Here is a 285,335-nt window from a genome sequence, read left to right on the forward strand (position 1 = left end):
AGAAAAGAAATTTTAATTAAAACACACACACTAGCTGGAATAGCTAAAATTAAAAAGAATGATAATACCAAATGTTGGCAAGGAGGTAGAACAATGGGAATTCCCATCCATCTCCGATAGGAGTGGAAAATGGTACAACCACTTGGGAAAATGATTTGGCAGTCTCTTATAAAGTTAAACAGATACCTGCCACATGACCTAGCCTGGTATTTACCCAAGAGAAATGAAAGTATATGTACGTGAGAGTTCATCACAGCTTTATCTGTCATAGCCCCAAACTGGAAACAACCCAAATATCCACCAGCAGGTGAACGGATAAACAAATTGTGGTGCATCCACGCAGTAGAAGACGACTCATACACGCGACATGGATGAATCTCAAAATAATCATGCCGAAAGAAGCCAGAGAGTACTTATGGCATGATTCCATTTATATTAAACTGTAGAAAACAAAAACCATTCTACAGTGACAGGAAGCAAATCAGTGGTTGCCAGGGGATGGGGGCCAGGGAGAGGCAGCCAGGAGGGATGACGAGAGGTGGGGGGAGAATGAGGGAAGCCTTGGGGAGCAACGGATATATTCACGATCTTGATTACGGTGACGGTTTCGCGGGTGGATGCATAAGTCAAAACGTATCAAATTGTATAATTTAAATAAGTGCAGTTTATTGTATGTCAATTATACCTCGATAAAGCTGTATTTTTTAAAAGATGTGTGTTTCACTGCATGAAAATCGTACTTCAAGATTTTTTCTTTAATGCTGGAATTCACCACCACTCCCTCCTCCCCCCAAAAAGAAAAAAAAAACAAACAAACTCATACAACAAATATGGGTTCTTGGAATTCTACGTATCCTCTCATCTTTGGGATCAAGCAAGAGAAATCCTACTTTAAGCCCAAGGCAGTGTGACAGAAGCATGGCCACCACGCCACAGCAGAGGCAGGAGAGCAAATCGACATGTCTGAGCCCAGACCTGCCTTCCCGAGACATGGCTCCAGCACCTGCTTGTACTGTAAGCTGAGGGGCACGTTATAACAAGACGATTACTCCCGGGGTTAGCCACGTATAAGGCATGCATTTCCACCTTTTCCCCTTTCTGCTTCTTCCTTCTCGGGCGGCTATTCACGGCTGGGGCATGGCAGGAACTCCACACCAGCAACCAAAATCCTGCACCGTGACAACTTCATCTCTTAATTACAGTAAACATTTACATAATGCTCGGGCCCAGCCAGTGCAGAAAGATTCGTTAATACAGAAACATGCCCTTTAACCATCCCGTTTTATTACACAAACCCCCTGGGGACCTAAGCAGCCCAAGATTTGCAAAAGATGATGGAGAAATTGGCTGAGATATTAAGCCCCTTTCCAGGTGCAATTAAAAGTGGGCTGGAGACGCTCCTGCTTTCCCAGATATGGATTTTTTCTCATTCTGAATTCACATGGTAAGGATTCCAGGTAGCTGGTTGCCATCAGAATTCTAACATTTGCTGGAGATGGGCTTTTGTTTTTATTCTCATTTTTCTCCTCTCCATTTCTGAATTGACAACCCTGCAGGTTTTGCCGGGAGGTCTAATATTTCCACAGCTGCCCAAGCACAGGGCCAGTTGGAAATAAACCCGGCAGCAAAGACCGCCATGAAAATTATGAACATTCCTCTCGCTTCAAGGCTTTGATTCTTTAAAACAGACCCTCTCTCGAGAGACCAACTTTAATCACATTTTCTTGAGCAAAACCCAGCTGGCCTGGGAAGGGACGGCCCAGGCCAGGCTTGGAGCCAGTGAGGGGGTGCCGGGGTGCCACGGTGGGCTCCCCACTTTCAGGAGGATTCGGACCAGTGGACAAGGAAGGTCTCTACAGGAGGGGGAGGAAAGACAGTGGGCTTTGGGAAAAGTCAAACCTGAGCTTCCTCCAACTTCCCATGCCCCCTCTGTGCCTCGCTTCCATCATCTTTAAAGCAGGGATCATGGTCCCTACTCTGCAGGGGTCTCGAGTGACTTTGGTGACGTAGCTCTGTACAGAGTCTCTGGCCAGGGCCGGCAGGTCAGCGCTACACATGCCATACTCAGGGGCTGCTCGAAGGTACCATTATCATCTTCTTACTATCACTAGTATTATCACCATCCTTCTCAAACCTCAGGCAGCCGGAAGGATCCCTCATGCCACCTGCCCAGCAATGAAACGGTGCTCAAGGGCTCTTGCAGCCCTTTTTCTCCCCTTGTGACTGAAAAGATGAGTTCTACACTAAATCAGCTTGTGAAAGCCACCTCTGGGGTTCCCACCCAGATGGGCGGGAAAGGCCCCCGGGCTGAGGCTGAGGGTAGAAGGGGCAGCTTTGAGCAGTGAGCAATCAGGGGGTGGGCACGGCTACCTGGTGGGAGGGAGAGCAGCCAGTTGGAAGCGGGTCGGGGAGGCAGGCTGAGGACAAGGCCAGCCAGGAACCTAGAGGAAAGTTCAAGATCTGGGAAGAGTGAGATCCAAGGCCAGTCCTGGGGAGATGCTGGTGCCCTGGCATGGGCTCACGAGCAGACACATGCAATAGCAAATACCCTACCCGATGACAACTTTCAGTTATTTATTTCACAGACACTTAATAAAGCATTTTGGCTATGCCGGGCACTGTTCCAACAGTTTACAACCATGACTTCATTTAATCCTCATAACCACCCCATGAGACAGAAACTGTAATGATCCCCATTTTACCGGTGAGGCAAGTGAGGCTCCGAGAGGTTCATTAACTTGTCCAAGGTCACAGAGCAAGGGGGTGGCAGAATGAGAGCTCAAACCCAGGGAGTGGGGCTGCAGAGCCCACACTCCTACCCACTGCAGATAATACTTGCCAGGGGCTTCACAGAAGGAAGGGACTCAGTTGGACCGGACTCGAAGGATCTGATCGGGCAGGTGGGGGGAGTGGGAGAGAGGGAAAGGGCTTTGCAGGTGGGGGCAAGAATGTGAATGAAGACTTAGGGCAGAAATGAGTACCACGTGGCTTGTTGGGAAGGACAGAGAGAAAAGAGTTTGTGAGAATATAAAAAAGGATATGTATATAAAACTGAATCACTTTGCTGTACACCTGAAACGAACACAACAGTGTAAGCAACTATACTTCAATAAAGAGATAAAATATTTTAAAAAAAGGAAAGAGTTTGTGTCAAGTGGGGGATGGAAAAAGAGGGTGTCGTGGACACTTCTGACTACAAGTTACAGAAAACCTCAACTCAAACTGGCTTCAGCCAGTGGCTTTAGAACTCTTTGACCACGGTCCACAGTAAGAAATACCCTTTCCATCTTGGCTCTGTACACACACGTCCATGTCACCAGACAAAGTTTCACAAAGCACTACGGCATGGGATGCACTCTGATATTTTCGATTCTGTTCCTCCCTACTGGAACTCATTTTTTTCGTTATTGATTGTGACCCACTCAATTGATTCCATGGCCCACTAAGGGGTTCTGATCCACAGTTGGAAAAATACTGGCTTAAACACTATGGGAACTGGTGATGTCAGTAACAGGGAGTGCAGAGGTAGGGCTGGCTCCAGGTCAGGGACACTCAGCTGGCCCCATGTCAGCCGCACGCTAAGACTAGTTTCTCTGGGGGTCGTAAGGAGCTCCTGGCTGTCCCAGATGACACATCTAGGCAGACACCAAGTCCAGAGGAAGAAAAAAGCAGGCTACACTCTGAGCACCTTTCTTAGGAGTAAGTCAATATTCCCCAGAAGCCCCCAGCAGACATCCCTTCAGACCTCATTGGTCAGGACTGAGCCACAAGTCCGTTCCTGACCCAATCCCTAGCCAGGGAAATAGACTGACCACCCAGTGGAGTGACAGAGAGCAGGGATCGGCCACTGTAGCCTCCGCCAGCCCAGAGGGGCAGGCCCTCGTTATGGATACCAGCCAAGAAACACAAAATTGATGTCTTGAGGTTTGCAGCAGAGGTGACAGGGCTACATGTGACAAAGAACAGGGACCCAGAATGGCCACTCCAGGAGAATGCTGGGCTGTGGGGATGGGAAGCATGCTGAGAAGGGCTATAAACCAGAAAGGGCAGAGACCAACTTCCCCCAGGGGCACCCTGACCAGTCCACGGAGGCTGGCTCCCCAGGGCAGCCGGGAGGGCTGAGGATGGTGTACATGTTGGGGAAGGGGGCGAGGGTAACCGGGTCCTAGCCCTACCTTTGGGAAAGACCTGCAGGGGACACCTAGTATCAGGCAAGGGAGCCAGGTGTCAGTATTCGGGCAGTTGAGTGCAGGAGCGCTCTCCAGAGGGTCCGGAAAAGTGGATGATAAGAACCAGATTGAGGGACTTCCCTGGCGGGCCAGTAGTTAGGACCCCACGCTTTCACTGCCAAGGGCCAGGATTCGATCCCTGGTCGGAGAACTAAGATCACACAAGCTGCACAGCGCGGACAAAAAAAAAAGACCAAATTGTGTTTGAAGTGGGGCCCAGTCTGCCAGAAGGAAGATAGAACATGGTTTGTTTGGGTGGTTCCCCCACAGGTAGATTTTTAAGACAAGCCTCCCAGGGCCAGAGGTTCACGTGTGTTTCAGGTAGCTACTGCCGGGCAACGAACCACCTCCATATTCGGTTGCTTAAAATAAATAACAATCATTTATTTGCTCACAGTCTTGTAATCTGAGGATCAGCTGGAAGACCCATTTCCTAAAGAGCCGGCAAGTTGATACAGCCTGCTGTCTGCCAGCTCAGAAATTCATCATCTCACAGCCCTGAAGCCCAGAAGTCCAAAATCAATGTCTCGGCAGAGTTCGTTCCTTCTTGGAGGCTCAGAGGGAAAAATCTGTACCGGACCCCTCTCCTGGCTTCTGGGGGTTGCCGGCAATCCTTGGTGCTCTTCGTCATGTGCTACATCCTCTTGATCTCTACCTCTGCTGTGACATGGCATGCTTGTCTGTCTGTCTCTGTGTCTTCATTCCCTCTTCTTAAAAGGACACTTGTCATTGGATCTGGGGCCCACCCTAATCCAGTGTGGCCTCATTTCTTTTTTTTGGCCACGCCACGCAGCTTGTGGGATCTTAGCTCCCCGACCAGGGATTGAACTCGGGCCACAGCAGTGAAAGTACCAAGTCCTAACCACTGGACCGCCAGGGAATTCTGTCCTCATCTTAACTTGATTACATCTGCAAGCACCCTGCTTCCAAACAAGGTCGCATTCATAGGTATTGGGGGTTGGGACTTTAACAGGTCTCTGGTGCGGGGTAGGGAGAAGTTCACGGTTCATTCTGTAACAATACCCCACTTCTTGATAGGGGGAGTGACAAGAGCTTCGCAGCCATCTTTAACCCTCCCACAATCTGAGTGATGACAACGGGAAGGGAAATGAGGCAGCGAGCCGGAAGGGAAAGAAGCCATAACGTTTATGTTATCACAGCAGCTGTTACTGTGGGCAACGGGGGGGATGGGGCGGGGGGTTGGGATTCAATCCCACTGAGGACCTTGGGGGACAGCGTAGGAGAAGCCTCAAAGTTTCCCGGGACTTCCCTGGTGACGCAGTGGTTAAGACTCTGCATTCCCAATGCAGGGGGCCCAGGTTCGATCCTGGGTCAGGGAACTAGATCCCACATGCACGCCGCAACTAAGGAGCCCACGAGCTGCAACTGAGACCCGGTGCAACCAAATGAATAAATAAATTTTTTTTTTTTTTTTTTTTTTAAAAAGCCTCCCTGGGCTTCCCTGGTGGCGCAGTGGTTGAGAGTCTGCCTGCCGATGCAGGGGACACGGGTTTGTGCCCTGGTCTGGGAAGATCCCACATGCCGCAGAGTGGCTGGGCCCGTGAGCCATGGCCACAGAACCTGTGCTCTGCAACAGGAGAGGCCACAGCAGTGAGAGGCCCGCGTACGGCAAAAAAAAAAAAAAAAAAAAGCCTCCCTCAGGGACTTCTCTGGTGGTCCTGTGGTTAGGACTCCGCGCTTCCACTGCAGGGGGCACGGGTTCGATCCCTGGTCGGGGAACTAAGATCCCGCAGGCCAGGCAGCAGGGCCGAAAAAAGAAAAAACCAAAAAAGTCCCTCGGGCAGAGTCAGAGGTGTTGGCAGTAAGCAGTCTTCTGAGCTTCGAGGTGAGGCTACAGGCAGGTGGGTACGTGGGGCCCTGAAAGTGGCTGCCACACGGGACAGGCCAAGGCGAGCCAGTGGGAGTAGCCGAGCTGCCCAGTGACAGAATTCCAACCCCCCCGGTTTAGCCACTAGTAAAGGGCTGCGAGGCACTCGGACTACATAGATGAACCCCAGGGGCCACCCATCACCATTCGAGACAGAACAAAAGGAGCCCGTGAGGGCAGAACACGGGATCCCCATGGAGGGGCCGCTGGAGGGCAGAATGGGGACACATCTACCCCTGCCACTGGGCAGAAGAGGAGCCCGGACTGTGGCCTCGGCCAGGAACCGGGGCAGGCCCCAGGCTCCAGGCTGAGCCTTGGGGAAGCAGCTTCCGAGCCTGGGAAGCAGGGGGGGCCATGGGGAGGGGTGGCAGCGTGCTTCCCATCTAAGCGTGGCCAGGTCTCAGCCTTCACCCAAGCAGCTTTTCCTGCCCCGAACGGCAGCTCTTCTGTCCCAGGCCTCAGGAAACACTGGGAGGGGAGAGGCGATGGGCAAGCGGGCAGAATGTTCTGCCCTCCCTGTTTTGCACCTTCCCTACCAGGCGCTGGTGGCCTGCAAAGCCGCCTGCAGAACGCACAGCCGCGAGTTTCTCGTGAATGATTTTCGATGATTCTTGCTCTGTCCTTGGGGGGAAGTCACGTATTGAAAATCCAGCAAAAGCGTAGCCAGCCCAGGACTGCTCCGGATGGCTGCTGAAAAGCCGACAGCCTGGCCACTGGCCTTCAAACCGCAAGGGGTCCTGGGAAAGAAACAGGCTCCCCAGGCCAAGGCCGGCATGAGCCTGAGGTGATACCCTCTGCAAGTCAGGTCCCTGTGCACCCACTCTGGGTCTCACACTCGTGGCCCCACTTAATCCTCCCAACCTGTCATTCACTCGCTCATTCGTTCATTATGCAACGAATAATCACTAAGCACTCGCCATATGTCACTCGCTGTTCTAGGCCCTGGGAAACTGTTGTGAACACAACAGATTTTTTAAAAATCCCTGTAGTCATGGAGCTTACATTCTTGTGGGGGAGAAAGGTAGAAAACAAATAAATAAGCAAAACAGGCAGTGTATTTTATGGTGGGAAGTGGGAAGGAGAAAAATTGGGCAGGGAAGGGAATGGGGAACCTAGGGCCAGGGGCAGGGGGAAGGTTGCAGGTTTCAAAAGAGTACATGCTGAGAAGTGGACACTTCTACAAAGACCTTGGGGAGGGACAGGAGGGAGCACTGTGGACAATGGCGAAAGAGCAGACCGTGGGAACAGCTGATGCAAAGGCCCTGAGGTGGCAGTGGCTTGGTGTATTCCAGAACCTGCAAAGAGGCCAGAGTGACTGGAGTGGAGAAGGGGGAAGCAACAGGCCAGGAGCTCAGAGAAGTGAGGCGGGCGGTTACCATACCAAGCAAGGCCTTCCTGGCACCCTCGGCTTTCACTCTTGGTACCGTAGGAAGGCTCTGGAGGATTCTGTGCCAAAAGGGACAAGATCTGACTGAGGTTTTAGAGGATTCCTCTTGGTTGTTGTTTTCAGAGCAGACTATAGACATGTGAGGGCAGAAGGGGGCACACCAGGGAAAATACTACACAATCAGTGATTCTCCATATCCGAATACTGAGGACCACAAATGTAGTAAATATTATTTCAGTAGGAATTGATTTCAACCTCGTCAACAACGTTCTGCAAAACCCACCTTGTTCGTTATTCCCACTTCAAAGATAAAGAAGGAGACTCAGAGAAGTTAAGTAACTTATTCAGGTTACCCAGTTGGTAAGCTCTTTGACCAGGAACCACCTGATACAGAGCTCCCATGAGGCCTAGCCATGTTAAAACTCAAATTTATCTAACTCCTTCTTTCTGCCACTCCCTCCTTCCTTTGGGTAAAATGAGAAGTGGGCAAAAAGCCGTATGTCGGGCTTCCCTGGTGGCGCAGTGGTTGAGAGTCCGCCTGCCGATGCGGGGGACACGGGTTCGTGCCCCGGTCCGGGAAGATCCCACATGCCGCGGAGCAGCTGGGCCCGTGAGCCATGGCCGCTGAGCCTGCGCGTCCGGAGCCTGTGCTCCGCAACGGGAGAGGCCACAACAGTGAGAGGCCCGCGTACCGCAAAAAAAAAAAAAAAAAAAAGCCCTATGTCATCTGCTGGTCTTTGGGTTGATGTCTGATCCTTTCTGGGACTTCTCAAGCTTCTGGTCTTTTCTTTAGGAAGCAACGTAGCATCAGTCTGGGTCGAAGAGTCGGATGGGCTGGGCTGAGCCCAGGCTCTGACACCCACCCATGGGCAGGGCATTTTCCACAAGCACAAATCCGGGATTTACCTACTCCTGGGGTAGATTTCTTTCCCCTCCATGGCCCAGACAGTAGCCAGGCCTTGGCGTCCCCAGCCTTCGGGCTTTTGTGGGCAGAGCCACGGCTGAAGTTGCCAGGCACCCAGGGGCCAACCCCCTCCCAGGCTTTTGTTTTCAACTGAAGCCAAAGCTGTGGAAGGATTATATGGGATCAGCTGTTCCCAGAGCCTGTTTTGTATACCGCTGGAGGTACACAGACCCGTATTTTTTTAAACAATTATGGTTATGTATTTTGATGTGCTAGGAAAAAGAAAACTGGCACAGCCAACCCATGGCTTCATGAATATTATTGCTCAGGAGAAGGCTAAAACATTTAGGGTGTTTTTTTTTAAAAAGAGAAAAAGGATGATTTAAATTTAAAATATTATGTTAATAATAACATAAGTGGTACAAAATACTGTGAATATCATGGAAGAGATACAGAATAATGCCGTGGTAGGTTGTCTCAGATGGAGAGGAAATGAAGGGAAGGGCTTTCCCCCACCCCAGCAATCCAAAAGGGTTTTTGTTAAATATCCTCTTTTTTTTTTGTGGTACGCGGGCCTCTCACTGTTGTGGCCTCTCCCGTTGCGGAGCACATGCTCCGGACGCGCAGGCTCAGCGGCCATGGCTCACGGGCCCAGCCGCTCCACGGCATGTGGGATCTTCCCGGACCGGGGCACGAACCCGTGTCCCCTGCATCGGCAGGTGGACTCTAAACCACTGCGCCACCAGGGAAGCCCTAAATATCCTCTTAATACAATGGACGGAACAGGCACGCTGTAGAACATTGGAAAATACAGACCACCAAAAATGTTAAAAATCTCACACTCTCACCTTCCAGATATCACCACCATTAACACGTAAGTGCGTATCTATCTTGGTTTTCTATTGCTGTGCATCATATCACCACAAATTTAGCAGCTTAAAGCACCCCATTTATCACCCACCACTTCTGCAGCTCAGAAGTCCAGGTGGACTTGGTTCTCTGCTCTGGGTCTCCCAAAGCTAAAGTCAAGGTGTCAGCCAGGCTGGGCTTTTATCTAGACGGTCTGGGGGAGAATCCACTTCCAAGCTCATTCAGGTTATTACAAGAATCTAAGTCCTTGTGGTTATAGGACTGAGGTCCCCATTTCCTCGCGGGCTGTCCTCTGGTTCCTGTACATCTTCAAGCCAGGAACAGCACATCTAACCCTTCTCGTGGTTCAAATCTCTCTGACTTCGCCTGCCTGTCTCTTTTGCCGCCAGTCAGGGAAAGCACTCTGCTCTTAAAGAGCTTGTGTGATTAGATTAGGCCCACCCAGATAATCTCCCTACTTTATGGTCAACTGTGCCAGGTAACATGACACAATCACATGAGTGAAATCTCATCACATGTGATGTGATTCACAGGTTCCAAGATTAAGGCATGAAATCTTGAGGGACCATGTGTTTAGAACTCTGCCTACCACAATATCTTTCTGGATCATTCTCTGTACAAATATTTATAAAGACATATTTGGGGCTTCCCTGGTGGTGCAGTCGTTAAGAATCCGCCTGCCTATGCAGGGGACACGGGTTTCAGCCCTGGTCCGGGAAGATCCCGCATGCCATGGAGCGACTAGGCCCGTGCACCACAACTACTGAGCCTGCGCTCTAGAGCCCGCGAGCCACAACTACTGAGCCCGCGTGCCTAGAGCCCGTACTCCGCAACAAGAGAAGCCACCACAGTAAGAAGCCCACGCACCACAACGAAGAGTAGCCCCCCCCGACCCGCTGCAACTAGAGAAAGCCCACGCACAACAACAAAGACCCAACTCAGCCAAAAAATAAATTAATTAATTTTTTTAAAAGAAGACATATTTGTATTGTAGATACAATAAGCAGCCTACTTTTTCCAGTCAAAGATCTCCACCTTTCCGTTTCAGTAAATATTCATCTCAACCAATACCCAGAACGTATTCAGATTCCTTCAATGGGCTCAAAAATGTCTTTACAAACCAATATCCAGTCCAGGCCCAACACTGCAATGCTGTTCTGAAAAATGTCCCACCTTCTAGATTTATCAAGTGGCTTCCTTGTGATGTCACTAGCTTGTTTCTCTATCCCCTGTATTTCCTCTCAACTGGAAGTTATACACTGGTGCGGTGGCAAATGTTTAACACCTGGCTCTCTGGGGGAAAAGCTGGGATCGGGGGCACTGGCCAATATCCGTGGTGTAAATACTTCCACTATGGCTGATTTCAAGCCACCAATGCGATATCCCTGAATTCAGAGTTAGAAAGAGATGAGCACAGTCTGCCAACTCAAACCAGGACGAACCAGTTCCAGTACACACTGCCTGATGGATGGGATGAGGCTTTTCAAGGGGAGGAGGTAGAGGAGACTATAAGGAGAAAGACTTAAAGAACCTCCCCACTCTCATCCCCAAGAGTGTGGAGGAGACAGGATGATACGTGCTCCAGGAGTGGAAGTGACCGGCACCCTCTCGCCTCCAAGAGGAATGTCCAGGGGCGAAGTGAAACATACAAGCTGTGGTCTTGGGAGCCATGGCAAAGTTCCCTGTCTCAGAGCCCAGCTGGGAAGCAAGCATGGTAGTGAAATCCCCCAGCACCCTGGCTCCCTGGGAGGGTCACTCTCCACTGACTCCCAGAGGTCCCCAGTGTGATTAAGCCCCAGCCGCCCACAGGAATAACTTGCTTGATAACTATCCCTTTATTAGTTTTCTTCCCTTCCCTTCCCTGGCTCATCTCTGCACCCCTCTCCTGGGGCTTCCTGGGGCCACCTCCCAAATAAAGGACTGGCCCCCACTTCCCTGTGTCAGGGCCTGCTTCCAGGACCCAAGCTGAGACAGAAAGAGGCAGCTGATGGGAAGCGAAGTGAAGTCGTTACAGGTTTTAGGTTTTTTACAAAGGGATGTATTCATTTATTATTAATGCAATTAATAATCAATTTTAAATAAGAAAATTCGGGGGCTTCCCTAGTGGCGCAGTGGTTGAGAATCCGCCTGCCAATGCAGGGGACACGGGTTCGAGCCTTGGTTCCGGGAAGATCCCACATGCCGTGGAGCAACTAAGCCCGTGCGCCACAACTACTGAGCCTGCACTCTAGAGCCCGTGAGCCGCAGCTACTGAGCCCGCGTGCCACAACTACTGAAGCCCTCGAGCCTAGAGCCCGTGCTCCGCAGCAAGAGAAGCCACCGCAATGAGAAGTCCGCGCACCGCAACGAAGAGTAGCCCCCGCTCGCCGCAACTAGGGAAAGCCCGCGCACAGCAACGAAGACCCAATGCAGTCAAAGATAAATAAATTTTTTTAAAAAATAAGAAAATTTTTAAAAGGAAAAACCACAATTAGAAGATTCACTGAGAAAGACCACGGACAAACTCTCCCACGCCCCATCACTGTCCACTGACCCCCAAACCTCTCCCCACACACCCCAAGATGCGACATGAGCAGGTGATCATTTTAAGAGGAGCTGACATTTGTTGAGCAGATACTAGGCAGAATGCTTTGTGTAGATTATCTGTTTTACATACTTCGAGCACGTGTACTTATCTCCCCTTCCTCCCAAGCTCTCTTTCATATGATGGTGAAGGAACAAAAAAAGGTATAAACCCACAATAAGGAAGGGGGGCAGGGCGTCAGCAGATGAGGGATTTCAACACATTTCTGAAAGACAGAGAGCAGAAGGCAGGGTGGTGACAGGTGACGCAGAGCAGAGGGGTCACAGCTGGAACCCTCCCAGGCAAGGAGGCCCAAGGAAAAGGCTCCAGGCTGAGACTGGGGTGGGGGGTGGGGGTCCCTCAGGGCAGGAGGGGAAAATGTGGCTGGAAATGGGATTGATTGAGGGTCAGCAGCCGGACAACTGCCCCCCACCGCCACTCTCCCCGCCTCTGTGGGTAGAAGAGCCAAGGGCACACTTCTTGGTTTCTTAGAGTTGACACTGGCTTCATGCCTGCATTTCTTAACAACCAGAACAACAAAAGGGGGGAAAGTGTCTTCTGAAGAGATGGAACACATTTTCTGAGGAGAACCGGAGCAGCTTGTGTGGATATTAGTGCCTTGAAAGTAAAGCCCGCACTCCGCGATTCAGCATTTGGGAGACCTCAGCTCCCCCCTGCTCGCCTAAAAGGGAGCTCACCCACCACGCAAACGACACTGATGGTCCACGTGCCTCCACTCACTATGCAGGAAGAGACGCCCTCCCTGGTAGTTCATCTAAAGAAGACCTGCACCATCGAAGAGAACGATGGAAAAGAACAACAGAAAAATGGATCCTGGAGGAAAGCGAGATCATTTAGTCAACAGAGGAGAAGAAGGAAGAGTTAGAGGAGGAGGAGAAAGCTTTACCCTCAGAGAGATGCGAGAATCGGTTGCATCCATAAAACAAGAAAGTGATACTAACGATTACCGAAAGTAAGAGAACTTGGAAACTGAAAATAAGGGGACAGAATGAAAGAAATCAATTGAAGTCCTGAAAGAAAAAAAGCAAGAGCCTCTTCCAGGACGTAAAGCACGATGAAAGAGACAGAAAATACAAGAGAGAAGATAAGAGATATTAAGAATCAGTCTGGGAAGTCCAACATGTGAGGAATAACAGGATTTTCAGACAGAAAGACTGGAGAAGGCAGAGGGAAAGAGCCTGGCAACCACCCCAGCCCTTGTGGCCTAGGACTGTGCTAGGAAGGGCAGGCTCCCTGAGGCTGGGTGGGCCCCCCCACTTTGTAACCCAGGCTGCCATGTTTTGTGTATTCCCTGTCAATTTCCCTTTTGTCCTCCCTTGTATTTAGAGGTCTCAGCTGAGCATAGAGGAGCCAAGCGGGGGAAGAGTGTGTCCATGCAGGGGACTCCCATGTAAAATGAAGAGGGGACAACACTGTGGACTAATATAATGGAATCAGCAGGCCTCGAAGTGAGGGTCCCCCAAGGGAAGGAGACTCTGGGCCGGGGGCGGGGGCACAAGGTCAGAGCTGCTCACTTCTCATCCCGCTAAGAGAGTCTTTCCAGACTTATATCCTAGAGGCCCTAGGTTTTGTTTGAAAAAGGAGTGGGGTTTTCCCTTACAGCTTATCTCGTGGATGGGGAAATCAACTTGTCCAAGATGTCTTCTATCCAGACGGCAGTACTAAGGTCAGGAGATGGGAGCTGATTGGGGCGGAAGTTGTAATAAACATCTGTTGAGGGCTTCCCTGGTGGCGCAGTGGTGGAGAGTCCTCCTGCCGATGCAGGGCACACGGGTTCATGCCCCGGTCCGGGGGGATCCCACATTCCATGGAGCGGCTGGGCCCGTGAGCCATGGCCGCTGCGCCTGCGCCTCCGGAGCCTGTGCTCCGCAACGGGAGAGGCCACAACAGTGAGAGGCCCGCGTACCGAAAAAAAAAAAATCTGTTGAGAAAACTGTAAAAGGAACTGGAACCCTAGGACAGGTAAATTCACAGAGATAGAAAGTAGAAGAAAGTTTACCAGGGGTTGGGGGTGGGGTGATGAGGAGTAGTACCTATCGGGTACAGAGTTTTTGTTTAGGACGATGGAAAAGTTCTGGAAATAGATAGTGGTGATGGTTATACAACACTGTCAGTATACTTAATGCCACTGACTATACACTTAAAATGGTTAAAATGGTAAAGTTTATGTTATGTATTTTTTTACCACAATTTATAAAATCAAAAAGGGAATTCCCTGGTGGTCCAGTGGTTAGGACTCCACCCTTCCACTGCAGGGAGCCTGGGTTTGATCCCTGGTCGGGGAACTAAGATCCCACAAGCCAAGCAGCACGGCCCCAAAAAATTTTTTAATAAAAATAAACAAAAAGGGAATTGGAACCCAATACACTGCTGGTGGGGATATAAAATGGTGCAACCACTGTGGAAAACAGTCTGACAGTTTCTCAGTAAAGTTGAACACGGAGTTACCATATGACCCAGCAATTCCAATGAAAACATATGTCCACGAGTGTTCACGACAGCATAATTCATAACAGCCAAAAGGTGGAACCAGCCCAAATGTCCAGCAACAGATGAATGGAGAAACAAAATGTGGTCTATCCAGACACTGGAATATTCGTCGGCAATAAAAAAAAAATGAATTACTACACCTGCTACAACGTGGATGGATCTTGAAAACATAATGCTGAGTGAAGAAGCCAGTCACAAAAGACCACATATTGTATGACTCCATTTATATAAACTATCCACAATGGGCAAACCTATAGAAACAGAAAGGAGATTCATGGTTGCCAGGGCTGAGGGGTGGGGTTGGAGGGAAATGGGGAGTGACTGTTAAGGGGTACAGTGTTTCTTTGGGGGATGATAAAAAGCGGTGATGGCTGCATTTCTCTGTGAATGTACTAAAAACTACTGAATTGTACACTTTAAATGGGTGGATTTTATGGTATATGAATTGTATCTCAATAAAGCTGGTTGTTTTGTTTTGTTTCGTTTTAATAAAAAAGGAATAGAGGCTTGGGAACTGGGGCCGGATGACCTCCTTCCATTCTGAGGTTGGGTGATTTCCATTGAAAACTTGGGGATCTTCTGATGCCTCCCCCACTCAAGGTTTGGGCCCAAGGAGGGCTTTCTCAGCAGTGCCCAGACACACGCCCCGGTCATGGTGCCTGCTAGAGGCTGAGTCAGAAGCTTCGGGCAGTGCCGAGAAGGCACCCCCTGCATCACACTGTCAGCCTGGCCCCCTGGGTTGGTTTGTTTTTCCAGGGCATAAACATATTTTATGGGGAAATAAAATGCACAATAATAAAAAGGGGGAGGGGAGAGTTTCCACAGGCTCACATTTTATCCAAAGGGGCCGTAATTTGGCATCCCTGGCTCGAATATGAAATTATTACACAAGAATTGACTCTCGGTGTCTCCGATGCTTCCTGGGATGATTGCTTCTATAACTTATGGAGACAGCTGAGCGTTTGCATTCAAGTGATCACATAAATTAATATCCATATGCGGAAATGGTGTGCTGGGAGCCGGCCTGGTTTAAGAATGCATTCCTTGTAATAATCCTTGCACCTGAAGAAAAATGTCCATCCCAGGCTCCGAGTGCAGGTCTGGAATGCTCTAGTCATGGGTCATAAGGGTTTGAAGTCAAATACGGCATGCAAACTGTTCCCCCTTTACAGTGGTGAAGAGCTCTGTGCTGTGTTCAGCTGTGATGTCATCAGAGGGAATGAAGGGAACTGCTTTTTTGGAAAAAAAAAATTTTTTTAATAAACAAATCAAAAAGCATGTGCCTTAAAATGAAATGCTTTGCTCCTCAGGGATGGGTTTAGCCCAAAGTTCTAATTATACGTGTGGCAGTAAAGGCCTCCCAGGCTTCGTGCTTGCCAAAAAATTTTATTTTGCTACGTGACAGGAGACAAAATTATCCCTTTCTCCTTCAGAGATTGCCAACACCATGCCAAAGGGGCGACGGGGGCGGCCGCACCAGCAGGAATTAATGATGGGGTTCGTGTGGGCAGGGCAGGGGATCAGGAGGTAGAAAACCCAGACCCAGCCCTCAGATCACAGATCAAGTAGCTGAGGCCACAAGCCACGCTGAGTCTTGGGGACATGGTGCCCTGCACAAGTTGGGTGCTCAAAACATATTTGCTGAATGAAAATACAGAAGGAAAGGAGCAGAGGCACGAAAAACAACTTCCGCCTTCACTCACTCGTTCATTCATTCACTCCTTCATTCAGTAAATGTCTCTTGAGCTCTCAAAGCCCTCAACATCCGACGCAAGATGAAGGGGGGTCCGCCAGCCGAGCCCTCTCACGTGGCACACGTTTAATTCCACTCAGTTCATTCTGGGGCTTTTCAACACTGGGTAGATTTATAACCTTTTCAGGTGATGGATGACAGGCGTGTGCTCGATGAAAAAGGATAGACCTGGGCGGCCCCTGCAGATTCGGCCACTTCCTCCCATCCGTCCCACTGCGGGTCTGCCTCTGTCCAGGTGGCAGCCCATCAGCCTCGTGCAGGACTGGCTGAATTTAAAAATAAAATGTTTGAAGGCTCCTTTTCTATTTTAAGAGCTGAACAAACACGGGAGAGTACAACTCCATTTCTACACACACCCACACACACACACACACACACACACCCCTTGGTTCTCCTATGTCTACCCCCAACCCCTATCTCACAAACTTTCCTTTTGCCTTTACCAGGAGGACAGTGGACTTCCGAGAAACCTCGAGAAAGGTCCATCTAAGGTGCAATGGCCTGGACTTTTCCTCAGCAGCAGTGATATGCAGGTAAATGTTTAACAACTGGCTCTCCAGGAAAAAAAAAAAAAAAAACCTGCTTGCAGTGTTTGCCGATTTCTGTAGTGTTAATACTCCCACCCTGGTCGATTTCAAGCTACCACCTTTCCATCACGGACAGGAGAGTTGGGAAGAGATGTGTAACATTGGTTCTCTTCGGTTGTTGAGCACCAGCTCCTGCATTCCCCTTGAGAAGCAAGCCTGCAACAAATGCATTGGGCAAAGCTGAGGGGAAGGGTGGGAGTGTGCTCTTCAGCTGTCGGGGGCCAAGTCTCTCTAAGAGGTGGGAACACGCTGGGTCGCCCTGCTCCCCACCTAGAATCTGTTCCCACGAGGAACAGCGAGTAGAACCTGGAGAGCTTCCCGTCAAACCGCAGCTCTTCCCCCTCATCTAGAAAAGATTTCCAGCTTCTCTCTCTTCTGGCTTTCGAAGGACTCCAACAGCAGACACCTGAGAGAAGAGACTCCCCGTTCCAGAAGCTTAATTGCAATTGCTTTGAAAAGGTTATGCCTTCCCACCGTCCGATATTTCATAATAAGAAAATGGGAATCCAAATTCTTCCCCACTAAGGATGAATGGTGGAAGGAGAGGCGGAAAAATCACTGAGGGGGAAAAATTGATTTGCGACGTCCACAGCAGATTCAATGTCCTTACGTGCACCTGGATGAGTCCTCCACTTCTGCCGGATTGGATTTTTTTCAGAGCTGTGCGCACTGCGAGCACTTTAAGCACAAGCCGTAAAGCACACGTGGCGGGTTCTGATACTAGCCTCCAACCGAGAACCCGGTGAGAGCCCCTCCCTAGCCCTGCTTCCTCCTGGATCTTTTTGTGTGGTCCCAAGTGGCTCAGTTCCACCCCTCCGGCTTCAGGCCTTTGTTCGTGCACTGTATACGCTATGCTAGACAGCAGCATCGCTCAGCAAATATTCACTCCCCTTCCCCACTGCAACCCCTCTCTGCACTCCCTCCAGGGCAGGAATATACTTCCGGGCCCCACTGATGTCAGTTCGGCCATGTGACTCGCTGTGGTCAATGGCAGACAAGTAAATGCGACACAAGCAGAGGTTTGAAATGTGCTTACTTGGTTTGGCCTGGCCTCCTGCACTCCTGCCATCACCAGGAGAAGAACATGCCTCCAGGTAGCTGCTGCTGCTTCAACCTGACACCCTGGAATGAGAGATGCGTGGAGCTGACCTAAATCCAACCCCTAGCCTGGAGCAGAGAAGCCACAGCCATCCATGGGTGAGAAATAAGTGTTTGTGGTAAGTCACTGGGATTTGGGGGCTGTTTGTTATGCAGCTGGGTTGTAGCGCTAGTTATAACACCCACTTCAGGTTATGTTTAAATACAGAGCCTTTATCAACTTATTTCTGCAGAAGACTTAGCTTCCCACCAATAAGATGTCAGAGACCTTCTTGCAAATCAACTTCCAAGTGTACCCATACTTAAAGGATGCATGCGTACTTTTGGCCACCTGTAATTCCACACACCTGTGCCTTCCTGAATTAGCGATGGAGTTTGGTTTATTCTTTTTCTCCAACAGTGAGCCATTTGCTAAGTACCTATCGTATACCGGCAGTGTGTGTGTCAGGGACCTGGAACCCATAATCAAGAAGGCTACGGTTACACATGGGGAACACGAATACGTAAAAAGGATAACATTTTAAAGCCCGAGTAAATGATACAGATAAAGAGTGCTGGGAACTCAAGTGGGAAAGAATGATCACTTTTAAGATTGGAGTGAGGGGCTTCCCTGGTGGCACAGTGGTTAAGAGTCCACCTGCCAATGCAGGGGATGCAGGTTCGTGCCCCGGTCCGGGAAGACCCCACGTGCCGCGGAGCGGCTGGGCCCGTGAGCCATGGCCGCTGAGCCTGCGCGTCCGGAGCCTGTGCTCCGCAACGGGAGAGGCCACAACAGTGAGAGGCCCGCGTACCGCAAAAAAAAAAAAAAAAGATTGGAGTGAAGAGCAGTGGGAACCAAGAAAGTTTTCAGGAAAAAGGAAGAAACTGAGGGAAACCTTAAAGGAAGAGTTGGTCTCAGACGCAGGCTGGAGCCCAACATTCCAGGCAAGCAACGAAGAGTTCAAGTGTGCTCATGTATGTAAGGGACAGTGCACAGAGCAGACTGGTTAGAGGGAACGGTAAACTGAGTCAGCTCACAGAGGCTTTCAAGGTCAAAAGACTCTGAGTTCTTGCTCCATCTGATATGAGGGCTTGCTATACAGCTACCATCATCAAGATTGTGTGGTGTTGATGGAGGGCCAGATGCATACATCAAAGGGAAAGAATACAGAACCCAAAATAGACCCACACCTTTATTGTGTAAAAGCTTTCTTTATTCTTATGTTGAAACATAGCATTTTGTTCTTGTCATTTTCTATGAAGTCCACTTTACCCTCCTGTAGATGTTATAAATATGCTTCTATTTTCTTCTAAGTTTTTTTTTTTGTTATGTTGTTCACTTTTTTGTTATGTTTTTATATTTAACTCTAACCCATCCAGAATCTCTCTTTTTTTGGGGGGGTGGGAGCAGGGTCTGGTGTGAGATCCAAATCCAAGTTAGTTCTTCTCTAGACCAATAATTGGTGCTAATGGCATTTCTGAAATAAGTATTAAATATTAAATAATGTGATTCAGTTGCTTTGTTTGTCATGGATTAAGTTCTCGTGCTGTTTTCAATCTCTTTCTACAATCTTCCCTATGCAGTTGATTAGTTCTCTGTTGTAGAGACAATTACATAGGATCTTCGTTATCACGGTAGTATACTCACCCCTTGACATTTGTAGGGAATTTTTTTTTTTTTTTTTTTTTTTTTTTGCGGTACACGGGCCTCTCACTGTTCTGGCCTCTCCCGTTGCGGAGCACAGGCTCCGGACGCGCAGGCTCAGCGGCCATGGCTCACGGGCCTAGCCGCTCCGCAGCATGTGGGATCTTCCCGGACCGGGGCACGAACCCGCGTCCCCTGCATCGGCAGGCGGACTCTCAACCACTGCGCCACCAGGGAAGCCCTGTAGGGAATTTTTTAAAAGGACTCAGTATTCTACTTTGTGGGTAAGAAGGACCATTAGCAATTTTCAAGCATAACAAAGCAGTCTTCCTATAATTTGGGTTAATCAGGGGTAGTGAAATTTAGAAATGAAGCAATACATAAACAACAAGGACTTACTGTATAGCACGTGGAACTATGTTCAATATCTTGTAACAAACTATTATGGAAAAGAATCCAACAAAAGGATACAGATATATAAATATATATATATTTAATATATGTAAAACCGAATCACTTTGCTGTACACCTAAAACTAACACAATATTATAAATCAACTATACTTCAATTTAAAAGAAAAAAAAGAAAGTGGAGCAGACCTGGAAGTCAGGAGGCGAGGTAGCAGTCTGAGAAGATAAGACCTAAACACAGGCAGAGAAAACAGAAAAAGACACAAAGCTACGTTCATAAAATCAGAATCTGTTAGTTATAAAAAATCTTCTGGGACTTCCCTGGTGGTCCAGTGGTTAAGAATCTGCCTTCCAATTCAGGGGACAAGGGTTTGATCCCTGGTTGGGGAACTAAGATCCCACATGCAGTGGGGCACCTAAGCCCTCAAGCCACAACTACTCAGCCCATGTGCCACGACTAGAGAGCCCATGTGCTGCAACTACAGAGCCTGCGTGCTATGGAGCCTGCGTGCCACAACTACAGAGCCTGTGTGCTGCAAGTACTGAGCCCGCACACCACAACTAGAGAGAACCCCATGCACCACAACGAAGAGCCCAGACACCGCAACGAAAAGATCCCGCATGCCGCAACTAAGACCTGACGAAGCCAAAAATAAAAAATAAATAATAAATAAATATTTTTTAAAAATAAAAACATAAAAATAAAAGAAATCCACACCTAAGCACATCATAATGTCATAGCTAAAATAATAGTCTTGTGGAGATACACATATTATATATACACATATAAGAAAAATCTTCTAAAGCATGTACTCACAAATATTCATTTTCCAAATAAGGAAACAGAGGCCCAGAGAGGTGAAGTCACTTTCCCAAGACCACACAGTTAATTAGAGCAGAGCTAGGAACAGAGCCCAGCTGTGTCAATTATAAGAATGCTACGAGGGACTTCCCTGGTGGCACAGTGGTTAAGAATCCGCCTGCAAGTGCAGGGGACACAGGTTCAAGCCCTGGTCCGGGAAGATCCCACATGCCGCAGAGCAACAAAGCCCGTGCACCACAACTACTGAGCCTTCACTCTAGAGCCAGAGAGCCACAACTACTGAGCCCGTGCACCACAACTACTGAAGCCTGCGTGCCTAGAGCCTGTGCTCCGCAACAAGAGAAGCCACCACAATGAGAAGCCCGTGCACCTCAATGAAGAGTAGCCCCCACTCACCGCAACTAGAGAAGGCCTGCGTGCAGCAACAAAAACCCAACGCAGCCAAAAATAAATTAATTAATTAATTAAAAAAATGAATGCCACGAGTAACAGAAATCCTGACAAACAGTGGCTTGAGTAAGGGGTTAAGTTTTCTCTTGCAAGGGAAGTCCAGAGGAACATACAGTATCCAGGGCTCATGCATCTGCTCCAGTTATCCAGGACCCAGACCCTTCCTGTCTTCCTGCACTGCATGCGGGTTTCATCCCCACGGTCCCAAGATGGTTGCTGCACCTCCAGGCACAGGATCTGAGTTCCAGACAGGAAGAAGACAGAGGGATTAAAATTCTTCTCTGTTCAAGGTTTTGCCCTATTTGGGAAGGGAAACCCTTCCCAGAGATTTCTGCTTACCTCTCCTTGACCAGAACTGAGTCACATGGCCACCACTAGCTCTAAAGTAGCCTGCAATTTGAGAACGTCGCTATCTAGCCTCTATGGTAGAGAATAAGAAAGCAGAAGAGAGTTGGAATGGGTGTGAGTGAGACTAACTAGAGTTATGCCTGACGCCGGGTCTCCTCTTATCTCCTAGTCCAGGGCTCTTGGTATTTTACACTGTGACAGGGCTGGGGTAGGGAGGAAAGGGGGCCACACACGTTTATCTAGGCTAGAGCCAGGGAAGATGGCCACCTCTTTCTCAGATACTGCTAAGGCTTCGTGAAAGACTTGGGGCCTTAGGAACTGTTCAAAAGAAGGGAGACAAAGTATCAATACCTGGTGGAAAAGGGGAAAGGAAGTAATGTAATTGAAGCCACAGCAAACTAACAATTACCAGGCACTTACTACTATGTGCTAAGCACTGTTTCCAGACCCAGGCCTGGGAAGTGTCTTTAAAGTAGAATATAGAAAATCAGATTAAGGGAATGGATGGGAGTCAAGAAAATGTCCTTGGAACAAGGAAAAGAAAGCAAAACAGAAAACCAAAAGAAAGGAAGTTAATCGCGGGAGAGGGTTTGAGAGCAAAGCATGAAACCCTGGACAGGCTCCACCAGACATAAAAGCAAACATTCTCCCCTGGCACCAACCACGATGAAGATGCCCCAGCATACTAGGGTCACTTCTGGGTGGGTCCTTTGGAAAGATGTAAAGCGGCCAGAAAAAGAGAAAACTACGATGTTGATAAAGCTCCTTGGGCCAAGCACTGTGGTGGAGGGAGTTCTGAGTTCCCATCCTGGTTCCGTACCTCTTGGATTTAACTTTTCTGAACCTGTCAGGGGGTAGTGACCTTTATGCTTCCCCAGGGTGGCAGGTAAATTAAGACTCTCTCAACTACAAGTGACAGAAAACCCAGGTCCAAGTGAGTTAAGCAAAGAAAGGGAATTTATTGGCACATATGACTGAAATATCCTGGGGCAGGGCTGGCTTCAGGTTCAACGGGATCCAGGGCTTCAAACAATGAAGACTCTGTCACCTGGCTCTGCTCTGTCCTTGTTGGCTCCTTCCTCAGGCTGCCAGCCAGCCCAGGCTTATAGCCTATCTTTTTGGTAACCCCAGTAGAAAGCATGATTCTCTTTTCCACTAGAAACAGCAAGTTCTGAAACTGTCTCTCTGGGACCCACTCAGGTCACATACCCATCTCTGAACCAATCACTGTGACCAAAGCGGGGTGAGGGGGCAGGTTCAAATGCCCCGCTCATCCCACTTGTGCAGCTGGGAAATGGAGCCAATCCCCTCCCACAAAGCACTCGTACTTAGAAAGAAGTGGTTCCTCCAAACAAAGTGTGGGTTCTGAATCTAGAAGCGGGACCGAGTGTAGAGCAGACAAGCCAAAGCCATCTACCACATCTGAGGATCGGCCAACAAAGCCGTAAACACCGAAACCTCCCCATCAATCAATACTTGCCTTTTCCCTGTATCGTGTCTTAAGGATGCGAACCCTACCTCCTTCCAGCCTTGTCAAAGAAATTACCAGAATGTCTGAGCTGAAAAGTCCCTTTGAAATCATCTCCCCCCCACACCAGGGCGCAGAGCAGGGGAGGCCTGCCTAAGCATGTAGGGCTAGATCAGCTGCAGAATGGACTAGGAAAGACCTATAAAAATTCAGCCAAGCATTCTTTCACTTCCTCCTGCAGCCTCTCTGGGAATGGTGTATAAAGGACGAAACAAAACCCTGGAGAATGTCACCAGAAATGGGAACAGGCCTGGCCAGCGTGCTGTGATAGCTCAATGAAGACGTTCTGGGGTGGGGGTGGGGGGCAGTAATCCTCGCGGACTGAAGGCGGCCAGGCTGCATAAAGAGCTAGGACGTCCGAGGCCCGAGGCCCTGGATCAGGGACAGTGTGGCTAGGGACAGAGGTGGTGGCATGGCATTTTTCCATGACAGGCTGATCTGGGCTGCAGAGGGCAGGTCCAGGGCTGGAGGACCCCTTAGGAACAATCATGCAACAAACTGATGAAAAGAGTTGGCTGAAGGCGCTCCGAGAAACCACACACCTTTCTTTTTTTTTTTTAATTAATTAATTTATTTTTGGCCGGGTTGGGTCTTCGTTGCTGTGCGCGGGCTTTCTCTAGTTGCGGCGAGCGGGGGCTACTCTTTGTCGCGCTGTGCGGGCTTCTCATTGCGGTGGCTTCTCTCGTTGCGGAGCACGGGCTCTAGGCGCGCGGGCTTCAGTAGTTGTGGCACACGGGCTCAGTAGTTGTGGCTCACGGGCTCTAGAGCGCAGGCTCAGTAGTTGTGGCGCACGGGCTTAGTCGCTCCGCGCCATGTGGGATCTTCCCGGACCGGGGCTCGAACCCGTGTCCCCTGCACTGGCAGGCGGATTCTTAACCGCTGCCCCACCAGGGAAGCCCAACACACACCTTCTTTCTGATTCCAACAGCACATCTTATCAGCAGCACCTCAAACTCTGACCTGCTCCCCACAATGCGATATGCTTCCCCCAGCTCCCCAAGGAGGTCAAGTGTCCCCTTCATGTTTTCACCAAAAGGGAAACTGTGGCCCCCTCACCTGGTTTCCCTTTGATCTTCCCCTTTGCCGCCAACATCCAGACCTGGCAGTACCATTTCTCAGAAACCTAGGGACCCACTTAGGAAGCTTATCTGGGCAAAAAAGCCATGTGGGGGGGGAGGTAGTTTTCAGAGGGATATGTTGTTGCAATGTTCTTTATTACAGGCTGCCTTCTTCTCTCCTTGTCTTTTTTTTTTCCTTAAACAGGACTCAAGTAGGAACACCAAATGGCCTCAGACCCTAAGGAATTTGAAAGGATTATCGTGATTACTTAAGCAAGGGTTTTCTGAAATTCCCAGCCAAGCGAGAGAGAGAATGAAACTTCTAAAGTTATACCCTTTCCGTGATTGGTTAGATAAGTGTGGGGCCTGAGCAAACAGACAAACCAGGAACAACATTTCTCCCATTGACTCTTTCAAGGCCTAGAAAATACACGTTGGAGGCCTCCCTGTTCCCTCAAGGCCCTGGAGCTCTGTAATTTACCAAGACAAGCCTTGGTTCCCTCTATAAAAGTTCATGATCCAATCCTTTCTTTGCTTTTACTCCTCCCATGCCCCCTAAGCACTACAGCTCCGGCCCTTCCAGACCATCACATTCTTCCAGGTGGAAAGCAGTCCCTTTGGGAGGAGAGCCCTCATTTCCCAGGGGGGTGAGCAGCCAGCTCTGGACTGGATCCCAGGAATGCCCAGCCTTACCTCATTCCCTCCTCAGCCACCACAGGGCTGGGCAGAGACTGTCAGAGAGTCCTCACGTCTGGTGGCCACAAAAGGCATCCCACCTGCCAGTCGCTCCGGCCACAGAACCAGATGGAAAAGCTCGGCCTGGTGGCTGCTGGGTGCAGCTTCCCCAAGATGGCATCACGTGCCTCACCTGGGTCTAAGGAGCACCTGAGAGGGAGCCTCAGGCCACATACATCACCAGAAGCTTTTGCTGGAAAAAGAAAACTGCAGGAAACAGTATTGAGGTGAGAGCTGGCCTGTACACAGGCATGGTGGCACAGAGCAGGGAGCCCCAATGTCAGAGCAAAAAGACAGGGAGTCTCTGCTTTCCATTTCCCCGCGAATTTGCAAAAGAAGAAAAGAATCCTACAAAAAGTGAGCTGAATCTGTACGAACCTGAGGGTTGAGGATCCAGATTCCAGGCCTGCCTGGGCCTGGGGGCCCCTGGCTGCTCCAAGGGATGGGTTCATGTTCAGTGAGGGCAGACCCAACACTTGCAGCTTGGACAAATGAAGGGAAATGGGTTTAAAAAATCAAAAAATAGTTGCTTTTGAATTCTGGAAACAACCCCTAAAACGCGTGAGCGTATCAGGACAGGAAGAAGCAATAAGTTTCCCAGAAATTGGCAACCTCTGTGGGCCTTGCCAATCCCGGACCCCAGAAACGGGGAAAGAGTTTAATCAGCCCCTCCTGTGAATGCGCCCACCCAAAATCAGCCCTCATTCGTCACAGACCACCACCTGCCCCGCGAGAGAGGCGAGAAGGGCCTCAAGCCCCCAGAACCCATCCCCGCCCCCGCGCCATTTCCAGTCCTACGGGCGGGCGAGGGGGGTCAATGTCGTTCAAGTAATTTCTCTGCGAACACAAGATGGCAGCCTTAAATAAATGCAACCCTGCGCAGCTTTTAATCTTACACATCATTAAATTCCTAATTTACACATTATGTTTTCGTGGGCCAACCCATAACTCATTAGTGTTGAACTCACGAGGTATAAAGACCAACGCACGACGGGCGCCAGGGCGCCATCACCTGCTTGTGTTAACAGTCCCTGCCAGGGGGCAGGGAGAAAGCTCAAGAGGGGCGCCGGGGCGTCCACCGGGCCGAGGCTGGGGTGAGGGCGAGCCCCGGGTGCCAGGCCCTGCGCCGCACGACGCGATCGCAGCGCTGCAGCTGAGAAAGTGCTGAGGCCGGCTCCTTCTCCCTTCTCCCGGGTCTCGTGCGCGCGCGCGCGCACACACATATATACACACACACACACCCGCACACACACACCCGGGTGGCCGCGCGGGGCTCCGAGCCGCGCAGGCCTCCTAGGCAGACATCTTCCTGTGGGAGGATTTCAAACGAGCCGTGAAAGCCAGAAACTACACGGGTTACAAACTCCGGAATCCCTGGCCGGCCGGGGCCCCCTTCTCCACCACCGACCCGGCCCCCTCTGCTCGGCGCAGGGCCAGGAACCCACCAAAGGGCAAAGCGCACCAGCCGACGGCGCGGGGAGATCCGGGGGCTCGGAGAGTGCCCGAAGTCCGTCTCCCCTCCGACCCGGGGACAGGCGGCCAAGTGTGCGCAGCCAAGCTCGGCCTCGCCGAGCAGGGGTGGCCCAGGGCGACCCCCGAGGCCCGCGGGCTTCAGGGCTCGCCCGGGGCGAGGGTGGGGTGTAGGGTCTCCTAGGTCACCCACCACCCGAGGCTGACAGCCGCGCCCCCTCCAGGGAACGCCGCTCTCCAGTGACCAATGTCACCCGGGCGCGGCTGACTACCCCAGGCCCGGGCCAGGGCGCACCCTAAGGAAGAGGGAAGCCGGTGCCTGGAAGGGCCTGGGAGCCAAAGGAAGTGGCCGGCGCGCAGGAGGAAGGCCCCAGGCGGGAGCGCCGAGGACGGCTGTCCAGGAGGCGAGAGCTAGCACCCGACTCGCCCTGCGCTGAGCCGGCCAGGCCCTCGAGGTGCTCTGCGCCTTCCCAGCCAAAAGCCAGCTCCCCGCCGGCGGCGGAGTGGGAGGGAGGAGGCCGGGCGCGCGCCCCGCCCTCGTCGCCCGCGGTCACAGGGGCAATTACACTCCTCGCTGCAGACGGTTACCAGCTCGCCCGCGCATCCCTCTCCCCGCTCCCCTCCCTCCCCTCCCCTCCCCTCTCCTCCCTCTCCTCCCTCCCCTCCCTCTCTCCCTCCCCTCCCCTCTCCCCTCCCTCCCTCCCCTCCCTCCCCTTCCTCCCTCCCCTCTTCTCCCTCCCCTGTCCTCCTCCCTCCCCTCCCCTCCCCTCTCCTCCCTCCCCTCCCTCCCTTCCCCTCCTCCCCTCCCCTCCCTCCCCTCCCCTCTCCTCCCCTCCCCTCCCTCCCCTCCATCCCTTCCTCCCCTCTCCTCCTCCCTCCCCTCTCCTCCTCCCCTCCCCTCTCCTCCCTCCCCTCCCCTCTCCTCCCTCCCCTCCCCTCTTCTCCCCTCCCCTCCCCTTTCCTCCCCTCCTCCGAGGAACTGCTGGCTCCATCTTAGTGAGCGCGGCCGGGAGGCGCGGCCGAGGCCAATGGCCCCTGGGTATCTCCCGAGGCTTCTCGCACGCTGCGCGCCCCCCAGGTCGCCGGGACCAGTCCTCCGCACCGCGCAACACGTCCCACTCGCGCCACAGCCCCGGAAGCCGCTGTCGCGGTCCCTTCAGGACCCCTCTCCACGCGCTGCAAGACCCTGGCAGCCGCGCTTTGCCCCGCAACCCTGCCCCAAGCCAGTGCAGCCACCCTAGCGCTCCAAATCCCAGGCGCGCCTCGGTTTTCCAGGTCTCTCTCCCGTCCAGCCGGTGTGCTGTCCAAATGCCGACTCGACGCCTAGACCACTCCGAGGCCTTTGCGCTGCTAGGCCTCCTCTGCTGCACGCCAACCGCCCCCCTCCTTCCCCCTACGGCTTACACTATTCTGGAAGGTGTCTTTGAAGCTGTGAATGAAAACGCAAGTTTTGAATTAAGGGCTTCATATCCAAGTAACAGCGTGATCTAAGGCAAGTTTCTTAACCTCAGTTTTCTTATCTGCAAAATGGGAGAAATGATGCCTATATAAATGCGCGACAGCGAGGTTTAAAGAAGATGTATGTATATATAAACTGCTTGGCACAAAAAGTCCTGGTGGTTAGCATTATTATTACCATACGGCCAGAACCGTAGCGGCATTAAAAAGTGAAGTGGCCTTTTTCCGACCTGGAGTGAACCCCTGCGGAGCCCAGGGTCACAACTCACAGATCCTGGCGAGTCCAAGACACCGGCTAGGCCTGAAGGGAAGACTGAGGAGTAGAAGGGCAGCCAAGCGAGCGAATCACTCAGCCTTCCGCCTTTGCAAATGAATAGGGCTCTGTCTACAGCCTCCGCCATTCCAGCGCCAGGTCTGCAACGCCTAAGGCTTAAACCTGGCGCGGCGGTAAATTTAGCCTGAAGGCAGAGCCTCCTAAGGGGCGGGGAGGTCTCCTTGGAGGAAGGAAAGGGAACTGGGTAAGAAAATGGAGTTGCCTCTAGGAAGAAAAACCAGGGAGAGGAAACCTTCAGGGCCGCTGGCGGACCACTGACAAAAAGAAATCGTACGCAAAAAAAGGCTCCCCAGAAATTGGGCCACCGTGGGAGCCGCGAGACAGACTTCCCATCTGGGAAGGGCTGCCTACGGGTAATTGGGTTTGCTCGAGTTGCCTCTATAATTAATAAGTGATTTGACTTGGAGATTGGAAATAGTCGTTGAAAGGAAGCCGCGGGCGTAGGGGTGCGCGGCCAGCGAGCCTCCCTCCGAAATCCAGTGACCGCGGAGGAGGACGGTTTAAGGAGCACGAGGAATGTGATAATGTTGGCATCTAACCTTCTAGTGTTTGAGTAATTCGTTGCTTAGCTACTTTGGATAGACCATTACTTTGCAAACTGGAAACATTTGCAAGTGGTGATATTTTGCTCCTGCCTGACGCAGGGGCTGCAAACCTACCCCGGCTCTGCTGAACTTTTCGAAATATATATGCATAAATTGTTCCTAATGAGACCATCTGTTTTTTATGGCCCCTCTGGAAGCAGGAGGAACCCGAAGACTGCTCTGTCTTGCAGAAATCTGTGGCCAGGCAGGCCCGGGAAATAAATAGGGAAGATTAGAAGGGTGTGCGTGATTTAATATGCGGACAAGGGGTTCGGTAGTCGAGGAGGTTCCCATTTAGGGGGACTCTGGGCTGCTTGGGGCATGAGGGTTCCAGCCAGTGGGCCTCCTAGAAGGCCCAGGGATTGTGCGGGGTTTCACAGGACACACAAACCTCGCTTTTCCATGCCTGGAACATCGCCAGAGCCACTACACAAAACCACGAGCCTGCCGCTACTCCGGAGACCCAGGACATGTACCCTGTGGAGGGTGGCCCCCGGCGTCGCCCTCTAGCCAGGGCCTCCCCACCTGCAGAGGTGAAGGGAGCCGCGCCTGGGGCACAGAGCCTGAGAACGCGCCTCACTCCACCCCCGACTCCCGGGCGGGAGTGCGACGCTCACGCGGGGCCTGTCCCAGAGGCTGAGCTTTCTGCCCGGCGTGCGTCTGGCAGGCCCAGCGGCGCAGCCTGAGCCCGCACTTCGGGTGGCAGGGCAAACACTTTTCACATTACCCGGTGGCTGTTAATTGGGGCAGCGCAAAAGACGCCGGGCCTACCCGCTTTGCGGCTGGGGGTGGGGTCAGGAGTGGGCAGTGGGGGCTGCTTAATAATTGAGGGGCTGCCCTGGGGAGCCTCAGATATCGGTAACCCCCATGATTAATTCATAACTCTCCACTGCGCCTGGCACCGTCTCGGGTCTTTAATCGGTTCTGAATGTCAGCGAGGCTTCCCCGACAGGCTGAGCGCAGCCTTTTGAATGTGTTGAAAGTCGCTGCGCGCACACCAGGAGACAAAGTTGCCATCTGCTCCGGGGACCACGGCAACTGGGCGCTGGGAGGGGCCTTCCTCCCGCGGCTCCGGCTGCCCCGGGCGGCCTCCATCTCCCGGCCGGCCCCAATCCTGCCCCAAAGCCCACATCCCCGCCCCCGCCCAGGGCTCACGCCTGATGGAAACTCCGGGTCGCGGCGAAGTACAGCGCTGCGCCGGGTCGCGCGCGGAGCCTCGCGGCCACCCAGATCCAGGCCTATGCTAATGAGATTATGAACCTGGGTTGTTTGTGTGCGCGGACGTGCAAGGGGGGCAGATAAAGTGTGGAGCCGGGGATGACTTAGGGGGGGAGGGGAAGCCCCGGGAGAACAAAGCTCCGGGCCGTCGGCCTGCGAAGAGTCGCAGGAGTGACCGCCACTAGCTCGTGCATGGGCGGAAGCGAGGGGGAGGGGGGGAAGCCGGGCCTAAAGTGCCCTGGCGGGTTTAGGGAACGCGGAGAGGGCACAGGGGGTGGGGAAAGGCCGAACCCGTGGTTAAACGTTCGGCCCTTAGGCTATTTTTTAAGGAAATGGATCTCAGGAAGGGGAAAGGGGGCATCGCGCCCCGGAGAGGTAGGCGGGAGAAGCCCCGTACCCCTCCTCCCCCTCCCCACAGTCCCGCAGCCAGCAGAGCGTGTGCGGTGACGAACCTTCCCGCTCCGGACCGGGAAGGGGACGGAGCCGCAGGGGCGGGGGTACGCGAGCCCGAGCCAGCCGGGGCGTCTCGTTGCTGCGGGCCTGGGCTTCCGCACCCCCCGGCTCTGCGCGTCGCGGCTCGCGGCAGCGCCTTGCCTCCCGACTGTAATTCCACACTCCCGCGGGCGCTGGGGCTGCGGAATCGTTTGAGGGAGTTGGAAAGGCATCAGATGAGCACGCCGGGAGGTGAGATCGGGTAGAAAATGGGCGAAACTTTGGACTGTGCGCCGCCGCCCGCCCCACGCCGCCACCACACACCCACAGACACACACACACACACACACACACACACACACACATTCTTTCCCCTCCCCCTTCCCAGCCGCCACCTCTCCCACCCTCTCGATTCTTCAAGGTTTGCAGCCCAGTCCTGTCATATGGTTTTGTTTCTGTACTGCTGCTTTTTTTCAGACATGAAAATTGGACACGTGGAGAATTAGCCCGGCTGGAGAAGCGCTGGGTGCAGACTCAAACAATGGTTCCCAGCAGCTAAGCAGCACCTGCCCCGCCTCACCCCCCGGTGGCAGCGGTCTCGGTGTGCAGTGGGTCCGCCCCACCACTGCCCGCTCCCTCGCCCGGAGCCTGGGAAGCGACCGGCGGGGGCTGCACTTTCTGTAGCCCCTTCCACAGACGCACGCCCCTGTGGGTGAGCCTGGACTGCCGGCTCATTGTACTTGGGGCCTCGGGGGACTTCCAAGTAAAGGGCCTGCTGTTTTTCCCCGGGAAGGTGCTGTCTCAAAGACGCCACCCCAAATCTTAATGTTTAAAAACCCAAGCTGGCTCCAGGCTCTCTATCCTTTGGCAGTTCTAAATTCTACCCCCTCTAGGCTGGACTTTCCTAAGTTGCTTGGAATACCTTCCCCCCATGCCCCCCAACATCTGATGAGCCAGTGTCCAGGTGCCTGGGCCTCTTAAGAGCAGCTTCTTTTAGCAGTTGTCTTCTCTGGAGGCCCCATCCATCACTGCAGCCCCAAACTTGGCCCCCAGCCTCCCTGTGAGCCTCCCCCCACTGCCGACTGCCCTACACTGGCAGCAGCCTCAGCCTCCCCCCTCCCCTCCCCACAACAAAGGCAGTTCCTCTCTCGATGAGCGGCTTGTGCACGCATACACACACACACACACACACACACACACACACACACACATCGCACAGAAGCTCTCGGCCTCCCGGAGCTGGTTTCCTCTTACAGGCTCCCGTCAGAGCTTCTGGGGCTGTAGCAACGCCTGCGGCTCCCTGTGCAGCCCCGGGTCTCCCAGCAGCGCTGCGAGCTGTGAATCCGCCTTCTCTTCCCTTCCTGCAAAGGTCAAGCCACCTCCTTCTCTCGCATGGCCACAGTTCAGCTCTGGTCCGCACAGCTCCAACACGGCGGCTTGAAAACGGGAATGGGGTGGGCATGTGCGCAGGGGGCAGGGACCAAAGGGTGTGGGCTTCAGGAAGGGAAGCGCTGCAGATAAACCCCAGAAAGCAGCTGAGGATTTGCAGCCAGAGACTCAAGACGGGGAGAGAAACCCAGGCAAAGGCTGTTTAGGCCTTGACTCCTGAAGAGACCCGGGGCTGCGCTAGGGGAAGGCCAGGAGAAGGGTGTCTGTATTGTATCCTGTGCACTTCCTAGGGCCCGAGCACCTCTGGTCAGGCTGCCCTTCACTCCTAGCAGGAGTCAGAAGCAAGCAAACAGGCTAAGACTTCGAATTCAGTGGCCATGAGAGACCAAGTCAGCTGCGGGCCCCCCCAAAGAGGGACCCCAGAGAAGCCTTTCTGCCACCCCCAACCAGAGAGAGGCTACTGAACTCTGCAAGCAGCAGGGGGGACGACTGCAACACCTCGCAGTGGAGAAAAATGAGAGGAAATGCCATTAAACCTACTTCCTCTAAAGAGCGCCACCCCCAGTTTTCTCTGAACTGCACCTAAAAAGTCAGGAGAGAGAACTCATTAACCTTGGTTTGGTTTAACATCGCCAGCTTCGAGTCAAAACCCCCAAAAGGTCTTGGAAACTATTTCACCTAGCTCAGACAATTTCCTGCAGCCCCTGACCGGACCACCCCACTTACCGAGTAGCTGCCTGTACCCTCCACTCAGGAATCTGGACAAGGCCTTTCCCAGAATCCAGAGAGACCAAGACCTGGATAACCCGAGAAGTCCAAAACCGGAAGGAAGAAGCCCAGGAAAAAGAGTTAAAGACGCTTTTCTCACTAAGCTGGTGTGTGTCGTCTATGTGAATTTCTGTCCCCACCCCGAGTCTGTACAGTGGGCCTGCGGATATGCTATGCGTTTTGAAGAGCGGCACTGTGGGAGGGGGTGACCCCCTGTGGACCCCCCACACACACAGCGCCCTCCACTGCCACCCGGTCGCTGTTTTCCTCCGCGTCATCTCACTAGGGAACACAGCAAGCGGGAGTGGGATCCTTCGACTGCGCTGAGCCTCAGCCCCTTCAAAAAACGTGAGGCTCACGGGGAGAACTCCTGCTCTGCCCAGTTTCCACTCCCGCCTCCAGAATAACGAGCCGAAAACATGTGTACTGTCAATAAAGCCTGTCTAAATAAAGCACTCGGGTGAAGGCTGCCGAGAAAACACTCGGCATCGCTCTGTGTTCGGGGCGTGAGTCAGCTTCCCAGCTCCCGGGGAACAATGGGGACCTTGCCAAGGGTCCCCTTCTGTCGACCCCTTACGGTCCCCAGGCCCATTTAGGTAGCGGAGGCGCCGGCCCACTGGGACCTTCGACCTCGAGGTTCGGGAACGGGAGGGGCGCTCCCGGCGGCCCGAGGTTGGGGTCCAGCTCCGGGATCAGCGCCGCCGGGAATCCCTCTACCCGCAGCTGCCGCGGAGGGGTTGAGGGTTAAATAAACACGGAGCAGAGGAGCGAGCCTGGGGCTGTGTGGGGCTGCGGCCCGGAGACGGGAGGGTAGAGGATGCTGGGGGGCGCTCGCTACAGAGCCTCCCGGGGGGAAGACGCCCCCTCCCCGTTCCCAAGCCCGGCTCTCGCCCACTCCGCTGGCCGCCTCTCCTCCGCGGCCTCCCAAGTCTCAGCGGAAACGAACGTAGCAGCTGCCAGAGTCACCCCACTCCTTTTAGAGTCCCCGTAGGCCCGTACCTGTACACTGCCCCCCCCCCCACACACACACACACGTGTGCTGGGGACTCGAGGAGGCCCGGCCCCAGACTTCGCAGTGTGGGCGCCGAGCCGACTGAAACGGCGCCCCTTTGATGGAGGGCAGTGTTGGGACCCGTGGTGGCCTCTGCGCTACGTCTTCTATCTCGTCCTCTGGGCTCCGTTGCGGAGCTGCGCACCCCCCCAGGAGGGTTACGACTGGAGCGTTGGCCTCAGCTCTGGCGTGGGTCGGTGGTTTCCCCGCGCCCCGTGACCTTGAGGGTCAGTGATCCACCCGGCAGGCCCGCGGTTTCCGGAGTGGCGCGGCCAGCCCTTCCTCCCCGCCTCTCCGGCCAAGGCCGCCCCCTCTTCGCGCCGGGCGGGGGCGCGGGGGTGAAAGCACCGAGGACCTCACCCACGCCCTGCGGACACGCGCCCCGCCGGGGCCGGGGTTGGCGCTCTAGCAGCCTGCAGTTGCCAAATCGTCGCCGGGCAGGGTTGGGGGCGAGGCTCTGGGAGGGGTTTGAGCTGGAGAAGGCGAGGAAAACAAGTGAAACGGGAGAGGCGGGGTGGGTGACGGCTCATAAATCACCCAGCCCCACCCTCGGGCCACACCGCAGAGGCGCCCCAGGCCCGCAGGGATGGTGGGTCACTCGGCCACTCCTGGCCGACCTCTGAGCTTTCCCGGAGCCAGCGCCCCACCCTGGGCTCAGGCCGCGCTAGGACCAGCTCCCGGCCTGGATGGTAAACCACCCGCCTGATTCGGCGGGAAGCCACCCTTGGACGCAGCGCGCATCCGCCCAAGGGGAAGTTTATTTATAGCTTGTAAACGTAAAGGAAACCAGACCGCGCTGGCTCGCCGCGCTCGGGCTCCTACGCTCCCCACCTGCCCACCAGGAGGGCGCGGCGGGAGGCGAGTGGGGCGTCTCGGTTCTTTCCCTGCCCCCCATCCCCACCCCAGCTCCGCTCCCGGGGGAGAAAAGGGTAGGGTCCTAAGGGGCTGGCAAGCTTTAAATTCCTCTCGGGGAGCCTATCTAGTGCCGTGAAGGCTGGGGAGAGTGGAGAACAGGGCCCAGGCACTGGCCTGGTGAGGGTAGGGGCGGCCGGGCTGTCCCACTTGGCACGCACCGGCGGCAGGCCCATCAGTGCGGCGCGGGATTCCGCAGCTCCCGCTCCGGTCCCGGGGAAGTCCTGGAGAGCCCGGGATGGAGTCGCTCCGGGAGCCTCTCCTTGGAAGGCGGGACGCTTCCCCGGTTCCTCCCGAGCACGTGTCCTCAGCAGAGCAGGCAAGCGCTGCGTGCCTGGGGCTGCGATCCGGATCCGCGGGTGACAGCGGCTTAGAGCGCTCCCTCCCCAACCCCCCACTGTCGCCGCCTCTCCCGGGGAGCTCCAGGCTCCGGGGTGCGCTCGGGGCAGGCCCGAGGAACCGGAGAAAAGGAAAAGTGCCGGGGAGGAGATTAGGGAGAGAAGACATTAAAAAGCCCAGCCCTGAATAGACAAAACAGCCGAGCTGAAAGAGACGCCTGCTAGCCCCTTCTCCCCCCAGCCCCCCAGCCCCTGCGGCCTCTCCCAGTCCCGGCGGAGCGCACCCACCCCCGGCCTAGGCCCAGGCGAATTCGTGTGTGTGTGTGTGTGTGTACGCGCGCGCGCCCGCGCGCGCGAGCGCCGGGCGGGCAGTTGCGAAACGGGCTCTTGGCTGCAGCGCGGCATAATGGAGGTGGCTGGAACAATGCGCGCTTTGTGCGCGCGGGGAGTTGTTTTCCACTCGCCTCGCCCCCCTCGCTCGGGCCGTATGGCACTTTAATCCCCGCCACGGCTGGGCACAAATGCACTTGTGTCCTGCGGGTCACCGGGGGCCGTGCGGCTGGAGCCGACCCCCTCCATCCGCGGGCCCCACCGCCGGCTGCCCCGTCTTTCTTCTTGCAGTCTCCCAACCACCACCGGCCAGTGAGCCGGCTTGGAAGCTTCCGGGCCCGCGAGCCACTTTTTTTTTCTGTGGAGACGGCGCATCGCCCCCCCTTCCCCTCGCGAGCTCACACAAACACACACCCCGGCCGGCCGCGGGCCCCACACTCGCCGCCCTCCCTCTCCCAGTCTCGGCCCGCCCGCCCCCGCCCCCGCCCAGTGCTCCGGACTCCTGCGAACAATAGTAAATGTCAACAGATTCCGCGCGGCGAGTGTCTGACTCGGCCGAGATAAGGGTGCGCGGTTGGCCCCGCGCTCCGCGCCGCCGCGGGGGGAACCCGCCCTGACCCCGGCAGGAAAGAACCGGCTGTGACGAAACCCGTGCCGCAGCGGGGGTGGATAGGAGGGGAGGCCACCAGCCCCGGCCCGGTGGAGGAGTCTCGCCGGGAGCTCAAGCCCTGCCCCGCCCCCACTCGGCTTAACCCGGTGCTAATGCGGGGCCGGTGGGCACGGTGAAAGCGGCGGGGTAGACGTGGCGCTCCGGCCTGCTTTCAGATCACGATTCCAGTGCCCTGCGGATGTCGTAAAAACGCTGATCCGGGTCAGGACGCGGGCGGTTTTCGACCTACTGGGAGCCGGCGCCCGAAAGATGCGAAGGATTCGAGTGCTTGTCTCCGGAAACTCATTAAAATATAGGTTTTGAGCGCGCACACGCTCTCGCAGGTCCTCCTCCTCGATCGTCCGCAACCCACCACCCAACCGAGTTAAAATTCACAAATTGATTCTCACGAGTTGGTATTAACGGGTTGTTCCTCTTAAATTGTTGCCAACTTTGCTAATAGATTATTACTTAAATGATTTCTCTTTTATAAAGTACGTGTTGTTTTACAGATGCGTATTTACTTAAAGAAATCAACTGCATCTATTAACATATTAAAGAGAGAATAAAGCATCGGGGCCGGCGTAATGTACTGTTCAGCCTTACTTTGGGTGCTCGCGAAGATAGGAAAATCTTATTTGTTTAATAATAAGTCACTCATGAATATGCAAATGACATCGGTGCAGTACCTCACTTCTGTCACTATTAATGAGTTGCAAATTAATGTGACAACAAAAGGAAAATCTATTTAGTGGAGGAACTCGGGTTTCTACCTGGGGAGATCACAAGCAGGCCTAGAACCTGGGTCTCCAGGGAGGACAGGAGTGGGGATGGACACTTCCTCACCCAGGCTTTTCCTGGAGACCACTATTGTTCGGTCTCAGGGACCTGCTTTGTCAGGAGCCCCTTAAAATTCCTGCTCCAGGCCTAAGGAAGAAAGGCTGTTCCAGGGTAATTAGGGCCAAGTGTGATTAATGGAAATCAGCCCACAGTTTGAAGTAAAGCAGTTGGTGAAGCAGATTTGGGGGGATCTCCTCCAACCAGCTTAAAGATTCCCCAAAGCCCTTTTGGTCTCTGTTGCTTCGGACAGAGTTAGGACTGTAAGTACTAAATCAGGCCTCACAGGCCTTACTACAGGTATTAAGAAAGCACCCTATGCGCTGATGCGAGGTTTAAGAGCAGATCAGCTCATTTTCCTGCTGACCTACTTCCCAGAGGTTACAGACTGAAATCTGGTCGTCTTCTATTCGAGCCTTTGCTCTTTTCTGGCCTACACATCAGAGCCTGTTTCTATTCCATCGATGGATGCTGAAGAGACTGTTTCTAATCCAGTAAAGTTTGGAAACATCTCTGAGAAAAAACAAATGCTGAGCTGCCCAGAACTGTGGGCTCATAGCTCGGGTGCCCGGTTAGTATTTCAAGAAGCTGTTTGACTAGGGAAACTTCTGGGGAGATGCAAATATCTATATCTAACCTGATTGATGACTACTTGATTATTTACAAATATAAAAATTCATCAGGCTGTACATTTAAGATCTGTACGCTTTACTGTGTGTAAGTTATATTTTGTTCTGTTTATCTATTACTGTGTAAAGCCACCTCCAAGCTTAGTGACGTAAACAATAATAAGCATTTATTTTGCTCGAGAATCTGCAGTCTGGGCAGGGCTTGGCAGACAACTCACCTCTGCTCCACGCTGCGTCAACTGGGGCAGCTCAACTGGGACTCAAGAATCCATTTTCAAGATGGCTCACACACATGGTTGGCAAGTTGGTGCTGGCTCTGGTTCTTCTCCACGTGGGCCTCTCCACAGGATCACTTGGGCTTCCTCACAGCATAGTGGCTGGGTGCCAAGAGTGAGCACCTAAGAGAGCAAGAAGATGGAAGCTGCCAGTTACTTAAGGAAACTAAGCCTGGAAGCTAGCAGTGTCAGTTCTGCCATATTCTGTTGGTCAAGCAGTTACAGAGCCCAGATTCAATGGGGGAGAGGACGTCAACCCCTCCCTTTTATCTTTCAGTGGGAAGTATGTCAAAGAATCTTGGGGCTCTGCTTTAAGACTTCCACCTAGGGAATTCCCTGGCAGTCCAGTGGTTAGGACTCTGCGCTTTCACTGCCGTGGGCTGGGTTCAATCCCTGGTCGGGGGAACTAAGATCCCTCAAGCACGCTTCGTGGCCAAAACAAAAACCTGCCACCTATCTTATTTTAAATGAAAATAGAACACATAACTTCATTTTTCGCTTCACATCCTACCCCTCCTTTTTTTTTTCTTTTTCTTGTTTTCCGGCCCCTCCTTGTGGCATGCAGGGTCGAACCGTGCTCCCTGCATTGGGAGTGAGGAGTCTTAACCATTGGACCGACCGCCAGGGAAGTCCCTCCTACCCCTCCTTTGCTTTCTTCCACATCTCTTTCCTCCAAACCATCAGTGGGAATTATTTGATATCCCAGTTAATTTGTGTGGGTGTATATAGAAAAAAACCATTCAATTTCAGGTGTTAAGTTACTATTGATTTTTTCAAGTTGCAGATTTTTAAATCTAGAGTTTCACAAGTTTTTAACTTGCATTTATTAACCTTGTTATTTTTATACAAAATTAGAGCAGTCATTTTCAGAGAGGCGTTTGATTAAGGCTCGGTCAAGACAAGTTGAACAGACTAAATGCTCTTAAACTGTCCCATCCCTTTATAAATTTAGCTAAATTTCCCTAAACATTTTATATATATTCACACACACACACACACACACACACACACACACACACACATATAATTTGTTTTCTTTTCTTTTCAAGCATTCGAATGCCTGAATGGGCAAACTTATGAACCTAATACAGTATCCACAGGGGATCGGTTCCAGGACCACCCCTCAAGATACCAAATCTAAGGATGATCAAGTCCCTTAAATAAAGTGGTGTACTATTTGCATGTAACCTACACATCCTTCCATATACTTTAAGTCACCTCTAATACAATGTAAATGTTATGTAAATAGTTGTAAATACAATGTAAATGATATGTAAATGGTTGCCAGCATGCAGCAAATTCAAGTTCTGCTTTTTGGAACTTTCTGGAATTTTTTTTGTTCCCGAATATTTTCGGTCCGCAGTTGGTTGATTCCTCAGATGCAGAACCCGCAGATACAGAGGGCCGACCAAAAGCGAAATCGAATCAATTAAATGTGTGAATATAGTGAATATCCAGTTGGCTTAAACATTGCAACTCTTGCTTTCCAAGTCAAATTTTAATTCCTTTTACCTTCAAATTGCGAGTCTAAAGTCTATTATACTATTTTAAGTTGGAATCATAAGGCTAATCTGTGAGATTCTTTACTACCTCCAACTTGTCATGAACACTACAGATTAAATCACATGCATAGATCGTTCCTGAACTTAACACCAAAATATCACTACAGTATATTTGATTGATTTCATCTTCTCCATATTCAATTCTCAACCTTCCCAAGGTTCAAAGGACACCCTCTGAGGAGTGTGTTTTGCCAACTCAAGAGAGTTGAGGTTACTTGATACGAGGAAAAACGTAAGGCTTTGGAATAAGCAAAAAAGATTACTGGCTATTCTTTCAATGGAATGCTGGAGCCTGACGGTGGGGGTATTTTCGGAACCTACAGAAAATGAACCTTTGTCTTTGCCAGGCTATTTTACAACTCTATACGATGCAGAGAACTAATAGTACTGTGGATACTTCTCGCCTATAGATAAGCAAATAACTTCTCTCTGGGGCAGTGAGAACCCCTACTCCCACCCCAAAAGCCAGTTTTGCGTCCATTTGCAAATTTATTTCAGTATTCCCGACCTACAAATGTTTCTGTTCTTGGGATGCTCCTTTGAGCCAGTTATATCTCACCCATTCCCTCATTTAATTAATGAGTTATATAAAACCTGTGATGTGTTCATTTTATATTTGTATGAGAGTCATGATTTTGCTTTCTTTTGAGACAGCCTTTAACATTGGTCAAGAGTTCATCACACTACATAGATAACATTAGTGGCTGGCTAGAAATTGGAGGCCAAGATGCAGGATATGGGCCCTACAGATCTCCAAGGAGAATTTGCTTACACCCCAGACAGACAACCAGAGCCCTTCTTAATTTTGTTTATAGTTGCTATGACAACTGAAGATCCACGGCCATACCCTTCAGGTGGAATTTTTTTTCTTAATCTCAGGTCCCCACTTCAAGGTAAATCCTACCCTGATTCTTTTCTAACCTCTGATTTCTCTCTGCCCTGTCATCTGATTGAAGGAGAGAGAAATATGTAGCTACCACCCATGTTGCCTCAACATTTGCTTGGATTCGATTAACATATTTACCACCTGTGGTGGTTTTTTTTTTTGTGTGTGTGGTACGCGGGCCTCTCACTGTCGTGGCCTCTCCCGTTGCGGAGCACAGGCTCCGGACGCGCAGGCTCAGCGGCCATGGCTCACAGGCCCAGCCGCTCCGCGGCATGTGGGATCCTCCCGGACCGGCGCACGAACCCGTGTCTCCTGCATCGGCAGGCGGACTCTCAACCACTGCGCCACCGGGGAAGCCCTGTGGTGGTTTTTTAATATGTCCACAAATTCTTTGATTCTCCTCCCTTCAAAAGGTGGAGCCTGATTTTCCTTCCCTTGGTTGTGGGTGGTGCTTAGTGACTCACTGCTAATAAATAGAATGTGACAGAAGTGACTGTACGTGACGTCCGTGATTAGGATAGAAAAGGCGTTGTGGCTTCCTCATTACTATCTGGGGAAGCCAGCTGCCATGACATGGGCACATTCAGCCTCCTGAATGTCATGGGCACATAGCAGCCCTATTGGGTGAGCCAAGAACTGAGGCCTCCTGCCAACAGCCATGTGAATGAGCCATCTTAGAAACAGATCTGGTAGCCCCAGTGGAATCTTCAGACAGACATCTTGAATACAACCTCATGAAGGCCCCTGACTCCTGAATTCCTGACCCACAGAAACTGCGAGATAATAAATGCTCTGTTGTTGTTAAGTCACTGAATTGTGGGGTAATTTGTTATGCAGTAATAGGTAACTAATACATGAGTCAACCTTGCATTTGGACACGGCTCTAAACCATTCTAATAACACTAAACACATTTCTATTTTGCCTAGGGGGATGGATATGCCTGTGCCAACCCCCAAAGCAAGACACCCACCCAACTCTCAACCTTGAGAACCGTGTTCTAAAAGCCACGAGAAATAACCAAAATCACACTGCGGGGAGTAAGAGAAAAGAGTGAACGAAATATATGGCGAATTAATATTTCCAGCAATAACAGTGATGGTAAACTAGCAGAGGCAGTAAAACAATTTTAAATATTTCTTTTGATCGCTTTGCAGTTGAAAGTCAGATCTTTGTAAGAGTTCATTACCGTTTTAACTTACAGAGAGGAACCATTCTTGGAGATGGATTCAAAACGAAACAAAACACACACTCATACCCTGCAAGAAGTCACCAAAAGTGTGAAAAGCTAAACTGGGATGATTAAGTTCTAGAGGAGCGAATCTCCTATAGGTATGCCCCGAAGTGCTACTTAAAGATAAAATAACTTCCTTTCTGTGTGCATGGTATTTTTCAACAACTGAAATGATCAAACATTTGGAGTGTGACCTAAATGACTCAAGCTGCTTCCTGTCCCAGGAACAGGGACTTCCTAAGGTAGCTAAGACTCTCCTCCTAGAAAAGAGTAGATAGACCATCACATAGTCAAATTAGTTCCACTGCTTTCTGAATTTAGATAGGAAAAAGGAAGCTCTGTGTGTGTGTGTGTGTGTGTGTGTGTGTGTGTGTGTCTCACATTCTTCCACAAAGGATTTTGAGTAAATTTTTAATAAAAATGTAACAAACTGATCAAAAAATATAAATAGTAAATAACAGAATCTGGGAGAATCTAGGAACAGAAGGATGAAACAATATGAAGGCCATAGGAGAAATACTTTTCTCCTAGCAATTTATCAGCATTCAGTATTCATTCATTTAAATAATATTTCTTGAACAGCGACTCTAAGCTAGATGATGATGAGACAAAAATATGTAAGACACAGCCCGTTGTTAAAGATGGTCACAGTCGGGGACTTCCTTATAGCTAAGAATCCGCCTGCCAATGCAGGGGACACGGGTTCGAGCCCTGGTCCAGGAAGATCCCATGTGCCGCGGAGCAACTAAGCCAGTGCACCACAACTACTGAGCCTGCGCTCTAGAGCCCCTGAGCCACAACTACTGAGCTCGTGTGCTGCAACTACTGAAGTCCACATACCTAGAGCCTGTGCTCCGCAACAAGAGAAGCCACAGCAATGAAATGAGAAGCCCGTGCACCACAACGAAGAGTAACCCCCACTCACCGCAACTAGAGAAAGCCCATGCGCAGCAACGAAGACCCAATGCAACCAAAAAACAAAAAAAAGATGTTCACAGTCTAGGGACTTCCCTGGTGGTCCAGTGGTTATGAATCTGCCTTCCAATGCAGGGGACTCGGGTTCGATCCCTGGTTGGGGAACTAAGATCCCACATGTCCTGGGGCAACTAAGCCTGAGCATCGCAATTACTGAGCTCGAGCACCACAACTAGAGAGCCCTCGCACTGCAACTAGAGAGAAGCCCTCAACGAAGAGCCCCGTGAGCCACAAAGAAGACCCAGCGCAACCAAAAACAAAAATAAAACAGTTCTTTGTGGCACTCTGAATAACAGTAAAATTAAACTTTGGAACATGCTATTTGAAAAACAAATAAATAAAAATGATGTTCGCAGTCTAATAGAGGGAAACAGAGACACAAATTATAGTGATTTGTTGGGACTTCCTGACGGTCCAGTGGTTAAGGCTCCGTGCTTCTACTGCAGGGGGCATGGGTTCAATCCCTGGTCAGGGAACTAAGATCCCACGTGCTGCATGGTGCAACCAAAAAAAAAAAAAAATTATAGCGATTTGCAAAAAAATGTTGCAGTTGTTTTAACCTGTCTTTGTAGGTTACTAGGAATGTATTCAACCAGAATTGTGTACCCATGTTCCTCAAAAGGCAGGGCTCATTGCAGTGCTGTTGGTAATGACCCCAAACTGGAAACTACCCAAATGCCCATCTACAGCAGAATGGGGAAGGAAACTGTGGTGTCTTCACACAATGGAATACTATACAGCAGTGAAAATAAACAATCCACAATTGCACCTAACAATAGGGAGGGATCTCATAAACATGATATTGAGTGGGAGAAGCCAGACATCAAAAAGCACCAACTAACAGAACATTGTAAACAACTATACTTCAATTTTTAAAAAAAGCACCTACTTTGTGATTCCATGGATCTGAAGTTTAAAAGCCGGCCAAACTAGTGTTTGCACTTAGAAGTCTGGATAATAGCTCTCCTCAGGTGGGGAGGGGCGTAGTGAGTGGGAAGAGGCACGGGGGACCACTGGGGGACTGGGAAAGTTTTGTTCCTTATTCTGGGAGCTGCTTACACACAAGTACAAGTCTCTCCAGTCCACAAAAATCCGTAGAGTGATACACTTACGACACATGCACTTTTCTGTATGTGTGCTGTCCTTCAATAAAATGTATAAGAAAAAAAATCCACCCTTTGAGCAAGTAGGTGGGCCAACGAGGAAGGCATTGTTAGTTACGCTTAGGGTGGGGAGCTTATGAAAACTTCCTGGAGGAGGTGATGCTGGCCTAGTTTTCACAGGTATACCCACCTTAGCCTTGGGGATGAATTCGGAAAGATGTTGGGAGAGGGCAGAAAGGCAAAAGCAAACCCGGGGAGGCTGGAAGCAGCCTGAGCACTGGGGAATGATAAGGGAAGTGTCGTAGGATAACAGTGGCCAGGAGAGAGGGGCCTGCTTCCGGCTTGTCTTTGTCAGAGAAGCTTTTCTCCCTCTCGCTCACCGTTGTGGACTTGGGAGCTGGAGCTGGAGAGAACAGGATTACATTTAGTGTTCTAGAAAGTTCTCTCAGGCAGGAGGGCAGTGGGTGGGTGGCACCGGGCAGGACTGAGAGAACCTTCTGCGTGGTCCAGCCCAGGAGCATGGGCACCAGAGCAGCTGGGTTCTGGGGATGGAGAGAAGCAGAGAGCACTAAGGAGACAGCAAGAGCTGCTGTAGGAGAAAAATGAGAGAGAACATCAGAGAGCGGGGAGAAGAATGAAAGGAGGGGTATTTTTAAAGCTTCCGGTAAAACACATTTAAAAATACAGTCTGTTCAGCTGTCTATAAAAGCTGCTTCACTGAATTCTTAAGAAGGACAAACTCAGTCATCAAAGGGATGCCCCGATTTCTCTCTAAAAAGGGCTTCTTAACTTGGGATCCGTAGATAGAATTCAGGGGACTTGTGAACTTGGATGGGAAATCTTTTTATTTTTCTTTTCATTAAGCTTTACCTGAAATTTAGCATTTCCTTCAGCCCTGCATGTAGGCAACCATTATCGTTGTATTAGCAGCACCTGTGACTTGGTCGCCTCTCAAAACCACAGATATTTTCATATCACAGTATAGTCGACGCCGATACCTCAATATACTGATTAGACATCACTAATTTCAAATTATGGTATTTGTTAGGACTGCTGTTAGATCTTACTATTTAATTCATCATTAAATAGGCCCACCCATTAGCGTTCTGGTTATCTGTGCTCTGGAACAAATTACCTCAAAAGGTAATGGCTGAAAGCAGCAAAAATCATTGCTTTTGCTCATGAACCTGCCCTTTGGGCAGGGCTGGGTGGGCTGTCTCTGCTCCAGGCAATGTCGGGGGCCTCCGATTGGATGATCCCAATGACTTGGGGGCTCCTTTATGCATCTCTGTCCCTCTGCACCCCTAGGCAGCCTCCTAGCTTCCCCCATGCCCTCTGCCCAACTGGGCAGCCTCTGGGTAGTGGGATTTCTTACATGGTGGCTCACAGCCCCAAAAAGAGTGTTCCAGAGAATAGGGAGGAAGCTGCCAGACATCTTCTGATCTAGCCTTAGAAATTCCAGGATGTCGGGCTTCCCTGGTGGCAAAGTGGTTGGGAGTCCCCCTGCCAGTGCAGGGGACACGGGTTCCAGCCCTGGTCCGGGAAGATCCCACATGCCACGGAGCAACTAAGCCCATGCACCACATCTCCTGAGCCTGCGCTCTAGAGCCCATGAGCCACAACTACTGAGCCTGCACGCCGCAACTACTGAAGCCTGCGTGCCTAAAGCCTGTGCTCTGCAGCAAGAGAAGCCACCGTAATGAGAAGCCCGCGCACCGCAACGAAGAGTAACCCGCGCGCGCCGCAACTAGAGAAAGCCCGCACGCAGCAATGAAGACCCAACGCAGCCAAAAATTAATTAATTAATTAATTTTTTTTTTTAAAAAAAGGAAATTCCAGAATGTCAAGTGGGCAAAACGGATGAAGGGGGTCAAAAGGTACAAAGTTCCAGTTATAAAATAAATAAGCCCTGGGGATATAATAGACAGCATGGTGACTATAGTTAATAACACTGCATTGCATATTTGAAAGATGCTGAGAGTAGATCTTAAAAGGTCTCATCACAAGGAAAAGAAAATGTTGAAACTATGTATGGGATGGTAACTAGATTTATTGTGGTCATCACTTCATAATATATACCAGTATCGAATCATTATGTTACACACCTGAAACTAATAGAATATTGTATGTCGATTGTACCTCAGTTAAAAAAAGGAAGTAAAAAAAAAAAAAAAAAAAAGGAAGTCCAGAATGTCGCTTCTGCCACGTTTTATTGGTCAAGCAAATTTCTTACTAAGGTCAGCCTAGACACAAGGGGAGGGGACAAAGACCCCACGTCTCAATGAGGGAAGTGTCAAAAGACTTGCGGCCACAATGACAATATCACAAATTAGTGGGGTTTTGGTATCTTGCTAGCGTATTTCAATATAATTGGTTTCCTTTGTGATCCTGTTGTTTTATTCTATGCATTGTAAAGCACGATTCTGAGAAGGGGGTTATATGATTTATCAGACCGGCACAGGGGTCCGTGGTGGAGAACCTGTGCTTCAAAATGTCCCTCTGATTATAAGCATCCTCCTTCTGTCCACTCCCCACAGCCTCAGCCTTGGCCCAGGCTCCCATCCTCTCTCTCTCTTTTGTTTTTTTTTTCTTTTTAAAGCATAGTCTTTATTTATTTTGAAAGAAACACATTATTAACTGAACATTTATTCTTTTTTAAATTAATTAATTTATTTGGTTGCACCGGGTCTTAGTTGCGGCAGGCGGGCTCCTCTTAGTTGTGGCTCACGGGCTACTTGGTTGTGGCATGCGAACTCTCAGTTGCAGCACGCATGTGGGATCTAGTTCCCTGACCAGGGATCGAACCCAGGCCCCCTGCATTGAGAGTGTGGAGTCTTAACCACTGCGCTACGAGGGAAGTCCCTCCCATCCTCTCTTGCTGGACCACTGCAATAGCATCCTGATTGGCTTCTGCCATTGGGCTCTTCATGTCAAATCCTTCTTCCCAAATCTATCCTTTCTTGGGAATTCCCTGGCTGTCCAGTGGTTAGGGCTCTGCACTTTCATTGCCGAGGGCCCAGGTTCAATCCCTGGCTGAGGAACTAAGATCCCGCAAGCTGTGTGGCGCCGCCAAAAAACAATGCCATCTTTAAGCCCAGATTCATTACTTCATCTATTCATCCATCCATCCATCCATTCAATGAATGAAATGTCTTTGATGGCCAAATATAAAATGATCCCATGTTGTCCTACTGAGAAGGTCCCCGAACACCTTTTGTGACTATCTTGAACTTTTAGGCCTAGAATATTCGATGTGGGCCAGGGCTGCAGGGCTGCAGGGGCTGGAGAATCGCATAGCTGTTGGCAGGCCTCAGTTCCTCACTTACGATGGCCAGAGGGAGGCCTCCCTCACTCAGTCACCACGTGGGCCTCTCCCTCAGGCCCCTCCCAACATGGCAGATGGCTTTCCCCAGACACAGTGATCCAAGAGAGAGCAAGAAACCGAGCAAGTAGATGCCCACAGTACCTCATGACCTAAGCTCCAGAGCCACACACCATCATGTACCCTTTAGTCTATACACTAGCAGCCTCACGTCCAGCCCACAGTAAGGGAAAGAGGATTTGGCTCCACCTCTTGAAGGGACGAGTGTTCAAGAATTTGTGAATGTATTTTTAAAACCATCCCAGTTACCTTTATTATTTAGAAGAACTTATTATTAAAATAACACATACGTTGAGATTGTATTGCCTTTTCTACTGTCATAGCCCAAAGCCACTTTATTAAACTTTCCACAAGTCTTTGACGTTAGTGATTTCTTCTGCACTACCCACTGAGGAGTTTGAGACCCTACACTTTCTGTGTGGAAATTTTATCCAAAGCCATAAGCACTTGTTGTCCAACCATTAGGTTCTCTCTTTCATGCCTTCCTTCTGTGTGCATTTGTGGCCTCCGCAACAGAAACACTGACTGCGTTGCTTTTGAAAGCAGGCATTCAAGGGCTTGTCCAAAACAGCATCCAATATTTGTGTTGTAACCAGGAATAATGACTAAATCTTGGTTACCTTTCTTTGCCTCTACAAAGGACTGAATATTTGTGTCCCTCCCCAAATTCATATGTTGAAACCAAACCCCCTGGCATCAGGAGACAAGGCCTTTGGGAGGTGATTAGGTCATGAGGGTGGAGCCCTCATGAATGGAATTAGTGTCCTTATAAAAGGGACCCCAGAGAGCTTCCTGGCCCCTTCCACCATGTGAGTGCACAGCAAGAAGACAGCAGTCTATCAACCAGGAAATGGGTTCCCACCAGACACCAAATCTGCCAGCACCTTGATCTTGGACTTCCCAGCCTCCAGAACTGTGAGAAATAAATGTCTGTTGTTTTAAGCCTCCTAGTCTGTGGTATTCTATTATAGCATCCTGAACAGCCCCTCCTTTTCTTTCTTCTTCCTTCCTTCTTCTTCTTCTTTTTTTTTTTTTTTTAAATAAACCAATTCTGCTAGGTGACCTCTCTAAGCATTGCAAACCAGCATCGATTGAGGCCATTTCGGGTTAATGGGTCTTCCCTAAACACCACTTTGTTGTTGGAAATAAAGTCATTGAGAGTGTCACCCAAATCAAGAGAGTTTTCTGGGACTCAAATACAAGGTAACTGTCACCAGTCAAATGGATCAGTGCATTGTGTTGGATCCATACATTGTGGACAGTTCACAGAATGGAACACCACATAGCAATGAGAGTGAACAGACTACAACCACGCATAACCACATGAGTGAATCTCCCAACTTAAACGTTGACCAAGAGAAGCCAAAAACAAAAGAATAGGCACAGTAAGATTCCATTTATGTAAAATATAAAAACTGGCCAAACTCATTTATTGTGATAGAAGATAAACTAGGGGTTACCCTTGGTGGGGAGGCACTTGGAAGGGGGCATTGAGGGGCCTTCTGGGGTGCTGGTCACGTTCTGTTTCATCTGGGTGCTGCTTAGATGGGTGTGTTCAGCTTGTGAAAATTCATGTATTCATCAAGATGTGTATTTATGATTTGTGTACTTTTTTGTATGTTACACTTCCAAAAAAGTTTCTGTGAAAAACCTCTGGGGTAGCTTCTGCTTTCTGAGGGAAAATTTGGTTGCAGTAGTACTTGGGCTGTAGAGACAGGTCTGAGCATATTCTCTTTAGTTTTATTTTCCTACTACTCATAGTCATTTGACAAGACAGATGCTTATTTCTCTTCCATTGAAAGACATATAGAGGACTTCCCTGGTGGTCCAGAGGTTAAGAATCCGCCTTCCAGTGCAGGGGAGGCGGGTTCGATCCCTGGTCAGGGAACTAAGATCCCACATGCCGCAGGGCAACTAAGCCCAGGCGCCGCAACTACTGAGCCCACACGCTCGGGAGCCCGTACACCACAATTAGAGAGAAGCCTATGCGCCACAACGAGGAGCCCGCACACTGCAACAAAGATCCCACGTGCTGCAGCTAAGACCCGACTCGGCCAAAGAAAGAAAGAAAGAAATGTGGTTTTTTTTTTTTAAAGTTAAAAAAAAAAAAAAAGGAAAGAAAAAATTGGAGGAGCACATGGATAAGCAGGAAGGGGACGGCTGTCTGAGGACAATGTAGCATGAGGCTAGTTTAATTAACTAGAAAATAAATAAATGAATAAACAAAAGCATAGGTCCCTCTGCTTTAGGCTTCCCTGAGGGAACACTGATTCCTGGGTTGGGTCATTTCTCTTTGCTGATGGGGGGAAAGAGGTACAGTTGCACACATTTAGGCGGGGCCTGCCCTGACTCAGGCCTGGTGTTCAGGCTGAGGGAATACAAAGAAAACCCTCTCCAGCTTAATTTAGTGACTGACGATGCAAATTCTTACAGGTAGATTGCTCGAATCCAAAGTGGCTGGTGTATACGGAGTGAGCACTGACAGAGGGGCCATGGTGGGCAGACTTCTTTTTCTTTTTTTAATTAATTAATTTATTTATTTTTGGCTGCGTTGGGTCTTTGTTGCCGCGTGCGGGCTTTCTCTAGTTGTGGCGAGCGGGGGCTACTCCTCGTTGCAGTGTGCGGGCTTCTCATTGCAGTGGCTTCTCTTGTTGCGGAGCACGGGCCCCAGGCACGAGGGTTTCAGCAGTTGTGGCACGTGGGCTCAGCAGCTGTGGCCCATGGGCTCCAGAGCACAGGCTCAGTAGTTGTGGCACACAGGCTTAGTTGCTCTGCGGCATGTGGGATCTTCCCTGACCAGGGCTCGAACCCACGTCCCCTGCATTGGCAGGCGGACTCCCAACCACTGTGCCACCAGGGAAGCCCTAGCAGACTTCTGAGGAGACTCAATACTCAGGTGGACACAAAAAAAACCTTGGCCACTGTCCTCAAGGAACTTACAACACCACAGGGCAGAAATATAGTGTGCCCCTTCCGTTCCAGGGACCAGAAAAGACATAAGCTCCTCCTGGGTTTCCAGAAGCTTCATTCTAATCATGAGTTTTTGGTGGTGGCTTACATTTTACTTCATTTGTTTTATTTCCTTTTTGTTTGTTTTTTGTTTTGGCCGTGCCACGCAGCTTGCGGACTCTTAGTTCCCCAGCCAGGGATCAAACCTGGGCCTCCAGCAGTGGAGGCACGGAGTCCTAAGCACTGGACTGCCAGGGAAGTCCCTTTATTTCCTTTTAGAACGGCGTTGTAGGGGACGGTTTCTGAGAGAGCTAAAGGAGGGGGCAGCTGTGAGGGTGAAGCCACAGCTATGGGAACAGGAAAGATTTGGAAAGGTTGGTACAGAAGGGGAGGGTCGGTGGTGGTGATATGACAGGGGAGTTGGGAATGTGAAGCCCTGGATGCTTTGGAGTGAGAGAGGGATAGAGGCAGGGGTGATATTTGAGGCTACCCAGACTTGCTGCTGGGCCCTGACTAGCCTGGGTTCTGGCCTTGGACCAGGGGAATAAGAGGAGAGTGGTTCTGAGGGACATGGTAGCAAACACGGGTTGATCTGGGGGTTGAGAGAAGGACGGGCTGTGAAAGGGAGCTGGGAAGTGGGATGGGGGAAGCTGGGAAGGGGAGAGGGGTCTCAGTGAGCAGAGTGTCATGTGGGCCTCAGCCAGGGAGAAGTGGGAGCTAGAAGCAGGAGTGCACTGAGACTGGGCCTAGTGTGTGGAAAATGGCGCTCTTCCAGTCTCCAGAGAGCTCCTTGAGGTGAGACCAAGTGTCTCAGCTAAGGGCTCCTGGGCGTCCAATCTGCTCAGAATATCTGCCTCCACCCTATCTCCCCCCCGCCCCCAAGCAAGGTGAGTCAGGAGAGCAGGGCCAGTTGTTGGAGATTCTGGGGGAGAGTCAGGGGCTTGGACAGGTCAGGGACTGAGGATAGGGGAAGGCAGAGGAAGGGAGAAATTTAAGGAAAAGCAGAAGTTTTTACATGAAGACCCAGGTGACATCAACAGATCCATCAGGCCTAAGGGGCCTAAGGCTACTTTTTTTCTTTTTTAGCCTGTTTCAAAGTTTATTTTGATCATTACATTTCTAATTCTTTCAAGATAAGAGTCTTTCTAAAAAAACTCCAAAAATTCCACTCCAGCTATATATCTGAAGAAAACGAAAACACTACTTGGAAATGATACATGCACCCCAATGTTCATGGCAGCACTATTTACAATAGCCAGGACACGGAAACAACCTAAGTGTCCATCAACAGATGAATGGATAAGGAAGATGTGGTACATATATATACGATGGAATACTACTCGGCCATAAAAAAAGAATGAAATAATGCCATTTGCAGCAACATGGATGGGCCTGAAGGGTATGACACTTAGTGAAATAAGTCAGACAGACAAAGACAAATACTGTATGTTATCACTTATATATGGAATCTAAGAGGCTACTTTTTAAGAGGGGACTTTGGGGGACTTGTGAGGCCTCACCACATGTCCTTGGCCTCCATTCCAGTTTGTGGCCGTGTCTGGTCTTTAACCCACCTGCTGGGTCTAGGAAATGTCGCTCTTAAGCTATGGGAAGTGTCAAGGCGATGGTAGTGGGTGACCATGGGAACAGGATCCAGGACTCACGGGACTAACATTCTTATAATAAAGTGAGAAGGGGAATTCAAGAAGAAAAACCTGTATGGGAATTCCCTGGCAGTCCAGTGCTTAGGACTCCACACTTTACATTTCAGGGGGCATGGGTTCGATCCCTGGTCGGGGAACTAAGACGCAAGTGTGGCACGCCAAAAAAAATTGAATTAAATTAAAAATTAAAAAAAACACAACTGTATGATATGAAAAAACAAAACAGATATATGAACAGAAAAGGAAAGTTGAAAGGCTATTCACCAAAACCTTGTCTCCCCCCCACCCATGGGCTTGCAGTTCATTTGCGTAATAAAAATTTTTAAATTAAAAGAATTTTTTAAGTTCACGCTCTATACTGGATTCACTTATTTATTTACCAGGAAATTAACCGAGACCCCAGGCTCAAAAGCCTCACTGCACTGCTTCTCGGGGGACGTTTGAAGCAGAGGCTCTTGAAATTGTCTCTTTGCCCACCCCCGCCCCGACAGGGGGTGAATCATCCATGGGCAATTTCCATGGGCAATTCTGGAAGTTTGTATTCCATATTTTCGTGTGAGTGAAGAAAAACCTCCACGGATTTACATCAGAGTCTGCAAACTGGTGGGCCCGGGGCCTCCCTGGGATGGTTCTGTTTGGCCTGGCCTACCCAGTGTTTTATCAACGTCATGAATGTTAGCGAGAGTTCACGCAAAAATCCAGATTACTGGCTTCTCTTCTGAAAGGTCAGAAGACCTGACAATCCAAGGTCTGATCGCAGCAACAGCCCATCCCAGGGCCGCACTGCCCCTTCAGACAGGGCACCGATGGTTCTCATAGCCCCTGTCGCAATCAGGTGTAACCCCAAGTGAGGCGCGTGTGAGTATTTGGCCCAAACTTCTCCTTTATGGCGTTTTGTGAGCACGTACGGAGCAGAGGGAATGTGATGGCTTGAAAACACGCCTCCAAATTCTTTGATCCTCTTCCCGCATAAGATGGAGTCTAGGGAATTCCCTGGCGGTCCAGTGATTAGGACTCGGCGCTCTCACTGCCGAGGGCCCGAGTTCAATCCCTGGTAGGGGAATTGAGATCCCACAAGCCGCGCGGCACAGTCTAATCCATCTCTTCTTGAGTATAGGCTGGGCTTGGTTACTTGCTTCTAACAAATAGAATGTGGGGAGAGTGACAGTGTGTGACTTTCAGAGGTGGATCATAAAAGGAAAGCTTCAGAGCGGTCCCCGCTTTTACAGGAACCCAGCCACTGTGGAGGGAAGCATCCCAGGCCACATACGGAGTGTAGGTGTTCCAGCTGCCAGACCCCCCGGTGGAGCCCCAGCCGACAGCCAGCTTCAACCGCCAGACGTGTGAGAGAGAGAAGGAGCTGCTTTGAAACCAGAAGTTTCTTTTTGACATCTTTATTGACACATAATTCATATATCATAAACTTCACTCATTTGAAGTATATAACCCGATGGTTTTTGTATATTCACAGAGTCTGTGCGACCATCACCACAATCACTTTTAGAAGATTTTCATCACCCCCCAAAAAAGCCCCATGCTCCTCCCACCCTTGTTCAGCCCCTGTCAAGTACTAATCTGCTTCCTGTCTCTATGGATTTGCCTATTCTGGACATTTCACATGTACGGAATTGTGTAATACGTGGCCCTGTGTGTCTGGCCTTCTGCACTCAGCATAATATCAGTACTTCATTCCTTTCTACGGCTGAGTAATATTCCGCTGTATAGATAGGCTACATTTTCACATTTATCCATTCATCATCAGTTGACGGACATTGGATTTAGATCCACATTTAAAAAAATAAATTTATTTATTTATTTTTGGCTGCGTTGGGTCTTCGTTGCTGCACGCGGGCTTTCCCTAGTTGTGGCGAGTGGGGGGGGCTCCTCTTCGTTGTGGTGCGCGGGCTTCTCGTTGCGGTGGCTTCTCTTGTTGTGGAGCACGGGCTCTAGGCGAGCGGGCTTCAGTAGTTGGGGCTCGCGGGCTCAGTAGTTGTGGCTCGCGGGCTCAGTAGTTGTGGCGCACGGGCTTAGTTGCTCCCTGGCATGTGGGATCTTCCCGGACCAGGGCCCAAACCCATGTCCCCTGCATTGGCAGGCAGATTCTTAACCACTGCGCCACCAGGGAAATCCCTATATCCACATTTTTTCGCTCATGAATAATGCTGCTATGAATATTCATGTACAAGATTTTCTGTGGAAGTGTTTTCATATCTCTTGGGTATATATCTAGGAGTGGAATTGCTGGCGCATATGGAAAATTCTCTGGTTAACATTTTAAAGTACTGCCAAACTGTGTTCTAAAGTGGCTGCAAATTTTCCATCCCTACCAGCGATGTACAGAGGTTCCAACTTCTCCACATTCTTACTAACTTTTATTTTCTGTCTTTTGATTAGAGCCATCCAATGGGTGTGAAGTGGTATTTCATTGTGGTTTTGATTTGCATTTCCCTGATGGCTAATGATCTTGAACGTATTTTTGAAGTACTTTTTGGCCGTTTATATCGATATATCTTCTTTTTTTTTAAGTCCAAATCTTATTTTTTTTAATTAATTGATTTATTTTTGGCTGCGTAGGGTCTTCGTTGCTGTGCGCAGGCTTTCTCTAGGTGCGGCGAGTGGGGGCTACTCTTTGTTGCGGTGCACGCGCTTCTCGTTGCGGTGGCTTCTCTTGTTGCAGAGCACGGGCTCTAGGCGAGCGGGCTTCAGTAATTGGGGCTCGCGGGCTCAGTAGTTGTGGTGCATGGGCTTAGTTGCTCCCTGCATGTGGGATCTTCCCAGATCAGGGCTCAAACCTGTGTCCCCTGCATTGGCAGGCAGATTCTTAACCACTGCGCCACCAGGGAAGTCCCTCTTTTCACTTTCTTGATGGTATCATTTACAACACAAAAGTTTTTAATCCTGAGAAAGTTTTTAATCCTGTTTTTAATCCTGAGAAAGCCCATTTTCTTTCTTTTTAACCTCATTTATTTTAGTTTTTAAATTGAAGTATAGTTGATTTACGATGTTTCAGGTGTACAGCAACGTGATTCATATATATGAATATATGAATATATATGAATACATATATATTCATATATATATATGTACACCAGTTCATTTTTTGTTTGGTTATTCATGCTTTTGGTGTCATATCTTAAAAGACATTGCCTAACCAAGATTTGCTCCAATGTTTTCTCCTAAAAGTTTGGTAGTTTTAGTTCTTACATGTAGGTCATTGCTCCATTCTGAGTTTCTTTTTTGGTATGGTATGAAGTTGGGATCCCACTTCATTCTTTGCAGGTGGATCCTGTTTTCCCAGCATCATTTGTTAAAAAGAGTAGGGCTTCCCTGGTGGCGCAGTGGTTGAGAGTCCGCCTGCCGATGCAGGGGACACGGGTTCGTGCCCCGGTCCGGGAAGATCCCACGTGCCGCGGAGCGGCTGGGCCCGTGAGCCATGGCCGCTGAGCCTGCGCGTCCGGAGCCTGTCCTCCGCAACGGGAGAGGCCACAGCAGTGAGAGGCCCGCGTAACGCATAAAAAAAAAAAAAAAAAAAGAAAAAAGAGTGTCCCTTCCCCACTGAGTAGTCCTGGCACCCTTGTTGAAAGTCAATTGACCATCTATGTGAGGGTTTCTTTCTGGGCTCTCTTCTATTCTATCCCATTGATCTATGTACCTGTCCTTATGCCAATATAAGCCATAAAGCTTGGGAGTGACTGCCATGCAGCTGTGGTAACTGGAACAGGAAGGAAGCAAGGAGGGGAGCTGACTAGAAGAGATCAAGTGTAAGATGGAGGAGAAAGGTGGCTGAAGGAAGAAGAGACAGGAATCTTCCTTGCTCCTTGTTGAGTCTCCTTAAGCCTATCTTTTGCTTAAATTTGCCAGCCTCGCACATGCACGAGCAGTTCCTTCCGACCCCAGGGAACGGGCCAAGAAGACTGCTCATTTCTGGGGAACTGCAATCTTGTGGTGTAACAGAACAAGTAAGCCAATTCACAAAGGTTTCAGGCTTGTCCTTCTCCGGCCCATCCTTTTAGCTTGAAGTCTTTGGCTGGGGGCATTGTTAGGACTTGTATAGACCTTGCAAATCTAGCAGATTTGGGGATGGGAGTGACAGAGGCAGAAAAGTTCAGTCTTGGGCCAAACAGCCAGGCTCACAGTTACCTCCAAAACGTGTTCAGGGTGATGCTCCCACCTGCTAGCGAGATTAATCTGTAGACGTAAGGCAGACAGATAAGCTACAATTGCAAACTCTTATAATTTTCCTTCTAGGATTGTGGACATAGGATGTGCCTGAAGACCAGAAACTATTTGCTTTTTTATTTTAAGCACCTTCCTTCCTTCCTTCCTTCCTTCCTTCCTTCCGTCCTTTTCTTCCCTCCTCCCATGCCCTCGTCCTTCTAGTAACCATTTCCCTTCCTCCACTGCCCCCTTCCGCCCCACCCCACAGAGGTAACAACTATCCTGAACTAAGTATGTATCACTCTTCTTGTTTTTATATCTTTAGTAACTGGTCAGAAACCCATTAAGAGTGTAACACGGTACTTGGCCTATTTGGAAATGTTACAGAAATATGTCATGCTGTACACGTTCTTCTGTAACTCGCTTTCTATTTTGGTCAATATTACATTTGTGACATGCGTCTGTCTTGGTTGGTGTAGCTGGGGTCTAGTATCTCTTTGGTTGACTATAAACCAGTTTATTTATTCACTTGCCTGCTCAAAACGCCACCTTCCCAGAGAGGCCCTCTCTGTCCTGACCAGTCATCTAAAATGGACTCTTTCTTTCTTTTTCTTCCTCCTCTGCCTACTTTTGATATAAACACCTTGGGCTTCCCTGGTGGCGCAGTGGTTGAGAGCCCGCCTGCTGATGCAGGGGACACGCGTTCGTGTCCCGGTCCGGGAGGATCCCACGTGCTGCAGAACGGCTGGGCCCGTGAGCCATGGCCGCTGAGCCTGCGCGTCCGGAGTCTGTGCTCCGCAACGGGAGAGGCCACAACAGTGAGAGGCCCGCATACCGCCAAAAACAAACAAACAAACAAACAAAAAAACACCTTGAGGAAAAAAAGCAGTTTCCAAACTCATACTGGGTGCCTGCTAACTCTGGTCTTAGTCCTCTTTTATAGCACGTGTGGCAGAGGGAAAGTTGTATGCGTTTGGGTCGCCCAAGAAGTAGATGCCAAGATGGGATTAGATAGGAAAGCCAGCCGTCGGCGAGGAAGCAGGAAAATGAAAGGACAGCTTTCAGACCTCAGTCAGGTCAGACACTCGTGGAAGGAGAGGGGAAGGAACACTCTCAGAGTGCAGTGTAGTGCCAAGAAATCTCCAGCCAGGTTGTGGAGAGTCTTGAGCTAAAGTCAACCATTGGAGGAACCCCACATCTGGCCAGAATGAGCGGCCTCTGTACTGCTGCTGTGCGCAGTCACTGGCTGGAACAGCCTCCGCCCCCCGGGGAAATGTGGCCTTGGCCTGAGCGCGGTAGTGGTTCCAGAGGAGAAAGACAGCTGGGGCCTTCCGTGAAATATGCTCCCCGAGCGGCAGGTTGGAACAGTGCGCTCTCATGGCCGGCACAACAACCCTCCCCAGCAGCTTGGTTCTGGCTGCCTGCCTGCAGGGACTTCATGCAGGGACAGCCTGCTCAGGGTGAGGTCTGGCTGATCAATCCTCCCGTTTGTCCAAGCCAGAGGGCTCTGGGAAGGAGGGTGTTGTGGACTGAATGTTGGTGTCTCCCTCAAATTTCATATGTTGAAAGTTTAACCTTCAAGGTGCCGGTATTTGGAGGCGGGGCCCGTGGGAGGTGATTAGGTCATAAGGGTGGAGGCCTCATGACCGGGATTAGTGCCTTTATAAGAGGCCGGAGAGCTAATTAGCCCCTTTCTGCCATGTAGGGATACAAGGAGAAGTTGGCAATCTGCAACCCGGAAGAGGGCCCTCTCCAGAACCCAACCATGCAGATACCCTGATCTCGAACTTCTAGCCTCCAGGACTGTGAGAAAGAAATTTCTGTTGTTTATAACGTCCCCAGTCTATGGCTTTTTTTTTTATAGCAGCTTGAACAGACTAAGATATGGAGTGACTTCAGTGTGAGCGGGAGAGACACTCCCTCCCCCAAACCAGACCCAAATCCAAACCCCAAACTCTGAACCTGGGCTTTGGGAGGAGCCTTAGTGGGGAGAGGCTGCAAAACCTTTTGAGCCTTCTGTTTGTGACAGAATCCTAAGACCTTTTAGAAAAGGAAGAAGAGTGTTTTAACCTGTCTTCGTTTCATCTCTCTCTGCGGAAGCAGTTATGGGAAAAAAGTCTGAGATGAAAATTACATTTTTTTCTTCCCCCCCCCCCGCCAAACTTATTATTTTGAAATTTTTCAAACCTGTAAAAAGTTGAAAGAACACTTTAATATACCCTTTGCCTAGATTCACCAATTACTTTGCCATGCTTTTGTTATCTGTGTGTGTATACTCTTTTTGCTGAATCATTTGAAACTGAACTACAGACATGATAATTCACCCCTGAACACCCTAGCATACATCGCCCAAGAATAAGACCATTTTCCTACATAACTGCAACGCTATTATCACTCCTAAGAAAATTTACATTTATTCAATAATATCCTCTAATTTATGGTCTTTATTTCAATTTCCCCATTGACTCTGTAGTGATAGAAACTACATCAGTGGTTGTCTGGGGTGAGGGGAATGTTGAAAGCAAAGAGGCACAAAGGAACTCAGATTCTTGACTGGGAGTGGTGGTTACCTGGGTATAAAATTGTCAAAACTCACAGAACTATACATTTAAAATGGGTGTCTTTTATTGTATCTAAATTATACCTCAATGAGACTGAGTTTAAAATTTTCCCCAGTAGTCCCAAAAGTGGTTTGTTGTTGTTCTTGTGTTTTGCTTATTATCCAGTTTATTAGTCAAAGGTGTTTTATAACTATTTTTTCCCTGATCTAGGATACTATCAAGGTTCATGCATTGCATTTCATTGTCTTGTCTCTTCAATCTTCTCGAATCTAGAACATTCCCTCCTACTTTTGTTTTTCATGGCAGTGATTAAAAACTAGAAATAAAAGAAAGCCAGGCCACTCGTCTTGCAGAATATCCCACATTCTGGATTTATCCATTTCCTCATGATTGGATTCAGGTTCTGAATTTTTGACAAGAATGCTGCAGAGGTGATGCTGTGTCCTTCTCACTCTCATTCACCATGTTGGGAGGCATATGGTGCCGGTCTCTTCCTCTACGGGTGAGGCTCACCTTGTACGTTCCCTGCTACAGACTCAGGGTCAGCCATTTTTTCAAGCAACCCCTGGTTCTTGATAGTGGAGAATGATATTTAGAAACCAAGAACTTGGTCCTGGATGTGTTCATTGCTACTGGGGTATTAATGTTTTTCAGGCCCTTTTAGTGGGCAGACAGAGCTTGTATTTGTTTAAATACTGAATTGACAATTCAAATCCAACATCACAAGGTTCTTTCTCCCTTCTGCACATTCCATATTCATACCTCCCTTCTCACACAGAAGTTCCCAAAATTACCAATGTATTTATCATTTGCTCTATCTTATAATGCCTATAAAATACAATTTCAATACAAACATCACTACAAGAGATCTGCTAAGTAAAGTTCATGATATCTTTGCAGTTATGCTTGTCCTTAGAATATATTCCACTAAGGATGTATATACTCTGTGTGGTAATGTTGTCAATGGGATACAAAGTTTCATTTGTTCCTATTTATATTCAAGTTCAGCATTTATCTTTATTCATCTATTTTTGTTTTTGAATATTTAAAACATTAAAAACTATATGATAGGTGTACACAGAGTCTTGCGCCACCCCTGACTGAGCTTTTGCCATTGAGGACTAGCATTTGCCATAATTTCTCTCTCTGCCGGTTTTCCCGGTGACCAGGTCATCACCAGATGGTAGAGATACGGAAAACAAATCGAATCTGCGGGAATTTACAAATTGTACGTGAAGAGACAGGATCGTTTCAGGGTCCTTTTGTTTATTTATTTATTTTGAAGTATACAGCTTTTTAGAAAGGGGAACCTAAGCATCTGTCTAGTGCCCACTACCTGTTGGGTACTGTGCTTGGTGCTCTCATTTAATCCTCACACCTCTGAAAGACAAGTATTGATGCTCATTAATAAAAACAACAAAAACCTTTTAGTGTAGAAAATTTCAAATATACCCCAAAGTAGAAGAGTATAGTGCAAATAAACCCCCATGTACCCACCGCCTGCCTCAACAGTTACCCACTGATGATCAGGCTTGTTTCGTCTATACATACCTCCCCCTTCCCCCGCCTCCTGGATGATTTCGATGCAAATCCCAGATATCTTATCATTTCATCCAGAAATATTTCAGCATGTATTATTAAAAGATAAGGCCTCTACCAAAAAAATGTTCAGTGTTCCTATTTCCGTGTTTTTCACAAATATTTTCTGGTTTTAGTTTGTCTGTTCAAACTGGACTCTAAGATCCGTATTTTGCAGTTGGTATTTCTCTTAAATCTCTTTTAGTCTATAGGTTCCCCCCTCCATCTGTTTTTTTTTTTTTTCCACTTACAGTTTGAAGAAACCAAATCACATGCCTTACAGAGCCTCAATCTGGCTTTTGCTGAATGCATACCCGTAATGTCCTAACACGTTCTTCTGTCCCCTGTATTTCCTGTAAATTGTAAATAGATCCTAAACGTGCATTGTCCAGTATGGTAGCCACTTGCCATACGTGGCTACTGAGTACTTGAAATGTGGCCAGTCCAAATTGAAAAGGGCTATAAAATATAAATTGGATTTTTTTTAAAGTTTTAGTAGAAAAAAACAAAAGTAAACTATCTCATTAATTAATGCTTTGCATATATTGAGTTAAAATATTAAGATTAATTTCATCTGTTGCTTTTCCCTTTTTAAAATGTAGCCACTAGGGAATTCCCTGGCAGTCCAGTGGTTCAGACTCCACGCTTTCACTGCTGAGGGCCCGGGTTCAATCCCTGGTTGGGGAACTAAGATCCCATAAGCCGCGTGGCATGGCCAAAAACAAACAAAGAAAAAAAAACCCTCTTAAAAAAAAGAAACAAAACCCCAAAACACCTCTGAATAAAAAATGTAGTTATTAGAATATTCTAAATTACACAGGTGACTCACATATTTCTATTGGGCAGCGCTGGTCTGGAGGCTCATCATTAAGTGTTGTAACCTGGCAACACCTTACATTGGCTGTAATACTGTTGTAAAGCAAAACATTTCATGTAGGAAAGGCAGGGAAACGCTTCATTTTTCCTCCTATATTTGCCAGTTTCAAATGATGAGGTTTTCCCTATCATCCCTCCAAAGAGATCCATGAGTTTGTTTTATATATACCATTCATCATGAATTCATGGATTTGAACATATTTAATGTTTACCGTACTCCCCCCTTATCAATGGGGGGTACGTTCCAAGACCCCCCAGTGGATGCCTGAAACTGCAGACAGTATCAAACCCTATACCCAGGGGCTACGATACCGCGACGGTTGATCTGATGACTCAGTTGCCTACTAAGTGACTAACAGGCGGGTAGCATATACAGCGTGGATAAGCTGGACGGAGGGACGATTAACATCCTGGGCAGGACTGAGCAGGACGGAGCAAAATTTCATCATGCTACTCAGGACAGTGCACAATTTAGAACTTATGAATTGTTTCTGGAATTTTCCATTTAATATTTTCGGACCAAGGTTGACCGTCGGTAACTGAAACCTCAGAAAGCGAAACTGCAGATGTGGGGGGGTGGGGTAGGGAACTACTTTATATTCTTTGCAGTTATCCTCACCGATGCTAAAAAGCGGCCCATATTTATAGGGGCTTCTCCAAGTTGGCTACTGAGTCTGACACAGCCCTACCAGCTTATATTGTGCATGTCCATACTCCCTGCCAACTCTTACTGGGATCAACCATTTCTCAAAGGAACCTCCATTCTCTTTAGTGAGAAAAGGTATTTAGAAACCAGTCTGGGAGTTGGTGGTGCTCATTTCCATTAGTTATTATTTCTAAGCATTTTCAGTGGACGGAAGGAGACCTTTTTTTTTTTTTTTTCAATTCATCATGAGTGCATACTGATACTTCTAATTCAAGTTCAGGACTACACAATTTCTTTTTCTTTTCGTTTCTTTTTTTTTTTTTTTACCAGGGATCGAACCCACACCTTCAGCAGTGAAAGCACGGAGTCCTAACCACTGGACTGCCAGGGAATTCCCAAGGACTACACAATTTCTATTTAACCTCACCAATCCTATATTTGCATCTCCTTTCTCCCATGCCTAAAATCCCGGTTCTCAACCATGCCAAATACTTTTTGCTTCATCGCAGGACACAAACAGGACAGCATAACAATGCTGACACTATCGCCAAGGATAGGATTAGTGAAAATAATCTAAACCGTTTCTGTACTTTTTTGTCCTTGGGGCAAGGGATTATACAATCACTTTATTGTGTTTTAAAGTCACTTGAAGTGGCTCCTTTCCACGTGGTTACGCTTCTGACTGGATAGTTAAGGTTGGTTTCATTTTGCTTTTTGATTTGACATTGCTTTTGGTTTATAATTATGCAAACTCTAAAGTCAAATCGCTATTCTAAGAACATTCAGAGAAGTGAAGTTTCCACCCCTTTTCCTGGCACCTTGTTCTTCTTTACCCAGAGGTAACCATTTCTAAAGCAATTTAGAGCTAGCTCTCAATTCCCTGTACAGTTGCACAGTACCCACTATGCAGATGTACCACTGTTACTTCAGACAGGGCCCGGCTGATGGTGATTTGGGTGTTTTCACCCCTTTGCTGTTACACTCTTGGGCCAATTTGATGAGGCTGAAAGAGGAAGATGCCCAAGTGCACACAGATGATAAGCATATTAAGATCAGATTTGGTGGGAGTCGTAGAAAAACTCAAAATAACAGTGGCTTCGACAGAACTGTTTATTTTTCTCAAACATAAAAAGGCAGGCAGAGCAGGGCAGGGCTGGTATGGTGGCTCTGTGCCACTAGGTCCTCAGGCACCCAGGCTCCTCCAAATACACTGAGTGCTTGACTCCCATGCTTCATGGTCCAGGGTGGGTGCTGTGGCTATAGCGGTCACAACCACACTGTAGCCAGGAGGTAGGACCAGACAAAGGGAATGACGTTGACCTTTAGAGGCACCTTCAGGAGAACCATACTTCTACTCTCCACCTTGGTAAGCAGTATGAGCGAATCTATACCTGGGAGCCCGCTGCAGCCAGTATGACCTCGTTTATACCATATCTTCACTGCGGAGAGCTCCTCTACACCCAGCGGGTGCACTCCCTCTGCTCCCATTGTGGGGGGGGGGGGGGCGGGGGGCAGGTGTGCCTACACCTGTGGTACCTCCTCTTTACCCATGGGGAATTCCTTGACATCCGAACTTTTCTAGGCCATGGGCAGCTCATCTATACCCTGGGTCAGATACCCTAGTTATTCTCTGTCCACGTTTTCTAACACCCTGATGGTTCTTACAATAAATGTTCTAACTCAACAACAGCTCCTCCAACCGCATAAACCACAACCTTAAATGTCTCCTAAACCAAGCCCATTACTTACTTCCCCTGCACCCCTTAAACCTGTGGCTCCCACTTATTTTCTTGGCTTTATTAATAAAATGACCTTCATCCAGGATAGAACCTCAGTTGGTCTCGGGCCCCCCCCCCCCCCACCCCGTACTGCCAGCACAGACACAAACAGCCAAGTGACTTGGAGTTACTCATTGCTTTTATTCGGGCTCTTAGGAGCTCCTTGTTACCTACAGAAGTTCAGGCTCACTGGTATTCTTTCGTTTCGATCATTTCTTCAGGTCTTGCCATTTACTTTGTCTTTCTCTCCTGTTGTCTGAGATGACTTCCTAATAAACAATATTCTACAAACTGTGAACACTGGTTTTAACTCCGGTGTGGGGAATGGGAGGAAGGGTTGGCTTGGGATGACAAGAACCTCTATTTCTGAAATGCTGGGATTTTTTTTTTTAAAGCAATGAGAGTGTACTTGTTTATGATCAAAAAATTAGTAAATCAAGAAGACTGTTGGTTCCCTTTTGTCTTCAGGATACATCCCAAGCATCATTTGGTACTCACCAACAATGGGCTCTCTCTCAGCACCTCTGACACTGCTGGGTTTCCCCATTCCCAAACACGGCTCACTTTTCCCACCTGCCAGGTCACAGAGCTTGCAGGTCCCCTCCCTCTGCATACTTTACGACCCCACTCCAGTACATCATCTCCATGGCCCCTTCCGTCTACTCTGCCTAGGTGTTCTCAGGGTTCACTGCAAGACTGAAAAGCACTAAGGGCATTCTGACCCCAGGTGGACTCGATCCAAGGAATCAGATGATGGGCTAGAGGAATGTGAGTCAGGGATGACACCGGAACCACTGGATTTAAGAACAGTCTGCTGAGGTGGTCATCCAGGCGTCACCGCGATCACTACTGCGTCTCATTACCCACAAAGCTGAAGACCCAGTGTTGGAAGGCTGGTCAAGTCACTAAAACTGGCCAGCATGTCTCCCTAACCCTTCTTACCAGCAGCCAGTAGAGCAGGAAGATGCCTCTACCCCGCTCTGCCTTCCAAACCGACCATTCAGAATCCTAGCGGCAAGGGAGTCTAGTGGTGTTCAGGTTTCTAGCCTCTGCAGTGAAAGAAGGAATTAAAAGGATGTAGGATGGAAATTGATAGTACCCAACAGGGATACTGCTGTGAGAAGTAAGAGCAGTAGAGTAGCTGAGTGGTCGAAACTACGAGCCTTGACTACTGGGCCAAGGGGGTTTGGACTTCGTGTTAAAAGGTAACAGAAAAACACGAGGTCTGGAGGAAGAAGTGACGCAGTGAAAGTCCCGTTTCTGGAAAAAGTATTCCTGAAGATAAAGGGTTGGCCATGACGAAGCTACTGTAGTCCATCAGGGTCGAAGGCAACGTAAGAGCCTACTAGGGCATCAGAGGAGACAGGGTTGAGAAGAATCTGAGAAACGTTAACATATATGTCTATGAATTGAGTTTTCAGGATAGAACTTCAAATTGTCTTCAGAGTCTCACCCCCCTGAAATCCTCTCGTCCGTTTCAGTTCATAGAGACTATAAGTTGCCCTAAAGTCATCCATGGGGAACCGATCACCAACACCGCTTTAAAAAAGATTGTGGCAACAGTAATGTTTCAGGGAAGTACATAGGAAACGAGGTACTTCAATTTTCTCCTTTCCTCAACAGGTTTATTGCCTTTTAAGAAAATTTTTGTAAAATATAAATACAAAGGCAGAGAATTTACTTACAAAGTTAAAACACAGATTTCAAACATAAACACACAATTCAGAAAATTTTAGTTTTATGTACAATTTCAAGCAACCTCAACATATTATGTTAGTTTTCAGTATTTTACAGGGTACAGAAAAAAATAGCTCAAAGTCTTCTTTAAATAAGAGCATAAAATGTTTAAACATATAAACAATCCGGTTTGATGCGTGAAAACTAATTTCACAGCTTTTAAATTAGGATATAAAAGTTTCATACAATTAGTTGTTGTGTGTGGATATGGTTTGAAGTTATATTACACACTACTGGATCACATCCAATAGCATTGACCTGGCCTGAGCAGGTACTCTGTAAACAAAACATAAAGTTACAACGTCGCCAAGTGCCTTCCCCGAATTCAACCCCCCAAACCAACCACACGGTTCTGACCACACTCTCAACAGTTATGGCCTCTGTCGTCGGAGCTTTGTACGAAATTAAGTCAAAGTGTGGAGCTCCTTTTCCTTATTTTTTTTTTCTCCTTAAAAAAGAAAAGAAACAATTGTTCCGAGTAAAAACAAACATATCCCAAAGCATGTGTGCATTGAAAAGTAAAGAAACATTATAACAACTTCATAAAAACTGACTGAAAAGTTTAAAAAGAAAAAACATGTTTCTAAGTCCTTCCGACTGGAGTCGTGTCTCTTATATAAAGAAGAGATATTTTCATATGTAATAGTGTCCTTTCTTTACAGAAATAGTCGTATTATGACACATATGAACAAGGATTAACACTATGGCACACTGTACATGGCGGGCCCCGGCGAGCTCACCAGTAGTCGTCTGAGTCCATGTCGCTGGGGTGGAGCCACTCCATGGATGAGCCCAGCAGAGTCTGAAGCTCGTTCGTGAACTCCACCAGATCTAAGAGCTCCTTACTTTCCGGATTAAAGGACTCCAGGTCTTTGGGGCAAGAGAATAAGAGACTTGCTGACACTTGCCGGTAGAACTCGGCCTCCGCGATGGTGACAATCTCTACATTTGGGAAATTGCAGCGGAATATGCGGGAGGACATTTTCAATTTCTTGAGCGTGTCTGACAGCAACAGCCAGTTCCGAGGCCTGCACCAGAGAAAGGACAGTGGTTTGAGTTTCCGGCAAAATGAGAAGCGCTCCCAACTATGAACTACCCGTCTCCTGGCGGTGAAAGGGCCCGTTACTTCCACTTTGATTACCCCACCCCCACCCCACTTCTCACTGTCCTTAGAAGATCTACTCCTTTTCAAATTTTATTTATTTATTTATTTAGTTTTGGCTGCGTTGGGTCTGTTGCTGCGCACGGGCTTTCTCTAGTTGCGGCGAGCGGGCTTCTCACTGCGGTGGGTTCTCTTGTTACGGGCTCTAGGCTCGCGGGCTCTAGAGCGCAGGCTCAGTAGCTGTGGCGCACGGGCTTAGTTGCTCCGTGGCATGTGGGATCTTCCCGGACCAGGGCTCAAATCCGTGTCCCCTGCATTGGCAGGCGGATTCTTAACCACTGCGCCACCAGGGAAGCCCGGAAGATCTACTTCTGGGGGTGGGGGGGAACTCTGGACTCGTGTGCGTGTGTTAAGAGACCATCTAGGGCGGATCAGCCAACTTAGACAAAAGAAGGAGCAGTGTCCCTGGAACGAGCCTCGTTGCAGGCCACCCCGGTGCTGCCCTGGCTCTGGTCACAACTCAGGTCACCCCTCTCCAAGTAGGTGCACCCCGTTCTAGTCACTGGGGAAAACCAGTCTGTATGCCAACCCAAGGGAGATGGCAAACGCCTCTTTGATCTCTCCTCCCCTCCGGCCCTCACTCGAGGTCACCTGGCTTTCCCTTCCTTTCCCACACCTCCAACCTGCCCCTCAATGCTTCCGGGAGTGAGGCTCTTTCGAGAAGGGAGGTGGTACAATCCTTCCTGGTACCCTGCCACGCCTTATGATCTCCACCCCGAACAGAATGTCACCACAAAGGCAGACACGTTCCCAGCCTCAGAGTCCAAGGAGGATGCTACTCCTTAGGCACCGGGGTCAACACACAGCAGAGCCAGGTCTCCTGACGTGTTCACTCCGAAGGGCTGGTCATGGGGCACAGCGGCCCGACCGTGGGGACAAGACTCGATCTAAGCAAATCTGAAGACACATAAGATCCCAGGTGCCACATATGGCTTCCTCTAATCTTATACGAGAAGAGGGTACGTCAGTATCGTCCCGTGGACCTCACGCGCCTTGGAAGGCCCCTACGGTAGCCGTTTGGGGAGGATCCCTTCCCCAAGAGTTTAGCGACTGAAACGGTGCAATTCCAGTCACTGACTCCCGTGTCCTTTGGGCCCTAGGGGTGTGTTCCAATGAAGACAGTTTGCTGGGGAGCCCTCCCACCCCCTCACACTTTTCTGGAAAAGTTCTACTGCATTATGTGAGGTCAGTGGACACTTGGTGAGGAATTCACTCACCCCCCGACCCATCCACCTTCATCTGCTGAAGGGGATTTCTAACTCCTGCCACCCCATAGAGCAGCTGGGCTGGCTCTCGACCACACGCCGGCCACGCTCACCCCTGAGCGACGGACACCTGGACGTTGTAACATGGCAGAAGGGGGCTTTCGGAAAATTCAAATTCGAATAGGTCACCATAGGCCTCGTCGCTGTCATCCTGGTCCTCCGGTCCTGGGGGATTTGCTAAAACATCGTAACCACTTTCATCATCTGGTTCTAACCGGGGGGCAAACGAGAGAGAGGTCAGTAAGCTGGAGCAAGATTCCAGCTGTTCTCCAAAAAGGACCCTGGAAAAATTATTTCCCGACTGAGCCCTGCTCACAGCACCACCACCCCCCGCAAGCCCTCGCCCGCGCCAGAGAGCAACGTTCTGTAACTCGTGCACATCCCGCCCAAATGAAACGGACAAGGCTGCTCACCACACACGGAGCTGCCGTAGAACTCCCAAGAGCCACTGGGGTCATAGTCATCAGGAACCTGCAGGTCGTTTAAATAGTCTGGAGAGAGAGGGGGAGAGAGGGAGAGAGAGAAACAAGATAACGCCTGCTGGCAAGGGGCAAATGCTGCTGGAGCTCGGGAACATCTCACGCTGGGGCTGGTGTCACCTCCCGACAAGTCCCACTGCACACGCCCTCCAGGTACCTGACTGAAACCTACCCACGCGTCCACCCACCTCCCTGAGGGACTGCCCGCCTCACCGCCCCAGCCTGCCAAACAAAAGCTAGCCTGGCTAGCTAAGAGTTTTCCAGCCCTCCCTTGCCAAACTCAAAGTATGTATCTCTTCTTTGACAGACTAACGTTAGGCCACTTTTCCCAGTAAAGCGTCACTTAGGGTAAACGGGGGGGGGGGGGGGGGGGGGGGGGGGGGGGGTGGGGGGGGGGTGGGGGGGGGGGGGTAGGGGGAAGCCAGGTGGAAGCCTGTGAAGTCACCGTCTAGATGCCTGAACGAGACCGTTTCTTGATCCCCGTCATACCTGTTAAGAACTTCTCCAGAAGTTCGCTGTGGGTCATTTTCATGATGGTTCTACCTGAGTATGTAGCCAGGGTGGGATCAGCACCATAGGAGAGGAGCAAGCGGACAATTTCGAGATGATCATTCTCGACAGCATCGTGGAGAGGCCTAGGAGAGGTGCGGGGGGGATTACACCTGTGCGCGCGACGCGTGCTTCTAGCGACGCAGGGCCAAATCGAGCGTGTGCAGCCAAGCCTTGTAGGCGCACTATTTCACCGAGGAGGCGAGTGTACGGTCACTGCCATCCCACGTAGGGAACGGAGGCACTGTGACTGGCCCGTGACTCCGTTAGTTCAACACATAACCCTTTACAGGACAGGTGAAGGGACTATCTATCTCAGGCCTAATTCTTACATGCAAATCTCTCCTAATGCACGGCCCGAGGAGGAACTCGGGCCACGATGAAAACGCCTACAATGAACTCAAATAGTGACAGACTGTAAGAAGATAACTTACGGCGGGGTGGGGGGAAGAATCCCCGCATCATGGAAGCCAATACGACAAGCAATCGTTATACCATTACAAACAAAACCCCAAAAAAAGTGCAGTTTGTAAAAGAAACTAGGGGCAAAGTGGAACCTCTCCTGAAACCAACTTGGAGATGAGTGATCAACCCTCACGCCCAGAAGCAGTCGACAGGCAGGGCGAGTTCTCAGGAGGGTACAGAGTCCTCCTGCCTGTGTCCGCTGGGGTCAGGAGCGCTGTCCGCAGTCCCATCCAGAAAGAATGCTGTTTGGAAACCACGAACCACCAAAATACCTTTCGGTTTTGCTAATTTTATGACTGTCAGGAAAGCGCCAGTGCCCTGCCTCGTGGTAGCATCCCAGGCACAACCGGGAAGATGCTTGGGCTGACTCAGACCTGGGCCTCTGGCCAATAAACCGAGGTCAAGGGCAGAGTGGGGGCCAGGCCCGGGGATGTGGGTGGACACGGCAGGTCCTATCAAGCCAGTCGCCATCGGACCCGTCTGTGCTCCTGGCACTTTCAACTCACGTATATTTTAAATATTGTGATTCAACAGACGCTGGTGGGGAGTCCAGGGTCTTAAAAGAGAACACCCCTGATTACTCAGGCAGGCCCAACATTTTCAGGGACTTCTGCCCCTGAAATAATAGCGTCACAAAGTTTTAAAGTTCTATGGAGATTTGCCAGAAAGATCTGTCCGATTCCATTCTAGAGGACTCCGCCATCAGTGTGCTTACGTGGCACTCGCTCTCCGTCTTCCCTTCTGGGCTTCCCCGCACACCCTGAGAACCACTGCCTATGCCCCAGCGGGGCCAGGCCAAGAGGAAGACCGCCACTGACCTGGTTCCATCCTGGGCACTGCAGTTGACATCGGCGCCATATTCGAGGAGGTGTCGTACAATGTTGAGCCAACCCCTCGCACAAGCCTCGTGCAGGGCGCAGTAACCCGCGTTGTCGCGGTGGTTCACATCACAAATCTTGTTCTCCAGGCAGTACAGGACCACTTCCTACGGGGAGAGGAGAGGAGATACCATCAGACCACCATACAGTGAACCCTGCAAGGGTGACCTCTCCATAGCCTGGCGGTGCCCGCTTTCGAAGGCATACATCCGTGGGTCCAAAAGCCCACCGTGGCGCCGGCAGGCGGCAGGCATCTCGGTGCGGGGCAAGAGTGCGTGCGAAGGGCTTGGAGATGCAGACAGTGTTGTCTAAGGCTCTGCTGCACCGGTGGCCTGGCCACGGGCAAGTTACCCGTGAACTCCTCCAAGCGTCCATAGGGCTGCTGAGAGGACGCATTCGGATAGCGTTGAAAGCCCTCAGCCCAGGGGCCGACGTGACCAGTACAGAGGTGTCACGGCTGCTAACATCTCAGATGACACATTGCCAAGCACAGACCATCCTCACTTGATGGGTCCGTTCAGTCGGTGGCAGTGGATGATAACACAAGTTTAGATAAAAGTATGGCTGACCAATGCTTAAAGAGAGCTTAAGTCAGCCAGAGAACATTCCCCAGCTTAGAGAAGGAGGGACACCCAGGTCAGCTACATCCTCGCGCCCCCTGTTAAGACCCCAAATCAGAACCTGGGCCTCAGACGCTCTTGTTTGTATGTTAAGTAGAGTTAAAGAGAAGCGCTCTCTCTCTCTCCATCTTCGAGGAATGACACAAAATGCTTCCAATAAGCCCACCCTGTATTTTGCCTCACTCCAGCCTCTCAGGGCAGAGTCAGTCTAATATTTTCATATTTACTCAAGTTAATGACAGGAACCTGATATACCACATGCTGCGACCTCCACATTTTAAGAATCAAATAAAACGTTCACCCTCCCCCGCTCCGAAGGTGTTCTGTGTCAACGCTGTGCGTTACAATCACTGTTATGAATCTTATTTCTTTGGCTTGTTAAAATATTAACATGGGCCACTCCCAGGAAGCAGAGCAGTAATTTATTCAATGTTTTATCACCTTAAGAAAGTTTTCAAACACGTCAAAAGCATCTGCCACCAGAAAATACGTTATACTGTTCATACTGGTTGAGTCATGCCCAGCAGAGAGCTATCAGGTTCTGAGAGCTGGGAGTAGGCAGCACTTGCATGTGGCCCAACACATGGTCTGCTGGGTAAGGGGGGATGGGATGGGGTCAGAGCAGGCCTCCTTGTGACATCTCTCCGGTAACTTATCTGTTAAACCTAAAACGGGGGTCATTCTAGCCGCCCGTAAGTGCGAGATGGGTTCTGTGAAACCTTTTATGCCCTTCGGAGGACATGCCAATCAAAGGTGGCCACTCACTTGGGAGCGAACCAGAATGTTCCATTTGCTCACCACGTGAACCTAATGGGGCATGCTGGTAAACCTGGCCGTCGGTGCCCTGTTACTTCAGGTCACTGCGGCAGCTCCCTTCCAAAACAAGAGGAGGAAGAGAAAAGGCACGCCCACGAATGCGTTTCTCCGCTCAGATCCCAACCTGCCATAAAGCCCACAATCCTCTGGGCTCCCAGGCCACCTGCCCAGAGCCCTGGTATCCAGGATACCGCATGAAGCTGTTGCTCTTTCAGCAGGCCCTCACTAGCCAGACTTGAGTGGACGGCTGCAAGCTAATGAGTTGTGTGCCCCAGCCAGGGAGAGGCCCTGTCACGTGGCTCTGGGATCAGGTCTGAACGCCACCAACTGCTGTGCACAGGTCAATTTACTCAACCCGGGGTTTATTTGCTGTGACAATCATGGCCTTCACCTGGAAACCTTCACCACTACTAGGGCCGATTCAAGGGTACCTAGAAACGAAAGGCCGTCCAAGCTGATGTTAGGTAAGACAACTCTCTTCTCCTCCTGGAAGATGGCAGCAAAGGCAGCAGTAGCCCCACGGCCAGGTCAGACTTTTTGCCACGGGCTGTCCTAACTCAACCACGTTGATACCACGTCTTCTGTCATCCACAGGAACCCAGGAGATGTCAGGAAAGGAAGGTAGTACTATCCTCCTCATTCAACACTTGGAAACTGAGGCCCAGAGATATTAATTAAACCCCAAGTTCAATTAACGTGAAGTACTAGACCTATAACTCAGGTCTTTGGTACCTGGGCAGCTGGGAAGATTCAAAAGGCCCGAGAGGGCCCCAGTTAGAGGGATGCAATCCAGCTGTGACGAGCATCCCACAGGCCTCCTCCGTTGGGGGTCAAGTGGGCTAACAACACTCTCCTCACCAGGAGGGTGATGGCCTCTAAATGGATGGCGACCGTCGTCACCAACAGTTTCCCTAACTGAAAGGTGAAGAGGCGGGGCGAGTCTATCTACGCAACACATTTCTTGGTTTATTTTCTCCGCTAGAAATAAATGGGAGCGTTTGAAGGGCAGCCCACCCATTCCCAAGCAAAATCAAACTGCTCTTGTTGGACAACTGTCTGTTAAGCGGCTATAAGCCGAATGCCATTACCCGCAAAATGTAACCATAAAGGCCATAAACCCGACGTTGTTAATTAATTAAATGCCTCATTAACGTTTTAAAAAACATGATTTATTCAATTCATAGAAAATTTAACCACCACCGCTAAAGGCGCAAGCACGTGGTCGCACGCTGGCGTTTAGCCTTCTTCCCGGGAGGGAGAGGTTTGAGGTCTCTGGCCATGCAAGTGATCTATTTAACGCGGATCTGAAGCCAGAGTGTGTTTCTAGACTTCCAGAGCCAGATTATCACGACATAAAGCTCAGACAGCCTTTATACTGCACATGGTATCTTTGGCTAAGCAGAAGAAAACCACCAAGAATGCTGAAGACAAAACTTCAGGAAAACCCTCCCAAACCACACCCTTATCTGGTTAAGCAAACTGTCCTTCAATTTTAAAAGGTTTAAGTCGCCCCATCTCCCAACTGGGCCATCATCCCAACATTTAAAATTCTGCCCGGAGAAATCCCAGAGAGTTGGATTCAAAGTTGAAAGCGTTCATCTACTTGTCACAATGTCCAGCATCAAAATTGGTGATCTGTGTAATCTACATACTGAAATTTACATTTGAAGAAAAAGAACAAATCCGACCATAAACATTCCCAAGGCTTCCCGTGCAATCAAAGGCCAGGTAGCCTGAAAAAGTATGGATCTAGTGCCCCTTGGTCCAGGCCTCAGATCCACCAAACCGAAACGGAAACTGTCTTAGAGGACCAACGAGGGTCTTTTGAGGTCTCTGGTCCCAAAGGGAGACTGCTGGAAATGATGCCAAGTTCACAGGTGGGGCTAGGAGCCCCGCCCTCCACGGCGGGTGCAGGAGCACCCCGCGCCCCCCCCCATCTCCAGCATTTGCTGGAAGCGGGAATCTATTTTCTCAACCTAACCCAAAAGTTGGGGTTAGGGGGCTCCCCCCACACCTCCAGCGTTTGCTGGAAGCAAGGAGTCTATTTTCTCAACCGCGGGGGGTCTAGCTCAGCACTCTGCAACGTCTGCTCTGTCCTCCTAGGCGCTGCTGCTCTCAGCTCTTGGGAAACCAACTGCGCACTCCTTGGACCTCACCCGCAAGTGACTGCACTAACTACCAGAGAGTGCTCTCTAGCTAGCGGAGAGGTCTCCAAGAGACGTGTAGATATAAACAACAGCACATTCAACCAACAACAAAAAAAAACACCCCCAAACTAAGCATAGCCCTAGAGCTTCCAACTTCCCGCCCACAGTCACGCCTTAGGGCCAAGGCAGGCTCACCTCGAAGGGCTCACGGCACTATGGACAGTGGCGGCGGGCAGGGGGCGACGGGGGAGACGGGGGACAGGGGCACAGAGCTGGCTGAGGGTGTGGGCGCCAGGGCTCCGGGCCAGCCTGGGTCCTGCCACCCCAGTGCTCGTCCACACCTCCACCCTCGGCCTGCTGAGCCGCGTTTTACTGTCACCATTCAACTCCCAGAGGGCCGATGCCAGCACAAAAAGATGCCTTTGCCCTGTGGGCTATTACATCACAATTTCTACTGACAAGTATGGTGGGGGAACTGCACAGGGCAAACGGAGTAATCTGTCTCACAGAGGTTTTGAACTGTAAAAAGGGCAACTCCAACGTGAGCCAGTCTTGGCGAGAAGCGTGGTGGGGAGTGGTGGGCTGTGTAGCACTGCTGGATTGCTACCTGTACGGGCATCAGCTAACCCCTCTGAGGCTCAGTTTCCTCACCCGAGAGCGGGCTAGTACTCGTTACTCCCACGTGAAGATGTTAAAAGGGTGAAAGGAGTTACTACAGATCACACGGGCTTAGAAAGATATCGGCTATCTTTCTGTCTATGTTGTTCTAGCAACAGAGACTATCGCTGTCATCAGCCGTGCTGGGTTGGGATACAGCGGTGTGGACAGGGAGTTCTGCGCAAGGCTCAACCCCCGCCCATCGGCCCTCGGCTCCTGTGCCCTCTCAGAAAGAGACTGCTCAGGTCTGCCCCACTCCCACCCCTACTCTGCACAGACACTTCCCACCCGCTACCCCACAGGGGCATCACCCCGCCCCAAACAGCACAAGTAACCCAACAGAGCTAATAACTACTCTCTCTCTTGCTACTCAGGATCCAAAAGGGCTCATTAAAATTCCCCTGGTCGCCAAGCCCTGGGTTAGGTCAGATTTTATATCAGAGATAAGCGAGCCGGACTGGCCGAAGCAGCCTACCTGCCTGAACGTGAACGGAACATCAGAGAGGCCTGCCTTTCTTTTCGCACCACGACTGAACAAGCCACCGAAGAGCCGGCAGTGTGAGCGGGTGGGGTGTGGGGGGGGGGGGGGGGCGCGACACAAACGTCCCGCTGGAACGCCCAGCCCAGCCCGCCACGTGGCTCTGAGACCCGCCCCCCATCCCCAGCCAGTGCGTCTCCCACCCAAGGAGCAGCAGCCGGCGGATCCTGAATCCGGGGCACCCACAAGGATGCTCACCTCGTAGCCAAGCCGGGCGGCCCGCTGTAGGAGGGTCTCGCCCGCGTTCTTATTGACAATAAGTCTCCGCGCTTCCGGTGGCATTGGGCGGGACTGGGTGGTCTCTGGAGGGGAGTTCGAGCATGTCAGCTGCGAGGCCTGGGAACCTGGTAGCAATTGCTGCAAACGGTCCAAGGGCTTCTGGTCCTGCTTGGCCGGCGAAAGATCATAGTCGGAACTGGGCTCAGGCCGCTTTCGAAATCTCCGGACGGTCACCTATCACGAAACCACGCAGCGCACACATTTCAGGCTGTCCTTCCACCGCCCCGCCTGGTTCCCCTCCTCCCTGAGTTACGAACCTGAGTGGAGGAAAGCACTTTTCCTCCTCTCTGTCTCGGGGAGGCGGGGTGGGAGGAAGGGGTTGCATTTTTACTAGCTGGAAACTTCACCACCACCCAGGAGACAGGTCCCCTAGGAAGGGGCAGTGACGTTCTGGGGGGATGGGTTCAGGAAAAGGAAAGCTTTGTCCCCAGAAGCAGAGAAGTAGGCAGGCGGGATGTGCTCGCACAGGCCCGGGGGGCGGGGGAGAGCCAGGGGGCAAGAGGTAGTACCTTGCCATCGGCATTGTCCACGTAGTAGTCCCCTGGCAGTGGCAAGCCCCGCCTGGGCTCCTGAGGGATCAAATGCTTGGTTTTGCACAGTCGCTTCCCGGATGGTTTCTCGCTGTTGTCGGTGTATTTCTGCAGCAGGGACGTAGCCTGGCAATCCTCTTCTACGTCCATGCACACCACATCTGTCTTCTGGCTTTCTTTAACTTGGTCATGTTTGGTAGGCAGTCCTGAGGCTGGCGTGCAGCTTGGCTGAGTCTGCTTTCGGCCGCTTGCATTGGTGGATGAAAGGCCCTTCGCGGGCGGAGAGCCGGAGAACACAGGCAAGGCTGAATCCACAGGGGGGGGAGGGCGGGAGGCAGGGGGAGAAGAAGCGGGCGTTACACAGTTGTAGCCAGTGAGGAAAGAAAAGCCCATTGTTAGCACTGATCATTGGAGCGGCTTCAGTTTTTAAAGATACACCAATTATGTTTTCAAGGCATTAATATTTTAATGATCCCACATTCAACCGGCAAATAGGTTAACCCACGAAACGCCCAATGGCAAGTTGCTTCAAAGGGCCGCAAGAGAGGGCAGAAGCCAGCCCTTCGTGCGCTCCCCGTCCCCACCCGTGGGGGGCCTGGGTGCTCGGGACAGGGCGACCGGGGACAGCCTGAGGCTGGAACGAGGACGCTGACAAGCGCCCGGGGTCACCCAAGACTTCCCTTCCTGCCCAGCCGCGGGCTGGGTGATGAGGAAGCCGAGCTCCCGCCTCGCTGTACACTCCCCTAAGGAAGCGTGCAGGCTGAAAGGACCTCACGAAGAAAACTCCCCGCTCGCCACACGCTACTCTTGTCAACTTGGATGGCGCTCAGGTCCCCTCCAGGGCCGTTTCCCACAGAGGGCGGGTGATCCACCCTCCAGGAGCGCCCCCCGCCCCGTGCGTACCTTGTTCATTGTCACTGCGTTTAACTGATTCCTCCAACCAGCTTCTGTTGCTTTTGGCCTCTGCCCTTTTCCTGCCAGGTTTCTCTTCGGAGATGCTATTGCCCTGGGGGGTGACCGCAGGCTGAACCGCCTGGGTCACTTCCTTCCTGCCCTGCCGGCCAGGTTTGCTCTCTGCTGCCGACACCTGCTGCTCCCACCGTTCTCTAAGGTGCAGCAAGTGGCGTTGCTTTTTGGGATGGAGCCCTGTTAATTCAATGCACACCTTCAGGTTGGTCAGCTCACTATAATGTGGCTCTTCTAAGTGGTTAGAGGAACTGTTTGTCATTTCCCTCTCAGGCCAGTCATCTAATGGAGAAATAACTACAAATTAATGAAGAAGCCCCCGGGGGGGTGGGGGGGAACAAACTGTCTTACACATCACTAATAGGGGTGGGGGAGGGGAGGGGTACGGTCACTGTGTTGGCTGGAACTTGTCACCAAGTCTCGGGAGGGGGCCTACTTGCCTTTGGCCATCTTTGGGCTCCAGCCCCGGCACCTGGCTTTGGGGAGGTGGGGGCGGGGGTGGGGGGGTGGGGGGGTGGGTGGGGAGGTGTGAGTGGCTCCCCCCAGGGCTCCAGGGTGGGACTGGAACTTTCCACTGCTCCGCTCCAGGACTTCCGCTGGGTGCCCTGCGGGCCTGAAGCCAAACCGAGCTCACCTTTGGAGACCCGTCTCCGCTTGGCTTTCAGCAGAGAGTCCTCCGGGAGCTCTTCCACAGTGGTCTCGGTGTGGTTGCTGTCGCCAGAGACCTTGTGCTTTCTGTCCAGCCGGAGGGTGGGGCTGCGTGGCACGTCCGGGGCCGCCTGGTCGGCGGGGGGCTCGCTGGCAGGCTCCGTGTCCATGAAGTACTTCTCCCCGGGAAGATCTCTGTCCTCTGGGGCTTCGAAGGGGTCGTGTTTGTTTCCAGCACTATACTCGCCTAGTGGAGGGGAGACAACCCGGAAAGGAGGGAACAAAGGTCACCAGGAGCAGGCAGGACCCCCATGCCCAAGGCAATCTGCTACCAACAGACCCTCCTTTGGAGGCCAGGGGCCTCACACGCAGGAAGCACAAAACCCTCAGAAAGACAACGTCCCAAAGGAAGGGCAGCTGAACACAACCAGCAAAGACAGCAGAAAATGAGGCGTGTAGCCCACTCACGATTTCCCTTCCTCCGGTTCACAGCTGGAGCGGCAGTGACTCAAGGAGAGGCACCTAGATGACCCTTCTGTAGGCACATGAGGTAACTCCCTAACTGCCTAACTCTCCAAGGTGGCTTACTTTTCAACTGAGGGTGAGTGACCTCACAGTAAGAGCCAACCAATCCAGGGCAGAGCTACAAATTACTATGGAAACAGCTGCTGAGGTCATCATCTTCTAATAAACAGAAAAGGCTGATGTCATAACGAGACCAAATGTCCCCCAAATGTCATCTACACAGAGATAGCACCAATGTTCACTTGGGTCAGCAGGGGCAAAGGTGAAGAAAGAGAGTAAGGAAAGAATGGTGGGAGGCTGGGAAGATGGGGAGACCAAGGGAAGAGGGGCCTGGCAAAGCTAAGGGAAAGGCTTCCTGGTGCACACACGAGGGTCAGGGGCAATTTCAAAGAACTCAACCAGATTGCTACAAGTCCGTCTGTCCCCTTTCCACACCCGTGGGGGGAGAAGCATTTCACTGCCATCAAGGGGCTGCTCCTGTTTCCTGTCCAGGAAGAAGGCCCTCAGTGACACTAGGCACACCCACAGGGACACCCGTCACCCCACCTGGCACTCCTCCACGCCTTCCTTCCCAGGCAACAAGCATCTAAGGACATTTCAAAGACAAGACTCCAACCCCCTTCATGGGAGGGGGGCGGGGGCTAAACTGCTCACATCCCCAGCCCCGCCCCCCCCGCTCCACCTAGCATCCACTTGGGGCTTTTCCTCCAATCACCCCAGCCTAACATCACTCCTCACTTTCGCTCTAGCCAAAGAAACAGTTTAACTGCTTTGCTAGTCACATCGCTTCTAACACACGAATAATTCCATAAGGATCACTGTGGGGGTGGGTGTATGAGTTTGGTGTTTCGTTAACACCTGAGCTAAGCCCCCGCAGCCCCCGTTTTCCTAGACGAAATCATGGACACACCCCTCACATGCTGCTAGCATTCCTCCTCCTCTCCCTAGACCACTTCAAGTACCACTCCCACTTCTGCCCAGCCGGCCGGTCCCCTGATCAGCCTCTCTTGGGGGCATTCCCAGCATTTAATGGCAGTCAGTTGTGGGAATGAACCTCACCCTGGCCTTGGCTGGCCTGACCTGTGTTCTCAACGGTGGAACCCACTCTTCTCCAAGGGTATCCCAGGGTGGGACAGATCCCCATCTACTCTTGCCAGAATGGTGGAATCACCCCAACCGCGAGGGTCTCCTGTCACGGCAGCAGGAGAGACCCCAAACTCCTGGCCTGTGCTTACGGGTGACGCAGCCCACGCTACCGCAGGCCCGGTGAAGAGGGTGCGCTGCAACTCTCACTCCGGCTGCTCTGTGACCCTCTTAAACACCGGGCAGGAATGGCGCCGCTTTACAGCTCGGCCCCCTTCACTTGTAAAGTGGGAATGTTACTGCTAGCCTCCTCCCAGGGGTGGGCTTCATAATCACGGGCCGGGCTCAGCACAGAGAGAGGCTGGAAAAATCCCTTTAACCAAAAGACACCAAGACCGCCAGACCAGCCTGAATTTCAGGCCTGAAATGTATGAAATTTTAAGAGGTGAGCCCTCCTGGTTACACCGTTGGACCTCTCTGGTCCAATCAGCCTTCCCTAAGAGCTCCGTGGGAGGGGATCCATGGAGGAATGTAAGGGCTACCTTAAGAACCCCCCGGGTCCAATTTTAAAGTTTCTTTTTCCAAACTGGGTCCATCCACCCTTCCCCCAACCCCAGAGCCTTTTAGGGCAAAGATCTCAATTCCCCTCAGCTAAGGCCCCCCAAGACCTTACGCTAGTGTGACCTTACCCAGGCCAGTAATAACCCTGAAGGACACCCACCCCGACTGCCCAAGATACCCATGGCCACCAGCTATGGGGGAGAGGCTCCGTGTCACTTGGAGCTTCTCAATGACTGTTCTAACCACGACCCACAGGAGGATTACCCTTGAGGGCAAAGGAGATGGGGAGATAAACAGATACACGGGGATCCTAACCATCGGGCTTTGCCATCATTGCTACTTTTGGCCCTTCTGAAAGCGGGAAGCCACGTGCCCTTGGTCACCCAGTCTAAGTAAGATGTGAACGTGGCTGTATTGTTTGAGGTTTAATGCTCGCTCCCTGAAGCACGGTCATATGACTCACAGCACATATATCCCAAATTCATTACGGTTGTACCATAGCATCACCTAACAGAAGCATCACCATAGCAACATTTACAAGTCACCGTGGCAACAGAGCACCCTCACCACTGCTGAGCCATGCCCAGTGAGGCCTAAACAAGGTGAGAGGGTTCTGAGTTGTTGGAAGGCTCCCCAGGATTAAAATCCCCTTCTCTGTAGCTTAACTATAGCACCTCCAGTGAGGGCTAACCTTGTTAAAACTTACACCCTCTACAGGAGGAGTGCAGGGGATCTCTGTTCCAAAGTAGTTCACAAACGTGCAGGTGCTCAGCTGGAAGAGAAGTTCCCTGAGCAAAGAAGTTTCGTGAAGCCCCTTGACCGAGGCTTCCTCCAGCTCCTGGCCAGGCATTGCCACTGAGCAGGTCCTAGGCCTTGTCCCAGCCAAGTGGTTGGCAAGGGAGATGGTTACTCCAAGTTTGAGAAGGAAGGGACCAATGCCTCCTTGCCCCGCCCCACCCTCAAATGCCACTGAGGGTTCCGAGTAATGAACTTCCAAGCCTGAGGAACCTCCAAACTCATTTGGTGAACTTCCAAAATAAAAATTTAACTCAGCCACCCATGTGATCACAAAGAATAAATGAATATCTCAGCCACTGTGTTTTCAAGTTAATTCATTTTTTAAACAAGCCCCTAGCAACAAGATGCACCCACACCGGGACAACCAGGGCCGCGCAGACAGCACCCACCATCTTAGAAGCTCCTGGTCCCTCCATGGATAGGGGCTGCCTCAGAAGGGGGAAGGCATCTTGAAGGCGTCCTGGACCCTCTTTGTGACCCCTGCCCGCCCCAACTGCCCGCCCCAGCTCCCATGTGCTCACAGCTCGGCTCTCGGCCACACCGACGCCCACGAGAAGGACCTGAGTCCATATCAGCTCAAGACGTGATGGCCCAAGAACGGGAAGGCCCGTTTATTTCCGGCCGAATGGAATGAACACCTGCTGTGCACCTTGGATGCGGAGGCGGCAGTAAGAACAATGGCTCCTTTAGGTGACCTTTCTTGACCAACTATTTACAAACCCCAAGTCTCTACAAGACAGAGGGTGGATGGTGAATCCACCTCCGTTGCCCCAATCTTTCAAACGGAGCCCCTCACCTTCCCCACCCCTTCTCCTGCCCTCCCATGGTGGAGATTCATGGCTCACTGGGCCATGTCCCGGGTGCTGCAGGAAGAGGCCCGTCGGTCGGTCTGAGACTGGAGGCGGGCGGTGGGGGGAGGGGGCTTTCGGAATCATCTGGGGCTCAGGCCCTGCTCCCCATCAGCCACACTGAGTTCTTGTCTCCACGCTCAGCAGGAAGGAAAGACTGGGAAGGACACACACAAACTTCTCTGGGAAGAAGGGCGGGGTGAGGCCATTGAGACGTGAAGGGCAGTGGCCACCCTGGGTTTGGCCACGTTGCTGGAGAAAAGGGCGAGAAGACTCGAGGCCGGTTAACTTCCCGCTCCCTTCCTCCAGCCTCCCTCACCATCCACCCAGAACAGGCAGATCCCCTCCTCAGAAAAGTGCATCCCCGTGAACTTGGCCTTTGCCCACTTTTATCAGATCTCTCTGAGAAACTTCCCCGAGAGCTGAGTTATGAGGCCACTCAGGAGGGTAAGGGCTGCGTGTCAGCTGTGAGCACAGGTGAGGAGGGAGGCTTCCTTGCTGCTTTACTCCAGAGTGGCCTGGACCGTCCGTCTTTCATTCCAATCCCGAGGGGGAGGAGCTCGGAATCGTCTACTCCAGGCACATCAAGAGCCCCATCACTCGGGTAAGGCCGCCACTGACCAGCCACAGAAATCCCCTTCTACGGGAACCACGCAGGACAAACCGGTCCCGGTGTGGCTTACCCAGAACCCCGGCCACAGGCCTTTGCCTGACCCCAAAGATGAGCTGAGGGAGGGCAGTGCTCCAAGCAGCAGAGAGAAGCACACGCTGTTGCTGACCACAATTTTCCCGAACTGCACCAGGCACCCAGGACCTAAGCGTGTGCGGGAACGCCGACCCTACGACTGGGTCCAAGGGCCTGGACCTCCCAAACGTGCCCACCACCCCCCGACTGTCCTGTCTCAGGAGGATTTCACGCCCACCCTGTCCTCGACGTTCACCTAGATACCCTCATTCACCATCACCGGAGGGTCCGGAGCGGGCCGCAGGCCACAAGCACGCACACTGAAGAAAGCGGGAGGAAGACCTCCACTTGCTGCCAACAACATCTCATTAGCCCAGGAAGTCTCGAGGGCAAAGCCCGAAGTCATCCCCAGTGGGGAAGCAGCTGTTGGGAGCGCAGCGTGTGACTCGAGGCAGACGCTAGCTTTCTTTCTCTCCAGCTTTGCCTCCAAAACATGGCACACCCCGTCAGGTAGGAAGAACGCCCTCGTCTATCCCACGCCCTCGGAGCGCGTTGTCAACTCCTAATGACTGCAAACAAGCCTGCCATAGAAAATAATTATGCTCATCTTGCTGGTGCCTTTATCAGCCCTCATCTCGTTTTAACGAAACCTCTGCCTCTGGAGGGAGCGTCCGAGTACTCTCCACTCCCTCCCATAGGAGACTGTCACTCTGGAGGGTCTGGCTCTGGCTGCAAGTGTCGCGCCACTGCTACCAAAAACCCGCATCCGTACCTGCTACAAAACGGGACACATACCTGCTACGCCGGAGGTCTTGCACTGCCATTCCTCTGCTCTACCGTATTAGGCTATTACTAACTACAGGACTAGCGTTTCTCCGGAAAAAGGAGATGTGTGCCAGGAAACATTTCATAGGTGCTTCACTCCTGGATGCCGCAGCGCTCCAAAGGACAACCAGCCTTGCAATCCACAGCTGGGAAGGATGGCCAGAGCAGCCCGTTCTCCGAACAGCCACCACCCAGATGCTGGGCCATCGGAAGTGTATCGTTTCCTCTCGCCTCCCTCAGCACTGGGAGCGGAACCGCCCCGTTCCCACCGACGTGGTACCACACGCGAGCCGCCTGGGTTCACTTACATCTCTCACTGTCGTTCTGGTCGGCAATGGCCTCCTCCAGGGCGACCGACTTTGGCTTTTTGTCCTGACTTCCTTTCAGCCTTTCCCAGTCAGCGGGGCTGAATTTGCACACCTCGGAGTCTTTGGTCGTGGGGTGGCCACCTTCTCGCTCTTTCATCTCCAACTCTGAGAAGCGCATCATTGCACGCTAGAAAGAGAACGGAGATGGAAAAAAGACACACCTTACCACCAAAGCTACTTCACTGCCCTTACCTTAAAGGAAAGTATCTTCAAAGAAAAGTTTGCCCAAAACCAACCACAATTTATGATACAACTGAGATATTTTAAAATTTAACGATAAAAATGTAAGAGTGTCTATATGTAACTAGTCACACACTCTTTATTCATAAAGCCATATGTATGTAGAGATATATATGTGGTGTGTATGTATAGCCATACATACACTGTGGCATAGAGACAGACATTCTCTTTCGAAGGTAAATAAAACAAAACAAAAACACAACGCAAGGAAAGCGAAACAAAAACACAACAGAAAAGGAAACAAATGCACAGTGAATAAAGACGACCATGGCCCACAAACTTCCCTTTGTATATTTGGAAATGAAATTTAACTCAAAAGGTTTATGTAAGATTCTAGTAATAAAAATTTGAAGAACTGACCTCACAGTAAGCAGCGGGTAGACATAAAATACTGTCCTCTTGTAATCCTTCCATCTATGTAATTAAAATGGGCACTCAATGGATCATTTAGATAACTTCATCCATTTTTATAAGCATAAACCAATTTTTTTCTTAACATTGCAAAACAATTTGGCTTTATTTATCTTTTAATTAAAAGTAAAATATCTTAAGGAAATTCCTATACAACATCTATCATTCACTAGCAAGTTAAATACATACTCTATCCCTTTAAGCAAGGTTTGTTTTTTTTGTTTTTCTTGGCTTGTTTGTTTTTTTGGTGAAAAAAAAAAAATTGCACGAATCTCACAGACATGCGGCCGCTACACACCTCCACCAAGTATCACGTAAGGCATTCTAAACAGCGCTTTTAGGTATATTTGTTAACGTACAGTAACGGCAGAGAAATCAAAGCGATTGATAGGTAAACGTCATGCAGTCTTTTAGACATCCTTCGCAATAATTAAAACTTCCGTTATCAGCATTCGAGTGGAGTTCGCTTAAAATCTACAGAATAACTTAAAGTATCCACTTACGTCCCCTTACTGGACACATTTCAAACATTTAAATTTATCATAAGCTTCATCAACCAAATCAGCCCGGTGTCCTGCCCTATCATACCCCCGGCCCCCTCCTCTTCGCACATTAAAAAAAAAAAAAACCTGACAACTGGTCGGGCTCCTGAAATTCGGGTGGGGGGGCTCACCTGCAATGCCCGCTGCTCCCGGCTGAGCTGACTGGAGTCTGCGTACAGTTCGGTGGTGACACACTTGAACCGGTCACCCACGTAACCAGCGGAGTTTGCGATTCTCTTTGCCAGCTTAGATGGCTTCGGTTTCAGAACTTTGCCATCGGTTGATTCTGCCTCGCCAGCTCCGTCTTTGGTGTAGGTGGGGGCGACGTCCACACTCGGTGGGGCACTGCCCACGCAAAACGGTTTGGGATCCTCTTGGGTTTTCCCGAAAGTGACCGCAGAGCCATCGCTCCCCAGGGTCGGCTCCAGGAATGAAGTCGAGACCGGCATCGCCAGGTTCTCCTTGTTGGTTCCCGCCGGAACATTCTCCTTGCTTAAGCCGAAGACGGGCTGGCCCGGAGCCTGTTTGAAAGCATAGGCTTCGTGGAAGTCACTGATGCGCCCCAACTCCTCCCTCAGGGCAATGAAATCCCGGTGTGGCTGCAGGGCCGGGTCAGGCGGGGGTTTGGTGGGCTCGGCACTCTGGCCCACACTCTCAGCTGTGAAGCCGGGTTTGGACACGTTAGCGTCGGTCTTCGCATCTGGCTCTTCCCGGAGGAGGTCTACGTAGACGAGCTTGTCACTCTTGACGACGGTCTTCCCTTGATTCCAGCTGGGGCTGGGCTTTAGGTTCTTGTCCGCGGGGACTTCTGGATGTAACTTGGTGCCGCCAGCCTCCAGCATCTCAGAAAACCGGTTCCGGAGGCTTGGGTCCTCGTAGCGGGTCCTCTCGTGGGACCGAGACCTCCTCTCCGGTTTCTCCTCTTTAGTGATCTCGATGGGCGTGTGAGGTATCAACATGGGATGCACCATGCCCAACCCCAGCGCGTCCTGGTAGGTCACAAACTCCGGCCTGCCCGTGGGTAGCCCATAGGGCAGTCCCGGCTTTGGGGCGAGGTGCCCAGGAAAGAGACTGCCATTGGGCAACAACACCGGGTGAGGGTAGACAGGGCCTTTGCCGTGTAAGGAGAGGGGACTTATGGCAATGCCCTCGGGTGCTGGGTAAGGCAGGTAACTCCTGGGGTAGGGGATTGGCGGGGACCTGAACGCCTCGTTTGGTGAGAGAAATATTGAGCTCGGCGGGAGGCCATTCTCGTTCGCTTTGAAGCTCGGCTCTGGGTTGCTGGCTTTGGCGCCCTTGCTGCCGGTGCCGCCGCTGTGCTTGGCAGGTGTGGTCGGGGGCTGGCCCACGTGCTGGATGACGGATGGCGTGGTATCCACTGAGCTCCTGCTGGTCTTGCTGCCCTCGGCGGTGGCATTTGGGGCCGGCGACGCAGAGGCTGGGCGGCCGGCGCTCGACACCGACCCCGAAACGTTAGTGACCACGGCGTCGGCGGCGCCCATGCGGGGACACGAAGAACTGCGCTGCTGCGGGATGGCCCAGTCCAAGGCCTTGTTTTTCAGCGGCAGGCCCTTGCCATTGTTCTCTTCGTTAGGACTTGGCCCGGGCACCACCCAGGACGAGGGAGCCGTGCTAATGATCTCAGATCTATAGATAGCACAGCCATTTCCTGGAGGAGATAGAGTTTCTTTCGGAATCTCACTTCCGGAGAGCACTAGGCCACTCCCAGCTCTGCTGTGAACCAGGACCGTGGGAGCCATCTTCTTCATGTGGTCAGCTTTGGAAGCGTCTACATCCACCACTTTAGAGGACAAGTCTAGTGGCTTATCGGTGACGTCTTTGGTAACCGTCTGCTTCTCCAAGAGAGGAGGTGAGCTGCCATCTTTTCTGTCCTGACCTGCTGCTTTCCGGGTGTGCCCGGGAGCTGGCTGGCTGCTTTCGGCTCCTTCTGGAGCCTTAGGAAACTTGCTGCTGCAGAGCCTGGCCGCGGGGAACTCGCTGCTGACCGTCATGTATGGCTTCGACAGGGTGACCGAGGGCGACGTGGAGATCCTGGCATAGTGCTTGTGGAACTCGGAGTAGGTGTCCGCAGCGGGCTGGGAGGGAAGGTGGACGCGGGGTGAAGGCCGAGGCGAGGGGGGCAACAGGAGAGCCGTGTCCCCCGGCAGGCCGCTGGTGACCGCCTTGGCAGAGGGCACCCTAGGCTGTTTACTGTTCTGGATGTGGGGATACGAGTGGGAATCGACCGGGTTCCCAGGACTGACGCCCATCTTCCAGGGCAGGCTCTTGTCTGCGCAGTGGACCAGAGGCGGGATGGCTGGTGAGGCCGAAGGCGTCGAGAGTCTCATGGGCGAGGCCAGGGACGACGGGATGTGGGGACTGACGTAGTGAGGTGGCGGCAGGTAGAGAAATCGCTCCCCGTTGGTACAGACCGGAGAATACAGCGGCTGCGCCAGGCTGTAGGACTGCTGAGGTAGCAAGGCCTTGTACATGTTCAGGGAATACTTATTTGGCGAGTCGAGGAAAGGGTAGATGGCTGGCGTGGCCCCCTCCATGTAAGGATTGACCCAGGGCAGCCGCAGGTAACTAGCACCATTGATGTTGAGCGGGCTCTGTTTGTCGCTAGCAGGTCTGTCCAAGCCCAGTGTTTCTGCCGTGGGGACAGCACTTTTTTGTATTCCGGGTGGCGTTTTGTATATAGCACTGAAGCCATTTGGGGGTTTTCCGGAGACAGCGGAGGCCTCCACCGTCTCGGGTGTATTCGGTTTGAACTGCATCTCTGGGTTTCTTTCGGAAGAAAACCCCAGGCCGCCTATGGTTGTGGCAGCCTCCCGCCCTTTCTCTGAGCCCAGTCCACACAAGCTAGAATAGACGATGTTTCCGGGGACACGCAGCCCTTCCCGGATCAGGCCGGTGCGGTCCATGCTCAGCGCTGCCAGGCCATCGATCCGATGGGCCGTGGTCGCGTCCACCTTCGCAGAAGAAGAACATGGGTATTACCGAGGACACGCCTTCAAAGCAGCCCATCCCAAAGAGAAACCGCGAACTAGCTCAATAGGACATCAGCCTCAACATCTGAGCCGAAAGGGTTTAAAAATAAAGGATTCACAAGGTCTTTGGCCCCCTCCCCGCTCATCCAGAACCGTCCCCTGCCTGCCGTCTCACTTTTGTCCAACTAGTATCCTGAAAGCACGTAAAACGCTGGTCCCTTTAGACTTGAGGCCCCTGCACTGATTCAGTCATCTATTCACTCTGGAAGATCCACCTTCTCAGCAGAAATTCTTTGCTGCAACTGAGGTGATACCAACTCCACTGCTCTCAGAACCACCCTCGGGTACAGAACTCGGACTCACCCTCCCCAGGCCCTGTCAGGTTGGGGCGGGGCGATGTTCACTGTGTTCCCCCCCCCCCATGTAGCGAGGCATTATTTAACATAACAGAAAACAATCTTCAGGGGGACAGTAAGGAATGAAGGACCTGAGCTGTCTCATTTCTAAATCAATAAAGAGGCCATGGGTCAAACTGTAGTTGTGTCTTTTGACTTCCTCTCCCTGGTATCTGAAGACAGCTCTGTTTCATATTTTACTGGGAAGGTAAACCCTAAGGGTCTACTTAGAGGCTACAAATTTATCCAGCTGGGAGCACTGATGTGGCACGTAGCTTATCGAAGAAAAGGCGGCACATATCCCACCAGTCGCCAGGGGACGAGGACGTAAATGGCGAGCGCAGCCAAGGAATCGAGCCAGGAAGAAATTGGGTGAGGCTTCGTCCTGCAGCCTAGGCTTTCTTTCTACTCAAGCCCTGCCCTGAAACACCCCGCCCCGCCCCCAAAAGGCCCTTTAATGGTATGCAAATGAATGCACGATTGATTTACAGATCACTGATACTCAGCACATCAACAGAAGCCATTAATCTCTTACCACGTTGTGATTCAAGGGATTTTCTTCCCTTAGTTCCAGTCTGGCCTTTGAAGCGTCACCATCGTTTACAGGAATTTTCCTATTTAGAAGGACACACCAACTTCATGAAAGCATTCCTCACTTAATCCATCTTTCATAGATTGCCCCAGAATAGACCAGTTTCTAATAACTCCGTTTTTCCAACTGCCCTTAAAAAAAAAAAAAAAAAAAAAAAAAAACACAACCTCCCCAATGGCCCATATTGAAAGTTGTCCCCGAATGGTGATTCAACAGGACTGGGAAAAACAACGGAAAGGCAGGGCAACAGGGATGTGAAATCACAAATACGTCCTCGAGTTGGGTAAGGCAGAAATTCCGCACAACCACGTCACCCTCACAATTTTTTCTCTAGAGAGGCCGGGCAGGGCAGTCCGGGCTCTGCTGTCCTAGCAGACCCTTATAGGCTCTACCTGAGGACAGGCGTGAAGTAATACAATGTCCAAAGCCAACGTGGGGACCTCAAGGCTGGAGTCTGCGAGCTGGCTACATCAATCACTTCTGTGTTACCCGTGAGGACAGGCTTTCAAAACTTTTCCCCAAACAAATTTAGGTACCATGTCCTACGAAACTGGTTTCCATGGTGATAATGAAGCCATATTTGACTGCCTCTATCAAAATGATGGGGGATACACACTAATATTCTACAAATGTCAGCTGCTCCAGGGGAAGCCGCACATCTGTGCCAGGCTGCTGCGGCTGCCCTGGAACTTGTTATCAGAGAGCATCGGTAAAGAAAGTGCTTGGTGCCAACTTCCAAATCCCCAGGATAAAATCACTGACAAGCGGCAGAGAAAAGTTTCATCATTACCCGGAAGAGCAGCTTCAATTATCTACTGCTTAGCTGCCTCTACCCCGCACTCCAAAATTACTGATTAGGAAGCATAACAGAGCTGTCGGGTGACTGAAACCAGGAGCCAATGGCCTCGCTGAACAGGCGGCGGAGGACGCAGAGAAACCTGGGCTTCAGTGATGTGAAGGGTGGCTATCGCCCCATTTATTACCGAGCAAACTATTTGTTTTAAAAGCACATCGAATGCCGATCCACCTGGGCCCACACTCCTGACATTTAGAGTTAAAGCAGCATATAGACTGGGATTAATTCTCCTTCATAAATATGAAATAATAAATTAAGGACGAAAGTGCACTGAAAGGCCGCTTTAGGGGCTAATCTCTTAAAGGGCGGCAATGCTTCGCTGAGCCAGGTTGCCTGTTAAAACTGTAAATCAAGGGCCGCCAGCTAGGCAGGAGATCTCCCCCACACCCCCTACCCCCTTTGGGCCCACTCTGGCTGTGAGGACGTGAAGGGGGGCGCTCTGCTCAGGAGCCCTGGGGAAGGACCCACGCTGTCCCCAGGCCTCAGCTGGACACGCGCACTTACCTGTCGTCGCTGATCCCACACATGCGGACCCTCTCGCTGTTCATCCAGCTGTGAACGTTCCCATACAGGGGGGTTGCTGAAAGCATGTCGTCTTCTTGGATGGCAGCTTTTCTTCAAGCGTCTAGTCTGTTTAAAACAAAAGGAATCCCAGAAGGTTGAATAAAAAGGGAGCCAAAGAGGGAACAAGAGAAAACCCTCCTTCTAGGCACTTCATACAGATCGCACTTGGGAAGGCAGACCCCGCTCCATGTTCTACAGATGGCCAGGAGCAAAGGAACACGCCTGAGCCAGAGGTTCAAGGAGGGAGACGGAACTTCCCTGGCAGGAGGCGCTGGGGATGAAGAGAGGGTTCAAGAACCACAGGCCACACACCATTCAAGGTGCAGCACATGTCACCCTCAACCCGCCCTTCTCCCTTCCCCTTTCCCAGCCTTTTGGAGAACACACTTGGATTGAAAGCGGACGGTGCTGGATTCCAGGGAGCCCCACGTTGATTCTTCTTGCGGCTGAAAGGACTGGGGACGGCGGTGGGGTGTGGGATAAAAGGCACACAGTCCGGTGTGGCGGCCCAAACTACGACTCACTTCTACGGCTGCGGTGCGTGTGACTTACAGACGGAGGGGTTAAAAAGAGCCAGTGGGCTGGCGAGCCACCCCACCCGGGCCCTAGATTAGATTAAGCCCCAAACCTGGGTGGTTTGGCCTGGGAGCTGCAGAGGGAGGCGGCGGAGTAATTCAATGACGCCTGCTCGCTGGGGACCAGCAATCAGTAGCGAGTGCAGAAATCGTAGCAGCCCAGGCTGCCGGGCTGGGGCTGGGGCTGCAAGTTTCCGGCCCGCGGGGAGCAAGCAGAAGCCACCCGTTAACCGTCTACCGGGAGGAGGGGGGAGGGCTGCCGAGGCAGAGGGGAGAGCCCCGCCCCCTCCTTAACTTCCCGGCCCACCAGCCCCACCCACATCACATTCTAGTTTGCTGCAGGAGTGAAGGGTCAGGACAAGCTGCATTTTATTAACAGGATTATCACGGCGCGTGATTTATCCTCGTGCAGGATTTTAATTGCTCTTTGGAGGTTGAGCCGTTTCTTTTGACTGCGCTTCAGCCCCATATCCTGCTGTTAAATGCTGGGTTAATAAGTAGGGGAGCCTTTAATGCCTGGGACCGATGGCCCTAGGCAATTCCCCTGCTCGCAGACTCCCTTGTCCGGGGCGGGGTGGCGGGGGAGGGGAGGGGAGGGGAGGGTCCCCCCAGCCACGGCCTCTTTACACAGGACCCGAACCTGAGTGTGAAATCACTGGTGTGCAGCTCATGGGGGGAACTTTTCTCCTCCCTCACACACCCACCTACACAGTTTCCGAAAGCCCAAATGTTCCCTAAGTCGACACATTTCCTTTGTTAGCAGGAAGAAATATGCAAATGCTTGCTTTTACACTTTAGCACACGGAGCTGACTGCCAGGTCTGTTGGGTGGGAGCCACCAAGGACTGGGGACTCTTTTTCTGAGAGTGACTAGGGGTGGGGTCAGGGAGCACCTGGGAGACCTGAATCCCAAAGCCAGCCAGGCTATCCCCCTCTGCACTTCTTTGTCCTAACACAGGCTTTTGTCCACCAGCATCCCCGGTCGGCGGCCCCCATACAGAAGAGAACACCGTCTGTTAATCAAGAGCCACACGGCGCGTAGTTAGAACTCAACAATGAAGCTTGAGGAAAGGCAGAGATCTCCCAGTTGTGTCCGGCCTGGTGGGATTCTAGAGAAGCTATTTCTTTAGGAAGCATCCCTTACTTTAGACAGACTGGGGCACTTCCAGCGGCTGGCCACAGTGCCCCGGAAAGGTGGACTCAGATGGACTTGGGCATCAAGGAAGGTTCTGTGGGGGGCTCACGGGCTGTTCTTCCGTGTTTCGAACATACAAATCAAGTTGGGGGCAGGCCACCACTAGTGCAGGGCCGACGAGAAGGCACGTTCAACAAAGTGTCCCCTCCCTAACCCCTGCCGCCCCTTCTAACAGAAGGAAGACCAAAAGGAAGATGTCCAGGGAAGCCTCATCTAAAAGGTGGAGGAACAACATTCCTCGGTGCAAGTGTCCTGGCTGTGGCTGCAGCGGGAGGACCACAACATGCCACCACCCCCCCACCCCCCGGCTGGGTGTCACGATGAAATTTGGACATTATACCAGAAGCCAAAGGGTCACTCCATCAAACCCTTAAGAAAAGGATGAGGGAAGAAGCGTGTGTGCCCTCGAAGCCCCAATCTTCTGGTGCCCCAGGCTTCAAAACTTACACAAGCTGCCTCTTACATGTCTCCTTTAGTTGTCACCTTGGGACAATGACCTCTGAGCACCTGACTGAGGAAACAGAAAGGCCGCTGCCACAATCACCCTATTGAGTCCTCTCCTCTCCCCTCAAAAAGGGCCAGCAGCCCCCTTCCCTTGAAAGGGCTTTTCTTTAGAAAGGGCGGCCTGGACTTAGCATGAGAGGGGAATGCAGTTTAGAGACACCTGGGACCACGGGGTGCTTTCAGAGCCTCTCCCCGCCCTTCCAGGTCTTGTCTGGTGGGGTTTTCAATATTAACGCCGCACAGATAAATAACACCCAGTGTCAGGATGAAGTGTTCTTACGTGCACAGGGTCAGATGGAGGGTTGAGGCCCCGAGCGTGGTCCGGTGTCATGGGAGTGGGGGCGGGGCGGGGGGCTGGCCGTGAAGAAACAAGAGGAGGAGGGGTAAGGCTCAGTATTGGATCCTGCTGGCTACACCTACACACACACACACACACACACACACACACACACACACACACACACATATAATCTTTAGCTGCCCCATGAACTTTTTGTGAACTGTTTAAAAGTGGAGGTCTGTTGAACAAACAGCGGCGCCACTGCCAGCCATAATTTCATTGCAACGAGCTAAAGACTTTTAACTCTTCAGGTTCCGGGCCAAAGATGGACCTGGGTAGAAAGGGCCAAGGAGCTGAGGCCCTGCCTGGCGTGAGGCCCGTCTCCAGAGTGACAGCCCAAATCCTGGGCAGGAACACCCTCATCCTGGGCAAGGCCATACTGCTTACACCCCACCATCACTGAAGAACGGGCCCACCCCCCATCTCTCTGGGATGCAGAACTAACTAAGGGGATCTTGGGCGCAAGGGACACAGAGACGGGGTCAGAGACACAGCCATGCTCACCCCACTCCTCTTCTAGAAGCGGCTATTGAAACAGTTGGGGGGGGGGGTCTTTCTTACTTTCTTCTTTTTTTTTAACCTCCAAGGAAAAGTTCTTCAAAAGTGACTTTCCTGACCCTTGGCTGTGGGTCATGGGGCAGGGGGGCAAATGACGTGATTTAGATGACAGAGCGGGCGCTTTGCTGCTGTATATAAGAGGCTCATCTGCCCTTATTTCTCAACGACCCCCCCCCCCTTTTCTTCCACAGGTGGGTTATGCTTCTGGAAGTGCCAAGATGTGTGAAGTCAGTCATGAAAAGCACTTTACAAGCACCGACCTGTTTCCAGTGGGAGCTGCTAAGCTACACCTTGGCTCTGGGTTTTAACCCTTTTTCCCAGCAGTGGAGAGAAGGGGGCAAGGATGTGGGATAGGGATGAAGAGGGAAGGTGGCCAAGAGAAGGGGTCAGCCGGGGAGACGGAGGAGCGTCTGGTTTCTGAAGAACAGGCCAGGAATTGTGGTGGCTGCCCGCTGAACACCCAGTTCTGGGAGAGACCCGGCTTGCAAAACGCAGACTCGCAGCGTGGTCTCCGGCTTTCGGTCTGGCCCTAAGGGCAAGCACAGGAGAGCCTGAGTCTCCCTCGACAGACTTGGGCAGTCATCTGGTCCAGGAGCCAAGAGTTATGATTAGCATCGGAGCTTGGCCTGGACGCTGGGGAGAAGAGCCTGATTGGCAGAAAGAGGTCAGAGGGACCAAGATTAGGAGCTGTCATCCCAACCTCGGCATCCCTGAGTGAGGGCACCTTGGCCCTCTGTGAAAAGATACGAGGGGGCACACGGGTCCCCAGCTGCACCCACCACCGTTCTGCCGATCCCTGCCATGAAGACACCATTATGGAACGAGGAAAAGGAGAGGACGTTTGTTTGTTTTTTTCTTTAAAGGCGACTTCCCTTGGCAGGCAACAAACAGGTTGCAAAGGAAGGAGCAGTGGCCGTGAGAGGCTGGCGTGAGTGCAGGGAGGCAGCACCAGGCCACTCCTGGCACCTCTCCTTTCTCTCCACCCCAGCTCCTCCTGGCACCGGGCCACTTTCCACTGCCTCCGCCCTTGAGGCGCTGATGGATTGGTTCAAGTCTGCACAGCACGCTTGTCAAGTGACAGCGACGGAATGGGAAGCAGCGCCACCAAACCATCCCAACTCCACTCCAATACTAACGGTGCCCCTTCCTAGGGCCTCGCTCTCTAGGCACCCCTTGCCACATCAGGCACTTATCCAGTTAGTGACCAAGAAGACCTGGACAGGTTTTGGGGAGCTTCCGGCTCAGAAGGCCGGGCAGACGGCAGGGCTCCCAGCCAGCATGCCATGTGCCACGGTCCTCCGTAGGCTGGGGACCTCCTCGGGGAAGGGGTGTCCCTCACTTCATGGGCATGGCTGGTTCTCTGTGGAGGACGCGCGCGCGCGTGCGCAGTCACCACAGCCTCCCAGCTCCCACTCTCATCCACGGCGTGTCTCTGGGCAGGTGGCCGGACCTCTTCAACTTTGGCCCCCTCATCTGTAAATATTTGGCACCGTGTTTTCCAGAGGATTAAACTGCACTATGGACTTGAGTTCTGCCTGGCAATAGCTGGTGCAGGCCACATCTAACCCATTAAACAGCATCTGACTCCACTAAACATACTATGTAACAAACAAGGCCCAGAATGGCTACATAGTTTCTTTGCGGCAGAGGGAAGGCTGAGGCAGGGACACAGAGGGGGCCCGGGAGGGGTGACCTTCTGCAGAGTGTGTGGCTTTCATGGAAGCCCAAAGCTCATGGCGCGGGAGCCCTTCCTGGGACTGCTCCAAGCGCAGACTGAGTCACACACAGGCGCTTCTCTATTGGCGTCAAGGAAGGGAGGGATGAAGAAGTTCCTATTTTAGGACTGGGGGCCCGCGAGGAGGTGGGAGATGAGAAAAAGCGGTCCAGGGTGTGCAGCGTTGGGGCAAGTCCTCCTGGGATGTTTTCCCCAGTACGTGTAGCAGTGGGGAGAGGGGAACCCCAAGGATGCCCCCAGGTCGGGGGGAGGGTCGCAGGCTTCCTGGGGTGTGGCTGAAGGAGGTCGCCGACTGGGTCCTGCAGCCGGGCATGAGTGCTGGGGGGGAGTGGGGGGTGGGGGGTGGGAGGAGTGATCCAGCCTGCCCAGGCGCTGTCTCTTGGCACACTCCAAGTCATGGCTGTCGCCGCCTCCAGAGGCGTCCCCACTCACGACCCAAGTTTTGCATTAGTAACAGAGCTGCGGAGCAGGAGTGGGGGTGTGACGGGGTGGGGGACGGGAAACTCACGCGGCCGGCCCTGACCTTTTGAGCAACCAGAACCTCCCCTGCCTCCTCCCAGGGCGCCAGAATAGAGCAGCGAGCCACTCGGGTCAGTCGGGAGTGAACTTGGCCCGCAGCGGCGGCGGCGGCTGCGAGTGGGGGAGGGGCGCCCCCTCCCCCGCCTCAGCCCCGAGCGCGATCGGTCGGCAACAAAGGGATTTTCTCTCCCACCACACACACCCGCGCTGCCGCAGGCTCCTCGCCCCTCCTCCGCCAGGTCCCGGCGCGGGGCCGCCCCCCCCACCCGACCTTCCAGGACCCCCGGCTCTCTCGGCCAGCCCCCGACCCCAGCTCACCCCGCCCTTGCGCTCCTCTGGGCTCCCCCTTCCCAGGCGCCTGCCGCTGAATCTCTGACAAAAAGCAACTTTGGGTGGGCGCACGGAGAACCCAGGATGTGCGGCGGCGCGCCCCAGGGGAGTGGGCGCTGACTGGAGACCGCTCCGGGCCATCGTCCTGCGCTCCCTTCGGCCAGTCTGGAGTGTTCTCTCCGTGGACGCCTCCCCCACCTTCCCCGATTGAAAGATGCAAGCCAGGTGTAGCCAACTGTAAAAGGGGGCTCGGGGGCTTGGGGGGGGGGCACCAGCAAGGATCGACCGGGAGAGCCGCTGCCAAACCGGGGCTGCCCGCCACACACCCCCTTTCCCAAAAACAGAGCCGTGTCGTCCCCCACCCCACCTCCCCGTCAGCTCTTGGACCAACCTCCCCCGACGCCAGGCCTCCCCCGACGCCAGGCCTCCCCCGACGCCAGGCCTCGGCTTTTTGTTCCTTTCACTTTCTTTCACGGTTGTGCCACACACAACCACGTGTGTATGCAAGAGGGGGGCCCCATTTGGAAGCTGGTGTCCCTCAACAGGAGGCAGCAGCCCAGGACAGGAAACCTAGGCTGAATGCAATGAATCAACCTTACTCCTCTCCTCCCCGCCAACACACCCCCTCGGGTCTGGTCCCTACAGGCTGGGTTCCCACTTGGGAGTCTACACAACCCGGAGGCAAACCCAGAATAAACGATCCACAGACCACAACTCTAGAGGGGGTGTCACTGCACTGCAGCCTCCATCAGGGCTTTGTAGAAATAAAGTGAACTCACTGCAAACTCCTCCCCCCACAAGGAACAAGCTATACCATAAAGCTATTAACGACAGCTATCATTAGTACACACAGGAAGCACAAAGGAACTTTTTACGAATAAAAGATGCATAAAACACAGGGTCCTGTGATCTGCACCCAGCTTCCCTGCTGATTGTGTGCAGACTGGGAGTCCTGGGAAGGCTGGTTTGGTGATGAGGGTCAGGGGAGGACAGGGGCTCCCACTTTCTTTACAAGGAACAATAGGAACCCCACGTCTGTTCATCTTGGAACCCGCAACACCCCAAACAAAGCTGTGGGAAAACTGCGGTAGACGTGGGGGCCCGTGAATTTTTCTAGCTGTTCAGAGCTTAATTACTCCTCCTTGATCCGTGGGACCAGACACGACACCGCCAAGGTTAAAATGCCCCAAACAGAGCCGAGCAGATGTGAGCGAGCTGGCAGACGCGCAAATGAGGCCTGCCTCGGAGCACGATAACAAGTGACTAATACATTGCATATCGTTGAAAGAAAATTATTTTTCTCTAATTTGCATTTGCTTGGGGGGAAAAAAAAGCCAACCAGAGTCCCTCTTCACAAGCACGAGTCTAATCCTGGAAATACAGCCCGGCAGCTTTAAGAGAGCTGGAAGGAGGGAAAGACTGCCAGTGTTTTGGCGTTGCAGGCTTGTTTATCTTTCCGCCTTTCCTCCAAGGCGAAACTCGTTTTGCAAGCAACATTCCTACAGAAAATGGCACACGTCATAAAAAGAGACCAATTTATAGAACTGGCACCGAAGTTCATGTATCATTCCAGAAGCATCTCCCAGCTCCCCACTAGGGAACCCAACTAGATGTAGAAGTCCACATTATAACTCAGAGAGTAGATCTGGGGGCAGGGGTGGGGGGGGGGAGGTGGACCCATAATTTGCAGATATCCTGCAAGCTGTACACTCAGGGGCCAAAGTCACACAGAAGGGCAGGATATAGAATTAAGTCAGCTCTAAAGTGATCCTCCAAAGCCCGGGGGCCAGGGCTGCGAAGCCTGCAACCTTGAGATTGGGGGGAGTGGTTTTTACACCCAGCTTGCCCCAGGACAGCCCAGGGGCAGGCCCATCTTCCGGACCATCCAGAGCCCGCCAGCTTGGACCAGCCCAGCGGGGCATTGCTGCCACCCACCAACTGTTCTCCTTCCCACCCTGGCGCCTCCCCACAGTGCCTGGCAGAGGACCAGGAACTCAGAGAAGGCCGGGCTGTGGGCATCTAGTTGATTGAGTCACAGAGTGGGTGGCGCTGTGGGCAGACCTCAAGACAGCACCGTTGGTCCTGCAGCTGAAAGGCAAGTGCACTCTTAAAAACCGGGAAGGCAGAGGGAGGTGGGTAATCAAAAGCCGACTTGCACACCTCCCCACCCCCATTCACCCCCCTTCGGGTCCTGAACCTACACACTTGTGTTTCCAATCCAGGAAACAGGGCCGAGGGCATAGAACACAGCGGCCGCCTGTCTCTTGAACTTGTCTGAATAACAGGGCCATTTCAGAGGAAGAACAACGGCCTTCAGAGCCTCTGCGATTTCCAGAAAGCCTTCAGTTAATAATACATTCTTTCCAACAGGCTTGCTTTAGGGCGGAAAGTTATTTTCCCAAATCTTAACAACCCGGTCACAAGCCGCTGAGGCCCCAGGTCAACAGATCCCGGCCAAACCCCTCCAGACAGTTGGCACTCGTGACCCCGCAGGCCTTCTCCTGCCACCTCTGCCTAACAAGTTCCCTAAACCACAACACACCAACCAGCGCGCACGTCCACCACGATCCCAGGAGCCAGAAAGATGCGTGTCGCGGGGTGCGGGTGCCGCCGCCGCCGCCGCCGCCGCGGGCTGTCTCGCAGCGCATCCGAGGGCTCCCGGGCCAGCAAGGGGCGGCCACCTCTGCAGCTCTCCGCGGGCCTGCATAGTGCGCGCTTTGTGTGAGCGCCGAGGAGGCACAGCGCTGCTCGTGCACCAACAGCTGTCACATTATTTGCACTCGCTGTAAACAGCCTTCACATTCCCCCCTTACCACATAGTTAAAGCCAGACTAACAATCCACAGTTAGAGATCAAACCAACAACAGCAGCATTGTGTCTGCCTTCGCACCAAGCCCAGCAGCTGGCAGGTTTCTCCGGAACAAGAGACCCCCCTCCCCCCACCCCTCCAGGCTCCAGCCAAGGCTAGCCGAGGCAGCAATGCGTGTGTCGCGGCTGATTGTTAAGGCAAGAGAACACAGCCATTTCGCGCAGAGTTCTGTGGGGTTCATCAGCTCTCTCCCAGAGTTTCCTCCTCCCGGGCCCCCTCCCCCACTTTCTCAGCTGGGAATAAAGCTTGTTCAGACTCCCAGGGTCAGTTTCTCTGCTCAGCAAAGCGTGGGTCGGCCTGTCCCGGCCAGGCCTGGGGTCCTGCAGCCCTCTCTACCGTGTCCCAGAGGCTAGGCAGCTCAGCACTTTCTTCAGCCCAAAGCCTCATGTGTTTCGGAAAACCGTCCGACTCCCTGAATCCTTCCTGGTCGCCCCACTGATCAAAATGTCTCCTTTATGATTTTTGGTTAAGTCGAACATTTCCATAATCGTCATTATTAGCGCAAATTACACGCCTAATCGGTCCTTAAATAGATTTTAATTAAATAATCATACAAGGCTCATTTTATGACTTAAGAAAGGCATTAGTTTTCGTTATAAACTTTCCACCAGGATATAGAATAATGATAGCAGACAAATACTTATTCTCTGAAAAGCACCAATAACGGATGGGCAGAGTATTGGGAAAGGAGACCCTGCTTCACACCTTCTGGAATCGAAGCGGAGACTAGACAGACCACACCTGTACCACTTTCCTCCGGAGAAGGGAGAGGGGATTTCTTCCTCCAAAGCATTACTTTTGTCTTCTCTTTGGGGCCAGGAGAAAGGAACCCCAAATGTTCCTTTTCCATGCCCATCTGAAGAGATTTCTCCAGCTTGGAAGTCTCTTCTAGAGACCACTCCTCGCCACCCCCATCTGTTTTCCACCCCTCAGTCTGCTGAGAGCCGAGGTGGAAAGCAGGCAGGCTGTGCTTGTTAAATGCTGTGTAAAATGCTGTTAATAAAATAATAAATACAAAGGATGGAGGCTGCTGGTTCCATGGGTGTTTTGACTGGAAATGCCTTGGCACTTGTCATGTGTTTATGGGAGGGCAGACAACTCTAGGATTTACATAGTTTGGACATTTCTGTACTTCATTTATTCTTTCCTAAATGACGTAGGCCTAGAGCTATTTCAAGTTTGCATTTGTACAGAACTGTTAAATGCCTAAGAGTTTCTCCAATTAAACCAAGTTTTAAATCAGACCCAAGGCTGGAACGTACTCTCGGCCTCGCCCCACTCCACCCCTCTGCCTCTGTGGCTGGAGAAAACAAACACACTCAACAACAATCCCCTGTCCTTGCTCTCCCCACCTTCACCATCAACCCCCGGTGGGGGGGGGGCACCTAGGGCAAAGGTTAAGGTGTCTTCAGATTACAGGCAAGGCCCAGGCTACACACACTGGAAAGCACTGCAGTTGGGCGCATCCTGGGCATACTCGAACCTCTAAAATAGTGAGCTAAGATGGGGGGAAAACTGCTGGCCTGGTAAAACCCACTGTTCACAAAACAATGTCAGCAAAGGCTGGAAGGCATTCTTTAGAGAGGTACCAGGGACTCATGCCTACTGAAGCTCTTTCAGCACAAAGGCTTTTAGGGGAAGAAGGGAAAAGGGGGGTGGGGGGGGAGAGAAAGGGAGGGCTCCTGTTTCAGAGCAGGCATCCCCAGAGAGTCAAGAACCAAGTGTAGCTTCAATCAAACGCTGACTTCCCCTCTGGGAGTCTAGTAGGAAACCTGATCACAGTAGCTTACTACCGGCCTGGATCCATACAGGTCTGGTTTTCTTCTCATGCTAGTAATTTTTAAAAATACATATCGATATAAAAAAAGCAATCCCTGACAGACTTTATTGAAAACCACACTGAGACCTCATAACATCCGGACTTAATCCCTATCAAACAAACCACAGCACCTCTGGCCTCTGCAGCGGGCCAGACCCTTTCACCTCTTCCCACCAGGTCTCCCCCCTCCAGCCGCTGCTGTTCCCTCCCCCCGAAAGAATGATGGGAGGACTTGCCAAAGAGCACCTAGATACCGGTTCTGGAATCAATTCCTAACCATATAAATGATCCCACTTAGGGGGAGAAAAAAAAAAAATCCCAGCCTTTTCATATGGAATCCTTTAAAGCCCAGAATGCAAAGAACTGTAACAAAGGGAAAGAGGAGCCCACGGAGGCAGACCTGGAGGAACAGCCTCAGGAATACCCTTGGAGAGGAGCTTAACCTGCAGGTTGGTCCCCAGACACTGGCCTACCCAGGTCTTGTTGCGGGGGGGGGGGGGGGGGGGGGGCATCTCAGGGGCAGCAGGGAACAGAGAAGCAACCTATAGGAATCTGACCAGTCCTTCAAAGCAATTACTAGTCCTCGGGGCCTACTATGTGCCAAGTATTCTTTGATCCTAAAGGTGGATAATTATTCCCAGTCTTACAAATGAAGAAACTTACTGAGGCTCAGAGGCCATAAATAACCTGCCCCCAAGGTCACACAGCTAGTAAAAATGGGCCACGGTCAAACTCAGTCCTGGAGTTGCGGAGAGGAGCCAATTATTGGTCAAACTGTGCCATCCGGAATCCCCAAGAAGTTTGGAAGGCTCCCTTAGCCCCTGTACTCCAGTACAGAGCAAAAGGATAGCACTTAACACCTATGAAATTCAGTCCACAAGGAGCCTGGACCCTAGTTTCTCCTACACCCAGAAATCTCTTGGTCCATGTGAAGTCTTTCGAAATTTCTGCCAACATCCTATCCAATCTCCCTACACTGGAACACCCTGGTGTGAGGCCAGGGATCCCAAAAAGGCTCCACTTTCCCCTCCTCCAGGAGCCCAGAACAAGCAGTGGGAGGTGGGTGCTACTCTTAGGTCTCTGTAAAAAGTGCTGACACCTGGAACTAGAACAAGGCTTGCCACACTAGTTTTGCCACATAAAGCAATAAATCAAATTATCTAGACAGAGCAAAAGCCCTTTGGAAAGAGTGCCTACATCTACCTTTCCTAGGACTTTAATGAAAAACCCAGGGACCAAAGTGGACTGGGGAGGCAACTGAGGGGGAAGCGGCTTGCAAGATGTTAGACCCTCCTGGACTCCTGGGGGTCCCCACAAAAAGCCAAGTTCCAAGACAAGCCGGAGGTTGGGGTTATCTCTCCTCTCCCCAACTTCTCATCCCAGCAGCGCAGGGTCAGCGCTCAACATCTCCTCCCCACCCCATCCTCAATTTCCTGGTCTGCCCCGGGCTTTCAGAAGCTTCGGGAACTATCCACACCCGATGCCACAGACGCCACAGGCTCCACGACCGAGGGCCGTCTCCAGCTCAGCTCGGTGGGAAGGGGAACGGGCAGGAGCGCCGGACACTCGGCCGCCCCTGCGGCATCCCGGCCCCGGGAGGGTGGCTCCTCCAGTGGCCGAGGCTCCGGATGTGTGAAATGGCTCCAGGAGCGCCTGGGGCAGGCCAGGGCCTCCGCAGCGGGAGGGACCGAGGCGATGGCGGAGCCGGGTCCTCACCCCTCTAGCCAGCCAAACACGCCCCGGCCAGTGGCTCGCAGCCAGTGGCTTTCTCTCTTTTTTAAACTTTCCGGCCTTGGCGTTCACCGCCGATTGGGACAGGATTTCCAGCCCCCGCCTTCCCTCTTCCACCCCCTCCGTGCAGGCCCTTCCAACCTCCAGGGAGGTGACCCCCGCCCCCGGGCACCGTGAGTCCCTGGCCCCGGCAGACCCTCCCCGCCCCCACCACTTGGGCCACCTGGAGCGAGCCGCTTCCCAAAGCGATCGGCGTCCGGCCGAGTCTGGGACTGCTGCTGCGTCCGGGGAGGAACTCCCGCAGCCTCCAAAGGTCCAGGCCTGCCCGCGGCGGCATGCAGAACCGCCCCCTACTCTTGCTTTCTCCGAAAGACCTGACGCGGGGGACGGGGGCCGGGGGGAGTTTAAGGCCTGTCTTAAAAAAAAAAAATTTAACTCTTCAGATGCAAGAATTTGGGTGCCCTTGGCACGGTTATGAGTGCTCGGGTAGAACAATAGAAATGGGGGGTGCCGGAAATGGTGCAGGAAACCCCTATAACCCTATAAACCTCTCCTCCCCCCCTAGCAATTACTATTAGCATTAAAAGATCCCAGCGCCCTCAATGCAATAGTGCCTGTTTATAACTTTTCCCTGCTGGGTCCCCATACCCTAAACAAGCCCCCTCCTCACGTTTTGAAATCACCAGGGCAAAGACCGCTCCCAAATCTGTGACCTCCCGGAGCTCTTGGGCCTCTCGCCTGCTCTGCCCCGGCACCCTGACCTGACGCACCCTCTTCCCCCCAGTAGTTCCTCTGGTTTGCACCTAGACAATAAATTTAGTTTAATTTAGCTTCCGGTCTTTAATTTTAGCAGGTCTCCTTTTTGCATGCAAATCAATATGGCAATTACCATCTAAAAGCTCGCCCAGCCCCGGGTCAATGTAAATTGATCATTGTCCGCCTTCCACAAAATAACACCGGGAGTCTGTGATGCATAATGAGATTATACTGGAAACTGTCTTTTAGATCAAATTATATTTTATGCTGTCAGGATCTTCTCCTAGCGGACTTCCCCGATAGTCTAATCACGGGGCGCCGGAGCCCATGGGTGCTGAGGGGCGATGGCTGGCCGGGGAGACATGGTTCTAAGAAATAACAAAGTGCGGGGACGCCCCCCCCCCCCCGCCGCCATTTCCAACACCCTCGACTAGGGGCAGGCGGAAATGAGCCTGCGCTGGGAAAGGGGGACTTCTACAGAAACGTTGCGGGGGGAAAAGCTCGTTGGTTAATTCCCATCCAACAGAAAGTCAGCTATCCCTTCCGGAAGAACACATGGGGGGCAACCAGCGAAAGCCGTCGGGCCGGGCTGGAGGTTGGGAGACGTCCCCGGCCAAGTGCTCGGGGTACAGGCGTTTCGGCTGCCACGGGGGTGGCCTGAGAAGACCTTCCACTCCTGCCCCGGCTGCTTCTCAAGCCAGTGCCACCATCTAGGCCCCGGCAGCGCAGCCAGCCTTGCAAACAGACGGAATCCTGCCGGCCGTACACTCGGGCGAATCAGCCCGGTCGGGCCAGCCCGGCTTCGGCCTCCCCTCCCCTGACTGGGCGAGGCCCCTCCAGGCCCGAACCATGTGAGCCGAGGGCTGGAGGCCTCCAGCCAGGAGAAGGTCCTCCCGCCCTTGCGCGGCCCCCGGGGCACGGGTGTGACCCTGGAGCTTAACAAAGGGCCTTCAGAGCTCCTTTCGGCCTCGGGCTGGCGGGGGAGGGGTGGGGCCAGCGGGGAGGGGAGCGGTACGGCGGCCCAAGTGGACCCATGAGGCCCCCCGCCCCGCCGGGCTGGGTCTGCCGGGCCCGCCGCCCTCGAGGAAACCACCGAGGTGGCATTGCCGGGGCCGCTGGGCACTCCCGAGGACCGTCCTGGGGTTCGGGCGGCTCGGAGGCCGGCGAGCCTCCTGCCCAGCCCCGCGGCCCGGCTGTCGTGCCCGACCCAGCGCGGACTCCACCCGAGTGCGGTCTTCCCAATAAAAGCTGGAATTCCCGGCTGGGCTCAGACAAAGAGGGACCGCGGCAAATCGACGCCGCGGGCAAACCAAACCCAAGCCGAGTTTACGCGCGCGTCTGGGGTCACAGAAGCGCCTGCTAATCCTCCCTACGCTGGCCGTCCCCGCACGGTCTCCTCAAGGGGGAAAAAAAACAAAAAGGGAAAGAAAGCATACCTCCCCTTGATTCCGCCCAGAGGCCGAGCTTCGCACTTCTTTCGGTTCAGTCTCTATCAGTTCACTAGGCCCCGCGCCACCTTAGCAAACAGGACTTAGAGGAGCGCAACATCCCTTGCTCCCGACCCAGAATGCAAAGCTACTCCTCTTTTTGCTCCACCATCCATCCTCTCAGGGTCAAGAACTCAGAAATCTTTCAGAAATCCTCTCCTACCTGCTCAAGACATACTCTCTTCCCCACTCTAGATGGGAAGAAACTATAACCAGAAGCAATCTTAGTAACCAAGGGCCATCCACCCTTAGCTAGGCACCGTTGCCCTCAGTTTCCCTCTAGGCAAAGACACATTATTTCCCAGCGAATGAGTGTGCGAATGTGGTTGTGTGGCCCACACTTCCGTGCCCAGCTCTGTCTCACTGGGCAGGAAAATCTTCATCAGGCATTGAGGAGTTTTTGTCATTCAGCCTGTGTATCTAAGCATGGATGTATGCATGTGAATGCTTTTTGTGTTTCCAAGTGACCCTCTTCACACCTTTAAATGGGCTTTTGTCTCTGGAACGAACTTACAGAAATTCTGCTCCAGTTTCCAGCTCAACAAAGTCTGGGATTTTCTCCTAGAATCTCGCTCTAGGTCTCAGTATTTGCATACCCATGTTTACATTCCTCGCGGCCAGTTCTTTATCTCTTCTGTATCTCTTGTTCCATGTGGGCACCAGAGCCCAAGTGTCTTGATTTGTCTCAGCACATGTCATTCAGGCGCACATCTTAATCTGTGCATTCCTGTCTAACACGTACACCTCCCCACGACTTACATTCTTGCTTTGCCTATAATGTGGCTCGTTCCCAGACCAATATGGGTTTGCAGTTTAATGTAAGTAGAGGATCCCCTAAGCCTACAAACCCTAAAAGGAAGAGGAGGGGGAAGGAGAGAGGAGTGTGACTAATGATTCGTTTCTCTATAGGGTAACCCACCCACCAATTTCTACCTCAGGGAAAGAACGAGACCAATGCCTGCAGAGTTGTATTAAATTTTTAGACCAATTCAATGCTGACCCCGTGTATGTGTATACAAATGATCGATCTTGTACACATCACTATCCAACTCTTGTTTGGAGGCTGCCTCCCTGCACATATCTTATTTGAACTCTCCACAAGTTCATGGTTAGAAGTGTTTTTATTTACATAGACAACTCAAGGACCCCTTTGCTCTCTCCGATGCATACCTGTACACACTGGCCAGGCATTTCAGGCTTGGTTCTTTGGTCGGCAGCACTCTCGGTCAGAGGCCCCACTGACTAAAAGCTCTGAGCAGACCTTCACATACTGGGCCGCTGGGAACATTAAGGTCTAACCTCTGCATCTCCCCAACTCAGTTCCTTCAGTGAGGGTGCCCACTGTGTGTGTTCACACCTCCCCCATTGAGAAGTATCGGGTCAAATTAGATCACCTAGCAACTGCGTTTGGTTCGTCGAAGAATCGAGCCCAACGTACTAGGATGTGAGATTGCATACAGAGAAGAGAAAGGAAAACCCTAAACCCAGACTCCCGCCTCCTCTCCCCAGGGGGCTACTTTGCCTCCAGGAATTTCTACTACACTCCCCACCCCCACTCTCCCTATCGTCTTTAAAGGGTTAAGAGAAACCCTCGCAGCCTTCCCTCCACCCTGGTCGCTGGGCCCGAAGGCTCGCTCGCTCAAGGGAGTCTGCCGCCGCCTCCGCGGCCCGCCCCCCCCTTCCCGTCCTTCAGCCGGGAGGGAGCCTACATGCCTGTCTAGACCGATCTATCACAGGCACACCAACAACACCCGCGAGAGCGCGGAGACCCTACCCAGGTCCCCCTGCCCGCACGGTTCCCGGAGGACAGAACCCTGGAGCGTGACCGCGCCTGCAGGGTCTGGGTGGGAGCCTACGGGCTCGGGCTGCCCCGAGCGCACAGCGGGTCCGCCCCGGCCCCGGCCCCCAGCGCTCCCGCCAGCCCGGCTGCCGGGGCACAGTCACATCTCTGCGCGCTGGGCAGTCCTATTTTTATCTTGTCTAATCCCAAACTGGGCGGGGAGCACAGGCGTCGTGCTTAGAGAACAAGAGATAGGCGAGGGAGGCGGGGAGGAGCAGCCAGGCAGCGACGCGAGCGGGAGCTAGTTAAAGACACAGTCGAGGCGACCGAGAGCAGGAAGAAAGAGCGGGCTGCGCGGGCCTCGAGGCGCCGCACGCAACGCGCCGCCCGGCGAAGTTACACTCGCCTCCCGGTCGCCCCTCGCCGCCCGTCCCTCCCCACTTCCCAGCGGCGCTCTCCGCAGCCCGGGCCGCGGGGCCCCGGCCTGTGTGGGAGGCAGAGGCCCGGCCGGCCCTGCAAAGGGCTGGAGAGAATCGCTAATGAGCTGTGCGGCCCATTGATCCGGAGAACACTTCCTAATTAACTCTCAGTCACCTACTGGTGACAGCGCCTCAAAGGACAGCGCTGGGGCCGTCCGAGCCCCAACCCCGACCTGCCCGCGGAGCGCCTGGCGCCCGAACCCCGCGCGCCCCCCCGTCACTACCCCAGGCAATCCCGGTGAGTGGCGGCGTAAACCCGCACACTAAAGGCCAGCCTCGGATTAAACCTGGACGGCATATTAATCACCGCCATCTCCCCCCTTCCTCCACGCGGTGAAATCATGCCCAAAATAAACACGGGAACCAACACTGCAAAGCCCAGACCAGATAACAGGTCGGGGGTGGAGTGGGAAGGGTCGAGAAGCAAACGTATTTTCCAAGTGTCCACGTACAGGAGTCTCGGAGGCCGACAATTAAAATGCCTTCCACACAAGCAATTCTGTTGGCCAAACCGAATCCAACACCTCGTAAGGATTGATTTCGGCCCGCGGTGTCCGTTTCCAGTGCCACAGGAAGTGTCAGATGGCTAGAAATACCCAAGTCTGTCTGCGTTCACCACCCACCACCTTCTGGGGTGGGCCATTTCCTCCTCGTTTTTATTCCCAAGTCATTTTAAGGATTTTTCTCCAGAGACTACCCCTAGAATCAAATACCACTACCCCTCCTCTGGCCTTCTCTCAAAAAAGAAAAAAACAAAAAAAACCAGCTAAAACCCTGAGCTGTCTACTGTAGACACAGGAGGCTGTACGAATACCTATTTGAAGCGCGCTGGTTTCTTTTTTTAAGGTTTGTTTTTAAATACACATAACCCTCCCCCCTCCTTCGCTCTTCCATCCCCCCAACCCTTTAGACGCCGGCGACGCGCGCCCTCGCGCGCGGGCACTCACAGCCTCTAGCTGGAGATCGCGGACTTTCTGGAAAAGATTCATTAACTGCAAATTAAGCCTCGCCCCGGCCTCGGCCTACACGCGGCCAGGCTCAGCCGTCTCAGGGACCCGGGGACGTGCCCACTCGAAAGTGCAGGCGGCGGAAAGCCCGCCGGGACCACGCTTGCCTCGAGCCGCCCTACTCCGCACACGGCGCCACGGGGCTTGCTTGGTAAACAGCAGGAGCACGTCGCCGCCGCCCCGAGCCCCCTAGTTGGCGGAGGCTCTGCAGCGCAGCCGCCCGCCTGCTCCGAGCGCGGGCCCCGCGGCGCGGCGGCGCCTCGCCCTCCCCGCCTCGGCCGAGGATCGCGCCCGGGTGCGCAAGTTCCTCTTCGCCCTCAGCCTCTGCGCCGCACGCCCTCCGAGTGGGACCAACTTCCTCCGGCCGCAGACCCGCACACGCCCTACAGGGCTTTCCACCAGACTCCTCTCTGCCCAGAGGAGGACCCAGGTCTCGCCCCCCCGCCCGCCGCCGCCCCCGCACGATCTACCCCCACTCCTGGGGTCTCACAACTTAAAACCTACCCCACGACGTCGCGGGGAGGGTGGGGGTAGACCAGGGTGGCAGATTAAAATTTTAAAAGAACATTTACAAAACAAAGCGTCTGACCTGACTGGCTGGCTGGCGGGCGGGCCGAGTCGGAACCCCTCGCTCTGCTCGATTTCCTAGTATTTTTTTTTTAATCCACGTGATTCACGCTTTAGAGCAAGCCAAAAAACAAAAAAAACAAAAAAAACAAAAAACCGGGACTCCCCTCCCGAGTCGCGCGGCAGCGGCGGCAGGTCGAGCTCGGCTCGGCCCGGGGCGCCCGCCACACACACCCTCGCGCACGCACACGCCGTCGTTCCACGAGCAAGAACGAGCTGCCCCCGGAGAGGCGAGACGAGGCAGCAGCGGCTGGGGGTTTTTACAGTTCTTTCCCGAGTCGAAAAAGAAAGCAGACGGGAACCCGCCGCCCTCCCCTTCCTGCTAGCGAGCTAACGCCGAGCCGAGCTTCCCAGCTTCCAGCGCAGCTCACCCCCCCGCCCCCCCCGCCGCCCGACTCGCGGCGCTCAGCGACGACCGCGCTCCCGCGCACACAGGCACACACTGCCTGCAAACTTCCACTCCGCGAACTCCCTGCTCTCCTCCCAGCCCCCAGGGGGGCGGCAGGCCCCCCCCGCCGCGCCCCCCCTCCCCGAAGCCCACGCCGGGCCGCTTAGGTTGGCTGCATTTTTAATAACTTACAGCTAGGAAATAACGAAAGCGAGCAAGGCAGCCAAAGTGAAGCGCGAGGCACAAGCTTCGAGGGGTACGCGAGAGTCAGAGGAGCCACCCGCCGCTACTCTGGGCCCCGAGGGAGGGGGCCGACTGCAGCCCGCCGCACGCACGCCCGCCAGCCCGCGCGGCCTCCCCGGGGAAAGGTGTTCCGGGCACTGACCTGAAATCCCCGGCCGGGGAGTAAGCAGGGAGCCTGCGATCCGGCGCTTTGAAGTTTTCCCCGGAGCAGAGTCGAGGCGGCGAGGAGGAGCGACGGGAGGTGGGGTGAGGTGTGCGGGCTTGGAGGAAAGTGGGGTGGCGACGTTGGCGATGGGAGAAGGGGCCGGGCCGGGGAAGCGCGACGAACAGCAAAGTTTGCCGTCCCCCGCTGCCCGCAAACCGCTCGCGGCGCCGCGATCGCTCGCCTCCCTCGCCGTCTGCTGCCAGCCGGCTGCCCTCGGGGTCGGCCCCGCCGAGGGGTGGGCTCTGGGCCGGGTGGGGGCGGGGCAGGGCGGGGCGGGCTCAAAGCCTCCGGGCAGGTGGCGACAGCCCCGCGCGATCCTCCGGGCTCCGGCGGCTGGGCCGGGCTCGGCCGGGCTCAGCAGCTCTCGCGCCGCCGCTGCTGCCGCCCGCGCTCGGGCAGGAGCCCCAGCGCCATGTTGACGGTTCGCCGCGAGCGCCCGCTCGGGCTGTGTGTGAATGTGTGTGTGTGAGTGTGTTGGCCAAGTCTTCCCTGCGCGGCGACGGCGCGGCTTGGGCTCCCCGCCCGGCAGCTCGCGGGCTCCCCCTCCGCCGCCGCTGCCGCCTCGCTCCCGCTCTCGGTCGCGGTCTGGGCTCCGGCGCGTCTTCCCCGCTGCCGCCGAGCTCGGTCCGCGTTCAGCAAGGAGCGTAGCTCTGCCTCACCTCGCCGCTGGGAGCCCAGGCTCCGTCTGCCGCCGCACGCCGCGATCCCAACGCGTCCCCCCTCCCTGGTTCCCTCCTCTTCCTCCTCCCCCTCCCTCCGCCCTCTCGCCCGCCCTCCCTCCCTCCCTCCCTCCCAGCAGCAGCCTCCCCTCCCCCCGCAGGCGCAGCGCTCGGGCGACAGCCGCCCGCCCGCCGCCGCCTCCAGCTCTCGCAAGTTTGAGCTCCCCCAGCCTCCGCTCACCCTCCGCTCACCCTCCGTTGCGGCGCCTGGGCGGTGGGGTTTCAGAGGGGTGATTCCCCAAGAAAGGTTTGCCCGAGTTTCCCCAACCGTCATCGATTCCTGGCGCGTTTCACCTCTCTGGGTCCGAACCCCAGACCACTTGGGTGGCGTCCCCCTCGCCCCTTGTCCTCCCCTCCCCCGCTCGGACCGAGTTGGCTGCGCACACCCCGCCCGGGCGCGCGTCCTGGGCGAGCGAGAGACCGACTTGGGCGGCGGCGGCGGCGGCGGTGCGGGCGGCCCGCTGATCCTGAGCCGAGGGGATGGGGGGCGGCGGGGGCGGCTCTCCCAGCCGCGCGCCGAGACTCCCCTCGCTACCCAGAAGGCCAGTGGAGGACCGCAATTACCATAAAGCGCCTAGCACTCGGCTCAGCCAAAGCTGTCAAACCCCAGCGGCAGCCGCCGCTGCCTCCTCTCGCCACCAGCGCTGCGCTCTCTCGGTCGTGCGTCCCCTCCGAGACCAAGCAGAGACTGGCGAGTGCGCGTCGGTGCCCATCCACACCCTGGGTCCCCCCTTCCTCCCGGAGAAGCCCTTTCCCATTTCGGTGTCAAGAGCTACCTGCAAACACCACCTTGGGCAACGGTGGCCGTTCCGCCCGAACTCCGCGCCCGAGTTCCCCGGACGTTTGGATTGTGTGGGAATTGTTTGGAGAGGCGGGGGATGGAGGAGGCAGCCCGTGGGGCACAAGGAGGCGGGGGCGGGGGCGGTAGGGGAGTGGAAATCCACCAGAATTTCTCCCCGTTCTCGGGCATTTCACAGTCTGCATCTCAGATGATTAGAGGGTCTGTCCTGGCCCCTCACCCCTGCCTCGGGAGATTATCTCCCGCGTTTTATTTTCCTTGGCAGGGAGCAACTTTTGGCTTACACCGTTCGCTCCATAAATTTCCACTCGGTAACGTCGTGCTGATCGGAGCTCGGCGGCGGCGTACAGCCTGCGCCCGCAGCAGTTCAATTCAATTGACACGTATTGAGCTTCTCCAGCGCACCCGGCGCGGCGCTGGGCGCGGGGGGAGGGCAGGGGCAGGCAGGCGAGAGGGGGAAGCGGAGAGGCGAGGTTCCGGCCTCCCCAGAGCGCAGAACCTCTAGGGCGAGCCGAGAAGCCCCAGTTCGTGAAGCGGGCGGGAAGGGGTGGGAGTGGGGGAGGGGTGTTCCGGCCTAACCAGGCCCGGACACCGCCACAAGAGGTGACCCCACTCCGTTGCTGGATAGGCTCTTTTTATGCTGAACGTGGGGGAGTCTCTTTCTGCCTAAGGACAAGATGGTGCAGGCTCGATGAGAACATCAATCCGAAATGGAGGTGGCTTGTAAATCCACACGGAAAGTTTTAAAATATCCTGGAGTGTCTCCATGCCAAAATAATCAAGAGCATCTCAAGTTGATTACTAAGTCAAGGTCAAGGCCAAAATCAGCTCTAGCTAGCAGATCCCTTTAAAAAATTAGACTTAATACTGACTGCAGGACTGGTGTTAGGTGCGATTTTATTTATTCTGTTTTAGTTCTCAGTACATAGTTATAAAAACAGCCCTTTTCAAAGCAGAAGTGAAACATCTCTACCGTTTGAAACCCGAAACTTCGGGCAGAATTAAATCTTCATGCTCCAGAGCTGCTTAAAACAACTGATGCAAAAGACAGGCGGGCAAGTGCCCCTGTGAGCAGTTCCCAGCCCTGCTGGGCCGCCACGGCTTCCAGGACCCGTGCCTGCATAATGGAATGTACGCCTTTTTCTTCCTGGTCTCTCTGGAGGTGGATGTCCCTGAAGGCTAACCCACACATTTTTTTAATCTCCGGTAACAAGCAGAAAGACACCTGGACTATTATGCTGTAAAGCTATTTTTTATAAAGACATTTTAGGGCCAGACATTAAAAGTTATTAGACTGAACGCATGCAACTTACAGACACAGCTGGAGAAAAGGCCTCTCGTGTGTTGTAGCAACATTTCTTTTTGAAGCAACTCCTTTTATTCAAAACAAATCTAAAGTAACCGGGAAGGCTGAAGTTGAGTATTTGTGGGGAAACACTCTGAATGCGGTTCCAGGCAAGGAGACCGCTGTGCCACTGTGGGCCGAGAGGGAGAGCTGGCCTGGGTGAGTGCGGAGCCGTGCCAGGCTCTTCTGGCTCAGTTAGGCCACCGCAGAGACCCTGGCCCCATGCCCGGCCACCTTCTCTCCCCTTCCCATGCCTCCCCAACTCTCCCCCCCAGGCACAGGCTTTTCCCGGAGTTGAAAGTTGCGTGTAACCGTCCAGAACTTTTGGAAAGTCCAGGAACCAAGTTAAAACACGGAGTCTGCTGCCTCTCCGAGTCCTGTGGCCTCCCGGGGCTGCTGACAAAGGGGCCTGTTTGTCTAACTTTAAAAGTTAAAATGAATTGGGGAGGGGGGCGGTGCCGTAAATGCGAAGGGGCCAGAGGAGGGCTGACTGTGGGAGAAATTTGATGCTGGAGACAAACAGACCAGTAAATTCGCCTTTGACGTAATTTGCAGCGCGCGCGCGCACACACACACACACACACACACACACACACACACACACACACACCCTTTTTAAGGAGTCTTGCCTCCGTGGTATCCTTGGTGGGATTAAAAGCTTTCTCTTCCATCTCCGAGGGATATATTTTGCAACTCTGTGGGACTTTAAAAAATATCTTATTAAGGCAGTCCTAAGAGGCATGAATGTACGTGGGGGGGGAGGGGGTTCATGACTCACTGGGGATTAAAATGTGAGATTTTTCCTGAGGTGCTCTAAGGTGGAGGAGGGGGAGGGAGTTTACACCTATTGGCCCAGTTAGTTGGCATTATTCCAGGGAGGAGAAGCAGAAAGCTCAGGAATGGCAGTCCCGTCTTGTGTCCTCACTTGGGAAGGGGCTCCGGGAGTGGGGACACCGTGGAGCCTGCAGCCTGTGCGGGCCCACTCCTGCTCCCTCCTCCCCTGCCCTCCCACGAGTCCCTCAGGAGCTGACCTGGGGGTCAGGCTGCTACACTCGGCACTCAGCAAGGGGAGGATTTCAATGAAAGCAAAGGAGGAGGCGGCGGGAGAGAGCCAGCGAGTGAGCGCAAGGAAGGGGAGGCCGCACAGGCAGCGGAGAAATAAAGAAATAGGCACAGAATGGCGAGGTGCTTCCAACTGAGCCGCAGGGCCGCTCCTCTCCCACCTGCCTCTTGTCCCCTGGGAAGGGTCTCCCAGTTATAACCTATGGCTCTCGGGCACTCTCTTGCTGCGGATTCTATCCAGCCTCTGCAACTGGACAAGCAGGTTGGCACTTCCGGGGAGCAGGCCTGGAGCCTGGTCGCCCTTTTCCTGCCAGGCTGACTGTGTAAGGTCTGCGAGGCCCTCTTCCACACCTTCAGTCACCGCCCAAGGCCTACGGGAAAGGCCATGCATCCCGTGGTGCGGTTCTTACCTGGCGTTTGGGGGACCCTGGGACCCTAACATGGTGCGCGGGGTTTGTTTGTAACATACTTGCAGGAACTAAGTCATAAAGCTCCGTAGGCCCCGATGGCGCTCTTCGGACGCTGTTCTCACGTCTATGCCACTGGTGATCGGAATAGGTGGGATTTGTGTGATTACAGAGAATGCATTTTTACTCTATGTAGTGTGAGCTAGCCTGTTCATGTTAACTATTTTTAAAAACAAACACCTACAATAACAGTCTTCCCTGGTCACTTTGTAAAAGAGCTCTGGGCTTACCAAGTGGCACTTAGAAGACCCACTGGCCCATCTTCCAAGCACAAGGCATCCTTGTCCCAGGGATTTCACTTATCTGGAAACATCTAAAGGTAGCTGCCTTCCCTGGTAGGAGTCTGCTAGACTTAGAGGTCTCCAGGTTGAAGACAGTTGCTCTTTCTGTCTAGTCTTTGAACGGTTACGGGGCGTTTGTGGGGGGAGGGTCCAGACGGCAGGCCCAACATGGTAGCAACTACCTCTCCGAATTTCTGGTCTGGGCTAGATTTTAGGCTCTGACCAGACCAGGCACCGGTGGGTGAACTACCGCTGACACTGAGGGGCTTGCTGGGTAGACGGATGTCAGCCGAATGAGCATAGATACTGGCGGCTCGGGGAGGCCCCGTCTTGCGCCCCACCTGGCCCCTGCTTAAGAGCCCTCGAAGCCACCGAGCTGGGCTGGATGCGCCTGTAGATAGACTCAGACGCCACGCCACGTCCCGCCCCGGCTGCTTATTTAGCGAGGTGCCTCCAGCTCATATTCTACCCAGTCGGGGTCAGCGAGTGGGAACCGCGGGGAGAGGGGGCGGAGAACACCAACTCCTCGCTCGCAGACCCAGCAGGGCGGCCTTCCGCCCGAGCCGTTTTATTTGCAGCTTCCCTCCTCGGTGGCCCCGGGCCCGCTGCGGACACGCACCACCCTGAGCCCCTTCGCGGGCACTATCCCGGGGACTGGAGGGATCTGGAAGGCTCCGCCAGCCCCTCGCTCGGGGTAGGAAGGGAGTACCGCCCAGCAGATGAAAACGCGGCGCTGGCCTGTCCCTAAGCACCTCTGAGGCCCACCACAAAGTCGGGCGCAGAGGTGAGTGGCGCGGGGCGGTTGCCCCGGGAAGGTCAGCCAGGGAGCAAAGCTTGGGGCTAGCGCAGGGCTGGGGATTCCAAACGGCCTAATCCGCTGCACTTCCCCCCCCTCCCTCCCTCTCCGCTCCGGGTCCAATCTGCTCGGCCTTCGCCCGCGATGCTCCCCCCATCCCGGCGTCTCCAGCACGTTGGCAGTCGCGCAGCCCCCGGCCGCGAGCGCGGGGGGGTGGGGTGGGGTGCGCAGGGTGGTTTGTTTTGCGAGGCCTGACAGAACCTTCTGTGTGCGGCGGAGGGAGGAGGCTAATGCATAATGCACAGCGCCTGGAAGCCCGGCCATTAGCGGCCTGTCGGTGACACAGACAAACGACTGAGAGGGAGGAGATCCAGCTCGCTCTGGAGTTTAAATATACCAGCGTGGAGGGGAAACGCCATGATTTAAAAGTGTGTGTTTGCAGACACTCGCATATATTTTAATGATTTCCAGCAGGCCGTGCGCCCCAGCCTTGCATCCCCCTCCCCAAAGGGGGGACATGTATGGGGGGGTAAGAATGAAGGCAGAGTGAGAGGCCGCAACCCGAGACGCATCGCTAGCTTCCGAGGGATGAAGGGGAGAAGAGGTTGGTAAATGCACCGCGGAGAAAGTGAGGCCTAGGGAAGCCACACGACCCAAGGCCATCCCCAGCTTTTTGTTTTTTTAAATCTGGCCATCGAGCCTTCCACCCCGGACTGGACCTTCTACGTTGTACTAAAAAGAAAGGCCTGGGGGAAAGAATAAACCCTACTACCCCGTTTTCCCCCCAGGCGCCCACATTTTTGAATCTTCCCTTTCCACTGACAATCCAGAGACCTCCTTCCTCCCCGTTTAACACACCAGTGTTTTTTAGCAATTAAGGCGAGAAGGGGGTGGGGATAAAGATAAGCCAATTTTTTTTTCCGCCATGCAAGTGTGAAAGATAAGATAACGCCAAGCTGAGGCAAAGCGGCTGCTTACAACCTCCCCTCAGCGATTTTGATCGGTCACTTCTTATCTCACAAAAATGCTCCTTTCGAAAACTGCATCAAAAAAAGAAAAGGGCTGAAGGAAAGCATTTTCATTTGGAACTGACATTTAAAACTCACCTTCTCTACACCAGCAACTCCTCCCCATCCGCGGGGCTCCCCAGGAAAAGTCGCACCTCGACTACAGGGTTTCAGGCTTTCTCGTGGGGGGCAGGATTACTAGTGTAATTAGGCTGAATAAAACCAGGGATGCGTGATGAGGATTTATCCTGCATCCAACCCCAGCCTCGCAGCCGGGTTTTCCTTCTCTGAGTTCCTGATCGCTGTTTGTGTTTCACCATCGCGCTCGTGTGTTAAAACTACACAGGTAGTTATATTTGGGAGGATCATATAACTATGTCAACACGAAGCGGTTGTTAATGCGAAATAATAAGAAACTCTGCTGATTTTTACAGGCCCCTGTAAAGGATGGAAAAGGCGTCATGCGCCCCGGAACCCGAGAACTCTCGGCCGAACCGGCCTCTCGGGGAGTCTTACAAAATTCTTTTCTCGCACAAAAATCTCACCAAGGGGTTTCCGGAAGACTTTGTATTTGTTGAGGGAGGTTTCGGTATTGAACTCCAGGCCCGCAGGGCGGCCTGTAAATTCCCCCCAGCCCAGCCGCTGGCCCCAGATCGCAAACATCAAGGCAGGCGCCCCAGGCTGAGTTGATGAACCTCTGCACCCACCTCCGGCTTACAGCTCCCGAGCTCCCACTTCTTCACCCCCCATCCCGGGTTCGCAACTCGGCGCTGGGCGCAAACCGAGTCTGCCCTCTCCGGGCACGACCTAAAGCCCGGGGCTAGCCGCGGCCGGATAGTCCCCGGGGAGCCGAAACCGCCGAGCGGGGAAACCCCTCCTCTCGCCCTTCCGCGAAAAGCCTGGCCCCGGCGTAGGCGCCAAGCAAACGGGCATCCGCTGACAGCCGGGCCTCACGTAAGGCCCACACGCGTCCCATTTGTCAGCCTGAGTTCCCCTCGGGCGAGCAGTCTGGCGCGGCCCCAAGGCCAGGCGCGGGCGGGGAGGGGGTGCGGGGCCGCGGCGAGCTGGGAGCGGGGCGGGGGCGCGGGCTCTGCGGGGCCCGGCCGGGCTCGGTTCCGCGTTCCTGGGCCCGCGGGTAAGCCGAGCCGGCGGGGCAGGCCGCTCCCTGGCTGGCGCCGAGGCGCCGAGCTGCGCTTCACGTGCCCGCCATATCAGCGGCGGCGGCGGCGGCGGCGAGGAGCGGGGGCAGGGAGGCGCGCCGCAGCTCCCGCGGGGCCTCCGGCCCCCCTTCCCCCGCCCTGCGGGGGGCTGGGTCCGGACCACCCCGCAGCCCCCATCCCCGCGCCGGCCGAGAGCGGCGCTGCCAGACGCCAAGAGGCTTCTAGGGCGCCGTTCCGAAAGCTGCGCGGCGGCGGCAGCCAGGGGAGGGTGCTCCTCGCGGCCGCCCCGGGAACTTCCCAGCCGCCCCGCCGCCGCCGCCGCAGTCACCGGGGCCGGAAGCCCTTGCGCCGCCCCGAGCGGCCTCCGCTGGCCCCTAGGGCTGTTCCAGACGAGGGCTGGTCGCGCGTCACCTTCGATCCCTCCTAGTCCCAGGCGGCCGCCCTCGCCCTGGGGCATCCCCATTTAAACCCGGAGGACCCTTCTAGAGGTCCAGCGGGACCTTCCTCTATTACCGCCATCAACGCGGCTCCCCCGGCAGCTGGGACAGGAGGGGCGCGGAGCCGCCACTCCGGCCGGGCAGGAACACCTGCTCCCGGGCCCTGCAGCTGGGCGCGTGGTGCCGGGAGAGGCTGCCTACTGTTGTGTGCAGAGATCGCGGAGGAGAAAATGGGGCTCCGAAGCTCAGGGCCAGGCGCAGCCGCGCCCTGGCCGCCCCCAACTCCCACCCTTTCTGTGCGATCAAGCCCGAAGCTCGGGGACGCGGGTCTCCCTGAGGGTCGAAGGGCCGCCACCCCTGGGATCCAGCTTCTGGCCTCAGGAGGTCGTTCGCAAGATAGATGGGGCAAAACCTGTTTTGGGAGTCTTCCCGGTGTCCGCCCCCGCTCTCCAAACCAGACACACTCATCTCCCCTCGGCCCCCATTCTAGCCTCCGGCGGGGGACAAGAGTAGGTCATGGCGGCACTGGTACGGGGTTCGGACTTTGCCACGCGGCGTGGGCAGGGCCGATGGACCCTCCCCATCTCCTGTGTGCCCAGAGGAGATCGGGCAGCCGAGATGACCTGCGCCGCTTGCCCTGCCTCACCCCCCCTCCCCCGTCCCGCCCTCCCCGGAGCTCCTGGCCCAGGGCCCGGCCGGGGAAGGCGTTGTTTTGCCAGCGGGAGCCGAGCGAGTGCGCAGAGAAAAGCCTCCCTGCTCTAATGAGAGTGCACACAGCGCTGCAGCGAGGAGGATGATTACCCGGCGGGCGGGGGGGCGCGGGGCCGGGCCGCGGGCGGCGTGTGCGGCGGCCCCGCGGGCCCGGAGTCCCCGCCTGTCTGGCTGCTAATCGCACGCTTTCTGCTGTTACGGAGGCAGGCGGGAGCCGGCGGCTAAGCCCAGCGCCGGCGACTCGGCGGGTGACACGGAAACATGGCGCAGCGCCCCTCCCCCGCCCGCCCGCCCTCCCCGCGCTCCCGCCTCCCGCCTCGCACTTCCTCCCGCCCGCGAGGCTTTTGCAGTTCTAATGCTCTGCTGTCCGCCCGGCACCATTACGCTAGCAGCCGCTTCTCGGCCGCCGCGCGCGTCTCTTTCCCTTTTGTTTTCGGGGTCTATAGAAAACGTTTGCTTTTGTCCCGAGCTCTCGTTAAACCAAACTTGTGGTGGCAACGGAAGGCGGTGCGGGCGGGGAGGGGCCCGGGGATTTTGGCAGCAGCCGACCAGAGCGTGGTGGAAACTTCTCTCGCTGGGTTCCCCGCCACCCCGCCTTCCCCCCCCCTCCCCTCTTACACACAGGCCAGTCGGCCTACCAACGCTTCCCCCCTTCCCCCCCTGAGAGGCCTCAGCGCTCCAGGAAGGAGGTCTGGGCTAGAGGGACTGTGACCAGGGGTGAAGAGCCTAGGGTGCGTGTCCGTGGGCCCCGAGTTTTTGGCACTCGGTGACCTCGCTCCTTGAAGTCTTGACTTGCCTCTCCCTCCCTTTGGTCATTCGGGGCTTTGTATCAGCCGATGGAGAAGGAAGGGGAGGGAAGAGAAGAAAGTGGTTCGCGTGTGTGGTTTTTATATTAAGGGTTTGTTGGAATCTTTCACCTCCAACTGTATAGCCTCTTTTATAGGATCTATGGAGAGAAGGGGGAAGGTGGGCCCCACGGGGGAAAGGGTCAGAAACCTAGGCCTGGGAGCTGGATCTTACTCTACCGGTCGGCTCAGCTACAGCCCGGTCCGCAAGCGGGGTGGGGGCACATTGCAGAGAGGGGAACGGACAGGAGGGCCGGGTCCCTCGATCCAGGAGACGCCAAACCTCCCTCCCCCGGTCGAAAGCGCAGGTCCCCCTGGCGCGCTCCCCAGCCCAGAGCGCACGCCGTGGCTCCGCACCGGAGCTGCTCAGGCGGCAATTTTTTAAGCCTGCAATTAAGCGAGGCGTCGCCGTGTCCTCTGCTAGTGTCGATCCTGTCAGTCGCACATGGCCTTGGTGCTCCGGTCCGAGGCCCCGCGATTAGTCACAGGCTCGCTTCGCTCCTTCCCTAATCCGCCTCTGCAGGCAGCCTGGGGACGCGGCCGACTTGGCGGCGCTGGCAGGGAGCCACTGCGCGCGGGGCGGGCCGCCTGGCCAGTACCAGCCCCGCTGTGCCCGAGTCGGCGCGGGTCCCGGGGTGCGGGCTTGGGACTCCCTCCTCCCTTCACAGCCCCCAGGCTGGGGCGGCAGCGCCCCTCCTCCTCTCGCCCCACTCCCGGGCCTGCGAGATCTATTTGTGTGGTGTCATTTGCATAAAAATAGGACAAGTGTTTCAGTGCGTTCGAACGCGGGAGGCGAAATTCTTATTGATGTGTCTGTGTGGAGCCCTCGGCTGTCGGAGCGGTTTGATTTAGGGTGTTTGTGTTGCCTTCTGCGAGGAATGAGAGGAAATCCTGCGCAACGCCTTCGGCGGCCCAGCCCCCACAGAGCATCCCCCTCTGCACGGCCCGGAACGGTCCACCGCCTGGACCCCGGCGCGCCGAGTCCACAGCGAGCAGGCTGAGGGCCAGGCGGGCGACCCATTATGACTCATAAAACTGGGCGGCCTAATCACCAGCTGCCAACCCGTTTACGTGTGGCGCTTCCCAATGTTCCCTTCGCCCGGCCCGGGCCTCCAGCAGGTTCGCCCCGGACACGGCTAGAGCCGCTCAGTGGGGGCTAATCAAGTGGTCGCTCGTTCCCGTCAGCAGCGCGGCTTCCCTTCCCGGGCGACCCCCGCGCTCCCGGCCTTTGCGCTGCTCGCCAGCAACTCCTCAGCTTGGACAAATAGCTGGGAGGGCGCCGGCCGCGCGGAGCCAGTAAATCAATCATTAACTCCCCGGCGAGGCCTGGCCAGGGGAGGGAGCGGCGGCCAGGACCGAGTCAGCGGGGCGAGAGCGAGGCCCCCACCCCGGGTTGGGAGCCGTCCACGCGCCAGCAGACAGGGTGCGTGAAAGTGGGTCCCCCCGGGGCCTCCAGATCCCCTCCAGAAGCCTCCGCCTGCCGGGCCTTTCAAGCCCGCACCTCGCCTCGCCAGTCAGGTCGGGTTACTGTGCGGCCCCCGGGCAGGCTGGAACATTAACGAGCCGCCCCGGGCCTCGCGGCCTGCTCTCCCCAGGAGAGCCTGCCGCGCTTGGGCAAGCTCTTCGGATCCGGTCGGGCTCCTCCAGACACTGGCTTGCCAAACCAAACCGATTGCCCCCGTGTCGACTAGTCTCCCAGCGGCACCCTCCCCACGGAGCCCACCGTGGGGCGGCACGCAGGGGGTTAAAAGCTCCAGTTTGCCCTGGCTCCTCCGCGGCGCTGAGGAAACGCTGATCAAAGTGCTTACGGGGAAGGAAACACACACGCACACTTGGGCCTGGGTCGAAGAAGAGCGACCGGAGAGACGGCTCGGGAGCCGCCTGCCTCGACCCGCTTCCCACACTCCCGGGAACGCGACGGCGGCGGCCCGCGCGATTCTCTCCGCGGAGCTCGGCGCGGCGGGGCCGGGAGGCCGGCGGGGAGGGGGATGGAACGAGGGGGAGGGAGGCGAGCCCGGGCTGCGCGCCAAGAGGCCCAGAGCCGCAGATTAGTCACCGCTCGGCTGGGCGCTCACGGGTGCGCCCGGGAACCGGGAGGGCAGGCGTCGGCCCCGCTCCGCCGGGCTCCCGGGGGCTCGGCGCCGCGGCGCGGGTGCCCCCGCCCCCACCCCTGCGCGCGCCCGGCGCGGCTGGATGAACTCTCGGGGGCTCGCGCTGCGGAGATCCACTTGTCAGTTCAAGGGCAGGACAGAAACTCTGCAAGCAGAGTCTTGCGAACAGGAAATTTCTCATTGACAAGGTGCTGCCCCTCCCCCACGCCCGGCTTCAAAACAAAACAAAAACCCGGCGCGAGCGGTCAATGCACCCAGCCCGGGCCCTCCGTGGTCTGCGCCCCTCCACCGCCTCGGCGACCCCCGCGGCTCGGCCCCGGTCCGGGGAGCGGAGAGCTCGCCGAGCCCCGGGCCCCAAGCTCAGGCGGCCGCCAACAAACAGGCCCGGCGGGCAGGTTGGGCTTGGGTCCCGCCGAGGGCGCCCAGCTGCCACCCTCCGGGGCCCTGGCAGGGTCGGGCGGGGGCGCAGGGCCCGGGAGGTTCCGCACCTTCTCGGGTTATGAACCTGGCGGAGCGGCTTTGCGGAGCTGGAGGCCGCCAGGTCAGCGGCTCCCCGGAGGCGTGGGGGCGGGGAGGCCGCGCGGCGCCGCCGACTCGGTGAATCCCGCTGCGGGGATCCGGGAGGGCGGCGAGCTCGGCCTGGCAAAGTTCCTGTAGAAACTCCATGTTTAGAAACTCCAGCGGCGTCGCGGGAGGAGGGGGCGAAGAGGGCGCGCGGGGCACGCGGGGGCGGCCGGCACCCGCCTTGCACTCCCGGGGAGGGGTCCCGGGCCCCCAGGCCAAGGCGAAGTCTGGAGGGCGGGGACGGCCGGGTTCCCGGCCCGTTCTTTTGTGTCTGCCCCTCTCTTTTCTCCACACTATAAAGGAGATATTAAAACCCGTTTCATTTATTGAATTCAGCCAGGAGAGGAATGCTGCCTTTTCAGGGACCCTGATATTCAGGGTAATTTCGTATTTGACATATGTAAATACTTAGTACTCTCAGGTAAGGTCAAATTATTTATCATCTTAATTTATATTTCAATAGGCCTACAATTTAGAGGCGCGAAATGCCTCCTTATGAATCATTATGGTCTATTAGGGGAAGTAATGTATAAACAGCACTATTTGGGAGGGAATCACTTACGTTGACATTTAAATGGCTCTTCAATAGTTAAAAAAAGAGAGAGAGAGAGACATTCGAGTGCCTTTGATTAAATATACAATTTACACGACCATCAGCAAAGCCATCAGGAATATAAATTCTTCTTGGGATTTTTATTTATTTATTTCCTTTCTTCCTCCTTTCCTTCCTTCCTTCCTTCCTTCCTTCCTTCCTTCCTTCCTTCCTTCCTTCCTTCCTTCCTTTCTTTCTTCCTTCCTTCCTTCCTTCCTTTCTTCCTATCCTTTCCTTTCCTTTTCTTTCAGCCTTCCAGGGCGTGCATGTCATTTAATCCCTATAGGAAAATCCACAAATTCCAGGCAAAATATCATTCTCCTCTCCTCCGGCTAATGGTTTATCAAAAACCCAGGGAATCACCGGAAGTGTGAGCAAATTCCACCAGCAGGCACCCAGTGGGATGTTTATAGACCTTTATACCTCAGTAACAGAATCAACCACTTTCTGACAATATCACAACTGATTTGTGAAACATTGTAGCTTCCCTGCTGGAGTGGAACCTTCCTGAAGGCCTGTGTCCATTCATGCAACCTTCTGTTCCCACAGCACTCAGCACAGGGCCTCGTACCATTTTAAGTCATCCTCCTACACCTGCTAAAATATCACTGGCAGAGGCTCTTCCTGACTGCCTCCCTCCCCCACCCCCATGCACTCTTTATTGAATTACTCTGTTGTATTCATTCCCTTGAAGCATCTTCCATCTTTAGAATGCCCTTCTTTAGCCCCACATCTCCTTCCCCGGCTCCCTATTTATCCGTTCCCCTGCACAGCTGTAGTTCTCAAAAGAGGTGTCTACGTCCATTAGTATTTCCATTTCCTTACCTTGTGTGCCCTCTAAAACTCAGCTCGTTTTGAAGTTATTCTAAGATATTGGGATAAATTACAGCTTTGTTTGTAACAGCATAATATTAGAAACAACCTAAATGTCCAGCAATGACATTGATGGTTCATGCATACAAGGGAACATTCTGTACCTCTTTTAAAAAATAAAAATTTGCTCTGCAGTATTGATAGGGAATGACCCCTAAGGTCTATCGTTAGGGGAAAACCATAATGTGCAGAATGGGTGTGTATAGTACGTTACAATTTGAGTACCTTACCGTTTGTGTAAAACACAACGTAGAGGGGATACAGACACACATTTGTCGGTACATGATTAAACATCTTCAACACCCTCACCACCACTTTCTTTATTTTCAGAAATGGGAACACACTGCACAAGCTGTTCCATACCTCACCTATAAAACTTATTGCTACATCTTACAGATCATTTTCTATATCAGCACTTGGAGATGGGCTCTGGCTGTGCCAAGGCCTGTGGAATTTCACTGTATAGATGCATCATTTATCACACTCTTCAACCCACACTCTTCAACCTCCACCCTCCGTAGCTATTCTGCAGAAAGGGCTCAAGATCACCTGCCACTTCCTTGTTGCTGGAGGGTGGGGATGCAGGGGGTGGGGGTCAAGCCTTCCTTGGCCTTGGAAGCACTCAACACCCCTGACCACTCCCCGCTTGAACTGCTCTTGGCTTCCCAGATACCACACACACATGGTTTGCATCCTACCTCTGAGTCTCTTTCAGTCTCTTTCTGGACTCTTCTCTATCTATGCTATACTAGTTGCCTTGGGCCTGGGTCCTTCCTTCTCTCCCCCCTGCCCCAATCTCATCCAGGCTCATGGCTCTAAATACCACCTACTTGCTGATGACCTGATAACCCTTCAATTTGTTTTTCCAGGTCCAGACCCCCATATCAAACGGCAGACCTGACATCTCAATTTGGCCATCTATGACCAGCTTCATGATAACAATAGTGAACATTTGCAGAGTGCTGGCAACCCTCTTCTAAGGACTTCCTAGAAATTAACGATTAATCCTTACAACTACCCTCTGAGGCAGGTAGAATTATTATCCACATTTTACGGATGAGGAAACTAAGGCAGAGAGGTCACAGAACATTCCCAAAGTCACTGGGAAAATGGTGGAGCTAAGATTCAAACTCAATCAGCCGTAGAGTCCACATTCTTTGTCACCCTGCTTTACAGCCTACCTAAAACTGAATTTTTAAAAAAATCAATTAATCTACAAATATTTTGGGGTATTTACTACATGTCAGGCCCTGCAACAGGTCCTGGGGAAAGAGTGGCAAGCAGGACAAACTGTCCCTTAAAAAAGAGACCTGCTCGTCCCTTGGGACCTGCCCTTTGTCCCAATTCCCTTCCCTGTGGCAGAAAATGTCTCAGCCACTTCAGTGCTTAAAGCATAATCTTGGGGGTGGGAGGGAAGGGGTCATTCTAGACCTGTCTCCTTCATCTCCCACCTCGCCTTCCTCCAGTCTGATGGCAAGGCTAACCGATTCTACTTCCAAGTGTTCTATCCAGTCAACCTACTTCTTCCCATTCTCCCAAATCCACCTTGGCCAGGGCACCATCATCTTGCCTGGGTTAGCACACAGGATTACTAGTCCCACTGTTCTCTGTGCTGCCACTCTCACCCTCCCCCAACCCCTCCTCCACATGGCAGCTACAAAGTCTTTTGAGAAAAAAAAAAGCATGTCACATGTCACTACCCCACTAGTTCCCACTGTACTTGGAACAAAACCCAAACTCCTTAACAAGGCTTCCAGATCCCTGCCACCTCATGGCTTGCCACTGTCTGCCTCACCCTCTGAGGGCCAGCACATATGGCCCCTGTTGTTAATAGGCTCTGAGCATTCCTCCCTGGGCTGTCATCTCCCCAACAAGACTGTACGCTCTGTAAGGAGAGGGTGCGCCATCACTGTGTACTAAGTTTGCATCAATATCCAGGAACGAACACGTAGAAACATACTGTTCTCATAATGTTGTTTGCGGCACATTTGTGGCACAACGCCTGGCACATATAGATGCTTTAAAATACACTTCATTTATTTTTTACTTTTGGCCTCGCCACACGGCACGTGAAATCTTAGTTCCCCGACCAGGGATCGAACCCGTGCCCCCTGCAGTAGAAGTGCGGAGTCCTAAACACTGGACCACCAGGGGATTCCGCCCCCCCAAATACTTGATAAACAGTAAATGAGTCACTGAATGCTTCATACGTTTTTGCTAACTCTAATCAATATTCTATATCATGGCCAGAGAAGAAACCAAATTCAAGAGAGCAAAACAAGGGACTTCCCTGGCCTTCCAGTGATTAAGACTCCGCCCTTCTAATGTAGGGGGCACGGGTTTGATCCCTGGTCGGGGAACTAAGATCCCACATGAATCACTTTTTTTGGTGCAGCTGGCCAAAAAAAAATACACAAATAAATAAATTTTTTTTTTAAAAAAAAAGAGAGAGTAAGGTAATTACGGGCATGTGCTTCAGGAAAAGCTAGGTGTCCGGGCTTGCAGGGAGTAGCTCTGTAGTGCTGGTGAGGATCGAGACCTAAGAAATTAGGAGAGTAAAGCATGAGGCCAGAGGAGCCATTATCGCCTGGAGAGGCTCATGGGAGCATGGGATGCAAGTATACAGGCTTTTGTCAGAGGAGCCAGGGTTCCTGAGGGCGGGCCTTGGACGTTCCTATCCTTGCTAAGTGCCACAGAATATCGGCCCCAGGAGGCGAGAGAGGGACGTCCTAGCCAAGAAGAGCAAGACAGAGCCCCAAACTCCTTAGAGTATTTTGCCTGTTGTCAACCACTTGGTCCTTACTTGGTGGCAAAAGACTGAGACCACCCTTCTTCTCCAGACCCTTAGAAACCAGAAGAGTGGGTTCTGGTCACAGGTGACCTTGGGCAATCGGAGTTCTTCTCTCAATCCCATGCCGCCGTTTGACTTTGAACAGTAACTATGGCATTATGATGCATTTGATAGCAAAGCAAGTCTTTTTTAAGGATGAATAATTCCTCCATGATAAAAATAGCTACTGTTTATTGAGGGCCTTCGCTCTTTTCAGTTACTTTATTAGGTAGATTCCCAAGTTACCTCACCAAAGCCCCAAAAATAACCCTATGGGTTAAGTATTATGATTCACATTTTACAGCTAAGGAGACTGAAGCTCACAATTGCCCTCCCCAAATATATAGCTAATCTAACTGAGTTTGGCGACGGGGATTCTACCTGACTCCAAACCTGGGCTCTTTCCAGTAGAGTAATTGTTTGTCTCCCACACATATGCACTGTTCCCCCAAACCTTAAACTATTTCTGGGATCAGATCCTACATAGCTTCTCCAATCCTGTCCCTCTGGGGTCGTCTTGACAACTCGCCAACTGGAGTAAATATAATAAAAGGAGTTTGTTTCTTTCTGGGATCAGCAGGTCTTGGTTGATCTGCTGTGTTCGCCATGGGAACCTAAGAATTTATCATCTATGTGAAGAGTTGCCTTCCTCTCAGGTAAGCTTTGAAAAAGTGAGGGGCCAAGTTCAAGGGAAGGACTTCCTCCCCAGAACAAGTAGATTGTCTAGCTCTGTTTGGGAAATTTCTGCACCTCCACCAGTACTAAATTATGGCTCAGCGTTCGGTGAGATTATAAACCACCTTGCCCTTTCAGACTTCTGGGCAACGTTTTCCCCAGCTTTGGGCTTTGATAAAGATTACTCTGCTCTTACCATGGGGAGAGCTAAAGCAGGGAAGAGAGGATATTGGGAGAAGCCACTACACAGCCCCTCTGAAGTTCTTGAATTTGGGGAGGAGGAGGGCCACTAGCCCTTTTCAGCTCTTAGGAGAACAATAGCTAGGATTTATTAAGGGCTCACTATCCACCAGGCACAGTTCTAAACACTTTATATGCATTACTAATCTCATTTCACATATGGGCAAACTACCCCATAATAAAGGTACTATTATTATCCCCATTTCACAGATGAGGAAACTGAGGTTTAGAGGATAATTAACTTGCCTGCTTGCCTGGACACTCATTGCCTGATTCCTAGAGCCTAAACTTTGATCCATGCAGTCTTTCCAACTCTCCAGGCACCTGTGGTCAACGTCATTACTCTGCCAATTCCACAGGCACATAATAATTGGGTGCTTTCTTTGGATCTAAAGGAAATGGCCTTCACTGCACGCCGGCATGCCAACGATGCCCTCTGAGGACATGACGACAGTGAATTTGTCCCAAAGGTCTCTCTGAGATGCCTCTTGTGTTCTGTCGCTTTCCAAGATGCAGCCTGTTCAGGGTAAGCAGAAGCTCTGGGATGACCCCCGTGACGGAGTGTGGTCACATCCCTGCCCTGGTCTCTCTGACAAAGCATGCCGGCCAGTCGGCGGATGCCCTCACCAGTTCAATGCCAGTGGTTGCGCCGGGACCTTCCTGCCCTATTTGCTGGCACAGGGAGCGTGCAGGAGGGAAGATCAATCTCCAAGATAATTCAGGTTCTGTCTTTCTTCAAACCAGCCTCTGTCCTCTGCTCTAGCTCCGCCGACAATGATTAATGCGCCACTGACCCTTTCCTTTCTTCGGCTTCTCCCTGGCTTTGGGGTTTATTTCACAGCCTTTGCCAGAGTTTCTCCTCAGCAGAGAGTAAATACTTGGAGATTGGAGCACAGCCCTTGGTGTTACTCAGAAAGCGTCCCAGGCAGCAGGTGGCACGGGGCCATCCCTGGAGTAGGTGATGCCACTGTTTAGGGTTCAGTGCTAACCCACCACCTCCACCAATGAAAGCCTAATCTTTTAATTATTCTGAAAATACCCAAACTAAGGATGGCAGGGAAGACAATTAATAGGATTCATACGGTCTAGTCCTCATTTGTAATTATATATTATTATTTTTCTCCCTACTTTGTTCCAATAATGGTTTAAGGCTGCTTCCAAAGATACACAAAACCCAGCAAAGATAAATAGAGTGGGACGTGAATTATAATGTCATGCCCACTCACAACCTCTGTGCTCCGTTCCACATATAGAACTGAATTCATAACGCCTTTCAAAAATGAGGTAATTGGGACTTCCATGGTGGGGCGGTAGTTAAGAATTCGCCTGCCAATGCAGGGGACACGGGTTCGAGCCCTGGTCCGGGAAGATCCCACATGCCGCAGAGCAAGTAAGCCCGTGCGGCACAACTACCAAGCCTGCGCTCTAGAGCCCGCGAGCCACAACTACTGAGCCCACATGCCGCAACTACTGAGCCCGCGTGCCGCAACTACTGAAGCCCCCATGCCTAGAGCCCGTGCTCTGCAACGAGAAGCCACTGTAATGAGAAGCCCACGCACCGCAATAAAGAGTAGCCCCGCTCGCTGCAACTAGAGGAAGCCCGCGTGCAGCAATGAAGACCCAACGCAGCCAAAAATAAATACATTTATAAAAAAAGAAAAATGAGGTAATTCTGCTGTTTTGGTGGCAACACTAGGTTCTTTGAAAAGCAAGGGGGTGGTACACAGTAATGAAAGGACCGGGGAGGGCACAAGAGATCCCATTTCTAATGCTGATTCCCTCGGTGTGTGACCTTGGGCAAGTCACTCACCTTCTCTGGACTTTGGATTCTAAAATCCTCAAATGTCTCTGCCCATCTCTGAGGCCTCCCCGCCACCATCATCACCATCACGCAGGTGGAAGCCAGTACTGCCCATCTAGCATGAGGCCCCCTAGGAATTACTATTAGAGAAATGGGTTCCCAGGAATACCTCTCTCCATCTCTCTCTCTCTCTCTCTCTCTCTCTCTCTCTCTCTCTCACACACACACACACACACACACACACACACACACACAGAGAGAGAGAGAGAGAGAGAGAGAAAAATCTCCCCGGACACTGGAACAATGGAACTTGAATGGTCTCTTCCCCTAAGGCAAGAACCCTTTCTAATCTTTAGCTAAAGAAACACTTCTGGGATCAGGGTAGCATGGAGAATGTCCTTCTGAGAGGCAGGGGTCTCTCCCTCCCTCAGGTGTGAGCTACTTTCCTTCCTCCTCCTATAGTTCAAGATCCTCTTAGAACTCGGCCCGACTCTCCAGATCCAGTCTCAACTGCCTTCACTCCCTCCTAACCCCATTGTTCATTTGTTTATCAATTCCAGCACCTAACACCACTGGCCTCAAGGCCGCCAGGAAGACTGATTTTAAAATGCAGGCCTGCCTCAAAAGCATACTCTCAATAGGATTCCATTTACCTCAAGTTTTAAAGTAGGCAAAGCCAATCTAAAGTGTCAAAAGTCAGCCTAGGGGTGACCTTGGAGGAAGGGGGACAATGGAGAGGGGCATGCCCCTTGGGAGGGGGCACAACAGTGAGTTCGGGGTGGGGGGCCTGGGAATACGCTGCGTCTTGACCTGGGTGCTGGCTACGCGGGTGTGCCCAGCTTGTAAAGATTCACCAAGCTGTACATTTAGGATTTAGATACTTTTCCGTCTGTGTGCTGCACTTCAATAGAATGTTAACAAAATAAAAAATATAATAGGGAATTCCCTGGCTGGCCAGTGCTTAGGACTCTGTGCTTTCACTACCGAAGGCACGGCTTCGATCCCTGGTTGGGGAACTAATATGATCCCCGCAAGCCGCGGGGACGTGGCCAAAAAGAAAAAAAATACAATAAATAAAAAAATACGCAAACAAACTGGGGAAGGAGAAGGCTTATAATTGCATGCGAGCTCTTGGGCAGGAGAGCCGGCTGCAGGAGAGCGGGGGACACTCTGGGTGGAGTCGGGGTGGGGAGGCAGGGCAGTGAGGTTTTTCTAGAGACAGCCAGGAAGCACGGTTTAAAATCACAGGAACAGAAGCAAACTTTCTGCTCCGTGACAGAAGCAAGCCGTTGAGAGCAGTGCACCAGGTGGATGGGCCATGATCGGGGGAGGATTCACAGCACCCTGCCCACGGCCCAGGATACCAGTGCCAGAGCAGCAAGTACACAGCGTTAGCGGTTGGCCAGGCCCCCGATCCGGCCTTTCCTGCCATCTTCCTCTCCTCCGCAGGAACTTCCTTCCACTCCAGACAAACCGCACTTTTCACTCTCCCCTAGACAGGTGAGCCTTTCCCCCACTGGTGCCCATGAATGTTCCCCTCCGGGAACCCCTTTCTCCCTTCTTTCCTCTAACCCTGCTTCTTCTCCCTGGTTCCCACACACCACCTGGTCATCATACCCAGTTATGGCCAGAAAGCAGTCCAGGGACCGGGGAGTCACCTCTGAGCTCTCTGACCACCCCACTCCTCCAGCCTGACCCATCACCAAATCCTGTTTTCTGTCCTCTTGGCAGCTCTAGGAGTCATCCATTCCCTCTGCATCCAGCACCTGCCTAGCACAATCTCTTGCCTAAGGCCTGGCAATGACCTCCTAACTGGCCCCCTTCGTCCGCTCCTGCCCCTCTGCCGTCCATTTCCAGCACAGCAGCCAACAGCAACGACCATACCTGCAAATCTCGACTGCTACTGGGTACCAGGTGCCCTTCCAGACACTCGGCACGTCCTGGGGAGCAAAATGGATGCCTGTCCTTGAGGTGCTTGTATTCCAGCAGGAGAGAGATGGATGATAAACAATAAAGGTAACGGGTCTTAAGATTGCCTCGGACAGTAGACAGTGATACACACCAAGGAAAGACAAGTGGGAGCAGGTAAGGGCCAGCAGGAGGGCAGGGGGTCGGGAGAAGGGTTCAGGATTCAGGGGTGGTCAGGGGAACCCTCTTTGAGAAGGTGAGAGGTGAGCAAAGACTCGAAGGAGGTGAGGGAGCCCAGAGGATTTCTGGAGGAAGAGAGTTGCAGGCAGAGGCATAGCCAGTGCAAAGGACCTGTGGCGGGAGGGTGCCTGCGGTGTGTAAGGAACAAGCAGGATTCCAGAGTGGCCAGAGTGTAAAGCACGAGGATGGATCAGAGAGGTAATAGGGGGCACAGCGCCCTGGAGCCAGAGCAATGGTACCCCTACAGCTTTCACTACTGAGATGAAGGTGAAAACCCTCAGCCAGCTCACCAGGCCCTACCCTTCAGACCTTTGCTCTCGGCTTCTGTTTCCAGCCCCTTCCCACATCCGGGCCATCCCAGGAGACTGCCCGGATCCGTCTTCCCTCCACCCCACCTTCCTAGTCATTTGGAGCTCTATCTAAACAGCACTGCCTCTAAGACACATTCCCCCGAGCCAGGTTAGTCCCCCAGCTTCACCCTCTCAAACCACCTGGTCCTTAGCCTTACACCACAGGCCTCACCAGTTCGCAGCAATCTATCTTTAAGTCTATAATTAGTTCATTTGGTTCATCGCCATCTCTGACAGGTGTTTACTGTATGCCAAGCACTGTCCTGGGCACCAGGGCACCGTGGAGAACAAGATTGACAGGGTCCCTGTGCTAAGGGAGATGGACCATAAACACAAAGCAAATAGAGAAGATAACTTCGGATGATGATATGAGCTGCAAAGATGAAACAGGGCAGCGTGGCTGCGAAGGGCGGGGATGGCGGGAGGCCTCATCCTGGGCATGGCTTTTGAGCTGAGAGGGGACCAGCTGTCTGGGGATACGGGAAAAAGAGCTCCAGGCAGCTGAAAGGTAAGTGCGCAGGTCCTGAAGTACGACTGCCCCTGAACTATTTGAGCAAATGAACGACGACGGCCTGTGTGGCTAGAGCCGAAGGGGCTTGTCTCTCCAGCTAGAAAGGCGGTCCCACAAGACCCAGGACCCCTGTGTTTCCTCTATGGCTGCACCCACTGTGCCTGCCAACAGCTGCCACTCACCACATTTGTTGGATGAAGGAGTAGAAATTTCATTTCTGCGCCTCCTTCAATCCCACTTTATCCCTGAACTCTTCCCAGTCGTCTCCAGACCTCCAAGAACACTTCCTCCCCTAAGCCAAAACCTCAGAACCTTTGCTTGAGATCCTTGGATGGTCAGCTTGGGGCCGGGCAACCCCTTGAAATAGTGCAAAAATGGTGGCCTTGGTGCCCGTGTCCATTTTTCCGGGGGCGCATGCATCAAAGTCCGGAAGGTCTGAGACCTGACCTTTCAAAACGTTTATGAAACAGTGACCCGAATCCCTGGCTTTGCAGATGTGGGAACTGGGGTGTAGAGGACGGACCATGTATCCCGGGCTCCCCGTCAGGCCGCCAGCTGCTAGGCCACGAGACCCACCTGATGTGGCTTCAGGAAGCCGGTGTGGGTGCTCTCTCTTTGACACTTGCAGCCTCACAGACGCATGTGAGGTGCCTTGCCGCCGGCCCCTTCTGTTTGGTTGTCCTCTCTTTAACCTGTAACGCGCTCTAAGTCCCTTGTGGCTGACGTCCTTCCTCCTGGGATTATGCATTCCTTGGGGGCAGGATGGGCTTCTTGGATTTTTTTTTTTTTTTTTTGTGGTACGCGGCCCTCTCACTGCTGTGGCCTCTCCCGCTGCGGAGCACAGGCTCCGGACGCGCAGGCCCAGCGGCCATGGCTCACGGGCCCAGCCGCTCCGCGGCATGTGGGATCCTCCCGGACCGGGGCACGAACCCGCGTCCCCTGCATCGGCAGGCGGACTCTCAACCACTGCGCCACCAGGGAAGCCCTTGGATTTTTTTAAAATGTTACTTAACCCTACTCTTTACTTCTGCGCCTACACACTTCCAACTGATGGACCCCACGAGCACCGGCTGCCCAGTCAGCTCCCTCCTCCCACGCCTGAAGGACCACGGAAGCTGCCACGTGGGGCCTTCACTGGCTTGTGGTCAGGCCTGTGGCTGGATATTCTTAGCAGCCTTCAGCCGTTCATCCCGAGAATCTCAACTCCCCTGCCACCAGGGCTTAGATCGCTCACCGCCAGGGCCAAGATGTTCTCTGTTTCCAAGCAGACAACTCAGAGTCCAGAGTGAAGCGAAGCGCGCTTGTTTCAAAGGCCCACAGCCCAGCGTCACACTCAGCCCGTGGCTGCGCACTGCCGCCTGGGCCTGCCGAGCAGCCAGACTGTTGGGAGAACGCGTTCTGACTTAGCAGGAACTGCGCGGCGCAGCAGGGGCTCTTGGCCACAGCAGGGCGGTTAGCGTGGCTGACCTCTTTCCTGGGCCCTGGGGCAACTCGGAGGCCAGGGAGTCTCAGATACTGGCTGACCTTCCTTTCTACAGGTCGAAGGCATCCACTGTGGGTCAAGAGGCAATTCTTTTTGGTCGTTTCTTACCATTATTATTTTTTTAATTTTAATTTTATATTGGAGTATAGTTGACTTACAATGTTGTGTTAGTTTCAGGGGTACAGCAAAGTGATTCAGTTATACATATGCATAGATCTGTTCTTTTTCAGATTCTTTTTCCATATAGGTTATTACAGAGTGCTGAGTGTAGTTCCCTGTGCTATACAGTAGGCCCTTGTTGGGTATCTACTTTATATATAGTAGTGTGTATATGTTAATCCCCAACTCCTAATTTATCCCTCTCCCCACCCTTCCCCCCGCCCCCCCCCCCCGTAACCAGAAGTTTGTTTTTGAAGTCTGTGAGTCTGTTTCTGTTTTGTAAATAAGTTCAGTTGTATCATTTTTTTTAGATTCCACATATAAGTGATCTCCTATGATATTTGTCTTTCTCTTTCTGACTTCACTTAGTATGATAACCTCTAGGTCCATCCATGTAAGCAGCAACTTTAAAAAAAAAAACCGGGGGGCTTCCCTGGTGGCGCAGTGGTGGAGGGTCCGCCTGCCGATGCAGGGGACGCGGGTTCGTGCCCCGGTCCGGGAGGATCCCACATGCCGCGGAGCGGCTGGGCCCGTGAGCCATGGCCGCTGAGCCTGCGCGTCTGGAGCCTGTGCTCCGCAACGGGAGAGGCCACGACAGTGAGAGGCCCGCGTACCGCACAAAAAAAAAAAGGGGGGGGGTCCTGGGGATCAGAAATCCCCGTTGTGGCTCTTTCCTGAAATCCTTGGGTGAATTCCCCTTCTGGATGAACCTGTTTCTCCCACCCTGGAGGGTACCTCACACCTGGCCTGCCACCAAGCTGTGTGTGCAGTGGCAGGAGTGGGGACGCGGGTGGGTGGTCACTGTGGGCGGGAGGGCAGTGTAGTCAGTAGGGACGCTACAGTCAGTTAATCGCATTTTGGGGGTGAAGGTTTCTGCACATTCACCGTTCCGTCAATTAACAATGGTGTTCAGAGGCAGAGCTCGTCAGGCCGCCCCGCAGAGCTGCGGCTCTGGCAGTGGGTGTTGGCTTTGTCAGCCTTTTCTGCTGGGCTGCTACCAACACCGCATCCCTGAGCTGCGCTGTGTGCCCATCAGGACTGCAAATAATATGGCACTTGACCTCTCCCAACTCCGCACCTTTTCTTCTTGTTTTCTTCCACACTTTCTCATTTCTCTTGGGGTGGCTGGACCTACAGCTGTGTCTTACTTTCCTGCATTTGTCTGGCTCCGGGAGTGTGTGTGTGTGTGTGTGTGTGTGTGTGTAAGGGGGTTCTGGGGGAGCAGAAATGTTTCCTCTCTCCCGGCATCACCGTTCCACCAATCCACAGCAGATAAATGTCAGGTTCAATGTCAAAACCCCCGCGTCTTTGAGGATGCCACGTGGTGAGGAAAGGCAGTTGTGGAATGGATTTGGGGGAAGGGGCAGGGGCCTGGGAGGGGAGGAATAAGAACCAGAGAAGCTGCGATAGGAGAAACCTTCCAAATCCCCAATGGGCTCTTGGTGACTTTGGGATATGAGGACTGGGGGGAATCGTTGAGCTAGGGGTTAAGGGGACCACGAAGATCCCGAACTCAATTCTATTCTTCAAACTCTTATTAAACACCCCGTATGTATAAGTCAGGTGTTATGGGAACTAGACTGCCCTGAAAAAGACACCCCCAGGCACCTGGGGGAAGCGGCAGGCCAGGTGGAAGATGGAGGGGTTTGTCTGGGGCCTGGGGCGTGGGGTGATAAAGGCCGGTGAGGCCAGCCTGGCTTGTCCTGTTCTGGGAGATTGCCCACACAGTCCCTTCAAAGCCAGGGAGCCAGTGGCACAGGCACGTGAGGTCCCTGCATCCTGCTAAGCCCCTGCAGTGATGTGCTAAAGGGAGCTGCCCGGGGAAAGATGCGTGTTTGTCGGAGAGAGTGAAACTGGAGGGTTTAAGGACCTAGAGCTGGAGTTCTTCCTCACTAGGCTCACAATGGGCAGGTAATAAAATGGCAGAAATAACAGTACTAGCATGTTTGAGTATTTACTATAGTCTCCTGTCATAGATTAAAAATGGCCAAAAAAAAAAGATGGTCACAACTTCTTTGTAGCTCTCCCCACCAAAGGGTGTGTTATGGGATGAATCGTGTCCCCCCAAATCCACATTTTGGAATCCTAAGCCCTAGTAGGTCTGAATGTGACTGTATTTGGTGTTAGGGTATTTAGAGAGGTAATTAAGTTAAAATGTGGTCATTCAAAATGAGTTCACACAGGTGGGCCCTAGTCCAGTCTGACTGGGTCCTTATAAGAAGAGGAAATATGGACACAGACACACAGAGAGAAGACCATGTGAGGACACAGGAAGGAGGTAGCTGTCTACAAGCCAAAGGAGAGAGGCTTCAGAAGCCACCAACCCTGCCCACACCTTGATCTTGGACTTGCAGCCTCTAGATCTGTGAGGCAGTATATTTCGGTGGTTTTAGGCGCCTAGTCTGCGGTACTTTTGTTATGGCAGCCCGAGCAGACTAATACAGAGTGGAATCTATGTCCCCTTCCCTAGAAGCTGGGCTGGCCTGGTGACTCACTCTGACCAACAGAATGTGGCAGAAGTGATACTGTGTGACTTCTGAGATAAGGCCTTAAAAGACCTTGCAGCAACCTGCTTCACTCTCTCAGGCAGTTCTGAAAATGCCACATAAGGAAGCCAGTCTTGTGTACTAGAGGATTCGAGGTGACACGTTGGAGAGCCACTGTTCACCCCAGCTGAGAACTGGTACCGACTGCCATACTGTGCACGAGGCCATCTTGGGCCTCCCCTGAGATGAGTGAGCTGCATGAACGAGCCCGGCCAACCCACCCACTGGTGAGGAAGAAGAAATTGTTGTTGTGTTAAGCCACTGCATTTTTAGAGCAGTTTGTTACACAGCAATAACAAACTAATACATCTCATTGAGACATACTATAGAAAGGGTTCCATCCCAGAGTTTTAGAAGAAAGTTATGTTTTCGTGACTATTGGGCAAAGCCCTCCATTAAGTGAGAAAAATCTTTATCTAGAACTCTTTCTTCCCTCAGCTACCTCTGGCTTGACCCCGCACTTTGTCTGTGCCTGCTGTTTCCAATTCTGAGGCACAGCATGGGGTACCTCTCAGGAGGGAAAGGGGGCAGGGAGCGCTTTCCCTGAATCATCGAGAGAGAGGAAGACCTCCATTTCTTTATCTGCCAACAAGGAGCCGCTGCCTATGCCAGTCAAATTCCCGGATGTCGTTTAACCAAACACCTTCTGGATACACAGCCGTAGAATCACTATGGAAATAGCCACCATTTATTAAGCACCTACTAAGTATTAGGTACGTATTGAATGCATTCTCTTATTTAATTCTCCTAGAAGTATGGGCAAAACAAGTCACTAGTCGCAATGATTACCCTCTTGTTGATGAGGAAACTGAGACTCAGAGAGGTTAAGTACCTCTCCTAAGGTCACAAAGCTAGTGGGCCTGGACTTGCAAAGTGACAGTCTTTCTTCTCCCCCAGGGTTTGATGCTTAAGGAGAATGGGGATCTCCCCTCCCGCGCAGTGACTAGAACTAGGAGGAGCTGGTCTATAAGGAGGAGCCAGGCCAGGTTTGCAAGGGGGAACCAGGGTGGAGCCACCAGGAAAAGCCTCAGGGAGCAGGTTGACGCAGTCCGAACGGGGGAGGAGCTGGGAGGCCTTGGGGAGGTGGAGGTGGGGGGTGTGGGGAGCTCTTCATTGTCCTTACCTGGGGGCAGGAAGGGGCGGATGGAACCCACCCCTGTAGCAGGCCGCCCCTCCACCACCTCCCTCCCGGCTCCCCGCTGGTTTCTCCTTCTGGATGACTCCGCCCTCCCATGGCAACTCCCCAGGCTCTCCTCCGTCCTTCCCTCACTCCTGCTTATGCAAATCCCTAACCACCCAAGACCAGCTTGATTAGGGGCTGACTGTGTGCCCGGGGCCCTGCCAAGTGCTTACCTGCGTCCCCTCATTTCATCCTCACGACTGACGCTTCAAGGCGGGCACCTCGTTATCCCCACTTTACAGATGGGGAAACTGAGGCACGGAGCTGTGAGAGGACGGGCAGCCTGCATTATGGCCTAGCCTAGTTAGTCCTCTCCCGGCCTCCCCAGCCCTCCGAGAGCTGTCCGGCCATGGATTCCTGAGGTGCTTACACACGTGTATCACTCACTTGGGCACGTGGTACCTGTTCATCGATTTGCTCTCCTGGACCGGCATCACGAGGCCTGTGGACCATTTCTCGCCCTCAGCACGGTGTTGGGCGCGGAGGAGCGCAATAACGTGAGCTCTGGGGGCTAAAGTGTTGCATGGCTGTGCGGCTCTGAGCCTTACCCCGCCCTGCTCTGAACAACACGGTCGCCCAACGTGAGGTGAGGCTAGTGGCGGTGATGAAGAAGGTGAGAGAGCCCCAGGAGGAAAAGCAGGAGGACCAGAGGAAGCAGCGTCCTCAGACTGCCAAACACAGGTCCCGCCGTCTTCTTCCAGAATAAGGGTGCATGGGAGAGCACCTCAGGGAGAGCACCAGGCCACCTTCCCAAAAGGCAGCAGCTCACTGGAGCAGACGCATAAGGGCTCCTCCCTCTTCTGTCCTGCCTTCCCTGTTGGGCAAATCCTACCCACTCTGGCACCAACTGGAACCCAGCCTCCCTCTTAACGCTGCCTTATCCGGAGGCACCCTCGAATGCAGCTCTGGAAGGCAAGCCATCCCCCATCTTCCCCTGGCAGCCCGGGAGCTGGCCCAATGGCCTCCCTTTGACCTCTCCTCAGCCCCCGACTCTCTCCCGACCTGGGGGCGGAGAAAGCAAGGGCAGAGATGGGACCCACTCCTGAACAAGAGAAGGAGGAACAGTGCCGCCAGGAGCCACTCTCTCTGACTGCTTTCTATTCAGCTGCTACCCAGTTCCCCATCCCAACACGTGTGGGCCTCCCAAGGGACCCACACCAGGGCATCTGTCCTGGAGACATTGTGTCCTCAGCCGGGTGTTCCCATTTGGAGCCCAAGAAGGTTCCAGTTGAGCCCAGGCACTTGGTTGGGGCTGATACGGGGTCTCAGGGGATCACGGGAGACCTTGTGCACCCAACAACCCCCATCGGGGAATCAGAAAGTACCTCACTGCTGCCCTGTACTAACTAACCCAAGGCACTAGAAATGACTGGAAACTGAGAAAGAGGGAGTTCCCTGGTGCTCCAGTGGTTAGGACTTGGCGTTTTCACTGCCGGGGCCCAGGTTCAATCCTTGGTCGGGAAACTAAGATCCCGCCAAAAAAAAAAAAAGAAAAAAGAAACTGAGAAAGGCTGTCCCTTCACCCCATCCTTACGGCCCAGTAGACATGAACAAAAGCAACTGGAAACCTGGCACCTGGCACTGACTTTGCCCTGGGAGCTCCTGGGCCTCAAACTAGAAGAAGAGGAATTCACATTTGTCCAGCACTTCAAAGATATCTCACTTAATCCTGATCACAACCCCATCAGATACCGTGGCAGTTTTAAACAGGTCCGTGGGTCATTTGACACTCTTCCCATCAAGAGGTGGGGGCGATGCTCCCACTCCTAGAAATCTGGGTGGGCTCATGACTGCTCTGAATGCAACAGAAGCGATGCCGTGAGACTTCTAAGGCCAAGTCAGAAAAAGCCATGCAGCTTCCTCCTGGCTTTCTGGGGCACCCATTCTGGGACAAGTCAAAAAGAAGTCATGGCCATGCTGGGGAGTCACAGGTAGATGCCCCGGTTTACAGCCCAGCTGAGGTCCCAGACAATGGCCAGCAACAACTGGTAGCCGCGTGGGCGTGCCATTTTGGACATCCCTCAGATGGCTGCACCCCCTGTTGATATCTGACTGTGACTCCCAAAGAGAACCACCCGGCTGAGCCCTTCCAAGAACTCCTGACCCACAGAATTGTGACCAAAATAAAACAGTCGTCTTAAGGGGCAAAGTAATTTGTTGATAAATTACCAACAAATCTGGGGTAATTTTTGCACCAAAACCAGATCCATAGTGAGGTTCCCACTTCACAGAAGAGGAAACTGAGGCTCAGAGGGGTTGAGTACCTTGTCCACGGTCACACGCCTGGTAAGTAGAAGAGTTAAGACTGAAACTCTGCCTCTCTAAATCCAAACCGTCTCTCACAGCCCCTCGTCACATGCCCCCTGACATTTTCTCACTTCCTAGAAGGGAACATTCTTTCCAGGATCAATTAGTTTCCAAACCTGGCTGTGCATCCGCGCCAACTGTGGTGAGAGGTGAAGATAGAGATTTCCAGGTCCCACCCCAGATCTAAGGAGTAAGGCCAGGACACTGCGTTCTACACTGACACCCCAGGTGATACTGAAACCATTGGTGAGTGAACCAACCAGCAGGCCCTGCTCCTCAGCCAGGCTATCATAGACAATTAGAGGGGACCAGCAAGCTTTTCTTCAAAATATACCCAGTGTCAGGACATCACTCACCATATGTGCTCATCTGAGTCACTTGAGACTTTCTCGATCTTACCATCTGAGAAGCCTTCTCCGGCCCCACACAACTAAGACACAGAACCTAACGGTCATGTACCTGACCAATAAGCACATCGTGGGCAACTGGTGTGTGACAACACCTTGCTAGACAACGTGGTCCCTCCAAGAACTTACAAGTGAGCTGAGGAGATAAGGTGTAACCGAGCAAACAAAGGATAAGTTCTGTGGCTGTGACGATAAGCACAAAGGCACCTGGGAGATTTCGACTTAAAGGTAGTCTGGGAGGGCTCTATGGAGGAGGTGTGCCTGGAGCTGGGCGTCAGGGTGAGCAAGGAGATCACTCCAGGTGGGGGATCCAGGAGCTGAGCCTCCCTCAGGGAGCAGAGGGGGCAAGAGGGTGTGGGTGGGCAGTGGGAAGCCTGGGGCTGCCGGGCAGGTGTGCTTGTGTCATATGGAAACCACTGTAGAGCAGGACCAGATTGGTGGTGGTCGGGGGTGGGGTGGGGGAGTGGGAATTTGAGGCTCGATCCAGATTTTTCTTTTCTCGGTTTCCAAAAGCTACTGTCATTAAAGATCAAGGACCACATTTCAGCTTTTCCTGAAAAGTAAAAGAAAACCACGTGCTTTTATTTCCCAGGGCATCAGCTAACATCTTCCCCAGGATGGTTTTTCGGGAGACACTTGGGAGAATTTTCGAGGAAGAAAAATCCTTTGTTTCTGCCCTTCAGGAGCTTGAAATCTCATAGGGTCCACCAGAATGCCTAAAAGGAAAGAGAAAATTCCAAGTGCCGGCAAGGAGAATTCTCCTGTTCAGTTCTGGGAATATAAATTGGCGTGACCACTCTGGAAAAGGTTTGGCGCCATCTATGAAAGCTGAACACAGGCCCAGCGACTCAGCTTGTGGGTATAGAGACACCAGGCAGAAACGTGTCCATCTATTCACTAGAAGGCATGTACGTAAGTGTTCATAGTGGCACTATTAGGAATAGCCCCAAAGCAAAACTGCCCAAGGACCCATCAACAGGAGAATAGCAGAGAAATAAAATGTGGTGTATTCATACCATGGAATAGTACACAGCGAAGAGAATGAGTGAACCACCAGCACACACTATGGATGGATCTTATAAGCAAGAGGAACCAGACACACAAAAACGTCATATTGTAGATTCCGTTTCCATAAAGTACCAAATCAGGTAACGCGAATCATGCTATCAGAAGTTAGGTTAGCAGTTATCTCTGGGGCCATAGTACTCGGAAGGGGGCACGAGATGAATTCTGGGCTGCTGGTGATGTTTCCTGATCTGGGTACTGGATACATGGGTGTGTTCATCAAGCCCGACGCTAATGATCTGTGTGCTTTTCTGTACAGCTATCTTGCGTCAATAAAAACGAAACCATCACCATTGTCATCGTCATCTAATGGGGAATGAGGGCAGAAGGCGCAGAAGGGTCTCTGGGATAGAGTTGCGAAGAGATTTATGTGGACAGTGACAAAGAAACAAAGCCGAGGGATGTTCCAACGTGGATAAGTTCAAGATGGACCCAGTTAAATCAAGCAAGGTTGTCAGTGAAATCAGAGAGCAAGTTGCAGTTGCAGGAGTGCCCGACACGCTCCGTCATGGTGGCTGGTCTGGGAGGCGATTACGTCCAGCTGGTCCCCTCTCCAGACCTAGGCCAGGATTAGTTACAGAAGATGGATCACCTCACACACCTTTGGAGACTGGAGGCAGAATTGCCCCAAATAAGAGATGGTCTGAATCCTCATGGGGCCCCACCATTAAACATCTTCCCCGACACTCCATTCTCTCTGCTTGCAAGATGTAAATCTTGATGCTGCCACCTTGAATTTTTAGACAGTGGATTCCTTTGATTGGAATCACTTTGGGCAAAGGTGATTATACTCCATTAGCTGTCGGAATCAATTGAACAGCGAGCTTTCCTTTCTAAAGGGAAGGGCCAGTTTCCAGTACCTGGCTTACTGCAGAGCCCTGGAGGAATTCACTGAAGGGAGGCCCGATTTTAAACATCATCACTTTTTGAAGAGACATTAGGCATCCCTCCCACATTATTCAAGGATGGCATGAGAAAGGCAGGGCAGGGCTGGGGGGAGAGGAGCTGTAAGGAAGAGCTGCAATCTTCGACCTATTCCCTTAAACAATCAATGCATGAAGGCCTGTCCTAGACAGCCAGTGAGACTGGCTAGAATGTCTACTTGGTAGTAGAGTGAGGTCCAGTGGTGACACTTCCTGGGTCTTACTCCAGATTTGTGTCACTCCAAGACATGCTCAGAGGCCAGCAAGGACACTTGCTAGGTCTCGGGTCTCCTGTGGTTTTTCCCACCTACACCCCCATCCTTACGTAGGAAACCCAGGCAAGAAGAAATGTCTCCATCATGGTGTTCTTTTTCAGCATTGGGATGGCCTGTGATCCATCTTCCCAGGTTTCCTGAGGTTGGCGGCCATGATTCAGAAGCGTCTGGACCCATAATAAACCACCTCAGGGATGTGAATGTGTAATTATTGCATGGATTTAATGTAATCTAAAACAGAGGATTCCAGCAAAGGCGGTCACATCATTTCATATACGTATTTGTATATATAAATGTCTTAGCTAGAGATACATAGTTTTGGTTTGAAACATGTGTTTCAGATTGCATTACTGTTCCCAAATCTTCATTCTGCCCTATATCCATGCCCTTTGCCATGTGACTTTACAGCTCAGCCCTCTAGAGGTGGAGTGGCCCCCCCACAGCCCATTGACGTCAGGCCACGAATGTCCTTCGGCCAGTGGAATGTAAGCAGAAGTAACAGTGTACAAGCTCTGAGTCTAGGACTTGAGTCATTGCATTTCTACTCTACCCTCTTGCACTTCTGCTATTGCCAGGAGGCCGTGTCCCAGGTAGCCCGCTCATCCTTGGAGGACGAGAGACCCAATGGAGCAGACTGGACCCAACCCACACTTGCAGTCAAGCCCAGTCGGGCACAGTCTAGATCAGCTAACCACAGGGGATCCACAGACACGGATGTGAGAACTAAACGCGTACTGATGTCAACTACTAAGTCTGGGGATAGTAGCTCGTTATACAGCATAATTGCAGCAAGCGTGGACTGATACACCACCTGGGCACTTTATTCCATCGATGCACAATCTACCATCTAAAAGAACATCTCATCTCTCCCTTTCCCCCTGTTTTTTTTTGACCGTGCTATGCAACGTGTGCATCTTAGTTCCAGAGCAGGGATTGAACCCACACCCCCTGCATTGGAAGCGTGGAGTCTTAACCACTGGACCGCCAGGGAAGTCCCTCCCCTTACCCTTCTTAATTCTTCATAGATTTATTATAACCTGAAATGTTTATATATATATATATATATATATATATATATATATATATATATATATGGCTCATGCACTTATTGTTTCTCAAGTAAAACAAAGTTTTATTATGGCCAAGATACTGTTTTGTTCCCTGCTATAAACGCCCAAAGCCCTAGTAGGTGCGTGGTAGGTGTTAAATAATTATGTGCGGAATGGATGGAGAGTCCTTTTTGCCTTCAATTAATATGCCTCTCGTCTAATTTGTGTTCCTCTGTGAAGCTCAACGACTTGGTGACAGGCAAAGTTGAGGAAGAAGAAAACACTTTGTGCAGAAAAAAAAAAGAAAATCTGTGAGCAGGAGATCACCGGATACTCTCCCTGATGAGGGGTGAGGGATTTTTTTCCTCAAGGAGCCGCTCCCCGTGGTTAGGGCGCTCGGAAACCACAGCAGGCCTCCAGAACTGTGACAAGTCAGCAGGTGGCTTGGCCAGTGCCATCCAATGGAACCACGACACTGCAAAATTTCTGTGGCCCATCTCAGGGGCCGTCCTCAGCCTTAGGAGGTTTCTGTGTGTCAGTTCACTGGGGGGAACTTCAAAGGGACTGATGTGGCTTCCAAGAGCCATCAGGACATTTGACTCCCTGGCATTGGGCCAGCATCACACGTTAATTAAATTATATGGCAGAAACACCACAATGTCAAGGTCAGACATTACAGCCGTCAGAGCCGAACATTAGGTGCAGTATTTTATAGCACAGAGCAAAGTATACCTTCAAACAAATTTCCTTATTTTTCCCGTGTCGTCTGTTGCCTCTGGTTCTTCAGACATCTGCCATTCGACGCTGCCCATGTGAAGAGCATCGGACAACTTTGTCCGAGGGTCCTTAAGACCCTCTCTGGCTTGTCAGATGCGGGGGCCAGGGGGTGGTTCCTGGGATCGTACCCACTTGCCCCGTCTGACCCTCAACTTGGGCCTGAAATGGGCCTTTGTGAGCCAGGAACTCCCTGAGGGAGAAGGATGTATTCTTCCCGGCTTTGTCCCGAAAGTAAACGCTAGTTGTTTCTTCGAAGATGGTTCTATCAGCAGGGAAGCAACTAGCCAGGCTAGAAAATGGGGAGGGGAAAAAAAAAAAAAAAAAAAAAGGCCTTCCCTCCAAATGTCTTTTTAATAAGCACGGCTAGAAACTCTTCATGAGTGTGGAAACTGTCCAGGGGAAGCCCCCGGCTCCGAGCAGAGCTGAGCCAGAGCAATTCTCTCAGGCTGGGAAGGATTATGAAGCCACATTCTGGGTTTCGTCCGGCCTCTCTCGCGGTTACTGATGAAAACTAGGAGGCCGTGAACTCGGGGCCAGGTGACTCACGTGCAGTCACCGAAGCAAAGCTGATACCAGATGTGTCTGTCTTGTCTCCCCAATACCTGTTAAGCACCTTCTATATGCCAGGCATTATTTTACTTGCTTTATCTCCATCAACTAACTTAATTCTCCCAACGTGATGAAATCTGTTGTTTTATCTCCCCCCCCCCCTTTTATAGACAAGCAAAGTGAGGCACTGAGAGCCATTGCCCAAGGCCACACTGAGAGCAATTGCCTAAGGCCACGCAGCTGGTCAAGTGGCCGAGCCAGGTTTGGAAGGAACGAGGGCAGCCTGGCTGCGCCCTACCAGCTACTGTGTTGTCTTGGCTATTGAATCCCACAAACCTCCCACGAGCCAAGAGCAATAATAAGGTGCTGGGGGCTATAAGGGGAGCACCCTGTACACGCAATGTATCCATGAGGGCCTAAGTAACATTTTAAGATACAGTTAAATTAATTCAGATCTTTGAAGGGGTTTTGAATTCTTTCCAAGGGTAGGAGTGTTGAATAAATATAGTGCTTTCAAAAACCTTGTTCACAATTTGTATGGAAACACAAAAGACCCCGAATAGCCAAAGCAATCTTTAGAACGAAAAAAGGAGCTGGAGGAATAAGGCTCCCTGACTTCAGACTATATTACAAAGCAACAGTAATCAAGACAGTATGGTACTGGCACAAAAACAGAAAGACAGATCAGTGGAACAGGATAGAAAGCCCAGAGATAAACCCACGCACATATGGACACCTTATCTTTGATAAAGGAGGCAGGAATGTACAGTGGAGAAAGGACAGCCTCTTCAATAAATGGTGCTGGGAAAACTGGACAGGTACATGTAAAAGTATGAGATTAGATCACTCCCTAACACCATACACAAAAATAAGCTCAAAATGGATTAAAGACCTAAATGTAAGGCCAGAAACTATCAAACTCTTAGAAGAAAACATAGGAAGAACACTCTATGACATAAATCACAGCAAGATCCTTTCTGACCCACCTCCTAGAGTAATGGAAATAAAAACAAAAATAAACAAATGGGACCTAATGAAACTTCAAAGCTTTTGCACAGCAAAGGAAACCATAACCAAGACCAAAAGACAACCCTCAGAATGGGAGAAAACATTTGCAAATGAAGCAACTGACAAAGGATTAATCTCCAAAATTTACAAGCAGCTCATGCAGCTCAATAACAAAAAAACAAACAACCCCATCCAAAAATGGGCAGAAGACCTAAATAGACATTTCTCCAAAGAAGATATACAGAATGCCAACAAACACATGAAAGAATGCTCAACATCATTAATCATTAGAGAAATGCAAATCAAAACTACAATGAGATATCATCTCACACCAGTCAGAATGGCCATCATCAAAAAATCAAGAAACAATAAATGCTGGAGAGGGTGTGGAGAAAAGGGGACACTCTTGCACTGCTGGTGGGAATGTGAATTGGTTCAGCCACTGTGGAGAACAGTATGGAGGTTCCTTAAAAAACTACAAATAGAATTACCATATGACCCAGCAATCCCACTACTTGGCATATACCCTGAGAAAACCAAAATTCAAAGAGAGTCATGTACCAAAATGTTCATTGCAGCTCTATTTACAATAGCCAGGACATGGAAACAACCTAAGCGCCCATCATCGGATGAATGGATAAAGAAGATGTGGCACATATACACAATGGAATATTACTCAGCCTTAAAAAGAAATGAAATTGAGCTATTTGTAATGAGATGGATAGACCTAGAATCTGTCATACAGAGTGAAGTAAGTCAGAAAGAAAAAGACAAATACCGTATGCTAACACATATATATGGAATTTAAGGGAAAAAAATGTCATGAAGAACCTAGGGGTAAGATAGGAATAAAGACGCAGACCTACTGGAGAACGGACTTAAGGATATGGGGAGGGGGAAGGGTGAGTTTTGACAGGGCGAGAGAGAGTCATGGACATATACACACTAACAAACGTAGTAAGGTAGATAGCTGGGGGGAAGCAGCCACAAGGCACAGGGATATTAGCTCGGTGCTTTGTGACAGCCTGGAAGGGTGGGATGGGGAGAGTGGGAGGGAGGGAGACGCAAGAGGGAAGACATATGGGAACATATGTATATGTATAGCTGATTCACTTTGTTGTAAAGCAGAAACTAACACACCATTGTAAAGCAATTATACCCCAATAAAGATGTTTAAAAAAAAAAAAAAAAAAAAAAAAAAAAAAAAAAAAAAACCTTGTTCATTGTACTTGTTCTTTACATTTTTCTGTGGGTTTGGGATTTTTTTTTTCAAAATAAAATTTAAATGTTTTTAAAAAGAATAAGCTTTGGGCTTCCCTGGTGGCACAGTGGTTAAGAATCTGCTTGCTAATGCAGGGAACATGGGTTCGAGCCCCGGTCCCGGGAAGATCCCACATGCCGCTGAGCAACTAAGCCCGTGTGCCACAACTACCGAGCCTGTGCTCTAGAGCCCGCGAGCCACAACTACTGAGCCCGTGAGCCACAACTACTGAAGCCCGCGCGCCTAGAGCCCGTGCTCCTCAACAAGAGAAGCCACCGCAATGAGAAGCCCGCGCACTGCAACGAAGAGCAGCCCCCGCTCACCGCAAGTAGACAAAGCCCGCGCGCAGCAATGAAGACCGAACACAGCCAAAGATAAGTAAATAAAACAAATAAATTAAAAATAAATAAATAAAAAGAATTAGCTTTAATAGGCTATCTTGGGGGACTTCCCTGGTGGTCCAGTGGTTTAAATTCCATGCTTCCACTGCAGGGGGCACGGGTTCGATTCCTGGTCAGGGAACTAAGATCCCGCATGCTGCGGGGCGAGGCCAAAATTTTTCTAAAAAAGAAAATAGACTGTGTTGGGGAGGGTAAGCAAGAAACCGGGAGCGGTGATTGCCTATAGAGAGGCAGCCTGGGTGGCTGAAGAACGGTGTGGTGGGACTGCGGAGAGGCGCCCCTTGATATTCTCGGAATTTTGTGCCACAGGCAGGTGTTATCCGTAGCATCTGCCGTGCGCGTGACATCGTCTGGGTGGAACCTCAGGAAAGAGAGCGCAGAACTCCCGGTTCCCAAGTCCCTATCCAGCAGGCTGGCTGCTCAGAGTGTGGGGGGATCTTTGGTTATCCAGCTGTAAGTGGAAAGTGGGCAGAAACACTCCATCCACTCTTTGGCTTGAAAAAATATAAGCTTGAGGAGGAAAATCAAGTGCAGCTTTCTGCCGGCTTTAGGTGCTGTGAGCACAGGGAGGCTTTCAGCCGCATGGGGCTTAAGTGTCTCGGGGAGACTGTAGGTTCTCTAAGGAGGGACCCAGAGCCTGGTAGCCTGGGGTCTCCCCCAGCCACCCCCAACAGTCGCAAGCACCGTGCTCAACAGACAGAGGGGGCTCTGTGGAGTGCTTGTGGAATGAGTGAGCCGTGCTCACCTTCGGACAGGGTCCATCTGGCCCGATACTCTCCCCGTGATATGAAGGGGTACCTCTTGGGGCCTGGATGTCACACTTATCGCGAGTCAGCAGTGCTTCCCAGCCTTGACACACATAGAACGTGATGATATTTTTATGACGCACGAGGGTAAACAGCGACCAAGCGTTCACAACGGCCACACTTGGCTGCTCAAGGCCTGAAGCTACCCCCACCCCTGCCAGACCCACCAGGCCACCCCAAGGGTCTGGTCCACTGGCAACCCCGTCACTCTTGGCAAGCTCTGGGTGGACGGCTGCAGGGGCCATCCGCTGGCTGTCTGCAGCTAGCCACCTAGACGAGGAGAGGGCGGGCCGAGGGCACTGCTACAGGGCAGCAGGCTTTCCCGGGGTTCGGGCTAGGTGCGAGGGTGTGCCCCGGGCTGGGGGGCGACGTGGGCCTGAGTGGTGGGCTGGACGGGGCAGGCTGCCAGCTCCAGCTGGCCCGCGGCCAGGAAGTCTGACTGAACTTGGGCCAGCCCTGTTGGCCCACAGACTCTGTAAGCTGAACTGCTCCAGCGCTCCTGGGCCTTTGTTTTCGCTTCCCCACCGCTCTCCCTTAGTGTTTAGGAATGTGCTTTGAAGGTTCCAGCGTGTTTCGCCTCTGCTTAGAGAAACCAAGAGCAGAGGCTGGGCGGAGGCCAGATGGCTGCAGGGAGGGCACCTGTGATCACACTGCGAGCGCCCCAAGGGGCAGGTGGAATCCAGAGGGCGCAGAGTGGGGGGGGGGGGGGGCGGGGGGGGGGCACTTAAGCCAGCCCCCTTTCTCTGCTGAAAGACTGTTTCCAATGCTACACCTTGGAGAGTCTCGGGTTTATTTTGTTAAGGGAGGCGGTATTCCCTTACCAGCTCCCCCAGAGAGCCTCCATTTATCCAGGAGCTTTTGGGGGGTAAGCTACACTCTCGTATTTGTCCAGAGCAAGAGAGAGAGCTGTAAGTAGTGCTCGAGCTAGAAAAGTTGCCTCCTCCATTCGCACGAGACTCACTTTCCCGGCCTGCCTTGGGCAAAACCGGCAGGCCCTCTGACGACAGCGTAGTGCAAGGCCCTGGTCCAGATGGCCTCTCTCGCACCTCCATCCCTGGGAGAGTGGCCTCATGTCCAGGCTGCCCTCCCGTAAACCTCGCTGTGGCCCTTCGAGTGGCCAGCTTCCTTCTTCCCTTGCCCACCGTCCTTCACCTGCTCGGGCCTTTGAGGGCTCCTAGCACTGTGGTCTCGTAGGCCCAGCACAGCGCTTTGCACACAGCAAGCGCTTAACAAATGCTATGTGACAAAAATACCTGGGCTCTGCAGTGACCAAGAACCCCCGGGGCCCCTCTCTAACCAGAAGTCCTCTTCCTCCTCTGATTCCCGAAGCGGGGAGCTCTGGGTTCTGGTCCTACTTTTGCCACTGACGTGTCACCTTGAGCTAGCGTTGTCACGCTCTGAACCGATTTCCTCAGCTGGACTAAATGGGGGCTCAGTCAAAGCCCTGGCGGCTACGCTCTGAGATCCGCGCGCACTCCTGTTTTCCCAGCTGTTGCTTTAAGCCCTGGTCTGGCCATTTCCGTCCTGCCAGGGCTCCGGTCTTAGTGGGGTCCCTGGCCTTTGGCCGAGGACGCTTCCTCTGCTTTTTCCACGGTCCGTTTAGCTTCACAACCTACACACCTGGTCCTTGGGCTCCTGACACGTCTGCTCGTTTCTGCCCTCACAGCCATTTATACAGCTCCGGCTCCCACGTGCGACGGGGCCATGGCGCATGAGTAATAACTCCAATGCCACAAGGGCACGCGAGTCATTTTTCTTCAGCTAGCGTTGTCTGTTTGGAGCTACGGAAGACCTCCCTCCTGCCTGGTGGTGACACAGGCCCTGTTTAGTTACGTGTGGGCTCTGGACTTCTTTTTTTTCTTCCTCATTTCCACGTCTCCTTGATTTCAGCGCGAGGGTTAAATGTGCCCTCAGAGGCTCTGCTGAGGACAGAGAGTGACCCGAGGGATCCCTTCCTGTCTCTCTCAGAAGATTCACTTTCTCTGCCCAGGTAATGGCCGCCTCCCCCCCACCCCAGCCCACCCCAGCTTCCTCTCAGCCTTCGTATATTCAGTGCACGTTGCACCAATGCACCCAGGGGCAAGGACCCAGGACCCCTCTCGGGCTGAGCAAATGGGGCCCAGCCCAGGTACAGGAGCCTGCAGCCAGCCTCCCCCCTGGCTGGTAAGTGATGGGCTGCCAGCAGGTAGAGGAGGCTGTCCATTCTCAGCTAATGATCGCCTTAGGCGGCGAGCTGCAGGGTGCGGCCAGGGACAATTGTATGGACCAGTTTAACAGGGCTGAGGGGGGGAGGAATGGCAGAAGGAAAGCTCGGTGCGTGTGTGTGTGTGTGTGTGTGTGTGTGTGTGCGCGTGTGCGTGTGTCCTGGTCTCTTTCCTCTCTCCTCCCCGCTGCCTTTCCCTCGTTCTTACTCTCGCTTTCGGTTTTCTGTTCTGTTTCTAGCCCACGCGAGTTGAAATTAGAAAGGTCTCTGCACTCATTTATCTGTTTTAATAAAGACAGCGTTTTTAAGCAGCGTATTTGCAGCAATCGAGTGCTGAACTAAACACCAAGTCAACTAAACGTGTTAGGGGGAAATGAAAAGTCAGTTTACAAGAAACATATAATGAACACGTTCTCTGACTTTCCCTAAGCCTTTGTCTGGCTGAGGACAAGACAGAGGGACCATAATCAACTTTAAGAAAATGAAAGATGGTACTGAGACGAAAGGAGAACAAAAACGTTTGGAGTAGGAAACGGTCCTCGAGAGGGGATTCTTGAGTTAATAATAAATGTTTTAAAAAATGAATCTTTCCTTGCCTTATTTTTAGTCAACAGCCATTTTCTCCTTCTAACTACAAAGGCTCCAGAAGGCGCTAGTTTGTACTGTACCTGTTCACAGTCACTGAAGCTGAGACCTGGAGGGGGTAGGGGGAAGGTGGTACAAGGCACCGGCAGGAGATGCATGGGACTTTCCAGAGGCTGATATACCCAGGATAATGGAAATTACTATTGCACTCCAGAATCCTCACGTGGCCTGACTTCCAATAAACTGTTCCCCTCCTCACCCCTTGGAGAAAGTGAAATGAGACATTAGACTTTCAATAATCTCATATGGTGATGATCAATCAAAACCCAGAGGAGAAGTCCAATTTATAGAAACTGTATCTGCTTCATCGGGAGGCTGAAACCAGGGAGCTGATAAGAACACCGTGCTCGCCTTTGATGTGTGAAGTTGCCCCGGAATGACAAATGCCAAAAAAAAAAAAAAAAAAAAAAAAAACCCAAACACTGCCTGTACACACGGGGGCTTTTCAAAGGGAGAGGGTGCTCGGGAGAGGCCCATGCCGCTGCAGATCACTGTAGCGAAGCACATGTACAGGCCACATAAAAACGATTTATTTTTATTATCTTTTGGCTATTTTAAGTCGGCCTTTCCATCTTTCCTGTTTGTATCATCGCAAATGAAGTCTATTTGCTGAATTAACTTTTAATGGATCCCTTACTTTATTCTTCAAAGTTGGCTTCCAGGACTTGGGCCTTTTTAGTCCGGACCCCTCTCGCCTTTGTGACCAGCTCTCACCCCTCACCCCCATTCCAATCCTGGAGGTGAAGGGCTCTGCCTCTGTTAACTCCTTGCCTGCTGGTGTCTTTTCTCTGTAGCTACTAATCACCTCCTTTTGATCAGTGCCAAGTTCTCAGGTTGAAGGAAGGAGAAAGGACCTCTTGACCATACTGGCTGGCTTTCCACATGAGCCTGAAAATGTCGACAAATTTGAAACATCTGCCGGTCTGCTTTGGTCTGATTGCTAAAATATGCCGACCCCAAGCCCCCTCCCCCCCGCCCCTTTTAATCTGTTTCATATTCACAAATTAAGCATTTAGTCTGGGTAATAAATCAGGGCGGTTTACGAGGCTCACACGAGACAAACAAGCGAGTAGGGCGCAACACAAGCCCCTGGAAGCTGCGTGCGCGGAGCTGCCAGGAGTCGGGAGCTCCACGCGCTCGAACGCGGAGAGCAGCCCTGGCGCGCCCTGACACGCCGCCAGCACCCACACTTTGGCTGGTCCCCGAGCGGGCGGAGCGGAAGGGTGCAGAGGAGCAGCCCCAGCCTGGGCCCACACCCTCCAACCTTCCGCGCGAACCCGCGGCGCCCGGCCCGCCCCAGCTCTGGGCAACTCGGCGCCCCCGCCCCGCCAGGGAGGGGCCACTGGCAAAGGCGACAGCCTCAGCCGGCACACACCCAGTGGTGGGCCCATTAAGCCTCTCCCAGCCGAGAAGCCCAGAAAGCTGGATGCCCCTCCCCCACCTCTTCCATCCGGCTGGGCTCAGCCTTAAAGATCCCAGGCCCGCAGTCGCAAGCAGTACGAAGGATCCCCCTCCACATCCACGAGTGACCTCCACTGAGCCTGGGATCGAGGCACCGCCACCTTCCCCCCCGCCCAATCTCCCCGCGTTGCCTCCTCCCAGGTTTTGGTCCCAGCAGCCACAAAGCTACTTTCCGATTCAAAGGGGGGGGGGGCGCGGGGGAAGGGCTCTCCTTTAGAGTGCATCAAGGCTTAAGAGAGGCATGGGGAGGGGAGCAAAGGCACAAACGGGGCTCAGGGCCCCGCTGCAGAGACCCCCGTCCGGGCTTTAGCGACCACCCAAACTCAGGGGGCTTCAACCTGTGCGTTTCCCGCCCTCCCCTGTGCATCAGGGAGAAGCGGACCTGGACCAGGGGTCTCGCACCAGTCCCAGCCTAGAACCTCGGGAGACCCTGAAGGGGAGAGTGGCTCCAGGTCACCTCGTCCGAGCCTCCGTCGCCGTGCCATGCTCAAGTTCCCTATCGATTGGCGTTCTCAAACACTATCGTGGGACGCGGCGGCAGAGAACGGAGGGCGGGAAATCGGGAAGCCGGAACCTGCAGCCCACCCCGGACCAGGGCGGCGGGGGGGGGGGGAGGAATAGGAACGATTCCCCCATCTCACAACACAGTACGCGCATCGCCCTTCCTCTCTTCTCCCAGCACACATTCCGACTGCGAAAGCCATTACCGCCGGCGCGCGAGAGACTTTTTAAATATTTACAGCCCGCTCTCCGCACGGTAGCCTGATCCATCTTGTGGGCGCGGAGGCGGGGCGCGGGGCTCAGCTCCGAGGGAGGTGCGGAGCTGGGGCGGGGGGCTCCAGCCGCCTCCCCCCGCGGCCCGCGGGTCCGCCCGGAGCTCCCCACCTTGTCCTCCCCACCAGGTGGGGAGGGGGCCGGAGACTGCGCGCAGCGCGCCCGGGGCCCTGCCAGGGCCTGAGCAGGCGGGGGGCAGCGTCCGGGAGGAGGGAGGGCCGGGAGGCTGATTTAAAGGTTCTCACCGGGAAGCGAGCGAGGCACAGACCTGAGAGCCGCCGCGCGGTGAAATCCGAGGAGCTCTCTTGGCGAGGAGGGGCTGTCAGAGGCCATTTATCTCTCGCCAGAGTGGAGGCTCGGCTCCCACACCGCCCGCGAGTAACAATGGCAGCGATCAGCAGCTCTGCACGCGCTTCAGTGCATGAATGGATTGCGGAAGATGCCTGACCTCCTCTCGGCTCAGGCGGCTCTCCGAGCGCCCCCTCCCCGCCCGCCGCCCCCGCCCCGCGGGCCTCCTCCGGCCGGAGAACGCGCGGTGCGCCTCTGGGTTCGCGAGTCCGGTCACTCTCACCCCGACCCCCCGCCGCCCTTCCCCCTGCCGCCGTTCCCAGGGCCCTGGCACCTTGCCACCGCGAGTCATTAGGGGCTGAAACTTGACACAAGCCTTCCAGACGCAGACACCCCCGCCAGCCCCCTTCCCCCTTCGCTCCCCTCGCGGCAAGTTTACTTTCAAGGAGTTGGACGGTGTTTCCGCCTCAGAGACCGGCCGCGCACGGGTCCCAGGGGGAGGGGGCGGGCTCGGAAGGGTGTCTTCACCTGTCCCGGGGCCTAGGGTGTTCGCAGGCCCCCGGCTGGCCCCCAGCCCCAGCGTCCAAGGCCCGCGCCCCCTCCTCCTCCCTTTGTGGCGGCTAATCCACCGAGAGTCCCTACGATCCGCACAGGCACACGCAGTTCGGGCACCGCCACCCGGACCCACACGTCCGGCCAACTTTCGGGTCAGCGGCATAGCCGTGTACTCAAATTCTCAGAGGCTTACAGTCTCGAGAGTTCGCAGAACGCCACAGACGGCGCGAGGTCGGCCGCAGAAGTGGTTCCCTTTAACTCTGCAAAGTAGGTCTCATAAAAGTCCCCCTCCAGTTGCTGCCTAGGGCTGGGAGCAACGAGGAGCGCAGTGAGGGATACTCCGAGCCCTCTTGGGTTTGCTTTCGGGGAGCTAAACCAGAACCTCGGCATGTTTCAGTCCCGGAGGTCGCCGAGCCCCGGACGCTGCAGCCTGGGGCGGGGGAGGGGCGCCAGGGGTGCGCACTCGCAGCGATCCGAGGGCAGTGCCAAGTAGCCCGCGAGAAGAGGCCGAGCTGAGCCTGGGTTGAGGGAAGGCGGTCACACACGTGCGCAAAGAGCGAGGCAGCGTAAAAGCTGAGACGCACTCGGGGAGGCAGAGCGCGACCGGCCGACCCAGGAGGCTGGCGAGGGCAGGCGAGAAGTTGGCCGCGAAACAAAGCGGGAGGAGAGAGCCAGGGAGGCTCAGCCGCAGACCCGGAAACGCAGGCAGCAGCAGATGCCCGAGCCCCGACGCGGAGGCGTGCGCAGCCAGGCCCTGCCTGGCGTCCCCCGATTTGCGCGCCCAGGGAAGCCGACGCGGACTCCCGGCAGGGCCTACTGCCAGAGCTGGTCTCTGTTGGGCCTGGGCTGGCTCGGCGAGTCAGCTTGGACCTTCCCAGTAGATGGTGGGGTCCACGGAGTGGGCTTAAATGATTGATAGGTACCCCTCTGGTCCCCGCCCCTCCCTGACCCCCGGACAAAGGTATGGGTTTGAGGAGCTCCGCACTTTCTCAAGGCAAGAGTGCAGCCCTCGAGTCTCCACCCTGGGGGGGTGGGGCGGCTCTGGCAACTGTTTATCTGACTTGGAGGCGCTGGGAGGCCGCCACCCTCGACAGAATTGACATTCCGGCTTCCCGATCGCAAGACCCCTACGGCAAAGCCCACGCCCTGACTTTCCAACAATCGGGAATCAAGACTGGACTTCCCGCAAGGAGGAACAGCGTCATGTGAGAAGAGACCCCCAGCCTCAAGTTCTCCGCCGCTCCTTCCCACCCCCACCCCCACTGGGCCAGCAGCGCCCCCTACTCACTGATCCTCCCCACTTCTCCCCCCGCTGGCTCCGCAACCCGGGGCAGCAAGCCGCGGAGCGCGCCTCTCCTCCTCGAATGAAGCTGAGCGCTTTCCCGCGGCTGTTGGCTTGGCGGCACACTGGCTGTACCCACCCCCACCGCGCGCGCGCGCACACACACACACACACACACACACAAGAGTCGTTCTCGCCCTTCCTGTCTCCCTGCTGGGCGTCCTCGAAACCTAACTGCACAGCCTGAGTGCAGAGCCCCGGCAGAGTGGGGAGCCCGGGAGACCAAGCGGAGGTGGCCAGAGGAGAGGAGGAGAGGGCCCGTAACAGGGGAGGGGGCGCACGCCTGAGAGAAAAGAAGCCAGCCCGGAGCCACAGCCTGGAGGACAAGGGGAGCATAAAGGGAAAGCAAGCACTAATCCCTCAGCCAGCCTATGTGGGGCCTGACGGTTTACAAAAGCCTTTTCCCTGAATATTATCTCCTTTGCACCGGCCTCACCACCGGGCTGTGAGGGAGGTAGAGCAGATAGCGTTACCCCCACTGGCAGAGGAGAGAGATGGGGCCCAGAGGGGTTAAGAGAGGTCTGCACCAAGGTCTCAGAGCTAAGAGTGGTGGAGGAGGCCCCAGGCCTGGGGTTTCCTGCTCCCAAGTTCACTTTCCTGTTCAATAGCTGTGTGTGTGTGTGTCTGGGTGAATATCTGTGTGGAGGGGAAGGGGGGTGGCCGGACGGGAATGAACAGTCCAGTTAGGGAAGTCCAGGAAGGAAGGACACAGCCTCACACCTCTTCCTCTACTCAGGTCTCACCCAACAGCCTCTGTCCGCTCTTTCCATAGCAGCCTGCGAGCTGGCCCCCAACCCACCTGCCCAGGGGTGAGCTGTCGGTGCCTGGCCACGCCTTCAGCAGTGGCTATTCCAGAGGTCTTGTATCTTTGGGAGGCCCCGCTCTGCTTGTCTGCTCAGCTCTCCTCTCTGCCTGTCATCCCCACCCCCAGCCTCGGCTGCAGGATGCCTCGCGTCCAACTGTGGTTTCCGGGCAATAAAACAACTATTAAAGTCTCAGGCACGGCTGGTGATTTGCATCATATCCTCTCGTGCATGGATTCAATATTTAATACACAATATTGAATACGGATATTAAAAATCAATAGCTGGGGATCCCTGGGGAGGCGGCACAGTGCGATCCTGCTTCGGGAACACAACCAGCTCCTCTAAAGAGACAGGAACGGCAAGTTCAGCCAAGCTGAGCCCAGAGCCAGGGGAAGTGAGGAGTAGTGGATGCCTCTCAGCTTCCTGATATACTGAACTGTACCGTTCCTAAGTCACGCTAAAGGGAGGCCAAAGGAATGATGTGCTCCCAGGCTTTACTAGCTGGGGTGTGGGATGGGGTAGGATTTATTTCCAAGCAAGCTACCAGGTGGGTGGAGCCGCCCTTTTTGCTGCCATTTGCACTTCAGTTTGGTTCAGGTCTGAGTCCTGCAGGCAAGCACTCAACACTTCCCACCATAATGGCTCCTTCCCAGGGCCTCATGACATCCATCACCGATAGGCCCCATGGGGAGCTCTTGGCATAAGCTTTCAGGGAGATGGACTGGGAATTCCAATGGCTCAGAATATTCTTTGCACAGTAAAAGAACTGTGAATTAGGCTCGGAGTCACAGGGTCTTCTGAGGCACCACCAGCCTTCGAGACAGAAACCCTCGGCCACGTGACCTGCTGAAGGGCCTGGTGATGGCTGGCTGGTGACAGAGAAGGGGACGATGACGAGAAGGAGGCTGGGACACTGAAGTACTCCTGCTACAGAACAAGAATCCAGATTGTCTGTTAAACAGCCGGGAGAAGAGCGAGCTCCCGGGACGCTCAATTATCTTTTCAGGCCTGAAGAGGAACACAAATTACTTTCTTCTTTATCAAAACACAGAAATACACTTTCCTCTACACAGAAACAAGGTTCTCGCACACTGATAGCGAAGGGGTGAAGAAGAATAAACATCTTTGAAAGGATTCCTTTTTTTCTACTACAGAAAGAGAAGAGAAACTAACAGTGGGAGACACACTTAGGTTATCTGATTGGAAGGGCCTGGAGGTTTATAGATGCCAAAGAACTAGGTGAACTTGACCTATTGAAGTGTCATCCCAGACACTAACTTATAATATTAGTTTTATAGATTCCCTTTTTTTTTTTTTTTTTTTTTTTAACCATAGCTTAAATCAATATGGATCGAGTCAGAAATCTTGCTCTGGTTATAAATAGAAAGCACACCTCAGGAAAACCCCAAAGTGGCAATTTGGGTAAAAGTTAGAAGGGAAGGAAAGAGGTGTTAGAAAATGACAGTTAATGAGCCAGTGGCCTTGCCTCTTTGTTCCCTAACAGTCGTCAGAGAAACCATCAAAGGGAGGGAACAGGGGGCCCTTCTCAGAACTGTCACAGGAAAAGCTGATGCTCTCTGGATGCTATAGATCCCCTCGGTGGTGGCTCACAGACCCAGCCCCCTGGGAGTTTGCCTGTCTGTATTTATGCGTTTCCGGGCTGGGGGTGCAGTCACTTTTACAACACCGGGCCCCGGGCCTGTGAAACCCACTAGCAAAAGTTCTTTTCAGAGGAAGACCTTCTAAGGCGAATGTTGGATATAGAGCAACTGCCCCAGCATGGTCAGTAACGTCCTCCTGAGTCCTTCGGCACTACCAAACTCCCGGGCTCCTTCCCACCTTGGCCGTCGGGCCAGGCTCTGGGCCTCCTTCAGACCCATGCAGACCTGACAGTTTGCACCTAGCAGGGTCATGTGACTAGGGTATGAGACAGCTGGCCAAGGGAGAAGGGAGGCTCAGCTGGGGGGACCCAAGGGCCCAGGAGGGCCTCCTGGCACAAGCTCAGAGCTGATTCGCTTTGGAGGAGGCAGGCAGCCCCGGTGGGCCTCCCCACCACCCCGCCCTTCTGAACGTTTTCCTGGAACCAACCAAAACTGCTGGTGGAGTTGTTCCTGAAGCCTCTCCGGGACTCTCACCACCTCCTGGTTCAAGACAGCAAGGACGATGGCTTTCTGCCCATAGGATCCCCTGGATACTACTTGCATCCACCAAAACAAGGGGCTTGAGATTCTGGCGCGAAGCCTCACAGTTCGGATAAGACTCTACCTCCCTTCCCATGCCCCACACAAACACACCTCCGAACTGCTGGGGTGTACGCCGAGCTTGAGGCCAGGGTCAGCGGAGGGACGGTCCCCACCACCAACAAGTTGCCGGCGGAGATAACAGCTGTGGGAGGGGGAGGGGAGCCGCAAGCAGCCACGACTGAACGGTTACGATCTAGAAAATTCAACAAGAGGCCGCCGCGCTGGCGGCGGCGGCTCCAATTAGCTGAGCCAACTGGGAAGGCAGAGAGCGAGGCGGCGGCCCCGCCGATCGTGCCCGGGGCGAGCAGGCGGGCGGGAGCGCGGGGCCTCGGAGCTGCCCGGGCGGCCCTCGCCCGGCACCTCCCGCGGGCTCTCGGAGCGCGCCTGGTGTTTACACACTGTCCTTCCGACACGGGATCAAGTTTCAGCCCGCGCTGGAGGCGCCGGGGGCCGGCCACAGGCCCGGGAAAGGGGAAGAACTGGAGCGGGATCTAAGGCAGCGCCGCGCGGACAAGAAGGCCTGGCGCGCGTGGGCACAGCTAGTGCAGCGGTTCCCCCGGCGGTGGGGCGAGGGGAAGTCCATCGGGCAGGGTGGGCAGGGGCAGGTGGGCCTGCGAAGAGCTATCCGGAGGGAGAAGCATCTCCGAGTCGCAAGAGTGGTGTGCTTTGCTCACTCAGGCCGGAGAACTAACCCCCGGCGAGGGGAAGGAGTGCCCAGAAGCCGGGCGCAAAGACTGCTCTGAGCGCCCCTTGCGAGCTCTTCACTCCTTCCCCCCAGTTCCTTTGATACACTACCGGATTCAGACCATTGTTGGGGAGGAGGGGGGGAATGTCTGTGGGCTAGAAGAGGAACGCGCTATTGGAGACCTCGAGCTTCCCCGCGCGCCCGGGCCCCGGGGCTGCCGAGGCCTCGGGCCGAGTGCTGGAGGGCTCGCCGCCCCGCGCCTCCTCTGAGCTGGCAGCGCGCGGGTGCCCCACGCTGTCAGGAGGCGGCGGGTGAGCTTCCAGCAGCACAGGCACACTGTAAACAGCTGCGTGCGCCCCCCCCCCCCCCCCCCCCCGCCCAGGCTGGGAACCTCACCCAAACACCCTGTCGCCTTCTCTCCGGCTCCCGGCAGAGGCTGCGGGGGGGAGGGGGGAGGCGCCGAGGGCGAGGCTTTTGTAGCCGAGCCCGGAGAAGGAGGGCCCCCACGCCACCCCCAGGCCACAGGGGCCCGGGAGCGAGCGTTCTGAACCTGCAGGGGTGCGGGGTGCTGCGGGGAGGGGAAGGAGTCAGCGCCTGCCCCCTCCCCACTGAATGTCTGCTTTGTTCCGGAAAACAAGGGAAGCATTAGGCTGCTGCCCCCGGGGAAACACAAAACTTCTTTTTGAATCTCGGGAAGGGCGGTTGACTGCGCTACGGGGCTCCTGAGACAGACCGAGGAGGGGAAAAGCTGAGAGGGCGGGTGGAGACAGGGAGACTCCGGAGGGAGGACGACGGACGGGGGGGTGGGGGTGGTCAGCCGCTCAGGGTGACCGGGCGGGAGACCCGGGAACCCGACTCGGCGCGAAGGTGCCGCGCGAGTTCCAGCGAGCAGCCGGCCCGGCCAAGTGGCGCCGGCCCAGCCGGCGGCCGTGCCAGCTTCCTGCCCTGCCCAGGACCGCGGAGCAGTCGGGGACGCCGCCGCAGGCTGGCCCAGAATCGCAGAAGGACAGCGGGGATGGGGGGCGCAAAGCTACAAGTAAACCCTGACTAGAACTTTATGCACCACAGATCCCCCCCGCCCAGAGGGGGCCCGGACCCCGGTCCTGTGGGGCGTCGGCTCTGGGCTTTCAATCTTGGAGGAGAAAGGGGGCAAAGGCCCAGGGAGCTCCCCCGCGCGGGAGCTGGGGGACAGTCTGAGGTGTCTTTGGTCCCATTTGATGACCGCTAATCCGATCGGCTCCCAGGCCCGCTGTGCCGTTGCGAGGAGGCGGGTCACTTCTGCCCTGGCCGGTGCGTGCGGGCGAGGGAACGGAGCGAAAGCAGACCTGGAGCTCTCGCTCTCCAGCTCCCTGTCCTCCCCCGACCGCCACCCCTCACTTCGCCCTTCCCGCACCTGAGGAAGGGGAGGACACCCAGGCTCTGCCCCACCCTCCGCGGGGCGCTCCCCTCCGCCTCGGAAGCTCAGAACGAGAGCGAGGGTTTTCCCCCTTTCCCCTGGGCTCGCTGGGTTTCCAACTTCCTCTAAACCTCCCTCCTCGTTCCGAAAAGCCCCGAGGAGGGGAGCGGAGAGGAAGCACGCAGCTAGTGTGCGAAATGAAGACCATGTGTGGGGACGGCGGCATCAGAGTGCAGCCGCCGCGGGGTGGGGGGTGGCGAAGGCCCCCGCGCAGCCGGAGGCTCGGGGCGGCAGCAGCCAGCGCCTCTGCTCGGCGTTGGGGACGCGGAGCCGCAGCGAGGAACAGCGAAGAGGCTGGGCCGGCCTCGTGGCGGGCAGCAGGGAGGGGGGTGCGGGGGCGGCCGCGCCGTGGGGGGCGGGGGGCGGGGACGCAGCCCAGGCTTCCTGGGCCGCAGCTGCGACCGAGGGCGCAAGAGCAGATCGTGCTCGGTGGCGGCGGCGGCGGCGGCTCGGGCCCGCCGCGCTCGCAGCTGAGAATCAACAAAGGGAGGCGGCGGGCAAGCGGGGGAGGGGCGCCGCCGAGCGTTCGCTGGCTGCTGTGGAATAATAAAAAATAATTAATAATGATAATAAGAGAAAAATCCCCGGGCTTTCATGGCTCTGGGTTTCCGTGTGGCTGCAGCGGGAAGCGCGCTGTCCTTGAGGCGGCCTCTCTCGCCTGGTCTGCCCGCCCCTCCCCCTCCCCTTCCCTCGCCCCCTCCCCTCCCCGGGAACCGGGAAGAGAAAGGTCTGCAGCTGACAAATATTATCCATTCTCCCCATCGATCGCGGAGTGTACAGATGTGAGCGCTTGATGTGCCCGCGGAGCGGCGGATCCTCCCTGCTCGCTCGCTCTCGCCCTGGCTCTGCTCGCCGCCCCCCTCCTCCCCCTTTGTTCTCCTCCCCTTTCCCTCTCTTTAAATAGATTTCAGGGCGCTGCCTGTTGGAGAGCAGCTGGCGATCTCTCCCGAGAGAGGGAGCGAGCGCAGCCCGAGGTGCCCTGTCACCAGCCTCCCCTCCCCCACCTTGCCTTCCCAGCGCGGTCCCACCCCCCACCCTTCTCCAGTTTCCAAAACAGAAAACACTGGGAACACCCACGTCCACTGCACAGCGAGTCTCTCGGAGCCTTTGGACCCCTCGCGTTGTCCCCGTGCTGTTCCCCGTGTCGGTGTCTGCGTGCGGGGGAGGGAGGGGGCGCACGGAGGGGACCCAGAGACGTGCCGGAAGGGCCGAGGGTCGGGATCTTTCCCCGGCAGCAGGAGGGACGCAGCTCCGGCCACGCTGAGAGGGGACAGTTTACCCATTAGGGAAAGTCGGCGGAGGCGGCCCTTTTATTCCTCTTTTGCAGATGGCAGATTAAGCCAGCAGCGTCCGGCCTCAAAAGGGCCGGCCGCTCGGCTAAGGGTTAACCCGTCGGCCGGTAATCACGGACACACGCGCGCGCGCGCGCGCGCACGGCGCGCCCTCCCTGCCCGCCCGAGCGCCCGCCACAGCCCGCAGTGCGCCCGAAGCTAGGGGTGGGGAGAGACTCGGGGGGAGGGGCGGAGCGGGCTTAACCAGGCCGCTCGACTGAGCCGAGGCCACCTCGCCGTCTGTCACTTAAATGATTGTCCTCCGCTCCGCTCGGTGCGGTCAGTACGGGCTGTTAACAGGCAGTTGCAATCAGTTTCCGAAAGGTCAGCCAAGGTCCTCCGGCTCTCGCAGACGGAAGGCATTACGAAACCGCTTTTGTATCTGCAGGCACTTTAGAAAAAGAGGCGAGGAGGGGCGCACTGCAGCACCGCGGTGCTGCGAGCCCCGGGAGAGGGGCGGGAGCCGTGGGGCGGGGTAGCTGCCCCCCGCCGCCTGCGGCCTGGACCCGGCAGCGGGGAAACCGCACGGCGAGTGACCCAGGCCCTCCCGGTTTCGATGGGGAAGCAGGAAGGAAGGGGGGGCAGGCGGGGAAGGAGGAATGGGAGGAAGTGGGAGAGGCGTCCTGGCTCCCCTCCTCGCCCGGCCTTCGGCCCACACCAGGACCCAGACCGGGGCGGGCGGCCTTGGGTGCCGCAAGATCCAGCTCGGACTCTCAGGGCCTCCTGTCTCTGGGAAGTGGGGCGGGGGAGGAGTTGGGGGGAAAAAGAGAGACCCTCGCAGAGCAAGCGAGTCCCCGCGCGGTGTCTGAAGACGCTGCTGCTGCAGCCGCTAGAAGTCGTCCATCAGCAACCAGTCCAACCTGCCAGTGATAATGTGCGATCAACACCAAATCACCCCCGCCAGGCGCGATCCATCATCGCTGCGCGCCGCGGGCCCGCGTGGAGCTGACTCGGGGCTGGGGGCTGGGGGCTGGGGAGCAGGAGGCTGTCGCCCAGCGCACTGGGATTCTCGGCGCACCTAGCTGCCCCTCCGGGAGGCCTGCATCCCGGCGTTCATAACTCTCCAAGTTCCCCAGACGCAAAGCGCAGACCCGATGGCTCCGCGTTCCCGGCACAGGTCACTTAAGAGCCCTCACGCCCAACTATCCAGGTCACACCCTACAAAGCCGTCCCTTCCTCGGAGCTGCCCTGCCCGTCCCCTCCCTCTCCTTCGAGAAAGACTGGCTGGCGGGAAATTAATATTTAATATCGTGAAATTGATTAAAGGGCTGGAAGCCGGCGATGGGGTGGGGGGAAGGGTAGGGGCGTAATTAAAGATCTGAGAGTTGTGGCCGCTCCTCGTCTGCTCCAGCCGCACGCGGCCTTTGTGAGGCTGAGGCGGAGCCGCGCCGGGCTCAGCCCGGCGATCCCGGGGCGGTGGCCCGTGCTGCCCAGGATCCGGCCGGCGCCCGAGGGTGGAAGGCAGGGGCCGCACTGCGGGGGCAGGCTGTACTGGAGGTGGCCAGTTAACCTTAGCACACCTGGGGCTGCGCGGACAGCCGCGCTTCCCTTGCCTGCCTGTATCATGGGCTTATCTCGGCTGCAGGAGCCTGAGGGTCGGGTGCTGCAGCTTTTCCCCGTTAGTTTGGCGCAGAAGCGCCTTCCCCGCCAGGAGGGTGCATCTCCCCTCCTATTACAAGGTCCCCAGCGCTGCCTCACACTTCGGGACCCGCTCGGAAGCCGCCGCCCCAACCCTTGCCTGGGGCCTTCCGAGCCTCCCACGCAGCCCTTCGGGAGCAAGGAGTCAGGTCCATCCAGTTCTGTAACTGGGGGATCCTGAGGCCGAGGCTGCCCGGAGCTGCCGCCGGTTCTCTCTCGTCCAGGCCCCACCCCGGGCCGCTCACACCCGGGGCAGCTTAACTCGTTCAGCTGCACTGCAGATGGGGCCTGTCGGCCGGCGCCTGTCGTACCGTTTATGGTTACTGCGCCTCCCGAGAGGGGCACGGGGCCGGACAAGGCTGGAGGTGGGTGCCCGCGGGCCACCCGAGCTGGCGCTACTAGAGGAATTCGGTGGGTGCAAGGTCTGCGGTAACCCGTTGGCGCGGGCTACGGTTTAGAAATCAGATGGTTGGCTAGGTGGCAGGCTGGCTCCTGCAGGCCTGGCTTCAAAGGGCCGCTTTGAACTTTTTCTCGTACACGATTTATTTTTTTTGGTGAAGCGGTCTGTCTGAAAAGTATCAAGTGTGCAGAGGGGAGAGAACACAAACACAACAAGCAGGGTCCTTGGCCCTAATCAGTTCGGGGGGGGGTGCAGGAGGGCCCACCAGGCTCCAGGCCCGCTAGAAGGACGGTCAGGACCAGGGAGGATTAGGCCCAGTCTTGGGTTTATTGCTGTACTTGAACAAAGCACCGGGGGCTGCCTAAACTGGGGCAAGAGAGAGGTAATTAATAGAGGGGCTGCAGAAGTAAAGAAAGGCTGGTGTGGCTGCCGCCTGGGTGGGTGAAGGAAGTGTTCTCCATGAGAATAACCAGCCGGTGCAAACATTATGCAAAACGACTTTATTTCACCAAAACAAAACAAAAAAGTTCACATTCAGCCTCTCATGCTGAGCTGATAAGCAACTTGCAAACTTTGGATGGAATCTTGAACCAGTGGGAGGTGTCAGCCTGCAGTTCACAAAGGGCAATGGGAAGCTTTTCCGGGTACTTCTCCGTTCCTACCATTGTGATTCTACCTGCTTCAGCTACTCCCTCGGGTGGCCCTTCTGACCTCCCCACCTGAGCCCAAGGTGAGATCACTCAGAATGGGCAGTATTCAGCAATGCCATTTCTGGTAAACTGGACCTCAGGCTCTGGAGTGTCCTAGGAAGAAGGCAGCCTACACAGTGCAGCGCGCATACTGATGTCAGTGCAAATGTGACGGGCGGCTCGCATTCTGTAGCCTTTACTGGATTATATTAGGGATTTCCCAACCGGATGTACCCCGTTTTCCAAGACATTCCTGATTTCAAGAGCTCTGGGCCCTGTATCTTAATCGGGCAGGATTCTCGACCTGCGGTCGTGGGTATTGTGTAATTGTGCGTATTGTGTCCCACGCCTTAGCGGCCGAGCTGCCAGGATGGGAGGAAATGGCTTGGGGGTGAGGCCTGCACCCAGTGGTACCCACTGGTCCTCTGTCCACTGTGTCTAGTCTGACAGCCATCCTCCTCGCAGTCCTCATCTCAGCCAGGGCCTGTCCCTACCTCCCCCTATCAGGAATCTAGGGGAGTTGGGTGATAAAACATCCCTTTAGGAACCATCCAGGTAGGACGCAGGGCAGGAAGCTTGTCTGGGGAAGGGGCAGAACTGGGTCCTCAGGGGTCCCCGTAGGCAGGCCAAGCAGGAACGACCTCCCTGCTGGGGGCCCGGGCCGGCCGCGCCGGCTCCTGGGGGACTGCGCCCGCCTCTCCCCCGGGCGCGGGCTGCACGCCGGCCGCCATCTTAGCCCGGGCGGCGCGGGCGGCGCTGCCCCCGGCGGTGGGACCGCAGAGCCGCAGGCCGGACCGAGGCGGCCGCGCGGGCGTTCCCGGGGAGCCGCGCCCGCTCCCTCCGGAGGCCCCTCCGCGCAGCGGGTCAAGGCTGACCCCTGGCCCGGGGCGGCCGCTCCTGGTTAAAGCGCGGCCTGTAGTCGCCCCTGGCCACCACGCCAGAGCGGATTTTAATCCGGAGAAACGACCTCCGGTTGCCGGACTCCTGAATGGTCCACGCGTTATCACCTCTCCCGCGCCCAGCGGCCCGGCCGCGCATCTCGCAACTTGGGCTGCTGTCATCCCGGGGGGCGAGGCCTGCAGCACAGTCCCCGCCGTTCAAGGGGTCTCTAAGCCGCTTTCGGCGCAAGAGAGGATTTGAAAGTTACCTCTCTTTAAGGGATCTTGATTGGAGAAGACTGTCACTCTACTTGTCCTCTTTTTGACAGGCGTTTATGGAGAGCTTGCTAAGGGCAAGGCACTGGCTTAGTCCCTAGGGGAATCCAAAAGTACAAAAGTGAATTTTGTAAAAACGCACCCCTGGCCCTCAAGTAATTTACAATCTAGGTGGGAAGGCAAACTTGTAAATGACTCACTAAACACAAATAAAAGGCAACGCGAAATGAATGTAAACAAAGGGCATGAATCCCGCAGTAAATGGTCTGGGGAAGGGCCGATTAATTATTTTTTAAAATAACCTTTACTTCTAAAAATGTAGAATCAGTTCTGGGAGGGGAAGGGAGGATAAAAATATGCTAACACTGAATAGTTCCAGGGTCCCAGGGAATAACAGTCATCACTTCTGAAAGGTTGATGTTTAGGGAAAATGGTGAAAGTTTATTTAAACGAAGCAAAATACCAAGATTCAGAAACTTAGGATTCATTTCTCAGCTCCTGACATAAGCTGAGCTGTAGAGATGCAATTTTCCATCCAAACACAATACCACCACCTCCTGCCTCCCCCGCTTTGAAATCGGTAAAACTCCCACCACACTTCATAAAAAAGAAAGCGTTTTAGAAGATAAAACTAAATGGAAGATTAGAAACTTCTAAAAAAGGTTTCAGACTTAAAGAAAATGGGAATGAAAAAAGAAACACACAAAACAAAAAAGATCGGCCTGTTTGCAGATGGTCTCCAAGACGTGAACGCAGAAAACTGTCCCAAGATGATTTGTACAGAGGTTGGAGAGTGTGGGAAAATTAGTCATAGGTCAAAGAAAATTAAGCAAATAAAAAATGAGGCAATTATTAACTCCAGGAAAAAAAAAATCGTACAAGAAAGGAAATGCAATCACTGAAGTTCATCTGCCTCATGGATAAACAATCTATGTGTGGTCACAAAGTAAACACTGGATATGAATTTAATAACAAATTATGATATAGTTCTATTGTGAGAGTGGGGGAGGGGAAGTATGAGGCAGAGAACTAAAATCCTCCTCTACCGTACCAGGAGGTCAACAGATGATATTATCATTATGGATTATTTCAGAGAAGGCCACATCTACATGTTACTTAGAAATATGATGGCATCTACCAGAAGAAACCAGCAGAACAAGAGAGGGAGGTGCCCCCAGGGGACTGCTTTTTTGTACCAAGCCTTTACATACTATTTGGCTTCATAAACTTTGGGTAAATACTCCTTTATGAAAAATGCAAATTAATTTTTTTTAATTAAAAACGCACACTTATTTAGAAGAATCAGACTCTGAGAACTCTCAGCCACAAGGATGTAACTAATGTTCTTTGAAAGTATCTTCCTTCCACATACCCAGCTCCAATTACCCAAAGTGTAGAAAGAAACAGGGAGGGAGGCGAATGGATTTGGAGCTCCTGGCCTGTACATTCCTAGTTATAAAGGAAGAGCAAATTTGCTGTTCTCAGGAGAGATGCCATTTCTGACTTTACTGTGAAAATACCTCCCCCAATATTAATGCAATTCCACATACCCATACTGTCCACTATAGAAATGAACAAGAGTAAGCTTTACAGGGCTAATTTAGAAGGCTTCCAAAGGCTTCCCCTAGGAGCCTACTGCCGACACCAGAAAAATCCCTCTTTGGAGTTAACTTTGACTAGGAATTGCTCTCTGGATTATCCTCCACTTTTAAATGCAAATTGGCTTCGTCCATTACACATTCCTGTGAATTTCAGTTCACTGGTAACCTGTTAGGACGTCCAACTCTATTGCATCACCTGTTAGGGTCTTACACTCAAATGCCTACACCCACTACATAAAGGCCTGCAGTTAACAACATCCCTGAAAGGCTTCACATTCAAAAACAAAGAAAACACCCCCCCCTCAAATCCCACCTTGCTGGCTAAACAAGACACATAGGTAGAGTGACACCCCTGTCTTTTTTTTTTTTTAAAAAAAACTCCAAATAAAGCCTAGGAGGGATCTAGTAATTCAGTCATTTATGAACACTGGACCCTGCAGGTGAGAGGGGACAAAACAAAGAGCGAGTAACGGGCCTACTGCTCCAACCCGCCGGGTCAACACTGGCTTGATCTGCAGCCTAAGGCTGGCCCGCTCTGCTCCCAAGATGCCCTTTTGACCCCCCGTCCTGCCCTGTGTCACCATCTCTTTTCTTCTTGATCAGAGAGAAAATCTGTTTCTCCTCTGCCCTGAGAACAGAACCGCCACTAGCCTACTTGGTGACTTTGGGAGCATTGGAGAAAGGTGCCTCTGGGCCTGAATTCCAGTCCTCACTCCCCGTCTTGGCTGGGAACCTTACTGCAGTGCACAAACTACACAACCTGATGTGGTGACCCTGCTCGAGAAGCCAGCTTATTTCGGGGCTACCCTGGAGGTTGCTCAGTTCTGACCCGCAAGGTTCCCGCTGCGTCTGGGTTTCTTTGGTTTCCAGCACAGCAGACCTGGTTTTCAGCCCTACAGACCCTAATCACCTGAAGAGAGGCTGGGGTGAACCAGCTGCATCCTGGAAAGTTGCGGTGAGGCCGGGAAAGGGGCAGGTTAGGTCCCAGTTCACCCAGGAGTTCTCCACTAGCTCTGGGACTTCTATGTTCATAGAGATCTTTTAAAAACATGAACATCCTGCCCTAAAGCCTTGCTGAAAATGAAATCTTCATGAGCAAAGAGGAAAGCAGGCCAGAGGGTGCACGTGTCTTTTGGAATTTCAAAAACGGGAAAATGATTAGATTTCAGATTTAGGGAAGGTGTGTCACATTAAGGGAGCCAGAGAAAATCATAACTGCCAATTCCGAAGCAAAGCAAAGTCGTGTTTTTCCACTACGTTGCTATCTCTGTCTCCTAGTCAAGCCACAATGAAATAGCAGATCAAATAGCAGATCAAAGGCAGAGGCAAATACAATTATATTGCCTGTGAAACCCCTAGCATGAAATTAGAAGTCAAACTCTCCATTCAGGGGTTAGAGACAAGGATAATGGGAACCCGAGGCCCTAGAGATGTACCCAGCTCTTTTCAGTCACAACACTATCCATGCTGGATACTTAAAACCACACCTGGGGGTAGGGGATGAAAAGTATTAGAGTAATTTATTATTAGAGTAATGTATTATTTTTTCCACACTTTAGCAAATGCACTGACTGCATGTCCAGCTCTGTACCACAGAAAGATATCTGTATGTTGAAAAAAAAAAAAAAAAAAAGGTGATTTGCAAGCAAATCGTGCAACTAATGTTGCCTGAAGCGATGTGAAGGATGGTGGTGGCCAGATTCCCAGTCCTGTCCTTTACCTGCTTTCCCTTTCAACACTGAAGGGCCTAAAACCCAGCTGATTCCACCAACCAATTCTTCCTCAGTTCTTCCCACACTTCACAAGCTCACGGAGAGAGCTGTCCTTTGATATCGTCTATTTTTCATAAAGCCCATATTTGCTTTACGGCTCTATTTCTTTTACCCTGGCCTAATTTTAGCTCTCTGTCTCCCCCTCACCCCCCATATAACTTATACAGCCTCTTGAGGGTACAAGCTCCTATTATAACATAGACTATTCTGTTTAGAGCCAGTGCTAATTAGGTATAGCTCTCAAGAGTGCCTGGCATGGCTTTCTTTCTTTTTTTTTTTCTTCTCAGTGGCCATAAGTTCTTTGACACTCCTCCCAACGAGCAGTGGGGTCTATGTCCCTTCCCCTTGAATTTGAGTGGGCCTTTGCCTCATCGTAGGCAGTAGAATATAGTAGAAATGACACCACATGATTTCTGAGGGCGGGTTGGAAGAGGTGATGCTGGCATGCTTGCTTTTGGAGCCCTGAGCTGCTGCTATGTAACTTCAAGTCCTACTACCCTTAAGCCACCATACTATGAGGAAGCCCAAGCCACACAGAGAGCCCTGTGTCTGTGCTGCAGAACACAGCTGAGGTCTCAGCCAGCAGCTGGAAAGGTGGGTGAGGCAGCGTCCAGATGATTCCAGCTCCCAGAATTTCCACCAAATTCTGGACCCACTGAGTCCACAAGCAGAATTCAATTGCTTCCGCACTAGCTCCCTTGCAGCCGACAAGCTCTGACCCTCACTTGCCATAGTCAGTAGGGGAGGTCAGTTTTATAACATGTTGTGAAATCCATAGAAGAAGGCGAGCAGATTAAAAACAGAAGTGCGGAGAACAGGACATATTTCATCACAACCCAAATCCTCCACCTTGGATGACACAACGCCTTGTTCTTTATGGAATCCCTGGAGGACAGACGGTGACCTGTCTCCTTCTCAAATCTGAGCTCACGTTTCCCCTAAAGGATCTGGTTGAAAGGACCCCATTTGTTGTTCCCTGCTGACCTACGCTGGCTGTACAAGGGAGCCAGTTCACAGGGCAGGAGAGAGGGCCCAAACATTTCCACCGGGCTAGCTTTGCTTTCCCATCTTTCCTCCTCCCTCCCCTCCCCACGTTTTCCTTGCCTCTTCTCGAAGGTTCTCATGTCGGGGAGGGGGTGGGGCGGAATACAGAAGAGGGATCAGCTTACCATTTTCTTCCCAATTCCTCCACAAACCCCACATCTTCTCACTCCCTGGCACCCAGCTACCCCATTTGTGTCACAGTCCAGACAAATACGTTTCCATTCATGACGCTCAGAGTCACGTTTGCTTGGCCACACCCACAGAATCACCCAGCAGCACCCCTGGCGTCTCCCTCCCCCTTCCCCCTCTTTCTCCTCCCCTGAGGCAGGTACTCACAGGCCCCGCTGCCCAGGCAGCCCACCGACCCTAACTTACAGCCTGCCCTCCTGGGGAAATGCTGAGCTCAGGGGAGACCTGGGGAGGGGCTGCAAGACACCTGGAATGTGGAAGACTGCGGAGGGGAAGATGGAGGGGCCAGGTCCTAATCCCCCATCCCCCAACACACACACCCAATAAGCACAGTAGCCAAGGAGCAGGAGAAAGGAACAAGTCGCCTGCAATGTGGAGAAAAATAGGCCGAATTTTGCGTGGGGTGGGGAGGTGAGAGGTGAGGAGCTGCTGAACAGGCCAAATGGGCCAAGCCGCAAAGAGAAGTAGGCAATGCCCGCCCCCCGCCCCCCCGTCCTGCCAAATGCCAAGGGGTGAACTCGTCAAAGATAAAATACAGCCATGAAACAGGAGCAGAGGTCAATCCCAAGGGACAACTCCCCCCCAGACCACAGAAAGCCAGCACCAACTGGGATTACACGCCAGCCACTCATCTCAGGTGGCCTGGCCCTCAGGGCACAAGCAGGGCTCAGCCACAAGAAGCCCTGCAGAGGAGCCCCCAACCCAAGGGCCTGGGACCTACCCCTTCCCCAGAGCCTGAGTCCAAAGGCTGACACGGCTCCCCGAGCTCACAGCTTTGGGGCGGGCTGCCTGCCTGTCTGCCGGACAGTGGGGTCCTGCAGTTCCAATTCACAGGGCTACCGCAACACACATTTTAGAAACAATTCTCTCTGCTGACCCAAATCCCAGGCCAGTGAGATCTGTGCCCAGCTAGGACCTTTCTTCCTATGCTTCGAACAATATCAGCCCCAACCCTTCCTCACTCCTTCAAGAACAAGGGTACATTTACTAAAACCTTATTATTATTGATTAAAAGCTTATTGTTGCTTCACATGCAATTACTTCACCAAATCTTTCCCCAATCTGGTGATGCGGGCATTTCTCATGCCCATTTCACAGATTAGGAAACTGAGGCTCAAAAAAGGTTATATAACCGCTGGGGGCAGAGCTCCCATCTTAAGCCCAGATGTGTCTTGCTCCAGAGCTTTCCGCCACACCTGTGATCTCCCAAACATTTTGATCACGTGTTTTGCGCCAACCTGTGTCAGGCTTGCAAAGATAAATAAGACAGTTTCTGCCCTTGGGGAGTTTGAAGTCTAGTGGGGGAGACAGAAACACCGCAATACAGTAGGATAGGGGCTCTGAATGCAGGGTGGTCCAAGTACCGTGGAGCCCTTCTGAATATCTTGATCTGATCGTCATCACCCTTTCACTTCACTTCTACTTTCTTAGCACCCCCCCCCCCCGCCGTTTCTTCTCACAAGGCCGCTCTTTTTTTTTATTTATTTATTTTTTTATTTTTTTGCGGTACGCGGGCCTCTCACTGTTGTGGCCTCTCCCGTTGCGGAGCACAGGCTCCGGACGCGCAGGCTCAGCGGCCATGGCTCACGGGCCCAGCAGCTCCGCGGCATGTGGGATCTTCCCAGACCGGGGCACGAACCCGTGTCCCCTGCATCGGCAGGTGGACTCTCAACCACTGCGCCACCAGGGAAGCCCTTTTTTTTTTTTTTTTACAAGGCCGCTCTTATCCTTCCTTAAGCATTAGCTGCTGGCTTCTCTTCTATGCCTGTTTCTTTTCTCCTATCAACGGAGTCTGTACTCACACACCTGGCAGGGATCCTGGCACCCTACTTGCCTGGAAAGGCTGCCTTGGTTGGGTAGATGTCCTTGGCTTCTGGGGCCCCTCTGGGAGGAGCGAGACCCTGTCTGCAACCCCAGGCTTCCTCAGGTGAGACGTGGGCACAGGGGCCTGGACACTGGTAGGCCCTAGCAAGGCTTTTATTGAAGCCTGTTAAAGGGCTTTGGGCTTCCTCTGATGAAAGGCGCTTAAGTGCATCTGGTTTTGATTACAGGGGAGGAGAAAGCCAGGCGGTCTCTCGGGGGTTGGACCAGTCATCTGGCTCTGCCTTCCTCCGGGCAGAGCAGGCTGCTGGTGAGGCCAGGTGTGGGGGGCAGAGCAGGAAGCAGAGCTGGTACAAAACCCTCTAACTCTCTGAGGCTTCTGACCCCAGCCCCTGGCTCTGCCAGGCGGGACTCCCAGAAACAGCATGGTGGCTCAGAGATGTCAGGCTCCTTTGATAAAATCAAGTTTAGAGTGGCTGCTGGCCACCCCTGACCAACAGCTCTTCACTGATTTCCACCCCCTCGTCTCCAAAATAGCCTCCTAAGAACCCCTGACCCTCCAACAACCTTGCCGGCTGCTCCCTCAGACGAAGTTAAAATAGGCTTCTGCCTCAAGGGTTTCCGCAAGTGATGAAAACTAAGGAAATGCAGACTTTTAAAAGTTAAAAAAAAAAAAAACCCTTAATGTTTTCTTTCTCCTTTTCAACTAGCCGGGTATCATTCCCCATAAAACAGACATCGTTAAGGACTGCACTTCACTGTAGCTGACAACTACGCTGAATTAAAGGAAGAGATTAGTATTATTTTAAAATAAGGTGGCTGTCCTGGAGCATCACCAGGCAGTCCCAAAGCCACTCTCTGCCCCGCACCTGTCCCTGCAGCGGGCCTCCACGTGGGCACAGAAAGCTCTTGGGGGATCGGATGGGTTAAACACAGTACGCGGTTCTAGAAACGAAAATGCATTTTCTTATTCCCGCCCTGATTTAATTCCGCTGCGTGTTATTATTGTCAAGTCTTTTCGCACCACCGTTTCTAAAAAGAAAACCCGTGGGTCTGCGCGGCCCTTCGCCGCCTGCTCGGCTTTTATTGTGCACGCAGCCTGGTCTGTCTGCGTGTATCCAGCACGTCGTGACCGCCTCGCAGGCGCGCACGGACACCCTCGGATTGGCATTTCGATAAGCTGGGCGCATTGTCTCAGTGGCGACACACACACACTCACGCACACACATAATAAAGGGCTTACAGACCCTCGCCAACCCTCCTCGCAACCCATAATTAGAGATGACCTTTGCGAAAGGCAATTAAAATATGGTAATGATCGATGCGCTCGCCCCTTTTCAAATAAGAAAATACACAGGTGTTGGCTTCGGGAGGCTCCACCTGGCCCGGCCAGGAGGCCTCCTCCAGCTTATGAATGAACTCTTTCTCCCGGGAAGCTTTGACTCCCCGCTACCTACGCGAGCGCTGGCTCCCCTCCTCCCCTCCCCTCCCCTCCCCTCCCTTCCCCCACCAGTGCTCAGGCAGCTTGGAGCTCGCAGGCGGCGGCAGGGCTTTGTCATCGGAACGCACACACAGACACGCACACGCGCGCACCCGGCCACCACGGGACCGCGGCAGCCGCTGCGCCGTGTGCTTCTTCGTTGCGCTCCCCTCCCCGCCCCCTCTTTTTAAGAGCTGCTCCAAATCCTTTCTTCCGTCTTTTATGTGTGCGGTCCTTTTAATCGAGGAGCTCGGGAAGCATTTTAGAGGGGGCTCCCGCGGGGCGCAAGACCGCAGGACTCAGGACGCGCGCGGAGAGGACGCGTGGGCAGCTGGGCTTTGTTCTGCCCCTTGCCGGCGTCCCGAGGGCAGAAAAGCCTCTGCCGCGCTGGGGCCCACCGGTGAATCGGCGGGCTAAGCACTTAGCACTTCCCCCCCGCACCAAAACTGGAACGTGAAATCCCCTCCGGAGTTCACTCCGGACTTGGTCCGGGTGGGGCGTATCGCCTTGGGGAGGGTCTCCTGGTCCACAAGTGGCTCTCCCCATATAGACAAATGTGCAGTGTCATTATGGTGGTTCCTGTTGCTCGAGGCCCCGGGGGTGCTCCCGCGGCGCGCGCGCACCCCACGTCTACACGGCCCGGAGAGCGAGAGGGGGGCCCAGGGGCTGAGACTCGCCGGGACGCTGCCTGGAGGAGACGCCGTGTCGGGCTCTCCCGCACCTCCCGGCTGCCTTCCGGGACCGCGAGCACAGAGCCAGGGCGGCCTCTCGCCTTTCATTACCGGGCCTACGAAAGCAGCAGCCCAGGCAAATATGTAGCTATTAAAATTAATCGCCCTGCGTTGTCAGCTGAACATAATGCAAATTATTTATGGGCTGTCTGCGCAATATTTATCATCGTGCAGGCTCCGGGCGCTTCGTGCCTCCCGGCCTCCCCCGCCCGCTCAGGCCCGCGCAGGGCGAAGCTGCGCGCAGGCTGCGGCGGCCAGAGGGCTCTGGGCACCCAAATGGGGTTCCGAGGACGAGGCCACGCACCAGGCTGCCTTCTAGGCCAAGAGACTGACTTTGGTTTCTGACACTCATTCCACATTTGCTGAAGGCCTACTACGTGCAAAATCAAGAGGTCTGCAAAATTAGGGGGGAGTGAAAAAAAAATTGGAGAAACTGGAACAAAGAGACAAGCTAGGGCCGGAGGGGCGATGCAGGCGGAGGCTTCTCGGCTGCCCAAGTGAATTTTCTGAGACCCAAGTCTGTCCTCCAACTCGGGAAACCCACGTTTGCCGAAGCTGGATTCGCACTCAGGGAAACCGAGAGCATCGGAGGTGCCCGACAGATTCGAGTACAACGCTGTCGACTGGAACAGGAATTTGGTGTCCTTCGAGCCTCAAAACTTGTTTGCAGATCGCAGATAACACATTAACTGCTAATTGTCGAAATCGGCCAACCATTTAGTTTATCACTGCTGGGGGCCCCTTGGTATTCGCTGCACTTTTTATATGTAAAAACAGCCTTGGTACCTCCTAAACTGCTTTTGTGTGGCTTTTGTTTCTCTTTCAAATACGGTGTTTTAAAAAACAGCAGCAACACGCCACCCCGCCCCCTCTCCAACCAAGCCTTCTCGTTTCAAAAAAAAAAGAAGAAAAAAAAAAAACCCAGGAGAAGAAATAATCTATAGGACAATCCCCCCCTACCGGTCGGCGCTGGCGTTAGGGCTTTTTACGCAGATCTAGTCGCCCTGGCCTGCAGAGGTAAACAGGCTTTCTGCACCGTTGCTAATTGAATCACGAGGGGAAGAACGGCGGCTGCGGGCGGGGGAGGCCTAGGGATCCGGGCCGGGTGCCAGGGAGGGGAGGGCGCAGCACGAGGGGCGTTGGGGTGGTGGCGAGTAGACCCTGCCCGGAGGCCTCGGGGCCTGGCCCGGGAGAGAAAGGTCGGTGGGCGGTCCAGCCAGAGGCCCCCGCTTGCAGTCTGCGAGGCTGAGCGAATGCGCTGCCTAGGCCTCTATCCCCAGCGCGCCTGGGCGCCACCTGGGGCCGGTCACGCTGCGTGAGTCCATCTGCGGGGAAGGAGGTCACCTGGCGCCCCCTCCCACACACAGTTTTAGCAGTTCTGGGCCTTCAGGGCGCAGAGGCAGGCCTAGGTCTTTCTTAGGTTCATTTTAAGCAAATTATTGCCCTTCGTCACTGTCCCCACCCTAAACGCCAGTCACCTCGCCCAAAGCTGATCACGCCCGAGTCAGGGCCTCCTTCCGGGGTTCTGGGGGGTAGCGTGGCTATCTATAGCATCTGCTCTCCAGACTAAGAGAGGATACGGGAGCCACAAAGCTACTTAGAATTTACATTCTTCATCCAGTTTTCTTCTCCTTAAAATGTGATTTGACCCAATTCAGAGGTCTTTTTTCTTTCCATTTAACCCCACTTTTGACAGGGATTTTTCTTAGAGCATTCCAAAGATTCTCCCATTACCTCAGAAACTTAATTTGAAGTGATGTAAATGAAAAGGATGTTCAAAATCTTAAACAGCTTTTGGATTCCCTTTGTACATTCCTGCATGGATTTGAGGAAGAGCTGGTTTTTACTTCGTTTTGTTTTCTAATCAGCAAATCACTGTGTTTTCTAGAGTAAGAGACATTGAACATTAGTCACGGTGATGTGCAGGGGGGTCAGGCCCCGTTTACAAAGTGCTTGAAGACTTTGGTTCTCAGAATCCCACCTGAGAGGGACAGGATGAGTGTTACTGTTCCCATTTACAGATAAGGAGACAGACTCCCCGCCCCCCCACCAAGTTTCAGGAATCTAGTCTTCCTCATTGAACTGCGGCCAGAAGCCTTCTGAAACCTGCCAGCTCCTGCCTGCATCTACCCTCTTCCAGGTCAATGTCATATAGCAAATGCTGCACCCTTTTCTGAGATGTGTCTACTGAGACCCCAGCCACCCTCTGGGTTGAAGCAGCCCCGACGGCTCACATTTTAGGCATCTCTTTCCACAGCCTGCAAACCGCACGGGATAGTCTCTTACAACCGTCTGTTTACTCACTTCCCTCCACCGGGTCAATTCCGATTCCAGGCCCGGGAGGACAATTTTAAAGTGTTTCTGCAGACAGACCCTCTGGCCGCGCCGGAAGTGTTTTATGGACCTGTGAGCCGAGTTAATCTCAGGAGGGGCGGCAGGATTAGTCCCTGGTGTGGGTGGGGGATTCCTGTATTAAACTTTAATCCCCATGGGAGAAGAGATGGGGGACGGGTGGCTATGGCAATGTGTGCCCCCCCATTAAACTCCCAGATTTGGGCCGAGGCGGATGGAAACTGAGGTATGTGGATACCCCAAAGCCTCGATCCTCGGCGAGGCGGGGTGCAAGGGGGGAGGGCGCCCCGCGCAGACGCACCCTGGGAGACCAGTGAGGACATCGAGGGCGAGTGGAGAGCGCGGTAGTGTGCTTTTTACCCCCAGGTTTTATCCTTCCCTCCCTGGCAAGGAGGAGAGCCGCAACCCGGAGAGGGAGCCGGAAAGAAGCACTTAATCACCGGCGTCTCGCTGCTCGTCACGCGAAGATGGCAGCGGCTCCCCTGTGTTTCAACGTTCCGGGAAAGGCATGTGTTCTGCCTTAGGCGCGCTGGCTGCTGCGCTCCCTCCCTCGGCTCGGCAGCCGGCCGGGGTCTCGGAGCCTCTCTCAGCGCCCGCAAGTGCGGGTAGGCCAGCCTGCCGCCTGGCCAGCCTGTCCCTCCTCGGGCCCGGCGGTGGCTAGGGTAGCGGGGGCCCGTGGGTCTTCGCAGTCTAAAAGTAAAGGCTCGAGGATGTGAGATTGGGGAGCTGATCGCCCAGCCGCCTCCGATCACAACAGCCCCCGCCCCAAGACACACAGAGCCACACTGTGGCCCGGGCACGCTGGGCGTCAAGCTGCGGCCAATACAAGACATGCAGGGTAGACTCCCAGTAGCGGTGGCCGGAGACCCGGCCAGCCTTTGCGGAGAGGGTATTTATCGCCACCGCCACCCACGCGTAGGCCCCACTGTGTAGCCTTCCCCTTTGACTCCCCGGGCCATCATGAAACAGAGAGCGCACAGGTCCCCCCAGCCGCCGCCACTTCCGGGGAAGTTGGGGATCCCCAGGCCTGGCTGCACGTCCCAGGGGTGCCAGCATGTGCACGGACCCTGGGGAGGACCAGGGCAGCGCGGCCCCTCCCCACCCGGATTCTTCCCCGGTGCAGCACACAACCGCCACGGGCTTCCGAAGCGCCGGAGAGGGGAGGAGGAAGGGAAGGCGGAGGCCCGGGAGGCGGGCCGCGCGCTTGAGACGTGTGTGTGTGTGTGTGTGTGTGTGTGTGTGTGTGTGTGTGTGTTTGTGTGTACACGCGCAGGCGCGCGCGCCCGGAAAGGGGGACGAGTGTTTGGGGGAGGCAGGGTGAGTGTGAGCAACCCGGAACCAGCCGTCCCAATCGGGACTTGTTTAGCTGGCCTCTCCAGCCCCCGGCCGTGAGGCTGCGTGCCCAGGGCTGGCGGCTCAAGCGGAGGGGAGCCAGGAGGTGCGGAAGGCGTTGCCGGGCGTCCGGCCAGCTCCGCGAGAAGAGCCCGGCGGCGCGCCCGGAGCCCAGGGACCGGCGTGACCCAGCCGCCCCCGCAGGCGGTAGTTTAGCTCCGCCTCCCGGGACCACTGACTCTCGGCGATAAGGAGTTCCTCGGCAATCGGCTGTCCCCAGTGCCCAGTCACCTCCGGCGGACGTGACCGCCGGATGCTGTGGGGCGAGGGGCCTTTGCACTGCCTTCCCTGGTCACTTCTCCGCCGCGGAGCCACAGTAACGTGCAAAATAAGGGCCAAATGTCGGGCTTCCTCATCTCTTCCCATAACCCTTTGGAAGGTGGGGGGTCCAACACCCCCCCCAAACAGCTCACCTTCACTACACAGCACTGGGGAGGCAGCACAGCCCTACATTCCTCAGTCGGGGGGCGATCCTGGCCATAGCCCAAACTGTACAACAAAGCCGCTTAACAGTTCTGGGCCTCGGTGTCCTTATCTGTAAAGTGATACCAATAACGTGTCTAACTCACGGGGTTGTTTTCAGGATAAGAGTTAATACATAAAGTGCATAGAGCTCTGCCTGGCATACAATGCTACAATGTTTGTTGTTAGGGTTTGGTACCCTCTTACCAGGCTGAAGCAGGTGAAGGTGGGGTTTGCACAGGGTAGAAAGGGCACTGCTGCCCACAAAAGAAGGCAAAATGGGCTCAAACTGTCTCCACTAGATTTCCCCTTAAAGACCCTCGTGTGTGGTAGGGATGGAAGGGGGAACTTTGCTTTAATGGTGCTCATTTAGACTGGATTAATGGGAAGCTCCTGCTAGGGCTCAGGCACAATTACCCACCCTCTCCCTGAGGCCTTGGGCGAACAGCACTGGTTTAGAGGACGTCCGGTAGACTCTTCCAGGACACCCTTTCTGATGGCTCAAGGCCACCTCCTATAAATCAGTTCTTAGAGGCGCTGGGCAAAAGCCACATCCTCTGGGGATGTAAGTTAGCCAGATTTTTAACACTGGTCCAGAGCTGGCAGGCGGCAGGCCCCAGTCCCTGGGCTGCTGGTGAGTCTCATTATAGAGACTCACAAATGCACCACTATTTACGTACATAGAACGGGTCAGATTTCTAATTTCAAAAAGCTTCCCATTTCCTTTGAAATGGGGTCTCCTGCGCGATGGGGCGGAGTTGGGGCAAAGAAGCGCCCCGAGGAGGCCTCGGCGCCACTCACTCCCCGCCTGGCCTCTCCCAGGTCACTCATAATTCATTAGGTGGGACAGCCTTTTCCTTTTCAAAGACAACGCAAATGGCCTTTCCCTTACGTGGCTGCCGGCGTTCGCCTAATCACTGAAATGTGCTGGCGGTGCGCTCTCGCTCTTGCAGTTGATCCTTATCGGAACTGTGCGTGCCAGGCGGCCAGCCCCGCGAAAGACAAAGACGCGGGTGCCTCCGGGTTTGCTCCCGAAGCCTCAGGGTCACCTCCGGGGCTTCCCCTTCACAGCCTCTGGCTCCCAAGCCGCTGCCGGCCAGCCTCCGGAACAAACCCGCAGCCTTAAGTCAGAATTCCAGTTCTCGAGCGCCACCCGGAGCGTTCACTTTTCCCCTCCTCCGAGGCCGCGTGGTGCGCGAGTGAGAGTCCGAGGGCGGCGGGAGCAGACGTTTGGGGCCGGGGGCCGGGGGCGGGGACTCCCCGGCACCCAGCAGCACGAACGCAGGTTAAAGAAAAAGGCAAGAGAAAAACGTGGGTTTATAAAAGCCAAAACCCAGGACCATCTAGTCTGAAGTACAAACAACCTCAGGAGGGAGTTTGCAAGGAGCAAGCAACCCCCGTATAGAAACTACAACTAAACGAAATCCCCGTTTAGAGTTATAGTAAGAGTCCTCGAAGGTGGAGTGCAAAGGGGACCGCGGTTTCTTAGGACACACACGGGCTGTGCTAAGATACATCATGCTTAGCCCGGCACCTCCTGCACACGCGTTTAATAGCAGGCAGAGAGCGGAGTTTCATCTACAGATCAACTAGTTCTCACAGTATTTATAACTGACTCAACGTTTACTTGATTTTTTGAAAACATATTTATCTTGCTTGAAAGATACATTAACAACCTGTATTTAGATGAGCTAAGTTCTCTCAGCTGTCTGCCCATGTCTGTCTGGTCTCTCTAAGAATCCACGTTTTCTAGCCCGGGAAGGGGCAGGCTCCTCCTTCGGCGGTTTCCTGGCTTGGCGCCCATCCTCCCCAAGCACCGGGAACGGAGACGGCCGCATTAATACTCGCGGGCAGCCTGTTCTGACCTATACTGTCATTTTTTCCATCGGTCAGAATCGGGCTTGGGGGGGGAGGAGGTGTTCTCCTCCGAGGGGCTCTGCACGGATCATTGGGATTTCCCCGGCGAACTTAACACGGAGGCAAAAGGGGCAGATGGAAACCAGGCCTCGGCTGGCCGGGCGCGCGTAAGCGCCGCACTCGGCAGCTCGACGCAAAGCCAGGGCTGGATTTTCGCAGCCTGGGCCCGGCGGCCTCCCCGCGCCGGCGCGATCCTCTCTCCCTCGGGCTGAGCAAACGTGCTCTTCAAATTCCGCCCTGGAGACAGCAGCTGTGCGGCGCGGGGGGGTGGGGGGGAATAACCCGCAACTTTTCCAACAGAAAGTGTATGCGCACAGGAGAGGTGAAGGCCCACCCGATTCTGTGCACGTACCGACACAGCATCTAATCAGTGTCACTGCCAGGAATACGCTTCCGCGGCGGGCGACACCCCGGCCCCGCCAACCTGCAGGAGGGAGGGGGGGATGCAAATGGCGTCTCGCGTCGTCCCAGACTCTGCACAGCTCCCGCTGCCGAGACTCCGAGCAGACGTCGCAGCGGGCCAAGCGTCGCCACTCTGGGGACGCGAACAAGCTGGCGGCCCGCGCCCCTCTCCTGCTACCTGGTCGCGGGAAAACGAACTAGCACCGCTCCCCGGGCCGAGGCCATTCCCCCGCCCCCACTGCCGGAAGAGCTGCCCTTCCCCGATGGGAGGGGGGCGGGAAACTTTGCGAGACGACTGTTCCGCGCCTTTCTCGCGTGGCGTCGGAGAGGAACTTGGGTGGGTTTCCCGTCCGAGGCCTGACCACACCCTCCCACTTTTCTAGGCCTCGGACCTCAACCTCGTGGACTACGGAGCGGAGGGGGACACTTCGGGCCACTCGGAGGGTGGCGCCGAAGTCAGGCGTCCCCAAGGGCTCTGGCGGATGGCCAAGTTTGTGTTCTTTCCATCCCACGCCGGAGTAGCGCTCGCTACTTTGGGGAAACTTCAGACTCCTCAACCCCGGCCACGAGGCCACCCCTGTCTTTAAGGTAGGGCCAATGGTCTCTCTACAGCACCCTCTCCCGTTCTGCGGCCCCCGCACCGCTCCCACAGCCCCGGGGAGTCCCCACAGATGGCCCGCGCCTTCCCTCGCCCGCTCTTCCGGGGGAGGGGGAGGCGCGTGGGTCCTGTGCACCACGACTCCGGCCCGCATCCTCCGCGGAGCCACCTCCGCAACCTGCCCCGCCCGGAGTCGCCCTGCGGGATGCAGCCTTCCCCGCGCGTAATGGGGCACCCCTGGGACGCAGGCAAGGATGGCGGTTCCGGTCGTTCCGGGATTTGCGTGCAAGAAGACAACAAGGCCGGCGACTACAGGAGCGGCGCCTCCATTCTCGGGGTTGAGACGCCCGCGCAGTCTCCGCGTCGGTCCCGCTATCGCCACTCTTGCCTGGGAGGCCCGCTTCCGTACCCCGTGCCACCCCCCAGCAATCCCTCGTCCCGCCCTTGCGGCACCACGCGGAGCTCCGAGCACGCTGGCTCCCACCCCAGCCCCTCCATAACTCGCGCACCTCCCTCGCCCCGGGCTCGGGGCACTACTCGCTCTCAGCGCCCGGAGTACGCCGGTTCCACCCTCGGCTGCGAAAGCCGCCGCCCCGTGCCACCCCCGCCCGGCCCGGCCCTTGTCCCAGCCCTTGTCCCAGCCCGGCTCCCCCGCCAGCTGCGCCGCCACCGCCGCACGTGACCCGCCCCCGTCGCGGCTTCCGCCTATCTGCCTGTTCCGGAGCACAAACAATTTCTGCTCTGACGCGGGGTCTCTCGGGCCCCGGCGTCCTCTCCTCCTTGCCTCCCCCCCTTCCGGGTACGAGAACTCAAAACAACTCGCTGACCTTCGGGCCGACCAGCTCCAGCTTCCACCGACTCCGGCATTCTGTTCAAACCCGGCAGCGGCGGCTTCTAAGATTTCACTCCGCGCTGGGCTGGGGGGAGGGGGTGAATCCTCCGGGAGGGGATGTCTCAGATCGAAAGAGCCACTTCACGCTCATTCCTCTCCTCCCAAGTGAGTTTTTAGACTGTCCAGAGGCCCTGGGGAAAGCCGCGCGCAAAGAAAGCCACCCCCCCACTCCCACCCCAACACGCGCGCGCGCGCGGGAGCGCGCGCGCGCGCACACACACACACACACACACACACACACACACACACACCACACGCCGCCTTGACTGGTGCCTGACCTGATTTCCAGGGTCACGGCCCAGCGGCGGAGGGCCTGGACAGCCTCCGAAATACCACGGAGCGGTGGAGTGCGGCACGGATCAGAGCTGGGGTGGGGTGGAGGGATTGCGCTAAATAGTCATAGTAGCTCCCACTTCTGCGCTGTGCCGAGTACTTTACAGGCCCTTGAACTTTACGGATCAGGAAACTGAGGCGTAGAGAAAGGTCAGTTGATTGACTCTATCAGTCACCCAGCAAGCTAAATGACTTAGTAGGAGTAGGAATTTGAACCCAGGTGTCCCGGAGTCCGGGGTGGTTAAACATTACGCTAGTACTCACCTTGGAATCAAAAGTACAGACCCATCTACAGAACTTAGTGTTCACTTGAGGGCTACATATTTTCCACGTTGCGTTGTGACTGATACCCAGTAGGCCTTAATAAATAATGGCGAAACGAATGGGTGTCTGAATAAATGATTGACAGAATCACTGATGGCGAGTGATTTTAGGGAAAACAGCCCCAACCACTGCTCCTTCTAAGAGGACTGTTTTACCTTAATAAAATCTCTAGCTGTTTTGTGACTGTTTGCAGATAACAGGAAACTCTTATTCAAAAATATATTAACCTCCCCCCCTCCCCCCAGCCAATCAGCCTGGCAGCGTTTGAACTTGCTGGGGCACATACCCAAAGCAGCTTTTACTTGATCTCAGCCATTTTCCCTACCCTGTTCCTTCTCCGTAGGCTTCTGCTCAGGGTCAGGCAGCCTGGAGCTGCATTTGAAGTGATTCTGAACATATCCCAGGAAAAGAGTATACACCCACCAAACATGGCTCATTGGCTTCCCTTCCACAGGCTGGTGGTGGTGGTGTTGGCGTGGGGGGAGCGTGACTTGCAGCTCAGTGGTTATCTTTTAATTCACAGACCACATAAGGAACACCATGATCCGTGCATCTGTGCAGCTTGTTCCAGAGTCCCAGCCCTCACCAGCTGTGAGGTCACATCTCTTGGAAGGCAGTCATCTACCTCAACCAACAGCTCCGAGATGCTGGGCAGCGGGACCATATCTGCCATTGGGAGAGCTGCCGCTGGTGCTCTGGGCTGTCCTACTCCTTCCGGTAGCCAAAGAGAGGATGCGAGTTTTAAAAATGCATATATTCAGGTAATCCATGTTGTCGTACGCCGTCTCCGCCCCCCCCCCCCCCCCCCCCCGCCTCCGTTTTCTAAACCTAACCAGTTGTTCCTTCTGTGTCACTAATTGGGCAGCCTGAAATGAGGACAAATTTCATTTCCGGTTACCTGAAAGTAAACTTTCTCCCTTCCAGTTTGATTCCTCCAACATCTGTTGAATGCCTCTGTTGTGTAAGCCACTATATTAGGCAGAACGTGGAGGAGGAAAATGGCTAGTCTCTGTTTCTGATTAGTGATATAGGCTGTCCTCCCTCTCTCTCTCTCCCCCTCCCTTCCTCCCTCCCTTCCTCCTTTGTCTTTCTCTCTTTCTGACAGTTGTCTATTTTGGCCCCATGTTCCTATGATAATTAACCAAGAAATGAAAGCGTTTATTTTCTAAGCAACAACCCAATATTGATTAGAAGGCTGGGGTTTCAGCCGCCTCTTTTACAGTCTGGTCTGGAGTGACCAGCAGGACCCTGTGACCTCAGCTTGCGGCCAGCCCAGGTTGGAAACATCAAGGGATTTCCAAGGAGGCCACAGGCCTCAATCCTACGTGGCCAGATCGTAGCTGCACACACTCTTGCCGAAATTCACTTACCCCTCGTGCAGGGGGAACTGGTGACAAGTGATGCTGGACCAGAGGTTCAGGATGCTAATATGATTTATTATCTGTGTACAGCCTGGGGAGGAGAAAAGACTCATAAAAGTGTTCTAGACTGGTCATTCTGAATGTGAGCATTTATCTGCAAAGCTGCCGAATGTCCCTGCAGGAAGTCGCGGGTGCAACAACCCCTGACTGCACAGACAAAAGTCTCCCCTTTACACAGGGCCGCTTTTATTGTTTCCAACAGCTTTGTGCTTTCCCTGGGGGAAGAGGAGAGTCACAGAGCGAGTTTTCTTCCTCTCTTCTCACGCTGCAGAGGAAGCGATGTTGTGGAAACAGGGGCTTTAACTTGGCCTGCAAACCACATCAGAGCCAGAGTTGGGAAGAGCTCGGAGCAGGGTGGCATTCCTATGGCTTTCGTCCTCCAGGTCCCCAAAAACCCAGCCTGGGTCTGAGCGTGGGGATGGCGGGCGCTCACAGGTGGCGCAAAGCAAGAGAAGTCGTACTTGGGAATCATTCCATGGGTACAAGGGGCTCCCTGGGGATGGATGCTCCTGAACAATTAGGAGTCAAGCCCCCAAATGACTCCTGGAGCAGCTTCATTCATTCTTCGTTCATCTATTGGAACACGCTTAGGGATTAGGCACTTGGTGCCCAGCACTGTGCTGGCCCAGAGTATGCGATGGCAAGCAACAGAGACACGGTCCCCGCGTCACGGAGCTTATATTCTACTTCGCTTGGCACACGAAAGGTACCGGCTGTGGTCCCGACCGTCGAATCCTGTAGGTCCTACCTCCTTAACGTCTATCCTGGGCTCTTCCTCACCCGACCATCCTTAATTCAGATCCTTGAGGACTCCTCGTGGAACAATGGAACCCACCCTTCCCAAACTCGCCTCCTCCATCTATCTGATCACGCCACCCACTGCTTTGAATCATTCAAGCAGCAAGAAGGGGAGAGACAAGGGGAGATAAGGACACCCCCATCCAGCCGAGTCAGCCTCCTTTCTAAGGATTTCTCAGAAGTCCCACCTAGTGATTTCTACTTCTGTCTCGTTGGTCACTTCTTGCTGCAGGGGAGGCCGAGGAATGGTAGCTTTTAGCTTGAGGCCATCGCTGCCTCAGGTTACTACGGAAGGGGGGATGGCTACTGGGGTGGCCAGCCAGCCACCTCTGCTCACATACTCACAGGGTATGTGACAGACAGTATGACATCACTTAGTAGGTGGTAGGAGAGAGTTTGAGAGGGACCTTTTGGGCTCTGTTCCCTGGTTCACATCCCAGTTCTGTGGGAGCTGTCCTCTGTCTCCTCCGTGGGGTTGGGATGCCAGCAGCCTCTATGTTGCTGTAGGTGCAGGTGGAATCTGCCCCTAGCTGAGCCAGTTCTGTTCTCTTTTTTCTTTTTTTCCCCTGGAAATGGGGCATCAGGAGAGAGAAAGCTGGTCAGTCAGGGCAGGGCTGGCTGCATGTTTCCACCTCCCGCCCTGCACCCCGGCTCACCTTCCTGAGATGGGTCCTCGGATGCCAGCTCCCCACCTCCTCGTGACCCTGGCCCTGCTTGGCCTCCCACACACCACCCTGGCCTTGGGACTGCTACCACCCTCTTCCCCTGGGTACTAACTTTGGGAAGGTCAGGGTTGGGGAGCCTCACGGTGCCTTGGGGGTGGGGCAAGGCGGCAGCACTTTTGGCCGGACACTTGGCAGGGCCCCCTCCTCCACTGAGGATCCAGGCACCGAATGTGTCCCAGCATGGAGGTTGTGATCCCTTGGAGGCCAGCGAGTACCTTGGGTGGAGGCAGTGGGCGTGTGGGGGAAGCGGAGAGTGAGGTCCCAGCCCCTGGCTGGGACCCTGCATTTTAGTTTTGTTCTGGGCCCCACAAATTATGTAGTCAGCCCTGTCTGACCGTGGGGCCATTGCGTTCAAGCCTGTGGATGCCAGGCCAGGGAAAGCCAGTCTGCAGAAAGGCAGAGAATAATAAAGAAATGTGGTAAAAAACAGAGTGCCTTCAGAAACACAGGGCCCCAGAGAGGGCAAAGATTGGTTCCTGAAGAGCGTCCAGTGCCCGGCTCCTGCCCGCTGTGGGGACCTGCCTGTACTTCTGCTCCTGAGTTCTCATCAGTTCCCTTCTGTTCCTTGTGCTACTATGAATGGATTCCCCCGATTACCAGCTAAAAGTGCCCCAACCCAGACCAAAAAAAAAAAAAAAAAAAAAAGCTCGGTTTGCAGTTTATAGTGTTGGGTTTCAGTCCCAACTTTGCCATTTAACTGGCTGTGTGATATTGGGCGAGTAGTTTTTAAAAAAAATATATTTATTTATTTGGGCTGCACCAGGTCTTAGTTGTGGCACACAGGATCTTCATTGTGGCATGACTAGTTGCGGCATATGGGCTCTTAGTTGCGGCATGCATGTGGGAACTAGTTCCCCGACCAGGGATCGAACCTGGGCCCCCTGCATTGGGAGCGCAGAGTCTTACCTGCTGGACCACTAGGGAAGTCCCTGGGCAGGTTAGTTATTCTCTCTGAGGCTTTGTTTCTTCAACCTTAAAAAAATGGCTGGATCTAATGGTACCAACGTTGTAAGTTGCTATAAGGATTATCTGTTTACACCCCTTCTTGTTAATAGAAGTATTTAAGACACAAAGGCATGTAGAGAATTTTGAGTGAAACAACTTCCTTCTCTGACTGTTTTCGCAGTACTTCAATACTGCGTACTTGAATCTGGTTAACTTAAGTGGTTAGAATAGGGTCAAACAAGATGGATGTCATAGGTTTTGAGCACTAGACAGGTTTGCTTAGCGTGTTTCCATGACTAAAGACTAAACACGTAAGGTAGATATTCCAGTTATCTATCGCTGCACAATGAACAACCCCCAAATGTGTGGCTCAAAATAACAACCATGTTACTGTATCTCATTATCTTGTGGGCCAGGAATTGGGACGGGACTAGGATGGGTGATTCTTCTGCTCCATGTGGGGTCAACTAGGGGCTCTCGGTGGCACTCTGGTGGTGGATGCGCTGGTCTGGAGGGTCCAGGTTGGCTTCATGCACAAATGTAGTGCTTTGGTGGGGATGGCTCCAAGGCTGGGCTCAGCTGGGACTGTAGAATGTGGTCCCTATCTGTGGCCTCTCCGGCATGGTGGTCTTAGGATAGTATCACTTTTTCCGTGGTTGCCCGAGTTCCAAAAGACCAAGATAGAATCTAGAAAGCCTTTTCTGACCTAGCCTTGGACATCATGTGGTATCACTTCTGTGGATTCACCTAATTACAGGAGAGTTAGGCGCTCACCCAGATTCAAAAGCAGGAGACTACGTGAGGGTGTGAATACCAGGATGCATGGGTCACGGGTGGGGGCATTTCTGGAGACTAGCTATCACAGTGGACCAACCACTTATATGTTTGTTCCCTTAGTCCTGGGGGGCAAAGTGCAAGGACGTGGTTCGGAGAGCTCAGGTCCATCCCCAGTTCATCATCAGAAGTATTCTGGGAAATCCTCAGCAAGGGGCAGGAGATGGAAAGGCTCTTGGAAACATCAGCCTCTGCAGAGAGCTAATTCCATAGGCTCTGGATGTTAAATCCTAGTCCTGCTTCAAAACCAGCCTCTTGGGCTCTTGAACTTACAAAAAATAATCTCAGATTCCTACGAGGGAGTTATAATTGTCTCCGTTTTCTATATGAGGAAACTTAATTAAATTGCCTAGAATCACAGCTAGAAAATGGTACAGCTGGAATTTGAAACCAGCTATATCTAATGCAAAAGCAGTAGGTCATTTTACAGTTTTAAGTTACTTTCCCAGGGTCGCCCAGAGAAATACAGAAATACAGTTCGGTACCCATTCACGGTAAAAACGCTTAGCAGGATTAGAAGAGAATGGAAATTCCTTCATCTGATAAGGAGTATGTACAAACAAAACTTACAACAAACACTGTATTTAATGGTAAAATATTAAAAGCTTCCCCCCTGAGATCAGGAACTAGACAGGATGATTGCTACCACTCCTTCTATTCATTATTATTCTGGAGGTCATAGCCAGTGCAATAAAACAAGAAAAAGAAAGAAAAAGCATCCAGATTGGAAAGGAAGAAGTGAAACTCTCATTATTCTCAAATGACATGCTTGTGCACATGGAAAATCCAAAAGAACCTACAATCCAACTATTAGAATTAATAAGGGGGTTCATCGAGGTCACTGAATTTAATGTAGGGCTCTGGTGAGGAGTCAATGAGAAGTTCGTATCAGCTACTAAACCCTAACCTATTTAATCCTCACAACCACTTCTCTTTGGCCTGTGACCCTGGTGACACTTCCTTCTTGACATTCCCTTTACCTTGCCTTCCTTGATACAATCTTCCTTTGGGCCTCGTCCTCCTCTTCTGGTATCTGCTCCTACGACATCGGCCGTGCTCAGAGTTTGATCCACAAGCAGCGCTGTGGCAAGGACAGCTTCATCGTGTCCTCTGTGGGTGGCACCTCCCGTGGGTGTCCAACACTCTTCTCATTTCTTCCCTGGACTCGCCCGCTGACCTAGTTCTTGGTTCTCCCACCTCAATTTTTCCCCCCACCTTTTTTTATTGTGGTAAAATACACATAACATAAAACCGACTATCTTAACTATTGTAAGTGTACGGTTCAGTGGGGTTAAGTACATTCATGTTTCCAAACCATCACTGCCATCCTCCTGCCTCCCTTTGTTTCCGTCTTTCAAGACCGGAGACACCTTGGTTAAGTTCAACATCCTCTGCCTAGTATAATAGCCCTCCACAATCACGGCTCTTGCTTCCATGCCTGTTTTAATTTGGGTACCTCCCAAAGCTGACCCTGAGCCAAGGATTTGGCGCCATAAGAGAGGTGATCCCAGGAAGCACAGTGAGGGAATGAGAATCAAGACAGGGAAGGGAGGAAGGCCAATATACGGTACGTTTGTGAGCAGGTTACCGATATGGGCAACTGGGGCTCAATTCTGCTGGTGCCTCTCTGAGATACTGTGTAGCACACCCCTCAGCACTGCCCCGGTGAGGGGTGAGGAAGCTGGAGTATTTATCCACCAACTCGCATCCAGCTGGTAAACCAGCTTTCTGGGAGAACAAAGAAAGTCCCAATTTGTAGTGCTTGCCAGTGGCCACGATATAAATATTCCCACTGTGGCTGATTGGAAGCTACCAATGTTTTAACACTTGGCTTGCAAATTTTCTGAATATGTAACAGTCAGGCTCTCAGGCTCTCCGGAGCTAGTACCACTGCTCCAGCACACCCCAGCTCTCATTCCGCATTAGTTGAGGGTTGTTTCTGGGAAGCTAAGCACTTAGGATCTGCTCGCCCATATGGTGGCCAGCTGAGCACGCTTCAGAGGCCTGAGAACTCCCTCTGATGGTTTCAGGAAGTCCTCATTGTATTTGGGAAATCTTTTCAGGTGCCTTCCGGGTTGGGTGGAGGGACACGGGTGGGACACCAACAGAGCTTGCGGTTAGGTCTTTGCAGGGACCCCTGCTTGGAATGCCTGCTCCTTCTTAGCACACACCCCCGCCCCCCGACCCCCGTGAGCTTCTGCTCGTCCTTCAGTGCTCAGCCGTGGTGTCACCACCTCTGTGAAGCTCTCCCTGTGTTGCCACAAACTGTCCTTGCTCTCGTGATGGCCTGAAAGCACGCCCTTGGCTTGTTAATTGCTACCTGCCTTTGTTCCTCACTGTACTGTAAGCCGCCAAGGCCGGGGATGTTGTCTATCAGTTTCTGTAACCGCAGTTGGTAGCCCGGTGCCCAGCACAAACTTAGCTACTTAATAAACAGACAACTCGCCCCACCCGACCCTGGCACGTAGTAACGATTGAGTCAAATTAACACTCTCCCCCCTCCCCCTCCACTATTTATATATCCACTGCTCAGTCAATCAGTTGGTCCCTACAGCTTTATTGCTTATTTCCATCCGTTTCCAAAGAGGACTTTAGGCAACAAGCAGGTGCTTCCTTTCCCGTGAAGGTGTGAGTGACCGTATTTTCTGAAGCAACGATCAGGACACACGATCTGACGCATGTTACGACACGTGGTCTGACAACGGGACAGAATAGTTTAAATCACCACCATCTCGGAAAATCTGGGCTGCATGGCCCTGTGTCGAAAAGAGCCAGGAGCCGTGGCCTCGTAATGCACACCCAGAACAGGCAGGAGTTCTGTTTTAAAGACCTCTGTGCTTTTAAGAGCGGCATGTGAAGATAGCTGAAGAGAGAAGTTGATTTCTGTGGCACTCTAGCTGGAGTGATCATAGGGACCAGGGAAAAATCTGTGGCAGAAACAAGCTCCCATTAAGACCATATGCTGTAGTTCTAATCGATGGCTCTTAGAAGTAATTCCCCGACATTGCATTCATTTTTACTGCCTCCCCTTCAGGGGCAGGAAGAACAGGGTTGTTAGCCCGCGTTTATAGGAGGGTATTTAGAAACAGAGAGGTTCAGTGGCTCAGCCCTAGTCACAGAGTGAATCAGAGACACCGCCAGCCTCGAATCCAGAATTCCGACTTGAGCTTCTGTGCCAAGATCCCTCGGGGCACATTTCCTCTCTAATTTGCATAAATCATCAACATTTTTTTCCAAGCTTGTGCTGAGAAAGCCCCTTTTCAAAGAGCGGAAACTCCCTTTGCCTTCTGTCGCCTTAGTTTTATTTTATGAACCAAATTCTTTTACTTCAACACGTAGACTTGCTATTTTCCCTTCCGTTGAGCCCTTTTCAAAAGAGGTCATGACCTTTGCTTATAGATGCAATGGAAACGGGTGAGCCTAAATGAAATAAAACAGATGATCCGGAGGCCATATAAAGTGTAATTTCAACTAATGTTCAAAATCCCATGCAGTTGATTATAAGTCTTAGATCCTGGCAGGTTATCAGGAAAATAAGAATGGATAAATGGTGCTTCCAGCGTTTGGACCCCACTAGATGTAAGATGAGCCTCCAACCTTGGGAGCAGATTCCTAGGATTAGAAATAAGAAACTGGACATACCAGGGCCGTGCAAGCTTTGAGAAATTTCAATTTGGAAATATGTAGGGAGCCATACCTGAGACTGAAGGTATGCCAACTTGGTCTTTTAATCACCAACATAATTACATAATTACTCACAATCCTTTCACATATTTAAGAAGTTCTTAGCTTATGACCTCATCTGTCTGACGGTCCTTAGGTGACTCCAGTATTGAGGTTTCTGTGCATGAACTGTGCTTCCTGGAATCCCAGGTCAGCACTTAGTGCCTTGCTGACACTCACGAAATAGTAATAATCCTCTTGAAAGTAAAAACATACGCAGTGTGTTTGGAAAAACCTTCTCCTCCATGTCAAGTACGTTAGATTTTCAAAATAATTTATGGCTCATCTGTTTAACCATTAGAAAAAAAAGGAGTTCTGTCTATTTGAAATCTTTGGTAAAATAAAGTTCAGCATAGAGGAAAAGCTTTTTGTCTACATGGCACAGTAATTTACTTTATTACTTATCACATTAGTCAGCTATTGCTGCAATCATGCTGTGTAACAAAAGTTTTAAGCACACCCAAACTCAGCGGCTTAAAATGTTTATTTCCTGTTCACGGGGTAGGGGTCGGGGGCTGGGGTTCTGATGATCTCAGTTGAGTTTGGCTGTACTCTGTAGCTTGGGTCCAGGCCTGTTCCACATGTCTCCTCATCCCCCTTGGCCCAGCAGCTTCCTGGAGCATCCTCATTTTATGGCAGATCACCAGAGAGCAAAAGGCAGGCCAAACGACACAAGCACCTTTAAAGCCTTTGCTGGCATCATATCTGCTCACATTCCATCGACTAAAGCAAGTCACAGGGTCAAGCCCAAGGTCAGTGGAGCAGGGGAGCACAACAGCCCAAGAGGGAGGGAGAGGGGAGTAAATATTTGCAGAACAGTATTCCAGTCTCTCACAATTATCATCCCTAAAAGCCTGTGTTATGGACTGAATTGTGTCCCCCTCAAAATTCATATGTTGCAGCCTGAGCCCCCAATCCCTCAGAATGTGACTGCATTGGGAAATGTGGCCTTTAAAGAGGTGATTAAGTTGAAATGAGGCCATTAAGGGAGCTCTAATCCAAACTGGCTGGTGTCATTATAAGAGAAGGAAACTTAGACACGTAGAGGAAAGGCCATGTGAGGACACAGCGAGAAGGTGGCCGTCTGTAAGCCAAGGAGAGAGGCCTCGGAAGAAACCAAACCTGCCGACACCTTGATCTTGGGCTACCAGCCTCTTGAACTGTGAGACAATAAATTTCTCTTGTTTAAGCCACCCAGCCTGTGGTATTCTGTTATGGCAACCTGAGCTAATACAGCCTGTAAACCCCTTGTGGGTGACTCAGGGCTGTGTCTTACTCATGGTGTTGTCTTCCCCCACAGTACTTAGCACATTACCATGTATACATATTTATGTATATTTGGTGAATGAACGAAGTCTTCTCTCAGTTTCAAAATCAATAATTAACTTATTTTATCAGCCAGACTCATGGTTGCAAGTGTTAGAAACCCATTTAAAGTTTTTTTAAGCCAAAAGGAAATCTTTGGGGTCAGATGACTGGGGTAGCTTCTAAAATGTACAGAGTGATTCTAAGAACCAGGGCCTCACCTGCCAGATCCTCTTTCCATGGTGCCTCACTGAGGCACTTGGCCTTGTTTTTGCAGAGAAAATGACTACCAAGAGAACGACAGATTATATTTTCCAAAAGTGATGACAACAATATCTCCCATCCCAGCTGCTCATCTTACAGTGTGACTTTGACATTCCTGCCATTGAGAGGTAGGGTCTGTGTTTTCTGCCTTCGAATATGGGTGGGCTTGTGACTACAGTGGAAGTGACACTGTGTGACTTCTAGGCTAGGTCATAAAAGACGATACAGCTTCTGCCTTGTTTGCTGGAACATTGCCTTTGGAGTCCTGAGCTGCCATGGCAGAAGTCCGAGGCTGCCATGCTGTCAGGAAGCCCAAGCTACATGGAGAAGCCACATGAAAGCGTTCTGGCCAAGAGCCCCAGCTGAGGTCCCATCTAACAGCCAGCATCAGCTACCACATGTGAGTGAAGATGACTCCACATGACTCTGGCCCCCAGCCATTGAGTCCTTCCTGTTGAGGCCCCAGATATTGGGGAACAGGAACAGGTCCTCCCCATGGTGCCCTGTCAAAATTCCTGATCCACAGAATCTGTGAGCATGATAAATGGTTCTTTTATGCCACTATGCTTTGACATAATTTGTTCCATAGCGATCGTAAGTGGAATAAAGAGCCCAGGATTACACTCTTACAGCTACCACTCTTTAGAAAATTCTGGGAAAGGTCTCCAATTGGCCAGGCTTGGGTCACATGCCTACCTCTTGAGCCAACTGCTCTGTCCGGGAGGAAGTAGAGTAGCTCTAGCCTACTTTATGTGTTCATTCCTGGGGGAGTAGGCAGGGATGTTATTACGGCCACATACCAGACGCCTAGGGCTAGAGTGATTCATCAAAGGTGGTAGGGGTGGTCTCAGAAGAAGGGATATGAGAATGTGTTCTGGGCAGACTGAAATAATAGCTATATTCTGTCACCTTTACTTTATTTGGTAACCTTTTTTGGGGGGAGAAGGTGAGGTTTAAGATAGTTTCCTTTAAAAGAAGATCGGAGACCACAAGCTGTGTGACTTTGAGCAAGTTACTTTGCCACGCTGAGCCTAATAAGAATTTTTTTTTTTGTACTTCTCTGGCAAGTTGTTAAGAGTGTGTTAGAAACGCTTTTCACTTTAGTCAAAATTTACGTCGGGTCAGTCATCACTTGGAAGCAGGGACTTCAGTGTTCTGCTGAAGGGTCCACATTGCTGTCTGCATTAATTTCCACATGGCTTCTGTCTTTCCCTTTTCCACCCCAAAATACACACACACACCAGTCGCACGTGATGTGCACACACACATATTAAATATGTATTTTTCATATATTCCAAAAATAACCAAACCTTTCTTCTTTCCTGAAAGCCAGTAATATTTTTGCAGCCTAGAAATATCCTTAGGGTCAATATCCTCTATCAGGGATCGGCAGACTTTTTGTGTGACAGGCCAGAGAAGAAACGTTTCAGGCTTTGCAGGCCAGACAGTTTCTGTTGTGACTACTCAACTCTGCCATTGCAGCCAAAGCAACCACAGACGATATCTAAGCAAATGGGTGTGGCTGGGTTCCAATAAAACTTTATTTATAAAAACAGGTAGTGGGCCAGATTTGGTGCACAGGCTGTACTTTGCGCAGAATCTATAGCAGCGCTGTCCAATAGAAATAGAACGCAAGCCACGTACGTATGTAGCTGCGGAGAAAGGCGGTGTCTCCCCAGTATCAATTCCCAGCCTGCAGTAGCATCAGCTCCCCTGTTGTAGGAGAAGGTATCCAGGCAGAGCGTCAAAGATATGTGGATGCTGGAGGAAGGAAGTTGTCAGAGTATGGTGAGTTGTCTCACATAGCTGCCCGCGAACTCAGGCAGGCCCAGGGTGTAAGGAATGGGGCATCAATGGTGTCTGCCACGGGAGATATCATGGTGCTGCTGGGTCAGGGCTTTCCTGAAGCCAGATCTAACGCTGGACTTGAAGGTTATGTGAACCAGTACATTCCCCAATCAGCATGTAAGCCAGTTTCCATGGGGATTTCTATGTCTTATCATGGAAAGCAGTTTTTACTACTCTACAGGTTAATTAGCTCAGCAATTCTCTGGATGCTGAATAATCTTACCATGAGAATTGAGATTGGCAGAAGTGTGGAGATTCTGTATAAGTGTTTCTCAGTCCCTCTATATTTGATAGGATACTTCCCTCCTACTCCTGCCCCTCAAACAACAAAACGGACACGACCTTTTTGTTTTTCAACCCTATGTCAGTAGTAAAATAAGACTTAAGAAACACCCTGAGGAGTTTGGTTAGGATCTATTTCTCAATTGTACATGGTCCAGCCTGTTGGCCGAAGCAAAGTGTAGACAGAAGCTACACCATCATTAAAGAAGGTGCGGTATATATATATATATGAATATTATTCAGCTATTAAAAAAAAGAAGGGAATCTTGCCATTTGTGACAACATGAATGGACCTTGAGGGCATTGTGCTAAGTAAGATAAGTCAGACAGAGAAAGGCAAATACTGTATGATCTCACTTATATGTGGAATCTACAAAACCGAACCAAACCAAACCAAATTCATAGAGAACAGATTGGTGGTTGCCAGAGGCAGGGGATGGGGGTGTGGGTGAAATGGGTGAAGGGGCTCAAAAGGTACAAACTTCCAGCTCTAAAATAAGTAAGTCATAGGAATGTAATGTACAGCATGGTGACTATGCTATACATTAATAATAGTTAATAATGGTGCATTGCAGTATTTGAAAGTTGCTAAGAGAATAGATCTTAAAAGTTTTCACCACACACAAAAAATTGTGTAACTATGTATGGTAATGAGTGTTAACTAGACTTACATCGTGCTGATCGTTTCGCAATATATACAAATATGGAATCATTATGTTGTATACCTGAAACTAATATACTGTTATATGTCAATTACATCTCATTTAAAAAAGAAAGACAGAAAGACACCATCAGTCCAAAAGAGACCAGGGCAGGTATGGTAGGTTGTTGGGTCCCTAAACACCCATTTCAACTCTCCTCTTGCTGACAGTCCTTTAGAGCAAGGCTCTACATTCAATAACGCGCTTTCCCAGACATCTGTGCAGGAGAGGTGGCCGTGTGACTCCAGTCCAGCCAGTGGGACACAGTCAGAAGTCACCTATCATTGCCTCTTCTGCTGCTTTCTCCTTTGGCTGGAGTGAGGGGCTGGGGCTGGAGATGCACGCGTCATTGCCACGTTCCGAGGAGGGGGAGACAGGCAGGCTCCTTCTTGGCCTTCGTGGGCCACCCTTGCAGACCTGGACTCTATTACCCCGACTTCTTACTGCCTGAGATAAATCAGTGCCTTTACCATTAAGCCAACAGCCACAGTTGTTGAGTTTCTCTTATGGGCAGCTGAATGCAGTCCTGTGTGATACAGAATTATATAAGCCTCTTTACTTTTACCAGGATGTTCCTCTACCACTTTCCCAAGGATCATGGGCACGTGGGAGACCTCAGAGGGCCTAAACTGTGGCCAGGGCAACAGATGCAAATCAGGACAGATGAAAGTAGTGTAGAGTAGAGCTAAATGGCTGTGGGAGGACCTCTCCAAGCTTGTTTTTTTTTTTTTTTTTTTTGCGGTACGCGGGCCTCCCGCTGTTGTGGCCTCTCCCGTTGCGGAGCAGCAGGCTCAGCGGCCATGGCTCACGGGCGCAGCCGCTCCGCGGCATGTGGGATCTTCCCGAATCGGGACACGAACCCTTGTCCCCTGCATCGGCAGGCGGACTCTCAACCACTGCGCCACCAGGGAAGCCCCTCCAAGCTTGTTTTTAAAAATCTTCAGGGAATCCAGGGGAGATCATACAGGCTTGGCTGGTGAACCAGGAGCCAGTTCGTCCTCCTCATTGATATAGACTCTTGGTGAGTGAAAGTGCCCAGATTCCAATTCCAATGCGTGGAGGGAGAGGGGTACCCCCCCTACCTGCTCCAACAACAAGCGGTGCCTGGGACACCAGCTGGGTGTCCTACAGTTCAACTCAATTCTGACACCATCTACCTGGAGACAGCGTCAGATCCCACAGGTTAAGGGCTCAGTCCCCACAAGACTGCCCTCTGCCTCAGATGCCAATTGCAAGTCCAGGTTGTCACCTGTGCTTCTTCTGACCTACTGGCTATAAATCAGAGGTTCCCACGACCTCCTTCTTGGGTTCAATTAATTTGCTAGAGCAGCTCACAGGACTCAGAGAAACATTTTACTCACTAGATCACTGGTTTATTATAAAAGGCTACAACTCAGGAACAGCCCGATGGAATTGATGCATAGGGCAAGGTGTGGGGAAAGGGCACAGAGCTTCCATGCCCTCTCTGGGCTCACCACTCCCCGCATGTCTCCACGTGTTCACCAACCTGGAAGCTCTCAAAACCCTGTCTTTTTGGGTGTTTATGGAGGCTTCATTACACAGGCACGATTGATTAAATCATTGGCCATCAACGACTGATTCAACCTCCAGCCCCTCTTCCCTCCCAGGAGATCAGGGGGTGGGAATGAAAGTTCCAACCTGCTAATCACAGGGTCGGTTCCTCTGGTGACCGGCTCCCATCCTTAATGAGGTGTCCAAAAGTCATCTCATTAACATAACAAAAGACACCTTTTATCACTCTCAGCGCTTAAGAAATTCCAAGGGTTTTAGGAGCTCTGTGCCAGAAGGGGACCAGACCAAATCTGTGTTTCTTATTATAAATCACGAGATCACAGTGAATCTCTCTTGGACTCTACCAGCGCAGAATGAGCCATCAGAGGCTAAACGACAATCCCAAGCTACACGGTGGGGAACATCTCCCATTGCTCTAGGACCTGGGTGCTCACCAAACCCTTGTCCCTCATGAAAAAGGCCTTTCGTTTTAGCTCCTGTGCTCTCAGGCACCCCCATCATTCTCTCCACTTCTCTTTACTGCTAGTTTATGGCATTGAAAAAACAACCATCACGACAAATTGCCTTTTCTTCTTGCCTTTCGAGAAAGAAACCTAAGTGCTAGTATTATTTTCCACTTTTAATCACAGCTTGACAGAGATGGAAAGTTAAGTCGTGTAATTGCTTTTGTGTTTTGTACTTCTTTTCACTATTTTGGAAAAAAGAAATAGTTCAATGGATAAAATGTGGGTTTACACCAGACCCCAAACATCACGAGCATTAATGGCAACCATGTGTTATTCCAGAGAATATGCACCTACTTTGTGGGAGGAAGAAAAAATACGGCGCTGCTCAGCTAGTACACAGAGGAAACCAAAGAGTTCCAAAGGCATGTTTGGGGACAGAGAGCTGTTTCAGGTATCTCAAAGTAAAAAAGCTGTATTTTGTAAAAACTTAAGATATAGATGTTACCATGGGCGTACTTGCAGCAAGATTGCCTTCCCCAAACTATTAATTCATAAAACGTCTGTCTCCTAATTGGAAGGTGGGGGATGCCTGGAGGCACAACTGGCCCATCCCACCGCCTTCTGCCTGGATTGTCCACAAAGCCACTGGGCCAGCATGTGGCCCTCTGTGCAGAGGCCAAGAAGAGAGGCTGCAGACAGGTGGGGCTGCAGCTTGGCCGCAAAGTGCTCCCTGCCGCCACCAAGAATGGAGCTGGGATGGGGCTCTCCACCCAGCACAAATCTTTCCCCATCTCTCCCGTTGACAGAAGCCTCAGGTGGGCTGGGCTGGTAGAGGAATGGACTCAGCGGAGACCCACTTGGTTCCAGGAACCATGACTTGATACCGCTGAATCACGATTGCCTGCTGGAAGGGACAGTGCAGACTTAGTCTTTGTATGTGTGAATTTAGTGTCTGCTCGGGGGCAAGAATCAGAGCTGTGGTTGGAAGCATCCAGCCCCAGATTGTAAAGTGGGTAGGAATTTTTGCTTGGTCACAAAGTCTGGTGTGCAGACACTAATGCTCTTTATTTTCCTTTTTCGTTCTTTTTTTTTTTTTTTTGCAGCCTCTAAATTTTTATTAACATGCGTTTTTAAAAGCAAGCATCCATACTAGTGTGTGTGTGGGGTAAGGGTGGGAGAGGAGGGCAGGGCAGGGCGAAGGAATTCTGCTTTATTGGTAATAAAATGCCAGAATTTTTTACTTATGTATTTTTAAAAAATTATTTATTTTTGGCTGTGTTGGGTCTTTGTTGCTGCGTGAGGGCTTTCTCTAGTTGTGGCGAGCAGGGGCTACTCTTCGTTGCGGTGCGCGGGCTTCTCATGGCGGTGGCTTTTCTTGTTGCGGAGCACGGGCTCTAGGCGCACGGGCTTCAGTAGTTGTGGCACGTGGGCTCTAGAGGGCAGGCTCAGTAGTTGTGGCACACGGGCTTAGTTGCTCCACGGCATGTGGGATCTTCCCGGACCAGGGATCGAACCCCTTTCCCCTGCCAGTGCAGGCGGATTCTTAACCACTGCGCCACCAGGGAAGCTCAAGCGCCAGCATGAACTAGAATTACCTTCGCTCTTGAGCTCTCGTTTCCACTGATGGTGAATACTGTCAGCGTGCCAATTCAACCCAGCTCAGCACTTCCTGTTTAAAGGTGGTCCCTCTCAGGGTAAATGCGGCACTCCCTCATCCTCACATCGTCCTTCCCTTCTCCCAGGGGTAATCAAGGGCTGACCCCTGGTCCCGGCCTGAGGAAGGGGCCCACAGGCCACCATTGGTACTCGCTGACTTCTGCCCAATTGCGTTATTCATCTCCAGCTGCATACGAAACCACTCCAGAACTTACAACAAACACAATATTTATTTTTCCTGTAAAATCTGCAATTTGAGCAGGGCTTCGCAGATATTTGGTGTCAGCTGGGGTAGCTTGAAGGCTGGGGGTTGGAATCTCTCTGAGGCCCCCTCAGGCAGTGGCTGCTGGGTGTCATCTGGGCCCTCATCTGGGGCTGTCAGATGGAACGCCTACACGTGGCCTCTGCCTGTGGTCTGGGTTTCCTCACAACATCGCAGCTGGGTTCTAAGGGTAAATGAAGAGAGAGGGGAGGGGTGTGCCAATTTGCCTTTCATGACCTAGTCCTTAAAAATCGTGTGGTATCACTTCGTCACGTTCCGTTTGTCAAGGTGGTCACAAAAGCCCGCTGAACTTCAAGAGGTGGAGAGGAAGACTCCACCTCTTGAGGGGGGAAATGGCACGTACTAGAAGAGCATGTGAATTCATAAATGTTGTAGAGGCCACTCTCAAACTACGGTCTGCTACACCCTCTCTTCTCCATGCGTTGGCTGTTGATCTTTTCAGAGCTGCCACCATCTCTGGTTCATTAAGTCCACTCTAGTTCCCTCACCGCCACCCAGAGGCCTCTTGGTGTTCCAGCCTCACAACCATGTCCGTGCCCATCTTGGGGATGGAAACATTTATACAGCTCTATTTCCTCACGCTTGAGAACGCTGTTGGCCTCCAGGCCTCCTGGGCTGTAGCTGCCCTGCGGCTCCGGCACCACGTTGGATGTGAGGCTTCTCCGTGTAGCTTCCAACCATCCCTGGTCTCCTCTGCTTGAGCCCCGGCCTTCTGGTGCCCATTCCAGCCGGCAGGGAAGAGGCAGCTACTCTTCTGAGGGCAGACTCCACATTAAGGGCATTTATTGTAAATTGTATCCACCGTTTCACTTTACCCCTCATAGGCCAGAACTTTGTCACATGGCCACATCTAACTGGGAAATGTAGACCTTATTCTGTCAAACCGTGGGTTCAGTGAAAAACTGGAAGTTTTTTTCTCAAGGGAGAAAAGAATGGGTTTTTCAGGAGAACTCCTATCTTGACAACAGAGGCAGCATTTAACCTGAGAGCTTCAGGGTGAGTCAGAGTCAGCAATGACAGAACCAGGGGAAGAGTATTTTAGGCAGAGGGAACAGCAAAAACAGAGGCTCAGAGGCAGGAAAGAGCATGGCCTATTCAAGGTACAGGAGTGTAATTAGTGAAGGGTGTGACCTGTGGAAGTGAGGGCAGGTAGACAGGAGGAGAGAGATGAGATGAAAGGCAAGGCGGGTAACTACCAGACCATGCGGGGCCATGTTGGCTAGGATTAGTAGTTTGGATTTTATTCTAGAACACGTTTCCCAACAGACTCTTTGATGTCTACAGTTCCCACAATTAGCAATTTTTTTTTTTTTGGTGCAAAAGTCCATTCAACACAAATATTTATTGAGCGCCTACTCGTGACAGGAAAACAGAAGGCATTGTGGCAACGTTGTGAGTTTTTAACAATATAATGCGTGTAAAGGTTCACGGTGAACTCTAAGGAGCCTTGTACACACTATGGTTATTGAGATATCGTTACAATATTGGTGTAAGTTCATCACACTCTTTCTGGAGTACCAAAGGGCCGATCTGAGGGTAGGTGGTGGAGGGGAGAGGATGGATATAGAGAAGAACCCGGCAGGGAGAGGGCTGAAGGGAGGGCCCCTGGCATGGTCACCAAGCACTGGTCCCTGAGGTGTGCAGTTAAGGAGGGACAGCAGGGGATACCAATGAGTCAGTCTGGCAAAACTGATGCCCATCTCCGCATCCCCTCAGCCCATCACTATTGATGCCTATCTCCGCATCCCCTCAGCCCGCCTCTGAGTTCACCTGCAGCTACGCTGAGCTCTTTCTAGAAAGCCTGCAGGGCTCGTTTCTCTTTTCTTCTCAGCCTATGGACTTTCTTTGGCATCAGGGATCTTGCTGGAAGCATGCAACCTGGAAATGCCATGGAGTTAGCATCCTGGGGAAATTCTCAACCCTGCTACCCCAGGTTGGGTGTTTGGAACGGGGGATGTGTTTTGATGTGTGCCCCACATGGCCTCTCAGGGGCTCCCGGGTGGGGTGGAGCAGCTGCCCTCAGTGGTAACTTGCTCATCAACACCCCCTGAATGCACTCTCCTCTTTATCTCACCTCCCCACTCCCTCACCGTGCTTCCCGGGGTCACCTTCCCAATAAGCGACCTGCACCCAAATTCTCATCTCAGGCTCCGCTTTGGGGGGAACCTCGGCCATCTCTCCATTCTCGACCCCCTTCCCCGATATGTAAGGCGAAAGGGCACAATTATAGGTGGCCACGTGACCCACTGCCAGGTATTGGCTCATAAGCCAAAGTCTCTTGGAAACTTTCTTGGAAAGCTTTCACTTCTTTATAAAAGGAACAGATATTTTTGGTGCTGGAATACCTCCCCCACCTTCCTGCCTTGACCATGAACACGCTTTTAGAGCTGCCGCAGCTGTCTTGAGGCCAGAAGGGAAGGCCAAGAGGATAACAGAAACGCTGGTGTCCCTTATGTATTAAGTCACCGAGCTCACATCTATAGACAGCTGATTCTAGGCTTCTTCTTTTGTGAGGAATATAACCCCCGGGTTTGTTGAGGACGCCGTTCACGGAGTGCTTGGTTACTTGCACCCTAATGCAGACCTAACTGATAACGGTTGCTCAGGGTGCCAAGGTCAGTGGTGGCTGCAACCTAGATTTTCAAGTCGTGGAGCCAGTGAGTCAAGCTGCTCTGCAGCAGGCTGGCAAATGTTGGAGCAGCACAGCCGCCCCTGCCCTGCCAACTCCCACTCCTGTTCTCGCCTCTCTCCAAATCCCACGGCTTCTCCCAAGCGGGATGGACAAGGCTCCTCATGGGAATTCTCAGGCTTAAAGGTTGAGGAATGCAGGTGGCCTCGGAGACCACAGGCAAGTCTCTGACCTGCGTCACTCACCTTCCAGCCTCTGTTTCCTTCTTTCTTACTTCAGATTTACAGAGAGAGCAAGGTCTGAAGCGAAAGGATAAGAATCTATCCAATTAGGGGGACAATTCCCTGATTCCCCTGTAATTTACATTTCTTCTTTACTTGCTGTCTCGTTTTGTCTTAGAAAGCAAGCCCGTGAAAGCTAGGCTTGTGATTTCTTTGGACTGAATCACGTACAGTTGCTCACTGGCGCTAACTGAGAGCCTGGATTGCTCTGGGCTAGGGGAAGATACCCAGGAGATGGAAGGCCTGTCCTGTCCTAAAACGGGGCACAGTCTGGTTGGAGGCATATGGAGCCTCCCAAGAGGGCCTATAGTTCAGGAGGCATGATAGCATAGGGGTCCACGAACATATGTTCTGGAATGGATGACCCGCATCGAGCAAGGTACTTAACGCGTGTGTGCCTCAGTTTCTTCCTCCGTAAAATGGAGAGAATCATTGTACCTAATCCTTGGTGTCACTGGTGCAAATTAAGTGAGTTGGCCGTGATGATGATGATGGTGATGACGAAAGTTATGTGTTCATTCACAGTGCCCAAGGCAGTGCTTTGCACATTCGAAGCTCCAGGAACAGTTTCCTTTACCCAACACCTGTTTATGAGTATTCAGTACATAGCAGGCGCCGTGTTAGGTGCTGGAGGTACAGTGGCAAATTAGACAGATAAGGCACCTGTCCTCATGGTCTGCCAGGGACCAGGACATGAAAGTCATTACACCTGTGACAAATCAGGACTCCAGTCAGAGGGCCTGGCCCAGGTCCAGGCCTTGGGGTGTGAAGGGGGTGGGCTGCTGAAGCCCAGACGGAGCGCACCTAAGTGGAGGCTGGAACGGGGTCCAGATCCTGTGCACCTGGAGGGTTAAGTGTAGGCAGACAATCAAGGTCACATATCAGTGATTGGGTTCAAACAGGTGGAGAATTCTGGCACGGAGACACGGGGCACGGTGTGTGAGAACTACACCCCGGGCCTCCTTCTGACCTCCTCTGCCTTGCCCCCTGCCCATCGGCAGTGTGGACGGATCCGGGGCCCCCCCGCGGGAGCCAGGCGACGATCTCCTGCAGACAACAGTTCTGACCCAGCCGTGTAGGAAGGTTAGCAATGGAAGATTGATTGCTCCTTGTCATTTCCCCAGGGGCCTTAAGCAATCTCGGGGGCAATTTTCCTCGCCTAGAACACCGCCGTCGGGAAGCTGGCTGGGATGGGCTGCGGTGTGGCGCCGGGTGAAGGACAGCCCTCGAGTCCCAGCTTCGGAGCTGGGTGGCGAGCCAGAGAGAAATGTGCCCGCTGAGCAGTCATCGCCGTCCTGTAATGGACGCTGAACAAAAGAAAGGGAAAGCATAAGCGTCGCTTTGCTGTGCGGGCTTTCCATTTGGCTAAGGAGTGTGAAGGACGCTGGAAACGGAGCTCTCGGACTTTCGGTGCTGACAGCCGCAGGGAGCCGGCAGTCTTTGTCTCCAAAGAGATTTCTTTTCACAGTCGCGGCTTTGCCTGGAGGGCGGGGTGCTGAATCCAAGGCCACAGTTTCTCCTTCCTGCTAAAGAGAAGGAAGAGGGCAGGGCTGTCTTGTGCTCTCCCACGGGGGAGTCTGAGGTCAGATCTTAGGAAGGACTTCCAGGTCAGAAGGGTAGTCTTCACCCTGGATTTCGATTAGAGGCTTTTCAGTGAAACCCAGAGAACTGTTGTTTGGTATGAATTGGGAGATGCTTAGGCTGGAGGGTCTAGGGATTGTCTGAAGGTTGGGACAGGGTGCGTCCCACAGACGATTGTGTTTCCCGGCCACCACGTGGCTGTGCCCTTCAGCCACTCAGCTGCACCCCATGCTGGGCCATGGATCCCCCCGCCATTGAACCTTTATTGAGCACTGATGTTGCTTAAAATAGGGCTCCACCAGTGTGACGTTGGATGCGGTATTAACCTCTCAGACTCCATTGCTTCATCCCTAAAATGGGCTTGATAACGTCTTCCTCGCAGGCAGATGGACAGCAGTGAGCTAACGTATGTAAAGCAGCCAGCATACGTGGCCATTGCTTCGGACAGGGTGCCTTCAGCTGCGACGAACGGAAGACCCAGCTAAGAGTGGCTTCACAAAATGGGACTGCGTCTCACAAGAGAACTCCTGAGGCAGGTTCACTTTGGGGGGTGGGCTGGGGGCGGGGGGTAGCATCTCTCTGCTCCACTACCCTCGGCTTGTTGGAGGTGATGATCCTCACGGTGTAAAGATGACTAAAGCAATTCCAGACATCACAGGTTCAGTTTAAAGAAACTGACACCTCCTTTTCTGTGGGTAGTGCATTTTACTTCCAGTCTCATTGTCTAGGACTGGGTCACAAGGCTGTGCTCCACCGATCTTTGGTAAAGAATATGAGGTCATCATGGTTGGCTTGGATCAAGCATAACTCACCCCCTAAGAATGCGAGGGGGGTCCCCTTCCCTGATCACACTGCAGGATGAACACCAGAACAAAATTTGGGCTTGGCCATCGAGGAAGATGCAGTGACCTTGAGGGCATAGAAGGAGAGAACGGACCCTTGGATAAGCGACCTGTAGTTTTGGCCACAATTACCTGCCTACCTATTTGCCTTTTTATTCTTTTTTCTTTTTTTTTGCCTTACCAGGCAGCATACAGGATGTTAGTTCCCCGACCAGGGATCGAACCTGTGTCCCCTGTAGTGGAAGCGCGGAGTTTTAACCACTGGACCTCCAGGGAAGTCCCTACCTTTATATGCTTGACTGTATGTCATATTTCCTTGAAGAGAGAGAGTATAACCCCTTGCTGGCAGGAACCTCTTGGTTTTTCTATTCCCCAGCCCCAGGCACATAGTAGGTAATTCATAAACATTTGTTATTGATGATGATGACGTGTATAAATGATTTAAAACATCATGAAGCAGTAGAGTTTGTACATATTTCTTTTTTTGAGAGCGGTAAGGGACTTTAGGAAACGAAATATAATTTTTGGAGCAGTACCTCAAGCATTATTCTGAAATTCATTATGAGATCAAGGAGGAGATACTACAGAGAAATAAAAGTATGTTGTTGTCTGGTGAGAGGAAGTCAGGAGAAAACAATAACCAACATACATCTAAGGAAATATATATATATATACACATACAGACTTTTTTTTTTGGTCCAGCTTTCACTTCCTGCTTTAGCAAAGTAATCTACACTGAGAATTCCGCCCCCCTCCCCCGCCACCCCCCCACCCCGCCCCATAGTAAAGTGTTTTTTTACAGTTTGGTTAACCAAACAAATCAATAGTGGCACCCAGTGGCTAGAAGGGTTAATCAGGGAACAACAGTTTCTTTTTGCATCTCAGTTTTATCAACCAGAGCTGCATTTAAAAATTAAACCACTGAGTCAAACATTGAAGGAAATGTCTGTTTGGGCTTTGACTCTGGTAGCATTTTTTTCCCACGCCTCCTTTCCTCTTAGCAGCCAAGATCTTGTGGGCTCATCCTCCACCTTGGAGCCCAGAATTTGGTGGGAGGAGGGGTCTTAGAAAAACCTCTGTTGTCTGGCACGGCTATGGGGATTGTTAAAAGCCTGTTTATTCTATGTCCTCTCTAGAACCAAGCGTGTGTAATTATGTGCATTGCTGGAGTTCCAGGTCTTTCCTCCAGAGGACATTCCCCCCTAAAGTTGCTGACGTCTGGTCCTTACCGGATTTCAGAAGGCAAGCGATCCAGAGGAAACCAAAACCTCTGCCAGTTAACAGGATAACCAATTAACCAAACCAGTGAGAGGGAACACGGGAATGCCCGTATCTAGCTTTGGAGTTCCATCTTCATTCTTCTAGCAGTTAGCAGGGAGAACATGTGACATAGGCCAGACTGGTAATTCCTTACTCACTAGGCTTTGCAAGGTTCTAAGTCCTATTTATTGAGCTGCATGGACTGTGCCGCTGCCTCAGAAGGGAAGGTAGGCCCAAGTTACATGCTGACATAGGAACGAATTATTTTGTGTTCCAAACAAGCTGCAAGATCCCCATGGCAGAGGCCATTCATTGTCCCTAAATAGCTCTTCCCCGCCCCCGCCCCCCCCCCCCCCCCCCCCCCCCCCCCCCCGCTATTTATAAGTAATAAAGTAATAGAATTTTAGCTGGGCACATAGCCTCCTGGAGAAAAAAAAAATTTTCCCCAGCTTCCTTTGCAGCTAAGTGTGGCCATGTGACTAAGTTCTGGTCAGTGGAATGTAAGTGGAAGTCTTGCATGCAACTTCTGGGAAGTGGGAAGTATCCTTAAAAGGAGTGGTCTTTCTCTGTTCCTTCTAACATTTGCTTAGAATCTAGTCCTGATGGCTGGAGCTCAGGCAGCCATCTGGGACTGTGAGGTGGCATAGAATGGTGAAGTGTACCAAGATAGCAGAAACACAGGTCCCCGAGTGCCATATCAGTTCTGGGCACATTATGGACACGCTTTTCCCCCTAGCATTTTCCTACTCAAAATGTGGTCTTGGACCAGCAGAATCAGGATCATGGGAACTTGTTAGAAATGCAAATTCTCAGGCCCTATCCCAGACCTACTGAAACAGAAACTCTGGGGGTGGGGCCCAGCCATCTGTGTTTTAACGGGTCCATGGGTGATTCTGATGCACTTTATAATTTAAAAACTGTCGTAGACTATTAAAGTATTTTCCTATTAAGGTATTTTCATTGATTTTTCCCCAAATTATTAAGAAAAAAAGTATTTAGAACTAGGATACCCTAATACTCCTTCTGTCTTCTATCTATTTTCCCCCACCTAATTTAAGAGGAGATATTATCAACCTCAATAAAATTGTGAAAATACATGAATTATGTATGGGTGAGGGCAGGACTCCTTAAAGCACAAAATTTAGACCAAGCAAGAGCAAGACTGGTCTCACAAACTAAAAATGTGCAAGGATAAGCAAGTTGAGTTCATGGAGGACAGTGTGATAGCTAATTGCAGGTGTCAACTTGACTGGGCCACGGGAGCCCAGATATTCGGTCAAACAGTATTCTGGGTGTGTCTTTGAGAGTGTTTTTATTTATTTATTTATTTATGGCTGCGTTGGGTCTTAGTTGCGGCACACAGGGTCTTTTGTCGCGGCGTACGGGCTCTTCCTTGTGGTGCACGGGCTTCTCTCTAGTTGTGGCGTATGGCCTCCAGAGTGCGTGGGCTCTGTAGTTGTGGCACATGGGTTTAGTTGCCTTGTGGCATGTGGGATCTTAGTTCCCCGACCAGGGGTCAAACCTGCGTCCCCTGCATTGGAAGGCAGATTCTTAACCACTGAACCACCAGGGAAGTCTCTGAGAGTGTTTTTGGATGAAATTAACATTTGAATTGGTGGACTGAGTGAAGCAGATTGCCCTCGGTAATGTGGGTGGGCCTTACCCAATCAGTTGAAGGCCTGAAGAGAACGAAAAGGCTGACCCTCCTGGGGGTAAGGGGGAACTCCTCCTGTCTGACTGCCTTCTGGCTGGGACATCTGTTTTTTCCTGCTTTTGAACTCAACTGAAACATTGGCTGTCCCTGGGTTTTGAACCTGAAGACGTTCAGACTGGAACTATACCATTGGCTCTCCTGGGTCTCCAGCTTGCTGACTAAAGATCTTGGGACTTGTCAGTCTCCATAATCATGTGAGCCAGTTCCTTAAAATAAATCTGTCTCTCTACACACACACACACACACACACACACACACACACACACACACACACGCTATTGGTTCTGTTTCTCAGGAGAACCCTAATACAGACAGGGAGGCAGTGTGACAGAAAACAAAGACCCAGAGAGCCCCGTATTCAAATTCTGGTGCCATTACCAGCTAGGTGTGAAGTTCTTAACCTTCTGAATCTCACTTTCTTCATTTGTAAAAAGTGGGGCTCATCATACTTTCTCTTCCGAAATTTTTGACAAGACTAAAGGAGATAATGTTTGTAGAACACCTGACACAGTGCCTGGCACATAGTTGAATGCTCAGTAACTGACAGCAGTGACAAAGATAATGATTGTTATTATGGTAACGATGATGAGTCTAGATCCCTAGTGGATGAATATGAGAAGGGGAAGACACATCCTGAAACTTTTAAGATAATGTTTCTTGGCTGGTATTTTTCTCAAAAGCCATGAGTAGGAGAGCCGTGTCTGACCTTCTGTCCTTGTCATTATTATGCATCATTATCCACATATAGAGGTGATGGGAGGTGTGGAAGCCAGTCTCCAAGGTGGGCCCAATGAGCCACGCCTAGTATTCCTGTCCTTGTGCAATCCCCTCCTACACCGAATCAGGGTAGATCCACTCTGAATCTACTGTGACCTATAGACTCCTGCAGGTGTGCTGGCATGTGACTTTGGAGGTTGGTTATAAAAGATATTGCAACTTTCTTTCTTTAAAGAATTCTTTTATATTGAGATATAATTGACATAGAACATTGTATAAGTTTAAGGTGTACCACATGTTGGTTTTATACATTTATATATTGTAATATGATTGCCATCACAGCATTAGCTAACACTTCTATAACATCCCATAATTATCATTTCTTTTTTTTAATGGAACAATTAAGATCTAGTCTCTTAGCAGCTTTGAAATTTATAATACAGTATTGTTGTCTCTAATCACTAAGCTGGGCATTGCAGTTTTTGCCTTGCTCTCTCTTTTTTTTTTTTTTTGCGGTACGCGGGCCTCTCACTGCTGTGGCCTCTCCCGTTGCGGAGCACAGGCTCCGGACGCGCAGGCTCAGCGGCCATGGCTCACGGGCCCAGCCGCTCCACGGCACGTGGGATCGTCCCGGACCGGGGCACGAACCCGTGTCCCCTGCATCGGCAGGCGGACTCTCAACCACTGCGCCACCAGGGAAGCCCTGCCTTGCTCTCTTGTGTAGCTTGCTCTGGGGGATGCTAGCTGCCATGTTGTAAGGGCATTCAAGAAGCATTGTGGAGAGATCCACATGGTGAGAAACCAACTAGCCAGCACCACCTTGCCAGCCATGTGAGTGTGCTATCATGGAAGTGTATCTTCCAGGCCCTGACTTCATGGCTTTTAACCGAAGCCCCAGACATCATGGAGCAGAGACAAGCTGTCCCCACTGTGACTTTTCTGAATTCCTGACACACAGGAATTAAGAGATGTAATAAATTGTCAGAAATTATCTTCACATGGCATTCTCCCTGTGTCTTCACACGCATTCCCCTTTCTCTGTGTGTCTGTGTCCAAATTTCCCTCTTCTTATAAGGACACCAGTCCTATAGGATTAGGGCCCCACCCTTATGACCTCTTTAACCTTGATTATCTCCCTAAAGTCCCTATCTCTAAAAACAGTCGCACTGGGGGTTAGGGTTTCAACCTACGAATTTGTGGGGGGGGGACACAATTCAATCCATAACAAAGTACTTCAGTATAGATAGCTTGTTTTAAATCTATACTGTAGAAGAGGTGGGTTTCCATTTGAAATACACTAATGAAGGATGCACACCTCTGGGATGGTTAGTTAGCATTCAAAAAACCTGAATCGGAAATCCACAGTCCAAAGACACCTACTACACATCGGCTATCATCTAAATCTGTACCAGAGGGTTCACTGATTAGCATTTTTAAATGTTAGAAAAAAGTTTATATTGACAAAATAAGTGGTTTTCAAGACATGGGGCTTGGCTACGCTACTATAAATAAAGTAGATAACCAGTAAGGACCTACTACAGAGTACAGGGAACTGTCCTCAATCTTTTGTAATAACCTCTAAGGGAAAAGAATCTGAAAAAGAATATATATATATATATATATATATTCACTGTGCTGTACACCTAAAACTAACACAGCATTGTAAATCAACTGTACTTCAAAAAAAAAAAGACACGGGGATTGGCAAGAAATATTGTACTAGCACCTCTGTTGCTGCCTGAATGGGGTCTGTGAATGTGAGGAACCCAGAGGGGAAATACCCTGGGGTGTGGCACCCCAGGCCACAGACTTTGTTTACTCCTGTGGCCTGCCACCTAACAGAGGACACTGTGCCTGTTCTAACCGGAGGGTTAGTTGAATCCTGCCACTTAAATATTGTCACTTCTATATTCAGCGTAGCTTTTAGCCAAGGTACTTGTTGGTATGCCTAAGTGCAGAGACCTGGCACTTCACTGAGTTATAAGAGCAGATTGCGTAACTGGTTTTTGTGCCTGCTTGTAATAAACGTTTCTATGTGTGATTTCTGATTCAGTTGGAGGCTGGCTGTGATTTTTTTTTTTTTTTTTTACATGGTTGTTAACAGAACACCTGGTAACAAGGTTGTGCGAGATGGGACCGATAGCCTTTGATCCGCACTAGACTGCAGTTCTTGGCTTGAGGTTCAAGGCTAGAATTCACAGGGTTTGTGAATTCGACGGGGGAAAAATGGCACCTCCATTTTCACTAGCCTCTAACTACAACTTAGCATTTCCTTCAATTACTTACATAGGCAACAAATCTCAGTAGTATTAGCAGATATCTTATCTGCTAAAATATCACATATGCTCATCAACACTGTGAAATGATGGTAGTCATTAGATCTGCCACGGATCTTGTTACTTAATGATTTACTAAAGAAGCCCATACATACGTATCTATAACACAAATTTGTTTTAATCATTTGATAAAGATTTCAACCTCCTTGGTTTCCTTTGTAATCCGATGTATTTATTTATGGTTAAGGACCTCTGTTCTGGAGGCTTGTGACGTTCACCAGATAGTCCCAATATACCATATACACTCAAGGCCAGGCTTGTCATTAAGACAGCGGTGATGGGAAACTCATGTTTCCAATTGTCTCTTGATAATTTCAATTTGGGGGCTGACTTCGGCTCAGATCTGATTAGATTATGGCTGTTTCTGCCACATGATGTGGCTGACAAAGAGCTCATAGTAGAAGAAACATCTGCTCGGCCTCCATCTTGTTCAAGCGTGCTTGTATTATTAGTATTATTTTTAACACATGGTTTCTTCGCAGGAATCTTTTTAAGCCCTATGGCTCATTTGGGAGTTAAGCTAAACTAGGTCATATGATCAGTAAATCCACATCACTAGGCACCTGTAAGCCGCAACGCGCCGCAATATGCTGACGGTGGAGGACGCAGTGGGCCTCCTGCCCTTCTCCTGAAGCCGCGTGCGTGCCACCCGTGACTGCGATTCACAGTCCTACTGGCCAGGTAAGGGCATCCTTAAGGGGCAATCTGCACAGTAAACATGGAGACTAGCCACATTGATTTTAATCTAGAAATAAAAAGAAATTAATCTCCACTAATATTTACATTATGACTTTATGTAGATTTTTTTATCCTAAAAACATAAGAGAGAAATGAGAGCTGTTGGTGCACCCCAGTGGAGTGTCAAAGACCACGACTCCACAGCATTAAGCCTTTGGTATTAGCATTTTGGGGGCGGTCATGTGACACAAGAAATTCATGTGGCATTTACCAAAGCCCCTAAGTCTCATTTATCTATACATTTCGTTTTGTTCATTGACCCATTCATTCAACAAGTATTTATTAAGCACGATTCCATGCCAGACTCTGCTAGGTGCTCAGATTCAAAGATGAAATCATCTATATTTTCCACCCTCCCTTGGCCACAGTGCCAGGAGAGATGGGCAGTGACCAGTCCTGGGATCCTGGGAGAAAGGTACCTAAGTAAGTGGGTAGGGGGCACAGGGACCAGGTAGGAGTGCTGCTGGCCTGTCTGGACTCAGTCTGGAAGGGACCCCTGGTCTGGAGAGAGGAGATGTGGGGTGGGGAAGCTGGAGAGGGTCTGCCAGACTCCCAGAAGGAGCTGACAGTGGGTGTCGGGCAGTTGTTCATCATGGCGGGTGGGCACATCATGACAGGCAGCAGGGCGGGACCAAAGCCTGGTCCACAGGGTCTTGTCTCCTTTGGAGGACTCTTGGTTGTATCATGGAGCAACGGGATGGATTGTTTTGGTGCCTTTTTTTTTAGGCCATAGGCAGAGGACTTGTTATTTATTTCAACCTGTTGAGATATCTTCCTATCCTGATTAGTCCTACATTTTATGCCACGAAAGTTGCAGAATGGGACTGCATTACCTAATGTGAATCACTAAAGGTGGCCAGTTCCACCGAAGGGAAATGTGTTAGGTTGTGACCGACCTAGGTTCTTGGACTCTTTAAATCAATAGAAATTGTTAAGGGGCCGTAGGAGGAATTCAGGCGAGGCTTTAATGGGACTCTGCAGCACGAGGGAGCGAAAACAAGTAACAGGTGTGCTTGCTGGCTCCCTGATTGGGGGGATGAGCTGGTTCCTTACATGGGGTGGGGGTAGGGGCGCGTCCAGGGGTCGGGCCAGAGGGATGGCCTGGGAGGTCCGCCCACCCCCTTGGCGGTGCTGTGCGCAGGGATCATGCACAGTCCCCTGCTTTTGCTCCTGACACCTCAGAAGTGGCACTTGGGTTTTAGCTCTTTTTGTATCTTGTTGTTCCTAACTTGCCCCAACTGGGCATGCGTGCAGTTACTTTTAGTCCCTTATAGTTTTTTTTTTTGTATTCTGTTGCTCGAAGGTCCAGGTGCCAGCACTGCAGCAAAGGGTCCTAGGTCCCAGCCTGTCTCAAGGTGACAGACACTTACCTGTACTGCAGCTCTGGGGTGGGGCTGGGGTGGGGCTGGGGTGAGAACACAAACCACTCGCTGTCCATTTTGGTGTCATTTTGACTTTAAATAAACCGCTGAGAGAAAGGCTACACAGTGAAAAAAAATCCCTGGCCATAAAACATATGATGCTATACTCCGAGGTAATGGCAAAATGCTTCCCTATAAAAAAATGAAGAAGGAATCTGTGTCATCTAATTATACCCCAGCAAGCAAGTTCTTGTTCAATAAAACAATGAACGTTGCCAATCACCAGTTTCCCTTCTACACATGAGAGCACCTGGACCCAGACATTTGGGATTTCACATCGGGGAGACTCTGAGATCGTCTGATGATGGAGAGTTTGAACTTTGATGATTCTTCTTCCTTTTTAGTATGATAAAATTGGCCTAGATATTTCTGCCTTCCCAAATATGCATGGGGATGTGGCTGTCGGTGGAGGGAGGCAGAGGCGGGAGCCAGGACCTTTCATCTTTGTATGGAAAATTGGAATTCAGCTCAGGCTGTAGTCACTGAGCTTTATTACCGCCTTTCTGGCTGCCTCTGCTTTAAGAAGGTTGCTGCAACCCAAAATCTTTCTCAATTTACTAGATTTGCACTGTGTCCGAACACCTCAAGTCCCTCTTCTTGGCTTATCAAGAGGCTTCTGAGCAGCTCCTATCTAGGCTGGTCGCTTCTTATGCTTGGGGCTCAGCCATCACCCTGGGGTTGCCTCCTTCATCATGGAAATTCCCTCTGACTCTATCTTGGGTGGCATCCCCAGTTGCCTGGATTCCACTTGTTCCCCTTTCTTGATGTTTTCCAACATTTTGGTGGACCATCTCCTCCAGTTGCTTTCTGAGAAAGGATGCACAGGCGGCAACTTTATGAGACCTTGCATGTCAGAGAAGCTTTCTTTCTACGCTCGCACTTAACTGATCGTTTGGCTGGATATAGAATTCTAAATTGGATTACTTTCCCTTAGAATTTTGAAAGGCATTTTTCTGTTTTCTCCCAGATTCCACACTTGCTATTAAGAAGTCCAAAGCCACGAATGTTCTCAATCCTTTGTATATAGTGTATATCTTCTCTTTCGAAGCTTTAAGGGTCTTTGTCTCCAGTGTTCTAAGAATTCATGATGATATGTATTTATATGAGTCTGTTTTCATCCATTGTGTTAGATACTTCTGTGGTCCTTTCCATCTGTAAGATTGTGTCCCTTAGGTATGGGAAATTTTCTTGAATTATTTCTTTGATGCTTCCTTCCCCTCTGTCTCTCTGTTCTCTTTCTAAAAGTCCTTTTTTTTTTTGCGGTACGCGGGCCTCTCACTGTTGTGGCCTCAGGCTCCGCATGCGCAGGCTCAGCGGCCATGGCTACGCGGCATGTGGGATCCTCCCGGACCGGGGCACGAACCCACGTTCCCTGCATCGGCAGGCGGACTCTCAACCACTGCGCCACCAGGGAAGCCCTCTAAAACTCCTTTTATTTAGACTTTTAGAGTAATCATTTAAAAACTGTTTTTCTATTTCTCATCTTCTTTTCTCTATTTTCTGGAAAACGTTCTAGACTTTACATTCCAATCCTTCTACTATTTTCTTCATTTCTGCTGTCATATTTTAATTTTCCAGTAGCTCGATTTTGACTCTCTAAAAGTTGCTTTGTATTCCCTGAATGCTTCTTTTTTTTTTTTTTTGTGGTACGCGGGCCCCTCACTGTTGTGGCCTCTCCCGTTGCGGAGCACACACAGGCTCCGGACGCGCAGGCTCAGCAGCCATGGCTCACGGGCCCAGCCGCTCCGCGGCACGTGGGATCCTCCCGGACCGGGGCACGAACCCACGTCCCCTGCATCGGCAGGCGGACCCCCAACCACTGCACCACCAGGGAAGCCCCCGAATGCTTCTTTTTAATGCTATTAAAATAATGTCTCTTCTGGGACATTATTGATAGGTAGGTGTGTGCGCACGCGCACACGCGCATGTGTGAAATGTACATTTCTCAGCATAGTTTGTTTCCTTCAGCTTGCTTCATCTGTTTTGGTCTTGGTCATTCATGTTAGAGGTTTCCCTTAGACGTCTGGTGATCACCAGTTATGTGTGCACATCTACAGCAGGGCACTAAAAAGCTGCTGGAAACCTCTGTGTGCGGGGATGTGGCTTGCCAATTGCAGACTTCACTCTAGAGCAGCAGTTTTCTAAGTGTGGTCCTCAGACCAGTAGCAGCATCACCTGGGAACTTCTAAGAAATGTACCTTCTTAGGCCCCACTCCAGATTTATTGGATTTGAAACCCTGGCAGTCTGTGTTTTAACAAACCCTCCAGGGGATTCTGATGCAGGCTAAAGTCTTTTTTTGGCGCACAGGCTCAGCGGCCATGGCTCACGGGCCCAGCCGCTCCGCGGCATGTGGGATCTTCCCGGACCTGGGCACGAACCCGTATCCCCTGCATCGGCAGGCGGACTCTCAACCGCTGCGCCACCAGGGAAGCCCCTGCAGGCTAAAGTTTGAGAACCACCACTCTATGCTGATCTAGGTAAGACTTTTAATTGGCAAATCTCTGATGTCGGTATTCGATCTCCTTCCTAGAGGGTCCAAGCCTGAATATCAAGTTTCTGGGAGTTGAATGAGCAGGGAAGCTTGGCTGGGGCTACAATGTTCATTAAAAAAAAACTTATATCTAATCTCCCTGTTTTCAATTGGGCATCCTACTTTCAACTATGCTTTATATCTCTATCCAAAAATAGATATATTTTAAATTTTTTAAATTTTAATATTTTTAATTTTTATTTTTTATTGAAACATAATTGGTTTACAGTGTTGTGTTAGTTTCAGGTGTACAGCAAAGTGATTCAGTTTTATATATGTTCTGATTCTTTTCCATTATACGTTATCACAAGGTATTGAATGTAGTTCCCTGTGCTACACAGTAGGTCCTCGTTGTTTATCTATTTTATATATAGTAGTGTGTATCTGTTAATCCGAAACTCCTAATTTATCCCCCGCCCCACCCTTTCCCCTTTGTTAACCATAAGTTTGTTTTCTATGCAAAGACCCTTTTAAAAACCCTCTCCAGATACTAAATAAAAGTCCAGTCTTCTGTCTGAGATGGGGGATGAGGGAGTGAAGGGACAGTCACTTAGGTTCACAGCACAGGGAAAGGCATCCGAACATCTGACTGCTTCTTAAATGGACTTTCAGTTGATCCTCCTGTTCTTAGTACCAGTTTCACCTCCTCCTCCAGAAGTACCTGGCATTGCCACTTCTGAGTCTTTGGAGCGGGAGAGGTTCTGCGATGCCATCCATTCAGGCCGCTTCTCAGCTTTCCCCACAGCCAGTTTGAGATTCAGCTTTCTCAGCCCTGCTATACGTTAGTCACCAAACAATCTTCTGCTTTCCAGCTTCCAAAACTCTTGGCTATTTTCTCCTTTCTCATTCTCTTTATGCTTGCAGGTGAATGCCTTTTGAAAATCCCATTACTATCATCTTCGTGAAGTTTTGGCCTGGAGCAGAGGGATGGACGCATGTGTTCAATCCTCAATCTTTAACCAGACATATCATTTTTCTCTAAAAGTGTTCCCTTTGGGGACGAGGAACTAGAAACCATCAATGAGAGAACAGAGTTTCCAGAATCGCTCCCTGCTGCTGCTACTGTAATCCATGTCAGGGCTGGGGGTGTCTGGCTGTGTTTTGGCCTGTCTGGGCCCCCTGAGTGAAAGGGAAAGGGGATCCAAGGCCTACTGTCATTCTGGCAGAGTCCCCATCTGAAAATATGGCTTCCATCCCTTGCTTAGGAGCCAACCATGGCTCCCCACTGTCTACGGTGTTTATCCCTCAAGAGGAGTGTTTTAACTGGGCTTCATTCAACTCGCCCGGCACACCTCTCTGCTCTCCCCTTCCTTCCCTGACTACAGACACTGGCGTTCCTGCCCGCTGCCTGTCCCCTCACAGCTAGAAGGACCTCTCTCTGCCCTTGGCCTGTGCAGACCCTGCCATCCCTCCAAGCCCAGCTGAGGTGCCCCCACTCCCTTTAGGCAGCCTGTCTGTGTGCTTCAGCTTCTTTCTGACCTCACACACTTGTCATCAGCATCGTACAAGTTAGCCCTACAGTGTCAGCTCCAAAAGGACACTCTGCCCCATCTTCTGGGCCTCCCACAGGGCCCAGCGTCATGCTGGGGACACTGGATATTAAACATATATATATTTGATTGATTGGTAAGGACTTACTGTGATTATCTCTTATAATCTTTATTATTGATTTATATTAATATATATTCTTTATTATTAACACATTAATACATGACACGTAGTATATATTAATACATACTAAAAAGTGACAAGCACTATCTTAGCCCAGTCCTCAATTTCTCTTTCCTTATGGTTTTTCTCTGTACACTCTTGCCCTACAAGTCTTAAGAAAAAGTAAGAAACTTTGCTTTAGTCGATTAATAGTCTGTTTTGGGTTTTTTTTGGCTGTGCCATGCGGCTTGTGGGATCTTAGTTCCCTGACCAGGGATCGAACCTGGGCCCTCGGCCCTGAAAGCACGGAGTCCTAACCACTGGACCACCAGGCAATTCCCCTGTTTTGTTTTGTTTTTTTATTAAAGTATAGTTGATTTACAATATCATGCTAGTTTCAGGTGTACAGCAAAGTGATTCAGTTTTATATATATATATATACACACACACCTATGTATATCTTCTTTTTCAGATTCTCTTCCCTTATAGGTTATTACAAAATATTGAGCACAGTTCCCTGTATACAGTAGATCCTTGTTGGTTATCTGTTTTGTATATAGTAGTGTGTGTATGTGAATCCCGTATACATTCTGTTTTTTGTGACAGATTTTCTACCTGACAGTTTTTTTTAATATGTAAAAAATACATTGCACAAACTGTATTTTAACAATTTTTTCAGAAATCCAAATGAATCCACCAATAGTCCTAACCATCCTAATGCATTAAACAGTTCTCATTTTTCCACATTCCCTTTCAGTCTCCTCCTAATCCAGTTTTTAAAAAAATTGAGATGAAATGCACATAACGTAAAATTAACCATTTTAAAGTGAACAATTCAATGGTGTTTAGTACATTCACAATGTTGTACAACCAATCACCTCTATCTATATCTAGTTCTAAAACATTGTCATCATCCCTAAATAAAACCCTGTACTGGTTAAGCCGTTATTCCCTATGCCCTCCTCCTCCCAGCCTCTGGCAGTCACCGATCTACCTAATGCACTTTAAAAAAAGTTAATTTTTTTTTTTTTTTTTTGCAGTACGCGGGCCTCTCACTGTTGTGGCCTCTCCCGTTGCGGAGCACAGGCTCCGGACGCGCAGGCTCAGCGGCCATGGCTCACGGGCCCAGCCGCTCCGTGGCATGTGGGATCTTCCCGGACCGGGGCACGAACCCGCGTTCCCTGCATCGGCAGGCGGACTCTCAACCACTGCGCCACCAGGTAAGCCCAGTTTTTTTATTGTAAAATATACATAACATAAAATTTACCATCTTAACCATTTTTAAGTGTCCTGTTCAGTGGTATTACGTACTTTTACAATGTTGTGCAAGCGTCACCACCATCCATCTCCAGAACTTTTTCATCATCCCAAAGAGAAACTCCATATCTATTCAACAACAACTCCCCACTCCCTCCTCCCCCCAGCCCCTGAAGCCACCATTCCGCTGTCTGTCTCTTTGAATCTGACTATTCCAGGGGCCTCGTATAACTGGAATCATACGGTATTTATCCTTTTGCGACTGGCTAATTTCACTTAGCATAATGTCTTCAAGCTTCATCCGTGTTGTAGCAGGTCTCCACATTTCATTCCTTCTTAAGGTCAAAAAGGAATTTTTGATCATTTTGCTGATCCATTCATCCGTCGATGCACACTTGGGTTGTTTCCACCTTTGGGCTACCGTGAATAACGCTGCTGCGGACATTGACGTACGAGTATCTGTCTGAGTCCCTGCTCCTAATCCACTCTGAACATCGTTGTGACAGTACCTCAGGCACAGTTTGGAGTTCTACTTTTTCGTTTAATGTTATGTCACGCCTGCCTTTTCCATGTTGCCACATGGTCTTTATAATCATCTTTCTGAATAGCTGCCTTATAGTCTGTCTCAGTAACTAGATTTTCACAAAGAAATGCAGCGCCAGTTTAGACAAGTTCTCGCAAGCCTTTGCACCCCGCATCCTTTGAAGGTTGGGAGCAGGATGCATTTGGAAAACTCTTGGGAGAAGCAGTTTGAGCCTGTAGCGCAGACACCCCTGGCCTCGCCTCCTTTGACCTTTCATCCCCAGCCCCATCAAAGCTTCAGGAAACAAAAAGAGACAACCATGTCCCGCAAACAGATAACAACAAGCCGAAGGACAGAGAGAGGAGTTTCTCTGAAGTTCTATACTGAAAACGGGAGGGGGATAAAGGAGGCGAGAGGAAGCTTGGAGCAAAGCAGAAGTGCATTCCGGGGAGTTTGCATTCAGCCTCAGAGCGCAGCTGTGCGCGAGCCAGCACCGGGTGCCGGTCCCCGCTACCTCCGCCTCCACCCACATCCTTCGCGCACATCCTTTGGTAACCCCCACAATGCGCCTGCCGGAACACTGCTGTCCCATGCTTGCCTTGGCTCGTGTCAAACGCTATAAACAACACTCACGCGCCTTCAGAGCAGGGAGCAGCAGGGGCAGAAAACCGCTTTCGAGGACCCAGGGAACCGCTGCTGACAGCCCTGGGTGCCCGGTAGGGAAAGAAAATGTTTTGTTTGGCTTTGTTTTGTTCACAGAGCCTCCTTTCCCAGCCCTGTTCACCTTAACAGCATCACTTGAAGCCACAAAGCAGCTTAATTATCCTTGCTTTTAAAACTTTGAACTAGGCCGGTTGGATTCCTTGTGTTAGAATCCTTTCCCTCCTTTAAGAGCTGAAAGGCGCTTCCCTGCTCAGCCTGGTTTTAAAACCCTCACACCAAGCATGGAAAATTCTATAAATACCAAATGCAAACCTGGAGTTTAACCTTTAATTATTCTAGCCTCCAGCTTAACCTCCCGATTCCACCATTTTCTTTCTGTATACACGCTTCCTTTAAACTCTGTCCAGAGCTTGACCAACGTGAATAAAAAAATCTCCTTGGGAAGATGTTCAGAGTTGCCGGAAAATGAATAGGAATCGTAAAGTGGGTGTGATCTTCAGAGGACCGCTCATCTGACAGCCTGTTTTTCTGCATTGATGCCGGAGGTTTGCACCGCTTTGATTGTCTGAAATCACTGCAATACCCCCCAAAACAGGTCAAGCCTATATATTGGCTTGGCCCCATTTTCTCTTAGGCGGTCACGCCTTTGTTCTGAGGACCTCTCTTCTGGTCATCTACTGCTGCATAATGAATCACACCAAAATCAGTGGCTTGAAACAACAACAGATCATTTATTTTGCTGACAAATCTGTAGTCTGGACATGGCCAGTGGGGACAGAATGTCCTCTGGGGTGGCCCAAAGGGTAGGGGGTGACTCAATGGCTGGGGGCTGGAATCACCCAAAGCCTCCCTCGATCACACATCTAGTGTCGATGCTGGCTGCTGCCAGGACCTCAGCTGGGATTGTTGGCTGTGGACTCTCCACGTGGCCTCTCCCTGTGGCTTCTTGGCTTCTTCACAGCATGGTGGCTGGGTTCTAAGAGTGAGTGTACTGGGGGAACAAGGTAGAAGGGCATGGCATTTTTAGGACCTAGTCTCGGAAGTCACATAGCTTCACTTCTGCTGTATTCTGTTGGTTGAGGCGGTCATGAAGGCCTGATCAGGTTCAAGGCAAGAGGGTGTAGACACCACCATCAGAAGTATTGTCATTGGAGTGTCATTGTCACATTTGAAGAAGAGCCTGTGGGATGGGAGATAGTGTGGTGGCTATATTTGTCTGCTTGGGCTTCCATAACAAAATACCACAGACTGGGTAGCTTAAACGACAGACATTTCTTTTCTCACAGTCCCAGAGGCTGGAAGTTCAAGATCGAGGTGTTGGTAGGGTTGGTTTCTCCTCCTGAGGCCTCACTCCTTGGCTCGCAGACAGGCACCCTCTCTGTGGTTTTCCCTCTGTGCATGCAAGTCCCTGGTGTCTCTTCCTCTTCTTATAAGGACACCAATCCTAATGGGTTAGGGCCCCACCCTTATGACCTCACTTAACCTTACTTGTCTCTTTAAAGGCCCCATCTCTAAATACAGTCATATTGGGAGTTAGGGCTTTAACATACGGATTCGTTGGGGGGGGGGGGGTGGGGTGGGGCGGGGACACAGTTCAGTCCCTCTTTGGAAAATACAGTCTGCCATAGGCCCTTAGCTATTTTCCTCTCTGAGTCTCTCAAGCTGAAATCATTCTTCTTGAGTGATAAGGGGGTCAACAGGACAGTGTCAAGCTTGACCTGCTGGTGAGATTTGGAAGGTGCTGTTCCGTAAAGGTCTTTCCCTCCGTGAGCCCAGTCCACCTGCCAAGCCTGGGGCACAGAAATGTTTGAGGACAAGCAGTGTATTCCTCACTTCTAAAGTAGCTGTGCAGAAGAGCCATGGCGGACCCTGTGACAGCTCAAATCTTGTGGTGGTTTTGTGTCGTGTCACCTCAGCTAAGCTGGGCCTTTTCCAGAATTCCCTTCCTTTTATGATTCCACATTAGAGGTGGTCAGAAGAGAAATTTGCACAACATTTGGAAGGTGGCAGAGGAGCAGCTGCTACTCCTCTCTGGCCATCATGGTTAGATGCAATAAAAGACAGGAGGTGCCAGAAGGGGCCGTTTTGTCCTTGCTCTCCGCTGCTCTGCAGGCCTTGCTGAGCCACAGCCATGCCAGGCCTGCCACCAGACGTAGAGACACACTCTTCTGTGGGCTGTTCCCCCAACTCCCCCTCGTGGCCCTGCTCTGGTAGCTGCTCGCGCCTGGCTGCCGGAGGGCTGGCTAGTGACTCTCCTTGGACCCTCCAGCTTCGCCTTTGGACCCTTCCTTTCCCAGACTCTCCCACAGTGGGGTCAGCTCTTGTTCCATTATGAAGCCCTTCCTCCATAATCCTCATCGTGGTCTGCGTCCCTGCTCCAGCCCCAACTGGTATAACCTCCTCGTCCTTTCTGTCCCAGTCTCTTCATAGTAATGCCCGGGCATGGGTGGCCTCCCACGAATTTGATGAAAATCCTTCAGAACAGAGACCTCAGGGTCAAACAGTACCCTCCCCTCCACCCATAACCCACGCAATGCCCTATGTTCACAGCAGCCCAGAGAGAAACCCGGGGACTCATGCACCCAGCTCCCTAAATAGGTTCTACACTCAAAGGAATATAAAATGGGGTCCTCACTTCCGTAAGGCCTGGCCCACATCCTTGAGACGGGACGCACCCATGCGGAAGTCTAAGTGACGATACTTGAAGACAGAATGGGGTCAGCATCGTAGGGAAGATAGAAACGATGCAGGGACTTCCCTGGTGGTCCAGTGGTTAGGACTCTGCGCTTCCACTGCAGGAGGTTCGGGTTTGATCCCGGGTGGGGGAACTAAGATCCCGCAGGCCGCACAGTGCGGCCAAAAAAGAGAAAAAGAAACGATGCAGCTCAAGAGTTCAGGGGAGGAAGATATTTATTGCCTGGAGTGGAGGGAGTGGTCAGCATTATTTGACACTTTCTGGTTTAATCAGAGTTGGGCATGAAGTCAGGCTGCCCAGTGTCTGTGCCCAGAGTGAGATTCTGGTTGGGAGTGGGGTGTGTCTCCTTGTCTCCATGCCCTGAATGGTGGTGTTGGAGTCGGGACGGGGCAGCAGAGCTGGGCCCTTTCAGGACTTCTTGAAGCTGGGAGGAGTCTTTGGGCCCAAAGCAGGGCCCCCCTGCCCTGCTGAACAGTGCATCAGCTCCCCGCTCTGGAAGGTTCTCCTTAGGCCCGGCACTGAGGTGCGTCCTCACTTTCCCCGTGACATCAATTTCTCCCCCAGGCTTTAGAAACAGGGTGAACGCAGCCAAACACTGGAGGGCCCACGGGTTCTGCACACTGCACTTCGAGGGGACGGGTCTTTCCCATGTTCACGATGGCACCCTAATAATCCCTCAACATTAAAAACAATGAACTCGCCCAAAAGGTTAATAAATCAGCCTGATAGGCTGGACTCACTTTCAAGTGACTTTCAACGGGTCTTGACCCGAGTAGTGAAACATTTTTTTGCACATTTGGAGTATATTTATTTACCTACAAATCACATTCATGTGCTAATGTTTTCTGCTAAGAGCGTGAGGCCATATATATGTGTGTGCGAGGCCCATCCTTAACAATAGAAGTCGAAAATCTGCATCTCAAATGATCTTGTGAAGTCTGAAATTTTTAAAACGTACTCTTTGTCAAATCACGGTGTTTCCTCCTAATCGGGCTGGCGGAGCTCTGGAACCCGGAGCTGACCAGTTCCTTCCTAGCTGATGGTTGCTTTCATAGTATTATCTGCAAGCCGTGGTTTCTTTAGAGGAGACATTTCAAGCCCCTTGCCCATTTTGTGATGATTGGTTTAGTTAGAGCAAGATCATATAATTTGCAAATCACTCGACATGGCACTCATAGCAGGCCATTTACTGAGGTGAAAAATCATGCGAGGTGGATGCCAGCCAAGCTCCACGACTGTCACTCTTCCCTTGGCATTCCTTGCCTGTCACACTGGATGCCGAGCAGTGACATTCAGCCTGAGTGAGGCCATGTGGTCAATCTACATGTTGGATATTGGTCATTGTAACAGTCAACTCTTCCTGCGATTATGCTACAAAACAAACACTCCGAAACTCGACGGCTTACGACGATAGGCATTTATGGTTTTTTGGCGCTCCTGGTCCTGCGGGGTCTTAATGGATCTTGGCTGGGCTGGGCGACTTCAGGCTGCAGGTTGGCCAGGCTTGGTTCCAGCTTGCAGGTTTTGTGCAGGTCTGGAGCCCAGGCTGATGTGATTGTAGCCACCTAGGACCTCTTCTTCTCTTAGTGACGGCAGAAGCTCAAGAGGGCAAATCACACACCACACAACACATTTCCAGTCCTGTTCACAAGCCACATCCACTAATACTCCTTTGGTCAAGTGCAACGTCACTGGCACGGGGGGAGTATATTCCCCGCCACAGTGGGAAGCACTGCAAAGTGACATGGCAAATGATATAAACAGAAATTCTAAAGTTCTAGTATCTTCTTCCTATCCGTGTTAGTTTGCTTGGGCTGCCGTGACAAGGTACCACAGACAGGGTGGTTTAAACAACAGAAATATATTGTCTCGCCTATGTGTATCTCTGTCCAAATCTCCCCACTTTATAAGGGCACTAGTCATATTTTTTAGGGCCCACCCTAAAGATCTCACTTTAACTTTATTACCCCTTTAAAGATCCTATCTCCAAATAAGGTTGCATTCTGAGGTCCTGGAGGTTAGGACTTCAACGTATGAATTTTGGGGAGGGGGACATAATTCAACCCATGAACACTACCCCTCAAAGAATTGTCTTGTGTGCTGCTTAGGGTGTGTGCGCCCCCACTTTGGAGACTTTCTGGCGTAGAGAAAGTTCTCTTGCACCTGGCCGTGACTGATACCTCCTGGCCCAGTGTTGAGCAGGAAACAAAGGCTCCAGACTTCCAGACCCCGCCGCAGTCCCACGACCGTCAGGAGAAGCCCTGACCTCTTCGACACCGTACCCAAGCCTTAGGTTAAGTTCATCAGCACATCTCTGCCAAGCGGGAGGGGGAGTGGCGAAGGGATGGATTGGGAGTTTGGGATTAGCAGATGCGAAGTATTATATATAGAATGGATAAACAATAGTGTCTTACTGTAGAGCACAGGGAACTGTATTCGTAGTATCCTGTGATAAACCATAATGGAAAAGAATATGAAAAAGAACGTGTATCCATATGAATAACTGAATCACTTTGCCGTACAGCAGAAATTAACACAACATTTTAAATCAACTATACCTCAATAAAATTTTTAAAAGTTCATCAGTGCATCTCACACCCGCTTTGCCGGAGAGGGAAGAAATCTATCCCGTTGGCTATAAGGTGTCACGGAGGCAAAACCTGTGTGTCAGTCTTACCGTCTGTGAAATGAGTACTTCACGTCCCTTGAATGGGGTGTCACGATGTTTATTTATTTTATTGATATATATTTTGGCCGCGTTGGGTCTTTGTTGCTGCGCGCAGGCTTTCTCTAGTTGCGGTGAGCGGGGGCTGCTCTTCGTTGCGGTGCGCGGGCTTCTCGTTGCGGTGGCTTCTCTTGTTGCGGAGCACGGGCTCTAGGCGCACGGGCTTCAGTAGTTGTGGCTCACGGGCTCTAGAGCACAAGCTCAGTAGTTGTGGCGCACGGGCTTAGTTTCTCCGCGGCATGTGGGATCTTCCCGGACCAGGGCTCGAACCCGTGACTCCTGCATTGGCAGGCAGATTCTTAACCACTGTGCCACCACGGAAGTCCCTCGTGATGTTTAATGTTTGCCAGAAAAGCCCTAGAGGGAAGGGCAGAATGAATCGCACTGATGATTCTATAGCACCATCCTACTTTTCTTACTCATGCACAGGAAGGGGTCTGGGACAAAGGATTGAACTCACATAAGTCTGCGTTCCAGTGAAAGGGTTGGAATGGACCGGCGTGTATGCACGCAGTAAATATCTTTAACACTTTACAGGAGCTCGCAAGGAGGCAATTCTCTTAGCAGACTGCCCCAGGACGCTGGTCTGATTCATTCCTGAGTGACGTGGCCCACACGTGCTCCCTGTTACAGCAGAAACAAGTGTCCTTTCTGCCCCGTCAGCGTTTTCCGTCCTGGCATAAATTAGGTACACTCTCGCCATTTCATTAAGAAATTATATCTCTGATGTGACACATTGGGTTTCCAGAGGTGGACAGAAAAGCCTGCCTGTGGCTGCGGACAGCCACTTGCCCTAAATACAATGACCGCTCCTGTGACACCTCTCCTTTAGGGACAGGAGGAAATGGCACAAGCAGCCCCACTAGACACGCCACCGCAGACTACAAGACTGTCGCCGAATGATCAACAGCTTCTTTTCTTCCTCCCCATCCCCACGCCTGGTGTTGGAATATTCCAGACATCTGGAATTATGACTGGTTAAATGCAGTCAAACACAGATTTCTTTTTGTGGAACTATTCTGATCTAAGACCCAGGAGGGCAGGGATATTGGGTAATTGCCATCCGTGCAATAAACATATTATGGAAGTTTATAAACTTGGCCTATCTCTTGGCTGCTTTAGGCTTCTGGTGTGTCTGGGATGGCTTTGATTTTGAAATCACTTAGATGTTAGGCAGGCTTGCCCTCTCCGAGCGTTTGCAGTACAATCTGATAAACACATCTGTGGCAAGTCCTGTTTGGGGGTAGTTTGGGGCAGACCAAGGGCTAGAGTACTTTTTACGAAATAAATACATACATAAAAAAGCATGTTTGTGACTCAACCGGGGTTGGGAAGAATGGAAAATATCACAAGATATTCCGTGCACATGGTATCTAATCTCCCTTTTCGACAGAAAAAATTCAAATGAGCCTCTGCCCTTAAAACTTTGATTATCAGAAACTTCGTCTTAATCAGAGCTTGCCATAAACTCTGTGTGCTCAGCTGACTTGTGTATTTCACATGCTTGATATTCTCTGCTGTTCCAATTATCCAAATTTTTTCTAAAACTCAATTTCCCAGGGCCTCGTGGTGTTCAGCTAATCAAGCTTTAACTTTTTAAAAAAGTGTTTTATCTCTAGCTCTCTACATACACACTGCGTATATAGACACACAGGCACCAGATCCAGGAAGATGTCAGGGTGCTTTATAGGTGGCCGAGTGCACAGCCGCGGCGTGGTATTTGCTGATGCAGGGGCAGCTCTGGTCCTGCTCGTGTCAGTGCCCTGTGTGAACCTTTCCCTGCCTCTTCCCTGTGCCACCCACGCTCCCTGGGACCCTCATCCCGAGCAGAAGTACTAGGAAGGCAGAGGGTGTGTTCCGTGGACAGATATTTTGCTGCTCCCGCTCCCCTCTGCGCCCTCCTCAGTGGCTCAGAAAGATTAGCCTTCAGGAATGTGGTTAGCACACACTGCACTCATAACTCAAGCCCGTAGATCACAGCACACAATCACAGGAAATGCCGCCTGTCAGAACGACGTGCATACTCACGCGTCAGTCCACACACACACACACACACACACACACACACACACACACACACGGCGCCCCCAGACCCACGTTGCCACGCATCCCCCCACCTGGCTCCACCCGCATCCCCAGCATGTGCCCTGCATATACTTGGGCCCAGCAGCTGGGGGAGAGGATCCACTTCTTTTTTTCAGTCTCTGTGGCCGCTTCTCTTCCCATTCTACGTTTGGTCCACAAGGGTCAAGAATCTTTGAGAAAGTCGATCTTGGCCCCATTCCAAGCACCAGAAGGGATGGGGCCAGAGATGGTGTTATTCCAGTTGTGGGAGGGGAGGCCTGCGGTGGCCTGCCTGGGACCCGGCACGACTGCATCCCGCAGCCTGGCCGCGCGGGGCCAAATGTCCGCTCCGCATCTTCTGCACATGCCCACCAAGTCGCACTGCCCTTTGAACCAAGCTCTTTTTTGCCACTGGAATGTTCTTTCCCCCTTTCTCTGCCTATTGAAATCTTCCCCCTTCCTCAATGCCTCGTTGCGAGCCCCACCTCCCCTGAAGAGGCCAGCTGGAAATGATCTCTCTCATTTCAACTCTTAAAGGCTTTATTTTCTATAGCACTCATTGGTCCCAAAGTAAACACTGCCATTGGGCGTTTGGGTTTTTTTTTTGTGCATGTGAGAGCAGGGACTTTGTTTTGTGCTTCTCTGCCTCCCGATGCAGCCTAAATATGATGACTTGCACATAATAGGCACTCAACAAATGTTTGTGGACGATGATAAGACCAACAGCTACCATTAATTGAGCATGTACTGTGGGCCAGGCACTTACCTAGATGATTCTATTTAGTCTTTTGGGTTTTGATTAAATACATTTTACATATACAAAACTTTAATATGTTCTCTTTATAGAAAATTAAAATTTAATACATGGAGTAAGAAGTGAAAGCCTTTCCCATCTCACTCTCTACCCCCCTTTATCCCACCCTCTTATCTTGTGAGAGATAATCACCCTTACTACTTTATTCTGTCTGGCTTTTGTCTGATATTTATATATATGTGTAAGATATACATGTACACAGTTTCAAATATGTATACACGGAATTATACCAGATGTACAGCAACTCACAGTTTAAATGTCACGAAATCTTAATAGGAGAAGTATTAGTTTTATTTTAAAAGCTTTGCTAAAAAATTTCTTTTCTTTTTTGCCTCTGTTGGGTCTTCGTTGCTGCGCGCGGGCTTTCTCTAGTTGCAGCGAGAGGGGGCTACTCTTCGTTGCGGTGCGCGGGCTTCTCAGTGCGGTGCCTTCTCGTTGCGGAGCACAGGCTCTAGGTGCGTGGGCTTCAGTAGTTGTAGCACACAGGCTCAGTAGTTGTGGCGCACGGGCTTAGTTGCCCTATGGCATGTGGGATCTTCCCGGACCAGGGCTGGAACCCGTGTCCTCTGCATTGGCAGGCGGATTCATAACCACTGCGCCACCAGGGAAGTCCCTGGTTTTATTTTAGATTTGAGAACAGTTGAGGCTCAGAGAGGTGAATGAACTTTTCCAAGGTCACACAGATAGAAAGTGGAAGAGCTGGAATTTGGTTCTTTTTTTTTTGGTGGTACGTGGGCCTCTCACTGTTGTGGCCTCTCCCGTTGCAGAGCACAGGCTCCAGACGCGTAGGCTCAGCGGCCACGGCTCATGGGCCTAGCCGCTCTGCGGCACGTGGGATCTTCCCGAACCGGGGCACGAACCCGCGTTCCCTACATCGGCAGGCGGACTCTCAACCACTGCGCCACCAGGGAAGCCCGGAGAGCTAGAATTTGAAACTGGCCTCTACTCTTTCAATCTGAATCATTGTGGGGTTTCAGCGTTGCCATCTGTGTCAGAACACCTGGGGGGCTTGTTAAATGTATAGATTTCCACCTGGCCCTCAGCCCTGGATTCTGCATAGGTTCAGGATGAGGCTCTGGATTCTGTAGTGCAACACTCACCCACAGGTGATTCTGATGTACAAACACGCTCCTTTGAAGGCATCCATGGTGGTGGTCTCCTGCCTTATAGCATGATGTGCTCCAGCTAGACAGCCAGGGGCGGTAGAGCGGTGGTGCAGCCCTCCCGAGCCAGGCTACCTAGGTTCAAATCCTGGCTCTGCTACTTCCAGCTGTTCACTTGGGCCAATTAATGAACCTCTCTGAGCCTCAGTGTCCTCATCTGTAAAATGGGGATGGCCAATAATAATGCCTCACTACTGTGGTTGTGGTGAGGATTAAATGAAGGTAACAGACGTAAAGCGCCTAGAACAGCACTTGGCAGAGTGACATCTGTACAGGTTGCCACTGTTGTCAGAACTCAGCTATTCTGGAAGCTTGCTGGGGAGCCCCTTAGGTCTCAGGCTACTGTTTGACAGCAGGAGTACGTGTGTGGTTCTCAGATTGGGTCTGTTCTGAGGGCACCTGCACAGACATTCTGCTCGGATGTGCCTAGAAAGATCCATTTGAGTTGAGGCCGTTCCCTGTCCATCTGTTCTAATGACAGGCAGCTGGAAGGACTTCTGAAGAATCCTGCCACCTCAGGAGGCTTTTTCTTGTTTCTACCTTACCTCTCTCCTGCTTCTGTTTTAGAGGGCAGCCCTTTGTGGCTGCTGGTGGTGTCTAGCCAGATGCCCTGCATTAATCCCAGCTGAGCAGCTCACAGCTTCAGCCTTCTCTGTTGGAGCAGCCCTCCACCCTACAGGAGCAGCCTCGCCCAGAGCTGATGGCTGGGGGCTTATGTGCCCTCCTGCCCCCCATGGAGGTGGCCTGTGGTCGGTGACTGACTGATACGGGAGATATAAAGGCCCACCCTCCGTGTCACGTATGGGAATGAATGACTCTGTGATGCTGCCCCGCCTCCTTTTCCCCTGCCCCTACCCGCCTCCCTCCAGGGGGTCAGGCTGAGGCTAGGCTTTGGCCAAATCTCCATCTTTGCTTGGCTTCTTTGCCTGCCCTATTCTCCTTCCCTCCCACCATTACCTGTGTCTCCTGAGAGCCCTTCCGTCAATAATTCACTTGCACAAGAATCCACGTCTGGGGCTCTCCTTCTGGAGAACCTGACCGAAGACACTGCTAGTCACCATGGCCTGCAGCAATAACCCTCGAGATGCACGGTGAGTGTCCCAAGCCATTCCCGGGCCTCTCTGTCCCCTACTTAAATAATTAGTTCCCTCCTAGGGCCTGTTTTCCAGCCTCTAATCAGAAGTTGGCATGGGGGGCTGCTGGGGGAGTATGATAAAGGAGAGAAGGAACCGTGGTGCGGTGTGAAGCTGAGAAACGCAGTTACCTGGGACTCAGGGACAGTGGGAAAGTCCCACTCAAAACCCAGTGTCAGGGGCTTCCCTGGTGGCGCAGTGGTTGGGAGTCCGCCTGCCGGTGCGGGGGGCGCAGGTTCGTGCCCCGGTCTCGGGTGGGGTCCCGCGTGCCGCGGAGCGGTTGGGCCCGTGAGCCATGGCCGCTGAGCCTGCGCGTCCGGAGCCTGTGCACTCGGTTGCCTCTCCTTTCTGCGCATGTACACTGTGAGGTCACGAGCCCTGGATGCCGGCAAAATGACGTGAGTTAGTGGCTCTTGCTGCAGATACGTTAAGCTTAGTATAGTGAAGGCTAGATATCTGGGAAATACAGAAGTGTTTTAAACCTGTTTATGTCATTGTATTGTGGGTTTGGAGGGGCAGGAAGGCTCTGGAAATTCACATAGGCCACTGACGTGGACCTGCCCTGGGCTGTTACAGAAACAAAATGACCACCTGGAATGGCCGTCCTGCCCGCTGCCTTTCGGTCAAGCGCTTTCTTGACAAGTATCTTTGACATCAGAGCCTTTGTGTTTCTCTGTGCAGTGCGGTTCCCTGAATACTGTCTTTCCAGAAACTGTTTGGTAGGCAGGTGATACTGCTGTAATGTTCATTTAGTTTTTAACTCCCTTCCTTAGTTCTCTGAACGAAGCCGTGTGATATGTGGCCTGTTCCTTCCCTTCAGAGGTCTGGGCTGGAGAAGGCCTGGAAAGGGGATGTCAGATACCCACTAAGGACGCTTTGATTCTCTGTCAAAATGAGTTCTGATTTTAATACAACATATGATAACACTAATTAGGGCAAAACGTAAAGAAACACAAACACCTACAGGCAAATCTAGCAACTTTTCTACGTAAATTTTAACACACAAATAAATGCTTATCTCCTAATTTTTCTTCTTTGGCTTCAAGAAGAAACATTCATTTACTCCCAGCTATGTTTCACTGGATTTTGAAAGATGTCAGGCCTGGGTAAATCTTCCCAGCTCCCTCATAACTGGATGTGTCCATGTGGATGGTCCAATATTTACTCAACTATCCAACTATATATAAATTATATATATTAAAAAATTGTTTTAGTTTAAAATTTTATTTTATTGAATTTTAGTTGATTTACAATGTTGTGTTAATTTCTGCTGTGCAGCAGTGATTCGGTTTTATATATATCATATTCTTTTCCATAAATATATATATATTTAAAATAAATTTTCTTTTTTAGAGCAGTTCTAGGTTTACAGGAAAACTGGGCAGATGGTATAGAGTTCCCATGTACAACCCCCAGTTTCCCCTACTATTAACATCTTGCATTAGAATATTGGTTCAACATTGATGACTCCATATGGATACACTATTACTGACCAATGTCCATAGTTTACATTGGGGTTTACTCTTTGTTGTATACGTTCCGTGGATTGTGACAATGCCTAATGTCATGCATCCACCATTACAGTATCACACAGAATAGCTTCACCCTCTAAGCATCCTCTGTGCCCCATCTATTCATCCCTCCCTCTCCCTCAACCCCTGGCAACCACTGATCTTTTGACTGTCTCCATAGTTTTGTCTTTTCCAGAATGTCGAGTAGTTGGACTCATCCAGCAGGTAGCCTTTTCAGATGGGCTTCTGTCACTTGGTAATCAGCATTTCCGCTTCCTCCACGTCTTCTCATGGCTTGCTAGCTCATCTCTCTTTAGCGCCGAATCATATTCCATCGTCTGGATGTACATGCCGCTTCTTCTGCACTAGACACTGATGGGAGAGCTAAAGAGATCCAAGGGGGGCTAAGCATCAGTCTTTACCTTCGGGCAACTTCTAGTTTAGTTGGGGCCAGAAGACACACACCCGTGCAAAGTCGGCTCGTGATATTAAACAGTAAGTCAGACATGCTGAAAGACACATATGGAATGAATAAGTGTTCCAGCAGTTCGGGGAAGGAAGAGTTCGTGGAAGGTTCCGCAGAAGAAATGCGATGGGAGGAGGGTGGGGAGAGACAGAGAGGATTTGAGGAAGGCTTTGCGTGTCTCAGCTTTTAACCCTGTGTCCTCTGACCCAGGCTGTAGACAGAGAAGAGAGAGAAGGGAAATGACATGCCCACGGTCTCCCTGTCCAGCCCATGTCCAGCCTCCCTGACTCAGGACCATCCCCGCCTGGGGAGTCTCTCTGGCCATTAGCTTGCAGGTGGCTGAAGCCAGTCCCTCTCTCAACACGTGCAAAACTGCAACAAGGAAACTGGTGTCTTTCTTAAATTCCATCTCCAGGCAGCAAAGCCTCTCAAATCTTGAGCTAAACTTTTGTGTGTGTATGGAGTATAAAGTTTACTTTAGAAGAGATCCTTTTTTATACTGTTTTATGTGTGTGCATGTGATGAGCTAGGTTTTCGGATCCCAGGAAATTTTTATTTTTTTAATTGAAGTATAGCTGATTTACAATATTAGTTTAGTTTAGTTTCAGGTGTACAGCAAAGTGATTCAGTGATACACACACACACACACACACACTCGTTGTTTTTCAGATTCTTTTCCCTTATAGATTATAAGATACTATAGTTCCCTGTGCTATACAGTAGGTCCTTGTTGTTTATCTATTTTATATTTAATACTGTGTATCTGTTAATCCCAAACCCCTAATTTATCCCTCCCTCTCCCAGGAAATTTTTATTCTAGTCTTCATATTTTTTCTGCATTAAAAAAAATGAGTGCTTTACGAATTTGCGTGCCGTCCTCGAGCAGGGCCCGCGCTAATCTTCTCTGTATGGTTCCAGTTGTAGTGTATGTGCTGCTGAAGCGAGCACTATCCTCTTTCCTTGTTGTGGTAAAACATACATAACATAAAATTTACCATCTTAACCTTTTGGAAGAGTCCAGATCAGTGGCATTAAAGACATGTGCATTGTTGGGCAACCATCACCACCATCCAGCTCCAGAACATTTTTATCTTCCCAAACTGAAACTCTGCACCCATTAAACATTGACTCCTTCTTTCTTCCTGGCAGCCACCATCCTGCTTTCTGTCTCTAAGAATCTGACCACACTAGGGACCTCATATAAGTGGAATCGCACATTTGTCCTTTTGTGTCTGGCTACTGTTTTCCACAGTGGCTACACCATTTTACACTCCGGCCAGCAGTGCACAAGGGATCCAATTTCTCCATTTCCTCGTCAACACTTGTTATTCTCTGTTTTTTCTGGGTTTTGAAAATAGCCATCCTGATGGGTGTGAAGTAGTCTCTCCTCGTGGTTTTGATTTCTTTAGCTAAACTTCTATTTGTTGGGGAAAGAGTTGAGGGTAATGATTCCTGTACAGGATGTTAACTGTGCGTGGACTCAACTTTGCCTGTCAGAGGCCAGCCTTCCCACCTCTGGCAGGTCACCTGTGTCCTCTGAGGCTTGTCGTATAAAATACGCATGAAGTGTCAAAATCCCTTCCCCGAGGATTATTGATGCCATCAGTTCATACGTAAAAAGTTCTTCTAGATATTTCAGTGCGTGCCTTTTATCTTTCGTTAATTCATTTTCTAAACGGCAAGCAAGTGCAAATACAGGTGGCCCAGAGACTGGGGTGGGGAGGCCTGGGTCATCCCCGCATAAGAGCACACTGGGTGCCGGATGTGTGGGAGGAGCACAGAATTGGGAGCCATCCTTCTTGTTTCCCTTTCTCCCACCTCTGTTAGCAAGATTTTTGTTTTTGCTTTTGCAACACATTCCAGGGTCTGTTGTTAAGCTCACACAAGGCTTTCTAGGAAAGCCAGAGGCCAAGCCCTGGCTGCCTTGGCTGATAAAGATGAAGTGAGCCACTCTCAGATTTGGACAGTTTCTTACTTACATAGACAGTGAAAGGAAGATTAGTCAGAGGTGCGAGCTCCCTGGGTGTTTGCCTCACCCCAAAAAGGGTGACATCAAAACAAAATGGGCCTGATGGGCCGATTCTAGACTGGCAGTATAAAATTATAGAACGAGGCAGTTTTGTACAAGCTCTATCTTGAGGGGGGTGGTATGAAAATTTCCTAGCTCATCAGAAGCCAGGAGGTGATGAGAAACCATCCCCTGAAAGCCTCCCAGGGCAGATAGGGGGGTGTTATGGGCTGAATTATATCCCCCCCCACCCCAAATTCATATGTTGAAATCTTAATCCCTAGTATCTCAGGACGTGACTGTATTTGGAGACAGGGCCTGTAAAGATGTAATTACGTTAAAGTGAGATCATATGGGTGGGCCCTAATCCAATCTGATCGGTGTCTTTACAAGAAGAGGAGATTAGGACACAGAGAGATGATGATGTAAAGACTCAGGAAGAAGACAGCCATCTATAAACCACGGGGAGAGGCCTGGAACCCATCCTTCCTTCTTGGCCCTCAGAAGGAACCAACTCTGCGGGCACCTTGATCTGGCACTTCCAGCCTCCAGAACTGGGAGGAATTAAATTTCTGTTATATAAGCCACTCAGTCTGTGTATGACAGTCTGAGCTGACTAATATGGGAGATGAATGCAAGATGGCCTCAGAGCAATCCTCACAGGCCTCCATCTTCTCATGTTCCGCCAAGATGAAGATTAGCTGCGGTTCAAGCTTTGCCTGTGTCGTGACCCATGTGGATACATGGAAGGTCACTAGGGTGCCATGGTACAGCTGTTCCTGGGGGGACACCGGCCTGTCACCTGCTTTGCAGATAATGAGATGTTATGCTGGTCGTGGCTTCCGCATCTTCTATTGCATATATATATATATATATATATATATATATATATATATTCACTTGTATTGTTTTAACTTGAAAATTTTTATTAAAAAAAATGGGATTTTACCCTACTTACTTCTTTGCAAGATTCTTCTTTCACTTGATGGGCAGTGTCACGGGCAGCCTTACCGACCCCGCTACCATAGTGTACTCTTGAGTCTTGAGGCCAACATTTCCATGGGCCGTCCCCTGAGTCCCCGCCTTCCTGATGGTGGCAGAGATGACTTGAGAAGTGAACCCGTAAGGAGACCATTGTGTTTTCAACACCAGAGCTATGGTGGCTTAGTATAGGACAGTAGCAATGAGGATGGAGAAAAGTAGATGAATTTGAGATGTATAGAATATACATAAGATCTCACCCCTTCCTCCCCTGCCCCCCCCCCCCCCACTGCCTTTCCCTTCTCTAGTTCATATATGAAAAGTCCTTCCGGATATAATGGACACACACCTCCGCATATAAAGGTCTGTTTTATCTCTTGTTAGTTTAAAAAGTGGAATCGTACTATACTCAATTTTTTTGCAGGATTTTTTTTTCACTTGATGATGTGTGAGCACCTTTCCATATCAGAATCCACCTATGGAAGCATTGCATCATTTTCTTTAACCCTATCGTTATTAGTGAACTCAGAGGTTGACCGCACTCTTCTTTAATGTTATAATAAACAGCCTTGGACGTGAAGTCTTGTTCTCTCAGGGGGTTCTGTAAAGTAGATTCCTAGTGTGAGTGGTGTCAAGAGGTATACAGTTGACCCTTGAACAACAGGGGGTTTGAACTGCTCGGGTCCGCTTACAGGCGGGTTTTTTTCAATAGTAAATGCTACAGCACTACGCGGGTTGGTTGAATCCTCGGATTTGGAACCGTGAATACAGAGGAAACATATATACCTGGAAGGCCGACTCTAAGTTATACGCAGATTTAACTGTGTGGAGGGCCCACGCCCCTAACCCCCATGTTGTTCAAGGCTGAACTGTATACCCGACAGAAATGTGTTTCTGTGGGCACCGGAAGTCACATGCAAGAATGTTCCTTAGCAGCACTATTTGCAATAGCCCCAAAGCAGAAACAACGCAAGTGTTCTTCATCAATGCAACAGAATAATAAAGTTCCGTCCAGCCACGCAATGGAACGCTATACAGCAACGAAACCGGATGTTCTGCTTCTCAGAACGACATAGGTGAAGTTTAAAAATATAACATGTGTGGGGGAGGGATGGGCTGGGAGTTTGAGGTTATTAGACGCAAACTATTACATATGGAATGGATGGACAACAAGGTCCTACCGTATGGCACGGGGAACTATATTCAATGTCCTGGGATAAACCGTAATGGAAAAGAACGTATACATGTGTATAACTGAGTCACTGTGCTGTACAGCAGAAATGAACGCAGCTTTGTAAATCAACTGTACTTGGATTAAAAAATAAAATAAGCGTATAATGTTCGGTGAAAGAAGCCAGACAGCAAAGAATATATACTACATAATTCCATTCACGGAACGTTCAGAAACAGTCAAATCCCGTTAGAAGTTGGGATAGTGGTTCTCTTTGGGGAGACTTACTGACTGAGAAAGGGCGCAGGGGGGCTTCTGTGTACTGGTAATATCCTCTTTCTCCCTTTGCAGTGGTCACCTGGGTGTGTTCAGTGTCTCAGCCACACACTCAGGATTTGCATCCTTTTCTCCCTGCATGCTCTACTTCAATAAAAATGTACCTGCATTTCTTTAAAGGTACGTGTATTTAAACTAATGATCGGAGCTGCCAACTCACCCTCCACAAAGGTTGCGCCAGTTTACACGCTCAGCAGCAACACACACAAGCTCTCCTTTCCCCACATCCTTGCCAACAGCAGTGCTAGAAAAGCCTTTTGATTGTTTGCCAGTTTGATGGCTTTGGCAAAAGGGTATCTTCTCATTTTCATTTGCATTTTCCTAATCACCCGTAGGCTGAGTATGTTTCACGTTTATTGGCTGTTTGAATTTCTTTCTCTATGAATTACCTGTTTATACTTTCCCCCATTCTTCCATTGAACCGTTGGTGGGGTTCTTATTGATATATAATGGATATTAACTTTTCCTTGGATGTGTTGCAAACATGTTCTCCTAAAGCACCTCCTGCTTTTATTCGTTTTGTTTATGGCACATCACAGGCACCTGCTGCAGGCGAGGCAAGCGATGTGAATAAGTGAGGAGGCTCCGAGGCCATGGCAGGCCGGGGAGAGCACATACCTCTGCTGGGAACCAGTGTGCCAGATCTTCTGATTCTTCAGGAGATGCTGGAAATATGGATTTTTATGGGAAAACTTCCAGTTTTAAAATGCTGACAACTCATTCAAAAAACTTCAAGCACTAGAAGAGACAGCCACGTTTGGGCTGGGTTGGATCAGCAGGACACCAGCTCGCAACCTCTGGTTGATGCTGTATTGCCCTGCAAAGGAGGTTTGTGTTGTCACATCCGCCCATCTTTTCCTTCAGGACTTCTGAGTTCTGTGTCTTTTTTCTTTTATCAGTTTAACACATTTTTTTTTTACTCTCTAAATCCTTCTCTTTTAAAGATAGAGAAAAGCTTTTCATGATTCCATTCAGGTTTCCTTAATGAGAAATAAAGGTGAATACATGCGCTGCTGAACTCAGAGAATAGAGAAGGTTCTGATCTTGGGGATGTGGGTGGATGAGCCCGGGAATGGCTAAAACAGAATTAGAACTCCTTCCCATTTTCTCATTTAAGGCCAAGGACCCCCCCCCCCACCTCGCCTCCACACACACACACACACGGTAAGATTTCAAGGGAAGAGAATAAAGAGTTTTATTCCATGATGAAACTGGAGGCCTCTGGGAATACTGAAATTCATACTAACGCGTAAATGACTTACTGAAAACCCCTTCCTGGGAGCAAGTGTGTAAGTCAGAGCAGGGAGAGAGCAGCTGGGCACTGCGAGTCTGAAAGTACAGGAGGATAGAGGAGCTCAACCTGAGTCCATTCCTCTGTGTGAGGGAACTTCACCACTCCCAGCTGTGTCTGCCTTCCCCAGACCCACCCTGCCCTGTGTGGCTCCCACCCTGGCTGGGTACTGTCATCGTTCTGAGCAGAATTGATGGGAAGCAAAACAAACACCCCCAACCAGCTGGGGGTACTTTAATGGCGTTTGATGGTATCATCTGGGCATTTCTCACCCATGTTAATTAGCAGCTTGCTTTGACCAAGGTAGCACATCTAGAAACTGCTCTGGGGGTGGAAAAATTTTTTTCTGCTTGCATGTTTAGCAGGATCCAGCAAGGAACAAGACAGGGGATTGCCGGCTGAGCACCGTGATGGCTCATCCCTTTTCTGGCACCAGATGACTGGGGTGCTGGGCTTAGCCAGGAGGGCCGGTGCTGATGGGCATGTGTTTATTCCTAGTAATCACAGCTGCATTTATTGAGTGCCTTGTGTGTGCTAGGAATTGTACCGAACGCTGTATATGCGCCACCTCGCCTCCTACAATTCACGCTCTGCCTGCAAGGTAGGGCTGTTTATCTAAGTGACGGGGTCCAGTGTGAACCAGGCGGCGTGCATGAGCCAGGCCTCAGAATTTCACTTCTGGGCCAGGGCTTCCTGCCCTCCCAGGCCAGGCAGGGGTGGCCCTCCATTCCAGCAACTTCTCCAGCCCAGTCTTGCAGTGCCTTGGGTACCACGTCTTCAGTCCACAGGAGGACTGGAAGCAGTCCTAGGTACTGACTGCACAGGCTCCAGGCTCACCGACCCCGCCCCTTTCTGCTTGCCTCAATGGCCCTGCCCCCTTTTGCCTTGGGCATTGGGGCTGCTCCCTTCACATCTGTACCCTGGGTGAAGACTCAGGTGTCTGGAGACACTACTAATAATCCAGGTGTGAACCAATAATGAAGGTGCTGGATGGGAAGAGTTTTTTTTTTTTTTAAAGCGTTTTTAAAAAATATTTATTCATTTATTTGGCTGTGCCGGGTCTTAGTTGTCGCAGGCGGGATCTTCAGTTGAGGCATGAGGGATCTTTTAGTTGCAGCATGTAGGATCTAGTTCCCTGATCAAGGATTGAACCCGGGACCACTGCAGTGGGAGCACGGAGTCTTAGCCACTGGACCACCAGGGAAGTCCCTGGGAAGAGTTTTAAGGTGTGACTTTTCTAGGCCGTGCACATTCATTAAAAAGCACAGATAGTATAGTTTATTTTCTGATTCTAAAAGCAATCATGCCCTTCGTAGAGAAGTCGAAGATACAAAAGGTACAAAGAAGAAAAAACTTTATCTTACCATCTAGAGGTAACCATTGTCAACATTTTCAGATGGTTCTTGCTACTTGTTTTTGTATATTGATGAAAAAATATATATAAATTTTCAAATATATATAACGTTAAGCAAAGTTGAGACCATTCTAGCAATATACTTTTAGATTATCTCTTTTCACACATTGTGTCATGTGTGTACACTTGTGAAAAGGACCCCGTGAAAGCAAGATGGATAAGATGGGCAGAATCAAGGAGAGGGGTGGAAGGTGTGGGCTTTCTCAGCTGCAGGCTTCCCTACCCGACCCAGGACAAGGTTGTTCCTGGGCCTCTGGGGTGGAGAGTGATGCCATCAGCTTGGGGAGGACAAGAAAGGATCCCTCTGCCACCCTCTTTAGTGTCACTCACCAGTTCTTGGGAGGGTGGGAGCCTCCCAGCAGCAGCCGCCTGGGCCAGCGGGGCCCCCTGGTCATGCCCCACTCCCACCCCATTGTGATCCAGGACCCCACAGCTGCCCCCTCCCCTGTGATTTTGTGTGTGAGTGTGTGTGTCGAGGGGGGCTGTCTCTCAGAGGGACAAAAGGGGTGGCTTCTGGCTTCTTGAGGCCTTCCAGTGGCGGGGGCGGGGCACTCGTGGCTGAGGTGCCCCTGCCTCTTGAGAAACAAGCTGTCTTTTGCTTGTGACTGTGGTGGTGCTAAGCCCCATTAGCCGTTTTCCTAGAAGTGAGAATGGATTTGCTCTGAGTTCTGTCATCCTTTGTGACCCAGGGCTCACCGAAGCAGCACCAAGAGCAGGGGACTGGCCACCAAACGGAGCCCTGCTAACCTGCCTTCAAGGGTACTTGGACTTGACGCTGGCCTTGTGAGTACGCCCCGCGTCTCCATCCTCCAACCACCTGACAGAGACAAAGTTGTTGAAGCATAGGAAGGTTTGGTGCTCCCCTGGAAGGTCGTTCCTTCATCGGTGCCGGTGGAGGAGGCCCTGCTGGGTCTTAGTGATTAGAATGAGAGGGACCTGGGTTAGAGCCCCAGCTCTGGGCAAGCCAGCTGCGGCTGGGCTCAGCCCCAGCTCTGAGCCACCTTGGGCAAGTTACTTAACCCCTCTGAGTTCAGTCTCCTTGTCTGGAAAACGGGCCTAACAGTACTTACTTCAGAGATAGATGCTCTGCAGATTATAGGCTTTCAATTATGTACATTCGGCATCTATCACAGTGCCTGAAACACAGCAGGTACTCAATAAATGCTCACTGTTATTGTGTGTTAAATTTACTCCTCATAACTTTTGGCAACGAATATTATCACCCCATTTTACAGAGGGGGCAGCTGAGGCTCAGAAGGTTACACAGTATTCCAGCTAATTATTACGGTGTGACAACCATCCAAAACCTTAGTGGCTTAAAACAACACTGAATGGACATGAATGAACAATGATTTCTTATGATTCTGTGGATTAACTGGGTGGTTCTTGGGCTCCAGGTGGTGTCAGCTGGGGTCTATCATGTGAATACAGTCAGTTGGCAGCTAGATTTGGCTGAAAGGTGGAAGAGGGCCTCTCACGTGCCTGGGGTCTTGGTGCTGGCTATTGGCTGAGCTGCCTCGGTTCTCTTCCTCATGTCGTTTTCACCAGGCTAGCTTGGGCTTCCCCAAGCATGGCAGTTGACTTCCAAGAGGGAGTGTTGCAAGAGGACAAGCCTCAGCATGCAAGCACTTAGCAAGCCTCCGCTTTACATCATGCTTATTAATGTCCTTATTGGCCAAAGAAAGTCACGTGCCCAAACCCAGAGTCAGTGTGGGAGGGGACAACATGACGGCACACATACTGGGAAGCATGGCTTATTGGCGATGCCCAAGTAACAGTTCACCAAAAAAAGGCTTGTCTAGGCTCCCATGGCTGTTGAATGGCATAGCTGGGATTTGAACCCAGGTCTGTCTGACTCCAAAATCCGTGCTTCTTCCTCAAAGCATGGCCGAGGCTGACTCTATGGCAGGCTGGTGTTTGTGGCCGCCCCCACCAGAATTGGATGGTGATGTGATTTTCCGTCTCGTCTTCAGCCCACCCTGCCCTAGCACTCCATGATGTCCTTGAACCTCTCCTGCTCACCTGACAAAGGGGAGAAAAGCACCCTTCTTCTGCTGGGCCCCTTCTGTTCTTCTCCCTTCCATGTTGACTACAGAAAGCTACTCCTGCTTCCTTCAGAGTCCCAGCCAGGACCGAGGTGGCCCCATCACTTGTGGCCTCTCCAACCACGGCAGCATCCTGGCTCTGCTGGCCTCAGGGTACACACACCTCTCTGGACCTCAGTTCTGTTTGGGGGGTACCCTTTCTTGGAAAGCAAGGGTCACAGGAACAAAGACAATATCACGGAGATAAGCCCAAGTTTATAGCACATTGTCGTCATCCCAGAGGACTTCCAGTCTGCCCACCGGCTGGGCCAACTCCTCAGATAGGCCTCCTGCCCTCACCCCTGTCTACACTCAGCTGATTTGAGTTGGCTCCACGGTGACGACTGCAGGAATCCAGCCCCTTCCGGCTCCTGCCTGCCTCTGACTGAGTGAGGCCCTGGTCCATTCCACCCACTGATCTGACCTGAAGGCCCAGCACCTAGGTGAGCAGTGCCCTTCTCGTGGTCCTTTCCGCTCCCAGTTTGTGGCTGCAGGGAGCATTGCTCACTTTCCTGTGGCTGGACTCTCACTCTCCTCCCTTCTTAAGGCCCCAAAAGGACAAGCCATTTGTTCAGTACCCTATCATGAGCTGATGGCAAAGCTGGGGCCTTGAACCTGGGATGTCATCTCCAGCCGTTATCTCTCTCTCTCTCTTTTTTTTTTTAATTTTTTATTTTATTTTTTGCGGTACGCGGGCCTCTCACTGTTGTGGCCTCTCCCGCTGCGGAGCACACGCTCCGGACGCGCAGGCTCAGCGGCCATGGCTCATGGGCCCAGCCGCTCCGCGGCATGTGGGATCTTCCCGGACCGGGGCATGAACCCGTGTCCCCTGCATCGGCAGGCGGACTCTCAACCACTGCGCCACCAGGGAAGCCCCTTAACTTTTTATGTTATATTGAAGTATAGTTGATGAACAATGTTGTGATAGCTTCAGGTGTACAGCAAAGTGATTCAGTTATACATATACATGTATCTATTCTTTTTTTTTTTTTTGGCTGCACTGGGTCGTTGTTGCGGCACGTGGGCTTCTCTCTAGTTGTGGCACGCAGGCTTCTCTAGTTGTGGCGCACAGGCTCCAGAGAGCGCGGGCTCAGTAGTTGTGGCGTGCGGGCTTAGTTGCCCTGGGGCATGTGGGATCTTAGTTACCCCACCAGGGATCGAACCCGCATCCCCTGCATTGGAAGGTGGATTCTTAACCATCGGACCACCAGGGAAGTCCCCCATGTATCTATTCTTTTTCAAATTCTTTTCCCATTTAGGCTGTTACATAACATTGAGCAGAGTTCCCCGTGCCATACAGTAGGTCCTGTTGGCTATCCATTTAAAATATAGCAGTGTGTACATGTCAGTCCCAAGCTCCCTGACTATCCCTTCCCCGCATCCTTTCCCCCCGCCCACTGCAACCATAGTTGGTTCTCTAAGTCCGTGAGTCTGTTTCTGTTTTGTAAATAAGTTCATTTGTATCATTTCTTTTTTAGATTCCCCATATAAGCGATATCATACGATATTTCTCTGTATGACTTACTTCACTCAGTATGACAATCTCTAGATCCATCCATGTTGCTGCAGATGGCATTATTTCATTCTTTTTAATGTCCAGCCATTATCTGGCCCATCCAGTGACAATCCCGCTGCTAAGTCCAGGACACCCTGGCTCACACTGCCATCTCCGGACATGGATATGGTCCCTGCCATCCCAGGAATGGAATGTCATTGACATGGTGACTGCCACCCTCCACCAGAATGGACTGCTGTGCTCTGTGCACCTCTGCTTCATTAGCTCCTGACTCCAAGTCTTTGATGGGGCATCTGATTGGCTGAGCGTAAGTCAGGAGCCCACACTAACTGCAGTGGCAGCCGGGAAAATGACTATATGGCGTTTTTCGCTTCTCTGGTGGGAGGCAACTAGGAAGATGGGGAATTTCTCAAACACGGTAGTGGGGGTTGGATGCCGGTCAGCCTTGTACTTACCTCACCTGGAAAAATGCCGAACAGCTGTCCCCAGGGAGTGCTAGAGGATTGTATGTCTCCAGGGACAGCCTGAGCTTGTCTTCCCTTCCTCCAGATGCTGATGGAAGTGTGTGTGTGTGTGTGTGTGTGTGTGTGTGTGTGTGTGTGTGTGTGTGTGTCTATAAGGACAGGAACACATTACACAACGTGGGGTCAGGAGCCCTGGGTACGGTTCTGAGTCCCCGGGCCTCAGTTCCACTCAGCCTGCTGTCCAACCTTTGAGCATGCAGAAGATGTGTGGTGGCTTCTGCTGTAGTCTGGGCCACTGGACCAAAAGATGCCCCCAAGACTGCCAAAGCCCCAAATGGAATGGGGCCATTGGTTCCGTGTAACAGATGAGAGTGTAGGTTTTGGAGTCAGAGAGATCGGGGTTCGCCAGCCATGTGACCTTGTACATGTTCCTTAATGTCTCTGAACCTTAGTTTCCTTATCTGTAAAATGGAGAGGAGGTGGCAGGCACTCAGCCTCCATTCCAACCTGTTTCTATGGCGCCTTCATGTTCTGCAGAGGTTGGAAGGCTAAAAACTACAGTTCCCAGACACCTTTGCAGCTGGGGCTGCGGATGAGAATTAGATTCCAGCAAGGAGATGCACTTGTGTGAGGTTAGGAAGGCAGCAGCGGGGAAGAGACTACTTGCTGCTGAACGTTGCTGCTGAAGACAATGTGTGTGTGTGTGTGTGTGTCAGTGTGAGAGAGACAGAGAGAGAGAGGCAACATTCTAGTGTTTGATTAGTTACCGGCTTTGTGGGTACTGAGAGGTGTTGTGGTGGCAGTGGCTTCCTGACCTTGGATGGCAACTACAATAGTGTCCTCTTGAAATCAACATCTCTGGGGCTGACCCCCTCCCTTCCCACCTCCCTGATGATGGCAGAAGTCTTGGCGGCCCAGCTCAGCGGTGTTACGGGCGTCTAGAGCCTGCTCCAATGATCTTGTAAGCACCTAATATCCTGTATTATATCTCTTCTGGATTAAAATAGCTGGACTGGAGAGGCTTTCTGTTTCCTGCAACTGAACCCTAACTGCTATAGGAGTCACACCCCATTGCTCACACAGTTGTTGGGATGAGATGAGATGGTGGGTGCTACACAGCTTCGTAAACTGCAAAGCCCTTTATGTCCGTTAGGTGTTTTTCGAGGAAGGGTGTCCCTTTTGTCAGGGGAGACTAGACGGGATAGAAACCCTTGTGACGAGCCACTTGTTTACACGCTCTTTTATCGCAAACTGCTGGAGCAGAAGACAGCCTGAAAGAATTCAGGTAATTTGTGTACAACACCTGCTTTCGGAGGCCGAAAGGGTTGTGCTATGGATTCAGGGCGAATACAGCCTCTCTGTCCCCAGTTAGAGCAATGAGTGACATGCCATGACGGCTGGGAAAGGTGGCAGGTGTCCTGGTGTGAGCCTGAAAAGTCAGCTACCACGGGACTCTCCCGTACCCATGCCTGGGCTCCCCCGTTAACCCGCTAGTTTGTGTTAAAACCCACTTTAATTCCGTACCCCTCCCAGTTAAATCTTTGTGTTTACAAAACCTTTCCCTCCTCTCCCATCAGGTTTGAAGGATCTCCCTTTCTGTGGTGAATAACATTCTCGTGGTCATGTCATTGGCCCCTATTTCCTGCCACAAAATGAGGAGTCTCTGTGGGGTGAGGGTCCAGGCAGGTGGTCCTGGGGGCAGTGAAGCTGGGAGGAAGCTGGGCTGGGGCTTGGCTGCCAGAACAGTCCAGGCTCCACTCCAGCCCATCAAGGGGCTTGAGGCTGAGTGGGCAAGATAAACCGTTTCAGTGGTTTTTAGGAGCCCCGATCAATTGCAAGGCAGGGCAAAGCCCTCGGGGACAGATAAAGCCAGCCCTGCACTCCAAGCCCAGTTGGAGCCAACATTTGTGTGGCTTGAACTTTTGTGTGGTTTGGACAAGTCCGCCCAGCTTTGCCAGGGTGGTTTACTCTGTTCCCAAACTGCAGTACAGTGAGGCGAACAGCCCTGGACCCCGTAAGCCAGCGCTGAAATGATTTAGGTGGCCTGTCCTCTGTCCCCGCCGGGCCCTACAGCCTCGGGGAAGAGAGGCTGAGCGTGCCATACCCCTGCTTCTCGCCGGTGGCACGGGGTTTTAGAAACGCTCCATTGCCCAAGGCAGGCAAGACCTTCGCCTCGGGGAGCTGAGCTGCTGCTGGTTTGATTCTCCGCTCCTGCTTCCAAACTAAAAAACCGATGCCCACTTGCAGATTCCATCCTCACCGCGCAGAGGAAGCCCGGGATGCTGGGGACACCACCTGGAGCCTGGGCGCATAGCACCTGGGCAGTTTTTTTTTTTTTTTTTTTTTTTTCCTTACAGCTCGAGGTATCCCGTTTAACCTCTAAGGTGCCTGAAGGTCTGGAAGGCTCGCGGGCAGGCCTTTGGCTGGCTACGGGAGAGGCTGGGCGCCCCAGATCCCAGCGCCGCCGGTGGGCACTCTATGTGCCAATGTCTGTAGTGCTTGTGTACAGCAGAGCAAGGCTGCCCCACGAGGCAGTTGGCCGCTGGGCCGGCAGAGACCCATCTGACCATGCCCTGTCCCCTGGGAAGCCAGTGCCAGCCTGCACGGGCCACAGCTAAATAGAATCAGGAACAGGTGCTGCCTGGGAGGGAAACTCGGGCGCCTGGTATAGCTCAGTGATGCTCGCACCCTCTGGGGACCTTCCTGCCTCCACAGAAGGTGGGGACAGAGAGGCGAGCACGAAGAGAGAGAAAGGGAAGTGGGAAGAAACTGGTCACGGAGGAGGCTCTTTTTATTCTTCGGTGCAGCCGCGTGCATTTCTCTGACCAGCGAGGCAGAGAAAATCAGACTGGCTCCTGCCGAAACAGGCCTTCTAGTTGGGGTTGGGGGCAGGGAGGCGGAGGTGCACAGGAAAGGGGTGAAGAGGGGGAAATGCCTGAGGATACAGCAAACCACAGTCTCCAGAAGCCTTCACTGCACAGAACAACCCTCCCCTGCCGTCCTGTGCCCCAGATGCCTCAGCCTTAACCTTGGCTGCCGGAAGTGGGCCATCCTTTCCCTTCTGGGTGACACCTTGGGCATGACCCAGTCAAGACTAGGCGTTCGTTCATCACTGTCTTCTGCTGTTGGGCCTTGGAGGAGAGCCTTATCCCTTCCAGCAGGGGACAAGACCTCCTGGGTGGTGCCAGTTACCCTGGTCACCCTAGCACCTGGAGAAACTGGCATATGTCCCAAACGGGAAAGCAACATGAGGGGTCAAGGCCCTAGAGTTAGACTCTTGTGAGGCCCTGATTGTCTAAGTCAGCAGTTCCCAAAGTGTGTTCTAAGGATCCCTGTGGTACCCCAGACCTTTTCAAGACTGTCTTTTCTAACTGCAAGCTCCATAAGGCTGGATTTTCTTCATGTATTTCAACCAAAACCACATATCACAACAGATTGGATGCTGAAGCAGCTAGGAGAAAGCAGCTGTCTTCTATGAAGCCAGCTATTAAAGAGGTTTGCAAAAATGTAAAGCGATGTCACCTTACTCCCTGATTTTTTTTTTTTTAGAAAATACAGTCTTGTTTTTTCATTAAATTGTGCTATTGATGTGAACATGTGTATTAGTTATCTATTGCTGTGTAACAAATAGCCCCAAAACTTAGTGGCTGAAAACAACACACATTATCTCTCAGTTTCTGTGGGTTAGGAATCTGTTAACAGCCAGCTTAGCTGGGTGGTTCTGACTCGGAGTCTCTCATGAGGCTGTAATCAAGGCATGGTCCAGGGCTGCAGTCATGTCAAAGCTCAACCAAGGAAAGAAAGGATCCAGCTCTCAGCTCACTCACATGGCTGTTGGCAGGCCTCAGCCCCTTGCCATGTGGGCCTCTCATCAGGGCTGCCTTGTGACATGGCAGCTGGCTTCCCCCAGAGAGAGTGAAGGAGAGCACCCAAGACAGAAGCCACAGTCTTTTTATAATCTAATTTTGGAAATGACATCCCATCACTTCTGTCTTGTCTATTAGAAGTGACTCAGTAAGTCCACCCCAACTTCAAGGGGAGGGAAATACTCAAGGATGCGGGTGACAGAAGGTGGGGATTACTGGATACCATCTCAAAGGCTGCCTACCACTCATCTAATAAGTTCATTATTGTTATTTTTATATCAATTAACAAATGTTTAAAACTTTCCTCGGTTTTCATTTTTAATATGGGAAATACGGATACATGGGTCAATATAAACAAAAGCTTTTTGGAGTGCTCAATAATGAATAAAAAAGTAAAGGGGTCCCAAGATCTAAACATTTGTTAACTGCTGGTCTAGGTGTTACGGTATCTATAGAAGTATGTTAGTAACATGTGGAGGCCAGTCTACCCACCCATTGATCTATCCATTCATCCATCTGACCATCCATCCATCCATCCATCCTTCTATCTACCCATTTACCCATCCATCCACCTTCATCCTCCCATCCAGCCTTCCATCCATCCATCCATCCTTCCATGCATCTATTCTTCTATCCATCCATTCATCCACCCGTACATCCATCTACTCACTCACCTATCTACCCGTACAATCAAAATGTCCCAACTACTGTGCTAGGGCTGGTACTTTAACAGGGTGGCTAGTGACTGCCGTATGGAGCGTGTCACATTTTAACAGATGAAACAATAAGATGAATTTAAAAATAATAACATCAGGTTGTGATCATTTGGACCCCCAAAGCCTGGAGCCCCAGGAAGCTGGTACACTCAAATTGGCACCATTTTGGTGGGTGACATCATATGTGGCCCAGACTAGGGGTGGGGTGGGCCCAGACTGCAGGGTCCAGGGAGCAAGAAATGTGTGGCAGCTGTGGAGAGATGGCATGAGGCCCTGGTGAGCCAGAATGATCTCATGTTCTTCATGCCTAGTTAATTGGTGACTGTGGGACTCTGGGTAGAAGACCCTTAAGTGGAAGATGTAACCCATATGGGCAGAGTTCCTATTTCTTGGTTCACTTTCCCTTTTCCCAATGGATGGTCTCCTTCTGGACCTGACTTGACATGCTCTGGCTTTAATTTTGATCCTGGAGACTCTTCTGTGGCTTGCAGTGTCCCCTGTGGATCCCTGAGCCAGAGAGGCCCCCATTTCAGAGTCCCCAGGGAAAATGCTCTGATTCATGAGAAGGGCCTCAACCTATCACCCCCAAATATGTGAAGACTGGGCTCTTTTATCATCTTGTCACTGACACCTGGGAAGTTTGAGCTGGCAACCTTCTTATAGGAGGAGGTAGGGGAAGTCGGGGGCAGAGAGAGACCAAAAACCCAGGCTGGAGGCATAAGGACACTCACTGGGTTCTGGAACAGGAAAAACGGGGGTGGGTGGCTGGGATGGACAGAGCGCATAAGTGATGATCTTCTCTACTTCAAAGCCTGGCCTCACCAGCCCTGCTCTAAGGGGCGGCTAAGGTAGGAGCCCCCCAGCCCCTCTTCCAACTCCTGAAAGCCATTGAGCATTTTAAAGAGGAAATGTGTGCCTCCCCCCCCCCCCCGCGCCGGCTCAATGCTCGGAGCTTTCATCGTGTGAATTGTTCCCCCAGGGAGCGGGGCAGTGTGAATCAGTTACACTTGGTCTTGGTGCCGATGCCCCAGCCCAGTGGCTTCCAGAAAGACCAGGCCAGGCCTCTTTGGGACGACATATGTCAGGGATGCTCTTGGTGGGGGGAGGAGGGGTGTTGCTTAAAATGTGGCCTCTCTGTGGCCCGGCACAATTCTTCCAGTCTTCTCCATCATGGTTCGTTGGTGGCTTCAGGCCTCAGGTTTGAATGTGGGCTGTATCTTAGCAAAATGCTAAAACAATGGAGATATTTGTGTGCAAGTTCAACCCCCGATATGGCTCTTGGGCCCTTCTCAAGAGAGAACGGGTGTTACCTTTGGTTTCTGGCCTTGTCATGGATAAAATTGGTGAATGGGTAATAAGCAGCTCAGGTGCCCCTGATATCAGGGGATCTCAAAACGCTGTCCTGTGCCAGCAGCATCACCATCACCTGGGAACTTGTTAGAAATGCAAATCTGGGGGACTCACCCCAGACCTACTGAGTCAGGATTTTGGGCAGTGGGGCTAGGGCCTGGGAATCTGTGTTTAAACAACCCCTCCAGGTGATTGTGATGCCCTTTCAAGTTCAAGTTGGAGAGCCACCGTTTTCCGAAGAATATTATTCTCATTTAACAGATAAAGAAAATGAAGATCAGGGCGGCTAAGTCACTCAACCGGGATCGTGCAGCCAGCAAGTTGGGTGCCAGGACTCAAAGCAGGTCTTTCATGAGAAGAACTCTTGTTTTTTTTTTTCTTTTGTCTCTTCCACTCGCTCCCTCTCTGTCCTCACCCCTCCATCCTCTATCCCGGAGGTTCTCAACTTGGCCGTATATTGACATCACCTGGGGAGCTTTAAAAAATAATATTGCTGTTAGGCCTCCACCCTAGGAAACTGAATCTCCGGGGTGTGACTCCAGCATCTGTACTTTTTATTCCCTCTTCACAGGCAGCCTTACCCAGATTCCTTTGCGATTCCAAATGTTTCTGATGCATGCATTTGCACTAAGGTGTTAGTAACTGGATGTGTTACCTTTCTCAGGGTGTCTGCATTTGAAAAAAGAGCCGAGGACATAAAATAATGAATCACATAAGCATCTTAGCGAGTGGAAGAGACCAGCTTTTGATCTCCTTTCTCACACTTGCAGCAGATTTATTGCCCTCACATGTCCCGCTAGGAATCTACCCAGCAGTCTTGGCTGAGACTTCTGAATATACTGTGGCTTTTTGAGGGGCTTTTTGGGCTAGAAGAACTTGAATGAATCATTTTTGAATGCCCTTAAGCCATCAACCTTGCCCACAGAGGGCAGTCAGTTCAATTCTAACTAGCAAGCAAAACCAAAATTATTCGCCCAAAATGTTCTTGCTTTTGTTGTTGTTTGTTTGTTTTTAACCATTCCGTGATGAATCTTCCCCTGTCGGACCTTTCCCAGCGCCCATCCGAACATACTCAGCCACAGAAATCGAGGTGGTGTGTATCTAAACCGTAAGTTAGAGTCATTTCCCAGATCCCAGTTCAATCAAATTTCAGGAGACCCTTCCCGTGGCTAATTTTAGGACATGACAAATTTTGATGTTGACGCCCCCTTTTAATTTTTTTAATTGTGTAAACGTTTTTTTATTGAAGTATACTTGACGTATAATATTACATTGTCGTAAACCTTTGATTTTTAAAAAGGAAGAAAAATAAAAGCCACCCTAAAATGATTTTTTTCTTTTTTTGACTGGCACCTACATCTCTACCCTGCTTCCTGCACCTGGCGGGGGACACAGCGCCTCTCCGCCCTTCAGGAAACGGCCCACTTGTCAGCAGCTGGGCTCCCAGGAACAAAGGCCTAGGTTCATTACCACAGTATCGACCCTGACACGTTGCACTCGGGCCACCTCCCCCAGAGTTCCTCAATTCACACCCCAAATGAAGCGTAATTGGACCTGGACATCTTTGAAGTCCCCCGAGCAGCTCGCCAGCATTTTGAAACGTCCTCGATTTGCATGGTGAAAACCTGGTTGGAGGTGACTTTTTCTTTCCCCTCATCCCACGGTTTTAAAGACAGAATGATTTAAAATGACATTCCCCAGCCAGGGAAGAGTTACCATGGAAGAAATAAAAATTCTCAAAGCCCAGAAAAGAAAAGGCCAAATAAGTCCGAGAATCTGATGAATCTCTCATTTGCTCCTTTGCTCGGTTTTTGTTCTGCGAGGGCCACATACCAGGCCATGGTTTCCTCTCAAACTTCTCCCCACGTCCCCGACCTGGGGGGATGACAAGGATCCAGGAAACTTGGCTGGGAGGTTCTGCGGGCCAGCGGGTTGCTATCAGACCTGAAACAAGAGCAGAAGCCCTGCCACAGGCCAGTGAGTTGATGAGGGAGACTGTGCTGATCAGGGATCATCTGTCTTGCGTTCCAGCTGAGCCAGCACCGCTATGCAGGGATTGTGCACAGTTCCAGAAATCAGCATGCCCGTGTGCCCTGTGGGCCTAAAGCTTGGTGATTTCTTGCAGCCCACGGAGGGGCCTGCTTGGTGGAGTCGTGCCTGCGGCCTAGGCGGGCATTTGTTGAGCCCGGGAGGAGCTGCGCGGTCTGCTTTCCTCTGGGCAGTGGCCTGCCCCTCGTTTGCAGTCCCTCCCACACACCCACTCCTGCTTCTGTAAGCTTCCTCAGGGGTAGCCATCCTCTGAAACAAATGATCCACTTTCGTCTAGAGCACCACTGTCCAATAGAACTTTCTGTGAGAAGGGAAATATTTTATATCTGTGCTGAGATGTGGCTAGTGCAACTGAGGAAATGAATTTTCAACCTTATGTAATTTTTTTCGGATTTCTTTAATGGAAGTACCGTTGATTTACAATGTTTCAGGTGTACAGCAAAGTGATTCACGTCATTTAATTTAAATAGCCACATGTGGCTAGTGGCGACTGCATTTGGACAGATGACCAAATCCCAAGAGTGGATGCCCCAGTTTGGGGGGTGTATGGTATTGACTATCGACGCTCTAAAAAGACTTTTTTTTTTGGCCGTGCCACATGGCTTGCGGGATCTTAGTTGCCCAACCAGGGATCGAACCCGCGCCCCCTGCAGTGGAAGTGCGGAGTCCTAACCATTGGATCACCAGGGAAGTCCCCAGAAAAACTTTTCAATCAAGCAAAGCTTAATTTATTAGACCTACTTCAGTAAGGAAGAGGACCCCTGTGACAGAATGCTAGTGATGTCTCCAAGCAGGGACCCTGGGGAAGGGTATTGATAGCATTTAGAGGCTGGACTGGGTGATTTTGAAGTTGGGTCTTTCTTTTTTTTTTTTTTTCTGGCGGTACGCAGGCCTCTCACTGTTGTGGCCTCTCCCGCTGCGGAGCACAGGCTCCGGACGCGCAGGCTCAGCGGCCATGGCTCACGGGCCCAGCCGCTCTGCGGCATGTGGGATCTTCCCGGACCGGGGCACGAACCCGCGTCCCCTGCATCGGCAGGCGGACTCTCAACCACTGCGCCACCAGGGAAGCCCTGAAGTTGGGTCTTTCAAGGCAAGAAACTGACTGGGGTTGGGGAGAGTTTCTGACAAAGTAGTTTTGGATTGGGAAACAGCAAGGCAGAGGCCTTGTAGTAAGTCTTGATGAGTTAGCTGTTGGTCTTGATAACAAGCTATTTTAGTTGGTTCAGTCTATCTTCCAGGAGCGAGTATTTCTTATAGTAAAGAGCTAAGTTAATTTTGTTTGTTCTCAGTACGATTTAAACATGGGGATCAGAAAGCATGCCTGGTCCCAGAACTGTTTAACGTAGGGACAGAGAATAACAAATCACCACCAAATGTAGTGACTTAAAACAATAAACGTTTATCATCTGACAGTTGCTGAAGGTCAGGAATTTGGGAGCAGCTGAATGGGGTGGTCCTGGCTTGGGGTCTCCCATGAGGTGGTAGCCAGGATGTTGGCTCGGGTCACCAATAACCATCTGAACGATTTACCAGGGCTGGAGGACCCACTTACAAGGTGGCTCATTTGCATGGCTGGTGAAATGGGGTTGGCAGTTGGCAGGAGGGCTCAGTTCCTTGGCCTGTGGGCCCCTCCCATGTGGCTGCTGGAGAATCCTCATGGCATGGTAGCTAGCTTCCCCTAGAGCAAGTGATTCAAAGGAGAGCCAGACAGAACCCACAGTGTCTTTTATGACCTAACCTCAGAAATCTCACTTCATCATTTCCAAGATATCCTATTGGCTATACAGGGCAGCCTTGTTCAACATGGAAGGTGACCAGGCAAGGGAGTTAAGATTGGGGGTGAGAGTCACAGGGAGAGGGAATTATGTGGCTTCAGTTCTCAGTGGTAAGTGGGTGGGGGGGCGGGCAGTGGTATAAGGTAGGTGCAGTTTCCCGGGTTTCAGAACTGAGACACAACTGTGGCAGGTCTGTATATGTTGGGGAGGAAGGGACCCACTGGCTGACCCAGCCTTCCACCCACCTTCTGGAACGTTGTTCCAGTTACCATCTCTATGTAACAGATAACTCCGAAATGTAGTGACTTCAAGCAACCATTTTATTATGCTTATTGGACTCTGTGGGTCAGGAATTCAGACAGGGCACAGTGGGGGACGGCTTGTCCGTGCTCCACAATGTCTGGGGCCTCAGCTGGAAAGACTCAAAGCCCAGGGCTGATAGTTGGGGGCTGCAGGTTCAATCATTGACACGTCTGGTACCTGGGCTCGGTGGGACTCAAAGGCTTGGACAGTGGATGGAGCACCTACAGGTGGCCCCTCTATATAGCTTGGGCTTCCTCACAGCATGGTGGCCTCAGCGTGATGGGACTTCTTATGTGGTGGCTCAGGGCTTCAGGTGTGATTGTTCTAGCAAATAAGGTGGAAGCTGCATGGGCTTTTATGACTCAGCCTTGGGAGTCACCCGGCATCGCGTCCACGTACAGTGGAAGTGTTTACTGAAGCAGTCACAAGCCCACCTGGATTCAAGGGAAGGGGACGGAGACCCAGTTTCTCAACAGGGAATGTCAGTGTCACACTGTAGAAGAGTATGTGGGATGGATGGTATTGTTACAGCCATTCTTAGAAAATACAGTCTGCTGTGCGCATCAGTTTCCCAAGGCTTTTGTCTTTTTTTTTTTTTTTGCGGTACGCGGGCCTCTCACTATTGTGGCCTCTCCCGCTGCGGAGCACAGGCTCCGGACGCGCAGGCTCAGCGGCCATGGCTCATGGGCCCAGCCGCTCCGCGGCATGTGGGATCTTCCCCGACCGGGACACGAACCCGCGTCCCCTGCATCGGCAGGCGGACTCTCAACCACTGCGCCACCAGGGAAGCCCAGGCTTTTGTCTTTGATGGGTGGGAGCAATGGGGACTGGGGAAATGTGGGCCCTGGGCATCCCACACAGGCATCTTTGTTAGATAGTCCTTGTTGCTTCCTGATCATAGGTCACTGATCCAAGTCCGAGCTGAGTGGGACACGTGAGGAGGAAGAGATGAGCCTAGGAGACGGGATTCTTCACACAGGCCCATAGGACAGTGTCCCAGACTGTGTGGCCTTGGATAAGTGGCTCATCTCTGAATTGGGAATAATAAGCCCTGCCTCGGGATCGTTGTGGGGAGCAGGTTAGGTAAGGTGTGCAGAGTATAGTAGGGTGCCTGGCACGTAGTGGGTATTCAACAGATGAGAGAGCTACTATAATGATATGTGCTTTTAAGCCACCTGAGTTCAATCATCTGTGGCACGGTATTAGGTATGTATTGCGGGGTAACAACTCACCCCAAAACTTAGTAGCTTAAAACAACAGAAGTCATTTTTTCCACTCTCTTGGTTTCTCTGGTGCAGAAATCTGAAGCTTGGCTGGGCGGTTGTGGCCCAGCGCTCTCAAAAGGGTGCAGTCAGAGCGGCCGAGGCTGCAGTTGTCTGAGGGCTCAGCTGGGGTCACAGCATCCACTTCCAAGGTGGTTCACTCACCTTGGAAGTGGCTGGCAAGTTGGTGCTGGCTGCTGGCTGGGGGCCTCTGTTCTCTCCACACGGGCCCTCCACAGGGCTGCTTGAGCATCCTCATTGCCATGGTGGCTGACATGCCCTAGAGCAGGTTTCTCCAGGAGGGCAGAATCTGGGTCTGCCTTGGTCTTTGCTGTATCTCCAGAGCTTGGCCTGGCTCAGAGCATTCTGTGAGGGTTTGAAAGACTGAGAACTGCCTTAGCTCTTCTGCCCTAGTCCCTTGACATTGTTCTGGAAGGTCTTTTCATGCCTCTGCCTAGGTCGACAGCGGGCTCAGGGTCTCAAAGAGGATCCCAAGGTTGCGGAAAGGAAGAATCAGGGAGAGACAGCCGCTAAGGCTCAGGGCCCAGCTGCCCTTCCTTCCCGGAAACTCTCCTTCCAGAGCTTGACCTTGGGCTTCTGAGCGCGTTCTGAGGGAGTCCATGTTCATGAAAACCCAAATAACTGTCCTACCAGGCTGAGAGCTGTGCAAGCCCTGAGAGAAGAAAGTGCATGGGAAGGAGCTCACATCCCACTGAGGGTAACCTAGGGGCCGGGGTTTCCAGCTGGGCCAAAAAGGACGGGTCAAAGTTGTTTAAGTAGCAGATGCAAAGGCCCTGAGGTGCAGGGGCAGGTTCTGGGGCCTCTGAGCAGGAGGCTGGGCCCGATGAGGCCGAAAGATGGTGGAAGCAGAGCAGTGGGGTAACAGAGGCAGCCACGAGGAAGAGGGGGCTGGGTCGGGGAGACTGAAGTGGGGAGCCTGCAAATTTCCGGGCAAAAGTGAAGAGGATCTGAGCCAAGGCGGCAGCTCTGGGAAAGGGATGTAAGGAAAGGGAAGAGGCAGGTTCCAGAGATACTTAGATGTAAACTTAACTGGATCGGGGCTTCCCTGGTGGCGCAGTGGTTGAGAGTCCGCCTGCCGATGCAGGGGACACGGGTTCATGCCCCGGTCCGGGAAGATCCCACATGCCGCGGAGCGGCTGGGCCCGTGAGCCATGGCCGCTGAGCCTGCGCGTCCGGAGCCTGTGCTCCGCAGCGGGAGAGGCCACAACAGTGAGAGGCCCGCGTATCGCAAAAAAAACCCCAACAAACAACTTGACCGGATCAGATAGCCAGGTTGGGTTAGAGAGCAGGAGGCAGGGATGGTGGATGAGTGGTTTTCCCTCTGAACATTCTTTCTCTCTGATGTTCAGAGGCAGCCGTGCTGTAAGGAGGCTTCAGGTGTTTGCTCAGTGTCCTGGGGCCAGAAGGAGAACCCAGCAAGCCTGGGGCCCGGCAACCTGCCCTGCGACCAGCTGGATGTGTAGGCTACCAAGCCGTTGCACATATATCACTGTCTCATTTAATGTTCCAGGGGGGAGTTGTTATTCCCATTCTACGGATGAAGCAACTGAGGCTTCCAGGCTCAGAGAGGTATGATATGTTTTCTAAGGTCAAAGAGGTGGCAGAGTCAGGCCTGGAACCCAGCTGTCTTCTCTCCAACATACTTCCCTGCTTTCTCATCTCACAGGTCCCTTAATGGCCATTTGTATTGGATGAACTTCATAAGGATTTGCAGAGGTCCTCCAGGGCCTCTGTGAGGTGGGTAGGTGTGGCAGACTTTGGGCGGGAGGGGGTGGTCTCGACAGGTGTGTTAGAAGTGTGGGCGTATGGTGGGGTGGGACTAGGGGGTGAGGGACAGAGAGATCAGAGCCGTCACTCAGAAAGCGGTCCCCGAAGGCAGGCTGACGCGGCTGGGGCCACATTCAGGAAACCCATCAGGATGACAGTGACCTTGGGCAAAGACCCATGGAGGCAGGTGTCGAGTTCACAGAGATCTTGATAACAGGGCTCTTTGCTATCTCCCTCTTCTCGTGCCAGATGTTCAGGAACTTGACCCCCTTTTCTGGCTTTGTCTTATTTACTGTCCCCCGTTCCCCAGCACCTTGCCATGACCCTCTTTGCTGGTTCCCTTTTCCTGGAATGGGTGGCCAGGGTAGTACTACCACCCAGAAGGGAGCTCCCAATTCCATCCCCTTGATTCCCTCCCCAGCTCCCTTGCAGCCGGAACACCTAAATGCTTTCTGCGACAAGCTCTCTAAATGATTGGAACTTTCTCCCAGATCAGCACTTTTTCATGCTACATTAGCATTTATTGGTTTGATATTTACATTTGCCAAAGGAGTGCCCAGTCCCTGGGTCCCTGGGAGCACACACCGTCAACCCAATAGACTCTAATTGCCGCTCACAACCTCCCTCCCCCGCCCCCGTCTGCCACCTGCCTTGTCCCCCCCCCCGCCCCCCCCACCGCCGCAGTCCCATTAAAAAAAACTCAGAAGGATTATCTTTGCAGACCAAAAGGTCTGCTGATAAACAGGGGCCCTACCCAGAGGAGAGAGGGGCTCCGCAAACAAAAGGGCTGGCAGGGACAATCTGAATTTGTTTTGCAGTAGTGTATCTACGTGATAGCTTCTCCACTGGATTCTAACCTCCTTGAAGGCAGAGATCTGTTTTCGTTCTTTGAATTTCTCCATATTCCTCTCCAGGGTGAAGAAACAAGCTCTGCCAACCACGGGTTCTCAAGGAACATTTGTCTGCCGTGGAATTAATCAGAAGTCGCGCCCTCCCTCCCTCTGACAGCTGCAGGGGGAGAGGGTGGAGGAATTATCCAGGGAATGCGAGGGCAATGGGGGCCACGTGATAAGAAGGAGAGCTCTCCCTCGTCCCTTTCCAACGCCCCCGCAGATGTGGCCGAGGAGCCCGGCCCTGCAAGGCCATGGTGGAGGAAGGAGGCTGTGTAGTAATGTGGTTAGAGCTCGGCAAACCCGGCTCCAAAAGCCAGCGCTGTTATGTAACTGGTGTGCGCCTCAGTTTCCTCTGTGGTAAAATGGGAATGACTTCCGGGCTCCTTGTGGGGATTAAGGGAGGTCAGGTGAATAACGGCCCAGGCACACCATGGGTTTAGGAGATGGCGGTTCCTGGGATTTATGCAGACCTGTGGCCCTCTGCCCTGTGGGAGTGGAGCCCTAAGCGTAAATCGTGAACTCCTCAAAGGTATGTTTGCTGTGCCCTGGGATTTTCAAAGGGCAGGCTCTCCCAACAGCTCCAGAACCTTGCTACTCAAAAGGCCCGCGGACCGGCAGCAGCCTCGCCTGAGAGGCTGTAAGGACGCCCTCAGATGCTCCCCAGGCCTGTCGAAGCAGAATTTCTATATTAAGATTCCCTCAGGTAAGTCATATGCACGTTAGACTTTGAGAAGCTCTTTAGAAACCCCCTGTGAAATCTGCAGTGTAGAAATGACTATTCCCATTTTGAGAATGAGATCACTTCCGCAGAGTCAGAGAATTGATGCCTTCTTTTGCCCAAGCTTATGAGCTCTCTAAAAGAGGCCTTGTGACTCCTGGGGGTTGGGGGGGGGTGGGTCCTGGATCCCTTTCCCTACCCATGGCTGTTCCCTGAAGGACCAGCATACTCCAGGGCAGGGTGGAGACGAGCGAGGCCAGGGGCCAGGGGCTTATCTGCGGCCCCATCGCCGCGAAGGGGGCCAGGTTGGCTGCCGGCCGTCGAAGTGCTGTGTGGAGTCCACCCTGAGGAGTATGGGGTCTTGAACCTGGGGCCTGAGGTGGGATGACCGAGAGGCCAGAAAAAAAATGTCGTGTTAAAGCGGAATTCCTGTGTTAAAGTGGAATTTCACGCAGGCGGAAACACTTGACTCTCGTGCAAATACAAAATGACCGCATGTCAAAGATTTGATTTAGCTCATTCATTAATGAGGGGACCCTCTAAGATGTTAAAACCGATTACAATGAGAATGTGAGGGGCTAGGTATTTATAGGCAGTTTAATAGAAGAATCTGGGGGTGAGATAGCTAGGTTAGAAATTATTTGCATCTCTACCAGACAAAAATCTGAAAGTGAACCAACCCCTGCAGCTATGGGTTTGTAAAATAGCCCAGTCGATAGGAAATCAATCAAAGGTGTCAGCCCCTGCACGCCTATTTCCAATTTTGGATAATTTCTTCTGACACTACCCTCGGTTAGTCCTTGAGAATCCGGAAATTGCTCTTGCCTGAGAATTACCCTCAGAATGGAATGTAGGTCTTGGCAGGAAAGGAGGAATGAAAGATGAGCAAGTGCATCTTCTCGAAGACGGGGAGTGTGCTCTCCCGGCCACCTTCCGTGTCTCCTGCGATGTACCATGCAACTGCTCTCAGAGGGCGAGAGCTGGCGTCGTGCAGGAGAAAACCGACTGTTCACAGAAGGGACGCAGTGCGGCCCGCTCCTGACTCCCATTCTCTTTAACCTTGGCTGCTGCACAGGGGCGGATGATGTATCTGCAAACATATGCAGCCTTGTCCAAAATATTTTCCCCTCCTGTATAGTTCTTGCCAATATTGTTAATCTGTGGGTTGACTTCAGACCAAAATAAATCTCCCAGCCCTGGCCACCAGCTAGCTAATTTTACTTTGTAACCAGGGAATAGAAAGTACGGGCCCTTGGCCGACCATTCTGTGTTTATTTGGCTTTCTCTCTGCTGCAGTTTCAAAATCACATTTGGAAAAGTGGACCCTCTGTGCATAAGAACAGCCACTGAGAGAAACAACAACAAAGATGAACGGGTTGAAAAAGGCAAGTTCTTCCATTGCCCTCCACGTTTGTCTCTCATCTCAGGGTTCTGATCGCCCCCACTGGCCTTTTCCGTGATGGCTAGAGTTGTAAAATGGGCCCCAGAGCAGAAGGATACATGGCCATTCGGGGAGGATTTTTTCCTGGAACTCTCCCGGGTTCTCCTGGACCAGTCCTAGAGGAAGCAAGTGGGTAGAAGCTTACCAAGTCAGCCCTGGAAGGGACCTTGGAGGGCATCTAGTCCAGCCAAGCCAGCTGAAAGGCAGGGTTACCTAGTGGTTGAGCGCACACATTTGAAGCCAGACAGCCCCAGTTTGAACCAGTTCTCCACCACTTCCTAGCTGTGTGACCTTGGACAAGTTTACTAACCTCCGCCTCAGTTTCCTCATTTGTCACACGGGGGTAGGTATGTCATCATACCTACCTCAGACAGTTGTAGCGGTGACAAAATGAATTAACACGTAAAGCATCAGGAATAGCGCAAAGCGTACAGTAAGCGTTTGATAAGAGAAGGAAATGAGGCTCCGAGGAGAAGCAGCCTCCCAGAGGTCACTCAGGGATTTGCCAAACTGAGCTGGACTCGGTGAAAAAGAGGAGAGGTTACAGCCTCTTGGAAATTCTGACTAATAACTGTTTCTCTGCCTGTGTTACATCACCCTCGCTCAACACTTGGAGAGAGACCTCATGTGGAAGTCAGGGTGCCGCGTTCCAGTCCAGGCGTGTCACTTACCGACAGTGGCCCTCCTAGCTAATGAGCTTGGGGCTGGATGGTCTCTGGGGTTCCTATTGGCACTAACATCTTATAATTTGAAATTAGGGTCTGTACCCTCCATTCAAATCAAGTCTGTCTTTTCCTGCAACACGCTTTACACTGTTTTTTTTTTTTTCTCCCCATTTCCCTCTGACGTTTTGCCCAACTATATCCTGTGCGCATCAACACCCGGTTTCCTTTTGGCCCTCCCACTCTGTCCCTCCCCACGTTGGCCCCTCTCCCCTTCCCCCCTGCTAGGGCAATCATGGGCTCCCACTGGCCCACACCTGAGCCCTCGGTTGCCAGGTTTAAGCTGATTAAACACTGTCTTGGAGGTGTCTTGAAAGTTACCATGTAGGCACCTTGAAACTGGAGACTGGATTTCTTCCTTGTCATGGCCCACTTTAAGAGTCTAATAGAGTGCCCTAGGCAGAGTGGCTTATCCATTATGGATTGCTGACTGGCTCTAAAACGAGTCGGGATGTTGGATGAAATCTTGGATTATCGAGGCTCCCTCTGGAACATTCAGTACAGCTGTCATAGATGTCCTTTGTTCGGGAGAAAACCGGTGTTATCAAACTTGAAAGCTTGATGAAAAGAGTATTTTAGAACAATATTTCAAACTCGAAAATTGCAGACTGCAGCACAGGAACGTTAGATACTTCCTTTGCTGCCTTTCTTTCTCCCCAACCGTATCCCACATCCCCATCCCCTTTTCCCTAAAATACAAGCCTGGGTCAGATGTTAGGTTGCCACCTGTTGGTGTAACGAGGCACTGCAGCCCAGCTCTACGAAATACTCTAAATGCCTGTAGGGAAGTGTACAGAGACTGAAATGCTGGGAGATGTGATTGTAGAGTCAGGTGTGGCCCAGAGAAATATCTTCTGGATGAGGTTGATCCTGAGGGAAGGGTGAGGGCTAACAGCAGAGGGGAATCCTGGAGTAAGAGAGACACTACTAAGCCCTCTAAGTGCTGTAGAGGAAAAGCAAACAGTTATTTGGAGGCACTAACTTCTGTAATACCTAATACTACTAGTGTGTAAATAATAAGACCTCCATCCCACTGGGCTGACCATCAGTGTAATCCTGCCTTTCTCAAACCTTTGCCCTTAGTCAAAGTTGTTGGAGCCCAGCTTAAAACTACATTGAAGAGCAAAGAAAAATGAGGTTTCACTACATATTTGGGGTGGGCTGCATTTTTGAAAGATGGCTGCCACAACATCCCACATGTTTTTCTGCAGTGAGACCTGTCACTCTCCCATCAAGTAGAGAGGTCTGTGTCTCTACCCCTTTGAACCCAGGTGGGTCCTATGCCTGCTTTGACTGAGAGAATGAGGTGGAAGTGATGCCGTGTGGTTTTTTCAGGACAGGATCACAGAAAGACTTGAAGCTTCCTGAGCCTACTAGAATGCTCACTTTTGGGACAGTCCCTCTTGGAAGCTAGCCACCATGCTGTGAGAAGCCCAAACTACAATGGACAGGCCACACTTAAAGGCATTCCGGTTGAAGCCCCAGTTAAGTTCCCAGCCAGCAGCCAATATTAACTGTCAGCCCCGTGTGTGTGCCATTTTGGATGTCCAGCTGGGTTAAGCCTTCAAGACTCCAGCCCCAGCCGACACCTGACTACAGCTGCACAGGACGCCCAGAGTAAAAACACCCCAGCTGAGCCCAGTCAACTCACAGAACTGTGAGAGAGAGTAACGAGTTGTTGTACCAAAGCCACTAGGTTTGGGTGCGTGATGTGGCAGTAGATATCAAGGACGAGAGCAACTTTGGTTAGACACATAAACCATAGGGTGACACCTAATTAGGTATAGTTTTTAAATCTTGGATTCAGCTTTAGGGCCATGAGTCCCTAACATCGTAGAGCAGTACTATTTCAGTTCACATCTGCTGCCTCTGATCAAAACACTATCTTGCACTTCCTGAGAAAGAGAGCACTTCCTGCCAGGTGTCCCCTTGTGTCCTCCTCTGTGTGACTGTGGGGTTCAGTGTCTCTCACACATTCGAGCATGGCGCTCGGTGCCTCATTTGGAGGCCATGAGATAGAAGCCATGCTCTTGCCTCCAGAAGGTTTTGTGGGTGGGATTGTGCCATAGACAGCAAGAATCCACCCACACGTTTTCTTTGAATCAACTTTAGTGATGGATATTTACACATGATAAATGAGACCCATTTGAAGTGTTCAGATTGATGAGATTTGACAAACGTAAACCATGTGACCACCACCCATGTAACCACCACCAGAATCAAAGTCTAGAACATTTTCATCACCCTAGATTTTCCTTGTGCCCCCTTTGCGGTCAATCCCCTCCTCCCACTCCCAGCCCCAGGCAAGCAGTGATTTCCTTTGCCGTTAGAGATCAGTTTTTGTCTTTTCTGGTGTTCCATATAAGTAGGACATTTGGGTCAGTTACACTTGGGACTATTATGAATAAAGGTGCTATGAATGTTCATCTACAAGGATTTGTGGTCATATGTTTTCCTTTCTTCTGGGTAAATATCTGAGTGCTAATAAAGGGTTATATGATAAGTGTATATTTCACTTTATAGGAAACTGACAAATTGTTTCACGTGCCGGCCAGCAAAGTATGAGAGTTCTGGTTGCTCCATATTCTTATCAGCACTCAACATTGTCAGTCTTTTTACTTGTAGCATCCCTGGTGAGTGTAATGGTACCTCATTTGCCCACAGGTTTTTGTGTCCTCCATTAGGATGTGACCAGGGACTTGTTTTTTCACTGCTGCATCTCCTAGCACCTGGAAAGGTGCCAACACCTGGAACAGCCCTCAGTACCTGGAACAGCATGCAATAAATATTTTTGGAATGAACTAGTTCATGTCTCCTCGAGTTTTCGTGTTTCCTTAAGATTTATTTCTGTAGGGGATATTGAGCAAGGAGGGGTTACACACTTACAGTTGTGAAAGATATTGCCAAGTTGCTTCACCCCAAAATGCTGAACCAACTTACCCTCCCACCAACATGAGCTATGGTCAATTGTTTCAATATTTCTGCCAGTGGAACAGGTTAAAAATGGTATTTCATTTTGGTTTTTATTTTGCATTACTCCTTTTTAAAAGTTTTATTTATTTAATTTTATTTTTGGCTGCGTCGGGTCTTAGTTGCGGCATGTGGGATCTTTTGTTGCGGTGCACAGGCTTCGCTCTAGTTGTGGCACGTAGGCTCCAGAGCACATGTGGGCTCTGTAGTTTGTGGCACGCGGGCTTAGTTGCCCCGCGGCATGTGGGATCTTGGTTCCCTGACCAGGGCTCGAACCTGCGTCCCCTGCATTGGAAGGCGGATTCTTAACCACTGGACCACCATGGAAGTCGCTAATTTTGCATTACTCTTATCGTTAGGTGAAATTGAGCATCTTTTCTTATGTTTTGGGGTCTTGTATACTTCATCTGTGATTTGTGTTCCTATATTTTGCTTATTTTTTAAAAAATTAATTATTTTTAAAATTTATTTTTGGCTGCCTTGGGTCTTTGTTGCTGCGCGCAGGCTTTCTCTATTTGCAGCGAGCGGGGGCTACTCTTCGTTGAGGTGCATGGGCTTCTCACTGCAGTGGCTTCTCTTGTTGTGGAGCACAGGCTCTAGGCATGTGGGCTTCTGTAGTTGTGGCACGCAGGCTCGGTAGTTGTGGCTCGTGGGCTCTAGAGCGCAGGCTCAGTAGTTGTGGCGTATGGGCTTAGTTGCTCCACGTCCTGTGGGATCTTCCCGGACCAGGGCTCGAACCTGTGTCCCCTGCATTGGCAGGCAGATTCTTAACCACTGCGCCACCAGGCAAGTCCCATCTTGCTTATATTTTACTGGACTATTTTTTTTCTAATTTGTAGAAACTCTTTGCTTATCAGAGATGGTAACATTTTCCTGTTATGTATGTTGCAAACATTTTGTGGAGTGACAAGCAGAATGGTCCAGTGATGACTCCTGGAACCCTTCTCTTGTTGCCTGCTCAGGCTGAGGACTCCCACCTTCCCCCTAGTGGGAGTGGCTGTGACTGAACCCAACTTTGCATTGGGCTGAGGGCTCCCCTTCCTCCAGCACACATACCTCCAAGTCTTGACTGTTCCCTGTATGTAAAGCCTCTCCAATCTTACACAGTTGAAAGGTAGCATCCAGAGTGGGGAGGGGCAGGGTCCCTTCCTGGATCATAGCCCACTGTGCATCCTACATCCAGAGTCCCAGCTCCTTTCCGTGGACTGATGAGAGCACAGGGTCCATGTACCTCATCTTGCTGAGCATTTACTTGAAAACTTTCCCAATAAAATCTGCTCTTCATACCCCTTCCATGTGGCATTATGGTGTTTGCTTTCACCTTCTCCTCCACATATTTTCTCCCAGTCTGTCATTTATCTTAGACATTGTTCATGATGTCTTTTTTCATACACAAGGTTTTACTTCTACATTGTCAAATCTGTCTGTCTCTTCCACGACTTCTAGACTTCATGGCTTGCCTAGGGAGTTTTTTCTTTACCCCAATCATGTAAAAAATTAGTTTGTGTTTTCTTCTAGTGTTTTCATAGGGTTTTAAGGTTTTGGTCCTATCTACCCGGAATACACTTTTGGATGTGGGGATGCCCACCTCCCAGGGGTCAACGGCAGAGTTTCTATCCGCAGAGCTGCACATCGAATTACACCAAAACTTAGTGGCTTAAAACAACAACAAACCTTTATTACCTCACTGTTTCTCTGGGTCAGGAATTTAGGAGCAGCTTAGCTCCATGGTTCTGGCTCATGCTTTCTCCTGAGGTTGTAGTTAAGATGTCGGCTGGGGCTGCAGTCATCTGAAGGCTTTGACTGGGGCTGAAGGATCCACTTCCAAGATGGCTCACTTATATGGATATTGGCAATAGGCCTCAGTTCCTCACTGGCTGTTGGTAGAAGGCCTCAGTTCCTCACCATATGGACGTCTCCATAGGGCTCTCCATAGAGTGTCCTTATAACATGGCAGCTGGCTTACCCCAGATAGGTTGATCCAAGAGAGAGCAGGGCACAAGCCACAATGTCTTTGATAATCTAGCCTCAGAAGTCACACTGTGTCATTCCCACAATATCCTATTGATCAGGGGAGGAATACACAAGGACCTGAATAACGGGAGGTGCGGCTCAGTGGAGGCCATCTCAGAGGTGAGCTACCGCACGTACGCATTATCCGGCCAACATTTTTGGCTTTGTGGTTCCCGGCCCTGTGAATGAGGGTCCTGTTGGTCCAAAGTACACTCAAGAAAGTGAAGAGCTATCAAAGTCAGACAACTACTCCAAATGTCTGAAAAGGAAATTGGAAATTCTGGCTATGAACGTAGGGGTCCCAAAGACTCGTTTCATTTTGCTGTTTTAGAATCCAGGAGAAAGACAAACTTTTCAGAGTGAATCAAATTGAGTGACGATGGGGCTGAGACTCGATTCTGGGGTTTCTGACATGCACTCCGTGACCTCGTCTGCTTTTCTGCATGCAAGCACTTGCCGGCCCTTGCTAGTTATATCGGTCAAAGTCCAATCAAGGATACAGGAACTACTCTAGGTGTTTGGAGCGGATGGAACTTAATGCATAAAATTGTTTACACATGTGATGGAAAACGCCGAGCTAGGCAAGTGCAGGAAGCGTCTGTTGCCCCTGAAGCTGGAGGGAGGGAGGGAAGAGCTGGGTCAGTGGAGTCCGGAAGTGGGCTCACCAGGCAGGAGCCAGAGCTGCGATGCTTCTGTCCCCCGGGATCTGCAGCCACAGAGGTGCTCCAGCTACTGAGGCAGAGAGCAAGGAGGAGAAATTCCCTGGCTTCTCCCTTCCTCCCGTCCTCCAGTCTCCTTCCAGGGCTTTCCACGGATACCGGTGAACATTCAGGCAAAACTAAGCAGAGGAAGCGGGGCGGGAGTGGGGAATGGGGAATCTGAGGGCACGAGGCTTGGTACTGGCACATTGGTGTCAGGCTCGTGGCAGATTTTACTTCCCAACAACAACATTTCTGGTCCTACTTGTTTTTCTAGAACCCTCCCATCCACAGGTGGAGTCTGAGTCCCCCTCCTCCATCCTGGGTGGGACTTTGTAATTACCTGCATGAAGAGAATGAGTCAGACGTGATGTTAATTGTCTTCTGAGGCTGGGTCATAAAAGGCGATACAGCTTCCACGATACAGCTTCCACCTGGGATGCTCTCCCTTCGAACCCAGCTGCCGAGCTGTGAGCAAATCCAAACCAGCCCGTGCGAGAAGCTACGTGGTGGGGCTCATGGGGAGAGGAACCGAGGCCCTCAGCCCCCAGCCTCTGAGTCCTCCCGAGGAGGGTCCAGACGACACAGAGCAGAGACAAGCTGTCCCCGCTGTCTGAATTCCTGACCTGCAGAATCTGTAAGCATAATTATTTAATTTTTTTAGGTTACTAAGTCTTGGGAAAATTCGTTCCACCGTTTATGATAGCTGGGACAGCTGGGTCGAGGGGCATATTTGGGGCTCAGGGCAGTATCAGCCTCCTCTCAGATCTTCTGTTTTGGGGCAGAATCCCAACCAGTAACTGGCATTGGTTTGAGAGTACACGGCAGCTGGTCTCACTCTCCTGCAAATTCTTAAAACTTTGTTTTTGGAACCATTCCCTTGAAGAATTCATAAATTCAGTTTACACGTATTTATTGAGTACCTAAGCCGTTAGGCACCGTTCCTAACTTCAGCCAGAAAACAAATTACCTTATAAGTAAATACATAATTACAAATTGAGATAAATGCTCTGGAGGAAAAATGCCAGATGCGGATGCTAAGAGAGTATAACCGAGGGTCTAGATTTTGTTTGGGGTGTTGACGAAGCCTCTCTCAGGAAGTGAGATTTCTCTCCCCCTCTCTCTCTCCCACCCCTCGCCTTCTCCCCTTTTCTTTCCAAAACTTACTTCTTCCAAGCCGTGGAAGGTTTTATAATACACTTTTGAAAGTTGGCAAAACGAGATTTCCTACTGAAAAAGATAGCCGGACCCACATATACTAAAAAGCATTTACTCATAAGAAACCAGAAATCATTGGGGGTTTTTTCTGGGTGACCCATGAAAACTAGGGACCCCGCCATCCCTCACCCCAGAGAGTGCCTGGACGGTGCCTACGTATCAAATTTGTTATTGAGTTTTAGGAGCGTGGTTGACCGGTATGTGTGGCTGGTCTCAGCTTTAATGATTTCTCCAGAAGCTCAAGCGTAGTAGTGAGACGGCTCCAGGGAAAGAAAAGAAGGGAGGTTGCGGGGAGGCTGGGGAATTGCACCTGGAAAGCCCAGGGAGCAGGGACTGGGTTGCAGGCTGGGGGTGAGAATGAGGGGCAGGTCAGGTCCGCATCATAGCCACCGGGCTGTGCTCTGTGTCTGTCACTGCATAGGAAGATGGGCCGGAATTGCTGTTTCCAGCAGCCTCCACAGGGAAAGGGGCAGCTCTGAGACCATTCCCAAGGCTGTTGATTTCCCTATGAGTGGAGAATGCAGTTTCCTCTGGAGACGGGGTTGGGGTCTTTCCATCTGCTGCCTTTTCACAGGGCTGTCCTGGCTGCGGTGGCATCTGTCTGGTCCATCAGCATTAAGCTCACACACAGCCTCTTCCACCTGTAGTTGTCCATGGGCTTGAGAGTAGACATTGGTGGGTCACTCCATCTTCTCCACCGCTAGCTGTACCTGCGCCTTGGCTGCCGCCTGCATTCGCACAGCCTGGTTCATCAGCCCCAGAAGGTGCTCACTCAGTGTCCCTTGCAGGGGGACACTTAAATAACACGCAGCCAGACCTCAGAGCCACAGCCCTGCTTCACGATACTGTGAGGGACATCCAGGGCTCCCACAGCAGACAGGAGGTACCTCTCGGGTCTACATCCCGGGCCTTGCTGCTGACTTGCTCCATCCAGGTCTGCTCCCTGTTCTGATTAATCCCCTCCCCCAAGATACAGAGGCCAGACTTACAAATGGGTGATCATTGTGGACACGCCCACCCCTAACTTAGTTGGGGGCCAGGACAGGAGTACACACAGAAGCCCCCATTCTGTACCTCTAAATATTTCAAAACTAAAATCAACCTTCCCGAAGTATGTTGACAAATGTAACTTCACAGTGATGTGAAAAGCCAGGTGTGAATTTCGAATTCTTGGATTCCGCAGCGTTCTGCACTAGAGCACAGCTGGCTCCTGGGCCCCCTCTGCCCGTTCCCGTTCCATACTGGGAGGGACCTGGTGCGTCTAAATGCTCCCCCCTCAGACCCGCCTGGTCCAGCGCTGTCCACTTTCTGCCCTCCCCCAAATCCCCCTGCAAACAGTCACCCCTGGGCCACCTAAGGGGGAGGTGTGAACAGATGGCAGTGTGTGCCCTTGGGAGGACAGACGAGGGGAGGAGGCCTGGGCAGTCCCTGGTAGTGAACTTAGGGCTGTCTGGAGGGGAATTCTGGGGTCCCAGGATCCCAGAGCATGTCCAGAGGGGAGAAGAGACTCCAGGTGGGTGTCCCTTTGGTCCTGTGCATGCCTTGCCTCATGGGCAGGGGTGTGGCCAGAGCAGGGCCCTCTAGAGCATGGGACCCAGGCCAGGGGCCTTGATTGCCTAGTTCTAAGGGTACTTCTTATCCTAGAGAGCAGACTAAGTCGTGCTCGGTAGAATTGCTCTGTGTCCTTCGAGCTGTCACTCATTTCTTTTTCCGTCTTCCTGTGCAGCTACTAGGAAACTTCATTTGGGCTCTTCACCTGCCTGGCACCCATCCTTCCAAGGGTGACATTCGAAATATTTCACCGCCGTATAGGACAGGCAATGACCAATCAATCAGAGCAGATGCCTGCCCAGTGCTGAACCGGGGTTCTTGAGGTCCTCTGCTGGGCTAGGTATTGACCCTCCGGTTGCTAGGTCATAGGGAGATAGAGGAGGGGTCAGGGCCACAAGGAGGGACGTTGGGGGCGAGGCTTGGGGAAGGGGCCACTTATCATCAGTATGGAGATATTTCACTATTTTAACAACAGTGCTGCCATACTCGTGAATATCAACTCTGCCTTCTCCTCGTCTTCCTTGGATTTTATTAGGGGCAGTATTGGGTGCAGGTAAAAGACTACATCCCCAGCTTTGCTTGAAGCTTAGAGGTGGCTCATAATAATAAGGGCAAGTCTTCAGAGGGGCTCTTTTAACTGGGAAGAGTCCCCTTTGCCCCTTGCTCTTCTCCTTCTCCCTAAACCTCTCCTTCCTGTGATGATGATGGCTGGAGCTCCAGCAGCTATCTTGTGACGTTGAGGATGGAAGCCCCATGCTAAGGAAAGTAAAGCAGAAACATAGAAGGGGGCTTCCCTGGTGGCACAGTGGTTGAGAGTCTGCCTGCCGATGCTGGGGACACGGGTTCGTGCCCCGGTCTGGGAAGATCCCACATACTGCGGAGCAGCTGAGCCTGCGCGTCCGGAGCCTGTGCTCCGCAACAGTGAGAGGCTCGCATGCTGCAAAAAAAAAAAAAAAGAAACATAGAAGGAGCTTGGGACCTTCTATGATGACTGTAGAACTGCCATACCAGCCCTAGACTGCTTACTGCTGGACTCTTTTTTATGAGAGAGGATAAACTTCAAGTTTGTGTAAGCCTCTGTAGTTAGATCTCTGTTGTTAGTATTTAAATTTGATTGCTAACTCATTTCAGTTCCAGTTCTCAAGGCCTGTGTCTCCAGGGTCAGGGATGTGTTTTGTCAGCTAATCCTTAAAACCATTCTGGCGACTAATGTTACTTTCCTCACTTTAACAGTTGAGAAAACTGGCCTGAGAGGTTATGTGGCTTGACTAGTGGCAGAACTGGGGCCAAGGCCTGGGTCTTGCGGGCTCCAGAGCCCACACCTGCTCTACCACACTTCTCATCTGTGCAGGCAGGACTGGGGTCCCCTTCCTGTTCGTCTCTGGGACAGTGCCTGGGAGGTCCTCCGAGGCTGGGCAATATTGGGATGGCATTTGCAGATCCCACAACACCTTGCTGGCACCCAGACAGGCATCCTTCTGTCCAGGAAAGTGTGTGTGTGTGTGTGTGTGTGTGTGTGTGTGTGTGTGTGTGTGTGTGTGTGTAAGTGTAAGGAACCGTTTAAAAATCTCCTGTCTTTCCCTGTTATTATCCTTGAGAGAAAAGCCCAGAAAATCTCAACAGGGCTATGGGATAGAGGGTAGGGGGGAGCTGTGAGGCAGGTAGCAGGCAGCCTTCTGCCTTCCATGCTCAGTGAAGGAACATCCCTGGGCAGAGGGACAGTAGGGTAGGGAGGGAGGCACCTCTGAGATGCGTGTTCGGGCTCCTCAGGCTTGGAGGTCACTGCACCCCGTGTTCCGCACACTCGTTCCCTTGAAGCCTGAAAGCCCAGCTTCTCCGTGCCCTCTAAGGGCAGCCGGGGCAGAGGGACCATTCTCTGAGGCAGCTTTATTGTCCCAAAGGTCATTAGTGGATGCTGGTGGAGGCCCAGCACCTGGAGGCTGATTCACATCCCTTCTTGGACCTCTCTGCCCGGCACTTCCATTCCTAGTACATTTTGAAGGGATGGAAAACTGTCCAGAAGCCTGAAGCCCTCGCCTTCCTGCAGCTCGGCCCGAGTTCTACATGACCTGTTTGTCTCTTCAGGGCCCAAGGCCTCTCCCTCCTTCTCCCCTCCATCTGCCCGGGGACTTGCAGAGGTGAAGCAGCCTCTGACAGCTCCCAGAGAGAGCCTGCCCTTGGCAGACCGGCTTCCCGAGCACTGGAGGAAGAGCGAGCAGACGCAGGACGCCTCTAACAGTGCCTCCCTGCCCCTGACTCCCCTCGGAAAACGTGACCCACCAGGCCCTCCCGACAAGCCCCGCCCCCCACAGCCCTCCCATCCGCCTCCCCCTTCACAGGCTCCCAGGCGGAGGAGATGGAAAACAGAGCCTCCTGAATGTTTAACTTCAGCGGAGCTGATAATAACTTTCCCATGGATGCAACTGTATCCTTTCCCCGTGTTCCTGCGGGGATCCCGAAACTCCATACGGTTCTCATTTGCAGCTCGTTCCTGAGGAGGCCTCATTTCCTCGCCACACACCCCTGATGTGGTCAGGGTCTCCCTCCCACAGCCCAGCGGGGGTGTGGGTGCGGGCGTCCCTGAGCTTTTCCCTCATGGCTGCTCCCCGCCCCCCGTCCCAGGCCCGCTTTGCCTACCTGGCCTTCCCAAACCCCTCTCTTGGCCTCTGCCCTTCATCTAAGCCCCGGCCCCCAAGGCCTCAGGCCTTTAAGTCCCTGCTCCGCACGCCCAGGGGTTGTTGTGGTCAGGGCTGGGCTGTTCCTCAGACAAATGTGCCCTTTCTTCGAGAAGCTTCTCCCACTCAGCCTGGTAGGCATGTTGAATGACTCCAAGGGTCACCATCAGTGTGTATCCTATGTGAATGGCACCTCCCGGAGTTAAAGCCAAACGGCTCTGCTGGTAGGCCCTAAAAGGAGACTAGATTCAAAGCCCTTTCCAGTCAGGAAAAGACCCCAACCCCCTCTCGCCAGGTAGCTCTGCCCCGCAAACTCTTTTCACCACACACCTCTCATAACTTTGATCTCGCAGGAAGCCTAGAGGAGTTGAGAAGAGGAAAGAAAAGGACAATAGACATTTGGTGGTGGTGTTTGGTGGTGTTTTGTTTTTTTTTAAAGTGTTCACGTTCCTGGCATCTCCCAAGTTTCATTTGACAAAATGGGTAAGGAACAGGACCCAGAGAGGTTGAAAATGATGAGCCTGGATGTTAGAGTCGGATCAGGGCCCCTGAGGTCCTGATTCTGCCCGTGTGCTACCGTGTCAGGGTCAGGAGGCAGGAGGGGAAAAAACAGGGTGAGGAGACGGTGGGCTCAGTAGTGAGGCATGTGGATGGTGGAGCCAGATGGCCTGGGTCGAAGTATCCTGTCGCACCATTTGCAAATCGGGTTACCTTTTGTGAGTTACTTAACATCTCTGTATCTCAGTTTCCTCATCTGTAAAATAGGAATTACAGTAGCGTGGCCATGGGTTAGTAAAGGGCAAGTTTGAAGAAAAGTGCCGGGCGCGAAGTAAGTGCTATGATCACTGTCGTTATTAGATGTCGGGGAGTCCAATGAAAGGCCACTTCGAACTTAGCTTCTCCCACCCTCCGGCCCTCCTCCCCACGTCGCACACTTGGAGGTCTTTGAGGACAAGTAAATCCCATGGACGTTGCTGCTCTCGCCTCTGTATCCGGCTGCCACAGAGGTCATGGCCCAGTAGCTTCTACCCCCTTCTCCCCCTTGGCAGCTCTCTGGGCCCTAGTAAACCAGGTCCATCTTGGGCTCAGGGATCCCAGGACTGCCTTCTTGGTTGCCCAAGAAGTACCCACAGAACCCCAAGTACCTCCAGAGAAGCAAGAGCTCAGAGAGGTCCTCATGAGCCCGGCTTGCCCTCAAAGGTTGGTCCTTCTGGGCAGGTCTTCTGTCTCAGGCTGGACCCAGGATAAATAGATGTGGTTAGGAGATCAAAGCACTTCCACAGGTTCGGCCTGAGGGGGACCTTTGACCTGCTGCCGCCGGCATCCCCGCCACCCCTGGAGTCCTTAAGTCAGAAACCTCTCCCTGCTTTCGTTCCTGTTCTTATCAAAATGCTGCCGCGGCCCTCTGTGCCTGGCTGGTGAGTCTTGCCTGTTGGTGGGGAGCTGGGGTCCCCCCACGACCACCACACAGTTGTTTACTAAACCACCAGTTTGAGGCTGAAGCCAGCGCACTGTAGCAGGTCTGCCAAACCCAATCGGGTTTCATTTTGAGCCTCAGTTGCAAAACCTGAAATTTTGATATGCTTGTAAGTGGTGGACGGTTGAATCACGCCTGCCTCTTGGGCTATCTAATTACATGCAGGGCCTGCCTGGTCTCCCAGAACTTGGCCCAATGAAGGAAGGAATCATTATGAGTGTCCTGTCTTTTTCCTTTGAACAGGGGAGACATTCCTGTAAGTGCTCACTGTGGAGAACCTGTGGAATTTTCCTTAAGACTTGAGAGATGGCTTTGAGGGATTGTGTTGTAACGGCTCAGAATGGACCCTCTGTCACCCCTGGGCTCCTTCTCGGGATGTTTAGGCCTCTGGGCCCCAAAACTCGAAGGGAGGTGCGTGCTGAGGTGACGAGGCCTCTCCGAGACTTTGGGGGGCACGTTTCAGGACAGGCCACGGTGGCCAGCTTTCTCTGCCACCGACACAGGCCATGGGGGCCTCCGCTGGCCTGCTCCTGGGCTCTCGTCCTGTCCCTGAGTCTCAGCCCTGCTCAGAGAGTTGAGGATGTGCAGGGCAACTGGGTGCCTGTAAGGGAAGAACTTCCTCATCAAATGAAAGCTGTCGTAGGAGACGTGGAGGAGCATTTCTGGGAGAATCTCCAGGAAAGAGGGAAACCCCTGCCCTGAACTTCCCTGGGAGGCAGGCAAGTTGGGGGCGCTGGCTGCTTTTACCTCCAGGAGGGCTGGCCTACTTTTTCTAATCCAAGAGGGATTGATAACCTAGGTTCATTTATTCAACAAATACTTCGAGAGTGGCTGCCATGTGCTAGGAGCTGGCCTAGGTGCTGGGGACGTATTGGTGAACAAAATGGACAAAAGATTCCACCTCTCAGGACTTCCCTGGCGGTCCAATGGTTAAGACTCTGTGCTTCCACTGCAGGGGGACCGGGTTTGATCCCTGGTCGGGGAACTTAAGATCCCACATGCTGTGAGGCGTGCCCCGCCCCCCCCGCAAATCCACCTCTCATGGAGTTTACATTCTAGGAATGGGGCAAGACAAACAATGAACATAACACATGAGTAAATTATCGCATCTCTTAAAAAAAGAGAGAAGTTCTATGGAAAATGTAAAAGGAGAGGAGAAAAGCGGGGTTGGGAGTATGAGATGGGGATGGTGGCTGAATTGAATAGGGTGGTCAGGGAGGTCTCATCAAGAAGGTGACATTGGAACAAAGGCTCAAAGGAGGTGAAGAAGTAGGCCGGGCAATTATCTGGATAAAGAGTATTCTAGCCAGAGGGAACATCCAGTGCAAAGGTCCTGAGGCAGAATTGCCTGGGACGTTACAGGAGCACCAAGGAGGCTAGGGTGGCTGGGGTAGAGGGAGGGGGAGAATAGGAGATACGAGCAGAGATGTGAGAGGTAGGGCAGATTCTTGCACCTTCTGGTATCCAGTGGTCTTGGAGACCAGTGTCGGAACCTTGGCTTTTCCTTTGAGTAAAATAGGGAGTCACTGCAAGGCTTTGAGTAAAGGAGTGATATGATCCGACTTAGGTTTTATTTCATTATTTTTTAATTTAATTTTTTTTATTGGAGTATAGTTTATTTACAGTGTTGTGTTAGTTTCAGGGGTGCAGCAAAGTGATTCAGTTATACATATATCCATTCTTTTTCAGATTCTTTTCCCTTATAGCTTATTACATAATACTGAGTAGAGTTCCCTGTGCTATATAGTAAAGTCCCTGTTGATTATCTATTTTATATATAATAGTGTGTATATGTTAACGCCAAACTCCTAATTTATCCCTCCCCCCAACCTTTCCCCTTTGGTAACTGTTAAGTTTGTTCTCAAAGTCTGTGAGTCTATTTATGTTTTGTAAATAAGTTCATTTGTATAATTTTTTTAGACTCCACATATAAGTGATATTGTATGATATTTGTCTTTCTCTATCTGACTTACTTCACTCAGTATGACAATCTCTAAGTCCATCCATGTTGCTGCAAATGGCATTATTTCATTCTTTTTTATGGCTGAGTAATATTCCACTGTATACATGTACCACATCTTCTTTATCCGTTCGTCTGTCGATGGACATTTAGGTTGTTTCCATGTCTTGGCTATTGTAAATAGTGCTGCAGTGAACATTGGGGTGCATATATCTTTTCGAATCATGGTTTTCTCCGGATATATGCCCAGGAGTGGGATTGCTGGATCATAGGGTAGTTCTGTTTTTAGTTTTTTAAGGAACCTCCATATTGTTCTCCATAGTGGTTATACCAATTTACGTTACCACCAACGGTGTAGGAGGGTTCCCTTTTCTCCACACCCGCTCCAGCATTTATTGTTTGCAGACTTTTTGATGATGGCCATTCTGACCACGGTGAGGTGATACCTCATTGTAGTTTTGATTTGCATTTCTCTAATAATTAGTGATGTTGAGCATCTTTTCATGTGTTTTGTGGGCATCTCTGTCTTCTTTGGAGAAATGTTTATTTAGATCTTCTGCCCTTTTTTAAATTAATTAACTTAGTTATTTTTGGCTGCGTTGGATTTTCGTTGCTATGTGCGGGCTTTCTCTAGGTGCGGCGAGCGGGGGCTACTCTTCGTTGTGGTGCATGGGCTTCTCATTGTGGTGGCTTCCCTTGTTGCAGAGCACGGGCTCTAGACGCATGGGCTTCAGCAGTTGTGGCACGTGGGCTCAGTAGTTGTGGCTCTTAGGCTCTAGAGCGCAGGGTCAGTAGTTGTGGCGCACGGGCTTAGCTGCTCCGCGGCATGTGGGATCTTCCCAGACCAGGGGTCGAACCCATGCCCCCTGCATTGGCAGGCAGATTCCTAACCACTGTACCACCAGGGAAGTCCTTCTGCCCATTTTTTGATTGTTTTTTTTTTAATATAGAGCTACATGAGCTGTTTGTATATTTTAGAGATTAATCCCTTGTTGGTTGCTTTGTTTGCAAATATTTTCTCTCATTCCATGGGTTGTATTTTAATTCTGATTATGGTTTCCTTTGCTGTGCAAAAGCTTTTAAGTTTAATTAGGTCCCATTTGTTTATTTATTTTTTTATTTTTATTACTCTAGGAGGTGGATCCAAAAAGACATTGCTGCGATTTATGTCACAGACTGTTTTGCCTATGTTTTCCTCTAAGAGCTTTATAGTATCCGGCCTTACATTTAGGTCTTTAATCCATTTTGAGTTTATTTTTGTGTATGTGTTAGAGAATGTTCTAATTTCATTCTTTTACATGTAGCTGTCCAGTTTTCCCAGCACCACTTATTGAAGAGACTGTCTTTTTTCCACTGTATAGTCTTGCCTCCTTTGTCATAGATTAATTGACCACAGGTGCATGGGTTTATTTCTGGGCTTTCAATCCTGTTCCATTGATCTATATTTCTGGTTTTGTGACTGTATTATACTCTTTTGAGGACTGTAGCTTTGTAGTATAGTCTGAAGTCAGGGAGCCTGATTCCTCCAGCTCCATTTTTCTTCAGGATTGCTTTGGCTATTCAGGGTCTTTTGTGTTTCCATACAAACTTTAAAATTTTTTGTTCTTGTTCTATGAAAAATGCCATTGGTAATTTGATAGGGATTGCATTGAATCTGCAGATTGCCTTGGGTGGTATAGTCATTTTGACAATATTGATTCTTCCAATCCAAGAACATGGCATATCTTTCCATCTGTTTGTGTCATCTTAGATTTCTTTCATCAGTGTCTTATATTTTTCAGAGTACAGGTCTTTTGCCTCCTTGGGTAGGTTTAATCCTACATATTTTATTCTCGACTTAGGTTTTAAAAGGATCACCTTTATAATACACACTTTCCAAAATGCTCATGCAAGACAAAAAGGGAATAAGCCATACTAAATTTCAGTATTGAGTTTCTAATATGTGCTAAGCATTGTAGGTCCCAGTTGCTAGGAATCTAGAAGGCGCTTCAGTTAAGGAACTCACTGTGTGTGTGGGGGGGTGGGGGGGTGGGTGGGTGTCCTGTTAGAGATATGAAACAAATTCAATTATAACACCAAGGGAAGAAGTACAGAGGTGATGGGAGGAGTCAAGAAAGGCCTTCTCAAAGGATGATGGAACTGGGTTCTGAAGGCTGAATAAGAGTTTTCCAGGTTGGACAAAGAGGGAAAGGTCATTCCAGCAAAGGAAATAACCCATGGAGTGGAACGGAGGCTTGAAAGAGCAGAGAACTATAAGTAACTCAGGGAATGTGTGCATGTTTTACTGTGGTATGTGCCAGAGGGAGTGGGCAGAGATGAAGTTGAAGAGAGAAAGGGGAGAGACAGATAGAGTGAAGGAAAAGAAATGCCTACCTCTTTTTCCGTGGCAGTTGAAGATGTGTTCTCTGCCCGGGTTTCACATGTCAACAACAAAAGTATCTGGTTTCCAAGATTTCACCCGACCAAGTCTGATGTGTTCTCTGTGCTATGTTTTGTCCTATTTTGAGTTGAATTTTTTTTTCACTTTTATGTTTTTATTTATCACAACTTGCATAAACCTGACCTCATTCACCAGCAAAAAAACATGCAACCAGGACACACACACAGAAGCAGACGCTGAGTGCCAGGATTTTATTTGGGAGGTGATCTCCAGAGACATCAGTAAGGAGGGAATGAGACAGGGAACGGGAAAAAAATAGTAGAGGGTGAGTGAATAAGCATATGGGAAATAGACTGAATCCTGTCAGGTCCTCTGGGAATGAGTATAGAATGTACCCAAGGAGTGAGGGAGCTGGGGTATTTATCTACCAGTCCCATCAGTCATTAGTTGAGGGCTGCTTCCTGAGGGTAATAACTCCTTGGCCCTCACAGCCTGCCCTGTAGCTAGGGAAAAGAGCTGGAGATGTGAAAGGTGCATACCAAAGGCATATGCAGAGGTACCCATAGCGTCTGTTACAATTGTGTACATTTCTTCAACCACCTATTATTTCTATACCACTGTGCTGGAGAGGCCTTGAGCCCGCCTGTGCCCAAGGAGGATGCCAATGTGGATGGAGTCAAAGGCAGATCAGACCCAGGCTCACACTTGGGTGTTCTGGGCTCCATCTTGCTGTGGTCCACATGACACCGGCTCAGGGGTAAAGGGACAGTATTTGTCTTTTTGTGTCTGGCTTCTTTCGCTTAGCATAATGTCTTCATGGTTCATCCACGTTGTAGCCTGTGTCAGAACTTCATTCCTTTTTAAGGCTGAACGATAGTCCATTGCATGGATAAATCATACTTTGCTTATGGACATTTGGGTTGCCTCCACTTTTTGGTTATTGTGAATAATGCTGCTTTGAACATGGGTGTGTTCAAACATGGGTATTTATCTGTTCGAATCTCTGCTTGCAGTCCCTTGGGGTCTATACCTAGAAGTGGAATTGCTGGGTCACAGGGTAATTCTATGTGGAACTTGTTGAGAAACCACCATCCTGTCTTCCACAGAGGCCGCACCATTTTACATTCCCTCCAGCAATACACGAGAATCTCTTTTAAAGACACTTGGGTCCTGCTCTTCACACCAGCTGGTGAGGTGGGGATGGGATGAGGACCACCCCCACATGGAGGGATTATGGCAGGATCCAGGGAGGACACACCCAGACTTACATGGCGAGGCTCGGTGACAGTAGAGGGGACCCTTTTGGTCTCTGAGTGTCCAGTTCATTCTACTATGGCTGCACCACTTCAGTTGGACTGTGTCATGGTGCTGGTCAGCTAGAAGGACACGGGTTTGAGTCCTGCCTTTCCTGGGGCTGTGTGACCTCAGACCAAGGACTTTTCCTGAGCCTCAGTTTCCTTTTCTGTTTAAACAAATGGGAAGAGTAATAGGGCAGTGGTGGGCACGCAGTGAGGTCATGTGAGTCTCGTGCTTAGTGCAGGGCCTGGCAGATGGATGGTACCTGCTCACTGGGTGCCATTGTCATTATGATCCGTTTCTGGGAATTCCTCTGTGGGTGAGTGTCTAGGTGGCAACTTACGCACCTACAGTCAAGGTTACGAGCCTCCCTGCTGCCCATTTCTGTGCTAAGATTTGGGGACGGAGTGTGGTAGCGGACGCCATAATATACTGCCCAGGTTCCCCTTTAAGAAAGCACTTTCTGGGACTTCCCTGGTGGTCCAGTGGTGAAGAATCCGCCTTCCAATGCAGGGGAGGTGGGTTCGATCCCTGATCAGGGAACTAAGATCTCACATGCCGCCGTGCAACTAAGCGCTTGTGCCACAACTACTGAGCTTGCGCGCCTCACCGAGAGAGCCTGTGTGCCGCAAGCTACAGAGCCCACGTGCCCTGGAGACCGCGCGCCACAACTAGAGAGAGAGAACCCGCGCGCCACAATTAGAGAGACGTCCGCGCACTACGATGAAGAGCCCGCGCACCGCAATGAAAGACTGCACCTCAACGAAGATCCCGTGTGCCACAGCTAAGACCCGAGGCAGCCAAAAATAAATAAATAATAGATAAATCTTAAAAAAAAAAAAAAAAAAAAGAAACCACTTGCTGTCCTGGTTTGTGGAGTGCTTTCAGGGGCCCCCTCTGGCTATTAGCACCTTCAGGGGTGCCTCAGCTACAGAGAGTGCCTCGGTCAAAGTCATGCCCTTCCAGTGACCTTTTTTTTTTTTTTTTTTTATGCGTTACGCGGGCCTCTCACCGCTGTGGCCTCTCCCGTTGCGGAGGACAGGCTCCGGACGCGCAGGCTCAGCGGCCATGGCTCACGGGCCCAGCCGCTCCGCGGCATGTGGGATCCTCCCAGACCGGGGCACGAACCCGCGTCCCCTGCATCGGCAGGCGGACTCTCAACCACTGCGCCACCAGGGAAGCCCCCAGTGACCTTTTAATATAGGGCTATAGAGTCCTAGGCACCTAGGCCCACCTCTCGACTACTCTGTGGAAGGCTGAGTAATGCCCCGCAGCCTCCCCAGATGTCCACGTCTTAGTTCTGGGAACCTGTGAACATGTGTGTCACCTCACATGGCAAAAGGGACTGTGCAGATGTGATTAAATTAGGGATCTGGAGATGGAGAGCCAGGTGGACCCAGTGTAATGACAAGGGGCCTTATAAGAGGGGGCCAAGAGGATCAGAGTCACAGAAGGAGATGCGACAGAAGCAGAGGTCAGTGATGTGCCTGCCGCCTCTGAGGTTGAAGGTAGCGCCCGGGGCCAAGGGATGCAGGTGGCCTCTGGAAGCTAGAAAAAGCAAAGAAACGGATTCACCCCTGAAGCCTCCAGAAGGAACGCAGTTCGGTCAACACCTGGATTTTGGATTTCTGATCTCTTAAACTATAAGAGAATAAATGTGCGGTGGTGGGAGGCAGCAAGTTTGGGGGAATTTGCCCCAGCAGCAGTAGGAAACTAGTACAACTCTGAAGGTGGGTCCAGCTCCGGCGCTCCCTGGGGGTGAGGGCCCGGAGGCTGCTGCCAGGTCTCCCTCTGCCCAATCCGGCTCTCCTCCCACCCTTCCACAAGGGTTGGTGCCACGGGCTCTCCCTAATAAGCATCCTGCATCTTAAAGTCCACCTGAGAGTCCACTTCCTAGGAAAGCCAAACTGCCACAGCCGGCGCACGCACACACATCTCACAGCTTTGCTGGGGACAATTTCAAACACACACAAAAATAGCAAGAATAATATAATGATCTTCCATGATCTCATGGCCCAGATCAGGTAATTGTCAGCTCGTGGCCAATCTTGCTTGATCTCTATGGGAATGGTCGTTTACAGGGAAAAGTGCAGCTCCCGCCCTGGAGACCCTCCCAGTGTGGGTGGGGACTTCAGAGGGTGCAGACATCTCTTGGCCAAGAGAACTCCAGGCAGCAGTCCCCAGGTCAGCGAGTATGGGGCCAGGGGTGCAGAGAAGCAGCCTTGGAGAAAGGCAGGGACGAAGAGAGCCGGCCAGAGCCGGCAGGGCAGGCCACGTCTTAAAGGGTGCGTCCTAGGTCATGGGCAAACTCGCCTAAAGGGTCCCAAGTCTGGGCAGGAGGCAGGTGATGTGTGAAGGGACCGTGGTAGGCAGCACTTGGATAAAGTAGACATCACTTGCCTTTGTGTTACACTCCATTGTCTTTCTAATCTTTTCTTTTTTAAAAATATTTATTTATTTATTTAGTTTTGGCTGCGTTGGGTCTTCCCCAGTTGCGGGGAGCGGGGGCCACTCCTCGTCGCGGTGCGCGGGCCTCTCACTGTCGCGTCCCTCTCTGGTTGCGGAGCACAAGCTCCAGACGCGCAGGCTCAGTTGCTGTGGTGGTGCACGGGCTTAGTTGCTCCGCGGCATGTGGGATCTTCCCAGACCAGGGCTCGAACCCGTGTCCCCTGCATTGGTAGGCAGACTCTCAACCACTGCGCCACCAGGGAAGCCCTTTTTTTTTTTTTTGAAATAGGCCTCTACCTGCTTCTATATGACTCTATTAATAAATAACAGTGCAAGAATAGTGCCAGATGCTGGGCTGAGCACTTTACACAGGTCATCTCACGAATCTGCCCAACAACCCTAGGAGGCAGATACTATTTTTATCCCCATCTCACTGAGACTCAATGAAGTAAGGCCACTTGGCCAAGGTCCCATGGATGGTGTATTAGTTTCCTAGGGCTGCTATAACAAATTACCACAGACCGAGGGGCTTACGACAATAGAAATAGAGTCGCTTACAGTCCTACAGGCCAGCAGTTTGAAATCAAGGTGTTGGCTAGGCTCCGCTCCATCCAAAGGCTCTAGGGGAAGATCTCTCCTTGCCTCTTCCTGCTTCTGGTGGCCCCAGGCATCCCTTGGCTTGTGGCCACATCACTCCAATCTCTGCCTCTGTTTTCACGTGGCCTTTTTTCCTCTTCATGTATCTTCTCTGTGTGTTCTTATCAGGACACTTGTCACTGGATCCAGGGTCCACTTGGATAATCCAAGATCCCGTCTCAAGATCCTTACTTTAAATATGTCTGCAAACACCCTTTTTCCAAATAAGCTCACATTCCCAGGTTCCAGGGGTTAACACGTGGACATAGCTTTTTGGAGGCCAGCATTCAACCCACTACACGTGGGAGGCGGGGGACCAGGGCCCTGAACCTAAGAAAAGGGATCTACTGTCCCTGGAATGTGATACAATCTTGCCAAGAAGAGCTGGACCAGTAGGAACCCCCTTGTCCTGGTTTTACAGCGTGGCCATAAGGTCTTTGACACTCCTCCCATGGAAAGGCTGTGTCACTGCCCCTCACCTTGAACCTGAATGGGCTTGTGACTCACTTGTCACCAGAAGAATGTGGCGTGACTTCCAATGGTGCATCCAAAAAGGCAGTGTAGTGTCTGCCTTTTTTGTGGAAACATTTGCTTTTGGAGCCCTGAGACCGCCATGCTGGGGGGAAGCCCAGGCCACATGGAGAGGTCCCACGTAGGTGTCCTGACCAACAGCTCTAGCTGAGACAGCTGACGGCCAGCACCCCGTGCCTCCAGATGATTCCAGCCCCCAGCTCTCCAGTCACCTCCAGCCATGGAGTCTTCCCTGCTGAAGCCCCAGAAATCACGGAGCAAAGAAAAGCTGTCCCTGCCGTCCCTGTGTGAATTCCCAACCCACAGAATTTGAAGACAATAAAATGGCTATTTTATGCCACTAAGTTTGGGGGTGGTTTTTCACACAGCAATAGTAATCAGGACACCCCCTCCTTGTCTAGAGAAAGCCCCGAATCGGAGGTTAGCAGTTCCTGAGAAATAGGTCTGATTCAGAGGAGAGACAAAGGGAATAGATCCTGTGTGAACCAGCACCCCTGCCCCAATTCCCAGCGGTTCTGTGACGAGAGATGGGGCGGGGGGAGAGCACAGAAAATAGAAACAGCTCCTTTCAGCACAAGAAACCGCCCCTCCCCAAAGCCCGCTCGCAGACAGAGCTGTAGGGCCTGAGGCTGCAGCCAGGCCTCCCCGCAGCTGCCGTCCCCCCAGCCTCCGCCAGAGCAAGGCTCCCGAAGGCGGGCTACGGTGGAGCCCGGCGGCACTTACAATTGCCCACGCAGCTGCGGCTGCAGCAGGGCCCCGACCACAGCCCTCCCCAGGCCCTGACCGCACGGCCCCGGGGGCCCAGCCTACCCTAGCCCGAGGGGCTGGCTGCTTCTCCAGCCCTGTCTTTGCCAGGGCCCCGGGTCTGTCTGCAGCCCTGGCTGCCAATTATAGCGCAGGCCTGTTCATTTGCTGCGTTGGATCTTGGGATTTTGTCATTTGCTATGCGGAGGTTTTCTTTCTGACTAATTTGTTTACCAGGTTTAATTCTTCAATCATGTTTTCATTTTAAGAGATTTCAGGGTAATTATGAACTTTGAATAAATCCATCTGAGGCACCAAAGTGCGCTCGGCTCCGCTCTGCTAGGGCCCGCCATTCCATTGCTACACTTGAGATTTGGTGTGAATAGGACTTTTCCTGCCCAACCCACCCCCAGTGCCGGCAATTGAAAACAGCTGGGCCTCTAGGAGCCAAGGTCAGGATTGGAGAAAAAGCCACAGCTGAAAACCACACTGGAGTTGGGGAGAGATGGAATCAGGCTGGTGTGTGAGTGAGGCTCCAGAACCTGTGAGAATGTAGCCCCTCTCCACCTGCCTCACCCAGGCTGCTTCCCCCGCTCCCCGGGAATGTGGCAGAGGGACCCGAGGCCCGGGCTGCCCCAGCATTGCCAGCTGGGTTTGTCAAAGCAGGGTGCAGTGATACCTGGGAGAGGACCGGACCCAGAGGCCAGAGGCCGGGGCCCTAGCTCCAGCCACGTAGTCCCTGAGCAGTGGGGCTGTAGGCAAAGTTTCTGAGACCTCAGGAGGAAAACAGAAGTAGATCGAGGGGGATGATGACAACTCCTGTTCCCTCTACTTTGCAGGCTTGTCACGAAGGAGCTGATGTAAGAAATGACATTTTGTAAGCTGTGTCACTTGGCACAGTTGTGAGGTGGTGATGGTGTGGAACAGAATCTCGTGCTCATATCAGCAGGGTAAACACTGGTAGGCTGGGGTGACGTGACACCCGAACAACGGCTATAAAGGCAGGAAAGGCCACCAGGCCCCTAGATGTCTTGACTCCATCTCCGTTTCACAATCAGTGTGTCCTGGCTCCTGGGTGTACAGGGATGGTCTCTATGGAGTGTGTGAGCCTATGAATTGTGACTCCGAATCCCGGTTCCAGCCTCAGCACCTTATCAATGCCACACAGGAGGACTTCGTGCATCCCTCATCTTATCAGCATCAACAAATTAGGGCTGCCTAATTTGCATATCCATACCAAGCCTACAGCCAGCCCAGCAGCCCGGCGGGGTGGGTAGTGCAGTGTGTGCAGTAATCACAGCTAGGATCAATGGATTAGGCTTAGCTAATTTACATGCAGCCAATCATAGCCAAGGTATGAACAGCAGAGCTGCCGGGGGAACGAATCACACGAAGGGAATTCTCCACCGCAGAGTGTAAGTGTCCGAGCTTCCCCAGCTGGATGGCTCTCACTCCCACCCCAGGGGAGAGGCCGTGGGGGACTCGGAATTTGCTCTGACAAGGATCCGGTGCTGGATCCCATCCACAGTGACAGCCTAAGTTGCCGAGGGGGAGAGGAAGGGAGTGGCCGCACCGTACCGTAGTGCTGTTTGGGTTCTCTCAGAAGCAAGCCTGAGACAAAGATTCGAGGGCAGGAAGCAGAAGCAGGGGCGTGCAGGTATGCGGGAAGACAGTTAATAAAGGACGCACAAGCGAGCCAGGTACCTCTGTGGGCAACCGTTGTAGGCTGAATTGTGCCCTGCACAGATTCATATGTTGACATCCTAACCCCCAGGACCTCCGAATGTGACTGTATTTGGAGATGGGATCTTTTAACAAGGTGGTTAAAGTAACATGAGGTCATTAAGGTTGAGGCCTGACCCAATCTGCCTGGTATCCGTAGGACAGACACAGACAATCGTGTGAAGACACGGTGGGGGAGGGGGCAGTGAGGAAGCTGGGGGATTCATCCACCAACTTGCATCAGTCATTCACTGGGGGCTGTTTCCTGGGGGGCGCCACTGATTCCCACATCCCCAGTCCGCCCGGGGACAGACAGAGCAGCATTGGTGATCGGTAGAAGCCCCTGCGTGAAGAAACTCAGGGATTGCCATTTGAAAGTTGGGCCTGGTTACAAAAAGCGGTAAGAGTGAGGGGACTTGTGGGCAGCAACAGTGATGGTGACATCTCCTGCATAGGCCTGTGAGGTGAATAATAGGCTATCTTAGGTACCCGCCTAGGCACTAAGCTACTATATGGCCTTTAACCTCTACCCTAAAGGAAATTGTGTGTGGATGTGGCATGTGTGTTCATAGGAAGGTTTAGTTACAATATATATTTTTATATTGGATTATCCGTGTAATATTATATGACCCTGTGATAAATAGTTTGCAAAGGTGACCTCTGGTTAGTTTCCATGCCGAAGCCAGTGGGGTGAATGGACGCGTAACACAGCTCACTGTGGTCTTGGATTCTCGCAGCTTCTGTGGCCTCCCTCGTGAGACCGGCAGCACTTCAGTCCCTCTTGCTAATTTTAGACTTGTGTACTGGGCTCAGCTAGCATGAGGGTGTTTTCAGTCAGGCTTCTCGGTTTCAAGCAAGTGAAACTAATGCTACCCAACTTCGGTAGTAAAGGGATTTCTGCAAGGTGTGAGGTGGTCGACCTGCTTGACAGAAGGGAATAGGACTTGTGGCCAAGAATACTCTGGTGGGTGCGGGGAATGTGTGTGTGTGACTTGCTAGCGCCCACCCCTACCTCCACCAGCCTCTGTAAGGCACTGTCACTGCTAGACCTTTGAGGTTGCCACCACGGTGTCCTTGTCCCTGCCTCTTTACGACATTCCTTTGAGATTCAGTTGGGGCTCTCTGGGACAGTGGGATTTCCTTTTCTCTCTCTCTCTTTTTTTTTTTTTTTTTTTTTTTGCGGTACGCGGGCCTCTCACCGCTGTGGCCTCTCCCGCTGCGGAACACAGGCTCCGGACGCGCAGGCTCAGCGGCCATGGCTCGCGGGCCCAGCCGCTCCGCGGCATGTGGGATCCTCCCGGACCGGGGCACGAACCCGTGTCCCCTGCATCGGCAGGCGGACTCCCAACCACTGCGCCACCAGGGAAGCCCTCTTTCTTTGCTTTTAATATGTGATTTGTTGTTGTTGTTTTGTCTTTATTTTTTTGGCTGCGTCGGGTCTTAGTTGCGGCATGTGGGATCTTTCGCTGCGGTGCGGGTTCTTCGTTGTGGCGCGCGGGCTTCTCTCTGCTGTGGCGTGGGGATTTTCTCTCTCTAGTTGTGGTACATGAGTTCCAGAGCGCGTGGGCTCTGTAGGTTGCGGCACACGGGCTCTCTCGTTGAGGCGCGCGAGCTCAGCAACTGTAGTGCGCGGGCTCAGTTGCCCCGCGGCATGTGGGATCTTAGTTCTCTGACCAGGGATCGAACCCGCATCCCCTGCATTGGAAGGCGGATTCTTTACCACCGGACCACCAGGGAAGTCCCAGGGCAGTGGGATTTCTTACACATCAGCCCAGGGCTTCCAAGAAAGAGAACCAGACAGAAGCTGTATCGCCTTTTATGACCTAGTGTTGGAAATCACTCAGCGTCACTTCTGCCATATTCTATTCATCCCATGCGAGTCTGAAAAGCCAGTCCATATTCCAGGGAAGGGATTAGCCTCCTCCACCCTTTGAT

The 285,335-nt window shown here is 51.9% G+C and overlaps 1 protein-coding gene, 3 long non-coding RNA genes and 1 other non-coding gene across 16 annotated transcripts; 2 read left to right on the forward strand and 3 right to left on the reverse strand.

Moving 5' to 3' along the window:
• Positions 1-23,767: 23,767 nt before the first annotated feature.
• Positions 23,768-32,041, reverse strand: LOC116747569. The gene is made up of 4 exons (XR_004348073.1): positions 31,517-32,041; positions 25,145-25,248; positions 24,725-24,973; positions 23,768-24,269 (listed from the first exon to the last, which is right to left on the reverse strand). It is a non-coding gene; the product is annotated as an uncharacterized LOC116747569 (long non-coding RNA).
• Positions 32,042-64,388: 32,347 nt separating this feature from the next.
• On the reverse strand, positions 64,389-180,966 carry BCOR (BCL6 corepressor). 10 transcript variants are annotated; one of them, XM_032619365.1, is made up of 15 exons: positions 180,734-180,966; positions 88,750-88,875; positions 87,333-87,411; positions 83,544-86,384; positions 82,820-82,873; positions 82,160-82,346; positions 76,513-76,773; positions 75,816-76,058; positions 74,892-75,217; positions 74,302-74,556; positions 69,266-69,432; positions 67,923-68,068; positions 67,368-67,445; positions 67,008-67,164; positions 64,389-65,555 (listed from the first exon to the last, which is right to left on the reverse strand). In XM_032619365.1, exons 2-15 carry the CDS (start codon positions 88,833-88,835, stop codon positions 65,264-65,266), a joined length of 5,172 nt encoding a protein of 1,723 aa, XP_032475256.1. In that variant the 5' UTR covers positions 88,836-88,875; positions 180,734-180,966; the 3' UTR covers positions 64,389-65,263. The 10 variants fall into 10 exon arrangements, with proteins under 10 accessions (XP_032475256.1, XP_032475250.1, XP_032475251.1 ...); XM_032619359.1 differs by having other exon boundaries at positions 64,398-65,555; positions 75,816-76,160; positions 180,734-180,912; XM_032619360.1 differs by lacking the exon at positions 180,734-180,966 and adding an exon at positions 109,451-109,506 and having other exon boundaries at positions 64,398-65,555; positions 75,816-76,160.
• On the forward strand, positions 179,653-196,731 carry LOC116747367. 2 transcript variants are annotated; one of them, XR_004348014.1, is made up of 4 exons: positions 179,653-179,896; positions 181,979-182,216; positions 191,484-191,598; positions 196,620-196,731. It is a non-coding gene; the product is annotated as an uncharacterized LOC116747367 (long non-coding RNA). The 2 variants fall into 2 exon arrangements; XR_004348015.1 differs by lacking the exon at positions 191,484-191,598 and having other exon boundaries at positions 196,620-196,725.
• A 35,043-nt stretch (positions 196,732-231,774) lies between these two features.
• On the reverse strand, positions 231,775-231,881 carry LOC116748154. Its single transcript, XR_004348175.1, has one exon. It is a non-coding gene; the product is annotated as a U6 spliceosomal RNA (small nuclear RNA).
• A 4,130-nt stretch (positions 231,882-236,011) lies between these two features.
• On the forward strand, positions 236,012-259,024 carry LOC116747366. 2 transcript variants are annotated; one of them, XR_004348012.1, is made up of 5 exons: positions 236,012-236,257; positions 238,824-238,917; positions 255,207-255,277; positions 256,222-256,903; positions 258,215-259,024. It is a non-coding gene; the product is annotated as an uncharacterized LOC116747366 (long non-coding RNA). The 2 variants fall into 2 exon arrangements; XR_004348013.1 differs by lacking the exons at positions 236,012-236,257; positions 238,824-238,917 and adding an exon at positions 254,839-255,109.
• The last annotated feature ends 26,311 nt before the right edge of the window (positions 259,025-285,335 follow it).

The sequence above is a fragment of the Phocoena sinus genome, chromosome X (assembly GCF_008692025.1).
Source record: "Phocoena sinus isolate mPhoSin1 chromosome X, mPhoSin1.pri, whole genome shotgun sequence".
Lineage (NCBI taxonomy): Eukaryota > Metazoa > Chordata > Mammalia > Artiodactyla > Phocoenidae > Phocoena > Phocoena sinus.

Excerpts from the sequence above, each read along its gene's own strand:
- BCOR (XM_032619359.1), bottom strand. The coding sequence starts at position 88,835 with ATGCTTTCAGCAACCCCCCTGTATGGGAACGTTCACAGCTGGATGAAC. Across the intron at positions 76,774-82,159 it reads CCAGAACGACAGTGAGAGAT|GCGAGTATAGTGCTGGAAAC; the intron begins GTAAGTGAACCC and ends CCCCTCCACTAG. Across the intron at positions 67,165-67,367 it reads CTACGGCAGCTCCGTGTGTG|AACCAGATGATGAAAGTGGT; the intron begins GTGAGCAGCCTT and ends CCCCCCGGTTAG.